The sequence below is a fragment of the Myxine glutinosa genome, chromosome 8 (genome assembly GCF_964187855.1).
Source record: "Myxine glutinosa chromosome 8, kmMyxGlut1.1, whole genome shotgun sequence".
Taxonomy (NCBI): domain Eukaryota; kingdom Metazoa; phylum Chordata; class Myxini; order Myxiniformes; family Myxinidae; genus Myxine; species Myxine glutinosa.
The window spans coordinates 106,801,464-107,089,821 of NC_136268.1; the positions used below are offsets into that span (position 1 = coordinate 106,801,464).

A 288,358-nucleotide genomic window follows, 5' to 3' on the forward strand; every position below is an offset into this window, starting at 1 on the left:
TGGTCGTTCAGGGGAATGTTTGAAGACTTTGAGAATCCTCCACTTCTCCAGTTCTTCCTCACTCATCTCCTATTTGGCCGTCATGTTCTCAAAGTTTCTGAAATGCACAATGCACAAGTGGACAAAACTGTTGATGTTGCTTGCCAGTTTCTCGTCCAGAATACTCGAACCGATCGCCAGGTAAAGCATCAGCCAAAATAAAACGAAATCTTTCAGCAAACTGCCCAGACGCCCCTCTCAATAGGCTTGCCGCTCACCATTCATTCCAGAGTTCGTGACAAAAACCTCGTCAATAACCTATCAGAAGTTTACATTGGGAGCGACTACCAGAGGCTCCTTGATCTCGAAAAGCGCATAGAGCAAGGCGTTCTTCAGCGAATGAAGGAGGCTGGTGGATTTTGTCTGCCTGATTTCATCAAGAAGGGATTGAACATCTGGTTCGCTGTTGATAACATCGACCTCTTAGAAGACACACCGACTGGACAGAACACATTCCATGGCACAGTGATCGTGATCAACCAGCGAGCAGAAGATGGCGAGCCCATCAACCAACCACTTGTCATCCCAGAGAAACTTCTCGCACCGGCACCACTCGCGTTCGAAGTCAAGTACCTGCAAGAGCCAATCATTAAACCTAAACCAATTCGATTTGAGGTCTACCATTTAGAAAAGCGGTGGAGTAAGATTTCCAAAGACTTCACTCACACCTGGGCGCTTGCCAACTACTACGGTACTGATGACAGAGGTGGTGAAAAGCTAAATGACCAACGTGTGGAGAATATAGAGCAGCAAGAGACTGAAGAACTGCAAGGACAGACCGCAGGTCAAAACCCCAGATATTCCGACGATCCTATTCTTTCAGTGACAAAACGAATCCTTAAAGGTAAGGAGTTAGCAAAGGAAGAAGTTATGCCAACATGGGGTGCTACTAAATCTCTTCTGTTATCACACTCCTGTCAGAGTCTGAGCCCGACTAACACAGAAGTGATCGCTCCGCTATTCAAGACTTCTCCAACGGATTACTCGACCCTCTATACTGTTCTGATGTTGACTCAGGGCATATCTGCTTTTGTGGTTGGTCCTGAGAGAAGAACCCTCATAACGCTCGATCTTGATCTTTACAGCCGCGCCCTCAAGATTCAGCAGTCAGTGAATAACACCAACTGGATTCTCCGAGCGGGCGTTCTGCATATTGCGTTTGCTGCCCTGCACGCTCTTGGCAAAACAATCGACGGAAGTGGCATTGACACGTGTGCGATTGAAAGCGGCACATACACTTCTGCAGGTCTTCGTGGGGTCTATGGTGGCAAGGCATACAAGCGAGGAGTTGAGTACCACATCACGACTAGCCTGGCGATCATGATGATGAAGTTTGACGCCATTTTCTCTGATCATCCACCTGAACCACTTCGTGACCAATGCGTTACTCTCAAGAAAGCTCTCCACGACCGTAGCCAAGACATGGTTGATATCTACAATGACATCCGGTCCTCGTACTCAGAAAATCCCCATGAGAAAGAAGATGACAACATCGGCGAGCTCGCTCAATTTCTCAACCAGTACCTCGAGCAAGTGGAAAGTCTTTTGCATCTCATAGGTGCCTGCCGTTCAGCTGACTGGGAAGGTTACTTGGCTGCCTTAGAGAACCTCATCAAGTATTTCTTCACGCGCGATCTCCTGAATTATGCTCGCCTAATGCCAGTCCATCTTGCACAAATGAATGCTCTGGAAGAGGATGATACAGTTACGTGGGAGGCCCTGAAATCAGGAGACTTCGTTGTGGCAAAATCAGAAGTTCCCTTCACTCATCTTTTCACCGACCAGGCCCTGGAGCAAGAGATCAAAGGGTTGAAGCGTCACGGCGGGATGGTTGGATTGAGCCAAGATGAAGCTGCCCTAGACCGACTTCTTACTACCACACCTCACCTCGCTCGTATAGTGAAGCAGTATCTCAACAGTTTCCCTCAAGCCTCTAAATCTACTGAGCGAAGTGAACATTACCAGCTTTCGGGACAAGTTGCAGCGAGATCGAGAGAAAATGCTCTGAAGATCCGTCACTCCATCGAGTTGCATTGCGCGGGCAATCCGTTTACAGTAAAGCCTGCTTTGAAGAGCCTGGTGTCTTCAGCCCTTGTTCCAGAAGATGCGAAAGACGATATCTTGCGATTTGCAGGGAAGGGACAGAAATGTTTTAACGATTTCGTTCAAGACAGATTACTGCCCACATCAACACTTTCGGTTTGGGACCCAATGAAGAAACAAGCTAAAAACCTTTTCGAACTTGATGGAGAAAACTAAAGTTCGCGTTGGTGATGAGGTCATCAAGTTGCGTGAAAATTGTGAACTGCTCGGCAGATTTCTTATCATCCAAAGAAGCCGGCCTCAGCTGATGCCAAAACTAGGAGACAATCGGAGAGTATGAGATGTCAGTGCTACCCCGCTCCCTTTGCGCTGTTGATGGGTCTCTGTACATTCCGACGGACAAGGCCAGTCTGATGCATGCCGTTGAAGGGGCGAAGGGGCAACCACTTCAATCGCCTCCTCTTCTCGATATATCTCCGGCGGATGGTCCATCATGAGTTCTTGTCATTGACGCCATGGCTGTGGTTCAGAGTATGAAGAAAACAACGATAATGCGAAAGCTATCGGACCTCCAAGACGCATTTATCAAGCGGATTGAGTACATGATGACAGGCTACAATGAGGCTCGAGTGGTATTTGATCGTTATCTGGGTCAAACTCTGAAGAACAAGACGCGCCAGAAGAGAAGTAAGACCTCCACAGAATATGCCATCCACCCAGATATGAAGCTCACAATGTCTCTAAAGGAGATTCTGTCTGCATCAAGTTCTAAGAGTAAACTGACTTCTATGTTCGCTCAGGGTTTGTTGGAACACTTCTCCGGTAACAATACCTTCAAACTAGTCGTCGTGTACAACACCAAGATCAAGGGTCACAATTGTGAAGAAGATCATTCACACGAAGAAGCTGATACACTGATACCTCATCAAGTCTTGGCTTCTATCGCTGAAAGTGCTGAGAGATACATATGTGTTTAGTCACCCGACACAGACGTCCTCACGCTTCTCCTGGACCTGGTCTCTTGTGGTCGTCTTGGAGCTCAAGCTCGTCTGAAGTTTTTAACTGGTAAGGGAACGAAGTACCGCGAAATTGATGTGGTGGACCGAGTTGGAGTAATAGGTCTTCGGAAATGTCAAGGACTGATTGGACTCCACAATTTCTCTGGCGCTGACTGGGGTGGGAAATTCATGGGAATCACCAAGAAGACCTGGGTTGGTGCCTACATGAAGCTTGATGAAGATGATCCTGCCATCAGCTGCTTCTGGGAGCTTGGTGAGGGTCCTATCCCGACCACGCTGACAAATGGTGAACTGCCCTCTCAGGTCAAGGATTTGGAGAAGTTTGTCTGTCGCGTATACTGCTCGACCGGTCCTACAACCCTACCGGCGCTTAGATGGGAACTATTTCGGTCAAAAAACTTAGAGGGAGAGATGTTACCTCCTACTCGCGCTGCGTTATTGCCCCACATCCATCGCGCAAATTACATCGCCATGCGGGATAAATCATATACTACAAACTGCCCGACTCTGCCTTCTATTGAACAAAATGGATGGACTGTAAAGAAAGGTCTATATGTTCTGGTGGGATGTCTCAACCTCCCTGCCCCAAAAGCTGTGATTGAGCTTACGAAATGTAAATGTAAATCAAGCTGCAAAGGCAGATGCAGTTGTTGGAAGAACGGTCTTCCATGCACTCCTCTATGTAAATGTTATGTCGATAACTGTGTAAATTTGGTCAGAAATGATATACATAGCGAAGACGTTGACGAATAATCCGTCCAGTAGTTTAGTTTGCATGATTCTCGGATGTGTTATCTTGAGAATTTAGAGGAATTGTGTTACATTTCTTAACTACTTGTGTCGATAATTGTGTACATTTGGTAAGAAATGATATAGTTAGCGAAGATTTTGACGAATAATCCGTCCAGTAATTTTAGTTTAAAAGCTATTTAATTATCAAAATTATCTTGCATGATTCTCGGATGTGTTATCTTGAGAATTTAGAGGAATTGTGTTACATTATTACATACTTGTGTAAACAAAAACATTTTGTGACATTAAACAAGCTAAACACACATAGTTCTGTATTTATATAATTTGTAAGACTTTTGCTATTTCGGTAAATATTTTCTAAATTTGACTAAGAATGGCTTTAAAACGTAGATTTATTTGTGACTGGCCAGTCTGATCGCAAAAATAACTGCTTCAGCCGTCTTCTCGTGCATGAAAACCCTCAGAGAGTGGTACTATATGACCAGGTTTTATCGCTACCTTCGAAATGACCTTGACCTTGGCATGGAACCTAACCGGAAGTCGGGGATCGCCACTTCCGGTCGCTTCGAAAGTATCATAAATGGATTTAGCGTCATCGAAAACCTCTCTAACGACCCCAAGATCGATAAAATCTCAGTTGTTAGGGGAGAAAGTCGCATGGTCAGTCCCGGGGGTCACTGGACACAAAACACCCCTTAAAAGGGGGTCCAGGGGTCGGAAAATTTGAACCCCATTATTTTCGAATAAATTGACCTAAAATCAATCCAACAAAGCAAAAAAATCAATTTTAGCATGCAAGTCGCACGGGAGCTGTTTTTCATGACACCTCATACCACACTAATAGTTTTATGGGGTTTATGGCAGTGTAAGCTCACCGAGGGAGGGTTTGGATAATGTATAGGGACCTAGAAATTGACCATAGGTAACTGAAGATTTAAGTAGCTACATTGGACAGGTAGTGGGGACATAGAAAGGGTAGTTGGATTGTAATGACGAGGGATGTGCTTAGTTTAAAGGGGCGACTGGGTAGCATGAGTTTTAGCAGGGCACCAGGTAGTTCAGATGATGCCGTGTGTGTGAGAGTATTGATATCGAGCAAATGAGGAATTGCGGGGCAATGCTTGGGAGGTGATTGTGAGTTGTATTGAGCGTGGAAGTGTATGGACAGCGTATGAGGAACAATTGTGATTGTGCGTTGTATGGAATGATTGAAGGAGCCTGGGAGGAAGGAGGGTGCAGGTGGCACCAGGTGAGATTGCACAGGTGTGCAAGTGAACAGGTGTATGGAGCAGTGTATGACTGAGTAGTGGTGATTGTGTGTTGTGTTGACCAAATGGTCCAGGGAGGAAGGAGGGTGCAGGAAGCACCAGGTGTAGGAGTGATTGCACAGGTGTGCAAATACAGGTGTATGGAGAATGGTTGTGTGGAATACATGGAGTATGGAATGGATGGTGTGGAGTGGGTATGGTGGAAAATGTGGAGTGGAGTGGATGGTGCGAAGGGAGTGGATGGGGAGGATGGACCCCATCACGAATACCCGGGGAGGGTAGTTTAAGAGTTAGGTAGAGGGAGTAGGTAAATTGTGGTTGGATATGGGCATCTGTGGTGCGTGTGGAAGAATGGTGTTTGGATGGGTGCATTAGTGACGTGGAAATGGCTGGGCGTGTGGCCTGTTAGTGTGTGTAGTTGAATGGGTACTCCACCACTGTTAGGATGTCGGTCAGGTGAGGCCGCAGGTGGGCTCTGGGAGCCGGTATAGTTGTGGATGGGGCCCGAGGATCCAGAGGACGGACCCGGGTAGCCCAGTGCCAGAGAGGGCACCGAGTGGGGAGAGCGCCAGAGGGCCTTCCCCAGTGAGATAGGTTAGGTAAGGAGCAGGTAAGCTCGGAGGCAACTACAGTGGTGGAGGTGTGCAGGTGGGTAGACCTGCTGGGAGAGCCACACGACCCAGTCCTGAAATTGTGCAAAGGCACAGGGAGTTGAATCGGGGGAGTGAGACCCCAAATTGATGAAGCACCACAGTTTGTTCAATGGGAATTTGGTTCTTAAAACCACATAGAGTGTAAGATTGCCAATGGATTGGCAGGGAAAGACCCCGGGTAGTGTAAAGTGTATTAAAGTCATTTAGAGGATAGTTAGGATTGAAATCTCCTTCCACCATCTACATCCACTCACCTGAGGTAACGATGGTGCTCCCCACCATGCCATGGTTTGTTGGTTTTATTATTTTTGTGCAAATGTTTGGATTGTGAGACGCATCATGACGTGGGTGTGACATTGTGCTGATGTTCCATCTCTCCCTCCTTATGAGGATTGATGATGAATTTGGATGATGGCAAATTTTGAATTAGAGGGATTGTGGTGACGAATTTGGTATAGGGGAAATATGGGGAAGACGAGACATTAGTGACGAATTTGTAATGTGTAGATTTTAGTAAATATGGGGTAAGGGCAAGGGTAGAGTAGGTAACAGGGGGGGTGACGGACGGTAGGGACGAGCTTTTCTCCGCTCAGTCTCCAGACGCACCTCATCTTGCATTGCCTTTATTGATGTGTACCCTTTTGACCTTACCCCTCGCTAACCTGCCCTCTGTCTTCCTTCCCCGACCCATGGATCGTGCTCTCTGGGCACCGAGGGGAGCGGGCGGGAGTCCGCCATTGTGTGCCAGAACCCCCGCAAACAGCTGTCTGCATCGATGCACCACTCATGGACCACATGTCTGTGGCTGAGCACCACTTATGGACCCCACGGGTTGGGGCATGGCCCCTCTGCTGGAACCGGCCATGATGGCCCGAGATCTTGCTGGCAGACCTCGGTAACGTGGCATACAGGTGAACCACCCCTAGTCGGCCCCTGTGGGCCCTAAATAAAAAAACACAATGGACACGTTCTGTGCTTGTTATTATTATGTCCAAATAGGCCGCCAGCAAGAAGAACATGAAGAAAGACAACATCTGGAAGAACATTGGCCAGCAGAGGGAGCCGAAGAGCAAGACCACCAGCAGGGTTTGTTTATTTTTATTATGAACAGGTGACTGTGCACTGACTGGTGTGTTTATGGTGCTGTATGGTGCTCTTTGTTGGTGCTGGTGCGTCGATGCAGCGCGGGCTGTTTCCCCCCCCCCCCCCAAAAGAACAATCACAGGTCCTGGGTTAGTTTTGTAAATACCAGCGTCAATTGTAAATAATGCTCCCCACCGTACATGTATAGTTTGAAAACCATTCTGCAATTCGGTTAGCTGTGGGCGTAAATCTGTTAGGCAGGGTGCAATGCAGCAGGGGGACATACTTATTTGTGTTTTAAAACTGTCACACTCAGGGTCAGGTTAATTGTAGAGGGAACTACACCTACGTGTCACACTAAAGTTAAAGTTTTATAGGCCCGAGTACGTGCCTAGAGGATGAGGGTGCAGTGTTGCGGATTTGAGAATCCTGTGTTTTTTTTTTATTGTTGTAAGTGTCATGAATCTTGTTGTAAATATCACCCTCCGTAGTGTAAAGGACAAAGGTCGTCCTCCTAGTTAATCCATATACATGCACGTAGCAAATCATATATCCTTCTAAATAGTTATCTCCTTATTCTATGTAGTTTAAGGCTCTGTTCCCACTAGTTGACACTGCATTGCATCAGATGACATGAGATAGTTCCCTTCCATATCCCAAAGCCTCCATTGCCAACTGCATTGGGCAGGTTTCTGCAAAGCCTCCATTGCCAACTGCATTGGGCAGTTTTCTGCATTTGCCGCCATTGCCATGTGCTGTACCTCGGAGAAGAAATGCGTGTCTCCACCTCGTCATCAGAGGGTGGAGCCAGGAGAGCCCTTGCCGACCAACCAAGCACGAGGGGTTTGGCTTGAGAGGGCGGAGAGCGAACGATCGGGGAGGTTCGCGAAGGTTCGAGGGTGTGGCCTATATAACCCGCGGCGGGACGCCCCCATGAGAGACGAGTCCTTGCAGAGCACGCGACGCACCTGAGACGAGTTGAGGAAGGAGATGAGTCCTTGGAGAGCACGCGACGCACCCCACCTGAGGAGAGACGAGTGGAGGAAGGAGAAGCACGCATGAGCTTGAACCACCGCAGCTTGAACCACCGCAGCTTTAATCGCCGCAGCTTTGGGCTTTGACGGCAGTTCGACCGTGGCCGCGAAGGAACGCCGCGGGCGAAACCGATCGAGAAGGGGCGGCGGCTGCTCACTCCCGGCCCGACCGTGCTCCGGTTCCAGTTGAACCTTCCTCTCCTTCCAGCCATTCGTTCCTGCCTTCATCCCCCCGTGTAAGTCTGCTCGTCGTCCGTCTTTTATGTTGTCCTGGGGTGTAAGTAAGTTTGTATAGGTAAGCTAATATTTGCACTGTGTCTCCTTACTCCTTTCTGTCTTTATTTTCGTATTTTTCCTCCTTCCTTGGTTTCTTTTGACTTGCAAATAGTAGTAATAAATTATATTTGCATTTCCTACCTTTGTTCTTCTTCTTCATGCTCGTCCGGTCGTCTTTGTGATTTCCCCATTGAAAACCTGTGGCGCGATTTTGGCCAACGTTCAGGATCGGGTTAGTCTCTGCTAATGGTTCGTGCCGCGGTTGCTAAACCGCTCGGCAAATAACATCTGTCCGCGGTCGCGAACGAGGTTGCGCACCTGCCTCTCCGGAGGGAGCTTGTGCAACTTCAGGACTCATGTCAGGTCAGTCACAGACGAGGGGATTAATCCCCCCTCGATAAGGGGAAAAGAGGCCGACGGAGAGATCCGCAACAATATATATAAACACACACACACACACACACACACACACATATATATATATACACACACACACACACACACACACACACACACACACACACATACACACACACATACACGTACACACACACATGTACACACATGTATAAACACATACTCACACACACACACATATATATATATACACACACACACACGTATACACACACATGTACACCGACACACATGCATACATGTACACAAACACACACACACACACATATATATGCACACACACACACACACACGCGCGCACACGTACACCTACACATGTCCCACGGCACATGTATATATCCCACATCCCACATGTATATACATGTTTAAAGTGCACGTGCCCTTCCCTCCTCCCTCCCCCGCCCGGTGTCGCCGGGTACTTCTGCTCGTAACTAATAAAATAAAAACGAAGAAATATCTCTCAGCAATTTCCCGTCTGTTAATTTATATATTTTACAAATGTGAATTACACGTCCATGCACACGTGAAATGGAGTTTATTTTTTCACATGTGAAATGAACACGTGAACCTTTACTTCCGGATAATAATGTTGAATGAAATAAGAACGAAGAAATATATGTCGGCATCATTCTTGACGTTTTTGTGACGACTGTCATCAAACGGAAAAGTAATATATCTTAACGGAAAAGAAAAAGCGAATTTTTAATATATGTCGACATTTTCCCCGACTGTTATTTTCGGCGGTGTATTTTCGTGTCTCATCATGGCGCGATTTTTATAAATATATCTCTGCATTTTCACGTGTGTACGTGAATGTTCTCAATTATTTCTGACACCGAGTCTAAAACCATCGATAAAAATTATATCAGATGGTGAATTCGATATTAAATCGTGAGGGTGACTCAATGAATGGGCTTTATTTTACGGGCCTTTGAGAATTCATTTCGTTCCATAAACGGAAACTTTCATCGGATTATCTTCCCGTTTTTTTTCAACTGAGTCTAAAACTATGTTAGCGACTGTTAAAAATGAAATGATATATCGAATTTGAGTTGAAATAAACCTGTGTGAGAGAGAAAGACAGCATGGGCCTAACTAAACAGGCCTCAAAGCTATTCGAGTAAATAAAATGGTGGATATATGTTTACATGAAGCCTCTCCAAGAATGGGTGGAGCTACTCTGCAAACGGACTAAGCCACACCCACAGACAGACAGACAGAGAGACAGACAGACAGGCAGACAGACAGAATCACCTTCGCCTATTATAATATAGACTAGTGGGGTCACCCGTGGGAATCCCACGGGCATGGCCGTGTGTGACATTTGGACATCTTGATTTAGATGCTGCACATTAAATTTTACAAAATGGTTATGGCAATTCATCAGATCCAGAAATGGTGTAATGAACACAATTTATTTATTTCACATAATATGTGGATCCTCACTCCTCTCCGCCTGACACTCTCCTCTCTCTACCCTCATGCCTCTCCAATCCCACTCCTCCTCAAACTGCCCTCCAATACCTCCTCACACTCCTCTCCAATCCCTCACACTCCTCTCCAATCCCTCACACTCCTCTCCAATCCCTCACACTCCCTCCAATCCCTCACACTCCCCACCAATCCCTCACACTATCCTCCAATCCCTCACACTCCTCTCCAATCCCTCACACTCCTCTCTAATCCCTCATACTCCCCTTCAATCGTGCCTCACTCGCCTCTGCAATCGCTCCTCACTCGCCTCTCCAATCGCTCCTCACTCTCCTCTCCAATTGGCCCTCACTCTCCATCCCCTCGCTCCTCTCCAATCCCTAGCCCCTCCACAAACCCCTCGCTCCTCTCCAACCCCTCATGCTCCTCTCCAACCCCTCACGCTCCTCTCCAACCCCTCACATTCCTCTCCAATACCTCCACACACTCCTCTCCAATACCTCCTCACACTCCTCTCCAATACCTCCTCACACTCCCCTCCAATCATGCCTCACACTCCTCGCCAATACCACCTCACACTCCTCTCCAATACCTCCTCACACTCCTCTCCAATCACTCCTCATTCGCCTCTCCAATCGCTCCTCACTCGCCTCTCCAATCGCTCCTCACTCTCCAATCCCTTGCTCCTCGAAAACCCCTCGCTCCTCACTCTCGAACTCCTCGCTCCTTTCCAACCCCCCGCTCCTCTCCAACCCCTCGCTCCTCTCCAATCCCTCGCTCCTCTCCAACCCCTCTCTCCTCTCCAACCCCTCTCTCCTCTCCAACCCCTTGCTCCTCACTCTCCAACCCCCCGCTCCTCTCCAACCCCTCTCTCCTCTCCAACTCCTCGCTCCTCTCCAACCTCCCGCTCCTCTCCAACCTCCCGCTCCTCTCCAACCCCTCGCTCCTCTCCAATCCCTCACACTCCTCTCCAATCCTTCAAACTCCTCTCCAATCCCTCACACTCCTCTCCAATCCCTCACACTCCTCTCCAATCCCTCACACTCCTCTCCAATCCCTCACACTCCTCTCCAATCCCTCACACTCCTCTCCAATCCCTCACACTCTTCTCCAATCCCTCACACCCCCCTCCAATCCTTCGCACTACCCTCCAATCCCTTACACTCCTCTCCAATACTTCCTCACACTCCTCTACAATCCCTCACACTCCTCTCCAATCCATCACACTCCTCTCCAATACCTCCTCACACTCCTCTCCAATACCTCCTCACACTCCTCTCCAATACCTCCTCACACTCCTCTCCAATACCTCCTCACACTCCTCTCCAATACCTCCTCACACTCCTCTCCAATACCTCCTCACACTCCTCTCCAATACCTCCTCACACGCCTCTCCAATACCTCCTCACTCGCCTCTCCAATCGCTCCTCACTCGCCTCTCCAATCGCTCCTCACTCTCCTCTCCAATCGGCTTTTTCCCATCTCGTTTCTCTCGTTTTTCTCCCGTCTCGTTCTTTTTCTTGCTGCATCATGTTCAAGTTTGCATTGACGTTTGTCGACTTTTTGAGGCCAGTCCGTGGCCTGCCTTTTTTTTAATAAAAAAGGTAAAAAAAATCAAACATTTAAACAGCCTTGGACGTGCACCCTGACCCCACGGCCAAGGCACACCGTCTATCAAGACTGTCCCATTAACATTACAATTGCACTTCAACCCTAAGGCTGAAGCACATGGTCATTCAAAACACATGCATCCTGACCCCGAAGGGCCACAATGCATGGTCAGTACAATACCACCGTAGGTTTTAACACGAGTATCTCGATGGACTCGTTCGCCCGTCTCATTCGTTTTCTTGCTGCATCCTGTTCAAGTCTGCGTTCTTCATCGATTGTCTCATTCATTTTGTAAATGGAAGTTTCCACGCAACGCATGAACCATGAATTGTCACGATCCTCAAGAGGAAGTGTCTCGTAAGTCGTAATCATCAAATGACAAATGGCAAGTAAATTACATTGTGAAAATTAAAGATTTCAAATAAACCTACTTAAAGTGTATGCGCACATAACTAATAAAGAAAAACGAAGAAATATCTCTCAGTAATTTCCTGAAACATATTTTACTTCCGGATAATAATGTTGAATGAAATAAGAACGAAGAAATATATGTCGTTTTGTGACGACTGTCATCAAAAGTAATATATTTTAACGGAAATGAAAAAGCGAATTTTTAATATATGTCGGCATTTTCCCCGACTGTTATTTCAGGCGGTGTATTTTCGTGTATCATCGAAGCGCGATTTTAAAAAATAGATCTCGGCAATTTCCCGTGTGCGTGAATGTTCTCAATTATTTCTGACACCGAATTTAAAACCTTCGATAAAAATTCAATCAGATGGTGAATTCGAGATAAAATCGTGAGGGTGACTCAATGAATGGGCTTTATGTTACAGGCCTTTGAGAAATCATTTCGTTCTATAAACGGAAACTTTCATGGGATTCTCTTCCCGTTTTTTTTCAAACGAGTCTAAAACTATGTTAGCGACTACAACAACAACAACATGCATTTTAAAGGCCATTTTCCCTACTAGAGCGGGGGTTAGCCTTGCGGTCCCCATGACAATCTTCTCCATTTAGCCCTATTTTCTGCATCTCTCCTTGTTAACCCCCTTGCCCGCATTTCTTCTTCCACCATCTTTAGCCAAGTCTTTCTTGGTCTTCCCCGTCCTCTACTTCCTTCTACATTCATTTCCATCACTCTTCTCAACCAGTCACTTTCATCCTTCCTCAACACATGACCAAACCATCTCAACCTGTTCCTCTTCACAGCATCAATCACAGGCTCTATTCCCATCATCTTTCACAATTCATCATTTGTCTTCCTCTCTCTCAACGATACTCCGCACATCCGTCGAACCATTCGCATTTCCACCCTTTCCAACCTTCGTTGCTGCTCTATGTTCATTACCCATGTCTCGCTCCCATAAATCGTAACACTTCTCACACGTGCAGCATACACCTTTCCCTTCAGCTTCAAGACACTCCCCTCATCATCAGCACGCGACTCAGTTCCCGAAACTTCTTCCATGCACATCCCACTCTAGCAACCGTTGCCGAGTCTGATCCACCTTCTCTATTCAGCATGTCTCCGAGGTAGCAAAACGTTTTCACACCTTCCAGCTTCACACCGTCTCCAAGATCCAACTCAACATTTCTTCCATCTGCAGCTCCCTCTGTGCACACCTTACATTTGAATGTAGCTGCCACACTGGTTAATGACCGTCTCAGACCACTACATTTTTGATGAACCCACTCAGCGCACATTGTACATTGAATGGTGTTCACTCCGACACCCTTCCTACACACAGCACAGGGCCACTTCCCAGTTCTTTCCACCTCACCACATGCTTTACCACTTGCCATCACCTTCGTCTTTCTGATATTCACCTTCAGACCTTTTGTCTCCATACATTCCTTCCACTTGTTCATCTTTTCCTTCAGTCCATCCATACTTTCCGCAATCAACACCAGATCATCTGCATACAACAACTCCCACGGTAAACCCTCCTTTACGTTCTGAGCCAGCACTTCCATCACAGCTACAAATAGTAGTGGACTTAGTACCGACCCCTGATGCACTCCCACCTTCACCTCAAACTCACCACTGTTCCCGTCCTTCGTCCTTACAGCTGTGCGCACTCTTTTCTACATTGCCATCACTACTCTGATCAACCATTCCTCCACTCCTAACTTCCTCAATGCCCATTTCAATACTTTGCGTGGAACCCTATCGAATGCTTTCTCCAGATCAACAAACCCAAGAAAAAACTTCTTCCTCTTCTCCATGTACTTCTCCTGCAACTGCCTCACAATGAAAAGCATGTCTGTCGTTCCTCTTCCTGGCATAAATCCAAACTGCATTTCGTCGATCTTCACTTTCTTCCTTATCCTCCTCTCCAACACCCTTTCCAATACCTTCATTCCATGCTCCAATAACTTTATCGCTCGGTACGAGCCACACTCCAGATGGTCACCTTTCCCCTTGTATAGAGGGACGAGGGTACTCAGTTCCCAATCCACTGGAATGCGGCCTTCTTTCACCACCAGATTACAGATCTCTGTCATTCTCTTCACACCCCAACTTCCTGCTGCCTTCAACATATCTCCCACAACTCCCGTCGGCCCTCCCGCTTTTCTACCCTTCATTGCTTTTATCGCTTCCTCAACTTCATTTTCAATTATCTTCTCTGCCGGTCCTAAAACTGGGTTACTCTCTATGTTGCCATCCCATTCATTCTCTGTATTCAACAGCATTTCCATATATCTTTTCCATCTTCCTTTAATTACATCTGGGTCGACAACGATTTGTCCCACTTCATCCTTCAAGCAACTCACCCTCATCACATCACACCTCTCTTTCGCTATCTGCTTTGCAATCCTGAATACTGCTTTCTGACCCTCTTCCAAATCCAAGCGTTCTCCGAACATTTTCCTACATGCCTCCTGTGCCTTTGCTACCTCTTTCTTTGCAGCCTTCCTGGCTGCCTTATAACTTTCATGCTCTGCTGTTTCTGCTCCCGTACCCTTCGCCTTCTGCCACTCCTTGAACCTCTTCCTCTTCTCGTCAATCCTCTTTCCAACTTCATCATCCCACCACCATGTTTCCGAGTGCCTCGGTGGTCCTTTTGTCCATCCACATACCTCACCAACGGCTCCCAACAGACTAGCTTTCATTGACATCCAACCACTTTCAAGCTCAACCACATCATCCTCGACCCTACTCAGCCTCTCTTTTAATGCCTTCCTTACTGTCACCTCTTTCAACCTCCACACCTTCATTCTCGGTTGGTACTTCACCCGCCGAGTTCTCCTCGCACCTTTCACCCTTATGTCGCAGACAACCAAGTGGTGCTGTGAAACAGCCTCCTCCCCCGGGATCTCCTTTGTGTCCCGGAGGTGCCCCCTATCTCGCCTACGCACCATCAGGTAGTCAACGGTTGTCGTCGACCCACCTGACGTGTATGTAACAAGCTTATTATCCTCTTTCTGGAACTGAGTGTTACAAATCAACAAATCAGCTCCATCAGCAAACTCCAAAATCCTTTCACCTTCTCCATTTCTCACACCATATCCGTAACCCCCATGAACTCCGTCAAAACCATCCATACTCCTTCCCACATGTCCATTTAGGTCTTCTCCTACCACAACAACTTCCTCATCTTTCACGTTTTCCATCAGCTTCTCTATCGCACACCAGAACTTGTCCTTCTCTTCATCGCTTCGACCAACCTGCGGAGCATATCCCGAGATGATGTTCACCAAGAGCTTTCCAATCATCATTTTCACCATCATCAACCTATGACTCACTCTAGTCACACTCACCACACTGTCTACAAACTCCTCAGAAAACAGGACACCAACACCATTCACACCCTCCAGGCACCCTTGCCACATAAACTTGTATTTCTGTCCCTGCCTACCCTTCACCATTCTCACACCACTTCCCTTCCATCTCATCTCTTGCACACAACATATGTCAACTCTTCTTCTGACCAATACTTCCACCACTTCTCCTGATCTCCCTGTCATTGTCCCTACATTCCATGTTCCAAACCTCAGAAACCGATCTCCACTTTGGGCTGTACCCTGCCCATATGTAGTGGTAATTGTCATGGTTCTCTTTTTGAGGCAATTTTTTATGGCCGGATGCCCTTCCTGACGCCAACCCTCTTAGTTGTCTCTTACGACACGCAGGGATATGGTGTACCTATTCTAATCCAGGGTACACACTGGGAAACGTTTAAAACATCGAAATTCTGGGGGGGGGGGGGGGGGGAGGGGGGGAGGGCGGCGTTAGCATCACGGCTGCGGTTTAAACATATTTAAATAATATTTAAACAAAACCATGAAAAACAATCTGGGAAAAGTCTCTAAGTGAGAACGTGGATTTGAGAAAGCAGGAGCAGAGGTGGAAGAAAAACGAGATATAGGGGGCGGGGCACAAGTCGAGACGAGGAGGAGAGCGAACAAGCACGTGTCCAGGAGGAGAGAAAGAATTAATATAGAATTTTTTTTGTTTGTTTATTTGTTTGTTCTGTTTTCAAAACGCTGGACAAAGGGTAAGATGTTCGTGAGAGGTAGGGGGGAGAAAAGAAAATCAAAGAAACAAGCAAATACTATGAAGGAAAGAACCCATATTCATAAAACACTGACGGGGGCGGGGGGGCGGGAGGGAGCCCGGAGAGACCAGGTCGCGCACGAGGCGCGAACAAAAATACGACTAATTACACACAAATTTGCAACAACTACAAAACCAAAACCAAATAGAAACACACAATAACACATACACAACAAAATACCCAGTGGAAATTTGACAAAGACACGAACGGGAAAACACAAACTTTGATGCCATGGAGAGATCGAAGCAAGCCTCTCTAGCGACTGTTAAAAATTAAATGATATATCGAATTAGAGTTGAAATAAACCTGTGTGAGAGAGAAAGACAGCACGGGCCTAACTAAACAGGCCTCAAAGCTATTCGAGCTAATAAAATGGTGGATATTTGTTCACATGAAGCCTCTCCAAGAATGGGTGGAGCTACTCTGCAAACAGAGTAAGCCACACCCCCGGACAGACAGACAGACAGACAGACAGACAGAATCACCGTAGCCTATTATAATATAGATAAAGGTGATATAATATAACAAATATCATGAAACATTTACATTTTGTGGTCCATTGTATAATTTAAATAAACATAAATGCAAATTTCACATGTGAAAAAAGTTAGTACACCCCATTAAATGTTTTTTTAAATCTTTTTAACATATGTGGACATATCAATATTAGATCTTCATTTAAACAGTATCTATGGATAAAGGTGATCTAATTGAACAAAAAACAATGAAAATTGACTTTGCAATAATTTATTCAACAAAAAATTAACAGAGATGCCATTTCCTTCTGTGGAAAAAGTAAGTACACTCTTGGCTCGAATAGGTGGTATTGCTCCCTTTGGCAGAAACAACCTCAAGTAGGCGTTTCTTATAACTGTCGGCCAGTCTTTGACATCGACTGGGAGAAATTTTTGCCCACTCCTCCATGCAGAATTCTTTCAGCTGTGCGATGTTTGAGGCGCTTCTTGCATGCACAGCTCGTTTCAAATCCCCCCACAACATCTCGATGGGATTTAGATCCGGGCTTTGACTTGGCCATTCCAGAACCCTCCATTTCTTTCTTTTAGCCATTCCTTGGTGGATTACTGGTATGTTTAGGTTCATTGTCATGTTGCAAGGTCCACCTTCGGTTGAGCTTCAACTTTCCGACAGATGGCCTCACATTATCCTCAAGCACCCTCTGGTACAATTAAGAATTCATAATGGATTCTATGATGGTGAGCTGCCCAGGCCCTGATGCAGCAAAGCTGCCCCAAACCATAATATTTCCACCACCATGCTTTACAGTTGGTATCAGGTTCTTGTGGTCAAATGCTGTCTTTGGTTTTCGCCAAACATGTCTTCTGGTACTGTGGCCAAATAGCTCTACCTTTGACTCATCTGTCCACATTGTTCCAGAAGTGCTGGTCTTTGCCTAGGTGTTCATTGGCAAACTTTAGTCTTGCCCTGATGTTCTTTCTGGACAGCAAAGGTTTCCTCCTGGCACACCTCCCATGTAGATCAAATTTGTGCCGCCTCTTTCTAATGGTAGACTCGTGCACTTTGACATCAACAGTGGCAAGAGCTACCTGTAGGTCCCGTGATGACATTCTGGGGTTCTTAGAGACTTCTTTCAGCATCTTGCGGTCTGGTCTCAGGCTGAACTTGCTGGGGCGGCCTGGCCTGAACAAGTTGGCAGTTGTTTGGAATCTTCTCCACTTGTAGATGATCTTCCAGACAGTTGAATGATTGATTTCAAATTGTTGGGAGATCTTTTTAAATCCCTTCCCAGACTCGTAGGCATCTATAACCTTCTTTCTGAAGGCCTCAGAGAGCTCTTTTGATCGAGGCATGGTGACACCACACACTTCAACAACAAAGAGCAAACCCAACTAAATGTCTGAGGTTTAAATAAGACTGGTTCCTCGAAGATCCTCTTACGACGTTCTAATCATTTGCACCTGAGCTGGTGCACCTGATTCCAATTTTAGGTATTTGAAGTAGTGATAAATGTAGGGGTGTACTTACTTTTTCCACATGCGAAATTAGCATTTATGTTTATTTAAATTATACAATGGACTACAAAATGTAAATGTTTCATGATATTTGTTATATTATATCACCTTTATCTATCAATATTGCTGAAATGAAGATCAAATAGCTGCATGTTGAAATATGTTGAAAAAGTCAAAACTTTACATGGGGTGTACTTACTTTTTCACGTGACTGTATACCCAGTGAGGATTCTTATGTCTTCTCCTTACAGATAAACCACAGAAACCGACAGTGACAACAAAGGGTTCTTTTGCACTCGGACAATCACTCACGATGTTGTGTGAAACGGAGAGCAACCCTCCCTCCACAATCTCATTGTCGAAGGACAATAAATGGAGGCGAATTGAAAATTGTCCGAAAGAGAGAAATACTTGCTCTCATGAACTGAACCCCCTGCAGTGGGAACACGCCGGAGATTATAACTGCAGAGCAACGTACAACTTTGGGTACCGTGACAGTCCGACGTTCACACTTACCTGTAAGTATGACGTTATAATCACAGAATGGATCACACAGTAAGCAACATTCACTCTTTTCATCAAACCTTCTCCGACATAAGTCTGTCCTCGGGTAACACTGATTAAACAAGCCGACAAGACGTGTACATCGGGTTATTCCACATTGTCCGATATAATTGTCCAAAATCCCCACGTCGGCTCGGTCTGTTCACCTGCGGCCGATGTTGGTCCCACAATCCAGTGTCTCCTTTACCTCTGATTTACCTGTGATTGTTGTAGTAATTATACAAATCACAATATAGTTGATAGTACAATGTGTTGTATTATTTATTAACATACACAGTCCAAACCACAGAACATCTTGTGCTCGGTCTGGCACAGAATCCATGTTTTTGATCCAAAGGAATTTTCACTTCACAATAATTAACGTTTTTATTTCTCTGTTTCAGTTTCAAATTTCAATGGATTTGTTAAACAATTTCTGCAACATCATTCATTCTGATGAGAAAGAATAAATATGTCTCACATTATAGAGCGTGGAGTGAAAATCAGTGTTAAATGTTATGGTTTTACCATGCCTGGCATCGTTTAAATATATTCAATAAATACCTGGTATTACCTGTACCTGGTATTAACCCTTTTTTCTCCCTGTACCATGTTCTCTCTCCACAGTGTATGACGTCACATATGGGGTGAAGGTTTACGGATTTACTGGAGGAACAGTCGTGTTACCATGTACACTCCGGTACGAACCAAAACAGGTCGGATCAGTGTTCCCAACTGGAGAGTGGTTCATCAAAAGTACATCATATTATACACAGGATGTTTATATTGACTCTCTGAGTTCAACAAATCGTTTCACATTTAAAAGACCCAGAATGCATAACAATTGTTCTTTAACAATCACAAACCTGATCAAATCCGACACTGGAACTTATTACTTCAAGCTAAAGGAACCGAGAGAGCAATCGTGGGAATCTGGAATTCGAGTGGAAGTTTATGGTGAGTACAAGGATAAGACTAAGAGTAGAGGGAATATAACAGCCTGTTAAAATGATCTATTTTATCATGAAAAGTGTGGTGTCTACCATGCGTTTGTACGTTTGTCTTCCATGCGTTTGTACGTTTGTCTGTCTCCAGTTTCCGGCGTCCCCTTTCCGCGCTGCTTTTGAATAGCTCCGCATGCAGGCAAAGCTCAATATTCAATATTCTACCATAAGAACAGCTTTGTACCAAACGAGATACGTTTTAACGGAATACATACAGCATGGAACCGCAGTTTGTGTATTAACAGTGCGTTAAGATACAAACTGGGCTGACAGGATGGCCTCAAAGTGTGCACACTCGCCTCCAAGCTGTCTAGCCTGGGTTTGAATCCCGACCGAGCTATAAACTATCATCCCGTTGTTTCACAGAGTGGAGGAATTAATCAATGTGTGTGTCTTCCATCCGATTGATGTGAAACTGAGCGTCCCGTACATCTGCTGACATTAGTTGGTGGACGATAAAGATCCCACAGACCACAGTGTCCTCCAGAAAGAGTCGGCGTGCTATCGCTGGCAACATGAACAGATTACAAATTCCCGCTCGAACTACTGCTGGGAAGGCAATGGCAAACCACCCAGTGTAACCATTGCTCAGGAAGCTGCTCCTGCGGACCCGACGCGCTCTGACAGATTATGAGGATCATCACAAAGTTGAACAAACCATGTCGGTGTTGTTAATAACAGTAGCCCACACTGAAAATCTTTTGACAAACGTTCCAGTACAAGATGGTTATTTAAAATATAAACCTATATTTAGCAATGGTGACCTAAAAATAACGTTTCATAATAAACCTCAAAGAGGTCAAAATAAGCTTAAACTTAATTATTGATGGAATTGACCGAATTTGTTAGGAGTTGAGGAGTTTGGCATTTCCAACCCGGCCTGTTGATGAGTTACATGAGACTCTCTTCAACACTCAATCTCTTCGATCTCGTTCTTCCCTCTGGATCTTCAAGACAACTGCTCACCCTCATCCAGTCATCATACCCTATCCAAAGCCATGATATTTTCTACACCCGTTGAACCACTCTTATCCCTCCTAAAAATTTACCTGTGTATGCACCTTGTCCACACCTTGCGTTCTCCCCTCACCATCATCGTTATCAACATCCCTTGTTTGTCCGTTTCTGTCTTCTTTCTCCCTCCGCCCTGATGTTGGCATTTCCAATTTCTCCTGCTGTTCCCTCTGCCATGTTGTCCCAGGTCTTCCACGAGCCAAGGCCTTCTATTTAAAAAAGTATTGTCGTGTTCACCGGGATTAACACCCCTGGATGACGGATGGCCAACCGAGTTTTAACTCCGACGCGTACACTCAACTATGGCGGTAGTGACACACGGGGTGGGGGGTGTGGGTATTGGAGGGCAGCGAGAGCTTACCTGTACGGCCAGATGCGACGCCGGTTTTACGAACCACAAACAAATGGACAAGACAAGGGATTTAAAATGTAACAAATAATGATTTAATGAAAGTTATGCCAGGATAACAAAGAACCACTCTTATCCCCTCTTTCTCGGTTCTCGGTAACTTATGGTTAAACTGCCAAAGTCTAGGCTCTCTGCTCACCTTCACTCTTTCATTCCCCTTTTCTCCCGCCTCTGGAACAAACTCCCCCACTCCCTTCAATCGCACTCCTCCCTCCAGGTCTTTAAAACAGCTGTTCACCACCATCTCTTATCTTCCCCCATCGAAAACCTTGATCCTTTCTACCCCCGGTAATTCACCCCAGAGTCCTTGCAGTGTTCATATGTTTTATTCCTCTCCCACCTCCCCCCAAGTCCTCCCGATGTCCCTGCTCTCAAATGTTGTGTTTGTGTCCTTCCCCCTCTCTCCCCATCTTGTCTGCCGCTCCCCTTGTTTTTTTGTGTTTTGTGTGTCGGTTTATCTTTTTGTGTGATTAATGTTAGCTCTTTCACGAGCCTCGATCTTGATATACAAAAAAAAAAAAAAAAAAAAAAATGTTTTGTAAAACTAAAATTCCTATATTGAGGATCCTCCAGTCAGACACAATTATACACAAGGGGATGAATAAATATCGAAAGTAAAAATGTGTGTAATGTTAGCTGGGACTCAGTTCTGGTCTCTTTGACCGTCCAGGGTCTTCAAAGGTCCCGCACCCCTGCACGAGAAAACACGCATTGGGGTGAAGTTGCGTTCACCGCCAGTCACCGACGTGAAGCGAACAGGCCCGAGCTCCTCCCACGTTCTTCTTGCTCGGGTGCACCGAGCTCCAACCGTCCCGGACTTCCCAGGTGCACACGGCACCAAACGCAGCCATCATGATTCAACACCAAGGAGAGGAAATAGAAGGATGCGTCCGCTCGCAATGAAGGCCAGGACAGACGAGAGTAAATGTTCAACAACAACATGCATTTTAAGGCCATTTTCCCTGCGAGAGCAGGGGTTAGCCTTGCGGTCCCCATGACAATCTTCTCCATTTTGCCCTATTTTCTGCATCTCCCCTTGTTAACCCCCTTGCCCGCATTTCTTCTTCCACCATCTTTAGCCAAGTCTTTCTCAGTCTTCCCCGTCCTCTACTTCCTTCAACATTCATTTCCATCACTCTTCTCAACCAGTCACTTTCATCCTTCCTCAACACATGACCAAACCATCTCAACCTGTTCCTCTTCACAGCATCAATCACAGTACTATTCCCATCATCTTTCGCAATTCATCATTTGTCTTCCTCTCTCTCAACGATACTCCACACATCCACCGAACCATTCGAATTTCCACCCTTTCCAGCCTTCGTTGCTACTCTACGTTCATTACCCATGTCTCGCTCCCATAAATCATAACACTTCTCACACATGCAGCATACACCTTTCCCTTCAGCTTCAACGACACTCCCCTCCTCGTCAGCATGCCACTCAGTTCCCGAAACTTCTTCCATGCACATCTCACTCCAGCAACCGTTGCCGAGTCTGATCCACCTTCTCCATTCAGCATGTCTCCTAGGTAACAAAATGTTTTCACACCTTCCAGCTTCACGCCGTCTCCAAGATACAACTCAACATTTCCTCCATCTGCAGCTCCCTCTGTGCACACCTTACATTTGAATGTAGCTGCCACACTGGTTAATGACCCTCTCAGACCACTACATTTTTGATGAACCCACTCAGCGCACATTGCCCATTGAATGGAGTTCACTCCGACACCCTTCCTACACACAGCACAGGGCCACTTCCCAGTTCTTTCCACCTCACCACATGCTTTACCACTTGCCATCACCTTCGTCTTTCCGATATTCACCTTCAGACCTTTTGTCTCCATACATTCCTTCCACTTGTTCATCTTTTCCTTCAGTCCATCCATACTTTCCGCAATCAACACCAGATCATCTGCATACAACAACTCCCACGGTAAACCCTCCTTTTCGTTCTGAGCCAGCACCTCCATCACAGCTACAAATAGTAGTGGACTTAGTACCGACCCCTGATGCACTCCCACCTTCACCTCAAACTCACCACTGTTCCCGTCCTTCGTCCTTTACGAGAGTAAATGTTCGTCCGCCCGTAATCAAACCCAGCGCAAGAGAGCAAATGCGACTGCTCGTTATGAAACCCCGAACCAATAGAGGGAAAATGGCGGTGCTCTGCCTTTTTGTTCCTTGGCGCTCGAATATTCTCTCTGATGTCACGCGCGCTCCAACCACACCGAGCGCCATCCACTCACCCCATCGTTTCTTAACCAATCGTCCTTTGGGACATGGCCTCACGGCCCTCATCGCGCCCATCGAGATGATTCGCATTATTAATTTCGTCCTGGGGATATTTGACGGACCGACTCAACTCATCGCCCAAACTCTTGGACCCGAGCAAGCTCCTCCTTGACGATATTGTCCAAGGTGCTCGGCCGCTCCTGTACAAAATCATTCATACTTTCCCCTGTCAATTGTGGCCATAACAGGTCTTTATCTACCACCACCCGCTCTGGTTCCTCCAATATTTCCACCACGTCTTGCTCCAAACCACCGCCCTGGTGATGCAAGCATCCCAATTAGTCCATGAGCCAATCATAAAATTTTTGAAGTTGAGTATCAATTGGGGGAGTAATTCTCACTATTATTTTCAGTTAGACCAATGTTTGTAGTATTTGAAAAAATGTGATGGACGTGTCACAGGTATAGCTTTGTGCCATTTTGGACGCCATCTTTAAAGATGGCCGCCACGTTTGAGACTGGCGGTAGTAGCACACTGTTTCATAAATATCTCATAAATCGTTTAGTGCACATTGCTCAAACTTTGCAATATTATAGACATAATATGGGCATCATGTTGAAAAATATCATTGAATTTTATCAAGGTGAAGGTCACTCAAATTGACCTTGAGTTGCAGATATTCGCAAAAAAATCAGACTTAACCCAGTTCAGAAATATTTTTAACATACAAAATATTAAAGAAATTGCATTTTTTGTAAATATTTGGTTTCCATGGTTTATTACCCAAAAATACATATATATATATATATGTGTGCAGCGTCTGTCCTGTGTTGTCCTGTGTTGTGTTGTCCTGTGTTGTCCTGTGTTGTGTTGTCTTGTCACTGAACTACTTTCTCAAACTTTTGTGAAATCGTACCAAACTTCTGGTATGCACATATCTCTCTCGTCGGTATATCCTAATGGTATTGTTTTTGAAAAAATTTCCAATTGTTTTTTGGGTTTTTTTGGAATTTTTTGGGGAATTTTTTTTTTTCAACTTCAATTGTTTATAAAATGTGATATCACGTATATTACAAATACATTTGTGCAAAATAATTGTTTGAATTATGATTGGTTTAAACCATGACAAAACGGCAACTCCGGTGCAGTCATTTATCTATACTAGGACGTGCCCGTACGTGGGTGCCCGTACGTGCGTGCAAAAAAACATGCGTGCAAACAACAACAACAAAAAAAAACTTTGAAACCACGTGGCAGTAACGACCACAGAACCCCCCCCTCTATTTACATGAAATGGTTTGGTCCATTCGCAACGACCACAGAACCCCCCCCCCCCCCCTCTATTTACATGAAATGGTTTGGTCCATTCGCAAAGCCAAAGCGAACGGCGAACGGCTAAATCGCCATAGCTCGGTAACTACTTGTCCGATTAAAATGAAACCTTGAAAAGGCACATCCTCGGGTCCCCAGCAATATACCTGGCAAGTTTCAAGTATATCGGACCCGTGGTTGTCGAGAAACAGCGGTCACAGACACACAGACACACATACACACAGAGATTACTGGAATTATAGATAGATATCTACACATCTGGGCAGTGTCTGTGTTGTCACTTTACGACTCCCTCAACCTTTTGTTTCCGTGGTTGTGAAGTGTTTTTAATAACGTTGTTTTGGTTTTGAATCACGTGGTGGTGAGGTATTTTGAATTATGTGGTGGTGAGGTGTTTTTAAATGATGTGGTGGTGAGGTGTTTTTAAATGATGTGGTGGTGAGGTGTTTTTAAATGATGTGGTGGTGAGGTGTTTTTAAATGATGTGGTGGTGAGGTGTTTTTAAATGATGTGGTGGTGAGGTGTTTTTAAATGATGTGGTGGTGAGGTGTTTTTAAATGATGTGGTGGTGAGGTGTTTTTAAATGATGTGGTGGTGAGGTGTTTTAAAATCACATGGTGGTGAGGTGTTTTTAAATCACATGGTGGTGAGGTGTTTTTAAATCACATGGTGGTGAGGTGTTTTGAATTACGTGCTGGTGAGGTATTTATAATTACGTGGTGGTGGTGACGTGTTTTTAATTAGGTGGTGGTAAGGTGTTTTGAATTAGTTGGTGATAAGGTGTTTTGAATTACGTGGTGGTGAGGTGTTTTTAATTACTTGGTGGTGAGGTGTTTTGAATTACTTGGTGGTGAGGTGTTTTTATTGACTGTTTTATGGCTGTGAGGCGTTTTTATAACGTGTTTTATGGCTGTGAGGTTTTTTTTTTCGTGTTTTATGGCTGTGAGGTGTTTTCAATTTCGTGGTGGTGAGGTGTTTTTAATTTCGTGGTGGTGAGGTGTTTTATCACGTATTTTATGGCTGTGAGGTGTTTTCAATTTCGTGGTGGTGAGGTGTTTTTAATTTCGTGGTGGTGAGGTGTTTTATTACGTGTTTTATGGCTGTGAGGTGTTTTAAATTACTTGGTCGTGAGGTGTTTTGAATTACTTGGTGGTGAGGTGTTTTGAATTACTTGGTGGTGAGGTGTTTTAAATTACTTGGTGGTGAGGTGTTTTGAATTACTTGGTGGTGAGGTGTTTTGAATTACTTGGTGGTGAGGTGTTTTGAATTACGTGGTGGTGAAGTGTTTTAAATTACTTGGTGGTGAGGTGTTTTGAATTACGTGGTGGTGAAGTGTTTTGAATTACTTGGTGGTGAGGTGTTTTGAATTACGTGGTGGTGAAGTGTTTTAAATTACTTGGTGGTGAGGTGTTTTGAATTACGTGGTGGTGAAGTGTTTTAAATTACTTGGTGGTGAGGTGTTTTGAATTACGTGGTGGTGAGGTGTTTTGAATTACTTGGTGGTGAGGTGTTTTGAATTACATGGTGGTGAAGTGTTTTAAATTACTTGGTGGTGAGGTGTTTTGAATTACGTGGTGGTGAAGTGTTTTAAATTACTTGGTGGTGAGGTGTTTTGAATTACGTGGTGGTGAGGTGTTTTGAATAACTTGATGGTGAGGTGTTTTAAATTACTTGGTGGTGAGGTGTTTTGAATTACTTGGTGGTGAGGTGTTTTGAATTACTTGGTGGTGAGGTGTTTTGAATTACGTGGTGGTGAGGTGTTTTGAATTACTTGGTGGTGAGGTGTTTTGAATTACGTGGTGGTGAGGTGTTTTGAATTACGTGGTGGTGAAGTGTTTTGAATTACTTGGTGGTGAGGTGTTTTGAATTACGTGGTGGTGAAGTGTTTTAAATTACTTGGTGGTGAGGTGTTTTGAATTACGTGGTGGTGAGGTGTTTTGAATTACTTGATGGTGAGGTGTTTTAAATTACTTGGTGGTGAGGTGTTTTGAATTACTTGGTGGTGAGGTGTTTTGAATTACTTGGTGGTGAGGTGTTTTGAATTACGTGGTGGTGAAGTGTTTTAAATTACTTGGTGGTGAGGTGTTTTGAATTACGTGGTGGTGAAGTGTTTTGAATTACTTGGTGGTGAGGTGTTTTGAATTACGTGGTGGTGAAGTGTTTTAAATTACTTGGTGGTGAGGTGTTTTGAATTACGTGGTGGTGAAGTGTTTTAAATTACTTGGTGGTGAGGTGTTTTGAATTACGTGGTGGTGAGGTGTTTTGAATTACTTGGTGGTGAGGTGTTTTGAATTACGTGGTGGTGAAGTGTTTTAAATTACTTGGTGGTGAGGTGTTTTGAATTACGTGGTGGTGAAGTGTTTTAAATTACTTGGTGGTGAGGTGTTTTGAATTACGTGGTGGTGAGGTGTTTTGAATAACTTGATGGTGAGGTGTTTTAAATTACTTGGTGGTGAGGTGTTTTGAATTACTTGGTGGTGAGGTGTTTTGAATTACTTGGTGGTGAGGTGTTTTAAATTACTTGGTGGTGAGGTGTTTTGAATTACTTGGTGGTGAGGTGTTTTGAATTACGTGGTGGTGAGGTGTTTTGAATTACGTGGTGGTGAGGTGTTTTGAATTACTTGGTGGTGAGGTGTTTTGAATTACGTGGTGGTGAAGTGTTTTAAATTACTTGGTGGTGAGGTGTTTTGAATTACGTGGTGGTGAGGTGTTTTGAATTACTTAATGGTGAGGTGTTTTAAATTACTTGGTGGTGAGGTGTTTTGAATTACTTGGTGGTGAGGTGTTTTGAATTACTTGGTGGTGAGGTGTTTTTAATTACTTGGTGGTGAGGTGTTTTGAATTATGTGGTGGTGAGGTGTAATCGTCCCAAATTTCCAGTCTGCACCCACCTATGTATGTGCTGAGGGGTTCTTTCTTGGAAAAAAAAACATTCACCCTAAATCTTCAACCTGAATTGCCTATAAAAATGTAATATCACAAACACGACAAATATATTTGTGCAAAATAATTGTTTGTATTATGATTGGTGTAAATCATGACAACACAGCAACTCAGGTACAGTCATTATCCTCAGCTAAAATAAGCCCGTTTCTCAGCAACGACGCTTGGTGAGGCGAGCGCAGCGAGCCGAGCCAAGCTAGTGTGTGTATATATATATATATATATATATATATATATATATATACATATATATATATATATATATATATATATATATATATATATATACACACATACAGACTTGGCATTTAATATGGAATGTTTTTTTTTTTCTTGACTTGGGTTTACTTTCTTAACTCAGCATATCAATCTGGTGAGTTTCTTTTACACTTTGGTGATTTATTTGTTAAAAGAACCATGTCACTGATTGTCTGTCGCAGCAAGAAGTCAACAACAGGATTATATCACAGGTGGCGTGGCAAAATGTACGGACAGGTGCATTTGATGATTGGCTTTACAGTGGGGTATACAAGGGTTGTTGCGTTCTGTATTAGTGGAAAACAACTGCTACATGTCTCCAAAAGTTATTGCCGCTTCCTCTGGAGATGGTTCGTCAACTCGACAATGCTGTTTGTCATGGAGTGTGGCTTTACGAAATTACAGCATGACACGGCGTGCTATTGCTCGGCAGTATGGCATCACTCAAGGTCAGGTGTCAAAGATCCTGAAACGAAATTCTCAGAGGGGTGTCCCTACTCCAATACCGAGGCCAGGACGTCCCCGCAGAACCACAAGGAGGGATGATCGCCAGCTGCACCGGTTAGTCCGCAATGGCCGTACCAAGTCAACTAATCGCCTTAGGGCTGAGTGGCAGCAACTGACAAATGTGCCTGTATCCAGAAGGCTAGTCAACCAACGACTGGTTCAAGCAGGCTATCGTGCCAGGCGTCCCCTGAGAAAGCCACGCCTGACCAGACAACACCGCCAGCGCCGATTTCAATGGGCCAGAGAGCACCGTCAATGGCAGCCAGGACACTGGAATCACGTGATCTTCAGTGACGAGTCTAGATTTCTGGTCTATCGTCAAGATGGTCGTGTCCGAGTGCGCAGACAAGTGCATGAAGCCCACAACAAAGATTGTATAGTGCCAAGAGTCCAAGCTGGAGGTGGCGGGGTGACCGTTTGGGCTGCTTTTCATGCAGGGGGCAAAACTGACCTGGTTGTTCTGAATGGAAACCTGAACCAGTTCAAGTACAGGGCCATTCTGGAAGAAACATTGCTTCCATTTGCTCGTGCAGCCTTTCGAGGAAACTTTGTCTTCCAAGATGACAATGCACGTCCTCATCGTGCTCGCATGATCCAACACTTTCTTGCTGCCCGTGGTGGACAGCTTATGGAGTGGCCTGCCATGTCCCCGGATATGAATCCGATAGAGAACTTGTGGGCAGAATTAACGCGTCAAATCGACCACTTGGACCAGCAGCCGACCTCTGTGCGTGAATTGCAGCAGGCTATTGTCACTGCATGGCAAGCGATTCCTGTCCAAACCTTGGCAAATCTCATGAACAGCATGCCTCAACATGTACGTGCTCTCCTGAATGCTCGTGGGGGTTACACTAAGTACTGAACTGTAATTTTACTGTCCGTAACCCAGTCGTAATTTAACTTTTGTTTTTGTTAAAAAAAAAATTGGCTAATGTGCAAAATAAAGAGATACTTCTGGAAAAGGTACAGAAGTTTAACACTGTACTGTCCATGAATTGAGTTTGATATCAGTTTACATCACTTTCAAGGATCAATTTAATTGTTTCGAAATGTCAAATGTGGTTTTTGTTTCTTTTAAAGGTCACATTAACAAAATCTAGAATAATTTCAACATAATTCCAATGAACTTTTGGTTTTAAGACATCTTGAAAAGTAAGTTCACCCCCACAAAAAAAATATTCCATATTAAATGCCAAGTCTGTATATATATATATATATACGAGTATATATGTATATATATATATATATATATATATATATATATATATATATATATATATATATATATATATATATATATATATATATATATATTGTTGCGGATATGAGAACTGTATATTTTTTTGGATTGTGTGAATTATTATTATTGTTTATTCTGCGCCCCCTGCCTCCGGAGCTGTGTAAAGGTGAAAGGGCATCCCATAATTAGTCCACAAGCATACACGTCAGCCAAATAATAGAATACCCCTGTTTGATAGTTATCTCTTATTCTGTGTTTTAGGGTAAGGCTGTGTCTCCCATTAATTGAAGTACTCCATTGCACCAGTGAAAGAGAATAGATCCCCTTTCATTCCCATCCCCAAAATCTCCATTTCCAATTACATCCCCTCTCGTGATTGCCAACCCTCGATTGCCAATTACCTCCCCTCCAATAACTGCCATTGACCACGAGGCAGGGTCGGAGAAGAAAGGCGTGTCTCCACCTCGTCATAGAGGGGAAGAGGGGCGTGCCCGCCTGTCGTCATCAAGGGCGGAGCGAGGGGGTCGCGTGACCAACCAGGGCCGAGGTGAGCACACCGATGGGCGTGTCCTGAAGGCCGGCGGCTTGATCGCTGGAGGCGCTATAAAAGGCGCGCACGCAAGAAGCAAGCGAGTGAGTCGTCAGAGTCAGTCAGTGGAGTCGGTGGTCAGTTGGTTGCGTTGGTTGCGGTGAGGAGTCGGTGGTGGTGGTCAGTGGTTGCGTTGGTTGTGGTGAGGAGTCGGTGGTAAAGAGTGAGTGGACCAAGAAAGAGTTGAGGGTTGGACCAGACGAGTCGGACAAGGCCTGGCAAAGCACGCGACGTCCACAGCAGCCACAACAGCAGCTTGGGGGCCTGAACGGCGGTTTGGAGCAGGGCCGTGAAGGAACGGCGGCTGCTAAACGCGCCGATTGTGCTGCAGGACCCCCTTGGACCTTCCTCTCCCTCCAGCCATCCACCTCCTGCCTTTCCACCCTTCTTGTGTACGTGAGTTTGTTTTGTTTGTTCTGTCCCTGGGTTAATTAAGTCTGTATAAGCTAGTATTTGCACTGTGTCACCTGCGTCTTATGTGTTGTAAATAAACTTGATTGCTCCTTTTTGCTTGTTTGTGTAAATAATAAATCCCATTACTCTTCTGTACGTCTTCTCGTTTTATTCCTTTTCCTCTTTGCATTGCATCGTTTTAGTCTTTTCCCAGATTGGACAGCTGCAGTGCGATACGGCCAAGGTTCTGGGTGAATCGGGTGAGTCGGGGATCCTGTAACGGTCGCGGTTGGACCATCCGCTCGGCCCATCATAACATCTAAACCGCGATCAGTAACAATATATATATATATATATATATATATATATATATATATATATATATATATATATATGTATGTATATACACACACATATTGTTACGGATCTCTGAGACAGCACTCCCCTTAGCAAGGGGGGGTTAATCCCCTTGGCCTGTTAAGCTGGCCGTCTCTCGTCCTGGTACTTGTAACGTTCTTTTGCGGGGTGGGATTGATCAGGGTTATTGGTCCTGGTGTTCTCCCGAATACCTTTACAAATCCCTCCGCAGAACAGGGAGACAAGTACCGCTCGAACCACGGACAAGATGGTATTTGCCGAGCGGTTTAGCAATCCGTGGTTCGAGCCGTTATCAAGAGACTAAACCCGATTCCGAGCGTTGGCCGAATCGTGCCACAGGTACTCAATCGAAAGAAATCACGAAAGCGATCGGACGATAAAGAAGAAACCAAAGGTAGGAAATAACAGACATTTATTAATTATGTACAACAAACCAAAGGAAGAGCAACTAAAGTAATACACAGGACGAAGAAGAAGAAGATACACAGGGCAAACCTTAAAACAGTCTTACTTATCAACGCCCAGACAAAACAAACAGACTCACACGAAAGGGGAATAGCAGGCAGGAATCACTGGAAGAAGAAGGTCCGTGCATGTGAGAGGGTAGGCCAGTCCGGGACGTTGCGCAGCGTCGAAGGTGGCTCCAGTCCACGCTACGGGCTCGAGGCGAATAGCCAGCCGCCGCTCCACGTATTCGTTTTCACACGCACTGCCAGGCCAATGTCAGTTGATGATTGTATTGTGGTCGCCGTCACGGACCCACTCGCCAGATCACCTCTCTCTCTCTTGTGCCTTCTCACCAACTCGTACCTTTTCCGTCCAACTCCTTCGGAACCCTCTCACTCAACTCCAACCTTTTCTTTTTCGTCCCACTCACTCAACTCGCCAAGCAGTCCCTTGCAGCCCTTTTTATTGCTGTGTTGGAAATCAAGCCGCGGGCTCCGAAGGCACGCCTACCGGTTGGCTCACCGCGGTGCTGGTTGGCCGGTAAGGGCTTGCTGACTCTGCTTCGGTGGTGCGTCGGCGTGCCACGCCCTTTCTGGTGGCTCCTCCCCCTTCTTCTCCGAGATGGAGCACATGGGCAATGGCGTCTTGTGGGGATAGCAAACCACTCGCACTATTTTGGAGGGAATTTTGGGCCTACTCTTATTTGATGAATGCAACGCAGATTCAACTATTGGGAACAGGTCCTTAACTGAAACACATAATAATGAGATAACTACGAAGAGGTCCTATGGTTCGCTATGTGTTGTTCATGGACGAACTAGGGTGCGATCTTTAACAAGCCAATTGATGGGAATATTTACAGGGGGATATTTATAAGGGATACATTTACTAAAATTTACTAGTGAAGGTTCTAAAAACCGTAACAATATATACAGATTTGGCATTTAATATGGAATATTTTTTTTGTGGGGGTGAACTTACTTTTCAAGATGACTTAGAACCAAAAGTTCATTGGAATTATGTTGAAATTATTCTAGATTTTGTTCATGTGACCTTTAAAAGAAACAAAAACCACATTTGACATTTAGAAGCAAATAAATTGATCCTTGAAAGTGATGTAAACTGATATCGAACTCAATTCACGGACAGTACTGTGTTAAACTTCTGTACGTTTTCCAGAAGTATCTCTTGATTTTACACATGAGCCAAAAAAAATTTCAACAAAAGCAAAAGTTAAATCAGGACTGGGATTACGGACAGTAAAATTACAGTTCAGTACTTCGTGTAACCCCCACGAGCATTCAGGAGAGCACGTACACGTTGAAGCATGCGGTTCACGAGACTTGCCAAGGTTTGGACAGGAATCACTTGCCATCCAGTGACAATAGCCTGCTGCAATTCACGCACAGAGGTCGGCTGCTGGTCCAAGTGGTCGATTTGACGCGTTAATTCTGCGTACAAGTTCTCTATCGGATTCATATCCGGGGACATGGCAGGCCACTCCATATGCTCTACACCACGGTCAGCAAGAAAATGTTGGATCATGTGAGCACGATTAGGCCGTGCATTGTCATCTTGGAAGACAAAGTTTCCTCGAAAGGCTGCACGAGCAAATGGAAGCAATGTTTCTTCCAGAATGGCCCTGTACTTGAACTGGTTCAGGTTTCCATTCAGAACAACCAGGTCAGTTTTGCCCCCTGCATGAAAAGCAGCCCAAACGGTCACCCCCACCACCTCCAGCTTGGACTCTCGGCACTATACAATCTTTGTTGTAGGCTTCATGCACTTGTCTGCGCACTCGGACGTGGCCATCTTGACAATAGACCAGAAATCTAGACACGTCACTGAAGATCACGTGATTCCAGTGTCCTGGCTGCCATTGACGGTGCTCTCTGGCCCACTGCAATCGGCGCTGGCGGTGTTGTCTCATCAGGTGTGGCTTTCTCAGGAGACGCCTGGCACGATAGCCTGCTTGAACCAATCGTTGGTTGACTAGCCTTCTGGATACAGGCACATTTGTCAGTTGCTGCCACTCAGCCCTAAGCCGATTTGCTGACTTGGTATGGCCATTGCAGACTAACCGGTGCAGCTGGCGATCATCCCTCCTTGTGGTTCTGCGGGGACGTCCTGGCCTCGGTATTGGAGTAGGGACACCCCTCTGAGCATTTCGTTTCAGGATCTTTGACACCTGACCTTGAGTGATGCCATACTGCCGAGCAATAGCACGCTGTTTCATGCCATAATTTCGTAAAGCCACCACTCCATGACAAACAGCATTGTCGAGTTGACGGACCATCTCCAGAGGAAGCGGCAATAACTTTTGGAGACGTGCAGCAGTTGTTTTCCACTAATACAGAACGCAACAACCCTTGTATACCCGACTGTGAAGCCAATGATCAAATGCACCTGTCCGTACATTTTGCCACGCCACCTGTGATATAATCCTGTTGTTGACTTCTTGCTGCGACAGACAATCAGTGACATGGTTCTTTGAACAAATAAATCACCAAAGTGTGAAAGAAACTCACTAGATTGATATACTGAGTTAAGAAAGTAAACCCAAGTCAAGAATAAAAAAAATATTCCATATTAAATACCAAGTCTGTATGTATATATATATATATATATATATATATATATATATATATATATATATATATATATATATATATATATATATATATATATATATATATATATATATATATACATATATATATATATATATATATATATATATATGTATATATATGTATATATATATATATATATATATATATATATATATATATATATATATATATATATATATATATACATATATATATATATATATATATATATATATATATATGTATATATATGTATATATATATATATATATATATATATATATACATATATATATATATATATATATGTATGTATATATATATATATATATATATATATATATATATATATATATATTGTTACGGACCGCGGACAAGATGTTGTTTGGCCGAGCGGATGGCACCGCGGCCCTAACAGTTACCCCGACTAACCCGATTCCTGAACGTTGGCCGAATCGCACCACAGATATTCAATGGGGAAAAGACTAAAGCGAAGGATGTGAAGAAGAAGAAAGACAAAGGGTAAGGAATACAAATATAATTTATTACTATGTACAGGATTGAAAGAAACCAAGGAAGAAGGAAAGATAAGAAAATAATTTACGGACAGGTGCATTTGATCTCCGGTCCTAACCGCTCCGGACTTTCAGGCTTTCAGGCTTTCAGGCTATTACTATGTACAGGATTGAAAGAAACCAAGGAAGAAGGAAAGATAAGAAAATAATTTACGGACAGGTGCATTTGATCTCCGGTCCTAACCGCTCCGGACTTTCAGGCACCTTTCAAGTTGGCCGTAGATGCAAGCGATGTGGGGGCTGGAGCAGTCTTGTTACAGGAAGATGAGGATGGGGTGGACCACCCCGTGTGCTACTACTCCAAAAAGTTCAATAAACATCAGGCAAATTATGCCACCGTGGAGAAAGAGACCCTGGCTCTCCTGCTAGGGCTTCAACATTATGAGGTGTATTTAGGAATCACGTCCTTTCCCATAAAGGTCTTTACGGATCACAACCCCTTAACCTTCATTCAAAGAATGAAAAATAAAAATCAGAGGTTGATGAGATGGAGTTTGGCTTTGCAGGGGTTCAACTTGGAAATTGAACATGTACGGGGCCGGGACAATGTCGTGGCGGACGCTTTGTCCAGATTGAGTTAATCTGGGGGGGGGGGGGGGGGGTTGAGTGATCTGGTTTGTTTCTCCAAATTGGCCGGCAAAGAAAGTTTTCGCTGGGTTCAAACTTTCTTTCTTGAAGGGGGGGAGTGTTACATATTTATATGAATGTATGTGAATTACCATTCAGGTCTTTGCTTATCCGTGTGTAGTATATTAAGTTGTTGTGTAGTTGTTGTGGTTGGGGGGTCAGGAGCCCTTCTGAGGGAGTGGCCGGAAACGGAAGTGACCAGAAACGGAAGAAGAAAAGACACGAGGGAAAAAGGACGATTATTATTCTTCCTCGCCCCGCTCTGACAAAAGGTGGGATCGACCTTGCGCTGCGTGAAACAGCGGCGTTCCGAAGCCTGTCTGGCGAGAGGAATTACCGGAACGTGTACCGGCCCGGTGGAGACGTCAAGTTGACGTGGGGCCGTGCATCGAACCCGCGTCTGGCCTCGTTCGCGGCACCGTCCAAACAGACGCGTGCGGGTCGCACGTTGGGGCCTAACGCGCCTTGCAAGCGGCGTGGGGTTTGGCTTGCTCTACCGTATCCGCTTCGCGTGGCCACGAGGGGCTGCAGCCTCGGTGCCTGGTACGATACCTGCCCGGTGGAAAAACGTCCACCCGGGGTTCGTTCTACCGCCCGAGTGCGGTGACGGCGACCATCATCTTGGTCAGGAGGGGCCCAGAGACATTGTGCGGGACCGAGACCAAAAGGGTGTCGTGAGTACTCACCGGGACACACGTATATAAGATGGCCATCTTACTCCTAGGAAAGTGCTTGTGAATTGGGAATTGTTGATGGTTGTATATGGTTGATTGCTCGGGGAAAATCTCCGTGGTTGTGTCATTGCAATTGTATGGTCGTTCCCATTGAAATATATCCTTGAACGTCAGTTGTCTCCTGGGGTGAAATTCATATGGATTGCGTGGCGAAAGCGCATATTTAATACAGCTTTCTGGCGAAGTTCCTCTCACGGTCCGGGGGTCACCGAGACCAGGTATTCACCGAGGGGACCACGTAACAATACAAAGCATTTACTTCAGAAATTTGGAACATATTACCTCAACATACAAAGCATTTACTTCTGAAATTTGGAACATATTACCTCAACATACAAAGCATTTACTTCAGAAATTTGGAACATATCACCTCAACATACAAAGCATTTACTTCAGAAATTTGGAACATATTACCTCAACATACAAAGCATTTAATTCTGAAATTGGGAACATATTACCTCAACATACAAAGCATTTACTTCTGAAATTTGGAATATATTACCTCGACATACAAAGCATTTACTTCAGAAATTTGGAACATATTACCTCGACATACAAAGCATTTACTTCAGAAATTTGGAACATATTACCTCAACACACAAAGCATTTACTTCTGAAATTTGGAACATATTACCTCGACAAACAAAGCATTTACTTCTGAAATTTGGAACATATTACCTCAACATACAAAGCATTGACTTCAGAAATTTGGAACATATTACCTCAACACACAAAGCATTTACTTCTGAAATTTGGAACATATTACCTCGACAAACAAAGCATTTACTTCTGAAATTTGGAGCATATTACCTCAACATACAAAGCATTTACTTCAGAAATTTGGAACATATTACCTCAACATACAAAGCATTTACTTCAGAAATTTGGAACATATTACCTCGACAAACAAAGCATTTACTTCTGAAATTTGGAACATATTACCTCAACATACAAAGCATTTACTTCAGAAATTTGGAACATATCACCTCAACATACAAAGCATTTACTTCAGAAATTTGGAACATATTACCTCAACATACAAAGCATTTACTTCTGAAATTTGGAATATATTACCTCGACATACAAAGCATTTACTTCAGAAATTTGGAACATATTACCTCGACATACAAAGCATTTACTTCAGAAATTTGGAACATATTACCTCAACACACAAAGCATTTACTTCTGAAATTTGGAACATATTACCTCGACAAACAAAGCATTTACTTCTGAAATTTGGAACATATTACCTCGACAAACAAAGCATTTACTTCAGAAATTTGGAACATATTACCTCAACACACAAAGCATTTACTTCTGAAATTTGGAACATATTACCTCGACAAACAAAGCATTTACTTCAGAAATTTGGAACATATTACCTCAACACACAAAGCATTTACTTCTGAAATTTGGAACATATTACCTCAACACACAAAGCATTTACTTCTGAAATTTGGAACATATTACCTCGACAAACAAAGCATTTACTTCAGAAATTTGGAACATATTACCTCAACATACAAAGCATTGACTTCAGAAATTTGGAACATATTACCTCAACACACAAAGCATTTACTTCTGAAATTTGGAACATATTACCTCGACATACAAAGCATTTACTTCAGAAATTTGGAACATATTACCTCAACACACAAAGCATTTACTTCTGAAATTTGGAACATATTACCTCGACAAACAAAGCATTTACTTCAGAAATTTGGAACATATTACCTCAACATACAAAGCATTGACTTCAGAAATTTGGAACATATTACCTCAACACACAAAGCATTTACTTCTGAAATTTGGAACATATTACCTCGACAAACAAAGCATTTACTTCTGAAATTTGGAGCATATTACCTCGACAAACAAAGCATTTACTTCTGAAATTTGGAACATATTACCTCAACCTACAAAACATTAACTTCTGAAATTTGGAACATATTACCTCAACCTACAAAACATTTACTTCTGAAATTTGGAACATATTACCTCAACACACAAAGCATTTACTTCTGAAATTTGGAGCATTTTACCTCAACCTACAAAACATTTACTTCTGAAATTTGGAACATATTACCTCAACCTACAAAACATTTACTTCTGAAATTTGGAACATATTACCTCAACACACAAAGCATTTACTTCTGAAATTTGGAACATATTACCTCGACAAACAAAGCATTTACATTTGAAATTTGGAGCATTTTACCTCGACAAACAAAGCATTTACTTCAGAAATTTGGAACATATTACCTCAACGTACAAAGTATTTACTTCTGAAATTTGGAACATATTACCTTGACATACAAAGCATTTACTTCTGAAATTTGGAACATATTACCTCAACACACAAAGCATTTACTTCTGAAATTTGGAACATATTACCTCAACATACAAAGCATTTACTTCTGAAATTTGGAACATATTACCTCAACACACAAAGCATTTACTTCTGAAATTTGGCACATATTACCTCGACATACAAAGCATTTACTTCTGAAATTTGGAGCATATTACCTCAACATACAAAGCATTTACTTCTGAAATTTGGAGCATATTACCTCGACAAACAAAGCATTTACTTCTGAAATTTGGAGCATATTACCTCAACATACAAAGCATTTACTTCTGAAATTTGGAACATATTACCTCAACACACAAAGCATTTACTTCTGAAATTTGGAACATATTACCTCGACGTACAAAGCATTTCCTTCTGAAATTTTGAACATATTACCTCAACACACAAAGCATTTACTTCTGAAATTTGGAGCATATTACCTCAACATACAAAGCATTTACTTCTGAAATTTGGAGCATATTACCTCGACAAACAAAGCATTAAATTCTGAAATTTGGAACATATTACCTCAACATACAAAGCATTTACTTCTGAAATTGGGAACATTTTACCTCAACATACAAAGTATTTACTTCTGAAATTTGGAACATTTTACATCAACGTCCAAAGCATTTACTTCTGAAATTTGGAACATATTACCTCGACATACAAAGCATTACTTCTGAAATTTGGAAAATATTACCTCAACATACAAAGCATTAAATTCTGAAATTTGGAACATATTACCTCGACATACAAAGCATTTACTTCAGAAATTTGGAACATATTACCTCGACATACAAAGCATTGACTTCAGAAATTTGGAACATATTACCTCGACATACAAAGCATTTACTTCAGAAATTTGGAACATATTACCTCGACAAACAAAGCATTTACTTCTGAAATTGGGAACATTTTACCTCAACATACAAAGTATTTACTTCTGAAATTTGGAACATTTTACATCAACGTCCAAAGCATTTACTTCTGAAATTTGGAACATATTACCTCGACATACAAAGCATTACTTCTGAAATTTGGAAAATATTACCTCAACATACAAAGCATTAAATTCTGAAATTTGGAACATATTACCTCGACATACAAAGCATTTACTTCAGAAATTTGGAGCATATTACCTCAACAAACAAAGCATTTACTTCTGAAATTTGGAACATATTACCTCGACAAACAAAGCATTTACTTCAGAAATTTGGAACATATTACCTCGACAAAGAAAGCATTTACTTCAGAAATTTGGAACATATTACCTCAACATACAAAGCATTTAATTCCGAAATTTGGAACATATTACCTCAACATACAAAGCATTTACTTCAGAAATTTGGAACATATCACCTCAACATACAAAGCATTTACTTCAGAAATTTGGAACATATTACCTCAACATTCAAAGCATTTACTTCAGAAATTTGGAACATATTACCTCGACAAACAAAACATTTACTTCAGAAATTTGGAACATATTACCTCAACACACAAAGCATTTACTTCTGAAATTTGGAGCATATTACCTCGACAAACAAAGCATTTACTTCTGAAATTTGGAGCATATTACCTCGACAAACAAAGCATTTACTTCAAAATTTGGAACATATTACCGCAACATACAAAGCATTTACTTCTGAAATTTGGAACATATTACCTCGACAAACAAAGCATTTACTTCAGAAATTTGGAGCATATTACCTCGACAAATAAAGCATTTACTTCAGAAATTTGGAACATATTACCGCAACATACAAAGCATTTACTTCTGAAATTTGGAACATATCACCTCAACATACAAAGCATTTAATTCTGAAATTTGGAACATATTACCTCGACATACAAAGCATTTACTTCTGAAATTTGGAACATATTACCTCAACACACAAAGCATTTACTTCTGAAATTTGGAACATATTACCTCGACGTACAAAGCATTTCCTTCTGAAATTTTGAACATATTACCTCAACACACAAAGCATTTACTTCTGAAATTTGGAACATATTACCTCGACAAACAAAGCATTTACTTCTGAAATTTGGAACATATTACCTCGACAAGCAAAGCATTTACTTCTGAAATTTGGAGCATATTACCTCGACAAACAAAGCATTTACTTCTGAAATTTGGAGCATATTAACTCGACGTACAAAGCATTTAATTCTGAAATTTGGAGCATATTACCTCGACGTACAAAGCATTTACTTCTGAAATTTGGAACATATTACCTCGACAAGCAAAGCATTTACTTCTGAAATTTGGAACATATTACCTCGACAAACAAAGCATTTACTTCAGAAATTTGGAACATATTACCTCGACAAAGAAAGCATTTACTTCAGAAATTTGGAACATATTACCTCAACATACAAAGCATTTAATTCCGAAATTTGGAACATATTACCTCAACATACAAAGCATTTACTTCAGAAATTTGGAACATATCACCTCAACATACAAAGCATTTACTTCAGAAATTTGGAACATATTACCTCAACATTCAAAGCATTTACTTCAGAAATTTGGAACATATTACCTCGACAAACAAAGCATTTACTTCAGAAATTTGGAACATATTACCTCAACACACAAAGCATTTACTTCTGAAATTTGGAGCATATTACCTCGACAAACAAAGCATTTACTTCTGAAATTTGGAGCATATTACCTCGACAAACAAAGCATTTACTTCAAAATTTGGAACATATTACCGCAACATACAAAGCATTTACTTCTGAAATTTGGAACATATTACCTCGACAAACAAAGCATTTACTTCAGAAATTTGGAGCATATTACCTCGACAAATAAAGCATTTACTTCAGAAATTTGGAACATATTACCGCAACATACAAAGCATTTACTTCTGAAATTTGGAACATATCACCTCAACATACAAAGCATTTAATTCTGAAATTTGGAACATATTACCTCGACATACAAAGCATTTACTTCTGAAATTTGGAACATATTACCTCAACACACAAAGCATTTACTTCTGAAATTTGGAACATATTACCTCGACGTACAAAGCATTTCCTTCTGAAATTTGGAACATATTACCTCAACACACAAAGCATTTACTTCTGAAATTTGGAACATATTACCTCGACAAACAAAGCATTTACTTCTGAAATTTGGAACATATTACCTCGACAAGCAAAGCATTTACTTCTGAAATTTGGAGCATATTACCTCGACAAACAAAGCATTTACTTCTGAAATTTGGAGCATATTACCTCGACGTACAAAGCATTTACTTCTGAAATTTGGAACATATTACCTCGACAAGCAAAGCATTTACTTCTGAAATTTGGAACATATTACTTCACCACACAAAGCATTTACTTCTGAAATTTGGAGCATATTACCTCGACGTACAAAGCATTTACTTCTGAAATTTGGAACATATTACCTCGACAAGCAAAGCATTTACTTCTGAAATTTGGAGCATATTACCTCGACAAACAAAGCATTTACTTCTGAAATTTGGAACATATTACCTCGACAAGCAAAGCATTTACTTCTGAAATTTGGAGCATATTACCTCGACATACAAAGCATTTACTTCTGAAATTTGGAACATATTACCTCGACGTACAAAGCATTTACTTCTGAAATTTGGAACATTTTACCTCGACATACAAAGCATTTACTTCTAAAATTTGGAACATATTACCTCGACATACAAAGCATTTATTTCTGAAATTTGGAACATATTACCTCGACAAACAAAGCATTTACTTCTGAAATTTGGAACATATTACCTCGACATACAAAGCATTTACTTCTGAAATTTGGAACATATTACCTCGACAAACAAAGCATTTACTTCTGAAATTTGGAACATATTACCTCGACATACAAAGCATTTACTTCAGAAATTTGGAACATATTACCTCGACAAACAAAGCATTTACTTCTGAAATTGGGAACATTTTACCTCAACATACAAAGTATTTACTTCTGAAATTTGGAACATTTTACATCAACGTCCAAAGCATTTACTTCTGAAATTTGGAACATATTACCTCGACATACAAAGCATTACTTCTGAAATTTGGAAAATATTACCTCAACATACAAAGCATTAAATTCTGAAATTTGGAACATATTACCTCGACATACAAAGCATTTACTTCAGAAATTTGGAGCATATTACCTCGACAAACAAAGCATTTACTTCTGAAATTTGGAACATATTACCTCGACAAAGAAAGCATTTACTTCAGAAATTTGGAACATATTACCTCAACATACAAAGCATTTAATTCCGAAATTTGGAACATATTACCTCAACATACAAAGCATTTACTTCAGAAATTTGGAACATATCACCTCAACATACAAAGCATTTACTTCAGAAATTTGGAACATATTACCTCAACATTCAAAGCATTTACTTCAGAAATTTGGAACATATTACCTCGACAAACAAAACATTTACTTCAGAAATTTGGAACATATTACCTCAACACACAAAGCATTTACTTCTGAAATTTGGAGCATAATACCTCGACAAACAAAGCATTTACTTCTGAAATTTGGAGCATATTACCTCGACAAACAAAGCATTTACTTCAAAATTTGGAACATATTACCGCAACATACAAAGCATTTACTTCTGAAATTTGGAACATATTACCTCGACAAACAAAGCATTTACTTCAGAAATTTGGAGCATATTACCTCGACAAATAAAGCATTTACTTCAGAAATTTGGAACATATTACCGCAACATACAAAGCATTTACTTCTGAAATTTGGAACATATCACCTCAACATACAAAGCATTTAATTCTGAAATTTGGAACATATTACCTCGACATACAAAGCATTTACTTCTGAAATTTGGAACATATTACCTCAACACACAAAGCATTTACTTCTGAAATTTGGAACATATTACCTCGACGTACAAAGCATTTCCTTCTGAAATTTTGAACATATTACCTCAACACACAAAGCATTTACTTCTGAAATTTGGAACATATTACCTCGACAAACAAAGCATTTACTTCTGAAATTTGGAACATATTACCTCGACAAGCAAAGCATTTACTTCTGAAATTTGGAGCATATTACCTCGACAAACAAAGCATTTACTTCTGAAATTTGGAGCATATTAACTCGACGTACAAAGCATTTAATTCTGAAATTTGGAGCATATTACCTCGACGTACAAAGCATTTACTTCTGAAATTTGGAACATATTACCTCGACAAGCAAAGCATTTACTTCTGAAATTTGGAACATATTACCTCGACAAACAAAGCATTTACTTCAGAAATTTGGAACATATTACCTCGACAAAGAAAGCATTTACTTCAGAAATTTGGAACATATTACCTCAACATACAAAGCATTTAATTCCGAAATTTGGAACATATTACCTCAACATACAAAGCATTTACTTCAGAAATTTGGAACATATCACCTCAACATACAAAGCATTTACTTCAGAAATTTGGAACATATTACCTCAACATTCAAAGCATTTACTTCAGAAATTTGGAACATATTACCTCGACAAACAAAGCATTTACTTCAGAAATTTGGAACATATTACCTCAACACACAAAGCATTTACTTCTGAAATTTGGAGCATATTACCTCGACAAACAAAGCATTTACTTCTGAAATTTGGAGCATATTACCTCGACAAACAAAGCATTTACTTCAAAATTTGGAACATATTACCGCAACATACAAAGCATTTACTTCTGAAATTTGGAACATATTACCTCGACAAACAAAGCATTTACTTCAGAAATTTGGAGCATATTACCTCGACAAATAAAGCATTTACTTCAGAAATTTGGAACATATTACCGCAACATACAAAGCATTTACTTCTGAAATTTGGAACATATCACCTCAACATACAAAGCATTTAATTCTGAAATTTGGAACATATTACCTCGACATACAAAGCATTTACTTCTGAAATTTGGAACATATTACCTCAACACACAAAGCATTTACTTCTGAAATTTGGAACATATTACCTCGACGTACAAAGCATTTCCTTCTGAAATTTGGAACATATTACCTCAACACACAAAGCATTTACTTCTGAAATTTGGAACATATTACCTCGACAAACAAAGCATTTACTTCTGAAATTTGGAACATATTACCTCGACAAGCAAAGCATTTACTTCTGAAATTTGGAGCATATTACCTCGACAAACAAAGCATTTACTTCTGAAATTTGGAGCATATTACCTCGACGTACAAAGCATTTACTTCTGAAATTTGGAACATATTACCTCGACAAGCAAAGCATTTACTTCTGAAATTTGGAACATATTACCTCGACAAACAAAGCATTTACTTCTGAAATTTGGAACATATTACCTCGACAAGCAAAGCATTTACTTCTGAAATTTGGAGCATATTACCTCGACATACAAAGCATTTACTTCTGAAATTTGGAACATATTACCTCGACGTACAAAGCATTTACTTCTGAAATTTGGAACATTTTACCTCGACATACAAAGCATTTACTTCTAAAATTTGGAACATATTACCTCGACATACAAAGCATTGACTTCTAAAATTTGGAACATATTACCTCGACATACAAAGCATTTACTTCTGAAATTTGGAACATATTACCTCAACGTACAAAGCATTCACTTCTGAAATTTAGGAACATATTACCTCGACATACAAAGCATTTACTTCTGAAATTTGGAACATATTACCTCGACATACAAAGCATTTACTTCTGAAATTTAGGAACATATTACCTCGACATACAAAGCATTTACTTCTGAAATTTGGAACATATTACCTCAACGTACAAAGCATTTACTTCTGAAATTTGGAACATATTACCTCGACAAACAAAGCATTTACTTCTGAAATTTGGAACATATTACCTCGACATACAAAGCATTTACTTCTGAAATTTGGAACATATTACATCGACGTACAAAGCATTCACTTCTGAAATTTAGGAACATATTACCTCGACATACAAAGCATTTACTTCTGAAATTTGGAACATATTACCTCAACGTACAAAGCATTCACTTCTGAAATTTAGGAACATATTACCTCGACATACAAAGCATTTACTTCTGAAATTTGGAACATATTACCTCAACGTACAAAGCATTTACTTCTGAAATTTGGAACATATTACCTCGACATACAAAGCATTTACTTCTGAAATTTGGAACATATTACATCGACGTACAAAGCATTTACTTCTGAAATTTGGAACATATTTCCTCGACAAACAAAGCATTTACTTCTGAAATTTGGAACATATTACCTCGACAAACAAAGCATTTACTTCTGAAATTTGGAAATATTACCTCAACGTACAAAGCATTTACTTCTGAAATTTGGAACATATTTCCTCAACATACAAAGCATTTACTTCTGAAATTTGGAACATTTTACCTGAACATACAAAGTATTTACTTCTGAAATTTGGAACATTTTACCTCAACGTACAAAGTATTTACTTCTGAAATTTGGAACATATTACCTCGACATACAAAGCATTACTTCTGAAATTTGGAAAATATTACCTCAACATACAAAGCATTAAATTCTGAAATTTGGAACATTTTACATCAACGTCCAAAGCATTTACTTCTGAAATTTGGAACATATTACCTCGACATACAAAGCATTACTTCTGAAATTTGGAAAATATTACCTCAACATACAAAGCATTAAATTTTGAAATTTGGAACATATTACCTCGACATACAAAGCATTTACTTCAGAAATTTGGAGCATATTACCTCGACAAACAAAGCATTTACTTCAGAAATTTGGAACATATTACCTCAACATACAAAGCATTTAATTCCGAAATTTGGAACATATTACCTCAACATACAAAGCATTTACTTCAGAAATTTGGAACATATCACCTCAACATACAAAGCATTTACTTCAGAAATTTGGAACATATTACCTCAACATACAAAGCATTTACTTCTGAAATTTGGAACATATTACCTCGACAAGCAAAGCATTTACTTCTGAAATTTGGAACATATTACCTCGACAAACAAAGCATTTACTTCAGAAATTTGGAACATATTACCTCGACAAAGAAAGCATTTACTTCAGAAATTTGGAACATATTACCTCAACATACAAAGCATTTAATTCCGAAATTTGGAACATATTACCTCAACATACAAAGCATTTACTTCAGAAATTTGGAACATATCACCTCAACATACAAAGCATTTACTTCAGAAATTTGGAACATATTACCTCAACATTCAAAGCATTTATTTCAGAAATTTGGAACATATTACCTCGACAAACAAAGCATTTACTTCAGAAATTTGGAACATATTACCTCAACACACAAAGCATTTACTTCTGAAATTTGGAGCATATTACCTCGACAAACAAAGCATTTACTTCTGAAATTTGGAGCATATTACCTCGACAAACAAAGCATTTACTTCAAAATTTGGAACATATTACCGCAACATACAAAGCATTTACTTCTGAAATTTGGAACATATTACCTCGACAAACAAAGCATTTACTTCAGAAATTTGGAGCATATTACCTCGACAAATAAAGCATTTACTTCAGAAATTTGGAACATATTACCGCAACATACAAAGCATTTACTTCTGAAATTTGGAACATATCACCTCAACATACAAAGCATTTAATTCTGAAATTTGGAACATATTACCTCGACATACAAAGCATTTACTTCTGAAATTTGGAACATATTACCTCAACACACAAAGCATTTACTTCTGAAATTTGGAACATATTACCTCGACGTACAAAGCATTTCCTTCTGAAATTTGGAACATATTACCTCAACACACAAAGCATTTACTTCTGAAATTTGGAACATATTACCTCGACAAACAAAGCATTTACTTCTGAAATTTGGAACATATTACCTCGACAAGCAAAGCATTTACTTCTGAAATTTGGAGCATATTACCTCGACAAACAAAGCATTTACTTCTGAAATTTGGAGCATATTACCTCGACGTACAAAGCATTTACTTCTGAAATTTGGAACATATTACCTCGACAAGCAAAGCATTTACTTCTGAAATTTGGAACATATTACCTCGACAAACAAAGCATTTACTTCTGAAATTTGGAACATATTACCTCGACAAGCAAAGCATTTACTTCTGAAATTTGGAGCATATTACCTCGACATACAAAGCATTTACTTCTGAAATTTGGAACATATTACCTCGACGTACAAAGCATTTACTTCTGAAATTTGGAACATTTTACCTCGACATACAAAGCATTTACTTCTAAAATTTGGAACATATTACCTCGACATACAAAGCATTGACTTCTAAAATTTGGAACATATTACCTCGACATACAAAGCATTTACTTCTGAAATTTGGAACATATTACCTCAACGTACAAAGCATTCACTTCTGAAATTTAGGAACATATTACCTCGACATACAAAGCATTTACTTCTGAAATTTGGAACATATTACCTCGACATACAAAGCATTTACTTCTGAAATTTAGGAACATATTACCTCGACATACAAAGCATTTACTTCTGAAATTTGGAACATATTACCTCAACGTACAAAGCATTTACTTCTGAAATTTGGAACATATTACCTCGACAAACAAAGCATTTACTTCTGAAATTTGGAACATATTACCTCGACATACAAAGCATTTACTTCTGAAATTTGGAACATATTACATCGACGTACAAAGCATTCACTTCTGAAATTTAGGAACATATTACCTCGACATACAAAGCATTTACTTCTGAAATTTGGAACATATTACCTCAACGTACAAAGCATTCACTTCTGAAATTTAGGAACATATTACCTCGACATACAAAGCATTTACTTCTGAAATTTGGAACATATTACCTCAACGTACAAAGCATTTACTTCTGAAATTTGGAACATATTACCTCGACATACAAAGCATTTACTTCTGAAATTTGGAACATATTACATCGACGTACAAAGCATTTACTTCTGAAATTTGGAACATATTTCCTCGACAAACAAAGCATTTACTTCTGAAATTTGGAACATATTACCTCGACAAACAAAGCATTTACTTCTGAAATTTGGAGCATATTACCTCGACAAACAAAGCATTTACCTCTGAAATTTGGAAATATTACCTCAACGTACAAAGCATTTACTTCTGAAATTTGGAACATATTTCCTCAACATACAAAGCATTTACTTCTGAAATTTGGAACATTTTACCTGAACATACAAAGTATTTACTTCTGAAATTTGGAACATTTTACCTCAACGTACAAAGTATTTACTTCTGAAATTTGGAACATATTACCTCGACATACAAAGCATTACTTCTGAAATTTGGAAAATATTACCTCAACATACAAAGCATTAAATTCTGAAATTTGGAACATTTTACATCAACGTCCAAAGCATTTACTTCTGAAATTTGGAACATATTACCTCGACATACAAAGCATTACTTCTGAAATTTGGAAAATATTACCTCAACATACAAAGCATTAAATTTTGAAATTTGGAACATATTACCTCGACATACAAAGCATTTACTTCAGAAATTTGGAGCATATTACCTCGACAAACAAAGCATTTACTTCAGAAATTTGGAACATATTACCTCAACATACAAAGCATTTAATTCCGAAATTTGGAACATATTACCTCAACATACAAAGCATTTACTTCAGAAATTTGGAACATATCACCTCAACATACAAAGCATTTACTTCAGAAATTTGGAACATATTACCTCAACATACAAACATTTACTTCAGAAATTTGGAACATATTACCTCAACATACAAAGCATTTACTTCAGAAATTTGGAACATATTACCTCAACATACAAAGCATTTACTTCAGAAATTTGGAACATATTACCTCGACAAACAAAGTATTTACTTCTGAAATTTGGAACATATTACCTCGACATTCAAAGCATTTACTTCAGAAATTTGGAACATATTACCTCGACATTCAAAGCATTTACTTCAGAAATTTGGAACATATTACCTCAACATACAAAGCATTTAATTCCGAAATTTGGAACATATTACCTCAACATACAAAGCATTTACTTCAGAAATAGGGAACATATTACCTCAACATACAAAGCATTTACTTCAGAAATTTGGAACATATTACCTCAACATACAAAGCATTTACTTTAGAAATTTGGAACATATTACCTCAACATACAAAGCATTTACTTCAGAAATTTGGAACATATTACCTCGACATACAAAGCATTTACTTCAGAAATTTGGAACATATTACCGCAACATACAAAGCATTTACTTCTGAAATTTGGAACATATTACCTCAACAGACAAAGCATTTAATTCTGAAATTTGGAACATATTACCTCGACATACAAAGCATTTACTTCTGAATATTGGAACATATTACCTCGACAAACAAAGCATTTACTTCTGAAATTTGGAGAATATTACCTCGACATACAAAGCATTTACTTCTGAAATTTGGAACATATTACCTCAACATACAAAGCATTTAATTCTGAAATTTGGAACATATTACCTCAACACATAAAGCATTTACTTCTGAAATTTGGAACATATTACCTCGACAAACAAAGCATTTACTTCTGAAATTTGGAACATATTACCTCGACAAACAAAGCATTTACTTCTGAAATTTGGAGAATATTACCTCGACATACAAAGCATTTACTTCTGAAATTTGGAACATATTACCTCGACATACAAAGCATTTACTTCTGAAATTTGGAACATATTACCTCGACATACAAAGCATTTACTTCTGAAATTTGGAACATATTACCTCAACATACAAAGCATTTAATTCAGAAATTTGGAACATATTACCTCCACATACAAAGCATTTACTTCTGAAATTTGGAGCATATTACCTCGACAAACAAAGCATTTACTTCAGAAATTTGGAACATATTACTGCAACATACAAAGCATTTACTTCTGAAATTTGGAACATATTACCTCAACATACAAAGCATTTAATTCTGAAATTTGGAACATATTACCTCGACATACAAAGCATTTACTTCTGAAATTTGGAACATATTACCTCAACACACAAAGCATTTACTTCTGAAATTTGGAGCATATTACCTCGACAAACAAAGCATTTACTTCTGAAATTTGGAGCATATTACCTCGACAAACAAAGCATTTACTTCAAAATTTGGAACATATTACCGCAACATACAAAGCATTTACTTCTGAAATTTGGAACATATTACCTCGACAAACAAAGCATTTACTTCAGAAATTTGGAACATATTACCGCAACATACAAAGCATTTACTTCTGAAATTTGGAACATATTACCTCAACATACAAAGCATTTAATTCTGAAATTTGGAACATATTACCTCGACACATAAAGCATTTACTTCTGAAATTTGGAGCATATTACCTCGACAAACAAAGCATTTACTTCAGAAATTTGGAACATATTACCGCAACATACAAAGCATTTACTTCTGAAATTTGGAACATATTACCTCAACATACAAAGCATTTAATTCTGAAATTTGGAACATATTACCTCGACATACAAAGCATTTACTTCTGAAATTTGGAACATATTACCTCAACACACAAAGCATTTACTTCTGAAATTTGGAACATATTACCTCGACGTACAAAGCATTTCCTTCTGAAATTTGGAACATATTACCTCAACATACAAAGCATTTAATTCTGAAATTTGGAACATATTACCTCGACAAACAAAGCATTTACTTCTGAAATTTGGAGCATATTACCTCGACAAACAAAGCATTTACTTCAGAAATTTGGAACATATTACCGCAACATACAAAGCATTTACTTCTGAAATTTGGAACATATTACCTCAACATACAAAGCATTTAATTCTGAAATTTGGAACATATTACCTCGACATACAAAGCATTTACTTCTGAAATTTGGAACATATTACCTCAACACACAAAGCATTTACTTCTGAAATTTGGAACATATTACCTCGACGTACAAAGCATTTCCTTCTGAAATTTGGAACATATTACCTCAACACACAAAGCATTTACTTCTGAAATTTGGAACATATTACCTCGACATACAAAGCATTTCCTTCTGAAATTTGGAACATATTACCTCGACAAACAAAGCATTTACTTCTGAAATTTGGAACATATTACCTCGACAAACAAAGCATTTACTTCTGAAATTTGGAGCATATTACCTCGACAAACAAAGCATTTACTTCTGAAATTTGGAGCATATTACCTCGACAAACAAAGCATTTACTTCTGAAATTTGGAACATATTACCTCAACACACAAAGCATTTACTTCTGAAATTTGGAACATATTACCTCGACGTACAAAGCATTTCCTTCTGAAATTTGGAACATATTACCTCGACATACAAAGCATTTACTTCAGAAATTTGGAACATACTACCTCAACATACAAAGCATTTACTTCAGAAATTTGGAGCATATTACCTCGACGTACAAAGCATTTACTTCTGAAATTTGGAACATATTACCTCGACAAGCAAAGCATTTACTTCTGAAATTTGGAACATATTACCTCGACAAACAAAGCATTTACTTCTGAAATTTGGAACATATTACCTCGACAAGCAAAGCATTTACTTCTGAAATTTGGAGCATATTACCTCGACATACAAAGCATTTACTTCTGAAATTTGGAACATATTACCTCGACGTACAAAGCATTTACTTCTGAAATTTGGAACATTTTACCTCGACATACAAAGCATTTACTTCTAAAATTTGGAACATATTACCTCGACATACAAAGCATTGACTTCTAAAATTTGGAACATATTACCTCGACATACAAAGCATTTACTTCTGAAATTTGGAACATATTACCTCAACGTACAAAGCATTCACTTCTGAAATTTAGGAACATATTACCTCGACATACAAAGCATTTACTTCTGAAATTTGGAACATATTACCTCGACATACAAAGCATTTACTTCTGAAATTTAGGAACATATTACCTCGACATACAAAGCATTTACTTCTGAAATTTGGAACATATTACCTCAACGTACAAAGCATTTACTTCTGAAATTTGGAACATATTACCTCGACAAACAAAGCATTTACTTCTGAAATTTGGAACATATTACCTCGACATACAAAGCATTTACTTCTGAAATTTGGAACATATTACATCGACGTACAAAGCATTCACTTCTGAAATTTAGGAACATATTACCTCGACATACAAAGCATTTACTTCTGAAATTTGGAACATATTACCTCAACGTACAAAGCATTCACTTCTGAAATTTAGGAACATATTACCTCGACATACAAAGCATTTACTTCTGAAATTTGGAACATATTACCTCAACGTACAAAGCATTTACTTCTGAAATTTGGAACATATTACCTCGACATACAAAGCATTTACTTCTGAAATTTGGAACATATTACATCGACGTACAAAGCATTTACTTCTGAAATTTGGAACATATTTCCTCGACAAACAAAGCATTTACTTCTGAAATTTGGAACATATTACCTCGACAAACAAAGCATTTACTTCTGAAATTTGGAGCATATTACCTCGACAAACAAAGCATTTACCTCTGAAATTTGGAAATATTACCTCAACGTACAAAGCATTTACTTCTGAAATTTGGAACATATTTCCTCAACATACAAAGCATTTACTTCTGAAATTTGGAACATTTTACCTGAACATACAAAGTATTTACTTCTGAAATTTGGAACATTTTACCTCAACGTACAAAGTATTTACTTCTGAAATTTGGAACATATTACCTCGACATACAAAGCATTACTTCTGAAATTTGGAAAATATTACCTCAACATACAAAGCATTAAATTCTGAAATTTGGAACATTTTACATCAACGTCCAAAGCATTTACTTCTGAAATTTGGAACATATTACCTCGACATACAAAGCATTACTTCTGAAATTTGGAAAATATTACCTCAACATACAAAGCATTAAATTTTGAAATTTGGAACATATTACCTCGACATACAAAGCATTTACTTCAGAAATTTGGAGCATATTACCTCGACAAACAAAGCATTTACTTCAGAAATTTGGAACATATTACCTCAACATACAAAGCATTTAATTCCGAAATTTGGAACATATTACCTCAACATACAAAGCATTTACTTCAGAAATTTGGAACATATCACCTCAACATACAAAGCATTTACTTCAGAAATTTGGAACATATTACCTCAACATACAAACATTTACTTCAGAAATTTGGAACATATTACCTCAACATACAAAGCATTTACTTCAGAAATTTGGAACATATTACCTCGACAAACAAAGTATTTACTTCTGAAATTTGGAACATATTACCTCGACATTCAAAGCATTTACTTCAGAAATTTGGAACATATTACCTCGACATTCAAAGCATTTACTTCAGAAATTTGGAACATATTACCTCAACATACAAAGCATTTAATTCCGAAATTTGGAACATATTACCTCAACATACAAAGCATTTACTTCAGAAATAGGGAACATATTACCTCAACATACAAAGCATTTACTTCAGAAATTTGGAACATATTACCTCAACATACAAAGCATTTACTTTAGAAATTTGGAACATATTACCTCAACATACAAAGCATTTACTTCAGAAATTTGGAACATATTACCTCGACATACAAAGCATTTACTTCAGAAATTTGGAACATATTACCGCAACATACAAAGCATTTACTTCTGAAATTTGGAACATATTACCTCAACAGACAAAGCATTTAATTCTGAAATTTGGAACATATTACCTCGACATACAAAGCATTTACTTCTGAATATTGGAACATATTACCTCGACAAACAAAGCATTTACTTCTGAAATTTGGAGAATATTACCTCGACATACAAAGCATTTACTTCTGAAATTTGGAACATATTACCTCAACATACAAAGCATTTAATTCTGAAATTTGGAACATATTACCTCAACACATAAAGCATTTACTTCTGAAATTTGGAACATATTACCTCGACAAACACAGCATTTACTTCTGAAATTTGGAACATATTACCTCGACAAACAAAGCATTTACTTCTGAAATTTGGAGAATATTACCTCGACATACAAAGCATTTACTTCTGAAATTTGGAACATATTACCTCGACATACAAAGCATTTACTTCTGAAATTTGGAACATATTACCTCGACATACAAAGCATTTACTTCTGAAATTTGGAACATATTACCTCAACATACAAAGCATTTAATTCAGAAATTTGGAACATATTACCTCCACATACAAAGCATTTACTTCTGAAATTTGGAGCATATTACCTCGACAAACAAAGCATTTACTTCAGAAATTTGGAACATATTACTGCAACATACAAAGCATTTACTTCTGAAATTTGGAACATATTACCTCAACATACAAAGCATTTAATTCTGAAATTTGGAACATATTACCTCGACATACAAAGCATTTACTTCTGAAATTTGGAACATATTACCTCAACACACAAAGCATTTACTTCTGAAATTTGGAGCATATTACCTCGACAAACAAAGCATTTACTTCTGAAATTTGGAGCATATTACCTCGACAAACAAAGCATTTACTTCAAAATTTGGAACATATTACCGCAACATACAAAGCATTTACTTCTGAAATTTGGAACATATTACCTCGACAAACAAAGCATTTACTTCAGAAATTTGGAACATATTACCGCAACATACAAAGCATTTACTTCTGAAATTTGGAACATATTACCTCAACATACAAAGCATTTAATTCTGAAATTTGGAACATATTACCTCGACACATAAAGCATTTACTTCTGAAATTTGGAGCATATTACCTCGACAAACAAAGCATTTACTTCAGAAATTTGGAACATATTACCGCAACATACAAAGCATTTACTTCTGAAATTTGGAACATATTACCTCAACATACAAAGCATTTAATTCTGAAATTTGGAACATATTACCTCGACATACAAAGCATTTACTTCTGAAATTTGGAACATATTACCTCAACACACAAAGCATTTACTTCTGAAATTTGGAACATATTACCTCGACGTACAAAGCATTTCCTTCTGAAATTTGGAACATATTACCTCAACATACAAAGCATTTAATTCTGAAATTTGGAACATATTACCTCGACAAACAAAGCATTTACTTCTGAAATTTGGAGCATATTACCTCGACAAACAAAGCATTTACTTCAGAAATTTGGAACATATTACCGCAACATACAAAGCATTTACTTCTGAAATTTGGAACATATTACCTCAACATACAAAGCATTTAATTCTGAAATTTGGAACATATTACCTCGACATACAAAGCATTTACTTCTGAAATTTGGAACATATTACCTCAACACACAAAGCATTTACTTCTGAAATTTGGAACATATTACCTCGACGTACAAAGCATTTCCTTCTGAAATTTGGAACATATTACCTCAACACACAAAGCATTTACTTCTGAAATTTGGAACATATTACCTCGACATACAAAGCATTTCCTTCTGAAATTTGGAACATATTACCTCGACAAACAAAGCATTTACTTCTGAAATTTGGAACATATTACCTCGACAAACAAAGCATTTACTTCTGAAATTTGGAGCATATTACCTCGACAAACAAAGCATTTACTTCTGAAATTTGGAGCATATTACCTCGACAAACAAAGCATTTACTTCTGAAATTTGGAACATATTACCTCAACACACAAAGCATTTACTTCTGAAATTTGGAACATATTACCTCGACAAACTAAGCATTTACTTCTGAAATTTGGAACATATTACCTCAACACACAAAGCATTTACTTCTGAAATTTGGAACATATTACCTCAACATACAAAGCATTTAATTCTGAAATTTGGAACATATTACCTCGACAAACAAAGCATTTACTTCTGAAATTTGGAGCATATTACCTCGACAAACAAAGCATTTACTTCAGAAATTTGGAACATATTACCGCAACATACAAAGCATTTACTTCTGAAATTTGGAACATATTACCTCAACATACAAAGCATTTAATTCTGAAATTTGGAACATATTACCTCGACATACAAAGCATTGACTTCTGTAATTTGGAACATATTACCTCAACGTACAAAGCATTTACTTCTGAAATTTGGAACATATTACCTCAACGTACAAAGTATTTACTTCTGAAATTTGGAACATATTACATTGACATACAAAGCATTTACTTCTGAAATTTGGAACATATTACCTCAACACACAAAGCATTTACTTCTGAAATTTGGAACATATTACCTCGACAAACAAAGCATTTACTTCTGAAATTTGGAGCATATTACCTCGACAAACAAAGCATTTACTTCTGAAATTTGGAACATATTACCTCAACAAACAAAGCATTTACTTCTGAAATTTGTAACATATTACCTCAACACACAAAGCATTTACTTCTGAAATTTGGAACATATTACCTCGACAAACAAAGCATTTACTTCTGAAATTTGGAACATATTACCTCAACACACAAAGCATTTACTTCTGAAATTTGGAACATATTACCTCAACATACAAAGCATTTAATTCTGAAATTTGGAACATATTACCTCAACAAACAAAGCATTTACTTCTGAAATTTGGAACATATTACCTCGACAAACAAAGCATTTACTTCTGAAATTTGGAGCATATTACCTCGACAAACAAAGCATTTACTTCAGAAATTTGGAACATATTACCTCAACATACAAAGCATTTAATTCCGAAATTTGGAACATATTACCTCAACATACAAAGCATTTACTTCAGAAATAGGGAACATATTACCTCAACATACAAAGCATTTACTTCAGAAATTTGGAACATATGACCTCAACATACAAAGCATTTACTTCAGAAATTTGGAACATATTACCTCAACATACAAAGCATTTACTTCAGAAATTTGGAACATATTACCTCGACATACAAAGCATTTACTTCAGAAATTTGGAACATATTACCGCAACATACAAAGCATTTACTTCTGAAATTTGGAACATATTACCTCAACAGACAAAGCATTTAATTCTGAAATTTGGAACATATTACCTCGACATACAAAGCATTTACTTCTGAATATTGGAACATATTACCTCGACAAACAAAGCATTTACTTCTGAAATTTGGAGAATATTACCTCGACATACAAAGCATTTACTTCTGAAATTTGGAACATATTACCTCAACATACAAAGCATTTAATTCTGAAATTTGGAACATATTACCTCAACACATAAAGCATTTACTTCTGAAATTTGGAACATATTACCTCGACAAACAAAGCATTTACTTCTGAAATTTGGAGAATATTACCTCGACATACAAAGCATTTACTTCTGAAATTTGGAACATATTACCTCGACATACAAAGCATTTACTTCTGAAATTTGGAACATATTACCTCGACATACAAAGCATTTACTTCTGAAATTTGGAACATATTACCTCAACATACAAAGCATTTAATTCAGAAATTTGGAACATATTACCTCCACATACAAAGCATTTACTTCTGAAATTTGGAGCATATTACCTCGACAAACAAAGCATTTACTTCAGAAATTTGGAACATATTACCGCAACATACAAAGCATTTACTTCTGAAATTTGGAACATATTACCTCAACATACAAAGCATTTAATTCTGAAATTTGGAACATATTACCTCGACATACAAAGCATTTACTTCTGAAATTTGGAACATATTACCTCAATACACAAAGCATTTACTTCTGAAATTTGGAGCATATTACCTCGACAAACAAAGCATTTACTTCTGAAATTTGGAGCATATTACCTCGACAAACAAAGCATTTACTTCAAAATTTGGAACATATTACCGCAACATACAAAGCATTTACTTCTGAAATTTGGAACATATTACCTCGACAAACAAAGCATTTACTTCAGAAATTTGGAACATATTACCGCAACATACAAAGCATTTACTTCTGAAATTTGGAACATATTACCTCAACATACAAAGCATTTAATTCTGAAATTTGGAACATATTACCTCGACACATAAAGCATTTACTTCTGAAATTTGGAGCATATTACCTCGACAAACAAAGCATTTACTTCAGAAATTTGGAACATATTACCGCAACATACAAAGCATTTACTTCTGAAATTTGGAACATATTACCTCGACATACAAAGCATTTACTTCTGAAATTTGGAACATATTACCTCAACACACAAAGCATTTACTTCTGAAATTTGGAACATATTACCTCGACGTACAAAGCATTTCCTTCTGAAATTTGGAACATATTACCTCAACATACAAAGCATTTAATTCTGAAATTTGGAACATATTACCTCGACAAACAAAGCATTTACTTCTGAAATTTGGAGCATATTACCTCGACAAACAAAGCATTTACTTCAGAAATTTGGAACATATTACCGCAACATACAAAGCATTTACTTCTGAAATTTGGAACATATTACCTCAACATACAAAGCATTTAATTCTGAAATTTGGAACATATTACCTCGACATACAAAGCATTTACTTCTGAAATTTGGAACATATTACCTCAACACACAAAGCATTTACTTCTGAAATTTGGAACATATTACCTCAACACACAAAGCATTTACTTCTGAAATTTGGAACATATTACCTCAACACACAAAGCATTTACTTCTGAAATTTGGAACATATTACCTCAACACACAAAGCATTTACTTCTGAAATTTGGAACATATTACCTCAACACACAAAGCATTTACTTCTGAAATTTGGAACATATTACCTCAACACACAAAGCATTTACTTCTGAAATTTGGAACATATTACCTCGACAAACAAAGCATTTACTTCTGAAATTTGGAACATATTACCTCGACAAACAAAGCATTTACTTCTGAAATTTGGAGCATATTACCTCGACAAACAAAGCATTTACTTCTGAAATTTGGAGCATATTACCTCGACAAACAAAGCATTTACTTCTGAAATTTGGAGCATATTACCTCGACAAACAAAGCATTTACTTCTGAAATTTGGAACATATTACCTCAACACACAAAGCATTTACTTCTGAAATTTGGAACATATTACCTCGACAAACAAAGCATTTACTTCTGAAATTTGGAACATATTACCTCAACATACAAAGCATTTAATTCTGAAATTTGGAACATATTACCTCGACAAACAAAGCATTTACTTCTGAAATTTGGAGCATATTACCTCGACAAACAAAGCATTTACTTCAGAAATTTGGAACATATTACCGCAACATACAAAGCATTTACTTCTGAAATTTGGAACATATTACCGCAACATACAAAGCATTTACTTCTGAAATTTGGAACATATTACCTCAACATACAAAGCATTTAATTCTGAAATTTGGAACATATTACCTCGACACATAAAGCATTTACTTCTGAAATTTGGAGCATATTACCTCGACAAACAAAGCATTTACTTCAGAAATTTGGAACATATTACCGCAACATACAAAGCATTTAATTCTGAAATTTGGAACATATTACCTCGACATACAAAGCATTTACTTCTGAAATTTGGAACATATTACCTCAACACACAAAGCATTTACTTCTGAAATTTGGAACATATTACCTCGACGTACAAAGCATTTCCTTCTGAAATTTGGAACATATTACCTCAACATACAAAGCATTTAATTCTGAAATTTGGAACATATTACCTCGACAAACAAAGCATTTACTTCAGAAATTTGGAACATATTACCGCAATATACAAAGCATTTACTTCTGAAATTTGGAACATATTACCTCAACATACAAAGCATTTACTTCAGAAATTTGGAACATATTACCTCGACAAACAAAGTATTTACTTCTGAAATTTGGAACATATTACCTCGACATTCAAAGCATTTACTTCAGAAATTTGGAACATATTACCTCGACATTCAAAGCATTTACTTCAGAAATTTGGAACATATTACCTCAACATACAAAGCATTTAATTCCGAAATTTGGAACATATTACCTCAACATACAAAGCATTTACTTCAGAAATAGGGAACATATTACCTCAACATACAAAGCATTTACTTCAGAAATTTGGAACATATTACCTCAACATACAAAGCATTTACTTTAGAAATTTGGAACATATTACCTCAACATACAAAGCATTTACTTCAGAAATTTGGAACATATTACCTCGACATACAAAGCATTTACTTCAGAAATTTGGAACATATTACCGCAACATACAAAGCATTTACTTCTGAAATTTGGAACATATTACCTCAACAGACAAAGCATTTAATTCTGAAATTTGGAACATATTACCTCGACATACAAAGCATTTACTTCTGAATATTGGAACATATTACCTCGACAAACAAAGCATTTACTTCTGAAATTTGGAGAATATTACCTCGACATACAAAGCATTTACTTCTGAAATTTGGAACATATTACCTCAACATACAAAGCATTTAATTCTGAAATTTGGAACATATTACCTCAACACATAAAGCATTTACTTCTGAAATTTGGAACATATTACCTCGACAAACAAAGCATTTACTTCTGAAATTTGGAACATATTACCTCGACAAACAAAGCATTTACTTCTGAAATTTGGAGAATATTACCTCGACATACAAAGCATTTACTTCTGAAATTTGGAACATATTACCTCGACATACAAAGCATTTACTTCTGAAATTTGGAACATATTACCTCGACATACAAAGCATTTACTTCTGAAATTTGGAACATATTACCTCAACATACAAAGCATTTAATTCAGAAATTTGGAACATATTACCTCCACATACAAAGCATTTACTTCTGAAATTTGGAGCATATTACCTCGACAAACAAAGCATTTACTTCAGAAATTTGGAACATATTACCGCAACATACAAAGCATTTACTTCTGAAATTTGGAACATATTACCTCAACATACAAAGCATTTAATTCTGAAATTTGGAACATATTACCTCGACATACAAAGCATTTACTTCTGAAATTTGGAACATATTACCTCAACACACAAAGCATTTACTTCTGAAATTTGGAGCATATTACCTCGACAAACAAAGCATTTACTTCTGAAATTTGGAGCATATTACCTCGACAAACAAAGCATTTACTTCAAAATTTGGAACATATTACCGCAACATACAAAGCATTTACTTCTGAAATTTGGAACATATTACCTCGACAAACAAAGCATTTACTTCAGAAATTTGGAACATATTACCGCAACATACAAAGCATTTACTTCTGAAATTTGGAACATATTACCTCAACATACAAAGCATTTAATTCTGAAATTTGGAACATATTACCTCGACACATAAAGCATTTACTTCTGAAATTTGGAGCATATTACCTCGACAAACAAAGCATTTACTTCAGAAATTTGGAACATATTACCGCAACATACAAAGCATTTACTTCTGAAATTTGGAACATATTACCTCAACATACAAAGCATTTAATTCTGAAATTTGGAACATATTACCTCGACATACAAAGCATTTACTTCTGAAATTTGGAACATATTACCTCAACACACAAAGCATTTACTTCTGAAATTTGGAACATATTACCTCGACGTACAAAGCATTTCCTTCTGAAATTTGGAACATATTACCTCAACATACAAAGCATTTAATTCTGAAATTTGGAACATATTACCTCGACAAACAAAGCATTTACTTCTGAAATTTGGAGCATATTACCTCGACAAACAAAGCATTTACTTCAGAAATTTGGAACATATTACCGCAACATACAAAGCATTTACTTCTGAAATTTGGAACATATTACCTCAACATACAAAGCATTTAATTCTGAAATTTGGAACATATTACCTCGACATACAAAGCATTTACTTCTGAAATTTGGAACATATTACCTCAACACACAAAGCATTTACTTCTGAAATTTGGAACATATTACCTCGACGTACAAAGCATTTCCTTCTGAAATTTGGAACATATTACCTCAACACACAAAGCATTTACTTCTGAAATTTGGAACATATTACCTCGACATACAAAGCATTTCCTTCTGAAATTTGGAACATATTACCTCGACAAACAAAGCATTTACTTCTGAAATTTGGAACATATTACCTCGACAAACAAAGCATTTACTTCTGAAATTTGGAGCATATTACCTCGACAAACAAAGCATTTACTTCTGAAATTTGGAGCATATTACCTCGACAAACAAAGCATTTACTTCTGAAATTTGGAACATATTACCTCAACACACAAAGCATTTACTTCTGAAATTTGGAACATATTACCTCGACAAACTAAGCATTTACTTCTGAAATTTGGAACATATTACCTCAACACACAAAGCATTTACTTCTGAAATTTGGAACATATTACCTCAACATACAAAGCATTTAATTCTGAAATTTGGAACATATTACCTCGACAAACAAAGCATTTACTTCTGAAATTTGGAGCATATTACCTCGACAAACAAAGCATTTACTTCAAAATTTGGAACATATTACCGCAACATACAAAGCATTTACTTCTGAAATTTGGAACATATTACCTCGACAAACAAAGCATTTACTTCAGAAATTTGGAACATATTACCGCAACATACAAAGCATTTACTTCTGAAATTTGGAACATATTACCTCAACATACAAAGCATTTAATTCTGAAATTTGGAACATATTACCTCGACACATAAAGCATTTACTTCTGAAATTTGGAGCATATTACCTCGACAAACAAAGCATTTACTTCAGAAATTTGGAACATATTACCGCAACATACAAAGCATTTACTTCTGAAATTTGGAACATATTACCTCGACATACAAAGCATTTACTTCTGAAATTTGGAACATATTACCTCAACACACAAAGCATTTACTTCTGAAATTTGGAACATATTACCTCGACGTACAAAGCATTTCCTTCTGAAATTTGGAACATATTACCTCAACATACAAAGCATTTAATTCTGAAATTTGGAACATATTACCTCGACAAACAAAGCATTTACTTCTGAAATTTGGAGCATATTACCTCGACAAACAAAGCATTTACTTCAGAAATTTGGAACATATTACCGCAACATACAAAGCATTTACTTCTGAAATTTGGAACATATTACCTCAACATACAAAGCATTTAATTCTGAAATTTGGAACATATTACCTCGACATACAAAGCATTTACTTCTGAAATTTGGAACATATTACCTCAACACACAAAGCATTTACTTCTGAAATTTGGAACATATTACCTCAACACACAAAGCATTTACTTCTGAAATTTGGAACATATTACCTCAACACACAAAGCATTTACTTCTGAAATTTGGAACATATTACCTCAACACACAAAGCATTTACTTCTGAAATTTGGAACATATTACCTCAACACACAAAGCATTTACTTCTGAAATTTGGAACATATTACCTCAACACACAAAGCATTTACTTCTGAAATTTGGAACATATTACCTCGACAAACAAAGCATTTACTTCTGAAATTTGGAACATATTACCTCGACAAACAAAGCATTTACTTCTGAAATTTGGAGCATATTACCTCGACAAACAAAGCATTTACTTCTGAAATTTGGAGCATATTACCTCGACAAACAAAGCATTTACTTCTGAAATTTGGAGCATATTACCTCGACAAACAAAGCATTTACTTCTGAAATTTGGAACATATTACCTCAACACACAAAGCATTTACTTCTGAAATTTGGAACATATTACCTCGACAAACAAAGCATTTACTTCTGAAATTTGGAACATATTACCTCAACATACAAAGCATTTAATTCTGAAATTTGGAACATATTACCTCGACAAACAAAGCATTTACTTCTGAAATTTGGAGCATATTACCTCGACAAACAAAGCATTTACTTCAGAAATTTGGAACATATTACCGCAACATACAAAGCATTTACTTCTGAAATTTGGAACATATTACCGCAACATACAAAGCATTTACTTCTGAAATTTGGAACATATTACCTCAACATACAAAGCATTTAATTCTGAAATTTGGAACATATTACCTCGACACATAAAGCATTTACTTCTGAAATTTGGAGCATATTACCTCGACAAACAAAGCATTTACTTCAGAAATTTGGAACATATTACCGCAACATACAAAGCATTTAATTCTGAAATTTGGAACATATTACCTCGACATACAAAGCATTTACTTCTGAAATTTGGAACATATTACCTCAACACACAAAGCATTTACTTCTGAAATTTGGAACATATTACCTCGACGTACAAAGCATTTCCTTCTGAAATTTGGAACATATTACCTCAACATACAAAGCATTTAATTCTGAAATTTGGAACATATTACCTCGACAAACAAAGCATTTACTTCAGAAATTTGGAACATATTACCGCAACATACAAAGCATTTACTTCTGAAATTTGGAACATATTACCTCAACATACAAAGCATTTACTTCAGAAATTTGGAACATATTACCTCGACAAACAAAGTATTTACTTCTGAAATTTGGAACATATTACCTCGACATTCAAAGCATTTACTTCAGAAATTTGGAACATATTACCTCGACATTCAAAGCATTTACTTCAGAAATTTGGAACATATTACCTCAACATACAAAGCATTTAATTCCGAAATTTGGAACATATTACCTCAACATACAAAGCATTTACTTCAGAAATAGGGAACATATTACCTCAACATACAAAGCATTTACTTCAGAAATTTGGAACATATTACCTCAACATACAAAGCATTTACTTTAGAAATTTGGAACATATTACCTCAACATACAAAGCATTTACTTCAGAAATTTGGAACATATTACCTCGACATACAAAGCATTTACTTCAGAAATTTGGAACATATTACCGCAACATACAAAGCATTTACTTCTGAAATTTGGAACATATTACCTCAACAGACAAAGCATTTAATTCTGAAATTTGGAACATATTACCTCGACATACAAAGCATTTACTTCTGAATATTGGAACATATTACCTCGACAAACAAAGCATTTACTTCTGAAATTTGGAGAATATTACCTCGACATACAAAGCATTTACTTCTGAAATTTGGAACATATTACCTCAACATACAAAGCATTTAATTCTGAAATTTGGAACATATTACCTCAACACATAAAGCATTTACTTCTGAAATTTGGAACATATTACCTCGACAAACAAAGCATTTACTTCTGAAATTTGGAACATATTACCTCGACAAACAAAGCATTTACTTCTGAAATTTGGAGAATATTACCTCGACATACAAAGCATTTACTTCTGAAATTTGGAACATATTACCTCGACATACAAAGCATTTACTTCTGAAATTTGGAACATATTACCTCGACATACAAAGCATTTACTTCTGAAATTTGGAACATATTACCTCAACATACAAAGCATTTAATTCAGAAATTTGGAACATATTACCTCCACATACAAAGCATTTACTTCTGAAATTTGGAGCATATTACCTCGACAAACAAAGCATTTACTTCAGAAATTTGGAACATATTACCGCAACATACAAAGCATTTACTTCTGAAATTTGGAACATATTACCTCAACATACAAAGCATTTAATTCTGAAATTTGGAACATATTACCTCGACATACAAAGCATTTACTTCTGAAATTTGGAACATATTACCTCAACACACAAAGCATTTACTTCTGAAATTTGGAGCATATTACCTCGACAAACAAAGCATTTACTTCTGAAATTTGGAGCATATTACCTCGACAAACAAAGCATTTACTTCAAAATTTGGAACATATTACCGCAACATACAAAGCATTTACTTCTGAAATTTGGAACATATTACCTCGACAAACAAAGCATTTACTTCAGAAATTTGGAACATATTACCGCAACATACAAAGCATTTACTTCTGAAATTTGGAACATATTACCTCAACATACAAAGCATTTAATTCTGAAATTTGGAACATATTACCTCGACACATAAAGCATTTACTTCTGAAATTTGGAGCATATTACCTCGACAAACAAAGCATTTACTTCAGAAATTTGGAACATATTACCGCAACATACAAAGCATTTACTTCTGAAATTTGGAACATATTACCTCAACATACAAAGCATTTAATTCTGAAATTTGGAACATATTACCTCGACATACAAAGCATTTACTTCTGAAATTTGGAACATATTACCTCAACACACAAAGCATTTACTTCTGAAATTTGGAACATATTACCTCGACGTACAAAGCATTTCCTTCTGAAATTTGGAACATATTACCTCAACATACAAAGCATTTAATTCTGAAATTTGGAACATATTACCTCGACAAACAAAGCATTTACTTCTGAAATTTGGAGCATATTACCTCGACAAACAAAGCATTTACTTCAGAAATTTGGAACATATTACCGCAACATACAAAGCATTTACTTCTGAAATTTGGAACATATTACCTCAACATACAAAGCATTTAATTCTGAAATTTGGAACATATTACCTCGACATACAAAGCATTTACTTCTGAAATTTGGAACATATTACCTCAACACACAAAGCATTTACTTCTGAAATTTGGAACATATTACCTCGACGTACAAAGCATTTCCTTCTGAAATTTGGAACATATTACCTCAACACACAAAGCATTTACTTCTGAAATTTGGAACATATTACCTCGACATACAAAGCATTTCCTTCTGAAATTTGGAACATATTACCTCGACAAACAAAGCATTTACTTCTGAAATTTGGAACATATTACCTCGACAAACAAAGCATTTACTTCTGAAATTTGGAGCATATTACCTCGACAAACAAAGCATTTACTTCTGAAATTTGGAGCATATTACCTCGACAAACAAAGCATTTACTTCTGAAATTTGGAACATATTACCTCAACACACAAAGCATTTACTTCTGAAATTTGGAACATATTACCTCGACAAACTAAGCATTTACTTCTGAAATTTGGAACATATTACCTCAACACACAAAGCATTTACTTCTGAAATTTGGAACATATTACCTCAACATACAAAGCATTTAATTCTGAAATTTGGAACATATTACCTCGACAAACAAAGCATTTACTTCTGAAATTTGGAGCATATTACCTCGACAAACAAAGCATTTACTTCAGAAATTTGGAACATATTACCGCAACATACAAAGCATTTACTTCTGAAATTTGGAACATATTACCTCAACATACAAAGCATTTAATTCTGAAATTTGGAACATATTACCTCGACATACAAAGCATTGACTTCTGTAATTTGGAACATATTACCTCAACGTACAAAGCATTTACTTCTGAAATTTGGAACATATTACCTCAACGTACAAAGTATTTACTTCTGAAATTTGGAACATATTACATTGACATACAAAGCATTTACTTCTGAAATTTGGAACATATTACCTCAACACACAAAGCATTTACTTCTGAAATTTGGAACATATTACCTCGACAAACAAAGCATTTACTTCTGAAATTTGGAGCATATTACCTCGACAAACAAAGCATTTACTTCTGAAATTTGGAACATATTACCTCGACACACAAAGCATTTACTTCTGAAATTTGGAGCATATTACCTCGACAAACAAAGCATTTACTTCTGAAATTTGGAACATATTACCTCGACAAACAAAGCATTTACTTCTGAAATTTGTAACATATTACCTCAACACACAAAGCATTTACTTCTGAAATTTGGAACATATTACCTCGACAAACAAAGCATTTACTTCTGAAATTTGGAACATATTACCTCAACACACAAAGCATTTACTTCTGAAATTTGGAACATATTACCTCAACATACAAAGCATTTAATTCTGAAATTTGGAACATATTACCTCAACAAACAAAGCATTTACTTCTGAAATTTGGAACATATTACCTCGACAAACAAAGCATTTACTTCTGAAATTTGGAGCATATTACCTCGACAAACAAAGCATTTACTTCAGAAATTTGGAACATATTACCTCAACATACAAAGCATTTAATTCCGAAATTTGGAACATATTACCTCAACATACAAAGCATTTACTTCAGAAATAGGGAACATATTACCTCAACATACAAAGCATTTACTTCAGAAATTTGGAACATATGACCTCAACATACAAAGCATTTACTTCAGAAATTTGGAACATATTACCTCAACATACAAAGCATTTACTTCAGAAATTTGGAACATATTACCTCGACATACAAAGCATTTACTTCAGAAATTTGGAACATATTACCGCAACATACAAAGCATTTACTTCTGAAATTTGGAACATATTACCTCAACAGACAAAGCATTTAATTCTGAAATTTGGAACATATTACCTCGACATACAAAGCATTTACTTCTGAATATTGGAACATATTACCTCGACAAACAAAGCATTTACTTCTGAAATTTGGAGAATATTACCTCGACATACAAAGCATTTACTTCTGAAATTTGGAACATATTACCTCAACATACAAAGCATTTAATTCTGAAATTTGGAACATATTACCTCAACACATAAAGCATTTAATTCTGAAATTTGGAACATATTACCTCGACAAACAAAGCATTTACTTCTGAAATTTGGAGAATATTACCTCGACATACAAAGCATTTACTTCTGAAATTTGGAACATATTACCTCGACATACAAAGCATTTACTTCTGAAATTTGGAACATATTACCTCGACATACAAAGCATTTACTTCTGAAATTTGGAACATATTACCTCAACATACAAAGCATTTAATTCAGAAATTTGGAACATATTACCTCCACATACAAAGCATTTACTTCTGAAATTTGGAGCATATTACCTCGACAAACAAAGCATTTACTTCAGAAATTTGGAACATATTACCGCAACATACAAAGCATTTACTTCTGAAATTTGGAACATATTACCTCAACATACAAAGCATTTAATTCTGAAATTTGGAACATATTACCTCGACATACAAAGCATTTACTTCTGAAATTTGGAACATATTACCTCAATACACAAAGCATTTACTTCTGAAATTTGGAGCATATTACCTCGACAAACAAAGCATTTACTTCTGAAATTTGGAGCATATTACCTCGACAAACAAAGCATTTACTTCAAAATTTGGAACATATTACCGCAACATACAAAGCATTTACTTCTGAAATTTGGAACATATTACCTCGACAAACAAAGCATTTACTTCAGAAATTTGGAACATATTACCGCAACATACAAAGCATTTACTTCTGAAATTTGGAACATATTACCTCAACATACAAAGCATTTAATTCTGAAATTTGGAACATATTACCTCGACACATAAAGCATTTACTTCTGAAATTTGGAGCATATTACCTCGACAAACAAAGCATTTACTTCAGAAATTTGGAACATATTACCGCAACATACAAAGCATTTACTTCTGAAATTTGGAACATATTACCTCGACATACAAAGCATTTACTTCTGAAATTTGGAACATATTACCTCAACACACAAAGCATTTACTTCTGAAATTTGGAACATATTACCTCGACGTACAAAGCATTTCCTTCTGAAATTTGGAACATATTACCTCAACATACAAAGCATTTAATTCTGAAATTTGGAACATATTACCTCGACAAACAAAGCATTTACTTCTGAAATTTGGAGCATATTACCTCGACAAACAAAGCATTTACTTCAGAAATTTGGAACATATTACCGCAACATACAAAGCATTTACTTCTGAAATTTGGAACATATTACCTCAACATACAAAGCATTTAATTCTGAAATTTGGAACATATTACCTCGACATACAAAGCATTTACTTCTGAAATTTGGAACATATTACCTCAACACACAAAGCATTTACTTCTGAAATTTGGAACATATTACCTCAACACACAAAGCATTTACTTCTGAAATTTGGAACATATTACCTCAACACACAAAGCATTTACTTCTGAAATTTGGAACATATTACCTCAACACACAAAGCATTTACTTCTGAAATTTGGAACATATTACCTCAACACACAAAGCATTTACTTCTGAAATTTGGAACATATTACCTCAACACACAAAGCATTTACTTCTGAAATTTGGAACATATTACCTCGACAAACAAAGCATTTACTTCTGAAATTTGGAACATATTACCTCGACAAACAAAGCATTTACTTCTGAAATTTGGAGCATATTACCTCGACAAACAAAGCATTTACTTCTGAAATTTGGAGCATATTACCTCGACAAACAAAGCATTTACTTCTGAAAATTGGAGCATATTACCTCGACAAACAAAGCATTTACTTCTGAAATTTGGAACATATTACCTCAACACACAAAGCATTTACTTCTGAAATTTGGAACATATTACCTCGACAAACAAAGCATTTACTTCTGAAATTTGGAACATATTACCTCAACATACAAAGCATTTAATTCTGAAATTTGGAACATATTACCTCGACAAACAAAGCATTTACTTCTGAAATTTGGAGCATATTACCTCGACAAACAAAGCATTTACTTCAGAAATTTGGAACATATTACCGCAACATACAAAGCATTTACTTCTGAAATTTGGAACATATTACCGCAACATACAAAGCATTTACTTCTGAAATTTGGAACATATTACCTCAACATACAAAGCATTTAATTCTGAAATTTGGAACATATTACCTCGACACATAAAGCATTTACTTCTGAAATTTGGAGCATATTACCTCGACAAACAAAGCATTTACTTCAGAAATTTGGAACATATTACCGCAACATACAAAGCATTTAATTCTGAAATTTGGAACATATTACCTCGACATACAAAGCATTTACTTCTGAAATTTGGAACATATTACCTCAACACACAAAGCATTTACTTCTGAAATTTGGAACATATTACCTCGACGTACAAAGCATTTCCTTCTGAAATTTGGAACATATTACCTCAACATACAAAGCATTTAATTCTGAAATTTGGAACATATTACCTCGACAAACAAAACATTTACTTCTGAAATTTGGAGCATATTACCTCGACAAACAAAGCATTTACTTCAGAAATTTGGAACATATTACCGCAACATACAAAGCATTTACTTCTGAAATTTGGAACATATTACCTCAACATACAAAGCATTTAATTCTGAAATTTGGAACATATTACCTCGACATACAAAGCATTTACTTCTGAAATTTGGAACATATTACCTCAACACACAAAGCATTTACTTCTGAAATTTGGAACATATTACCTCAACACACAAAGCATTTACTTCTGAAATTTGGAACATATTACCTCAACACACAAAGCATTTACTTCTGAAATTTGGAACATATTACCTCAACACACAAAGCATTTACTTCTGAAATTTGGAACATATTACCTCAACACACAAAGCATTTACTTCTGAAATTTGGAACATATTACCTCAACACACAAAGCATTTACTTCTGAAATTTGGAACATATTACCTCGACAAACAAAGCATTTACTTCTGAAATTTGGAACATATTACCTCGACAAACAAAGCATTTACTTCTGAAATTTGGAGCATATTACCTCGACAAACAAAGCATTTACTTCTGAAATTTGGAGCATATTACCTCGACAAACAAAGCATTTACTTCTGAAATTTGGAGCATATTACCTCGACAAACAAAGCATTTACTTCTGAAATTTGGAACATATTACCTCAACACACAAAGCATTTACTTCTGAAATTTGGAACATATTACCTCGACAAACAAAGCATTTACTTCTGAAATTTGGAACATATTACCTCAACATACAAAGCATTTAATTCTGAAATTTGGACCATATTACCTCGACAAACAAAGCATTTACTTCTGAAATTTGGAGCATATTACCTCGACAAACAAAGCATTTACTTCAGAAATTTGGAACATATTACCGCAACATACAAAGCATTTACTTCTGAAATTTGGAACATATTACCTCAACATACAAAGCATTTAATTCTGAAATTTGGAACATATTACCTCGACATACAAAGCATTGACTTCTGTAATTTGGAACATATTACCTCAACGTACAAAGCATTTACTTCTGAAATTTGGAACATATTACCTCAACGTACAAAGTATTTACTTCTGAAATTTGGAACATATTACATTGACATACAAAGCATTTACTTCTGAAATTTGGAACATATTACCTCAACACACCAAGCATTTACTTCTGAAATTTGGAACATATTACCTCGACAAACAAAGCATTTACTTCTGAAATTTGGAGCATATTACCTCGACAAACAAAGCATTTACTTCTGAAATTTGGAACATATTACCTCAACACACAAAGCATTTACTTCTGAAATTTGGAACATATTACCTCGACATACAAAGCATTTCCTTCTGAAATTTGGAACATATTACCTCGACAAACAAAGCATTTACTTCTGAAATTTGGAACATATTACCTCGACAAACAAAGCATTTACTTCTGAAATTTGGAACATATTACCTCGACAAACAAAGCATTTACTTCAGAAATTTGGAACATATTACCTCAACACACAAAGCATTTACTTCTGAAATTTGGACCATATTACCTCAACATACAAAGCATTTAATTCTGAAATTTGGAACATATTACCTCGACAAACAAAGCATTTACTTCTGAAATTTGGAACATATTACCTCGACAAACAAAGCGTTTACTTCTGAAATTTGGAGCATATTACCTCGACAAACAAAGCATTTACTTCAGAAATTTGGAACATATTACCGCAACATACAAAGCATTTACTTCTGAAATTTGGAACATATTACCTCAACACACAAAGCATTTACTTCTGAAATTTGGAACATATTACCTCGACAAACAAAGCATTTACTTCTGAAATTTGGAGCATTTTACCTCGACAAACAAAGCATTTACTTTTGAAATTTGGAACATATTACCTCAACACACAAAGCATTTACTTCTGAAATTTGGAACATATTACCGCAACATACAAAGCATTTACTTCTGAAATTTGGAACATATTACCTCAACATACAAAGCATTTAATTCTGAAATTTGGAACATATTACCTCGACACATAAAGCATTTACTTCTGAAATTTGGAGCATATTACCTCGACAAACAAAGCATTTACTTCAGAAATTTGGAACATATTACCGCAACATACAAAGCATTTACTTCTGAAATTTGGAACATATTACCTCGACATACAAAGCATTTAATTCTGAAATTTGGAACATATTACCTCGACATACAAAGCATTTACTTCTGAAATTTGGAACATATTACCTCAACACACAAAGCATTTACTTCTGAAATTTGGAACATATTACCTCGACGTACAAAGCATTTCCTTCTGAAATTTGGAACATATTACCTCAACATACAAAGCATTTAATTCTGAAATTTGGAACATATTACCTCGACAAACAAAGCATTTACTTCTGAAATTTGGAGCATATTACCTCGACAAACAAAGCATTTACTTCAGAAATTTGGAACATATTACCGCAACATACAAAGCATTTACTTCTGAAATTTGGAACATATTACCTCAACATACAAAGCATTTAATTCTGAAATTTGGAACATATTACCTCGACATACAAAGCATTTACTTCTGAAATTTGGAACATATTACCTCAACACACAAAGCATTTACTTCTGAAATTTGGAACATATTACCTCAACACACAAAGCATTTACTTCTGAAATTTGGAACATATTACCTCAACACACAAAGCATTTACTTCTGAAATTTGGAACATATTACCTCAACACACAAAGCATTTACTTCTGAAATTTGGAACATATTACCTCAACACACAAAGCATTTACTTCTGAAATTTGGAACATATTACCTCAACACACAAAGCATTTACTTCTGAAATTTGGAACATATTACCTCGACAAACAAAGCATTTACTTCTGAAATTTGGAACATATTACCTCGACAAACAAAGCATTTACTTCTGAAATTTGGAGCATATTACCTCGACAAACAAAGCATTTACTTCTGAAATTTGGAGCATATTACCTCGACAAACAAAGCATTTACTTCTGAAATTTGGAGCATATTACCTCGACAAACAAAGCATTTACTTCTGAAATTTGGAACATATTACCTCAACACACAAAGCATTTACTTCTGAAATTTGGAACATATTACCTCGACAAACAAAGCATTTACTTCTGAAATTTGGAACATATTACCTCAACATACAAAGCATTTAATTCTGAAATTTGGAACATATTACCTCGACAAACAAAGCATTTACTTCTGAAATTTGGAGCATATTACCTCGACAAACAAAGCATTTACTTCAGAAATTTGGAACATATTACCGCAACATACAAAGCATTTACTTCTGAAATTTGGAACATATTACCTCAACATACAAAGCATTTAATTCTGAAATTTGGAACATATTACCTCGACATACAAAGCATTGACTTCTGTAATTTGGAACATATTACCTCAACGTACAAAGCATTTACTTCTGAAATTTGGAACATATTACCTCAACGTACAAAGTATTTACTTCTGAAATTTGGAACATATTACATTGACATACAAAGCATTTACTTCTGAAATTTGGAACATATTACCTCAACACACAAAGCATTTACTTCTGAAATTTGGAACATATTACCTCGACAAACAAAGCATTTACTTCTGAAATTTGGAGCATATTACCTCGACAAACAAAGCATTTACTTCTGAAATTTGGAACATATTACCTCAACACACAAAGCATTTACTTCTGAAATTTGGAACATATTACCTCGACATACAAAGCATTTCCTTCTGAAATTTGGAACATATTACCTCGACAAACAAAGCATTTACTTCTGAAATTTGGAACATATTACCTCGACAAACAAAGCATTTACTTCTGAAATTTGGAGCATATTACCTCGACAAACAAAGCATTTACTTCTGAAATTTGGAGCATATTACCTCGACACACAAAGCATTTACTTCTGAAATTTGGAGCATATTACCTCGACAAACAAAGCATTTACTTCTGAAATTTGGAACATATTACCTCAACACACAAAGCATTTACTTCTGAAATTTGGAACATATTACCTCAACACACAAAGCATTTACTTCTGAAATTTGGAACATATTACCTCGACATACAAAGCATTTACTTCTGAAATTTGGAACATATTACCTCAACACACAAAGCATTTACTTCTGAAATTTGGAACATATTACCTCAACACACAAAGCATTTACTTCTGAAATTTGGAACATATTACCTCAACACACAAAGCATTTACTTCTGAAATTTGGAACATATTACCTCAACACACAAAGCATTTACTTCTGAAATTTGGAACATATTACCTCAACACACAAAGCATTTACTTCTGAAATTTGGAACATATTACCTCAACACACAAAGCATTTACTTCTGAAATTTGGAACATATTACCTCGACAAACAAAGCATTTACTTCTGAAATTTGGAACATATTACCTCGACAAACAAAGCATTTACTTCTGAAATTTGGAGCATATTACCTCGACAAACAAAGCATTTACTTCTGAAATTTGGAGCATATTACCTCGACAAACAAAGCATTTACTTCTGAAATTTGGAGCATATTACCTCGACAAACAAAGCATTTACTTCTGAAATTTGGAACATATTACCTCAACACACAAAGCATTTACTTCTGAAATTTGGAACATATTACCTCGACAAACAAAGCATTTACTTCTGAAATTTGGAACATATTACCTCAACATACAAAGCATTTAATTCTGAAATTTGGAACATATTACCTCGACAAACAAAGCATTTACTTCTGAAATTTGGAGCATATTACCTCGACAAACAAAGCATTTACTTCAGAAATTTGGAACATATTACCGCAACATACAAAGCATTTACTTCTGAAACTTGGAACATATTACCTCAACATACAAAGCATTTAATTCTGAAATTTGGAACATATTACCTCGACATACAAAGCATTGACTTCTGTAATTTGGAACATATTACCTCAACGTACAAAGCATTTACTTCTGAAATTTGGAACATATTACCTCAACGTACAAAGTATTTACTTCTGAAATTTGGAACATATTACATTGACATACAAAGCATTTACTTCTGAAATTTGGAACATATTACCTCAACACACAAAGCATTTACTTCTGAAATTTGGAACATATTACCTCGACAAACAAAGCATTTACTTCTGAAATTTGGAGCATATTACCTCGACAAACAAAGCATTTACTTCTGAAATTTGGAACATATTACCTCAACACACAAAGCATTTACTTCTGAAATTTGGAACATATTACCTCGACATACAAAGCATTTCCTTCTGAAATTTGGAACATATTACCTCGACAAACAAAGCATTTACTTCTGAAATTTGGAACATATTACCTCGACAAACAAAGCATTTACTTCTGAAATTTGGAGCATATTACCTCGACAAACAAAGCATTTACTTCTGAAATTTGGAGCATATTACCTCGACACACAAAGCATTTACTTCTGAAATTTGGAGCATATTACCTCGACAAACAAAGCATTTACTTCTGAAATTTGGAACATATTACCTCAACACACAAAGCATTTACTTCTGAAATTTGGAACATATTACCTCAACACACAAAGCATTTACTTCTGAAATTTGGAACATATTACCTCGACATACAAAGCATTTACTTCTGAAATTTGGAACATATTACCTCAACACACAAAGCATTTACTTCTGAAATTTGGAACATATTACCTCAACACACAAAGCATTTACTTCTGAAATTTGGAACATATTACCTCAACACACAAAGCATTTACTTCTGAAATTTGGAACATATTACCTCAACACACAAAGCATTTACTTCTGAAATTTGGAACATATTACCTCAACACACAAAGCATTTACTTCTGAAATTTGGAACATATTACCTCAACACACAAAGCATTTACTTCTGAAATTTGGAACATATTACCTCGACAAACAAAGCATTTACTTCTGAAATTTGGAACATATTACCTCGACAAACAAAGCATTTACTTCTGAAATTTGGAGCATATTACCTCGACAAACAAAGCATTTACTTCTGAAATTTGGAGCATATTACCTCGACAAACAAAGCATTTACTTCTGAAATTTGGAGCATATTACCTCGACAAACAAAGCATTTACTTCTGAAATTTGGAACATATTACCTCAACACACAAAGCATTTACTTCTGAAATTTGGAACATATTACCTCGACAAACAAAGCATTTACTTCTGAAATTTGGAACATATTACCTCAACATACAAAGCATTTAATTCTGAAATTTGGAACATATTACCTCGACAAACAAAGCATTTACTTCTGAAATTTGGAGCATATTACCTCGACAAACAAAGCATTTACTTCAGAAATTTGGAACATATTACCGCAACATACAAAGCATTTACTTCTGAAATTTGGAACATATTACCTCAACATACAAAGCATTTAATTCTGAAATTTGGAACATATTACCTCGACATACAAAGCATTGACTTCTGTAATTTGGAACATATTACCTCAAAGTACAAAGCATTTACTTCTGAAATTTGGAACATATTACCTCAACGTACAAAGTATTTACTTCTGAAATTTGGAACATATTACATTGACATACAAAGCATTTACTTCTGAAATTTGGAACATATTACCTCAACACACAAAGCATTTACTTCTGAAATTTGGAACATATTACCTCGACAAACAAAGCATTTACTTCTGAAATTTGGAGCATATTACCTCAACACACAAAGCATTTACTTCTGAAATTTGGAACATATTACCTCAACACACAAAGCATTTACTTCTGAAATTTGGAACATATTACCTCGACAAACAAAGCATTTACTTCTGAAATTTGGAACATATTACCTCAACACACAAAGCATTTACTTCTGAAATTTGGAACATATTACCTCGACATACAAAGCATTTCCTTCTGAAATTTGGAACATATTACCTCGACAAACAAAGCATTTACTTCTGAAATTTGGAACATATTACCTCGACAAACAAAGCATTTACTTCTGAAATTTGGAGCATATTACCTCGACAAACAAAGCATTTACTTCTGAAATTTGGAGCATATTACCTCGACACACAAAGCATTTACTTCTGAAATTTGGAGCATATTACCTCGACAAACAAAGCATTTACTTCTGAAATTTGGAGCATATTACCTCGACAAACAAAGCATTTACTTCTGAAATTTGGAACATATTACCTCAACACACAAAGCATTTACTTCTGAAATTTGGAACATATTACCTCGACAAACAAAGCATTTACTTCAGAAATTTGGAACATATTACCTCAACACACAAAGCATTTACTTCTGAAATTTGGACCATATTACCTCAACATACAAAGCATTTAATTCTGAAATTTGGAACATATTACCTCGACAAACAAAGCATTTACTTCTGAAATTTGGAACATATTACCTCGACAAACAAAGCGTTTACTTCTGAAATTTGGAGCATATTACCTCGACAAACAAAGCATTTACTTCAGAAATTTGGAACATATTACCGCAACATACAAAGCATTTACTTCTGAAATTTGGAACATATTACCTCAACACACAAAGCATTTACTTCTGAAATTTGGAACATATTACCTCGACAAACAAAGCATTTACTTCTGAAATTTGGAGCATATTACCTCGACAAACAAAGCATTTACTTCTGAAATTTGGAACATATTACCTCAACACACAAAGCATTTACTTTTGAAATTTGGAACATTTTACCTCAACCTACAAAGCATTTACTTCTGAAATTTGGAACAATTTACCTGAACATACAAAGTAATTACTTCTGAAATTTGGAACATTTTACCTCAACATACAAAGTATTTACTTCTGAAATTTGGAACATTTTACATCAACGTACAAAGCATTTACTTCTGAAATTTGGAGAATATTACCTCAACATACTGTTACATATTTATATGAATGTATGTGAATTACCATTCAGGTCTTTGCTTATCCGTGTGTAGTATATTAAGTTGTTGTGTAGTTGTTGTGGTTGGAGGGTCAGGAGCCCTTCTGAGGGAGTGGCCGGAAACGGAAGTGACCGGAAACGGAAGAAGAAAAGACACGAGGGAAAAAGGACGATTATTATTCTTCCTCGCCCCGCTCCGACAAAAGGTGGGATCGACCTTGCGCTGCGCGAAACAGCGGCGTTCCGAAGCCTGTCTGGCGAGAGGAATTACCGGAACGTGTACCGGCCCGGTGGAGACGTCAAGTTGACGTGGGGCCGTGCATCGAACCCGCGTCTGGCCTCGTTCGCGGCACCGTCCAAACAGACGCGTGCGGGTCGCACGTTGGGGCCTAACGCGCCTTGCAAGCGGCGTGGGGTTTGGCTTGCTCTACCGTATCCGCTTTGCGTGGCCACGAGGGGCTGCAGCCTCGGTGCCTGGTACGATACCTGCCCGGTGGAAAAACGTCCACCCGGGGTTCGTTCTACCGCCCGAGTGCGGTGACGGCGACCATCATCTTGGTCAGGAGGGGCCCAGAGACATTGTGCGGGACCGAGACCAAAAGGGTGTCGTGAGTACTCACCGGGACACACGTATATAAGATGGCCACCTTACTCCTAGGAAAGTGCTTGTGAATTGGGAATTGTTGATGGTTGTATATGGTTGATTGCTCGGGGAAAATCTCCGTGGTTGTGTCATTGCAATTGTATGGTCGTTCCCATTGAAATATATCCTTGAACGTCAGTTGTCTCCTGGGGTGAAATTCATATGGATTGCGTGGCGAAAGCGCATATTTAATACAGCTTTCTGGCGAAGTTCCTCTCACGGTCCGGGGGTCACCGAGACCAGGTATTCACCGAGGGGACCACGTAACAGAATTGGGGGCTCGTCCAAATTACGATTTGCGGTTTCGCAATTGGGTCTACGTCCGGGATGTAAAATTGTATAAAATAATAAAATAATAATTTTTTATTAATTAAAATTTATTAATTAATTATTAATTGGTAATTTTTTGTTTGAGAAATTGGGGTAAAGTCTTGGGTGAAGGTTAACAGGTGTTAACGATAGGCACCATGGCGTTTGTGGCACAGAACTTTGGGGTAACCCCGAGTGAGGCACAGTTCCGAGCGTTGCTAAAGTCGGACCTCTTGAAATTGGCCAAACATTTTAACTTGGAGGTCCGAACTAATTTGAGGAAGGCAGAGTTGCAGGCCACGGTGATACAATCTATGGTGGGATTAGGAACATGGGACGAGTTAGCCTGGGAGTGGCTACCCGAAGAACCAGAAGACGTTGAGCTCCGGAAACTGGAGTTGCAGTTACGGAGCCAGGAACGGATTAAAGAAGAAGAAAGGAAAGCAGAAAAGGAAAGAGCAGAAGAAGAAAGGAAAGCAGAAAAGGAAAGAGCAGAAGAAGAAAGGAAAGCAGAAAAGGAAAGAGCAGAAGAAGAAAGGAAAGCAGAAGAGAGGAGGGAAGAGAAACAAGCGGAGGAAAGGAGAGTGGAACGAGAACTCCAGGAAAGGTTAAAAGAAGAAGAAAGGAAAGCAGAAGCAGGGGAAAGGAGAGTGGAACGAGAACTCCAGGAAAGGTTAAAAGAAGAAGAAAGGAAAGCAGAAGCGAGGAGAGAAGAGAAACAAGCAGAGGAAAGGAGAGTGGAAAGAGAACTCCAGGAAAGAAGAGAAAAGGAACAAGCAGAGGAAAGGAGAGCTGCAAGGGACCTCGAAGCAGAGGAGAGAAAAGCGGAAAGGGAATTAAAGGAACGTGACATGGAGCTTCAGCAAGAAATCAAATTCAAGGAGCTGGAGTTAATGAGAGAACGGGGAGAGGCACCACCCTTGCTGACGGGGTCGACACCTAACCAGAAAACCTGGGATGTGGGCAGACATGTGAGGCTGGTTCCACCGTTCAGTGAAAAAGAAGTCGCGAAATTTTTTCCACACTTTGAGAAAGTGGCTCGACAATTAAACTGGCCGGAGGAGGCATGGACCATACTCGTGCAAAGTGTGCTGGTGGGGAAAGCTCAGGAAATTTATTCGGCGCTACCAATGGACCAATGTGCAGATTATGAGGTACTGAAGAAGCACATCCTCAAAGCCTATGAGTTGGTTCCGGAAGCTTACAGGCAAAAATTCAGGAATGCCACGAAGAGGGAGAGTGAGACCCATGTGGAGTTTGCCAGAGTGAAAGAAAACATGTTTGATCGGTGGTGTGAGTCAAAAGGAGTCGGGAAAGACTTCGAAACATTGCGGGACTTGATCCTGGTGGAGGAATTCCAGCAGTGTGTCCACGAGGACATCAAAGTGTACCTGCAGGAAAAGAAAGTACCGAAGTTGTGGGACGCAGCCACCATGGCAGATGATTATGCCTTAACCCACCGAATAGGGGTCCACAAACCTAACTCCTCGCCTAGACTTCAGCAGGGGAGTTATGGAACACCCGGTGCGGAGAACGACCTTACATGGCGGCGGCCTCGAGATGATTATGGGGACAACTATGATACCCCAACGGTTAGAAATCCGAGGGCTACGGGCCCAAGACAAACTTATTTTTCGGGGGGCTCAAGGCCGACCCCGAGGTTCTCCCCCGGGCCTACTTGTGCTTTTTGCCATAAAACTGGACACTTGATGTCCCAATGTTACCTCCGAAAAAGGGAGAACCCGGAACGGAATCAGTCTAGTGCGACTCCGAATGCACTGGCAAGTGTGAGAAATCATTCTTGGAGAGCAGAGCTGGGGGAAGATTCCCCTGTCAAAGGTACGGCGTCCCGGGAGAACCTTGTTCAGGAGGGCTACAAACATTTCATTTCAGAGGGGTTCGTGTCGCTGGATGGCGACCCGAGTAACCAGAAGCCAGTTAGGGTATTGAGGGACACAGGAGCACACCAATCGTTGATGCTGGAGGGCATTTTGCCATTGTCGGAGAAGACGGCAACTGGGGTTAGTGTGCTTTTACAGGGGGTCGGGGGCTATGTTAAAGCTCCGCTTCATGTCATCCAGTTGAGTTCTGAGTTGGTATCCGGGCCGGTCACCGTAGGCTTACAAGCCACCCTTCCTGTGGAGGGAATCTCTTTTATTATCGGGAATGATTTGGCCGGGGGGCGAGTTTTGGGTAATCCAATAATGGTGGACAAGCCCAGTAAGGAAAATAACACCACTCGGTTAGAGATGGAGATGCCGGGTATCTTTCCATCCTGTGCAGTGACTCGGGCTATGGGTAGAAAGCACGCGGAAGAGAAGGAGGAAGAAAGAGAGGGGGAGTTGGAACCCTTAGAGGTACGGGAAGACAACTCGAAAAAGGGAAATAACCAGGGGAGGGATTCCCAGGAATTTCGAGAAAGGGTAGCGTCTGGAACGCAAGGGGACGTGGAGTGTCCGTCGGAGACCGCGGAGAACGAAGTGGAGCAAACCGCGCTGGTCCGAAGGAGACTAGTGGAAGAACAACACGAAGACTCGGAGATCCAGAGGTTAATTGAGAAAGCCGTTACGGAAGAAGAGGCTACGAAGATACCTGTGGGGTATTTCATGAAGGGGGAAACCCTAATGAGGAAATGGAGGCCCCCGGAGGTACCCGCAGACGATGAGTGGAAAGTTCACTATCAGATTGTGGTGCCACCGCTGTACCGGAAGGAGATCTTGAGTTTGGCACATGAGACCCCTTGGGCCGGGCACCTGGGAGTGAACAAGACCTGTGACAGGATATTGGTACATTTTTTCTGGCCGGGACTGCGACGAGATGTGGCGGAGTTCTGCAAGTCCTGCCATTCTTGTCAGCTGGTGGGAAAGCCGAATCAAAAAATCCCCCCCGCCCCGTTAAAGCCAATTCCAGCTTTTGAAGAGCCATTCAGCCGAGTCATTGTGGACTGTGTGGGCCCTTTACCCAAAACCAAAGCTGGACATCAATACTTACTGACCATCATGTGTGCGTCCACCAGGTTCCCCGAGGCAGTGCCTCTGAGGAAAATAACGGCGGCAGTTATTGCAAAGGCCTTGATTAAATTTTTCACTTGGGTTGGCCTACCTAGGATCATTCAATCGGATCAGGGGACCAATTTCATGTCCACACTGTTCCAGCAAGTGGTACACCTGTTGGGGGTGGAACAAGTAAGATCCAGCGCCTACCATCCCGAGAGCCAAGGGGCCCTGGAAAGGTTTCACCAGACTTTAAAGAATATGATCCGAACGTATTGTTTTGAATGTGCCAAGGATTGGGATGAAGGGATACCCCTATTGTTGTTTGCGGCGAGGGAGTCCATGCAGGATTCCTTGGGATTCAGCCCGTTTGAACTGGTGTTTGGACACGCAGTGCGGGGACCGTTGAAATTGGTGAAAGAACAGTGGTTACTACAGGAGTCCCGGACACCGATGAGGGAGTATGTGGCCACAGTAAAAAACCGATTGGCAAAGGCGTGTGAGGTGGCACGACGGAACTTGAGAAGGGCCCAGGGGAAAATGAAGGAGAGACATGACAAGACCTCGCAGATAAGGAATTTCAGTCCTCAGGACCGGGTGTTAGTATTGCTGCCCGTTCCAGGTCAGCCCCTCCAGGCTAGATATTTCGGTCCTTATGCAGTGGAGGAGAGGGTGAATGAGACAGACTACGTGGTGACCACTCCCGACCGACGAAAAAAGTGACAGTTGTGTCATGTCAACCGACTGAAGAAATATCATGAGAGGGAACCGGTGGAAGACGTAGTTCCTGTCTCACCGGTCGTACCGGTGACAATGGACGGAAACGCCGGTGTGAAGTTTGATAACTTGGATGACCAGGCCTGCCCCAAATTGACGAACACCGAAGTGTTGAATCATTTGGATGAGAAGTTAGGTCATTTAACAAGGGAACAGCAAGGACAACTGTCCAGCCTAATGTTCGAATTTAAACATTTGTTCACAGATGTACCTGGTCGTACGGACTTAGTATATCATGATATCGAGGTGGGGGAGGCCACTCCAGTGAAACAACACCCCTATCGGATGAACCCGGTGAAGATGGAGTACCTTCGGAAGGAGATGCAATATATGTTGGACAATGACATCATCGAACCAAGCAACAGTGAATGGAGCTCCCCATGTGTGTTGGTTCCGAAACCCGATGGCAGCTTCCGGTGTTGTACGGATTTAAAACGGGTGAATGCAGTGACCAAGACCGACTCCTATCCGCTCCCGAGGATTGACGACTGTATTGATCGAATAGGCCCAGCTAAATTTGTTACCAAATTTGACTTGCTGAAAGGGTATTGGCAGATCCCTCTTACCGATAGAGCCAAAGAAATCTCAGCTTTGGTCACTCCGAATGGGTTATATCAGTACAAGGTCCTCCCTTTTGGGTTGAAGAACGGGCCGGCGACATTTCAACGACTGATTAATAGGCTCATTGCAGACCTGGAGGGGGTGGAGGCATATCTGGATGATGTAATCATCCACACCATGACCATGGAAGACCATATTAAGCAAATCCATGCATTTTTTCAGACGATGTCCGAGGCAGGTCTGACCATCAACTTAGCCAAGAGTGAATTTGTAAGAGCACAGGTAGTGTTCCTCGGCCATGTAGTAGGGCAGGGTCAAGTACAACCAGTGACCGCCAAGGTAGAAGCTATCGATCGCTTCCAAGTCCCAAAGGGGAAGAAAGAGCGGATGAGATTCTTAGGTATGGCGGGGTGGTACCGGCGGTTCTGTAAGAATTTTTCGGATGTGGTAGCCCGTTTAACGAGTTTGTTGAGAAAGGAGACCCCATTCGTTTGGGATGGCAAATGTCAGGCGGCCTTTGCCCATGTCAAAGCGATACTAATGAGCTCTCCGGTCCTAACCGCTCCGGACTTTCAGGCACCTTTCAAGTTGGCCGTAGATGCAAGCGATGTGGGGGCTGGAGCGGTCTTGTTACAGGAAGATGAGGATGGGGTGGACCACCCCGTGTGCTACTACTCCAAAAAGTTCAATAAACATCAGGCAAATTATGCCACCGTGGAGAAAGAGACCCTGGCTCTCCTGCTAGGGCTTCAACATTATGAGGTGTATTTAGGAATCACGTCCTTTCCCATAAAGGTCTTTACGGATCACAACCCCTTAACCTTCATTCAAAGAATGAAAAATAAAAATCAGAGGTTGATGAGATGGAGTTTGGCTTTGCAGGGGTTCAACTTGGAAATTGAACATGTACGGGGCCGGGACAATGTCGTGGCGGACGCTTTGTCCAGATTGAGTTAATCTGGGGGGGGGGGGGGGGGGGTTGAGTGATCTGGTTTGTTTCTCCAAATTGGCCGGCAAAGAAAGTTTTCGCTGGGTTCAAACTTTCTTTCTTGAAGGGGGGGAGTGTTACATATTTATATGAATGTATGTGAATTACCATTCAGGTCTTTGCTTATCCGTGTGTAGTATATTAAGTTGTTGTGTAGTTGTTGTGGTTGGAGGGTCAGGAGCCCTTCTGAGGGAGTGGCCGGAAACGGAAGTGACCGGAAACGGAAGAAGAAAAGACACGAGGGAAAAAGGACGATTATTATTCTTCCTCGCCCCGCTCCGACAAAAGGTGGGATCGACCTTGCGCTGCGTGAAACAGCGGCGTTCCGAAGCCTGTCTGGCGAGAGGAATTACCGGAACGTGTACCGGCCCGGTGGAGACGTCAAGTTGACGTGGGGCCGTGCATCGAACCCGCGTCTGGCCTCGTTTGCGGCACCGTCCAAACAGACGCGTGCGGGTCGCACGTTGGGGCCTAACGCGCCTTGCAAGCGGCGTGGGGTTTGGCTTGCTCTACCGTATCCGCTTCGCGTGGCCACGAGGGGCTGCAGCCTCGGTGCCTGGTACGATACCTGCCCGGTGGAAAAACGTCCACCCGGGGTTCGTTCTACCGCCCGAGTGCGGTGACGGCGACCATCATCTTGGTCAGGAGGGGCCCAGAGACATTGTGCGGGACCGAGACCAAAAGGGTGTTGTGAGTACTCACCGGGACACACGTATATAAGATGGCCATCTTACTCCTAGGAAAGTGCTTGTGAATTGGGAATTGTTGATGGTTGTATATGGTTGATTGCTCGGGGAAAATCTCCGTGGTTGTGTCATTGCAATTGTATGGTCGTTCCCATTGAAATATATCCTTGAACGTCAGTTGTCTCCTGGGGTGAAATTCATATGGATTGCGTGGCGAAAGCGCATATTTAATACAGCTTTCTGGCGAAGTTCCTCTCACGGTCCGGGGGTCACCGAGACCAGGTATTCACCGAGGGGACCACATAACAATACAAAGCATTTACTTCAGAAATTTGGAACATATTACCTCAACATACAAAGCATTTACTTCTGAAATTTGGAACATATTACCTCAACATACAAAGCATTTACTTCAGAAATTTGGAACATATCACCTCAACATACAAAGCATTTACTTCAGAAATTTGGAACATATTACCTCAACATACAAAGCATTTAATTCTGAAATTGGGAACATATTACCTCAACATACAAAGCATTTACTTCTGAAATTTGGAATATATTACCTCGACATACAAAGCATTTACTTCAGAAATTTGGAACATATTACCTCGACATACAAAGCATTTACTTCAGAAATTTGGAACATATTACCTCAACACACAAAGCATTTACTTCTGAAATTTGGAACATATTACCTCGACAAACAAAGCATTTACTTCTGAAATTTGGAGCATATTACCTCGACAAACAAAGCATTTACTTCTGAAATTTGGAACATATTACCTCAACATACAAAGCATTGACTTCAGAAATTTGGAACATATTACCTCAACACACAAAGCATTTACTTCTGAAATTTGGAACATATTACCTCGACAACAAAGCATTTACTTCTGAAATTTGGAGCATATTACCTCAACATACAAAGCATTTACTTCAGAAATTTGGAACATATTACCTCAACATACAAAGCATTTACTTCAGAAATTTGGAACATATTACCTCGACAAACAAAGCATTTACTTCTGAAATTTGGAACATATTACCTCAACATACAAAGCATTTACTTCAGAAATTTGGAACATATCACCTCAACATACAAAGCATTTACTTCAGAAATTTGGAACATATTACCTCAACATACAAAGCATTTACTTCTCAAATTTGGAATATATTACCTCGACATACAAAGCATTTACTTCAGAAATTTGGAACATATTACCTCGACATACAAAGCATTTACTTCAGAAATTTGGAACATATTACCTCAACACACAAAGCATTTACTTCTGAAATTTGGAACATATTACCTCGACAAACAAAGCATTTACTTCTGAAATTTGGAACATATTACCTCAACATACAAAGCATTTACTTCAGAAATTTGGAACATATCACCTCAACATACAAAGCATTTACTTCAGAAATTTGGAACATATTACCTCAACATACAAAGCATTTACTTCTGAAATTTGGAATATATTACCTCGACATACAAAGCATTTACTTCAGAAATTTGGAACATATTACCTCGACATACAAAGCATTTACTTCAGAAATTTGGAACATATTACCTCAACACACAAAGCATTTACTTCTGAAATTTGGAGCATATTACCTCGACAAACAAAGCATTTACTTCAGAAATTTGGAACATATTACCTCAACATACAAAGCATTGACTTCAGAAATTTGGAACATATTACCTCAACACACAAAGCATTTACTTCTGAAATTTGGAACATATTACCTCGACAAACAAAGCATTTACTTCTGAAATTTGGAGCATATTACCTCGACAAACAAAGCATTTACTTCTGAAATTTGGAACATATTACCTCGACAAACAAAGCATTTACTTCTGAAATTTGGAGCATATTACCTCGACAAACAAAGCATTTATTTCTGAAATTTGGAACATATTACCTCAACCTACAAAACATTTACTTCTGAAATTTGGAACATATTACCTCAACCTACAAAACATTTACTTCTGAAATTTGGAACATATTACCTCAACACACAAAGCATTTACTTCTGAAATTTGGAACATATTACCTCAACACACAAAACATTTACTTCTGAAATTTGGAACATATTACCTCAACCTACAAAACATTTACTTCTGAAATTTGGAACATATCACCTCAACATACAAAGCATTTACTTCAGAAATTTGGAACATATTACCTCGACATACAAAGCATTTATTTCAGAAATTTGGAACATATTACCTCGACATACAAAGCATTTACTTCAGAAATTTGGAACATATTACCTCGACACACAAAGCATTTACTTCTGAAATTTGGAACATATTACCTCGACAAACAAAGCATTTACTTCTGAAATTTGGAGCATATTACCTCGACAAACAAAGCATTTACATCTGAAATTTGGAGCATTTTACCTCAACACACAAAGCATTTACTTCTGAAATTTGGAACATATTACCTCGACAAACAAAGCATTTACATCTGAAATTTGGAGCATATTACCTCGACAAACAAAGCATTTACTTCTGAAATTTGGAGAATATTACCTCGACAAACAAAGCATTTACATCTGAAATTTGGAGCATTTTACCTCAACACACAAAGCATTTACTTCTGAAATTTGGAACATATTACCTCGACATACAAAGCATTTACTTCTGAAATTTGGAATATATTACCTCGACATACAAAGCATTTACTTCAGAAATTTGGAACATATTACCGCAACATACAAAGCATTTACTTCTGAAATTTGGAGCATATTACCTCGACATACAAAGCATTTACTTCAGAAATTTGGAACATATTACCTCGACAAACAAAGCATTTACATCTGAAATTTGGAGCATTTTACCTCGACAAACAAAGCATTTACTTCAGAAATTTGGAGCATATTACCTCGACAAACAAAGCATTTACTTCTGAAATTTGGAGCATATTACCTCGACAAACAAAGCATTTACTTCTGAAATTTGGAACATATTACCTCAACACATAAAGCATTTACTTCTGAAATTTGGAACATATTACCTCGACAAACAAAGCATTTACTTCTGAAATTTGGAACATATTACCTCAACACACAAAGCATTTACTTCTGAAATTTGGAACATATTACCTCAACATACAAAGCATTTAATTCTGAAATTTGGAACATATTACCTCGACAAACAAAGCATTTACTTCTGAAATTTGGAGCATATTACCTCGACAAACAAAGCATTTACTTCAGAAATTTGGAACATATTACCGCAACATACAAAGCATTTACTTCTGAAATTTGGAACATATTACCTCAACATACAAAGCATTTAATTCTGAAATTTGGAACATATTACCTCGACATACAAAGCATTGACTTCTGTAATTTGGAACATATTACCTCAACGTACAAAGCATTTACTTCTGAAATTTGGAACATATTACCTCAACGTACAAAGTATTTACTTCTGAAATTTGGAACATATTACATTGACATACAAAGCATTTACTTCTGAAATTTGGAACATATTACCTCAACACACAAAGCATTTACTTCTGAAATTTGGAACATATTACCTCGACAAACAAAGCATTTACTTCTGAAATTTGGAGCATATTACCTCGACAAACAAAGCATTTACTTCTGAAATTTGGAGCATATTACCTCGACAAACAACGCATTTACTTCTGAAATTTGGAGCATATTACCTCGACAAACAAAGCATTTACTTCTGAAATTTGGAACATATTACCTCAACATACAAAGCATTTAATTCTGAAATTTGGAGCATATTACCTCGACAAACAAAGCATTTACTTCAGAAATTTGGAACATATTACCGCAACATACAAAGCATTTACTTCTGAAATTTGGAACATATTACCTCAACATACAAAGCATTTAATTCTGAAAATTGGAACATATTACCTCGACATACAAAGCATTTACTTCTGAAATTTGGAACATATTACCGCAACATACAAAGCATTTACTTCTGTAATTTGGAACATATTACCTCGACATACAAAGCATTTAATTCTGAAAATTGGAACATATTACCTCGACATACAAAGCATTTACTTCTGAAATTTGGAACATATTACCGCAACATACAAAGCATTTACTTCTGAAATTTGGAACATATTACCTCAACATACAAAGCATTTAATTCTGAAATTTGGAACATATTACCTCAACATACAAAGCATTTAATTCTGAAAATTGGAACATATTACCTCGACATACAAAGCATTTACTTCTGAAATTTGGAACATATTACCTCAACACACAAAGCATTTACTTCTGAAATTTGGAACATATTACCGCAACATACAAAGCATTTACTTCTGAAATTTGGAACATATTACCTCAACATACAAAGCATTTACTTCTGAAAATTGGAACATATTACCTCGACATACAAAGCATTTACTTCTGAAATTTGGAACATATTACCTCAACAAACAAAGCATTTACTTCTGAAATTTGGAGCATATTACCTCGACAAACAAAGCATTTACTTCAGAAATTTGGAACATATTACCGCAACATACAAAGCATTTACTTCTGAAATTTGGAACATATTACCTCAACATACAAAGCATTTAATTCTGAAAATTGGAACATATTACCTCGACATACAAAGCATTTACTTCTGTAATTTGGAACATATTACCTCAACGTACAAAGCATTTACTTCTGAAATTTGGAACATATTACCTCAACGTACAAAGTATTTACTTCTGAAATTTGGAACATATTACCTTGACATACAAAGCATTTACTTCTGAAATTTGGAACATATTACCTCAACACACAAAGCATTTACTTCTGAAATTTGGAACATATTACCTCGACAAACAAAGCATTTACTTCTGAAATTTGGAGCATATTACCTCGACAAACAAAGCATTTACTTCTGAAATTTGGAACATATTACCTCAACACACAAAGCATTTACTTTTGAAATTTGGAACATTTTACCTCAACCTACAAAGCATTTACTTCTGAAATTTGGAACATTTTACCTGAACATACAAAGTATTTACTTCTGAAATTTGGAACATTTTACCTCAACATACAAAGTATTTACTTCTGAAATTTGGAACATTTTACATCAACGTACAAAGCATTTACTTCTGAAATTTGGAGAATATTACCTCAACATACAAAGCATTTACTTCAGAAATTTGGAACATATTACCTCAACATACAAAGCATTTACTTCTGAAATTTGGAACATATTACCTCAACATACAAAGCATTTACTTCAGAAATTTGGAACATATTACCTCAACATACAAAGCATTTAATTCTGAAATTGGGAACATATTACCTCGACATACAAAGCATTTACTTCTGAAATTTGGAATATATTACCTCGACATACAAAGCATTTACTTCAGAAATTTGGAACATATTACCTCGACATACAAAGCATTTACTTCAGAAATTTGGAACATATTACCTCAACACACAAAGCATTTACTTCTGAAATTTGGAACATATTACCTCGACAAACAAAGCATTTACTTCTGAAATTTGGAGCATATTACCTCGACAAACAAAGCATTTACTTCTGAAATTTGGAACATATTACCTCGACAAACAAAGCATTTACTTCTGAAATTTGGAGCATATTACCTCGACAAACAAAGCATTTACTTCTGAAATTTGGAGCATATTACCTCAACATACAAAGCATTTACTTCAGAAATTTGGAACATATTACCTCAACATACAAAGCATTTACTTCAGAAATTTGGAACATATTACCTCGACAAACAAAGCATTTACTTCTGAAATTTGGAACATATTACCTAAACATACAAAGCATTTACTTCAGAAATTTGGAACATATCACCTCAACATACAAAGCATTTACTTCAGAAATTTGGAACATATTACCTCAACATACAAAGCATTTAATTCTGAAATTGGGAACATATTACCTCGACATACAAAGCATTTACTTCTGAAATTTGGAATATATTACCTCGACATACAAAGCATTTACTTCAGAAATTTGGAACATATTACCTCGACATACAAAGCATTTACTTCAGAAATTTGGAACATATTACCTCAACACACAAAGCATTTACTTCTGAAATTTGGAACATATTACCTCGACAAACAAAGCATTTACTTCTGAAATTTGGAGCATATTACCTCGACAAACAAAGCATTTACTTCAGAAATTTGGAACATATTACCTCAACATACAAAGCATTGACTTCAGAAATTTCGAACATATTACCTCAACACACAAAGCATTTACTTCTGAAATTTGGAACATATTACCTCAACACACAAAGCATTTACTTCAGAAATTTGGAACATATTACCTCAACATACAAAGCATTGACTTCAGAAATTTGGAACATATTACCTCGACATACAAAGCATTTACTTCAGAAATTTGGAACATATTACCTCAACATACAAAGCATTTACTTCTGAAATTTGGAACATATTACCTCGACAAACAAAGCATTTACTTCTGAAATTTGGAGCATATTACCTCAACACACAAAGCATTTACTTCTGAAATTTGGAACATATTACCTCGACAAACAAAGCATTTACTTCTGAAATTTGGAACATATTACCTCAACGTACAAAGCATTTACTCCTGAAATTTGGAGCATATTACCTCAACCTACAAAACATTTACTTCTGAAATTTGGAACATATTACCTCAACCTACAAAACATTTACTTCTGAAATTTGGAACATATTACCTCAACCTACAAAACATTTACTTCTGAAATTTGGAACATATTACCTCAACACACAAAGCATTTACTTCTGAAATTTGGAACATATTACCTCAACACACAAAGCATTTACTTCTGAAATTTGGAACATATTACCTCAACAAACAAAGCATTTACTTCTGAAATTTGGAACATATTACCTCAACAAACAAAACATTTACTTCTGAAATTTGGAACATATTACCTCAACACACAAAGCATTTACTTCTGAAATTTGGAACATATTACCTCAACACACAAAGCATTTACTTCTGAAATTTGGAACATATTACCTCAACACACAAAGCATTTACTTCTGAAATTTGGAACATATTACCTCAACACACAAAGCATTTACTTCTGAAATTTGGAACATATTACCTCAACAAACAAAGCATTTACTTCTGAAATTTGGAACATATTACCTCAACAAACAAAGCATTTACTTCTGAAATTTGGAACATATTACCTCAACAAACAAAGCATTTACTTCAGAAATTTGGAACATATTACCTCAACACACAAAGCATTTACTTCTGAAATTTGGAACATATTACCTCAACACACAAAGCATTTACTTCTGAAATTTGGAACATATTACCTCAACAAACAAAGCATTTACTTCTGAAATTTGGAACATATTACCTCAACACACAAAGCATTTACTTCTGAAATTTGGAACATATTACCTCAACACACAAAGCATTTACTTCTGAAATTTGGAACATATTACCTCAACACACAAAGCATTTACTTCTGAAATTTGGAACATATTACCTCAACAAACAAAGCATTTACTTCTGAAATTTGGAACATATTACCTCAACAAACAAAGCATTTACTTCTGAAATTTGGAGCATATTACCTCGACAAACAAAGCATTTACATCTGAAATTTGGAGCATTTTACCTCGACAAACAAAGCATTTACTTCAGAAATTTGGAACATATTACCTCAACACACAAAGCATTTACTTCTGAAATTTGGAACATATTACCTCAACACACAAAGCATTTACTTCTGAAATTTGGAACATATTACCTCGACATACAAAGCATTTACTTCTGAAATTTGGAGCATATTACCTCGACAAACAAAGCATTTACATCTGAAATTTGGAGCATTTTACCTCGACAAACAAAGCATTTACTTCTGAAATTTGGAACATATTACCTTTACATACAAAGCATTTACTTCTGAAATTTGGAACATATTACCTCAACACACAAAGCATTTACTTCTGAAATTTGGAACATATTACCTCGACAAACAAAGCATTTACTTCTGAAATTTGGAGCATATTACCTCGACAAACAAAGCATTTACTTCTGAAATTTGGAACATATTACCTCAACACACAAAGCATTTACTTCTGAAATTTGGAACATATTACCTCGACAAACAAAGCATTTACTTCTGAAATTTGGAACATTTTACATGAACATACAAAGTATTTACTTCTGAAATTTGGAACATTTTACCTGAACATACAAAGTATTTAATTCTGAAATTTGGAACATTTTACATCAATGTACAAAGCATTTACTTATGAAATTTGGAACATATTACCTCAACATACAAAGCATTTACTTCTGAAATTGGGAACATATTACCTCAACATACAAAGCATTTACTTCTGAAATTTGGAACATATTACCTCAACATACAAAGCATTTACTTCAGAAATTTGGAACATATTACCTCAACACACAAAGCATTTACTTCTGAAATTTGGAACATATTACCTCAACACACAAAGCATTTACTTCTGAAATTTGGAGCATATTACCTCAACACACAAAGCATTTACTTCTGAAATTTGGAACATATTACCTCAACACACAAAGCATTTACTTCTGAAATTTGGAACGTATTACCTCGACAAACAAAGCATTTACTTCTGAAATTTGGAGCATATTACCTCGACAAACAAAGCATTTACTTCTGAAATTTGGAGCATATTACCTCAACATACAAAGCATTTACTTCAGAAATTTGGAAAATATCACCTCAACATACAAAGCATTTACTTCAGAAATTTGGAACATATAACCTCAACATACAACGCATTTACTTCTGAAATTTGGAACATATTACCTCAACGTACAAAGCATTTACTTCTGAAATTTGGAACATATTACCTCAACATACAAAGCATTTACTTCAGAAATTTGGAAAATATCACCTCAACATACAAAGCATTTATTTCAGAAATTTGGAACATATTACCTCAACGTACAAAGCATTTACTTCTGAAATTTGGAACATATTACCTCAACATACAACGCATTTACTTCTGAAATTTGGAACATATTACCTCAACGTACAACGCATTTACTTCTGAAATTTGGAACATATTACCTCAACGTACAAAGCATTTACTTCTGAAATTTGGAACATATTACCTCAACATACAACGCATTTACTTCTGAAATTTGGAACATATTACCTCAACGTACAACGCATTTACTTCTGAAATTTGGAACATATTACCTCAACATACAACGCATTTACTTCTGAAATTTGGAACATATTACCTCAACGTACAACGCATTTACTTCTGAAATTTGGAACATATTACCTCAACGTACAAAGCATTTACTTCTGAAATTTGGAACATATTACCTCAACGTACAAAGCATTTACTTCTGAAATTTGGAACATATTACCTCGACGTACAAAGCATTTACTTCTGAAATTTGGAGCATATTACCTCGACAAACAAAGTATTTACTTCTGACATTTGGAACATATGACCTCGACAAACAAAGCATTTACTTCTGAAATTTGTAACATATTACCTCAACATACAAAGCATTTACTTCTGAAATTTGGAACATATAACCTCGACATACAAAGCATTTACTTCTGAAATTTGGAACATATCACCTCGACATACAAAGCATTTACTTCTGAAATTTGGAACATATTACCTCGACATACAAAGCATTTACTTCTGAAATTTGGAACATATTACCTCGACATACAAAGCATTTACTTCTGAAATTTGGAGCATATTACCTCAACACACAAAGCATTTACTTCTGAAATTTGGAACATATTACCTCAACAAACAAAGCATTTACTTCTGAAATTTGGAACATATTACCTCGACAAACAAAGCATTTACTTCTGAAATTTGGAGCATATTACCTCGACAAACAAAGCATTTACTTCTGTAATTTGGAACATTTTACCTCAACCTACAAAGGATTTACTTCTGAAATTTGGAACATTTTACCTGAACATACTAAGTATTTACTTCTGAAATTTGGAACATTTTACCTCAACATACAAAGTATTTACTTCTGAAATTTGGAACATTTTACCTCGACATACAAAGCATTTACTTCTGAAATTTGGAACATTTTACATCAACATACAAAGCATTTACTTCTGAAATTTGGAACATTTTACCTCAACCTACGAAGGATTTACTTCTGAAATTTGGAACATTTTACCTGAACATACAAAGCATTTACTTCAGAAATTTGGAACATATTACCTCAACATACAAAGCATTTACTTCTGAAATTTGGAACATATCACCTCAACATACAAAGCATTTACTTCTGAAATTGGGAACATATTACCTCAACATACAAAGCATTTCCTTCAGAAATTTGGAAAATATTATCTCAACATACAAAGCATTTACTTCTGAAATTTGGAACATATTACCTCAACACACAAAGCATTTACTTCTGAAATTTGGAGCATATTACCTCAACAAACAAAGCATTTACTTCTGAAATTTGGAGCATATTACCTCAACAAACAAAGCATTTACTTCTGAAATTTGGAACATATGACCTTGACAAACAAAGCATTTACTTCTGACATTTGGAGCATATTACCTCAACAAACAAAGCATTTACTTCTGAAATTTGGAACATATGACCTTGACAAACAAAGCATTTACTTCTGAAATTTGGAACATATCACCTCAACATACAAAGCATTTACTTCAGAAATTTGGAACATATTACCTCGACATACAAAGCATTTAATTCTGAAATTTGGAACATATTACCTCGACATACAAAGCATTTAATTCTGAAATTTGGAACATATTACCTCGACATACAGAGCATTTACTTCTGAAATTTGGAACATATTACCTCAACACACAAAGCATTTACTTCTGAAATTTGGAACATATTACCTCGACAAACAAAGCATTTACTTCTGAAATTTGGAACATATTACCTCAACACACAAAGCATTTACTTCTGAAATTTGGAACATATTACCTCGACAAACAAAGCATTTACTTCTGAAATTTGGAACATATTACCTCAACACACAAAGCATTTACTTCTGAAATTTGGAAAATATCACCTCAACATACAAAGCATTTACTTCAGAAATTTGGAGCATATTACCTCGACAAACAAAGCATTTACTTCTGAAATTTGGAGCATATTACCTCAACACACAAAGCATTTACTTCTGAAATTTGGAACATTTATCATGAACATACAAAGTATTTACTTCTGAAATTTGGAACATTTTACCTCAACATACAAAGTATTTACTTCTGAAATTTGGAACATTTTACCTCAACATACAAAGCATTTACTTCTGAAATTTGGAACATTTTACCTCAACATACAAAGTATTTACTTCTGAAATTTGGAACATTTTACCTCAACATACAAAGCATTTACTTCAGAAATTTGGAACATATTACCTCAACATACAAAGCATTTACTTCTGAAATTTGGAACATATTACCTCGACATACAAAGCATTTACTTCTGAAATTTGGAACATATTACCTCAACACACAAAGCATTTACTTCTGAAATTTGGAACATATTACCTCGACATACAAAGCATTTACTTCTGAAATTTGGAGCATATTACCTCGACAAACAAAGCATTTACTTCTGAAATTTGGAACATATTACCTCGACAAACAAAGCATTTACTTCTGAAATTTGGAACATATTACCTCGACAAACAAAGCATTTACTTCTGAAATTTGGAACATATTACCTCGACAAACAAAGCATTTACTTCTAAAATTTGGAGCATATTACCTCGACAAACAAAGCATTTACTTCTGAAATTTGGAGCATATTACCTCGACAAACAAAGCATTTACTTCTGAAATTTGGAACATATTACCTCAACACACAAAGCATTTACTTCTGAAATTTGGAACATATTACCTCAACACACAAAGCATTTACTTCTGAAATTTGGAACATATTACCTCAACATACAAAGCATTTACTTCTGAAATTTGGAACATATTAACTCGACACACAAAGCATTTACTTCTGAAATTTGGAACATATTACCTCAACACACAAAGCATTTACTTCTGAAATTTGGAACATATTACCTCAACATACAAAGCATTTACTTCTGAAATTTGGAACATATTACCTCAACACACAAAGCATTTACTTCTGAAATTTGGAACATATTACCTCAACACACAAAGCATTTACTTCTGAAATTTGGAACATATTACCTCAACATACAAAGCATTTCCTTCTGAAATTTGGAACATATTAACTCGACAAACAAAGCATTTACTTCTGAAATTTGGAACATATTACCTCAACATACAAAGCATTTACTTCTGAAATTTGGAACATATTACCTCAACATACAAAGCATTTTCTTCTGAAATTTGGAACATATTACCTCAACATACAAAGCATTTACTTCAGAAATTTGGAAAATATCACCTCAACATACAAAGCATTTACTTCAAAAATTTGGAACATATTACCTCAACATACAAAGCATTTACGGCTGAAATTTGGAACATATTACCTCAACGTACAAAGCATTTACTTCTGAAATTTGGAACATATTACCTCAACATACAAAGCATTTACTTCAGAAATTTGGAACATATTACCTCAACATACAAAGCATTTACTTCAGAAATTTGGAACATATTACCTCAACATACAAAGCATTTACTTCTGAAATTTGGAACATATTACCTCGACATACAAAGCATTTACTTCTGAAATTTGGAACATATTACCTCAACATACAAAGCATTTACTTCTGAAATTTGGAACATATTACCTCAACATACAAAGCATTTACTTCAGAAATTTGGAACATATTACCTCAACACACAAAGCATTTACTTCTGAAATTTGGAACATATTACCTCGACAAACAAAGCATTTAATTCTGAAATTTGGAACATAATACCTCAACACACAAAGCATTTACTTCTGAAATTTGGAACATATTACCTCAACACACAAAGCATTTACTTCTGAAATTTGGAACATATTACCTCGACAAACAAAGCATTTACTTCTGAAATTTGGAACATATTACCTCGACAAACAAAGCATTTACTTCTGAAATTTGGAGCATATTACCTAGACAAACAAAGCATTTACTTCTGAAATTTGGAGCATATTTCCTCGACAAACAAAGCATTTACTTCTGAAATTTGGAGCATATTACCTCGACAAACACAGCATTTACTTTTGAAATTTGGAACATATTACCTCAACACACAAAGCATTTACTTCTGAAATTTGGAACATATTACCTCGACAAACAAAGCATTTACTTCTGAAATTTGGAACATATTACCTCAACACACAAAGCATTTACTTCTGAAATTTGGAACATATTACCTCGACAAACAAAGCATTTACTTCTGAAATTTGGAACATATTACCTCAACACACAAAGCATTTACTTCTGAAATTTGGAACATATTACCTCAACAAACAAAGCATTTACTTCTGAAATTTGGAACATATTACCTCAACAAACAAAGCATTTACTTCTGAAATTTGGAGCATATTACCTCGACAAACAAAGCATTTACTTCTGAAATTTGGAACATATTACCTCAACAAACAAAGCATTTACTTCTGAAATTTGGAACATATTACCTCGACATACAAAGCATTTACTTCAGAAATTTGGAACATATTACCTCGACAAACAAAGCATTTACTTCAGAAATTTGGAACATATTACCGCAACATACAAAGCATTTACTTCTGAAATTTGGAACATATTACCTCAACAAACAAAGCATTTACTTCTGAAATTTGGAACATATTACCTCGACATACAAAGCATTTACTTCAGAAATTCGGAACATATTACCGCAACATACAAAGCATTTACTTCTGAAATTTGGAACATTTTACCTCAACATACAAAGCATTTAATTCTGAAATTTGGAACATATTACCTCGACATACAAAGCATTTACTTCTGAAATTTGGAACATATTACCTCAACACACAAAGCATTTACTTCTGAAATTTGGAGCATATTACCTCGACAAACAAAGCATTTACTTCTGAAATTTGGAGCATATTACCTCGACAAACAAAGCATTTACTTCAGAAATTTGGAACATATTACCTCAACACACAAAGCATTTACTTCTGAAATTTGGAACATATTACCTCGACAAACAAAGCATTTACTTCTGAAATTTGGAACATATTACCTCGACAAACAAAGCATTTACTTCTGAAATTTGGAGCATATTACCTAGACAAACAAAGCATTTACTTCTGAAATTTGGAGCATATTTCCTCGACAAACAAAGCATTTACTTCTGAAATTTGGAGCATATTACCTCGACAAACACAGCATTTACTTTTGAAATTTGGAACATATTACCTCAACACACAAAGCATTTACTTCTGAAATTTGGAACATATTACCTCGACAAACAAAGCATTTACTTCTGAAATTTGGAACATATTACCTCAACACACAAAGCATTTACTTCTGAAATTTGGAACATATTACCTCGACAAACAAAGCATTTACTTCTGAAATTTGGAACATATTACCTCAACACACAAAGCATTTACTTCTGAAATTTGGAACATATTACCTCAACAAACAAAGCATTTACTTCTGAAATTTGGAACATATTACCTCAACAAACAAAGCATTTACTTCTGAAATTTGGAGCATATTACCTCGACAAACAAAGCATTTACTTCTGAAATTTGGAACATATTACCTCAACAAACAAAGCATTTACTTCTGAAATTTGGAACATATTACCTCGACATACAAAGCATTTACTTCAGAAATTTGGAACATATTACCTCGACAAACAAAGCATTTACTTCAGAAATTTGGAACATATTACCGCAACATACAAAGCATTTACTTCTGAAATTTGGAACATATTACCTCAACAAACAAAGCATTTACTTCTGAAATTTGGAACATATTACCTCGACATACAAAGCATTTACTTCAGAAATTCGGAACATATTACCGCAACATACAAAGCATTTACTTCTGAAATTTGGAACATTTTACCTCAACATACAAAGCATTTAATTCTGAAATTTGGAACATATTACCTCGACATACAAAGCATTTACTTCTGAAATTTGGAACATATTACCTCAACACACAAAGCATTTACTTCTGAAATTTGGAGCATATTACCTCGACAAACAAAGCATTTACTTCTGAAATTTGGAGCATATTACCTCGACAAACAAAGCATTTACTTCAGAAATTTGGAACATATTACCGCAACATACAAAGCATTTACTTCTGAAATTTGTAACATATTACCTCAACATACAAAGCATTTAATTCTGAAATTTGGAACATATTACCTCGACAAACAAAGCATTTACTTCTGAAATTTGAAGCATATTACCTCGACAAACAAAGCATTTACTTCAGAAATTTGGAACATATTACCGCAACATACAAAGCATTTACTTCTGAAATTTGGAACATATTACCTCAACATACAAAGCATTTAATTCTGAAATTTGGAACATATTACCGCAACATACAAAGCATTTACTTCTGAAATTTGGAACATATTACCTCGACATACAAAGCATTTCCTTCTGAAATTTGGAACATATTACCTCAACACACAAAGCATTTACTTCTGAAATTTGGAACATATTACCTCGACAAACAAAGCATTTACTTCTGAAATTTGGAACATATTACCTCGACAAACAAAGCATTTACTTCTGAAATTTGGAGCATATTACCTCGACAAACAAAGCATTTACTTGTGTAATTTGGAGCATATTACCTCGACAAACAAAGCATTTACTTCTGAAATTTGGAACATATTACCTCAACACACAAAGCATTTACTTCTGAAATTTGGAACATATTACCTCGACATACAAAGCATTTCCTTCTGAAATTTGGAACATATTACCTCGACAAACAAAGCATTTACTTCTGAAATTTGGAACATATTACCTCGACAAACAAAGCATTTACTTCTGAAATTTGGAACATATTACCTCGACAAACAAAGCATTTACTTCTGAAATTTGGAACATATTACCTCGACATACAAAGCATTTCCTTCTGAAATTTGGAGCATATTACCTCGACAAACAAAGCATTTACTTCTGAAATTTGGAACATATTACCTCAACACACAAAGCATTTACTTCTGAAATTTGGAACATATTACCTCGACAAACAAAGCATTTACTTCTGAAATTTGGAACATATTACCTCAACACACAAAGCATTTACTTCTGAAATTTGGAACATATTACCTCGACAAACAAAGCATTTACTTCTGAAATTTGGAACATATTACCTCGACAAACAAAGCATTTACTTCTGAAATTTGGAACATATTACCTCGACAAACAAAGCATTTACTTCTGAAATTTGGAACATATTACCTCGACATACAAAGCATTTCCTTCTGAAATTTGGAACATATTACCTCGACAAACAAAGCATTTACTTCTGAAATTTGGAGCATATTACCTCAACATACAAAGCATTTACTTCTGAAATTTGGAGCATATTACCTCGACAAACAAAGCATTTACTTCTGAAATTTGGAGCATATTACCTCGACAAACAAAGCATTTACTTCTGAAATTTGGAGCATATAACCTCGACAAACAAAGCATTTACTTCTGAAATTTGGAACATATTACCTCAACGTACAAAGCATTTAATTCTGAAATTTGGAACATATTACCGCAACATACAAAGCATTTACTTCTGAAATTTGGAGCATATTACCTCGACAAACAAAGCATTTACTTCTGAAATTTGGAGCATATAACCTCGACAAACAAAGCATTTACTTCTGAAATTTGGAACATATTACCTCAACGTACAAAGCATTTAATTCTGAAATTTGGAACATATTACCGCAACATACAAAGCATTTACTTCTGAAATTTGGAACATATTACCTCAACATACAAAGCATTTAATTCTGAAATTTGGAACATATTACCGCAACATACAAAGCATTTACTTCTGAAATTTGGAACATATTACCTCGACATACAAAGCATTTCCTTCTGAAATTTGGAACATATTACCTCAACACACAAAGCATTTACTTCTGAAATTTGGAACATATTACCTCGACAAACAAAGCATTTACTTCTGAAATTTGGAACATATTACCTCGACAAACAAAGCATTTACTTCTGAAATTTGGAGCATATTACCTCGACAAACAAAGCATTTACTTGTGTAATTTGGAGCATATTACCTCGACAAACAAAGCATTTACTTCTGAAATTTGGAGCATATTACCTCGACAAACAAAGCATTTACTTCTGAAATTTGGAACATATTACCTCGACAAACAAAGCATTTACTTCTGAAATTTGGAACATATTACCTCAACACACAAAGCATTTACTTCTGAAATTTGGAACATATTACCTCGACATACAAAGCATTTCCTTCTGAAATTTGGAACATATTACCTCGACAAACAAAGCATTTACTTCTGAAATTTGGAACATATTACCTCGACAAACAAAGCATTTACTTCTGAAATTTGGAGCATATTACCTTAACAAACAAAGCATTTACTTCTGAAATTTGGAGCATATTACCTCAACAAACAAAGCATTTACTTCTGAAATTTGGAACATATTACCTCGACAAACAAAGCATTTACTTCTGAAATTTGGAACATATTACCTCAACACACAAAGCATTTACTTTTGAAATTTGGAACATTTTACCTCAACCTACAAAGCATTTACTTCTGAAATTTGGAACATTTTACCTGAACTTACAAAGTATTTACTTCTGAAATTTGGAACATTTTACCTCAACATACAAAGTATTTACTTCTGAAATTTGGAACATTTTACATCACCGTACAAAGCATTTACTTCTGAAATTTGGAGAATATTACCTCAACATACAAAGCATTTACTTCAGAAATTTGGAACATATTATCTCAACATACAAAGCATTTACTTCTGAAATTTGGAACATATTACCTCAACATACAAAGCATTTATTTCAGAAATTTGGAACATATCACCTCAACATACAAAGCATTTACTTCAGAAATTTGGAACATATTACCTCAACATACAAAGCATTTAATTCTGAAATTGGGAACATATTACCTCGACAAACAAAGCATTTACTTCTGAAATTTGGAGCATATTACCTTAACAAACAAAGCATTTACTTCTGAAATTTGGAGCATATTACCTCGACATACAAAGCATTTACTTCTGAAATTTGGAATATATTACCTCGACATACAAAGCATTTACTTCAGAAATTTGGAACATATTACCTCGACATACAAAGCATTTACTTCAGAAATTTGGAACATATTACCTCAACATACAAAGCATTTACTTCAGAAATTTGGAACATATTACCTCAACACACAAAGCATTTACTTCTGAAATTTGGAACATATTACCTCGACAAACAAAGCATTTACTTTTGAAATTTGGAGCATATTACCTCGACAAACAAAGCATTTACTTCTGAAATTTGGAACATATTACCTCAACGTACAAAGCATTTACTCCTGAAATTTGGAACACTAGGGCATGCCCGTACTATATCTATATCTAAAATTATATCCCCCCCCTCTATTTACATGAAATGGTTTGGTCCAAAGCGAACGGCTTGCGAGTGGTGACAATCCCCCCCCTCTATTTACATGCAATGGTTTGGTCCAAAGCGAACGGCTTCCGGAGTTTGGTAAAGAAATCGCCATCGCGTGCACAAACGCGCAGGAAAGCGAATGAATCGCAAATTCGGTTTTATTAGTTGTAAAACATAGTTTAACGCCAACATAGTTTGCAAACGTGAAATAAATGAATACGCTCTCAAATGTGCCATCCGAGGCAGAGTGTGCCCGCCACGTTCGGCACACGCGATCGTTCGCTGCTCTCTGATTGGTTGAATCGTTTTTTGGACATAGCTCGGTAAGTAATTGTCCGATTAATATGAAACCTTGAAAAGGCACATCCTCGGGTCCCCAGCAATATACCTGGCAAGTTAAAAGTATATCGGACCCGTGGTTGTCGAGAAACAGCGGTCACAGACAGACAAACGTACAAACGTACAAACGTACAGACAGAGATTACTGGAATTATAGATAGATATTACCTCGACAAACAAAGCATTTACTTCTGAAATTTGGAGCATATTGCCTCGACAAACAAAGCATTTACTTCTGAAATTTGGAACATATTACCTCAACGTACAAAGCATTTACTCCTGAAATTTGGAACATATTACCTCGACATACAAAGCATTTACTTCTGAAATTTGGAGCATATTACCTCGACAAACAAAGCATTTACTTCTGAAATTTGGAACATATTACCTCAACACACAAAGCATTTACTTCTGAAATTTGGAACATTTATCTCAACCTACAAAGCATTTACTTCTGAAATTTGGAACATTTTACATGAACATACAAAGTATTTACCTCTGAAATTTGGAACATTTTACCTCAACATACAAAGTATTTACTTCTGAAATTTGGAACATTTTACATCAAAGTACAAAGCATTTACTTCAGAAATTTGGAACATATTACCTCGACATACAAAGCATTTACTTCTGAAATTTGGAACATTTTACCTCAACATACAAAGTATTTACTTCTGAAATTTGGAACATATTACCTCAACGTACAAAGCATTTACTCCTGAAATTTGGAACATATTACCTCGACATACAAAGCATTTACTTCTGAAATTTGGAGCATATTACCTCGACAAACAAAGCATTTACTTATGAAATTTGGAACATATTACCTCAACATACAAAGCATTTACTTCTGAAATTTGGAACATATTACCTCAACATACAAAGCATTTACTTCTGAAATTTGGAACATATTACCTCAACATACAAAGCATTTACTTCAGAAATTTGAAACATATTACCTCAACACACAAAGCATTTACTTTTGAAATTTGGAACATATTACCTCGACAAACAAAGCATTTACTTCTGAAATTTGGAACATAATACCTCAACACACAAAGCATTTACTTCCGAAATTTGGAACATATTACCTCGACATACAAAGCATTTCCTTCTGAAATTTGGAACATATTACCTCAACACACAAAGCATTTACTTCTGAAATTTGGAACATATTACCTCGACAAACAAAGCATTTACTTCTGAAATTTGGAACATATTACCTCGACAAACAAAGCATTTACTTCTGAAATTTGGAGCATATTACCTCGACAAACAAAGCATTTACTTCTGAAATTTGTAACATATTACCTCGACAAAAAAAGCATTTACTTCTGAAATTTGGAGCATATTACCTCGACAAACAAAGCATTTACTTCTGAAATTTGGAACATATTACCTCGACAAACAAAGCATTTACTTCTGAAATTTGGAACATATTACCTCAACACACAAAGCATTTACTTCTGAAATTTGGAAGATATTACCTCGACAAACAAAGCATTTACTTCTGAAATTTGGAACATATTACCTCAACACACAAAGCATTTACTTCTGAAATTTGGAACATATTACCTCAACAAACAAAGCATTTACTTCTGAAATTTGGAGCATATTACCTCGACAAACAAAGCATTTACTTCAGAAATTTGGAACATATTACCGCAACATACAAAGCATTTAATTCTGAAATTTGGAACATATTACCTCAACATACAAAGCATTTAATTCTGAAATTTGGAGCATATTACCTCGACAAACAAAGCATTTACTTCAGAAATTTGGAACATATTACCGCAACATACAAAGCATTTACTTCTGAAATTTGGAACATATTACCTCAACATACAAAGCATTTAATTCTGAAATTTGGAACATATTACCTCGACATACAAAGCATTTACTTCTGAAATTTGGAACATATTACCTCAACACACAAAGCATTTACTTCTGAAATTTGGAGCATACTACCTCGACAAACAAAGCATTTACTTCTGAAATTTGGAGCATATTACCTCGACAAACAAAGCATTTACTTCTGAAATTTGGAACATATTACCTCAACAAACAAAGCATTTACTTCTGAAATTTGAAGCATATTACCTCGACAAACAAAGCATTTACTTCAGAAATTTGGAACATATTACCGCAACATACAAAGCATTTACTTCTGAAATTTGGAACATATAACCTCAACATACAAAGCATTTAATTCTGAAATTTGGAACATATTACCGCAACATACAAAGCATTTACTTCTGAAATTTGGAACATATTACCTCGACATACAAAGCATTTCCTTCTGAAATTTGGAACATATTACCTCAACACACAAAGCATTTACTTCTGAAATTTGGAACATATTACCTCGACAAACAAAGCATTTACTTCTGAAATTTGGAACATATTACCTCGACAAACAAAGCATTTACTTCTGAAATTTGGAGCATATTACCTCGACAAACAAAGCATTTACTTGTGTAATTTGGAGCATATTACCTCGACAAACAAAGCATTTACTTCTGAAATTTGGAGCATATTACCTCGACAAACAAAGCATTTACTTCTGAAATTTGGAACATATTACCTCAACACACAAAGCATTTACTTCTGAAATTTGGAACATATTACCTCGACAAACAAAGCATTTACTTCTGAAATTTGGAACATATTACCTCAACACACAAAGCATTTACTTCTGAAATTTGGAACATATTACCTCGACAAACAAAGCATTTACTTCTGAAATTTGGAACATATTACCTCGACAAACAAAGCATTTACTTCTGAAATTTGGAGCATATTACCTTAACAAACAAAGCATTTACTTCTGAAATTTGGAGCATATTACCTCAACAAACAAAGCATTTACTTCTGAAATTTGGAACATATTACCTCGACAAACAAAGCATTTACTTCTGAAATTTGGAACATATTACCTCGACATACAAAGCATTTCCTTCTGAAATTTGGAACATATTACCTCAACACACAAAGCATTTACTTCTGAAATTTGGAACATATTACCTCGACAAACAAAGCATTTACTTCTGAAATTTGGAGCATATTACCTCGACAAACAAAGCATTTACTTCTGAAATTTGGAGCATATAACCTCGACAAACAAAGCATTTACTTCTGAAATTTGGAACATATTACCTCAACGTACAAAGCATTTAATTCTGAAATTTGGAACATATTACCGCAACATACAAAGCATTTCCTTCTGAAATTTGGAACATATTACCTCAACACACAAAGCATTTACTTCTGAAATTTGGAACATATTACCTCGACAAACAAAGCATTTACTTCTGAAATTTGGAACATATTACCTCGACAAACAAAGCATTTACTTCTGAAATTTGGAGCATATTACCTCGACAAACAAAGCATTTACTTCTGAAATTTGGAGCATATTACCTCGACAAACAAAGCATTTACTTCTGAAATTTGGAACATATTACCTCAACATACAAAGCATTTAATTCTGAAATTTGGAACATATTACCTCGACAAACAAAGCATTTACTTCAGAAATTTGGAGCATATTACCTCAACATACAAAGCATTTAATTCTGAAATTTGGAACATATTACCTCAACAAACAAAGCATTTACTTCTGAAATTTGGAGCATATTACCTCGACAAACAAAGCATTTACTTCAGAAATTTGGAACATATTACCGCAACATACAAAGCATTTACTTCTGAAATTTGGAACATATTACCTCAACATACAAAGCATTTAATTCTGAAATTTGGAACATATTACCTCGACAAACAAAGCATTTACTTCTGAAATTTGGAACATATTACCTCGACAAACAAAGCATTTACTTCTGAAATTTGGAACATATTACCTCGACATACAAAGCATTTCCTTCTGAAATTTGGAACATATTACCTCAACACACAAAGCATTTACTTCTGAAATTTGGAACATATTACCTCGACAAACAAAGCATTTACTTCTGAAATTTGGAGCATATTACCTCGACAAACAAAGCATTTACTTCTGAAATTTGGAGCATATAACCTCGACAAACAAAGCATTTACATCTGAAATTTGGAACATATTACCTCAACGTACAAAGCATTTAATTCTGAAATTTGGAACATATTACTGCAACATACAAAGCATTTACTTCTGAAATTTGGAACATATTACCTCGACATACAAAGCATTTCCTTCTGAAATTTGGAACATATTACCTCAACACACAAAGCATTTACTTCTGAAATTTGGAACATATTACCTCGACAAACAAAGCATTTACTTCTGAAATTTGGAACATATTACCTCGACAAACAAAGCATTTACTTCTGAAATTTGGAGCATATTACCTCGACAAACAAAGCATTTACTTGTGTAATTTGGAGCATATTACCTCGACAAACAAAGCATTTACTTCTGAAAATTGGAGCATATTACCTCGACAAACAAAGCATTTACTTCTGAAATTTGGAACATATTACCTCAACACACAAAGCATTTACTTCTGAAATTTGGAACATATTACCTCGACAAACAAAGCATTTACTTCTGAAATTTGGAACACTAGGGCATGCCCGTACTATATATAAGATAGGACGTGCCCGTACGTGGGTGCCCGTTCCTTGCAAAAAAAAAAAAACTGCAAAAAAAAAAAAACTGCAAAAAAAAAACAATGGTTTGGTCCATTCGCAACGACCACAGAACCCCCCCCCCCTCTATTTACATGAATGGTTTGGTCCATTCGCAAAGCCAAAGCGAACGACCACAGAACCCCCCCCCCCCTCTATTTACATGAATGGTTTGGTCCATTCGCAAAGCCAAAGCGAACGACCACAGAACCCCCCCCCCCCTCTATTTACATGAATGGTTTGGTCCATTCGCAACGGCAAAGCGAACGGCGAACGGCTAAATCGCCATAGCTCGGTAAGTACTTGTCCGATTAATTTCAAACCTTGAAAAGGCATATCCTCGGGTCCCCAGCAATATACCTGGCAAGTTTCAAGTATATCGGACCGGTAGTTGTCGAGAAACAGCGGTCACAGACAAACGTACAGACGTACAGACGTACAAACGTACAGAGATTACTGGAATTATAGATAGATATTACCTCAACACACAAAGCATTTACTTCTGAAATTTGGAACATATTACCTCGACATACAAAGCATTTCCTTCTGAAATTTGGAACATATTACCTCGACAAACAAAGCATTTACTTCTGAAATTTGGAACATATTACCTCGACAAACAAAGCATTTACTTCTGAAATTTGGAGCATATTACCTTAACAAACAAAGCATTTACTTCTGAAATTTGGAGCATATTACCTCAACAAACAAAGCATTTACTTCTGAAATTTGGAACATATTACCTCGACAAACAAAACATTTACTTCTGAAATTTGGAACATATTACCTCGACATACAAAGCATTTCCTTCTGAAATTTGGAACATATTACCTCAACACACAAAGCATTTACTTCTGAAATTTGGAGCATATTACCTCGACAAACAAAGCATTTACTTCTGAAATTTGGAGCATATAACCTCGACAAACAAAGCATTTACTTCTGAAATTTGGAACATATTACCTCAACACACAAAGCATTTACTTCTGAAATTTGGAGCATATTACCTCGACAAACAAAGCATTTACTTCTGAAATTTGGAGCATATAACCTCGACAAACAAAGCATTTCCTTCTGAAATTTGGACCATATTACCTCAACACACAAAGCATTTACTTCTGAAATTTGGAGCATATTACCTCGACAAAAAAAGCATTTACTTCTGAAATTTGGAGCATATAACCTCGACAAACAAAGCATTTACTTCTGAAATTTGGAACATATTACCTCAACGTACAAAGCATTTACTTCTGAAATTTGGAACATATTACCTCGACATACAAAGCATTTACTTCTGAAATTTGGAGCATATTACCTCGACAAACAAAGCATTTACTTCTGAAATTTGGAACATATTACCTCAACACACAAAGCATTTACTTCTGAAATTTGGAACATATTACCTCAACCTACAAAACATTTACTTCTGAAATTTGGAACATATTACCTCAACACACAAAGCATTTACTTCTGAAATTTGGAACATATTACCTCGACAAACAAAGCATTTACTTCTGAAATTTGGAGCATTTTACCTCGACAAACAAAGCATTTACTTCTGAAATTTGGAGCAAAATACCTCGACAAACAAAGCATTTACTTCTGAAATTTGGAGCATATTACCTCGACAAACAAAGCATTTACTTCTGAAATTTGGAACATATTACCTCAACACACAAAGCATTTACTTCTGAAATTTGGAACATATTTCCTCGACAAACAAAGCATTTACTTCTGAAATTTGGAACATTTATCTCAACCTTCAAAGCATTTACTTCTGAAATTTGGAACATTTTACATGAACATACAAAGTATTTCCTTCTGAAATTTGGAACATTTTACCTGAACATACAAAGTATTTACTTCTGAAATTTGGCACATTTTACATCAATGTACAAAGCATTTACTTCTGAAATTTGGAACATATTACCTCGACATACAAAGCATTTACTTCTGAAATTTGGAGCATATTACCTCGACAAACAAAGCATTTACCTCTGAAATTTGGAACATATTACCTCAACACACAAAGCATTTACTTCTGAAATTTGGAACATATTACCTCGACAAACAAAGCATTTACTTCTGAAATTTGGAACATATTACCTCAACACACAAAGCATTTACTTCTGAAATTTGGAACATATTACCTCGACATACAAAGCATTTCCTTCTGAAATTTGGAACATATTACCTCGACAAACAAAGCATTTACTTCTGAAATTTGGAACATATTACCTCGACAAACAAAGCATTTACTTCTGAAATTTGGAGCATATTACCTCGACAAACAAAGCATTTACTTCTGAAACTTGGAGCATATTACCTCAACACACAAAGCATTTACTTCTGAAATTTGGAGCATATTACCTCGACAAACAAAGCATCTACTTCTGAAATTTGGAGCATATTACCTCGACAAACAAAGCATTTACTTCAGAAATTTGGAACATATTACCGCAACATACAAAGCATTTACTTCTGAAATTTGGAACATATTACCTCAACATACAAAGCATTTAATTCTAAAATTTGGAACATATTACCTCGACAAACAAAGCATTTACTTCTGAAATTTGGAGCATATTACCTCGACAAACAAAGCATTTACCTCAGAAATTTGGAACATATTACCGCAACATACAAAGCATTTACTTCTGAAATTTGGAACATATTACCTCAACATACAAAGCATTTAATTCTGAAATTTGGAACATATTACCGCAACATACAAAGCATTTACTTCTGAAATTTGGAACATATTACCTCGACATACAAAGCATTTCCTTCTGAAATTTGGAACATATTACCTCAACACACAAAGCATTTACTTCTGAAATTTGGAACATATTACCTCGACAAACAAAGCATTTACTTCTGAAATTTGGAACATATTACCTCGACAAACAAAGCATTTACTTCTGAAATTTGGAGCATATTACCTCGACAAACAAAGCATTTACTTGTGTAATTTGGAGCATATTACCTCGACAAACAAAGCATTTACTTCTGAAATTTGGAGCATATTACCTCGACAAACAAAGCATTTACTTCTGAAATTTGGAACATATTACCTCAACACACAAAGCATTTACTTCTGAAATTTGGAACATATTACCTCGACAAACAAAGCATTTACTTCTGAAATTTGGAACATATTACCTCAACACACAAAGCATTTACTTCTGAAATTTGGAACATATTACCTCGACATACAAAGCATTTCCTTCTGAAATTTGGAACATATTACCTCGACAAACAAAGCATTTACTTCTGAAATTTGGAACATATTACCTCGACAAACAAAGCATTTACTTCTGAAATTTGGAGCATATTACCTCAACAAACAAAGCATTTACTTCTGAAATTTGGAACATATTACCTCGACAAACAAAGCATTTACTTCTGAAATTTGGAAAATATTACCTCGACATACAAAGCATTTCCTTCTGAAATTTGGAACATATTACCTCAACACACAAAGCATTTACTTCTGAAATTTGGAACATATTACCTCGACAAACAAAGCATTTACTTCTGAAATTTGGAGCATATTACCTCGACAAACAAAGCATTTACTTCTGAAATTTGGAGCATATAACCTCGACAAACAAAGCATTTACTTCTGAAATTTGGAACATATTACCTCAACGTACAAAGCATTTACTTCTGAAATTTGGAACATATTACCTCGACATACAAAGCATTTACTTCTGAAATTTGGAGCATATTACCTCGACAAACAAAGCATTTACTTCTGAAATTTGGAACATATTACCTCAACACACAAAGCATTTACTTCTGAAATTTGGAACATATTACCTCAACCTACAAAACATTTACTTCTGAAATTTGGAACATATTACCTCAACACACAAAGCATTTACTTCTGAAATTTGGAACATATTACCTCAACAAACAAAGCATTTACTTCTGAAATTTGGAGCATTTTACCTCGACAAACAAAGCATTTACTTCTGAAATTTGGAGCATATTACCTGAACATACAAAGTATTTACTTCTGAAATTTGGCACATTTTACCTGAACATACAAAGTATTTACTTCTGAAATTTGGCACATTTTACATCAATGTACAAAGCATTTACTTCTGAAATTTGGAACATATTACCTCGACATACAAAGCATTTACTTCTGAAATTTGGAGCATATTACCTCGACAAACAAAGCATTTACTTCTGAAATTTGGAACATATTACCTCAACACACAAAGCATTTACTTCTGAAATTTGGAACATATTACCTCAACATACAAAGCATTTACTTCTGAAATTTGGAACATATTACCTCAACATACAAAGCATTTACTTCAGAAATTTGGAACATATCACCTCAACATACAAAGCATTTACTTCTGAAATTTGGAGCATATTACCTCGACAAACAAAGCATTTACTTCTGAAATTTTGGAACATATTACCTCGACATACAAAGCATTTACTTCTGAAATTTGGAGCATACTACCTCGACAAACAAAGCATTTACTTCTGAAATTTGGAACATATTACCTCAACATACACAAGCATTTACTTCTGAAATTTGGAACATATTACCTCAACATACAAAGCATTTACTTCAGAAATTTGGAACATATCACCTCAACATACAAAGCATTTACTTCAGAAATTTGGAACATATTACCTCAACATACAAAGCATTTAATTCTGAAATTGGGAACATATTACCTCGACATACAAAGCATTTACTTCTGAAATTTGGAATATATTACCTCGACATACAAAGCATTTACTTCAGAAATTTGGAACATATTACCTCGACATACAAAGCATTTACTTCAGAAATTTGGAACATATTACCTCAACATACAAAGCATTTACTTCAGAAATTTGGAACATATTACCTCAACACACAAAGCATTTACTTCTGAAATTTGGAACATATTACCTCGATAAACAAAGCATTTACTTCTGAAATTTGGAGCATATTACCTCAACGTACAAAGCATTTACTCCTGAAATTTGTAACATATTACCTCGACATACAAAGCATTTACTTCTGAAATTTGGAGCATATTACCTCGACAAACAAAGCATTTACTTCTGAAATTTGGAACATATTACCTCAAGACACAAAGCATTTACTTCTGAAATTTGGAACATATTACCTCAACCTACAAAACATTTACTTCTGAAATTTGGAACATATTACCTCAACACACAAAGCATTTACTTCTGAAATTTGGAACATATTACCTCGACAAACAAAGCATTTACTTCTGAAATTTGGAGCATTTTACCTCGACAAACAAAGCATTTACTTCTGAAATTTGGAGCATATTACCTCGACAAACAAAGCATTTACTTCTGAAATTTGGAGCATATTACCTCGACAAACAAAGCATTTACTTCTGAAATTTGGAACATATTACCTCGACAAACAAAGCATTTACTTCTGAAATTTGGAACATTTATCTCAACCTACTGTTACGTGGTCCCCTTGGTGAATACCTGGTCTCGGTGACCCCCGGACCGTGAGAGGAACTCCGCCAGCAAGCTGTATTATATATGCGCTTTCGCCACGCAATCCATATGAATTTCACCCCAGAGACAACTGATGTTCAAGGATATATTTCAATGGTAATGATACCATACAATTTCAATGACACAACCACGGAGATTTTCCCCGAGCAATCAACAATACACAACCATCAACAATTCTCAATCCACAATCAATTCCCTATGATTAAGATGGCCATCTTATATATGTGTGTCCCGGTGAGTACTCACGACCCCTTTTTGGTCTCGGTCCCGCACAATGTCTCTGGGCCCCTCCTGACCAAGATGATGGTCGGCGTCGCCGCACTCGGGCGGTTGAACGAACCCCGGGTGGACGTGTTTCCACCGGGCAGGTATCGTACTGCTACCAGGCACCCCGGCTGCAGCCCCTCGTGGCCACGCGAAGCGGGTACGGGAAAGCAAGCCAAAAGCCCCACGCCGCTTGCAAGGCGTGTTAGGCCCCAACGGGCGACCCGTACGCGTCTTTTAGACGGTGTCGCGAACGGCGCCAAACGCTGGGTCGGTGCACGGCCACACGACAGTTTGACGTCCACCGGGCAGGTATCCGTCCCGGTAACTCCTCTCGCCAGACAGGCTCGGGAACGCCGCTTTTCCACACGGCTCAATCAAACCCCCCTTTCGTCGGAGCAGGGCGAGGAAGAAGAAGAATCCCCGTCCTTTTTCCTCGTGTCTTTTTCTCTTCCGTTTCCGGTCACTTCCGTTTCCGGCCACTTTTTCAGAAGGGCTCCTGACCCTCCAACCACAACAACTACACAACAACTTAATATACTACACACGGATAAGCAAAGACCTGAATGGTAATTCACATACATTCACATAAATATGTAACACTCCCCCCCTTCAAGAAAGAAAGTTTGAACCCAGCGAAAACTTTCTTTGCCGGCCAATTTGGAACAACAAACCAGATAACTCAACCCCCCCCCCCCCCCCCCACATTATCAGTTAAAAATAAAGCAACCAAAATTTCCCCACAACCCCTCCAGATTACTCCCTCTGGACTAAGCACCAGCAACGACATTGTCCCTGCCAAATCAAACTCCATCTCATGACCCTCTGACTTTGACCGTCAGTTTCTTGTGAATGAAGGTTAAGGGGTTGATCAAAGATCCAAAGTTAAGCAACTCAATAGCACTTTTTCCGGGAGGCCAAGCCGAGTATTCACTACATGGATGCCTTTAGGAACGTGGAGTTCACGGTTAGTCCGTGCAGGAAAGTTCTCTACAGGGGCGCCTTGAGGAACGTGGAGTTCACGGTTAGTCCGTGCATGAAAGTTCACTACATGGACGCCTTTAGGAACGGCGTTCATGGTTAATCCGTGTAGGAATCTTGGCTCGGCGGCTCCGCCGCATTCAGTGCTTCAACTTCTCAGAACTTCCCTAATAATTACGGTGGGACCGCTTGTCCCGGTAGTCCCATGAATAGCGGTCTCCTTCTCGGCCACTACTTTGACAATCCTTCCTTCGGGAGCTGCCGTAACTCAGGGAGCCTCCATAATAATATTGATTGCGGCCACCACCAAAACTACCGCCCAGTTGTCCTCTCCTGTAGACCTCTCGACGCCTACGAAATGCCTTCCCTACTGTTATCGTCCGACCCTCCAAATCCTTGCCATTCCAATTCTTCTCTGCCTCTCTGGCGTCTTTTGTGCTGGCAAACGTGACAAAGCCGAACCCTCTTGACTGTTGCGTTTCCCAGTCTCTTACCAACCGCACTTCCACCAGCGGCCCATATCTGTTGAAGACAGAGGTCAGAACTTCTTCCTCTGTTTTGAAGTTCAGTCCCCCTACAAATAACTTGGCACTTTTGTCGCCATCCCGAGCTGGTGTGGTGTTATTTTCCCTGCTGGGCTCTTTACCAACCCTCAGGTTACCATAAACTTGACCCCCGGCCAAATCATTCCCGATAACCACAGATACACCCTCTACAGGAAGCGTGGCTTGTAACCCGACGGTGACCGGTCCTGACACCAAATCGGACTCCAAATGGATGACATGAAGGGGGGCACTAACACCGCCCCCGATCCCCTGCAAACGAACACTATCCCCCGTTGCCGTCTCCTCGGACCATGGCAAAATGCCTTCAAGCATTAAAGATTGATGTGCCCCTGTGTCCCTCAATATCCTAACCGGTCTCCGGTTAGTCGAGGCTCCATCCAGGCATACCAACCCCTCTGAAATAAATGGTTGGTAACCCTTTTGATGGCGATTTCTTACGCTAGCCATCGCATTCGGAGTTGTAATAGTCGGACTCCGCTCTGGGTTGTCCCTTTTCATGAGGTAACAACTGGACATCAAGTGTCCAGGTTTCTTGCAAAACGCGCAAGTAGGCCCGGAGGAAAAACTCGTGGTCTGCCTCGGGCCCCCTGAAAAATAAGTTTGTCTTGGGCCCGCAGCCCTCTGACTTCGAACAGGTGGGGTATCCGCGTTGTCCCCATAATCCTCTCGAGGCCGCCGCCATTCATTGTCGTTCTCCGCACCTGCTGTTCCCCACTTCCCCTGCGGAGATCTAGGCGAGGAGTTAGGTTCGTGGACCCCTATTCGGTGGGTTAAGGCATAATCATCTGCCATGGTGGCTGCGTCCCACAACTTTGGTACCTTCTTTTCCTGCAGGTACACTTTGATGTCCTCGTGGACACACTGCTGGAATTCCTCCACCAGGATCAAGTCCCGCAATGTTTCGAAGTCTTTCCCAACTCCTTTTGACTCACACCACCGATCAAACATGTTTTCTTTCACTCTGGCAAACTCCACATGGGTCTCACTCTCCCTCTTCCTGGCATTCCTGAATTTTTGCCTGTAAGCTTCCGGAACCAACTCATACGCTTTGAGGATGTGCGTCTTCAGTACCTCATAATCTGCACATTGGTCCATTGGTAGCGCCGAATAAATTTCCTGAGCTTTCCCCACCAGCACACTTTGCACGAGTATGGTCCAGGCCTCCTCCGGCCAGTTTAATTGTCGAGCCACTTTCTCAAAGTGTGGAAAAAATTTCGCGACTTCTTTTTCACTGAACGGTGGAACCAGCCTCACATGTCTGCCCACATCCCAGGTTTTCTGGTTAGGTGTCGACCCCGTCAGCAAGGGTGGTGCCTCTCCCCGTTCTCTCATTAACTCCAGCTCCTTGAATTTGATTTCTTGCTGAAGCTCCATGTCACGTTCCTTTAATTCCCTTTCCGCTTTTCTCTCCTCTGCTTCGAGGTCCCTTGCAGCTCTCCTCTCCTCTGCTTTTCTCCCTTCTAACCTTTCCTGGAGTTCTCGTTCCACTCTCCTTTCCTCTGCTTCTGCTTTCCTTTCTTCTGCTTTTAACCTTTCCTGGAGTTCTCGTTCCACTCTCCTTTCCTCTGCTTGTTTCTCTTCTCTCCTCGCTTCTGCTTTCCTTTCTTCTTCTTTTAACCTTTCCTGGAGTTCTCGTTCCACTCTCCTTTCCTCTGCTTGCTTCTCTTCTCTCCTCTCTTCTGCTTTCCTTTCTTCTTCTGCTCTTTCCTTTTCTGCTTTCCTTTCTTCTTCTTTAATCCGTTCCTGGCTCCGTAATTGCAACTCCAGTTTCCGGAGCTCAACATCTTCTGGTTCTTCGGGTAGCCACTCCCAGGCTAACTCGTCCCATGTTCCTAATCCCACCATAGATTGTATCACCGTGGCCTGCAACTCTGCCTTCCTCAAATTAGTTCGGACCTCCAAGTTAAAATGTTTGGCCAATTTCAAGAGGTCCGACTTTAGCAACGCTCGGAACTGTGCCTCACTCGGGGTTACCCCAAAGTTCTGTGCCACAAACGCCATGGTGTCTATCGTTAACACCTGTTAACCTTCACCCAAGACTTTACCCCAATTTCTCAAAAAAAAATTACCAATTAATAATTAATTAATTAATTTTAATTAATAAAATATTATTATTTTATTATGTTACACAATTTTAGATCCCGGACGAGCCCCCAATTCTGTTACGTGGTCCCCTCGGTGAATACCTGGTCTCGGTGACCCCCGGACCGTGAGAGGAACTTCGCCAGAAAGCTGTATTATATATGCGCTTTCGCCACGCAATCCATATGAATTTCACCCCAGAGACAACTGATGTTCAAGGATATATTTCAATGGTAATGATACCATACAATTTCAATGACACAACCACGGAGATTTTCCCCGAGCAATCAACAATACACAACCATCAACAATTCTCAATCCACAATCAATTCCCTATGATTAAGATGGCCATCTTATATATGTGTGTCCCGGTGAGTACTCACGACCCCTTTTTGGTCTCGGTCCTGCACAATGTCTCTGGGCCCCTCCTGACCAAGATGATGGTCGGCGTCGCCGCACTCGGGCGGTTGAACGAACCCCGGGTGGACGTGTTTCCACCGGGCAGGTATCGTACCGCTACCAGGCACCCCGGCTGCAGCCCCTCGTGGCCACGCGAAGCGGGTACGGGAAAGCAAGCCAAAAGCCCCACGCCGCTTGCAAGGCGTGTTAGGCCCCAACGGGCGACCCGTACGCGTCTTTTAGACGGTGTCGCGAACGGCGCAAAACGCTGGGTCGGTGCACGGCCACACGACAGTTTGACGTCCACCGGGCAGGTATCCGTCCCGGTAACTCCTCTCGCCAGACAGGCTCGGGAACGCCGCTTTTCCACACGGCTCAATCAAACCCCCCTTTCGTCGGAGCGGGGCGAGGAAGAAGAAGAATCCCCGTCCTTTTTCCTCGTGTCTTTTTCTCTTCCGTTTCCGGTCACTTCCGTTTCCGGCCACTTTTTCAGAAGGGCTCCTGACCCTCCAACCACAACAACTACACAACAACTTAATATACTACACACGGATAAGCAAAGACCTGAATGGTAATTCACATACATTCACATAAATATGTAACACTACAAAGCATTTACTTCTGAAATTTGGAACATTTTACATGAACATACAAAGTATTTACTTCTGAAATTTGGAACATTTTACTTCAACATACAAAGTATTTACTTCTGAAATTTGGAACATTTTACATCAATGTACAAAGCATTTACTTCTGAAATTTGGAACATTTTACTTCAACATACAAAGTATTTACTTCTGAAATTTGGAACATTTTACATCAACATACAAAGCATTTACTTCTGAAATTTGGAACATATTACCTCAACATACAAAGCATTTACTTCTGAAATTTGGAACATATTACCTCGACAAACAAAGCATTTACTTCTGAAATTTGGAGCATATTACCTAGACAAACAAAGCATTTACTTCTGAAATTTGGAGCATATTACCTCGACAAACAAAGCATTTACTTCTGAAATTTGGAGCATATTACCTCGACAAACAAAGCATTTACTTCTGAAATTTGGAACATATTACCTCAACACACAAAGCATTTACTTCTGAAATTTGGAACATATTACCTCGACAAACAAAGCATTTACTTCTGAAATTTGGAACATATTACCTCAACACACAAAGCATTTACTTCTGAAATTTGGAACATATTACCTCAACATACAAAGCATTTACTTCAGAAATTTGGAACATATCACCTCAACATACAAAGCATTTACTTCAGAAATTTGGAACATATTACCTCAACATTCAAAGCATTTACTTCAGAAATTTGGAACATATTACCTCGACAAACAAAGCATTTACTTCAGAAATTTGGAACATATTACCTCAACACACAAAGCATTTACTTCTGAAATTTGGAGCATATTACCTCGACAAACAATGCATTTACTTCTGAAATTTGGAGCATATTACCTCGACAAACAAAGCATTTACTTCAAAATTTGGAACATATTACCGCAACATACAAAGCATTTACTTCTGAAATTTGGAACATATTACCTCGACAAACAAAGCATTTACTTCAGAAATTTGGAGCATATTACCTCGACAAATAAAGCATTTACTTCAGAAATTTGGAACATATTACCGCAACATACAAAGCATTTACTTCTGAAATTTGGAACATATCACCTCAACATACAAAGCATTTAATTCTGAAATTTGGAACATATTACCTCGACATACAAAGCATTTACTTCTGAAATTTGGAACATATTACCTCAACACACAAAGCATTTACTTCTGAAATTTGGAACATATTACCTCGACATACAAAGCATTTCCTTCTGAAATTTGGAACATATTACCTCAACACACAAAGCATTTACTTCTGAAATTTGGAACATATTACCTCGACAAACAAAGCATTTACTTCTGAAATTTGGAACATATTACCTCGACAAGCAAAGCATTTACTTCTGAAATATGGAGCATATTACCTCGACGTACAAAGCATTTACTTCTGAAATTTGGAGCATATTACCTCGACGTACAAAGCATTTACTTCTGAAATTTGGAACATATTACCTCGACAAACAAAGCATTTACTTCTGAAATTTGGAACATATTACCGCAACATACAAAGCATTTACTTCTGAAATTTGGAACATATTACCTCAACATACAAAGCATTTAATTCTGAAATTTGGAACATATTACCTCGACATACAAAGCATTTACTTCTGAAATTTGGAACATATTACCTCAACACACAAAGCATTTACTTCTGAAATTTGGAACATATTACCTCGACATACAAAGCATTTCCTTCTGAAATTTGGAACATATTACCTCAACCTACAAAACATTTACTTCAGAAATTTGGAACATATCACCTCAACATACAAAGCATTTACTTCAGAAATTTGGAACATATTACCTCAACAGACAAAGCATTTAATTCTGAAATTGGGAACATATTACCTCGACATACAAAGCATTTACTTCTGAAATTTGGAATATATTACCTCGACATACAAAGCATTTCCTTTCGAAATTTGGAACATATTACCTCGACATACAAAGCATTTACTTCAGAAATTTGGAACATACTACCTCAACATACAAAGCATTTACTTCAGAAATTTGGAACATATTACCTCAACACACAAAGCATTTACTTCTGAAATTTGGAACATATTACCTCGACAAACAAAGCATTTACTTCTGAAATTTGGAGCATATTACCTCAACACACAAAGCATTTACTTCTGAAATTTGGAACATATTACCTCGACAAACAAAGCATTTACTTCTGAAATTTGGAGCATATTACCTCGACAAACAAAGCATTTACTTCTGAAATTTGGAGCATATTACCTCAACACACAAAGCATTTACTTCTGAAATTTGGAACATATTACCTCGACAAACAAAGCATTTACTTCTGAAATTTGGAATACTAGGGCATGCCCGTACTATATATATATCTAAAAGTATATCCCCCCCCCCCCCCTCTATTTACATGCAATGGTTTGGTCCAAAGCGAACGGATTGCGAGTACGGTGACAATCCCCCCCCTCTATTTACATGAAATGGTTTGGTCCAAAGCGAACGGCTTGCGAGTACGGTGACAATCCCCCCCCTCTATTTACATGAAATGGTTTGGTCCAAAGCTAACGGCTTGCGGAGTTTGGTAAAGAAATCGCCATATCGTGCACAAATGCGCAGGAAAGCGAAAGAATCGCAAATTAGTTTTAATTAGTTTTAAAACATGGTTTAACGCCCGAGCGAGTTTAACGCAATCGCAAATCGCATCGCAAAGCGAAAGAATAGCAAATTAGTTTTAATTAGTTTTAAAACATAGTTTAACGCCAACATAGCGCCAACATAGTTTGACGACGGGAAATAAATGAATACGCTCTCAAATGTGCCGTCCGAGGCAGAGTCTGTTCGCCACGTTCGGCACACGTGATAGCTCGCTGCTCTCTGATTGGTTGAATCGTTTTTTGGACATAGCTCGGTAACTACTTGTCCGATTAATTTCAAACCTTGAAAAGGCACATCCTCGGGTCCCCAGCAATATACCTGGCAAGTTTCAAGTATATCGGACCGGTAGTTGTCGAGAAACAGCGGTCGCATACAGACACACACACACACACACAGAGATTGCTGGAATTATAGATAGATATTACCTCGACATACAAAGCATTTACTTTAGAAATTTGGAATATATTACCTCGACATACAAAGCATTTACTTCTGAAATTTGGAATATATTACCTCGACAAACAAAGCATTTACTTCTGAAATTTGCAACATATTACCTCGACATACAAAGCATTTACTTCTGAAATTTGGAATATATTACCTCGACAAACAAAGCATTTACTTCTGAAATTTGGAATATATTACCTCGACAAACAAAGCATTTACTTCTGAAATTTGGAATATATTACCTCAACATACAAAGCATTTACTTCTGAAATTTGGAATATATTACCTCGACATACAAAGCATTTACTTTAGAAATTTGGAACATATTACCTCAACACATAAAGCATTTACTTCTGAAATTTGGAAAATATTACCTCAACATACAAAGCATTAAATTCTGAAATTTGGAACATATTACCTCGACATACAAAGCATTACTTCTGAAATTTGGAAAATATTACCTCAACATACAAAGCATTAAATTCTGAAATTTGGAACATATTACCTCGACATACAAAGCATTTACTTCTGAAATTTGGAACATATTACCTCGACATACAAAGCATTTAATTCAGAAATTTGGAACATACCACCTCAACATACAAAGCATTTACTTCAGAAATTTGGAACATATTACCTCAACACACAAAGCATTTACTTCTGAAATTTGGAACATATTACCTCGACAAACAAAGCATTTACTTCTGAAATTTGGAGCATATTACCTCAACACACAAAGCATTTACTTCTGAAATTTGGAACATATTACCTCGACAAACAAAGCATTTACTTCTGAAATTTGGAGCATATTACCTCGACAAACAAAGCATTTAATTCTGAAATTTGGAACATATTACCTCAACGTACAAAGCATTTACTTCTGAAATTTGGAACATATTACCTCGACAAACAAAGCATTTACTTCTGAAATTTGGAACATATTACTTCAACACACAAAGCATTTACTTCTGAAATTTGGAACATATTACCTCAACCTTCAAAACATTTACTTCTGAAATTTGGAACATATTACCTCAACAAACAAAGCATTTACTTCTGAAATTTGGAACATATTACCTCAACATACAAAGCATTTACTTCTGAAATTTGGAACATATTACCTCAACATACAAAGCATTTACTTCTGAAATTTGGAGCATATTACCTCGACAAACAAAGCATTTACTTCTGAAATTTGGAACATATTACTTCAACACACAAAGCATTTACTTCTGAAATTTGGAACATATTACCTCAACCTTCAAAACATTTACTTCTGAAATTTGGAACATATTACCTCAACAGACAAAGCATTTACTTCTGAAATTTGGAACATATTACCTCAACATACAAAGCATTTACTTCAGAAATTTGGAACATATTACCTCGACAAACAAAGCATTTACTTCTGAAATTTGGAACATATTACCTCAACACACAAAGCATTTACTTCTGAAATTTGGAACATATTACCTCGACATACAAAGCATTTCCTTCTGAAATTTGGAACATATTACCTCAACACACAAAGCATTTACTTCTGAAATTTGGAACATATTACCTCGACAAACAAAGCATTTACTTCTGAAATTTGGAACATATTACCTCGACAAACAAAGCATTTACTTCTGAAGTTTGGAGCATATTACCTCGACAAACAAAGCATTTACTTCTGAAATTTGGAGCATATTACCTCGACAAACAAAGCATTTACTTCTGAAACTTGGAGCATATTACCTCAACACACAAAGCATTTACTTCTGAAATTTGGAGCATATTACCTCGACAAACAAAGCATTTACTTCTGAAATTTGGAGCATATTACCTCGACAAACAAAGCATTTACTTCAGAAATTTGGAACATATTACCGCAACATACAAAGCATTTACTTCTGAAATTTGGAACATATTACCTCAACATACAAAGCATTTAATTCTGAAATTTGGAACATATTACCTCGACAAACAAAGCATTTACTTCTGAAATTTGGAGCATATTACCTCGACAAACAAAGCATTTACTTCAGAAATTTGGAACATATTACCGCAACATACAAAGCATTTACTTCTGAAATTTGGAACATATTACCTCAACATACAAAGCATTTAATTCTGAAATTTGGAACATATTACCGCAACATACAAAGCATTTACTTCTGAAATATGGAACATATTACCTCGACATACAAAGCATTTCCTTCTGAAATTTGGAACATACTAGGGCATGCCCGTACGTGGGTGCCCGTTCCTTGCCAAAAAAAAAAAAAACGCTACCCGTACGCTCTACCCCGCCCGTACGCCCGTACGCCCGTAAACAAAAAAAACAACGCTCTTCGCTTCCGCCCTTCGCTCTGACTGAATTGGGAGAAATAATGCGCATAAGAAATCGAGAAATTATTATTTTCTCCGGAAGAAATCGAATTACGAACCGTAATGGCGCACGCGCTCGGCTCGGCTCGCTCTCACATCGGCCACGCCTACGCAACAACGCGTTCTGTGATTGGCTGCCGGAAGTGCAGTCTTCACTGTCCGGAAGGTCGCATATCGCAGTTACGATGAATCGCAAATTAGTTTTAATTACTTTTAAAACATAGTTGAACGCCAACATAGTTTGCCAACGTGAAATAAATGAATACGCTCTCAAATGTGCCGTCCGAGGCAGAGTCTGTTCGCCACGTTCGGCACACGTGATAGCTCGCTGCTCTCTGATTGGTTGAATCGTTTTTTGGACATAGCTCGGTAACTACTTCTCCAATTAATATGAAGCCTTGAAAAGGCACATCCTCGGGTCCCCAGCAATATACCTGGCAAGTTTCAAGTATATCGGACCGGTAGTTGTCGAGAAACAGCGGTCACAGACAAACATACATACATACATACATACAAACATACACACAGAGATTACTGGAATTATAGATAGATTACCTCAACACACAAAGCATTTACTTCTGAAATTTGGAACATATTACCTCGACAAACAAAGCATTTACTTCTGAAATTTGGAATATATTACCTCGACAAACAAAGCATTTACTTCTGAAATTTGGAGCATATTACCTCGACAAACAAAGCATTTACTTGTGTAATTTGGAGCATATTACCTCGACAAACAAAGCATTTACTTCTGAAATTTGGAGCATATTACCTCGACATACAAAGCATTTCCTTCTGAAATTTGGAACATATTACCTCAACCTACAAAACATTTACTTCAGAAATTTGGAACATATCACCTCAACATACAAAGCATTTACTTCAGAAATTTGGAACATATTACCTCAACATACAAAGCATTTACTTCTGAAATTTGGAACATATTACCTCGACAAACAAAGCATTTACTTCTGAAATTTGGAACATATTACCTCGACAAACAAAACATTTACTTCTGAAATTTGGAGCATATTACCTCGACAAACAAAGCATTTACTTGTGTAATTTGGAGCATATTACCTCAACACACAAAGCATTTACTTCTGAAATTTGGAACATATTACCTCGACATACAAAGCATTTCCTTCTGAAATTTGGAACATATTACCTCAACCTACAAAACATTTACTTCAGAAATTTGGAACATATTACCTCAACATACAAAGCATTTAATTCTGAAATTGGGAACATATTACCTCGACATACAAAGCATTTACTTCTGAAATTTGGAATATATTACCTCGACATACAAAGCATTTACTTTAGAAATTTGGAACATATTACCTCGACATACAAAGCATTTACTTCAGAAATTTGGAACATACTACCTCAACATACAAAGCATTTACTTCAGAAATTTGGAACATATTACCTCAACACACAAAGCATTTACTTCTGAAATTTGGAACATATTACCTCGACAAACAAAGCATTTACTTCTGAAATTTGGAGCATATTACCTCAACACACAAAGCATTTACTTCTGAAATTTGGAACATATTACCTCGACAAACAAAGCATTTACTTCTGAAATTTGGAGCATATTACCTCGACAAACAAAGCATTTACTTCTGAAATTTGGAGCATATTACCTCAACACACAAAGCATTTACTTCTGAAATTTGGAACATATTACCTCGACAAACAAAGCATTTACTTCTGAAATTTGGAATACTAGGGCATGCCCGTACTATATATATATCTAAAAGTATATCCCCCCCCCTCTATTTACATGCAATGGTTTGGTCCAAAGCGAACAGCTTGCGAGTACGGTGACAATCCCCCCCCCCCCTCTATTTACATGAAATGGTTTGGTCCAAAGCGAACGGCTTGCGAGTACGGTGACAATCCCCCCCCTATATTTACATGAAATGGTTTGGTCCAAAGCGAACGGCTTGCGAGTACAGTGACAATCCCCCCCCCCCCCTCTATTTACATGAAATGGTTTGGTCCAAAGCTAACGGCTTGCGGAGTTTGGTAAAGAAATCGCCATATCGTGCACAAACGCGCAGGAAAGCGAAAGAATCGCAAATTAGTTTTAATTAGTTTTAAAACATAGTTTAACGCCCGAGCGAGTTTAACGCAATCGCAAATCGCATCGCAAAGCGAAAGAATCGCAAATTAGTTTTAATTTGTTTTAAAACATAGTTTAACGCCAACATAGCGCCAACATAGTTTGCCGACGGGAAATAAATGAATACGCTCTCAAATGTGCCGTCCGAGGCAGAGTCTGTTCGCCACGTTCGGCACACGTGATAGCTCGCTGCTCTCTGATTGGTTGAATCGTTTTTTGGACATAGCTCGGTAACTACTTGTCCGATTAATTTCAAACCTTGAAAAGGCACATCCTCGGGTCCCCAGCAATATACCTGGCAAGTTTCAAGTATATCGGACCGGTAGTTGTCGAGAAACAGCGGTCGCATACAGACACACACACACACACACACAGATTGCTGGAATTATAGATAGATATTACCTCGACATACAAAGCATTTACTTTAGAAATTTGGAATATATTACCTCGACATACAAAGCATTTACTTCTGAAATTTGGAATATATTACCTCGACAAACAAAGCATTTACTTCTGAAATTTGGAACATATTACCTCGACATACAAAGCATTTACTTCTGAAATTTGGAATATATTACCTCAACATACAAAGCATTTACTTCTGAAATTTGGAATATATTACCTCGACATACAAAGCATTTACTTTAGAAATTTGGAACATATTACCTCAACACATAAAGCATTTACTTCTGAAATTTGGAAAATATTACCTCAACATACAAAGCATTAAATTCTGAAATTTGGAACATATTACCTCGACATACAAAGCATTACTTCTGAAATTTGGAAAATATTACCTCAACATACAAAGCATTAAATTCTGAAATTTGGAACATATTACCTCGACAAACAAAGCATTTACTTCTGAAATTTGGAACATATTACCTCGACATACAAAGCATTTAATTCAGAAATTTGGAACATACTACCTCAACATACAAAGCATTTACTTCAGAAATTTGGAACATATTACCTCAACACACAAAGCATTTACTTCTGAAATTTGGAACATATTACCTCGACAAAGAAAGCATTTACTTCTGAAATTTGGAGCATATTACCTCAACACACAAAGCATTTACTTCTGAAATTTGGAACATATTACCTCGACAAACAAAGCATTTACTTCTGAAATTTGGAGCATATTACCTCGACAAACAAAGCATTTAATTCTGAAATATGGAACATATTACCTCAACGTACAAAGCATTTACTTCTGAAATTTGGAACATATTACCTCGACAAACAAAGCATTTACTTCTGAAATTTGGAACATATTACTTCAACACACAAAGCATTTACTTCTGAAATTTGGAACATATTACCTCAACCTTCAAAACATTTACTTCTGAAATTTGGAACATATTACCTCAACAAACAAAGCATTTACTTCTGAAATTTGGAACATATTACCTCAACATACAAAGCATTTACTTCTGAAATTTGGAACATATTACCTCAACATACAAAGCATTTACTTCTGAAATTTGGAGCATATTACCTCGACAAACAAAGCATTTACTTCTGAAATTTGGAACATATTGCTTCAACACACAAAGCATTTACTTCTGAAATTTGGAACATATTACCTCAACCTTCAAAACATTTACTTCTGAAATTTGGAACATATTACCTCAACAGACAAAGCATTTACTTCTGAAATTTGGAACATATTACCTCAACATACAAAGCATTTACTTCAGAAATTTGGAACATATTACCTCAACACACAAAGCATTTACTTCTGAAATTTGGAACATATTACCTCGACAAACAAAGCATTTACTTCTGAAATTTGGAACATATTACCTCAACACACAAAGCATTTACTTCTGAAATTTGGAACATATTACCTCGACATACAAAGCATTTCCTTCTGAAATTTGGAACATATTACCTCAACACACAAAGCATTTACTTCTGAAATTTGGAACATATTACCTCGACAAACAAAGCATTTACTTCTGAAATTTGGAACATATTACCTCGACAAACAAAGCATTTACTTCTGAAGTTTGGAGCATATTACCTCGACAAACAAAGCATTTACTTCTGAAATTTGGAGCATATTACCTCGACAAACAAAGCATTTACTTCTGAAACTTGGAGCATATTACCTCAACACACAAAGCATTTACTTCTGAAATTTGGAGCATATTACCTCGACAAACAAAGCATTTACTTCTGAAATTTGGAGCATATTACCTCGACAAACAAAGCATTTACTTCAGAAATTTGGAACATATTACCGCAACATACAAAGCATTTACTTCTGAAATTTGGAACATATTACCTCAACCTACAAAACATTTACTTCTGAAATTTGGAACATATTACCTCAACACACAAAGCATTTACTTCTGAAATTTGGAATATATTACCTCGACATACAAAGCATTTACTTCTGAAATTTGGAATATATTACCTCGACAAACAAAGCATTTACTTCTGAAATTTGGAACATATTACCTCGACATACAAAGCATTTACTTCTGAAATTTGGAATATATTACCTCAACATACAAAGCATTTACTTCTGAAATTTGGAATATATTACCTCGACATACAAAGCATTTACTTTAGAAATTTGGAACATATTACCTCAACACATAAAGCATTTACTTCTGAAATTTGGAAAATATTACCTCAACATACAAAGCATTAAATTCTGAAATTTGGAACATATTACCTCGACATACAAAGCATTACTTCTGAAATTTGGAAAATATTACCTCAACATACAAAGCATTAAATTCTGAAATTTGGAACATATTACCTCGACAAACAAAGCATTTACTTCTGAAATTTGGAACATATTACCTCGACATACAAAGCATTTAATTCAGAAATTTGGAACATACTACCTCAACATACAAAGCATTTACTTCAGAAATTTGGAACATATTACCTCAACACACAAAGCATTTACTTCTGAAATTTGGAACATATTACCTCGACAAACAAAGCATTTACTTCTGAAATTTGGAGCATATTACCTCAACACACAAAGCATTTACTTCTGAAATTTGGAACATATTACCTCGACATACAAAGCATTTACTTTAGAAATTTGGAACATATTACCTCGACAAACAAAGCATTTACTTCTGAAATTTGGAACATATTACCTCGACAAACAAAGCATTTACTTCTGAAGTTTGGAGCATATTACCTCGACAAACAAAGCATTTACTTCTGAAATTTGGAGCATATTACCTCGACAAACAAAGCATTTACTTCTGAAACTTGGAGCATATTACCTCAACACACAAAGCATTTACTTCTGAAATTTGGAGCATATTACCTCGACAAACAAAGCATTTACTTCTGAAATTTGGAGCATATTACCTCGACAAACAAAGCATTTACTTCAGAAATTTGGAACATATTACCGCAACATACAAAGCATTTACTTCTGAAATTTGGAACATATTACCTCAACATACAAAGCATTTAATTCTGAAATTTGGAACATATTACCTCGACAAACAAAGCATTTACTTCTGAAATTTGGAGCATATTACCTCGACAAACAAAGCATTTACTTCAGAAATTTGGAACATATTACCGCAACATACAAAGCATTTACTTCTGAAATTTGGAACATATTACCTCAACATACAAAGCATTTAATTCTGAAATTTGGAACATATTACCGCAACATACAAAGCATTTACTTCTGAAATATGGAACATATTACCTCGACATACAAAGCATTTCCTTCTGAAATTTGGAACATACTAGGGCATGCCCGTACGTGGGTGCCCGTTCCTTGCCAAAAAAAAAAAAAACGCTACCCGTACGCTCTACCCCGCCCGTACGCCCGTACGCCCGTAAACAAAAAAAACAACGCTCTTCGCTTCCGCCCTTCGCTCTGACTGAATTGGGAGAAATAATGCGCATAAGAAATCGAGAAATTATTATTTTCTCCGGAAGAAATCGAATTACGAACCGTAATGGCGCACGCGCTCGGCTCGGCTCGCTCTCACATCGGCCACGCCTACGCAACAACGCGTTCTGTGATTGGCTGCCGGAAGTGCAGTCTTCACTGTCCGGAAGGTCGCATATCGCAGTTACGATGAATCGCAAATTAGTTTTAATTACTTTTAAAACATAGTTGAACGCCAACATAGTTTGCCAACGTGAAATAAATGAATACGCTCTCAAATGTGCCGTCCGAGGCAGAGTCTGTTCGCCACGTTCGGCACACGTGATAGCTCGCTGCTCTCTGATTGGTTGAATCGTTTTTTGGACATAGCTCGGTAACTACTTCTCCAATTAATATGAAGCCTTGAAAAGGCACATCCTCGGGTCCCCAGCAATATACCTGGCAAGTTTCAAGTATATCGGACCGGTAGTTGTCGAGAAACAGCGGTCACAGACAAACATACATACATACATACATACAAACATACACACAGAGATTACTGGAATTATAGATAGATTACCTCAACACACAAAGCATTTACTTCTGAAATTTGGAACATATTACCTCGACAAACAAAGCATTTACTTCTGAAATTTGGAATATATTACCTCGACAAACAAAGCATTTACTTCTGAAATTTGGAGCATATTACCTCGACAAACAAAGCATTTACTTGTGTAATTTGGAGCATATTACCTCGACAAACAAAGCATTTACTTCTGAAATTTGGAGCATATTACCTCGACATACAAAGCATTTCCTTCTGAAATTTGGAACATATTACCTCAACCTACAAAACATTTACTTCAGAAATTTGGAACATATCACCTCAACATACAAAGCATTTACTTCAGAAATTTGGAACATATTACCTCAACATACAAAGCATTTACTTCTGAAATTTGGAACATATTACCTCGACAAACAAAGCATTTACTTCTGAAATTTGGAACATATTACCTCGACAAACAAAACATTTACTTCTGAAATTTGGAGCATATTACCTCGACAAACAAAGCATTTACTTGTGTAATTTGGAGCATATTACCTCAACACACAAAGCATTTACTTCTGAAATTTGGAACATATTACCTCGACATACAAAGCATTTCCTTCTGAAATTTGGAACATATTACCTCAACCTACAAAACATTTACTTCAGAAATTTGGAACATATCACCTCAACATACAAAGCATTTACTTCAGAAATTTGGAACATATTACCTCAACATACAAAGCATTTAATTCTGAAATTGGGAACATATTACCTCGACATACAAAGCATTTACTTCTGAAATTTGGAATATATTACCTCGACATACAAAGCATTTACTTTAGAAATTTGGAACATATTACCTCGACATACAAAGCATTTACTTCAGAAATTTGGAACATACTACCTCAACATACAAAGCATTTACTTCAGAAATTTGGAACATATTACCTCAACACACAAAGCATTTACTTCTGAAATTTGGAACATATTACCTCGACAAACAAAGCATTTACTTCTGAAATTTGGAGCATATTACCTCAACACACAAAGCATTTACTTCTGAAATTTGGAACATATTACCTCGACAAACAAAGCATTTACTTCTGAAATTTGGAGCATATTACCTCGACAAACAAAGCATTTACTTCTGAAATTTGGAGCATATTACCTCAACACACAAAGCATTTACTTCTGAAATTTGGAACATATTACCTCGACAAACAAAGCATTTACTTCTGAAATTTGGAATACTAGGGCATGCCCGTACTATATATATATCTAAAAGTATATCCCCCCCCTCTATTTACATGCAATGGTTTGGTCCAAAGCGAACAGCTTGCGAGTACGGTGACAATCCCCCCCCCTCTATTTACATGAAATGGTTTGGTCCAAAGCGAACGGCTTGCGAGTACGGTGACAATCCCCCCCCTCTATTTACATGAAATGGTTTGGTCCAAAGCGAACGGCTTGCGAGTACAGTGACAATCCCCCCCCCCCCCCCTCTATTTACATGAAATGGTTTGGTCCAAAGCTAACGGCTTGCGGAGTTTGGTAAAGAAATCGCCATATCGTGCACAAACGCGCAGGAAAGCGAAAGAATCGCAAATTAGTTTTAATTAGTTTTAAAACATAGTTTAACGCCCGAGCGAGTTTAACGCAATCGCAAATCGCATCGCAAAGCGAAAGAATCGCAAATTAGTTTTAATTTGTTTTAAAACATAGTTTAACGCCAACATAGCGCCAACATAGTTTGCCGACGGGAAATAAATGAATACGCTCTCAAATGTGCCGTCCGAGGCAGAGTCTGTTCGCCACGTTCGGCACACGTGATAGCTCGCTGCTCTCTGATTGGTTGAATCGTTTTTTGGACATAGCTCGGTAACTACTTGTCCGATTAATTTCAAACCTTGAAAAGGCACATCCTCGGGTCCCCAGCAATATACCTGGCAAGTTTCAAGTATATCGGACCGGTAGTTGTCGAGAAACAGCGGTCGCATACAGACACACACACACACACACACACAGATTGCTGGAATTATAGATAGATATTACCTCGACATACAAAGCATTTACTTTAGAAATTTGGAATATATTACCTCGACATACAAAGCATTTACTTCTGAAATTTGGAATATATTACCTCGACAAACAAAGCATTTACTTCTGAAATTTGGAACATATTACCTCGACATACAAAGCATTTACTTCTGAAATTTGGAATATATTACCTCAACATACAAAGCATTTACTTCTGAAATTTGGAATATATTACCTCGACATACAAAGCATTTACTTTAGAAATTTGGAACATATTACCTCAACACATAAAGCATTTACTTCTGAAATTTGGAAAATATTACCTCAACATACAAAGCATTAAATTCTGAAATTTGGAACATATTACCTCGACATACAAAGCATTACTTCTGAAATTTGGAAAATATTACCTCAACATACAAAGCATTAAATTCTGAAATTTGGAACATATTACCTCGACAAACAAAGCATTTACTTCTGAAATTTGGAACATATTACCTCGACATACAAAGCATTTAATTCAGAAATTTGGAACATACTACCTCAACATACAAAGCATTTACTTCAGAAATTTGGAACATATTACCTCAACACACAAAGCATTTACTTCTGAAATTTGGAACATATTACCTCGACAAACAAAGCATTTACTTCTGAAATTTGGAGCATATTACCTCAACACACAAAGCATTTACTTCTGAAATTTGGAACATATTACCTCGACAAACAAAGCATTTACTTCTGAAATTTGGAGCATATTACCTCGACAAACAAAGCATTTAATTCTGAAATATGGAACATATTACCTCAACGTACAAAGCATTTACTTCTGAAATTTGGAACATATTACCTCGACAAACAAAGCATTTACTTCTGAAATTTGGAACATATTACTTCAACACACAAAGCATTTACTTCTGAAATTTGGAACATATTACCTCAACCTTCAAAACATTTACTTCTGAAATTTGGAACATATTACCTCAACAAACAAAGCATTTACTTCTGAAATTTGGAACATATTACCTCAACATACAAAGCATTTACTTCTGAAATTTGGAACATATTACCTCAACATACAAAGCATTTACTTCTGAAATTTGGAGCATATTACCTCGACAAACAAAGCATTTACTTCTGAAATTTGGAACATATTGCTTCAACACACAAAGCATTTACTTCTGAAATTTGGAACATATTACCTCAACCTTCAAAACATTTACTTCTGAAATTTGGAACATATTACCTCAACAGACAAAGCATTTACTTCTGAAATTTGGAACATATTACCTCAACATACAAAGCATTTACTTCAGAAATTTGGAACATATTACCTCAACACACAAAGCATTTACTTCTGAAATTTGGAACATATTACCTCGACAAACAAAGCATTTACTTCTGAAATTTGGAACATATTACCTCAACACACAAAGCATTTACTTCTGAAATTTGGAACATATTACCTCGACATACAAAGCATTTCCTTCTGAAATTTGGAACATATTACCTCAACACACAAAGCATTTACTTCTGAAATTTGGAACATATTACCTCGACAAACAAAGCATTTACTTCTGAAATTTGGAACATATTACCTCGACAAACAAAGCATTTACTTCTGAAGTTTGGAGCATATTACCTCGACAAACAAAGCATTTACTTCTGAAATTTGGAGCATATTACCTCGACAAACAAAGCATTTACTTCTGAAACTAGGAGCATATTACCTCAACACACAAAGCATTTACTTCTGAAATTTGGAGCATATTACCTCGACAAACAAAGCATTTACTTCTGAAATTTGGAGCATATTACCTCGACAAACAAAGCATTTACTTCAGAAATTTGGAACATATTACCGCAACATACAAAGCATTTACTTCTGAAATTTGGAACATATTACCTCAACCTACAAAACATTTACTTCGGAAATTTGGAACATATTACCTCAACACACAAAGCATTTACTTCTGAAATTTGGAATATATTACCTCGACATACAAAGCATTTACTTCTGAAATTTGGAATATATTACCTCGACAAACAAAGCATTTACTTCTGAAATTTGGAACATATTACCTCGACATACAAAGCATTTACTTCTGAAATTTGGAATATATTACCTCAACATACAAAGCATTTACTTCTGAAATTTGGAATATATTACCTCGACATACAAAGCATTTACTTTAGAAATTTGGAACATATTACCTCAACACATAAAGCATTTACTTCTGAAATATGGAAAATATTACCTCAACATACAAAGCATTAAATTCTGAAATTTGGAACATATTACCTCGACATACAAAGCATTACTTCTGAAATTTGGAAAATATTACCTCAACATACAAAGCATTAAATTCTGAAATTTGGAACATATTACCTCGACAAACAAAGCATTTACTTCTGAAATTTGGAACATATTACCTCGACATACAAAGCATTTAATTCAGAAATTTGGAACATACTACCTCAACATACAAAGCATTTACTTCAGAAATTTGGAACATATTACCTCAACACACAAAGCATTTACTTCTGAAATTTGGAACATATTACCTCGACAAACAAAGCATTTACTTCTGAAATTTGGAGCATATTACCTCAACACACAAAGCATTTACTTCTGAAATTTGGAACATATTACCTCGACAAACAAAGCATTTACTTCTGAAATTTGGAGCATATTACCTCGACAAACAAAGCATTTAATTCTGAAATATGGAACATATTACCTCAACGTACAAAGCATTTACTTCTGAAATTTGGAACATATTACCTCGACAAACAAAGCATTTACTTCTGAAATTTGGAACATATTACTTCAACACACAAAGCATTTACTTCTGAAATTTGGAACATATTACCTCAACCTTCAAAACATTTACTTCTGAAATTTGGAACATATTACCTCAACAAACAAAGCATTTACTTCTGAAATTTGGAACATATTACCTCAACATACAAAGCATTTACTTCTGAAATTTGGAACATATTACCTCAACATACAAAGCATTTACTTCTGAAATTTGGAGCATATTACCTCGACAAACAAAGCATTTACTTCTGAAATTTGGAACATATTGCTTCAACACACAAAGCATTTACTTCTGAAATTTGGAACATATTACCTCAACCTTCAAAACATTTACTTCTGAAATTTGGAACATATTACCTCAACAGACAAAGCATTTACTTCTGAAATTTGGAACATATTACCTCAACATACAAAGCATTTACTTCAGAAATTTGGAACATATTACCTCAACACACAAAGCATTTACTTCTGAAATTTGGAACATATTACCTCGACAAACAAAGCATTTACTTCTGAAATTTGGAACATATTACCTCAACACACAAAGCATTTACTTCTGAAATTTGGAACATATTACCTCGACATACAAAGCATTTCCTTCTGAAATTTGGAACATATTACCTCAACACACAAAGCATTTACTTCTGAAATTTGGAACATATTACCTCGACAAACAAAGCATTTACTTCTGAAATTTGGAACATATTACCTCGACAAACAAAGCATTTACTTCTGAAGTTTGGAGCATATTACCTCGACAAACAAAGCATTTACTTCTGAAATTTGGAGCATATTACCTCGACAAACAAAGCATTTACTTCTGAAACTTGGAGCATATTACCTCAACACACAAAGCATTTACTTCTGAAATTTGGAGCATATTACCTCGACAAACAAAGCATTTACTTCTGAAATTTGGAGCATATTACCTCGACAAACAAAGCATTTACTTCAGAAATTTGGAACATATTACCGCAACATACAAAGCATTTACTTCTGAAATTTGGAACATATTACCTCGACAAACAAAGCATTTACTTCTGAAATTTGGAACATATTACCTCGACAAACAAAACATTTACTTCTGAAATTTGGAGCATATTACCTCGACAAACAAAGCATTTACTTGTGTAATTTGGAGCATATTACCTCAACACACAAAGCATTTACTTCTGAAATTTGGAACATATTACCTCGACATACAAAGCATTTCCTTCTGAAATTTGGAACATATTACCTCAACCTACAAAACATTTACTTCAGAAATTTGGAACATATCACCTCAACATACAAAGCATTTACTTCAGAAATTTGGAACATATTACCTCAACATACAAAGCATTTAATTCTGAAATTGGGAACATATTACCTCGACATACAAAGCATTTACTTCTGAAATTTGGAATATATTACCTCGACATACAAAGCATTTACTTTAGAAATTTGGAACATATTACCTCGACATACAAAGCATTTACTTCAGAAATTTGGAACATACTACCTCAACATACAAAGCATTTACTTCAGAAATTTGGAACATATTACCTCAACACACAAAGCATTTACTTCTGAAATTTGGAACATATTACCTCGACAAACAAAGCATTTACTTCTGAAATTTGGAGCATATTACCTCAACACACAAAGCATTTACTTCTGAAATTTGGAACATATTACCTCGACAAACAAAGCATTTACTTCTGAAATTTGGAGCATATTACCTCGACAAACAAAGCATTTACTTCTGAAATTTGGAGCATATTACCTCAACACACAAAGCATTTACTTCTGAAATTTGGAACATATTACCTCGACAAACAAAGCATTTACTTCTGAAATTTGGAATACTAGGGCATGCCCGTACTATATATATATCTAAAAGTATATCCCCCCCCTCTATTTACATGCAATGGTTTGGTCCAAAGCGAACAGCTTGCGAGTACGGTGACAATCCCCCCCCCCCTCTATTTACATGAAATGGTTTGGTCCAAAGCGAACGGCTTGCGAGTACGGTGACAATCCCCCCCCTCTATTTACATGAAATGGTTTGGTCCAAAGCGAACGGCTTGCGAGTACAGTGACAATCCCCCCCCCCCCCCTCTATTTACATGAAATGGTTTGGTCCAAAGCTAACGGCTTGCGGAGTTTGGTAAAGAAATCGCCATATCGTGCACAAACGCGCAGGAAAGCGAAAGAATCGCAAATTAGTTTTAATTAGTTTTAAAACATAGTTTAACGCCCGAGCGAGTTTAACGCAATCGCAAATCGCATCGCAAAGCGAAAGAATCGCAAATTAGTTTTAATTTGTTTTAAAACATAGTTTAACGCCAACATAGCGCCAACATAGTTTGCCGACGGGAAATAAATGAATACGCTCTCAAATGTGCCGTCCGAGGCAGAGTCTGTTCGCCACGTTCGGCACACGTGATAGCTCGCTGCTCTCTGATTGGTTGAATCGTTTTTTGGACATAGCTCGGTAACTACTTGTCCGATTAATTTCAAACCTTGAAAAGGCACATCCTCGGGTCCCCAGCAATATACCTGGCAAGTTTCAAGTATATCGGACCGGTAGTTGTCGAGAAACAGCGGTCGCATACAGACACACACACACACACACACAGATTGCTGGAATTATAGATAGATATTACCTCGACATACAAAGCATTTACTTTAGAAATTTGGAATATATTACCTCGACATACAAAGCATTTACTTCTGAAATTTGGAATATATTACCTCGACAAACAAAGCATTTACTTCTGAAATTTGGAACATATTACCTCGACATACAAAGCATTTACTTCTGAAATTTGGAATATATTACCTCAACATACAAAGCATTTACTTCTGAAATTTGGAATATATTACCTCGACATACAAAGCATTTACTTTAGAAATTTGGAACATATTACCTCAACACATAAAGCATTTACTTCTGAAATTTGGAAAATATTACCTCAACATACAAAGCATTAAATTCTGAAATTTGGAACATATTACCTCGACATACAAAGCATTACTTCTGAAATTTGGAAAATATTACCTCAACATACAAAGCATTAAATTCTGAAATTTGGAACATATTACCTCGACAAACAAAGCATTTACTTCTGAAATTTGGAACATATTACCTCGACATACAAAGCATTTAATTCAGAAATTTGGAACATACTACCTCAACATACAAAGCATTTACTTCAGAAATTTGGAACATATTACCTCAACACACAAAGCATTTACTTCTGAAATTTGGAACATATTACCTCGACAAACAAAGCATTTACTTCTGAAATTTGGAGCATATTACCTCAACACACAAAGCATTTACTTCTGAAATTTGGAACATATTACCTCGACAAACAAAGCATTTACTTCTGAAATTTGGAGCATATTACCTCGACAAACAAAGCATTTAATTCTGAAATATGGAACATATTACCTCAACGTACAAAGCATTTACTTCTGAAATTTGGAACATATTACCTCGACAAACAAAGCATTTACTTCTGAAATTTGGAACATATTACTTCAACACACAAAGCATTTACTTCTGAAATTTGGAACATATTACCTCAACCTTCAAAACATTTACTTCTGAAATTTGGAACATATTACCTCAACAAACAAAGCATTTACTTCTGAAATTTGGAACATATTACCTCAACATACAAAGCATTTACTTCTGAAATTTGGAACATATTACCTCAACATACAAAGCATTTACTTCTGAAATTTGGAGCATATTACCTCGACAAACAAAGCATTTACTTCTGAAATTTGGAACATATTGCTTCAACACACAAAGCATTTACTTCTGAAATTTGGAACATATTACCTCAACCTTCAAAACATTTACTTCTGAAATTTGGAACATATTACCTCAACAGACAAAGCATTTACTTCTGAAATTTGGAACATATTACCTCAACATACAAAGCATTTACTTCAGAAATTTGGAACATATTACCTCAACACACAAAGCATTTACTTCTGAAATTTGGAACATATTACCTCGACAAACAAAGCATTTACTTCTGAAATTTGGAACATATTACCTCAACACACAAAGCATTTACTTCTGAAATTTGGAACATATTACCTCGACATACAAAGCATTTCCTTCTGAAATTTGGAACATATTACCTCAACACACAAAGCATTTACTTCTGAAATTTGGAACATATTACCTCGACAAACAAAGCATTTACTTCTGAAATTTGGAACATATTACCTCGACAAACAAAGCATTTACTTCTGAAGTTTGGAGCATATTACCTCGACAAACAAAGCATTTACTTCTGAAATTTGGAGCATATTACCTCGACAAACAAAGCATTTACTTCTGAAACTTGGAGCATATTACCTCAACACACAAAGCATTTACTTCTGAAATTTGGAGCATATTACCTCGACAAACAAAGCATTTACTTCTGAAATTTGGAGCATATTACCTCGACAAACAAAGCATTTACTTCAGAAATTTGGAACATATTACCGCAACATACAAAGCATTTACTTCTGAAATTTGGAACATATTACCTCAACCTACAAAACATTTACTTCTGAAATTTGGAACATATTACCTCAACACACAAAGCATTTACTTCTGAAATTTGGAATATATTACCTCGACATACAAAGCATTTACTTCTGAAATTTGGAATATATTACCTCGACAAACAAAGCATTTACTTCTGAAATTTGGAACATATTACCTCGACATACAAAGCATTTACTTCTGAAATTTGGAATATATTACCTCAACATACAAAGCATTTACTTCTGAAATTTGGAATATATTACCTCGACATACAAAGCATTTACTTTAGAAATTTGGAACATATTACCTCAACACATAAAGCATTTACTTCTGAAATTTGGAAAATATTACCTCAACATACAAAGCATTAAATTCTGAAATTTGGAACATATTACCTCGACATACAAAGCATTACTTCTGAAATTTGGAAAATATTACCTCAACATACAAAGCATTAAATTCTGAAATTTGGAACATATTACCTCGACAAACAAAGCATTTACTTCTGAAATTTGGAACATATTACCTCGACATACAAAGCATTTAATTCAGAAATTTGGAACATACTACCTCAACATACAAAGCATTTACTTCAGAAATTTGGAACATATTACCTCAACACACAAAGCATTTACTTCTGAAATTTGGAACATATTACCTCGACAAACAAAGCATTTACTTCTGAAATTTGGAGCATATTACCTCAACACACAAAGCATTTACTTCTGAAATTTGGAACATATTACCTCGACAAACAAAGCATTTACTTCTGAAATTTGGAGCATATTACCTCGACAAACAAAGCATTTAATTCTGAAATATGGAACATATTACCTCAACGTACAAAGCATTTACTTCTGAAATTTGGAACATATTACCTCGACAAACAAAGCATTTACTTCTGAAATTTGGAACATATTACTTCAACACACAAAGCATTTACTTCTGAAATTTGGAACATATTACCTCAACCTTCAAAACATTTACTTCTGAAATTTGGAACATATTACCTCAACAAACAAAGCATTTACTTCTGAAATTTGGAACATATTACCTCAACATACAAAGCATTTACTTCTGAAATTTGGAACATATTACCTCAACATACAAAGCATTTACTTCTGAAATTTGGAGCATATTACCTCGACAAACAAAGCATTTACTTCTGAAATTTGGAACATATTGCTTCAACACACAAAGCATTTACTTCTGAAATTTGGAACATATTACCTCAACCTTCAAAACATTTACTTCTGAAATTTGGAACATATTACCTCAACAGACAAAGCATTTACTTCTGAAATTTGGAACATATTACCTCAACATACAAAGCATTTACTTCAGAAATTTGGAACATATTACCTCAACACACAAAGCATTTACTTCTGAAATTTGGAACATATTACCTCGACAAACAAAGCATTTACTTCTGAAATTTGGAACATATTACCTCAACACACAAAGCATTTACTTCTGAAATTTGGAACATATTACCTCGACATACAAAGCATTTCCTTCTGAAATTTGGAACATATTACCTCAACACACAAAGCATTTACTTCTGAAATTTGGAACATATTACCTCGACAAACAAAGCATTTACTTCTGAAATTTGGAACATATTACCTCGACAAACAAAGCATTTACTTCTGAAGTTTGGAGCATATTACCTCGACAAACAAAGCATTTACTTCTGAAATTTGGAGCATATTACCTCGACAAACAAAGCATTTACTTCTGAAACTTGGAGCATATTACCTCAACACACAAAGCATTTACTTCTGAAATTTGGAGCATATTACCTCGACAAACAAAGCATTTACTTCTGAAATTTGGAGCATATTACCTCGACAAACAAAGCATTTACTTCAGAAATTTGGAACATATTACCGCAACATACAAAGCATTTACTTCTGAAATTTGGAACATATTACCTCAACATACAAAGCATTTAATTCTAAAATTTGGAACATATTACCTCGACAAACAAAGCATTTACTTCTGAAATTTGGAGCATATTACCTCGACAAACAAAGCATTTACTTCAGAAATTTGGAACATATTACCGCAACATACAAAGCATTTACTTCTGAAATTTGGAACATATTACCTCAACATACAAAGCATTTAATTCTGAAATTTGGAACATATTACCGCAACATACAAAGCATTTACTTCTGAAATATGGAACATATTACCTCGACATACAAAGCATTTCCTTCTGAAATTTGGAACATACTAGGGCATGCCCGTACGTGGGTGCCCGTTCCTTGCCAAAAAAAAAAAAAAAACGCTACCCGTACGCTCTACCCCGCCCGTACGCCCGTACGCCCGTAAACAAAAAAAACAATGCTCTTCGCTTCCGCCCTTCGCTCTGACTGAATTGGGAGAAATAATGCGCATAAGAAATCGAGAAATTATTATTTTCTCCGGAAGAAATCGAATTACGAACCGTAATGGCGCACGCGCTCGGCTCGGCTCGCTCTCACATCGGCCACGCCTACGCAACAACGCGTTCTGTGATTGGCTGCCGGAAGTGCAGTCTTCACTGTCCGGAAGGTCGCATATCGCAGTTACGATGAATCGCAAATTAGTTTTAATTAGTTTTAAAACATAGTTGAACGCCAACATAGTTTGCCAACGTGAAATAAATGAATACGCTCTCAAATGTGCCGTCCGAGGCAGAGTCTGTTCGCCACGTTCGGCACACGTGATAGCTCGCTGCTCTCTGATTGGTTGAATCGTTTTTTGGACATAGCTCGGTAACTACTTCTCCAATTAATATGAAACCTTGAAAAGGCACATCCTCGGGTCCCCAGCAATATACCTGGCAAGTTTCAAGTATATCGGACCGGTAGTTGTCGAGAAACAGCGGTCACAGACAAACATACATACATACATACATACAAACATACACACAGAGCTTACTGGAATTATAGATAGATTACCTCAACACACAAAGCATTTACTTCTGAAATTTGGAACATATTACCTCGACAAACAAAGCATTTACTTCTGAAATTTGGAACATATTACCTCGACAAACAAAGCATTTACTTCTGAAATTTGGAGCATATTACCTCGACAAACAAAGCATTTACTTGTGTAATTTGGAGCATATTACCTCGACAAACAAAGCATTTACTTCTGAAATTTGGAGCATATTACCTCGACAAACAAAGCATTTACTTCTGAAATTTGGAACATATTACCTCAACACACAAAGCATTTACTTCTGAAATTTGGAACATATTACCTCGACAAACAAAGCATTTACTTCTGAAATTTGGAACATATTACCTCAACACACAAAGCATTTACTTCTGAAATTTGGAACATATTACCTCGACATACAAAGCATTTCCTTCTGAAATTTGGAACATATTACCTCGACAAATAAAGCATTTACTTCTGAAATTTGGAACATATTACCTCGACAAACAAAGCATTTACTTCTGAAATTTGGAGCATATTACCTTAACAAACAAAGCATTTACTTCTGAAATTTGGAGCATATTACCTCAACAAACAAAGCATTTACTTCTGAAATTTGGAACATATTACCTCGACAAACAAAGCATTTACTTCTGAAATTTGGAACATATTACCTCGACATACAAAGCATTTCCTTCTGAAATTTGGAACATATTACCTCAACACACAAAGCATTTACTTCTGAAATTTGGAACATATTACCTCGACAAACAAAGCATTTACTTCTGAAATTTGGAGCATATTACCTCGACAAACAAAGCATTTACTTCTGAAATTTGGAGCATATAACCTCGACAAACAAAGCATTTACTTCTGAAATTTGGAACATATTACCTCAACACACAAAGCATTTACTTCTGAAATTTGGAACATATTACCTCAACCTACAAAACATTTACTTCTGAAATTTGGAACATATTAGCTCAACACACAAAGCATTTACTTCTGAAATTTGGAACATATTACCTCGACAAACAAAGCATTTACTTCTGAAATTTGGAGCATTTTACCTCGACAAACAAAGCATTTACTTCTGAAATTTGGAGCATATTACCTCGACAAACAAAGCATTTACTTCTGAAATTTGGAGCATATTACCTCGACAAACAAAGCATTTACTTCTGAAATTTGGAACATATTACCTCAACACACAAAGCATTTACTTCTGAAATTTGGAACATATTTCCTCGACAAACAAAGCATTTACTTCTGAAATTTGGAACATTTATCTCAACCTACAAAGCATTTACTTCTGAAATTTGGAACATTTTACATGAACATACAAAGTATTTCCTTCTGAAATTTGGAACATTTTACCTGAACATACAAAGTATTTACTTCTGAAATTTGGCACATTTTACATCAATGTACAAAGCATTTACTTCTGAAATTTGGAACATATTACCTCGACATACAAAGCATTTACTTCTGAAATTTGGAGCATATTACCTCGACAAACAAAGCATTTACTTCTGAAATTTGGAACATATTACCTCAACACACAAAGCATTTACTTCTGAAATTTGGAACATATTACCTCGACAAACAAAGCATTTACTTCTGAAATTTGGAACATATTACCTCAATACACAAAGCATTTACTTCAGAAATTTGGAACATATTACCTCAACACACAAAGCATTTACTTCTGAAATTTGGAACATATTACCTCGACAAACAAAGCATTTACTTCTGAAATTTTGAGCATATTAACCTCAACACACAAAGCATTTACTTCTGAAATTTGGAACATATTATCTCGACAAACAAAGCATTTACTTCTGAAATTTGGAGCATATTACCTCGACAAACAAAGCATTTACTTCTGAAATTTGGAGCATATTACCTCAACACACAAAGCATTTACTTCTGAAATTTGGAACATATTACCTCGACAAACAAAGCATTTACTTCTGAAATTTGGAATATATTACCTCGACATACAAAGCATTTACTTTAGAAATTTGGAATATATTACCTCGACATACAAAGCATTTACTTCTGAAATTTGGAATATATTACCTCGACAAACAAAGCATTTACTTCTGAAATTTGGAACATATTACCTCAACATACAAAGCATTTACTTCTGAAATTTGGAATATATTACCTCGACAAACAAAGCATTTACTTCTGAAATTTGGAATATATTACCTCGACAAACAAAGCATTTACTTCTGAAATTTGGAATATATTACCTCGACAAACAAAGCATTTACTTCTGAAATTTGGAATATATTACCTCGACATACAAAGCATTTACTTTAGAAATTTGGAACATATTACCTCGACATACAAAGCATTTACTTCTGAAATTTGGAACATATTACCTCGACAAACAAAGCATTTACTTCTGAAATTTGGAACATATTACCTCGACATACAAAGCATTTCCTTCTGAAATTTGGAATATATTACCTCGACAAACAAAGCATTTACTTCTGAAATTTGGAATATATTACCTCGACAAACAAAGCATTTACTTCTGAAATTTGGAATATATTACCTCGACATACAAAGCATTTACTTTAGAAATTTGGAACATATTACCTCGACATACAAAGCATTTACTTCTGAAATTTGGAACATATTACCTCAACACACAAAGCATTTACTTCTGAAATTTGGAACATATTACCTCGACATACAAAGCATTTCCTTCTGAAATTTGGAACATATTACCTCGACAAACAAAGCATTTACTTCTGAAATTTGGAACATATTACCTCGACAAACAAAGCATTTACTTCTGAAATTTGGAGCATATTACCTTAACAAACAAAGCATTTACTTCTGAAATTTGGAGCATATTACCTCAACAAACAAAGCATTTACTTCTGAAATTTGGAACATATTACCTCGACAAACAAAGCATTTACTTCTGAAATTTGGAACATATTACCTCGACATACAAATCATTTCCTTCTGAAATTTGGAACATATTACCTCAACACACAAAGCATTTACTTATGAAATTTGGAACATATTACCTCGACAAACAAAGCATTTACTTCTGAAATTTGGAGCATATTACCTCTGTTACGTGGTCCCCTCGGTGAATACCTGGTCTCGGTGACCCCCGGACCGTGAGAGGAACTCCGCCAGCAAGCTGTATTATATATGCGCTTTCGCCACGCAATCCATATGAATTTCACCCAGGAGACAACTGATGTTCAAGGATATATTTCCAATGGTAATGATACCATACAATTTCAATGACACAACCACGGAGATTTTCCCCGAGCAATCAACAATACACAATCATCACGAATTCCCAATTCACAATCAATTCCCCATGATTAAGATGGCCATCTTATACATGTGTGTCCCGGTGAGTACTCACGACACCCTTTTGGTCTCGGTCCCGCACAATGTCTCTGGGCCCCTCCTGACCAAGATGATGGTCGCCGTCGCCGCACTCGGGCGGTTGAACGAACCCCGGGTGGACGTGTTTCCACCGGGCAGGTATCGTACCAGGCACCGTGGCTGCAGCCCCTCGTGGCCACGCGAAGCGGATACGGTAGAGCAAGCCAAACCCCACGCCGCTTGCAAGACGCGTTAGGCCCCAACGTGCGACCCGCACGCGTCTGTTTGGACGGTGCCGCGAACGATGCCAGACGCGGGGTCGATGCACGGCCCCACGTCAACTTGACGTCTCCACCGGGCAGGTACACGTCCCGGTAATTCCTCTCGCCAGACAGGCTTCGGAAGCCGCTTTTCCACGCAGCGCAAGGTCGATCCCACCTTTTGTCGGAGCGGGGCGAGGAAGAATAATACCCGTCCTTTTTCCTCGTGTCTTTTCCTCTTCCGTTTCCGGTCACTTCCGTTTCCGGCCACTTGTTCAGAAGGGCTCCTGACCCTCCAATCACAACAACCCTTAATATACTACACACGGATAAGCAAAGACCTGAATGGTAATCCACATACATTCACATAAATATGTAACACTCCCCCCCTTCAAGAAAGAAAGTTTGAACCCAGCGAAAACTTTCTTTGCCGGCCAATTTGGAGAAACAAACCAGTAACTCAACCCCCCCACATTATCAGTTGCCCCCGGGCACCGTTATCACTTAAAAATAAAGCAACCAAAATTTCACCACAACCCCTCCAGATTACTCACTCTGGACTAAGCACCAGCAACGACATTGTCCCTGCCAAATCAAACTCCATCTCATGACCCTCTGACTTTGACCGCCAGTTTCTTGTGAATGAAGGTTAAGGGGTTGATCAAAGATCCAAAGTTAAGCCACTCGATAGCACTTTTTCTGGGAGGCCAAGCCGAGTATTCACTACATGGATGCCTTTAGGAACGTGGAGTTCACGGTTAGTCCATGCAGGAAAGTTCTCTACATGGGCGCCTTGAGGAACGTGGAGTTCACGGTTAGTCCGTGCATGAAAGTTCACTACATGGACGCCTTTAGGAACGGCGTTCACGGTTAATCCGTGTAGGAATCTTGGCTCGGCGGCTCCGCCGCATTCAGTGCTTCAACTTCTCAGAACTTCCCTAATAATTAGGGTGGGACCACTTGTCCCTGTAGTCCCATGAATAGCGGTCTCCTTCTCGGCCACTACTTTGCCAATCCTTCCTTCGGGAGCGGCCGTAACTCAGGGAGCCTCCATAATAATATTGATTGCGGCCACCACCAAAACTACCGCCCAGTTGTTCTCTCCTGTAGACCTCTCGACGCCTACGAAATGCCTTCCCTACTGTTATGGTCCGACCCTCCAAATCCTTGCCATTCCAATTCTTCTCTGCCTCTCTGGCGTCTTTTGTGCTGGCAAACGTGACAAAGCCGAACCCTCTTGACTGTTGCGTTTCCCAGTCTCTTACCAACCGCACTTCCACCAGCGGCCCATATCTGTTGAAGACAGAGGTCAGAACTTCTTCCTCTGTTTTGAAGTTCAGTCCCCCTACAAATAACTTGGCACTTTTGTCGCCATCCCGAGCTGGTGTGGCGTTATTTTCCCTGCTGGGCTCTTTACCAACCCTCAGGTTACCATAAACTTGACCCCCGGCCAAATCATTCCCGATAACCACAGATACACCCTCTACAGGAAGCGTGGCTTGTAAACCGACGGTGACCGGTCCTGACACCAAATCGGACTCCAAATGGATGACATGAAGGGGAGCACTAACACCGCCCCCGATCCCCTGAAAACGAACACTATCCCCCGTTGCCGTCTCCTCGGACCATGGCAAAATGCCTTCAAGCATTAAAGATTGATGTGCCCCTGTGTCCCTCAATATCCTAACCGGTTTCCGGTTAGTCGAGGCTCCATCCCGTGACACAAACCCCTCTGAAATAAATGGTTGGTAACCCTTTTGATGGCGATTTCTCACAATGGCCATTGCGTTTGGAGTCGTAGTAGTCGGACTCCGCTCTGGGTCTTCGCTTTTCATGCGGTAACAACTGGACATCAAGTGTCCAGGTTTCTTGCAAAAAGCGCAAGTAGGCCCGGAGGAAAAACTCGTGGTCTGCCTCGGGCCCCCCGAACTATAAGTTTGTCTTGGGCCCGCATCCCTCTGATTTCGAACAGGTGGGGTATCATAGTTGTCCCCATAATCATCTCGAGGCCGCCGCCATGTATGGTCGTTCTCCGCACCTGCTGTTCCCCACCTCCCCTGCGGAGATCTAGGCGAGGAGTTAGGTTCGTGGACCCCTATTCGGTGGGTTAAGGCATAATCATCTGCCATGGTGGCTGCGTCCCACAACTTTGGTACTTTCTTTTCCTGCAGGTACACTTTGATGTCCTCGTGGACACACTGCTGGAATTCCTCCACCAGGATCAAGTCCCGCAATGTCTCGAAGTCTTTCCCGACTCCTTTTGACTCACACCACCGATCAAACATATTTTCTTTCACTCTGGCAAACTCCACATGGGTCTCACCCTCCCTCTTCCTGGCATTCCTGAATTTTTGCCTGTAAGCTTCCGGAACCAACTCATACGCTTTGAGGATGTGCGTCTTCAGTACCTCATAATCTGCACATTGGTCCATTGGTAGCGCCGAATAAATTTCCTGAGCTTTCCCCACCAGCACACTTTGCACGAGTATGGTCCAGGCCTCCTCCGGCCAGTTTAATTGTCGAGCCACTTTCTCAAAGTGTGGAAAAAATTTCGCGACTTCCTTTTCACTGAACGGTGGAACCAGCCTCACATGTCTGCCCACATCCCAGGTTTTCTGGCTAGGTGTCGACCCCGTCAGCAAGGGTGGTGCCTCTCCCCGTTCTCTCATTAACTCCAGCTCCTTGAATTTAATTTCTTGCTGAAGCTCCATGTCACGTTCCTTTAATTCCCTTTCCGCTTTTCTCTCCTCTGCTTCGAGGACCCTTGCAGCTCTCCTCTCCTCTGCTTTTCTCCCTTCTAACCTTTCCTGGAGTTCTCGTTCCACTCTCCTTTCCTCTGCTTGCTTCTCTTCTCTCCTCGCTTCTGCTTTCCTTTCTTCTTCTTTTAACCTTTCCTGGAGTTCTCGTTCCACTCTCCTTTCCTCTGCTTGTTTCTCTTCTCTCCTCTCTTCTGCTTTCCTTTCCTCTTCTGATCTTTCCTTTTCTGCTTTCCTTTCTTCTTCTGCTCTTTCCTTTTCTGCTTTCCTTTCTTCTTCTGCTCTTTCCTTTTCTGCTTTCCTTTCTTCTTCTGCTCTTTCCTTTTCTGCTATCCTTTCTTCTTCTGCTCTTTCCTTTTCTGCTTTCCTTTCTTCTTCTTTAATCCGTTCCTGGCTCCGTAATTGCAACTCCAGTTTCCGGAGCTCAACATCTTCTGGTTCTTCGGGTAGCCACTCCCAGGCTAACTCGTCCCATGTTCCTAATCCCACCATAGATTGTATCACCGTGGCCTGCAACTCTGCCTTCCTCAAATTAGTTCGGACCTCCAAGTTAAAATGTTTGGCCAATTTCAAGAGGTCCGACTTTAGTAACGCTCGGAACTGTGCCTCACTCGGTGTTACCGCAAAGTTCTGTGCCACAAACGCCATGGTGACTATCGTTAACACCTGTTAACCTTCACCCAAGACTTTACCCCAATTTCCCCAAAAATTTTCCAATTAATATTTAATTTATAAATTTTAATTAATAAAAATATTATTTTATTATTTTATACAATTTTAGATCCCGGACGTAGACCCAATTGCGAAACTGCAAATCGTAATTTGGACGAGCCCCCAATTCTGTTACGTGGTCCCCTCGGTGAATACCTGGTCTCGGTGACCCCCGGACCGTGAGAGGAACTCCGCCAGCAAGCTGTATTATATATGCGCTTTCGCCACGCAATCCATATGAATTTCACCCAGGAGACAACTGATGTTCAAGGATATATTTCCAATGGTAATGATACCATACAATTTCAATGACACAACCACGGAGATTTTCCCCGAGCAATCAACAATACACAATCATCACCAATTCCCAATTCACAATCAATTCCCCATGATTAAGATGGCCATCTTATACATGTGTGTCCCGGTGAGTACTCACGACACCCTTTTGGTCTTGGTCCCGCACAATGTCTCTGGGCCCCTCCTGACCAAGATGATGGTCGCCGTCGCCGCACTCGGGCGGTTGAACGAACCCCGGGTGGACGTGTTTCCACCGGGCAGGTATCGTACCAGGCACCGTGGCTGCAGCCCCTCGTGGCCATGCGAAGCGGATACGGTAGAGCAAGCCAAGCCCCATGCCGCTTGCAAGACGCGTTAGGCCCCAACGTGCGACCCGCACGCGTCTGTTTGGACGGTGCCGCGAACGATGCCAGACGCGGGGTCGATGCACGGCCCCACGTCAACTTGACGTCTCCACCGGGCAGGTATACGTCCCGGTAATTCCTCTCGCCAGACAGGCTTCGGAAGCCGCTTTTCCACGCAGCGCAAGGTCGATCCCACCTTTTGTCGGAGCGGGGCGAGGAAGAATAATACCCGTCCTTTTTCCTCGTGTCTTTTCCTCTTCCATTTCCGGTCACTTCCGTTTCCGGCCACTTGTTCAGAAGGGCTCCTGACCCTCCAATCACAACAACCCTTAATATACTACACACGGATAAGCAAAGACCTGAATGGTAATCCACATACATTCACATAAATATGTAACACCTCGACAAACAAAGCATTTACTTCTGAAATTTGGAACATATTACCTCGACAAACAAAGCATTTACTTCTGAAATTTGGAGCATTTTACCTCGACAAACAAAGCATTTACTTCTGAAATTTGGAACATATTACCTCGACATACAAAGCATTTACTTCTGAAATTTGGAGCATATTACCTCGACAAACAAAGCATTTACTTCTGAAATTTGGAACATATTACCTCGACATACAAAGCATTTACTTCTGAAATTTGGAGCATATTACCTCGACAAACAAAGCATTTACTTCTGAAATTTGGAACATATTACCTCGACATACAAAGCATTTACTTCTGAAATTTGGAACATATTACCTCGACAAACAAAGCATTTACTTCTGAAATTTGGAACATATTACCTCAACACACAAAGCATTTACTTCTGAAATTTGGAACATATTACCTCAACCTACAAAACATTTACTTCTGAAATTTGGAACATATTACCTCGACAAACAAAGCATTTCTTCTGAAATTTGGAGCATATTACCTCGACAAACAAAGCATTTACTTCTGAAATTTGGAGCATATTACCTCGACAAATAAAGCATTTACTTCTGAAACTTGGAGCATATTACCTCGACAAACAAAGCATTTACTTCTGAAATTTGGAACATATTACCTCAACACACAAAGCATTTACTTCTGAAATTTGGAACATATTACCTCGACAAACAAAGCATTTACTTCTGAAATTTGGAACATATTACTTCAACACACAAAGCATTTACTTCTGAAATTTGGAACATATTACCTCAATATACAAAGCATTTAATTCTGAAATTTGGAACATATTACCTCGACAAACAAAGCATTTACTTCTGAAATTTGGAGCATATTACCTCGACAAACAAAGCATTTACTTCAGAAATTTGGAACATATTACCGCAACATACAAAGCATTTACTTCTGAAATTTGGAACATATTACCTCAACATACAAAGCATTTAATTCTGAAATTTGGAACATATTACCTCGACATACAAAGCATTTACTTCTGTAATTTGGAACATATTACCTCAACGTACAAAGCATTTACTTCTGAAATTTGGAACATATTACCTCAACGTACAAAGTATTTACTTCTGAAATTTGGAACATATTACCTTGACATACAAAGCATTTACTTCTGAAATTTGGAACATATTACCTCAACACACAAAGCATTTACTTCTGAAATTTGGAACATATTACCTCGACAAACAAAGCATTTACTTCTGAAATTTGGAGCATATTACCTCGACAAACAAAGCATTTACTTCTGAAATTTGGAACATATTACCTCAACACACAAAGCATTTACTTTTGAAATTTGGAACATTTTACCTCAACCTACAAAGCATTTACTTCTGAAATTTGGAACATTTTACCTGAACATACAAAGTATTTACTTCTGAAATTTGGAACATTGTATCTCAACATACAAAGTATTTACTTCTGAAATTTGGAACATTTTATATCAACGTACAAAGCATTTACTTCTGAAATTTGGAGAATATTACCTCAACATACAAAGCATTTACTTCAGAAATTTGGAACCTATTACCTCAACATACAAAGCATTTACTTCTGAAATTTGGAACATATTACCTCAACATACAAAGCATTTACTTCAGAAATTTGGAACATATCACCTCAACATACAAAGCATTTACTTCAGAAATTTGGAACATATTACCTCAACATACAAAGCATTTAATTCTGAAATTGGGAACATATTACCTCGACATACAAAGCATTTACTTCTGAAATTTGGAATATATTACCTCGACATACAAAGCATTTACTTCAGAAATTTGGAACATATTACCTCAACATACAAAGCATTTACTTCAGAAATTTGGAACATATTACCTCAACACACAAAGCATTTACTTCTGAAATTTGGAACATATTACCTCGACAAACAAAGCATTTACTTCTGAAATTTGGAGCATATTACCTCAACGTACAAAGCATTTACTCCTGAAATTTGGAACATATTACCTCGACATACAAAGCATTTACTTCTGAAATTTGGAGCATATTACCTCGACAAACAAAGCATTTACTTCTGAAATTTGGAACATATTACCTCAACACACAAAGCATTTACTTCTGAAATTTGGAACATATTACCTCAACCTACAAAACATTTACTTCTGAAATTTGGAACATATTACCTCAACACACAAAGCATTTACTTCTGAAATTTGGAACATATTACCTCGACAAACAAAGCATTTACTTCTGAAATTTGGAGCATTTTACCTCGACAAACAAAGCATTTACTTCTGAAATTTGGAGCATATTACCTCGACAAACAAAGCATTTACTTCTGAAATTTGGAGCATATTACCTCGACAAACAAAGCATTTACTTCTGAAATTTGGAACATATTACCTCGACAAACAAAGCATTTACTTCTGAAATTTGGAACATTTATCTCAACCTACAAAGCATTTACTTCTGAAATTTGGAACATTTTACATGAACATACAAAGTATTTACTTCTGAAATTTGGAACATTTTACTTCAACATACAAAGTATTTACTTCTGAAATTTGGAACATTTTACATCAATGTACAAAGCATTTACTTCTGAAATTTGGAACATTTTACTTCAACATACAAAGTATTTACTTCTGAAATTTGGAACATTTTACATCAACATACAAAGCATTTACTTCTGAAATTTGGAACATATTACCTCAACCTACAAAGCATTTACTTCTGAAATTTGGAACATATTACCTCAACATACAAAGCATTTACTTCTGAAATTTGGAACATATTACCTCGACAAACAAAGCATTTACTTCTGAAATTTGGAGCATATTACCTAGACAAACAAAGCATTTACTTCTGAAATTTGGAGCATATTACCTCGACAAACAAAGCATTTACTTCTGAAATTTGGAACATATTACCTCAACACACAAAGCATTTACTTCTGAAATTTGGAACATATTACCTCGACAAACAAAGCATTTACTTCTGAAATTTGGAACATATTACCTCAACACATAAAGCATTTACTTCTGAAATTTGGAACATATTACCTCGACAAACAAAGCATTTACTTCTGAAATTTGGAACATATTACCTCAACACACAAAGCATTTACTTCTGAAATTTGGAACATATTACCTCAACATACAAAGCATTTAATTCTGAAATTTGGAACATATTACCTCGACAAACAAAGCATTTACTTCTGAAATTTGGAGCATATTACCTCGACAAACAAAGCATTTACTTCAGAAATTTGGAACATATTACCGCAACATACAAAGCATATACTTCTGAAATTTGGAACATATTACCTCAACATACAAAGCATTTAATTCTGAAATTTGGAACATATTACCTCAACACACAAAGCATTTACTTCTGAAATTTGGAACATATTACCTCGACAAACAAAGCATTTACTTCTGAAATTTGGAGCATATTACCTCGACAAACAAAGCATTTACTTCTGAAATTTGGAACATATTACCTCAACACACAAAGCATTTACTTCTGAAATTTGGAACATTTTACCTCAACCTACAAAGCATTTACTTCTGAAATTTGGAACATTTTACCTGAACATACAAAGTATTTACTTCTGAAATTTGGAACATTTAACCTCAACATACAAAGTATTTACTTCTGAAATTTGGAACATTTTACATCAACGTACAAAGCATTTACTTCTGAAATTTGGAGAATATTACCTCAACATACAAAGCATTTACTTCAGAAATTTGGAACATTTTACCTCAACATACAAAGCATTTACTTCTGAAATTTGGAACATATTACCTCAACATACAAAGCATTTACTTCAGAAATTTGGAACATATCACCTCAACATACAAAGCATTTACTTCAGAAATTTGGAACATATTACCTCAACATACAAAGCATTTAATTCTGAAATTGGGAACATATTACCTCGACATACAAAGCATTTACTTCTGAAATTTGGAATATATTACCTCGACATACAAAGCATTTACTTTAGAAATTTGGAACATATTACCTCGACATACAAAGCATTTAGTTCTGAAATTTGGAGCATATTACCTCGACATACAAAGCATTTACTTCTGAAATTTGGAGCATATTACCTCGACAAACAAAGCATTTACTTCTGAAATTTGGAACATATTACCTCGACAAACAAAGCATTTACTTCTGAAATTTGGAGCATATGACCTCAACACACAAAGCATTTACTTCTGAAATTTGGAACATATTACCTCGACAAACAAAGCATTTACTTCTGAAATTTGGAATATATTACCTCGACATACAAAGCATTTACTTTAGAAATTTGGAATATATTACCTCGACAAACAAAGCATTTACTTCTGGAATTTGGAGCATATTACCTCAACACACAAAGCATTTACTTCTGAAATTTGGAACATATTACCTCGACAAACAAAGCATTTACTTCTGAAATTTGGAATATATTACCTTGACATACAAAGCATTTACTTTAGAAATTTGGAATATATTACCTCGACATACAAAGCATTTACTTCTGAAATTTGGAATATATTACCTCGACAAACAAAGCATTTACTTCTGAAATTTGGAACATATTACCTCGACATACAAAGCATTTACTTCTGAAATTTGGAATATATTACCTCGACAAACAAAGCATTTACTACTGAAATTTGGAATACTAGGGCATGCCCGTACAAAATTATATCCCCCCCCCCCCCTCTATTTACATGAAATGGTTTGGTCCATTCGCAAAGCCAAAGCGGACGCCTTGCGAGTACGGTGACAATCCCCCCCCCCCCCTCTATTTACATGAAATGGTTTGGTCCAAAGCGAACGGCTTGCGAGTACGGTGACAATCCCCCCCCCCCTCTATTTACATGAAATGGTTTGGTCCAAAGCGAACGGCTTGCGAGTACGGTGACAATCCCCCCCCCCTCTATTTACATGCAATGGTTTGGTCCAAAGCGAACGGCTTGCGGAGTTTGGTAAAGAAATCGCCATAGCTCGGTAACTACTTGTCCGATTAATTTAAAACCTTGAAAAGGCACATCCTCGGGTCCCCAGCAATATACCTGGCAAGTTTCAAGTATATCGGACCGGTAGTTGTCGAGAAACAGCGGTCGCATACACACACACAGACACACACACACACAGAGATTACTGGAATTATAGATAGATATTACCTCGACAAACAAAGCATTTACTTCTGAAATTTGGAATATATTACCTCGACAAACAAAGCATTTACTTCTGAAATTTGGAGCATATTACCTCGACAAACAAAGCATTTACTTCTGAAATTTGGAACATATTACCTCAACACACAAAGCATTTACTTCTGAAATTTGGAACATATTACCTCGACAAACAAAGCATTTACTTCTGAAATTTGGAACATATTACCTCAACACATAAAGCATTTACTTCTGAAATTTGGAACATATTACCTCGACAAACAAAGCATTTACTTCTGAAATTTGGAACATATTACCTCAACACACAAAGCATTTACTTCTGAATTTGGAACATATTACCTCAACATACAAAGCATTTAATTCTGAAATTTGGAACATATTACCTCGACAAACAAAGCATTTACTTCTGAAATTTGGAGCATATTACCTCGACAAACAAAGCATTTACTTCAGAAATTTGGAACATATTACCGCAACATACAAAGCATTTACTTCTGAAATTTGGAACATATTACCTCAACATACAAAGCATTTAATTCTGAAATTTGGAACATATTACCTCAACACACAAAGCATTTACTTCTGAAATTTGGAACATATTACCTCGACAAACAAAGCATTTACTTCTGAAATTTGGAGCATATTACCTCGACAAACAAAGCATTTACTTCTGAAATTTGGAACATATTACCTCGACAAACAAAGCATTTACTTCTGAAATTTGGAGCATATTACCTCAACACACAAAGCATTTACTTCTGAAATTTGGAACATATTACCTCGACAAACAAAGCATTTACTTCTGAAATTTGGAATATATTACCTCGACATACAAAGCATTTACTTTAGAAATTTGGAAAATATTACCTCGACATACAAAGCATTTACTTCTGAAATTTGGAATATATTACCTCGACAAACAAAGCATTTACTTCTGAAATTTGGAACATATTACCTCGACATACAAAGCATTTACTTCTGAAATTTGGAATATATTACCTCGACAAACAAAGCATTTACTTCTGAAATTTGGAATACTAGGGCATGCCCGTACAAAATTATATCCCCCCCCCCCCCTCTATTTACATGAAATGGTTTGGTCCATTCGCAAAGCCAAAGCGGACGCCTTGCGAGTACGGTGACAATCCCCCCCCCCTCTATTTACATGAAATGGTTTGGTCCAAAGCGAACGGCTTGCGAGTACGGTGACAATCCCCCCCCCCCCTCTATTTACATGAAATGGTTTGGTCCAAAGCGAACGGCTTGCGAGTACGGTGACAATCCCCCCCCCCCCCCCCCCTCTATTTACATGCAATGGTTTGGTCCAAAGTGTACGGCTTGCGGAGTTTGGTAAAGAAATCGCCATAGCTCGGTAACTACTTGTCCGATTAATTTAAAACCTTGAAAAGGCACATCCTCGGGTCCCCAGCAATATACCTGGCAAGTTTCAAGTATATCCGACCGGTAGTTGTCGAGAAACAGCGGTCGCATACACACACACAGACACACACACACACACAGAGATTACTGGAATTATAGATAGATATTACCTCGACAAACAAAGCATTTACTTCTGAAATTTGGAATATATTACCTCGACATACAAAGCATTTACTTTAGAAATTTGGAACATATTACCTCGACATACAAAGCATTTACTTCAGAAATTTGGAACATACTACCTCAACATACAAAGCATTTACTTCAGAAATTTGGAACATATTACCTCAACACACAAAGCATTTACTTCTGAAATTTGGAACATATTACCTCAACGTACAAAGCATTTACTTCTGAAATTTGGAACATATTACCTCGACAAACAAAGCATTTACTTCTGAAATTTGGAATATATTACCTCGACAAACAAAGCATTTACTTCTGAAATTTGGAATATATTACCTCGACATACAAAGCATTTACTTTAGAAATTTGGAACATATTACCTCGACAAACAAAGCATTTACTTCTGAAATTTGGAGCATATTACCTCAACACACAAAGCATTTACTTCTGAAATTTGGAACATATTACCTCGACAAACAAAGCATTTACTTCTGAAATTTGGAGCATATTACCTCAACACACAAAGCATTTACTTCTGAAATTTGGAACATATTACCTCGACAAACAAAGCATTTACTTCTGAAATTTGGAGCATATTACCTCGACAAACAATGCATTTACTTCTGAAATTTGGAACATATTACCTCAACGTACAAAGCATTTACTTCTGAAATTTGGAACATATTACCTCGACAAACAATGCATTTACTTCTGAAATTTGGAACATATTACCTCAACGTACAAAGCATTTACTTCTGAAATTTGGAACATATTACCTCGACATACAAAGCATTTACTTCAGAAATTTGGAACATATTACCTCAACACACAAAGCATTTACTTCTGAAATTTGGAACATATTACCTCGACAAACAAAGCATTTACTTCTGAAATTTGGAGCATATTACCTCAACACACAAAGCATTTACTTCTGAAATTTGGAACATATTACCTCGACAAACAAAGCATTTACTTCTGAAATTTGGAACATATTACTTCACCACACAAAGCATTTACTTCTGAAATTTGGAACATATTACCTCAACCTTCAAAACATTTACTTCTGAAATTTGGAACATATTACCTCAACCTTCAAAACATTTACTTCTGAAATTTGGAACATATTACCTCAACCTTCAAAACATTTACTTCTGAAATTTGGAACATATTACCTCAACACACAAAGCATTTACTTCTGAAATTTGGAACATATTACCTCTTAATTTTACAATTTACAATTTGGAACAAAGCATTTACTTCTGAAATTTGGAACATATTACCTCAACATACAAAGCATTTACTTCTGAAATTTGGAACATATTACCTCAACATACAAAGCATTTACTTCTGAAATTTGGAACATATTACCTCGACAAACAAAGCATTTACTTCTGAAATTTGGAACATATTACCTCGACAAACAAAGCATTTACTTCTGAAATTTGGAACATATTACCTCAACACACAAAGCATTTATTTCTGAAATTTGGAACATATTACCTCGACATACAAAGCATTTACTTCTGAAATTTGGAACATATTACCTCAACACACAAAGCATTTACTTCTGAAATTTGGAACATATTACCTCGACAAACAAAGCATTTACTTCTGAAATTTGGAACATATTACCTCAACACACAAAGCATTTACTTCTGAAATTTGGAACATTTTACCTGAACATACAAAGTATTTACTTCTGAAATTTGGAACATTTTACCTCAACATACAAAGTATTTACTTCTGAAATTTGGAACATTTTACATCAACATACAAAGCATTTACTTCTGAAATTTGGAGAATATTACCTCAACATACAAAGCATTTACTTCAGGAATTTGGAACATATTACCTCAACATACAAAGCATTTACTTCTGAAATTTGGAACATATTACTTCACCACACAAAGCATTTACTTCTGAAATTTGGAACATATTACCTCAACCTTCAAAACATTTACTTCTGAAATTTGGAACATATTACCTCAACCTTCAAAACATTTACTTCTGAAATTTGGAACATATTACCTCAACCTTCAAAACATTTACTTCTGAAATTTGGAACATATTACCTCAACACACAAAGCATTTACTTCTGAAATTTGGAACATATTACCTCTTAATTTTACAATTTACAATTTGGAACAAAGCATTTACTTCTGAAATTTGGAACATATTACCTCAACATACAAAGCATTTACTTCTGAAATTTGGAACATATTACCTCAACATACAAAGCATTTACTTCTGAAATTTGGAACATATTACCTCAACACACAAAGCATTTACTTCTGAAATTTGGAACATATTACCTCGACAAACAAAGCATTTACTTCTGAAATTTGGAACATATTACCTCAACACACAAAGCATTTACTTCTGAAATTTGGAACATATTACCTCAACACACAAAGCATTTACTTCTGAAATTTGGAACATATTACCTCGACAAACAAAGCATTTACTTCTGAAATTTGGAACATATTACCTCAACACACAAAGCATTTACTTTTGAAATTTGGAACATTTTACCTCAACCTACAAAGCATTTACTTCTGAAATTTGGAACATTTTACCTGAACATACAAAGTATTTACTTCTGAAATTTGGAACATTTTACCTCAACATACAAAGTATTTACTTCTGAAATTTGGAACATTTTACATCAACATACAAAGCATTTACTTCTGAAATTTGGAGAATATTACCTCAACATACAAAGCATTTACTTCAGGAATTTGGAACATATTACCTCAACATACAAAGCATTTACTTCTGAAATTTGCAACATATTACCTCAACATACAAAGCATTTACTTCAGAAATTTGGAACATATCACCTCAACATACAAAGCATTTACTTCAGAAATTTGGAACATATTACCTCGACAAACAAAGCATTTACTTCTGAAATTTGGAACATATTACCTCAACACACAAAGCATTTACTTCTGAAATTTGGAACATATTACCTCAACACACAAAGCATTTACTTCTGAAATTTGGAACATATTACCTCGACAAACAAAGCATTTACTTCTGAAATTTGGAACATATTACCTCAACACACAAAGCATTTACTTCTGAAATTTGGAACATATCACCTCAACACACAAAGCATTTACTTCTGAAATTTGGAACATATTACCTCAACACACAAAGCATTTACTTCTGAAATTTGGAACATATCACCTCAACACACAAAGCATTTACTTCTGAAATTTGGAACATATCACCTCAACACACAAAGCATTTACTTCTGAAATTTGGAACATATTACCTCGACAAACAAAGCATTTACTTCTGAAATTTGGAACATATTACCTCAACACACAAAGCATTTACTTCTGAAATTTGGAACATATTACCTCAACACACAAAGCATTTACTTCTGAAATTTGGAACATATTACCTCGACAAACAAAGCATTTACTTCTGAAATTTGGAACATATTACCTCAACACACAAAGCATTTACTTTTGAAATTTGGAACATTTTACCTCAACCTACAAAGCATTTACTTCTGAAATTTGGAACATTTTACCTGAACATACAAAGTATTTACTTCTGAAATTTGGAACATTTTACCTCAACATACAAAGTATTTACTTCTGAAATTTGGAACATTTTACATCAACATACAAAGCATTTACTTCCGAAATTTGGAGAATATTACCTCAACATACAAAGCATTTACTTCAGGAATTTGGAACATATTACCTCAACATACAAAGCATTTACTTCTGAAATTTGGAACATATTACTTCACCACACAAAGCATTTACTTCTGAAATTTGGAACATATTACCTCAACCTTCAAAACATTTACTTCTGAAATTTGGAACATATTACCTCAACCTTCAAAACATTTACTTCTGAAATTTGGAACATATTACCTCAACCTTCAAAACATTTACTTCTGAAATTTGGAACATATTACCTCAACACACAAAGCATTTACTTCTGAAATTTGGAACATATTACCTCTTAATTTTACAATTTACAATTTGGAACAAAGCATTTACTTCTGAAATTTGGAACATATTACCTCAACATACAAAGCATTTACTTCTGAAATTTGGAACATATTACCTCAACATACAAAGCATTTACTTCTGAAATTTGGAACATATTACCTCAACACACAAAGCATTTACTTCTGAAATTTGGAACATATTACCTCGACAAACAAAGCATTTACTTCTGAAATTTGGAACATATTACCTCAACACACAAAGCATTTACTTCTGAAATTTGGAACATATTACCTCAACACACAAAGCATTTACTTCTGAAATTTGGAACATATTACCTCGACAAACAAAGCATTTACTTCTGAAATTTGGAACATATTACCTCAACACACAAAGCATTTACTTTTGAAATTTGGAACATTTTACCTCAACCTACAAAGCATTTACTTCTGAAATTTGGAACATTTTACCTGAACATACAAAGTATTTACTTCTGAAATTTGGAACATTTTACCTCAACATACAAAGTATTTACTTCTGAAATTTGGAACATTTTACATCAACATACAAAGCATTTACTTCTGAAATTTGGAGAATATTACCTCAACATACAAAGCATTTACTTCAGGAATTTGGAACATATTACCTCAACATACAAAGCATTTACTTCTGAAATTTGCAACATATTACCTCAACATACAAAGCATTTACTTCAGAAATTTGGAACATATCACCTCAACATACAAAGCATTTACTTCAGAAATTTGGAACATATTACCTCAACATACAAAGCATTTAATTCAGAAATTTGGAACATATTACCTCGACATACAAAGCATTTACTTCAGAAATTTGGAACATATTACCTCAACATACAAAGCATTTAATTCTGAAATTGGGAACATATTACCTCGACATACAAAGCATTTACTTCTGAAATTTGGAATACTAGGGCATGCCCGTACAAAATTATATCCCCCCCCCTCTATTTACATGAAATGGTTTGGTCCATTCGCAAAGCCAAAGCGGACGGCTTGCGAGTACGGTGACAATCCCCCCCCCCCCCCTCTATTTACATGAAATGGTTTGGTCCAAAGCGAACGGCTTGCGAGTACGGTGACAATCCCCCCCCCCCCCTCTATTTACATGAAATGGTTTGGTCCAAAGCGAACGGCTTGCGAGTACGGTGACAATCCCCCCCCCCCCCCCTCTATTTACATGCAATGGTTTGGTCCAAAGCGAACGGCTTGCGGAGTTTGGTAAAGAAATCGCCATAGCTCGGTAACTACTTGTCCGATTAATATAAAACCTTGAAAAGGCACATCCTCGGGTCCCCAGCAATATACCTGGCAAGTTTCAAGTATATCGGACCGGTAGTTGTCGAGAAACAGCGGTCACATACACACACACAGACACACACACACACAGAGATTACTGGAATTATAGATAGATATTACCTCGACATACAAAGCATTTACTTCAGAAATTTGGAACATATTACCTCGACATACAAAGCATTTACTTCAGAAATTTGGAACATATTACCTCAACATACAAAGCATTTACTTCAGAAATTTGGAACATATTACCTCGACAAACAAAGCATTTACTTCTGAAATTTGGAGCATATTACCTCGACATAAAAAGCATTTACTTCTGAAATTTGGAACATATTACCTCGACAAACAATGCATTTACTTCTGAAATTTGGAACATATTACCTCAACGTACAAAGCATTTACTTCTGAAATTTGGAACATATTACCTCGACATACAAAGCATTTACTTCAGAAATTTGGAACATATTACCTCAACACACAAAGCATTTACTTCTGAAATTTGGAACATATTACCTCGACAAACAAAGCATTTACTTCTGAAATTTGGAGCATATTACCTCAACACACAAAGCATTTACTTCTGAAATTTGGAACATATTACCTCGACAAACAAAGCATTTACTTCTGAAATTTGGAACATATTACCTCAACCTTCAAAACATTTACTTCTGAAATTTGGAACATATTACCTCAACCTTCAAAACATTTACTTCTGAAATTTGGAACATATTACCTCAACACACAAAGCATTTACTTCTGAAATTTGGAACATATTACCTCAACATACAAAGCATTTACTTCTGAAATTTGGAACATATTACCTCGACAAACAAAGCATTTACTTCTGAAATTTGGAACATATTACCTCAACACACAAAGCATTTACTTCTGAAATTTGGAACATATTACCTCGACATACAAAACATTTACTTCTGAAATTTGGAACATATTACCTCAACACACAAAGCATTTACTTCTGAAATTTGGAACATATTACCTCGACAAACAAAGCATTTACTTCTGAAATTTGGAACATATTACCTCGACAAACAAAGCATTTACTTCTGAAATTTGGAACATATTACCTCAACGTACAAAGTATTTACTTCTGAAATTTGGAACATATTACCTTGACATACAAAGCATTTACTTCTGAAATTTGGAACATATTACCTCAACACACAAAGCATTTACTTCTGAAATTTGGAACATATTACCTCAACACACAAAGCATTTACTTCTGAAATTTGGAACATATTACCTCAACACACAAAGCATTTACTTCTGAAATTTGGAACATATTACCTCGACAAACAAAGCATTTACTTCTGAAATTTGGAACATATTACCTCAACACACAAAGCATTTACTTTTGAAATTTGGAACATTTTACCTCAACCTACAAAGCATTTACTTCTGAAATTTGGAACATTTTACCTGAACATACAAAGTATTTACTTCTGAAATTTGGAACATTTTACCTCAACATACAAAGTATTTACTTCTGAAATTTGGAACATTTTACATCAACATACAAAGCATTTACTTCTGAAATTTGGAGAATATTACCTCAACATACAAAGCATTTACTTCAGGAATTTGGAACATATTACCTCAACATACAAAGCATTTACTTCTGAAATTTGCAACATATTACCTCAACATACAAAGCATTTACTTCAGAAATTTGGAACATATCACCTCAACATACAAAGCATTTACTTCAGAAATTTGGAACATATTACCTCAACATACAAAGCATTTAATTCAGAAATTTGGAACATATTACCTCAACATACAAAGCATTTAATTCTGAAATTGGGAACATATTACCTCGACATACAAAGCATTTACTTCTGAAATTTGGAATACTAGGGCATGCCCGTACAAAATTATATCCCCCCCCTCTATTTACATGAAATGGTTTGGTCCATTCGCAAAGCCAAAGCGGACGGCTTGCGAGTACGGTGACAATCCCCCCCCCCCCCCTCTATTTACATGAAATGGTTTGGTCCAAAGCGAACGGCTTGCGAGTACGGTGACAATCCCCCCCCCCCCTCTATTTACATGAAATGGTTTGGTCCAAAGCGAACGGCTTGCGAGTACGGTGACAATCCCCCCCCCCCCCCCCCTCTATTTACATGCAATGGTTTGGTCCAAAGCGAACGGCTTGCGGAGTTTGGTAAAGAAATCGCCATAGCTCGGTAACTACTTGTCCGATTAATATAAAACCTTGAAAAGGCACATCCTCGGGTCCCCAGCAATATACCTGGCAAGTTTCAAGTATATCGGACCGGTAGTTGTCGAGAAACAGCGGTCACATACACACACACAGACACACACACACACAGAGATTACTGGAATTATAGATAGATATTACCTCGACATACAAAGCATTTACTTCAGAAATTTGGAACATATTACCTCGACATACAAAGCATTTACTTCAGAAATTTGGAACATATTACCTCAACATACAAAGCATTTACTTCAGAAATTTGGAACATATTACCTCGACAAACAAAGCATTTACTTCTGAAATTTGGAGCATATTACCTCGACATAAAAAGCATTTACTTCTGAAATTTGGAACATATTACCTCGACAAACAATGCATTTACTTCTGAAATTTGGAACATATTACCTCAACGTACAAAGCATTTACTTCTGAAATTTGGAACATATTACCTCGACATACAAAGCATTTACTTCAGAAATTTGGAACATATTACCTCAACACACAAAGCATTTACTTCTGAAATTTGGAACATATTACCTCGACAAACAAAGCATTTACTTCTGAAATTTGGAGCATATTACCTCAACACACAAAGCATTTACTTCTGAAATTTGGAACATATTACCTCGACAAACAAAGCATTTACTTCTGAAATTTGGAACATATTACCTCAACCTTCAAAACATTTACTTCTGAAATTTGGAACATATTACCTCAACCTTCAAAACATTTACTTCTGAAATTTGGAACATATTACCTCAACACACAAAGCATTTACTTCTGAAATTTGGAACATATTACCTCTTAATTTTACAATTTACAATTTGGAACAAAGCATTTACTTCTGAAATTTGGAACATATTACCTCAACATACAAAGCATTTACTTCTGAAATTTGGAACATATTACCTCAACATACAAAGCATTTACTTCTGAAATTTGGAACATATTACCTCGACAAACAAAGCATTTACTTCTGAAATTTGGAACATATTACCTCGACAAACAAAGCATTTACTTCTGAAATTTGGAACATATTACCTCAACGTACAAAGTATTTACTTCTGAAATTTGGAACATATTACCTTGACATACAAAGCATTTACTTCTGAAATTTGGAACATATTACCTCAACACACAAAGCATTTACTTCTGAAATTTGGAACATATTACCTCAACACACAAAGCATTTACTTCTGAAATTTGGAACATATTACCTCAACACACAAAGCATTTACTTCTGAAATTTGGAACATATTACCTCGACAAACAAAGCATTTACTTCTGAAATTTGGAACATATTACCTCAACACACAAAGCATTTACTTTTGAAATTTGGAACATTTTACCTCAACCTACAAAGCATTTACTTCTGAAATTTGGAACATTTTACCTGAACATACAAAGTATTTACTTCTGAAATTTGGAACATTTTACCTCAACATACAAAGTATTTACTTCTGAAATTTGGAACATTTTACATCAACATACAAAGCATTTACTTCTGAAATTTGGAGAATATTACCTCAACATACAAAGCATTTACTTCAGGAATTTGGAACATATTACCTCAACATACAAAGCATTTACTTCTGAAATTTGCAACATATTACCTCAACATACAAAGCATTTACTTCAGAAATTTGGAACATATCACCTCAACATACAAAGCATTTACTTCAGAAATTTGGAACATATTACCTCAACATACAAAGCATTTAATTCAGAAATTTGGAACATATTACCTCAACATACAAAGCATTTAATTCTGAAATTGGGAACATATTACCTCGACATACAAAGCATTTACTTCTGAAATTTGGAATACTAGGGCATGCCCGTACAAAATTATATCCCCCCCCTCTATTTACATGAAATGGTTTGGTCCATTCGCAAAGCCAAAGCGGACGGCTTGCGAGTACGGTGACAATCCCCCCCCCCCCCTCTATTTACATGAAATGGTTTGGTCCAAAGCGAACGGCTTGCGAGTACGGTGACAATCCCCCCCCCCCTCTATTTACATGAAATGGTTTGGTCCAAAGCGAACGGCTTGCGAGTACGGTGACAATCCCCCCCCCCCCCCCCCCTCTATTTACATGCAATGGTTTGGTCCAAAGCGAACGGCTTGCGGAGTTTGGTAAAGAAATCGCCATAGCTCGGTAACTACTTGTCCGATTAATATAAAACCTTGAAAAGGCACATCCTCGGGTCCCCAGCAATATACCTGGCAAGTTTCAAGTATATCGGACCGGTAGTTGTCGAGAAACAGCGGTCACATACACACACACAGACACACACACACACAGAGATTACTGGAATTATAGATAGATATTACCTCGACATACAAAGCATTTACTTCAGAAATTTGGAACATATTACCTCGACATACAAAGCATTTACTTCAGAAATTTGGAACATATTACCTCAACATACAAAGCATTTACTTCAGAAATTTGGAACATATTACCTCGACAAACAAAGCATTTACTTCTGGAATTTGGAGCATATTACCTCGACATAAAAAGCATTTAATTCTGAAATTGGGAACATATTACCTCGACATAAAAAGCATTTACTTCTGAAATTTGGAACATATTACCTCGACATACAAAGCATTTACTTCTGAAATTTGGAACATATTACCTCGACATACAAAGCATTTACTTCAGAAATTTGGAACATATTACCTCAACATACAAAGCATTTACTTCAGAAATTTGGAACATATTACCTCAACACACAAAGCATTTACTTCTGAAATTTGGAACATATTACCTCGACAAACAAAGCATTTACTTCTGAAATTTGGAAAATATTACCTCAACACACAAAGCATTTACTTCTGAAATTTGGAACATATTACCTCGACATACAAAGCATTTCCTTCTGAAATTTGGAACATATTACCTCGACAAACAAAGCATTTACTTCTGAAATTTGGAGCATATTACCTCGACAAACAAAGCATTTACTTCTGAAATTTGGAGCATATTACCTCGACAAACAAAGCATTTACTTCTGAAACTTGGAGCATATTACCTCGACAAACAAAGCATTTCCTTCTGAAATTTGGAACATATTACCTCGACAAACAAAGCATTTACTTCTGAAATTTGGAGCATATTACCTCGACAAACAAAGCATTTACTTCTGAAATTTGGAGCATATTACCTCGACAAACAAAGCATTTACTTCTGAAACTTGGAGCATATTACCTCGACAAACAAAGCATTTACTTCTGAAATTTGGAACATATTACCTCGACATACAAAGCATTTACTTCTGAAATTTGGAGCATATTACCTCGACAAACAAAGCATTTACTTCTGAAATTTGGAGCATATTACCTCGACAAACAAAGCATTTACTTCTGAAACTTGGAGCATATTACCTCAACACACAAAGCATTTACTTCTGAAATTTGGAGCATATTACCTCGACAAACAAAGCATTTACTTCTGAAATTTGGAGCATATTACCTCGACAAACAAAGCATTTACTTCAGAAATTTGGAACATATTACCGCAACATACAAAGCATTTACTTCTGAAATTTGGAACATATTACCTCAACATACAAAGCATTTAATTCTGAAATTTGGAACATATTACCGCAACATACAAAGCATTTACTTCTGAAATTTGGAACATATTACCTCGACATACAAAGCATTTCCTTCTTAAATTTGGAACATATTACCTCAACACACAAAGCATTTACTTCTGAAATTTGGAACATATTACCTCGACAAACAAAGCATTTACTTCTGAAATTTGGAACATATTACCTCGACAAACAAAGCATTTACTTCTGAAATTTGGAGCATATTACCTCGACAAACAAAGCATTTACTTGTGTAATTTGGAGCATATTACCTCGACAAACAAAGCATTTACTTCTGAAATTTGGAGCATATTACCTCGACAAACAAAGCATTTACTTCTGAAATTTGGTACATATTACCTCAACACACAAAGCATTTACTTCTGAAATTTGGAACATATTACCTCGACAAACAAAGCATTTACTTCTGAAATTTGGAACATATTACCTCAACACACAAAGCATTTACTTCTGAAATTTGGAACATATTACCTCGACATACAAAGCATTTCCTTCTGAAATTTGGAACATATTACCTCGACAAACAAAGCATTTGCTTCTGAAATTTGGAACATATTACCTCGACAAACAAAGCATTTACTTCTGAAATTTGGAGCATATTACCTTAACAAACAAAGCATTTACTTCTGAAATTTGGAGCATATTACCTCAACAAACAAAGCATTTACTTCTGAAATTTGGAACATATTACCTCGACAAACAAAGCATTTACTTCTGAAATTTGGAACATATTACCTCGACATACAAATCATTTCCTTCTGAAATTTGGAACATATTACCTCAACACACAAAGCATTTACTTCTGAAATTTGGAACATATTACCTCGACAAACAAAGCATTTACTTCTGAAATTTGGAGCATATTACCTCTGTTACGTGGTCCCCTCGGTGAATACCTGGTCTCGGTGACCCCCGGACCATGAGAGGAACTCCGCCAGCAAGCTGTATTATATATGCGCTTTCGCCACGCAATCCATATGAATTTCACCCAGGAGACAACTGATGTTCAAGGATATATTTCCAATGGTAATGATACCATACAATTTCAATGACACAACCACGGAGATTTTCCCCGAGCAATCAACAATACACAATCATCACCAATTCCCAATTCACAATCAATTCCCCATGATTAAGATGGCCATCTTATACATGTGTGTCCCGGTGAGTACTCACGACACCCTTTTGGTCTCGGTCCCGCACAATGTCTCTGGGCCCCTCCTGACCAAGATGATGGTCGCCGTCGCCGCACTCGGGCGGTTGAACGAACCCCGGGTGGACGCGTTTCCACCGGGCAGGTATCGTACCAGGCACCGTGGCTGCAGCCCCTCGTGGCCACGCGAAGCGGATACGGTAGAGCAAGCCAAACCCCACGCCGCTTGCAAGACGCGTTAGGCCCCAACGTGCGACCCGCACGCGTCTGTTTGGACGGTGCCGCGAACGATGCCAGACGCGGGGTCGATGCACGGCCCCACGTCAACTTGACGTCTCCACCGGGCAGGTACACGTCCCGGTAATTCCTCTCGCCAGACAGGCTTCGGAAGCCGCTTTTCCACGCAGCGCAAGGTCGATCCCACCTTTTGTCGGAGCGGGGCGAGGAAGAATAATACCCGTCCTTTTTCCTCGTGTCTTTTCCTCTTCCGTTTCCGGTCACTTCCGTTTCCGGCCACTTGTTCAGAAGGGCTCCTGACCCTCCAATCACAACAATAATAATAATAATAATTCATTTATTTTGTATAGCGCTTTTCCAGAAGCCCAAAGGCGCTTTGACAGAGTGGAAAACATAATGCATAACAATACATGAAAACAACAATTGCAAAAAGACAAGAATCAAGAAAACAAACAGCAGCGATATACGGCATATATATAAGACAAGAATCAAAAAGACAAGACAAGAATCAATAGGGAAATATTTAAAGCAAAAGGAGGGAGAAGGAGAAGAGATAGTCAGGGGTTAAATGCTGTGGGTTGAATGTTGAATGCAGCGTTGAACAGGTGGGTCTTTAGTGGTGTTTTGAATGTGGTGAGTGAGGAGGAGTCTCTGATGGTGTGAGGTAGTGAGTTCCAGAGGGTGGGAGCAGCGATGGAGAAGGCCCTGTCCCCCCAGGATCTGAATTTGGTCCGGATGGAGGGGGTCAGGAGGTTGGTACCAGCAGAGCGGAGGTTGCGGGTGGGAGTGTGTCTGGAGAGGAGGTCAGCCAGGTAGGATGGGGCCAGGTTATGGAGGGCTTTGTATGTCAAGAGGAGGATTTTGTACTGGATTCTCTGGGGGATGGGGAGCCAGTGAAGCTTGTAAAGGACGGGGGTGATGTGGTCACGGGTCCGGGAATGAGTGAGTAGACGGGCAGCGGAGTTCTGAATGTATTGGAGTTTATTGGTGATTTTTGAGGGTGAACCATAGAGGAGGCTATTGCAGTAGTCCAGACGGGAGGTGATGAAGGCGTGGATGAGGGTTTCTGCAGCCGTGGAGGAGAGGGATGAGCGGAGACGGGCAATGTTTTTCAGGTGAAAGAAGGCTGACTTTGTGATCTGTTTAGTGTATTTGTCGAAGGAAAGGGTTTGGTCAAAGATGACGCCAAGATTCCGGATGTGAGGGGAGGTGGATACTGGGATACCGTCGATGTTGAGGGCAAAGTTATGGGTGGATTTTGTGAGCGTTTTTGGGCCAATGATGATTATTTCAGATTTATCACAGTTAAGCTTGAGGAAGTTGATTTGAAGCCAGGATTTTATTTCAGTGATGCAGTTTGTCAGGATAGAGTGGGTGTCGGTGGAGACGGACTTGGTGGAGATGAAAAGCTGGATGTCATCGGCGAAGCAGTGGAATTGGAGACCATGACGGCGGATTAAGTGACCGAGCGGGGACAGGTAAAGGATGAAGAGGAGGGGGCCAAGAACTGAACCTTGGGGGACACCTTGGGGGAGGGGAGCAGTGGGGGATTTGCAGTTATTGATGGAGATGAACTGGCATCTGTCAGAGAGGTATGATTTAATCCAAGAGAGGGCAGTGCCGGTGACGTTAAAGGTGGATTCAAGTCGGGTGAGGAGGATAGTGTGATCGATGGTGTCAAAGGCAGCGCTGAGGTCGAGGAGGACGAGAATGTTGAGGTTGCCAGCGTCAGAGGAGAGGAGAAGGTCGTTGGTGATTTTGAGGAGAGCAGTTTCAGTACTGTGGTTGGAGCGGAATCCGGATTGGAATGTTTCATACAAGTTATTGGCAGAGAGATGATGTTTGAGTTGAGTGGCTACAGCGCGTTCCAAAACTTTTGACAGAAAGGGTAGGTTGGAGATGGGTCTGAAGTTGTTTAGGGTGTCAGGGTTTAGACCAGGTTTTTTTAGAATGGGGGTAACAGCAGCAATTTTGAGGGAAGGTGGGACGATGCCTGTAGACAGGGAGGAGTTTATTGTTGCAATGATAAGTGGAGAGAGAGCAGGGAGGGAGGCCTTGACAAAGCTGGAGGGGATGGGGTCAAGAGTGCAGGTGGCAGTTTTCATTCCTATGAGGAGTTCAGAGAGGTCAGTAGGAGAGATTGGGGAGAACCGAGACAGGGGATGGCAGGACAAGGGGGGGCAGGTGGTTGGAGGGGGAGCGGGTGCGGCGGTGGTCAAGCTGTTGTAGATGTTGTCAATTTTGCGTTGGAAGAAAGAGAGGAAGGAGATGCAGTTGTCTACTGTGAATGACTGGGTGGTGGTGTTCAGGGGGCGGAGGAGTTTGTTTATTGTCGAGAAGAGTGCTTTTGGGTTTCCGGAGCCAGAGTGGATAATTTGAGAGTAGTAGGCAGAGCGGGCGCGGGAGAGGGCATCTTTGTAGTGTTGTATGTGGTCCTTGTAGGCTTGGGAGTGAACTGTGAGACCCGTTTTATTGCGGAGTCTTTCAAGTTGGCGAGCACGAGTTTTCATCAGGTGGAGTTCAGGGGTAAACCAGGGAGCAGAATGGGTGAAAGAAACTGTTTTGGTTTTTACAGGCGCAAGCTGGTCAAGGCAGGAGGAGAGAGTGTGGTTGTAGTAGTCAGTGAGGTCGGAAGGGGTGTGGAGGTCAATGAAGGGAGAAGTGGACATTTTTTCAGAGAGGGTGGATGAGAATGAGGTAGGTGAAAGAGCGTTTAGCTTACGGAAGTTGATTGTGCGATAATGCCTTGGAGTTGGGGCGGGGATGTTGATGGTCAGAGTGATGGCTAAGTGGTCAGAGAGGGTGAGGTCGGAGCCATAGAGATGGTGCAAATTTAATCCAGTGGAGCAGACAAGGTCCAAAATGTGACCACGGATATGGGTAGGAAAGTCGACATGTTGAGTGAGGTTAAAGCAGGTGAGTAAATCAGTGAAGTCAGTGGTTATTGTGGAGTCAGTGGAGTCCATGTGGATATTGAAATCACCAAGGAGGAGGATTGAGGGGGAGAGGGAACATAGCTGGGTCAGAAAGTAGGAGAAGTCAGACAGGAATGATGGGTGTGGTTTGGGAGGGCGGTAGACGACAGCCATGACTGACTGCGTGTGACCAGAGAGTTTTAAAGCCAGGTGTTCAAATGATGGAGCAGATGAGATGGAGATGAGGTTGGTCTTGATGTCTTGACGGTGGATAACGGCAATTCCACCACCTCGGCCCTCCGAGCGTGGTTTATTGACGTAGGAATATCCACTGGGTGTGGTGAGGTTGAGTGTGTAGTAGTCCAGAGGTTGTTGCCAGGTTTCGGTGAGACAGAGAAAGTCCAGTTTGTTGTCCAGGATGTATTCGTTCAGGATGAGGCATTTATTGTTGAGGGACCGGGTGTTGAACAGGGTGAGCTTGATGTTGTTTTGAACAGCAGGGATGAATTCAGGTGATTTAGCCAGGGTTCGTAGGCAAGAGGTGCGATCGTGTGGGTTGCTGTGACCAGGTGCGCTGGGACGAAGAGTGAGAGTGCGCTGAGCCGACCAGAGGACGGGGATGGAGTGACCTGATTGCAAATAAACAAACTTGCGACCGGAGCCACGGTGAATGTACCTGGGTCGTCGGAGGAGTCCATTTGATTTGATGGCAGAGATGCATGATGGGGTGGAGCGGGTATTGAGCAGAAGAAGCCTTGCGGCGGAGTACTTCAGAGCCATGCCAGGCAGGAGCGAAGGGACGAGTACGAGGCCAAGGTCGAGGAGGCAAAGCGGCAAACGCAGCGGCAAACGCAGCGGCAAACGACTGCAGCCGCTAATCAAGACCACAGCGGCAAACAAGGCCACAAGGCCACCGGCAAACAAGGCCACGGCCACAAACAACGGGAGCGGGCCTTTCGAATTCCGTATTCCGTACCATCAAAAGCAGATTCCGTTATCCAGCCGGAGAACACGCGGCACGTGCGGGTGTGAAAAGGCAGGACCGATGTGAGATGTCAGGTCAGAAAGGTAGAAGCAGGCCCTGTACATCCATCCAGTCGGAGAAGCGGCGAATATGCAACGCCAGCGTCCTCTCGCAACCCTTAATATACTACACACGGATAAGCAAAGACCTGAATGGTAATCCACATACATTCACATAAATATGTAACACTCCCCCCCTTCAAGAAAGAAAGTTTGAACCCAGCGAAAACTTTCTTTGCCAGCCAATTTGGAGAAACAAACCAGATAACTCAACCCCCCCACATTATCAGTTGCCCCCGGGCACCGTTATCACTTAAAAATAAAGCAACCAAAATTTCACCACAACCCCTCCAGATTACTCACTCTGGACTAAGCACCAGCAACGACATTGTCCCTGCCAAATCAAACTCCATCTCATGACCCTCTGACTTTGACCGCCAGTTTCTTGTGAATGAAGGTTAAGGGGTTGATCAAAGATCCAAAGTTAAGCCACTCGATAGCACTTTTTCTGGGAGGCCAAGCCGAGTATTCACTACATGGATGCCTTTAGGAACGTGGAGTTCACGGTTAGTCCGTGCAGGAAAGTTCTCTACATGGGCGCCTTGAGGAACGTGGAGTTCACGGTTAGTCCGTGCATGAAAGTTCACTACATGGACGCCTTTAGGAACGGCGTTCACGGTTAATCCGTGTAGGAATCTTGGCTCGGCGGCTCCGCCGCATTCAGTGCTTCAAATTCTCAGAACTTCCCTAATAATTAGGGTGGGACCACTTGTCCCTGTAGTCCCATGAATAGCGGTCTCCTTCTCGGCCACTACTTTGCCAATCCTTCCTTCGGGAGCGGCCGTAACTCCGGGAGCCTACATAATAATATTGATTGCGGCCACCACCAAAACTACCGCCCAGTTGTTCTCTCCTGTAGACCTCTCGACGCCTACGAAATGCCTTCCCTACTGTTATGGTCCGACCCTCCAAATCCTTGCCATTCCAATTCTTCTCTGCCTCTCTGGCGTCTTTTGTGCTGGCAAACGTGACAAAGCCGAACCCTCTTGACTGTTGCGTTTCCCAGTCTCTTACCAACCGCACTTCCACCAGCGGCCCATATCTGTTGAAGACAGAGGTCAGAACTTCTTCCTCTGTTTTGAAGTTCAGTCCCCCTACAAATAACTTGGCACTTTTGTCGCCATCCCGAGCTGGTGTGGCGTTATTTTCCCTGCTGGGCTCTTTACCAACCCTCAGGTTACCATAAACTTGACCCCCGGCCAAATCATTCCCGATAACCACAGATACACCCTCTACAGGAAGCGTGGCTTGTAAACCGACGGTGACCGGTCCTGACACCAAATCGGACTCCAAATGGATGACATGAAGGGGAGCACTAACACCGCCCCCGATCCCCTGTAAACGAACACTATCCCCCGTTGCCGTCTCCTCGGACCATGGCAAAATGCCTTCAAGCATTAAAGATTGATGTGCCCCCGTGTCCCTCAATATCCTAACCGGTTTCCGGTTAGTCGAGGCTCCATCCCGTGACACAAACCCCTCTGAAATAAATGGTTGGTAACCCTTTTGATGGCGATTTCTCACAATGGCCATTGCGTTTGGAGTCGTAGTAGTCGGACTCCGCTCTGGGTCTTCGCTTTTCATGCGGTAACAACTGGACATCAAGTGTCCAGGTTTCTTGCAAAAAGCGCAAGTAGGCCCGGAGGAAAAACTCGTGGTCTGCCTCGGGCCCCCCGAACTATAAGTTTGTCTTGGGCCCGCATCCCTCTGATTTCGAACAGGTGGGGTATCATAGTTGTCCCCATAATCATCTCGAGGCCGCCGCCATGTATGGTCGTTCTCCGCACCTGCTGTTCCCCTCCTCCCCTGCGGAGATCTAGGCGAGGAGTTAGGTTCGTGGACCCCTATTCGGTGGGTTAAGGCATAATCATCTGCCATGGTGGCTGCGTCCCACAACTTTGGTACTTTCTTTTCCTGCAGGTACACTTTGATGTCCTCGTGGACACACTGCTGGAATTCCTCCACCAGGATCAAGTCCCGCAATGTCTCGAAGTCTTTCCCGACTCCTTTTGACTCACACCACCGATCAAACATATTTTCTTTCACTCTGGCAAACTCCACATGGGTCTCACTCTCCCTCTTCCTGGCATTCCTGAATTTTTGCCTGTAAGCTTCCGGAACCAACTCATACGCTTTGAGGATGTGCGTCTTCAGTACCTCATAATCTGCACATTGGTCCATTGGTAGCGCCAAATAAATTTCCTGAGCTTTCCCCACCAGCACACTTTGCACGAGTATGGTCCAGGCCTCCTCCGGCCAGTTTAATTGTCGAGCCACTTTCTCAAAGTGTGGAAAAAATTTCGCGACTTCCTTTTCACTGAACGGTGGAACCAGCCTCACATGTCTGCCCACATCCCAGGTTTTCTGGCTAGGTGTCGACCCCGTCAGCAAGGGTGGTGCCTCTCCCCGTTCTCTCATTAACTCCAGCTCCTTGAATTTAATTTCTTGCTGAAGCTCCATGTCACGTTCCTTTAATTCCCTTTCCGCTTTTCTCTCCTCTGCTTCGAGGACCCTTGCAGCTCTCCTCTCCTCTGCTTTTCTCCCTTCTAACCTTTCCTGGAGTTCTCGTTCCACTCTCCTTTCCTCTGCTTGCTTCTCTTCTCTCCTCGCTTCTGCTTTCCTTTCTTCTTCTTTTAACCTTTCCTGGAGTTCTCGTTCCACTCTCCTTTCCTCTGCTTGTTTCTCTTCTCTCCTCTCTTCTGCTTTCCTTTCCTCTTCTGATCTTTCCTTTTCTGCTTTCCTTTCTTCTTCTGCTCTTTCCTTTTCTGCTTTCCTTTCTTCTTCTGCTCTTTCCTTTTCTGCTTTCCTTTCTTCTTCTGCTCTTTCCTTTTCTGCTTTCCTTTCTTCTTCTGCTCTTTCCTTTTCTGCTTTCCTTTCTTCTTCTTTAATCCGTTCCTGGCTCCGTAATTGCAACTCCAGTTTCCAGAGCTCAACATCTTCTGGTTCTTCGGGTAGCCACTCCCAGGCTAACTCGTCCCATGTTCCTAATCCCACCATAGATTGTATCACCGTGGCCTGCAACTCTGCCTTCCTCAAATTAGTTCGGACCTCCAAGTTAAAATGTTTGGCCAATTTCAAGAGGTCCGACTTTAGTAACGCTCGGAACTGTGCCTCACTCGGTGTTACCGCAAAGTTCTGTGCCACAAACGCCATGGTGACTATCGTTAACACCTGTTAACCTTCACCCAAGACTTTACCCCAATTTCCCCAAAAATTTTCCAATTAATATTTAATTAATAAATTTTAATTAATAAAAATATTATTTTATTATTTTATACAATTTTAGATCCCGGACGTAGACCCAATTGCGAAACCGCAAATCGTAATTTGGACGAGCCCCCAATTCTGTTACGTGGTCCCCTCGGTGAATACCTGGTCTCGGTGACCCCCGGACCGTGAGAGGAACTCCGCCAGCAAGCTGTATTATATATGCGCTTTCGCCACGCAATCCATATGAATTTCACCCAGGAGACAACTGATGTTCAAGGATATATTTCCAATGGTAATGATACCATACAATTTCAATGACACAACCACGGAGATTTTCCCCGAGCAATCAACAATACACAATCATCACCAATTCCCAATTCACAATCAATTCCCCATGATTAAGATGGCCATCTTATACATGTGTGTCCCGGTGAGTACTCACGACACCCTTTTGGTCTCGGTCCCGCACAATGTCTCTGGGCCCCTCCTGACCAAGATGATGGTCGCCGTCGCCGCACTCGGGCGGTTGAACGAACCCCGGGTGGACGTGTTTCCACCGGGCAGGTATCGTACCAGGCACCGTGGCTGCAGCCCCTCGTGGCCACGCGAAGCGGATACGGTAGAGCAAGCCAAACCCCACGCCGCTTGCAAGACGCGTTAGGCCCCAACGTGCGACCCGCATGCGTCTGTTTGGACGGTGCCGCGAACGATGCCAGACGCGGGGTCGATGCACGGCCCCACGTCAACTTGACGTCTCCACCGGGCAGGTACACGTCCCGGTAATTCCTCTCGCCAGACAGGCTTCGGAAGCCGCTTTTCCACGCAGCGCAAGGTCGATCCCACCTTTTGTCGGAGCGGGGCGAGGAAGAATAATACCCGTCCTTTTTCCTCGTGTCTTTTCCTCTTCCGTTTCCGGTCACTTCCGTTTCCGGCCACTTGTTCAGAAGGGCTCCTGACCCTCCAATCACAACAACCCTTAATATACTACACACGGATAAGCAAAGACCTGAATGGTAATCCACATACATTCACATAAATATGTAACACCTCGACAAACAAAGCATTTACTTCTGAAATTTGGAGCATATAACCTCGACAAACAAAGCATTTACTTCTGAAATTTGGAACATATTACCTCAACGTACAAAGCATTTACTTCTGAAATTTGGAACATATTACCTCGACATACAAAGCATTTACTTCTGAAATTTGGAGCATATTACCTCGACAAACAAAGCATTTACTTCTGAAATTTGGAACATATTACCTCGACATACAAAGCATTTACTTCTGAAATTTGGAGCATATTACCTCGACAAACAAAGCATTTACTTCTGAAATTTGGAACATATTACCTCGACATACAAAGCATTTACTTCTGAAACTTGGAACATATTACCTCGACAAACAAAGCATTTACTTCTGAAATTTGGAACATATTACCCCAACACACAAAGCATTTACTTCTGAAATTTGGAACATATTACCTCAACCTACAAAACATTTACTTCTGAAATTTGGAACACTAGGGCATGCCCGTACTATATATATATGTAAAATTATATCCCCCCCCCCTCTATTTACATGAAATGGTTTGGTCCATTCGCAAAGGCAAAGCGAACGGCTTGCGAGTACGGTGACAATCCCCCCCTCTATTTACATGAAATGGTTTGGTCCAAAGCGAACAGCTTGCGAGTACGGTGACAATCCCCCCCCTCTATTTACATGAAATGGTTTGGTCCAAAGCGAACGGCTTGCGAGTACGGTGACAATCCCCCCCCCCCCCTTTATTTACATGAAATGGTTTGGTCCAAAGCGAACGGCTTGCGGAGTTTGGTAAAGAAATCGCCATCGCGTGCACAAACGCGCAGGAAAGCGAATGAATCGCAAATTAGTTTTAATTAGTTTTAAAACATAGTTTAACGGCAACATAGTTTTCCAACGTGAAATAAATGAATACGCTCTCAAATGTGCCGTCCGAGGCAGAGTCTGTTCGCCACGTTCGGCACACGTGATAGCTCGCTGCTCTCTGATTGGTTGAATCGTTTTTTGGACATAGCTCGGTAACTACTTCTCCGATTAATATGAAACCTTGAAAAGGCACATCCTCGGGTCCCCAGCAATATACCTGGCAAGTTTAAAGTATATCGGACCCGTGGTTGTCGAGAAACAGCGGTCACAGACATACAAACATACAAACATACAAACATACAAACATACAAACATACACACAGAGATTACTGGAATTATAGATAGATATTACCTCAACACACAAAGCATTTACTTCTGAAATTTGGAACATATTACCTCGACAAACAAAGCATTTACTTCTGAAATTTGGAGCATTGTACCTCGACAATCAAAGCATTTACTTCTGAAATTTGGAGCATATTACCTCGACAACCAAAGCATTTACTTCTGAAATTTGGAGCATATTACCTCGACAAACAAAGCATTTACATCTGAAATTTGGAACATATTACCTCAACACACAAAGCATTTACTTCTGAAATTTGGAACATATTTCCTCGACAAACAAAGCATTTACTTCTGAAATTTGGAACATTTATCTCAACCTACAAAGCATTTACTTCTGAAATTTGGAACATTTTACATGAACATACAAAGTATTTCCTTCTGAAATTTGGAACATTTTACCTGAACATACAAAGCATTTCCTTCTGAAATTTGGAACATATTACCTCGACAAACAAAGCATTTACTTCTGAAATTTGGAACATATTACCTCGACAAACAAAGCATTTCTTCTGAAATTTGGAGCATATTACCTCGACAAACAAAGCATTTACTTCTGAAATTTGGAGCATATTACCTCGACAAACAAAGCATTTACTTCTGAAACTTGGAGCATATTACCTCGACAAACAAAGCATTTACTTCTGAAATTTGGAACATATTACCTCAACACACAAAGCATTTACTTCTGAAATTTGGAACATATTACCTCGACAAACAAAGCATTTACTTCTGAAATTTGGAACATATTACCTCAACACACAAAGCATTTACTTCTGAAATTTGGAACATATTACCTCAATATACAAAGCATTTAATTCTGAAATTTGGAACATATTACCTCGACAAACAAAGCATTTACTTCTGAAATTTGGAGCATATTACCTCGACAAACAAAGCATTTACTTCAGAAATTTGGAACAGATTACCGCAACATACAAAGCATTTACTTCTGAAATTTGGAACATATTACCTCAACATACAAAGCATTTAATTCTGAAATTTGGAACATTTTACATCAATGTACAAAGCATTTACTTCTGAAATTTGGAACATTTTACTTCAACATACAAAGTATTTACTTCTGAAATTTGGAACATTTTACATCAACATACAAAGCATTTACTTCTGAAATTTGGAACATATTACATCAATGTACAAAGCATTTACTTCTGAAATTTGGAACATTTTACTTCAACATACAAAGTATTTACTTCTGAAATTTGGATCATTTTACATCAACATACAAAGCATTTACTTCTGAAATTTGGAACATATTACCTCAACATACAAAGCATTTACTTCTGAAATTTGGAACATATTACCTCAACATACAAAGCATTTACTTCTGAAATTTGGAACATATTACCTCGACAAACAAAGCATTTACTTCTGAAATTTGGAGCATATTACCTCGACAAACAAAGCATTTACTTCTGAAATTTGGAGCATATTACCTCGACAAACAAAGCATTTACTTCTGAAATTTGGAGCATATTACCTCGACAAACAAAGCATTTACTTCTGAAATTTGGAGCATATTACCTAGACAAACAAAGCATTTGCTTCTGAAATTTGGAGCATATTACCTAGACAAACAAAGCATTTACTTCTGAAATTTGGAGCATATTACCTCGACAAACAAAGCATTTACTTCTGAAATTTGGAGCATATTACCTCGACAAACAAAGCATTTACTTCTGAAATTTGGAGCATATTACCTCGACAAACAAAGCATTTACTTCTGAAATTTGGAACATATTACCTCAACACACAAAGCATTTACTTCTGAAATTTGGAACATATTACCTCGACAAACAAAGCATTTACTTCTGAAATTTGGAACATATTACCTCAACACATAAAGCATTTACTTCTGAAATTTGGAACATATTACCTCGACAAACAAAGCATTTACTTCTGAAATTTGGAACATATTACCTCAACACACAAAGCATTTACTTCTGAAATTTGGAACATATTACCTCAACATACAAAGCATTTAATTCTGAAATTTGGAACATATTACCTCGACAAACAAAGCATTTACTTCTGAAATTTGGAGCATATTACCTCGACAAACAAAGCATTTACTTCAGAAATTTGGAACATATTACCGCAACATACAAAGCATTTACTTCTGAAATTTGGAACATATTACCTCAACATACAAAGCATTTAATTCTGAAATTTGGAACATATTACCTCAACACACAAAGCATTTACTTCTGAAATTTGGAACATATTACCTCGACAAACAAAGCATTTACTTCTGAAATTTGGAGCATATTACCTCGACAAACAAAGCATTTACTTCTGAAATTTGGAACATATTACCTCAACACACAAAGCATTTACTTCTGAAATTTGGAACATTTTACCTCAACCTACAAAGCATTTACTTCTGAAATTTGGAACATTTTACCTGAACATACAAAGTATTTACTTCTGAAATTTGGAACATTTAACCTCAACATACAAAGTATTTACTTCTGAAATTTGGAACATTTTACATCAACTTACAAAGCATTTACTTCTGAAATTTGGAGAATATTACCTCAACATACAAAGCATTTACTTCAGAAATTTGGAACGTATTACCTCAACATACAAAGCATTTACTTCTGAAATTTGGAACATATTACCTCAACATACAAAGCATTTACTTCAGAAATTTGGAACATATCACCTCAACATACAAAGCATTTACTTCAGAAATTTGGAACATATTACCTCAACATACAAAGCATTTAATTCTGAAATTGGGAACATATTACCTCGACATACAAAGCATTTACTTCTGAAATTTTGAATATATTACCTCGACATAGAAAGCATTTACTTTAGAAATTTGGAACATATTACCTCGACATACAAAGCATTTACTTCTGAAATTTGGAGCATATTACCTCGACATACAAAGCATTTACTTCTGAAATTTGGAGCATATTACCTCGACAAACAAAGCATTTACTTCTGAAATTTGGAGCATATTACCTCGACATACAAAGCATTTACTTTAGAAATTTGGAACATATTACCTCGACATACAAAGCATTTACTTCTGAAATTTGGAGCATATTACCTCGACATACAAAGCATTTACTTCTGAAATTTGGAGCATATTACCTCAACACACAAAGCATTTACTTCTGAAATTTGGAACATATTACCTCGACAAACAAAGCATTTACTTCTGAAATTTGGAACATATTACCTCGACAAACAAAGCATTTACTTCTGAAATTTGGAGCATATTACCTCAACACACAAAGCATTTACTTCTGAAATTTGGAGCATATTACCTCAACACACAAAGCATTTACTTCTGAAATTTGGAGCATATTACCTCAACACACAAAGCATTTACTTCTGAAATTTGGAACATATTACCTCGACAAACAAAGCATTTACTTCTGAAATTTGGAACATATTACCTCGACAAACAAAGCATTTACTTCTGAAATTTGGAACATATTACCTCGACAAACAAAGCATTTACTTCTGGAATTTGGAGCATATTACCTCGACAAACAAAGCATTTACTTCAGAAATTTGGAGCATATTACCTCGACAAACAAAGCATTTACTTCAGAAATTTGGAACATATTACCTCGACAAACAAAGCATTTACTTCTGAAATTTGGAGCATATTACCTCGACAAACAAAGCATTTACTTCAGAAATTTGGAACATATTACCGCAACATACAAAGCATTTACTTCTGAAATTTGGAACATATTACCTCAACATACAAAGCATTTAATTCTGAAATTTGGAACATATTACCTCAACACACAAAGCATTTACTTCTGAAATTTGGAACATATTACCTCGACAAACAAAGCATTTACTTCTGAAATTTGGAGCATATTACCTCGACAAACAAAGCATTTACTTCTGAAATTTGGAACATATTACCTCAACACACAAAGCATTTACTTCTGAAATTTGGAACATTTTACCTCAACCTACAAAGCATTTACTTCTGAAATTTGGAACATTTTACCTGAACATACAAAGTATTTACTTCTGAAATTTGGGACATTTAACCTCAACATACAAAGTATTTACTTCTGAAATTTGGAACATTTTACATCAACTTACAAAGCATTTACTTCTGAAATTTGGAGAATATTACCTCAACATACAAAGCATTTACTTCAGAAATTTGGAACATATTACCTCAACATACAAAGCATTTACTTCTGAAATTTGGAACATATTACCTCAACATACAAAGCATTTACTTCAGAAATTTGGAACATATCACCTCAACATACAAAGCATTTACTTCAGAAATTTGGAACATATTACCTCAACATACAAAGCATTTAATTCTGAAATTGGGAACATATTACCTCGACATACAAAGCATTTACTTCTGAAATTTTGAATATATTACCTCGACATAGAAAGCATTTACTTTAGAAATTTGGAACATATTACCTCGACATACAAAGCATTTACTTCTGAAATTTGGAGCATATTACCTCGACATACAAAGCATTTACTTCTGAAATTTGGAGCATATTACCTCGACAAACAAAGCATTTACTTCTGAAATTTGGAGCATATTACCTCGACATACAAAGCATTTACTTTAGAAATTTGGAACATATTACCTCGACATACAAAGCATTTACTTCTGAAATTTGGAGCATATTACCTCGACATACAAAGCATTTACTTCTGAAATTTGGAGCATATTACCTCGACAAACAAAGCATTTACTTCTGAAATTTGGAACATATTACCTCGACAAACAAAGCATTTACTTCTGGAATTTGGAGCATATTACCTCAACACACAAAGCATTTACTTCTGAAATTTGGAACATATTACCTCGACAAACAAAGCATTTACTTCTGAAATTTGGAATATATTACCTCGACATACAAAGCATTTACTTTAGAAATTTGGAATATATTACCTCGACATACAAAGCATTTACTTCTGAAATTTGGAATATATTACCTCGACAAACAAAGCATTTACTTCTGAAATTTGGAACATATTACCTCGACATACAAAGCATTTACTTCTGAAATTTGGAATATATTACCTCGACAAACAAAGCATTTACTTCTGAAATTTGGAATACTAGGGCATGCCCGTACAAAATTATATCCCCCCCCCCCCTCTATTTACATGAAATGGTTTGGTCCATTCGCAAAGCCAAAGCGGACGGCTTGCGAGTACGGTGACAATCCCCCCCCCCCCCTCTATTTACATGAAATGGTTTGGTCCAAAGCGAACGGCTTGCGAGTACGGTGACAATCCCCCCCCCCCCCCTCTATTTACAAGAAATGGTTTGGTCCAAAGCGAACGGCTTGCGAGTACGGTGACAATCCCCCCCCTCTATTTACATGCAATGGTTTGGTCCAAAGCGAACGGCTTGCGGAGTTTGGTAAAGAAATCGCCATAGCTCGGTAACTACTTGTCCGATTAATTTAAAACCTTGAAAAGGCACATCCTCGGGTCCCCAGCAATATACCTGGCAAGTTTCAAGTATATCGGACTGGTAGTTGTCGAGAAACAGCGGTCGCATACACACACACAGACACACACACACACAGAGATTACTGGAATTATAGATAGATATTACCTCGACAAACAAAGCATTTACTTCTGAAATTTGGAATATAATACCTCGACAAACAAAGCATTTACTTCTGAAATTTGGAATATATTACCTCGACATACAAAGCATTTACTTTAGAAATTTGGAACATATTACCTCGACATACAAAGCATTCACTTCAGAAATTTGGAACATACTACCTCAACATACAAAGCATTTACTTCAGAAATTTGGAACATATTACCTCAACACACAAAGCATTTACTTCTGAAATTTGGAACATATTACCTCAACGTACAAAGCATTTACTTCTGAAATTTGGAACATATTACCTCGACAAACAAAGCATTTACTTCTGAAATTTGGAATATATTACCTCGACAAACAAAGCATTTACTTCTGAAATTTGGAATATATTACCTCGACATACAAAGCATTTACTTTAGAAATTTGGAACATATTACCTCGACAAACAAAGCATTTACTTCTGAAATTTGGAGCATATTACCTCGACAAACAATGCATTTACTTCTGAAATTTGGAACATATTACCTCAACGTACAAAGCATTTACTTCTGAAATTTGGAACATATTACCTCGACATACAAAGCATTTACTTCAGAAATTTGGAACATATTACCTCAACACACAAAGCATTTACTTCTGAAATTTGGAACATATTACCTCGACAAACAAAGCATTTACTTCTGAAATTTGGAGCATATTACCTCAACACACAAAGCATTTACTTCTGAAATTTGGAACATATTACCTCGACAAACAAAGCATTTACTTCTGAAATTTGGAACATATTACTTCACCACACAAAGCATTTACTTCTGAAATTTGGAACATATTACCTCAACCTTCAAAACATTTACTTCTGAAATTTGGAACATATTACCTCAACCTTCAAAACATTTACTTCTGAAATTTGGAACATATTACCTCAACCTTCAAAACATTTACTTCTGAAATTTGGAACATATTACCTCAACACACAAAGCATTTACTTCTGAAATTTGGAACATATTACCTCAACATACAAAGCATTTACTTCTGAAATTTGGAACATATTACCTCAACATACAAAGCATTTACTTCAGAAATTTGGAAAATATTACCTCAACACACAAAGCATTTACTTCTGAAATTTGGAACATATTACCTCGACAAACAAAGCATTTACTTCTGAAATTTGGAACATATTACCTCAACACACAAAGCATTTACTTCTGAAATTTGGAACATATTACCTCGACATACAAAGCATTTCCTTCTGAAATTTGGAACATATTACCTCAACACACAAAGCATTTACTTCTGAAATTTGGAACATATTACCTCGACAAACAAAGCATTTACTTCTGAAATTTGGAACATATTACCTCAACGTACAAAGCATTTACTTCTGAAATTTGGAACATATTACCTCAACATACAAAGCATTTACTTCAGAAATTTGGAACATATTACCTCAACACACAAAGCATTTACTTCTGAAATTTGGAACATATTACCTCGACAAACAAAGCATTTACTTCTGAAATTTGGAACATATTACCTCAACACACAAAGCATTTACTTCTGAAATTTGGAACATATTACCTCGACATACAAAGCATTTACTTCTGAAATTTGGAACATATTACCTCAACACACAAAGCATTTACTTCTGAAATTTGGAACATATTACCTCAACGTACAAAGCATTTACCTCTGAAATTTGGAACATATTACCTCAACGTACAAAGTATTTACTTCTGAAATTTGGAACATATTACCTTGACATACAAAGCATTTACTTCTGAAATTTGGAACATATTACCTCAACACACAAAGCATTTACTTCTGAAATTTGGAACATATTACCTCGACAAACAAAGCATTTACTTCTGAAATTTGGAACATATTACCTCAACACACAAAGCATTTACTTCTGAAATTTGGAACATATTACCTCAACACACAAAGCATTTACTTCTGAAATTTGGAACATATTACCTCAACACACAAAGCATTTACTTCTGAAATTTGGAACATATTACCTCAACACACAAAGCATTTACTTCTGAAATTTGGAACATATTACCTCGACAAACAAAGCATTTACTTCTGAAATTTGGAACATATTACCTCAACACACAAAGCATTTACTTTTGAAATTTGGAACATTTTACCTCAACCTACAAAGCATTTACTTCTGAAATTTGGAACATTTTACCTGAACATACAAAGTATTTACTTCTGAAATTTGGAACATTTTACCTCAACATACAAAGTATTTACTTCTGAAATTTGGAACATTTTACATCAACGTACAAAGCATTTACTTCTGAAATTTGGAGAATATTACCTCAACATACAAAGCATTTACTTCAGGAATTTGGAACATATTACCTCAACATACAAAGCATTTACTTCTGAAATTTGGAACATATTACCTCAACATACAAAGCATTTACTTCAGAAATTTGGAACATATCACCTCAACATACAAAGCATTTACTTCAGAAATTTGGAACATATTACCTCAACACACAAAGCATTTACTTCTGAAATTTGGAACATATTACCTCGACATACAAAGCATTTCCTTCTGAAATTTGGAACATATTACCTCAACACACAAAGCATTTACTTCTGAAATTTGGAACATATTACCTCGACAAACAAAGCATTTACTTCTGAAATTTGGAACATATTACCTCAACGTACAAAGCATTTACTTCTGAAATTTGGAACATATTACCTCAACATACAAAGCATTTACTTCAGAAATTTGGAACATATTACCTCAACACACAAAGCATTTACTTCTGAAATTTGGAACATATTACCTCGACAAACAAAGCATTTACTTCTGAAATTTGGAACATATTACCTCAACACACAAAGCATTTACTTCTGAAATTTGGAACATATTACCTCGACATACAAAGCATTTACTTCTGAAATTTGGAACATATTACCTCAACACACAAAGCATTTACTTCTGAAATTTGGAACATATTACCTCAACGTACAAAGCATTTACTTCTGAAATTTGGAACATATTACCTCAACGTACAAAGTATTTACTTCTGAAATTTGGAACATATTACCTTGACATACAAAGCATTTACTTCTGAAATTTGGAACATATTACCTCAACACACAAAGCATTTACTTCTGAAATTTGGAACATATTACCTCAACACACAAAGCATTTACTTCTGAAATTTGGAACATATTACCTCAACACACAAAGCATTTACTTCTGAAATTTGGAACATATTACCTCGACAAACAAAGCATTTACTTCTGAAATTTGGAACATATTACCTCAACACACAAAGCATTTACTTTTGAAATTTGGAACATTTTACCTCAACCTACAAAGCATTTACTTCTGAAATTTGGAACATTTTACCTGAACATACAAAGTATTTACTTCTGAAATTTGGAACATTTTACCTCAACATACAAAGTATTTACTTCTGAAATTTGGAACATTTTACATCAACGTACAAAGCATTTACTTCTGAAATTTGGAGAATATTACCTCAACATACAAAGCATTTACTTCAGGAATTTGGAACATATTACCTCAACATACAAAGCATTTACTTCTGAAATTTGGAACATATTACCTCAACATACAAAGCATTTACTTCAGAAATTTGGAACATATCACCTCAACATACAAAGCATTTACTTCAGAAATTTGGAACATATTACCTCAACATACAAAGCATTTAATTCTGAAATTGGGAACATATTACCTCGACATACAAAGCATTTACTTCTGAAATTTGGAATACTAGGGCATGCCCGTACAAAATTATATCCCCCCCCCTCTATTTACATGAAATGGTTTGGTCCATTCACAAAGCCAAAGCGGACGGCTTGCGAGTACGGTGACAATCCACCCCCCCCCCCTCTATTTACATGAAATGGTTTGGTCCAAAGCGAACGGCTTGCGAGTACGGTGACAATCCCCCCCCCCCCCCTCTATTTACATGAAATGGTTTGGTCCAAAGCGAACGGCTTGCGAGTACGGTGACAATCCCCCCCCCCCCCCCCTCTATTTACATGCAATGGTTTGGTCCAAAGCGAATGGCTTGTGGAGTTTGGTAAAGAAATCGCCATAGCTCGGTAACTACTTGTCCGATTAATTTAAAACCTTGAAAAGGCACATCCTCGGGTCCTCAGCAATATACCTGGCAAGTTTCAAGTATATCGGACTGGTAGTTGTCGAGAAACAGCGGTCGCATACACACACACAGACACACACACACACAGAGATTACTGGAATTATAGATAGATATTACCTCGACATACAAAGCATTTACTTCAGAAATTTGGAACATATTACCTCGACATACAAAGCATTTACTTCAGAAATTTGGAACATATTACCTCAACATACAAAGCATTTACTTCAGAAATTTGGAACATATTACCTCGACAAACAAAGCATTTACTTCTGAAATTTGGAGCATATTACCTCGACATAAAAAGCATTTAATTCTGAAATTGGGAACATATTACCTCGACATACAAAGCATTTACTTCTGAAATTTGGAATATATTACCTCGACATAGAAAGCATTTACTTCAGAAATTTGGAACATATTACCTCGACATACAAAGCATTTACTTCAGAAATTTGGAACATATTACCTCAACATACAAAGCATTTACTTCAGAAATTTGGAACATATTACCTCAACACACAAAGCATTTACTTCTGAAATTTGGAACATATTACCTCAACACACAAAGCATTTACTTCTGAAATTTGGAACATATTACCTCGACATACAAAGCATTTCCTTCTGAAATTTGGAACATATTACCTCAACACACAAAGCATTTACTTCTGAAATTTGGAACATATTACCTCGACAAACAAAGCATTTACTTCTGAAATTTGGAACATATTACCTCAACGTACAAAGCATTTACTTCTGAAATTTGGAACATATTACCTCAACATACAAAGCATTTACTTCAGAAATTTGGAACATATTACCTCAACACACAAAGCATTTACTTCTGAAATTTGGAACATATTACCTCGACAAACAAAGCATTTACTTCTGAAATTTGGAACATATTACCTCAACACACAAAGCATTTACTTCTGAAATTTGGAACATATTACCTCGACATACAAAGCATTTACTTCTGAAATTTGGAACATATTACCTCAACACACAAAGCATTTACTTCTGAAATTTGGAACATATTACCTCAACGTACAAAGCATTTACCTCTGAAATTTGGAACATATTACCTCAACGTACAAAGTATTTACTTCTGAAATTTGGAACATATTACCTTGACATACAAAGCATTTACTTCTGAAATTTGGAACATATTACCTCAACACACAAAGCATTTACTTCTGAAATTTGGAACATATTACCTCAACACACAAAGCATTTACTTCTGAAATTTGGAACATATTACCTCAACACACAAAGCATTTACTTCTGAAATTTGGAACATATTACCTCGACAAACAAAGCATTTACTTCTGAAATTTGGAACATATTACCTCAACACACAAAGCATTTACTTTTGAAATTTGGAACATTTTACCTCAACCTACAAAGCATTTACTTCTGAAATTTGGAACATTTTACCTGAACATACAAAGTATTTACTTCTGAAATTTGGAACATTTTACCTCAACATACAAAGTATTTACTTCTGAAATTTGGAACATTTTACATCAACGTACAAAGCATTTACTTCTGAAATTTGGAGAATATTACCTCAACATACAAAGCATTTATTTCAGGAATTTGGAACATATTACCTCAACATACAAAGCATTTACTTCTGAAATTTGGAACATATTACCTCAACATACAAAGCATTTACTTCAGAAATTTGGAACATATCACCTCAACATACAAAGCATTTACTTCAGAAATTTGGAACATATTACCTCAACACACAAAGCATTTACTTCTGAAATTTGGAACATATTACCTCGACAAACAAAGCATTTACTTCTGAAATTTGGAACATATAACCTCAACGTACAAAGCATTTACTTCTGAAATTTGGAACATATTACCTCAACATACAAAGCATTTACTTCAGAAATTTGGAACATATTACCTCAACACACAAAGCATTTACTTCTGAAATTTGGAACATATTACCTCGACAAACAAAGCATTTACTTCTGAAATTTGGAACATATTACCTCAACACACAAAGCATTTACTTCTGAAATTTGGAACATATTACCTCGACATACAAAGCATTTACTTCTGAAATTTGGAACATATTACCTCAACACACAAAGCATTTACTTCTGAAATTTGGAACATATTACCTCAACGTACAAAGCATTTACTTCTGAAATTTGGAACATATTACCTCAACGTACAAAGTATTTACTTCTGAAATTTGGAACATATTACCTTGACATACAAAGCATTTACTTCTGAAATTTGGAACATATTACCTCAACACACAAAGCATTTACTTCTGAAATTTGGAACATATTACCTCAACACACAAAGCATTTACTTCTGAAATTTGGAACATATTACCTCGACAAACAAAGCATTTACTTCTGAAATTTGGAACATATTACCTCAACACACAAAGCATTTACTTTTGAAATTTGGAACATTTTACCTCAACCTACAAAGCATTTACTTCTGAAATTTGGAACATTTTACCTGAACATACAAAGTATTTACTTCTGAAATTTGGAACATTTTACCTCAACATACAAAGTATTTACTTCTGAAATTTGGAACATTTTACATCAACGTACAAAGCATTTACTTCTGAAATTTGGAGAATATTACCTCAACATACAAAGCATTTACTTCAGGAATTTGGAACATATTACCTCAACATACAAAGCATTTACTTCTGAAATTTGGAACATATTACCTCAACATACAAAGCATTTACTTCAGAAATTTGGAATATATCACCTCAACATACAAAGCATTTACTTCAGAAATTTGGAACATATTACCTCAACATACAAAGCATTTAATTCTGAAATTGGGAACATATTACCTCGACATACAAAGCATTTACTTCTGAAATTTGGAATACTAGGGCATGCCCGTACAAAATTATATCCCCCCCCCTCTATTTACATGAAATGGTTTGGTCCATTCACAAAGCCAAAGCGGACGGCTTGCGAGTACGGTGACAATCCACCCCCCCCCCCCTCTATTTACATGAAATGGTTTGGTCCAAAGCGAACGGCTTGCGAGTACGGTGACAATCCCCCCCCCCCCTCTATTTACATGAAATGGTTTGGTCCAAAGCGAACGGCTTGCGAGTACGGTGACAATCCCCCCCCCCCCCCCCTCTATTTACATGCAATGGTTTGGTCCAAAGCGAACGGCTTGTGGAGTTTGGTAAAGAAATCGCCATAGCTCGGTAACTACTTGTCCGATTAATTTAAAACCTTGAAAAGGCACATCCTCGGGTCCTCAGCAATATACCTGGCAAGTTTCAAGTATATCGGACCGGTAGTTGTCGAGAAACAGCGGTCGCATACACACACACAGACACACACACACACAGAGATTACTGGAATTATAGATAGATATTACCTCGACATACAAAGCATTTACTTCAGAAATTTGGAACATATTACCTCGACATACAAAGCATTTACTTCAGAAATTTGGAACATATTACCTCAACATACAAAGCATTTACTTCAGAAATTTGGAACATATTACCTCGACAAACAAAGCATTTACTTCTGAAATTTGGAGCATATTACCTCGACATAAAAAGCATTTAATTCTGAAATTGGGAACATATTACCTCGACATACAAAGCATTTACTTCTGAAATTTGGAATATATTACCTCGACATAGAAAGCATTTACTTCAGAAATTTGGAACATATTACCTCGACATACAAAGCATTTACTTCAGAAATTTGGAACATATTACCTCAACATACAAAGCATTTACTTCAGAAATTTGGAACATATTACCTCAACACACAAAGCATTTACTTCTGAAATTTGGAACATATTACCTCAACACACAAAGCATTTACTTCTGAAATTTGGAACACTAGGGCATGCCCGTACGTGGGTGCCCGTTCCTTGCCAAAAAAAAAAAAAAACGCTACCCGTACACTCTACCCCGCCCGTACGCCCGTAAACAAAAAAAACAACGCTCTTCGCTTCCGCCCTTTGCTCTGACTGAATTGGGAGAAATAATGCGCATAAGAAATCGAGAAATTATTATTTTCTCCGGAAGAAATCGAATTACGAACCGTAATGGCGCACGCGCTCGGCTCGGCTCGCTCTCACATCGGCCACGCCTACGCAACAACGCGTTCTGTGATTGGCTGCCGGAAGTGAAGTCTTCACTGTCCGGAAGGTCGCAAATCGCAGTTACGATGAATCGCAAATTAGTTTTAATTAGTTTTAAAACATAGTTTAACGCCAACATAGTTTGCCAACGTGAAATAAATGAATACGCTCTCAAATGTGCCGTCCGAGGCAGAGTCTGTTCGCCACGTTCGGCACACGTGATAGCTCGCTGCTCTCTGATTGGTTGAATCGTTTTTTGGACATAGCTCGGTAACTACTTCTCCGATTAATATGAAACCTTGAAAAGGCACATCCTCGGGTCCCCAGCAATATACCTGGCAAGTTTAAAGTATATCGGACCCGTGGTTGTCGAGAAACAGCGGTCACAGACATACAGACATACAAACATACAAACATACAAACATACATACATACATACATACATACATACACAAAGAGATTACTGGAATTATAGATAGATATTACCTCAACACACAAAGCATTTACTTCTGAAATTTGGAACATATTACCTCGACAAACAAAGCATTTACTTCTGAAATTTGGAACATATTACCTCAACGTACAAAGCATTTACTCCTGAAATTTGGAACATATTACCTCGACATACAAAGCATTTACTTCTGAAATTTGGAGCATATTACCTCAACACACAAAGCATTTACTTCTGAAATTTGGAACATATTACCTCAACCTACAAAACATTTACTTCTGAAATTTGGAACATATTACCTCGACAAACAAAGCATTTACTTCTGAAATTTGGAACATATTACCTCGACAAACAAAGCATTTACTTCTGAAATTTGGAACATATTACCTCAACACACAAAGCATTTACTTCTGAAATTTGGAACATATTACCTCAACCTACAAAACATTTACTTCTGAAATTTGGAACATATTACCTCGACAAACAAAGCATTTACTTCTGAAATTTGGAGCATATTACCTCGACAAACAAAGCATTTACTTCAGAAATTTGGAACATATTACCGCAATATACAAAGCATTTACTTCTGAAATTTGGAACATATTACCTCAACATACAAAGCATTTAATTCTGAAATTTGGAACATATTACCTCGACATACAAAGCATTTACTTCTGTAATTTGGAACATATTACCTCAACGTACAAAGCATTTACTTCTGAAATTTGGAACATATTACCTCAACGTACAAAGTATTTACTTCTGAAATTTGGAACATATTACCTTGACATACAAAGCATTTACTTCTGAAATTTGGAACATATTACCTCAACACACAAAGCATTTACTTCTGAAATTTGGAACATATTACCTCAACACACAAAGCATTTACTTCTGAAATTTGGAACATATTACCTCGACAAACAAAGCATTTACTTCTGAAATTTGGAACATATTACCTCAACACACAAAGCATTTACTTTTGAAATTTGGAACATTTTACCTCAACCTACAAAGCATTTACTTCTGAAATTTGGAACATTTTACCTGAACATACAAAGTATTTACTTCTGAAATTTGGAACATTTTACCTCAACATACAAAGTATTTACTTCTGAAATTTGGAACATTTTACATCAACGTACAAAGCATTTACTTCTGAAATTTGGAGAATATTACCTCAACATACAAAGCATTTACTTCAGAAATTTGGAACATATTACCTCAACATACAAAGCATTTACTTCTGAAATTTGGAACATATTACCTCAACATACAAAGCATTTACTTCAGAAATTTGGAACATATCACCTCAACATACAAATCATTTACTTCAGAAATTTGGAACATATTACCTCAACATACAAAGCATTTAATTCTGAAATTGGGAACATATTACCTCGACATACAAAGCATTTACTTCTGAAATTTGGAATATATTACCTCGACATACAAAGCATTTACTTCAGAAATTTGGAACATATTACCTCGACATACAAAGCATTTACTTCAGAAATTTGGAACATATTACCTCGACATACAAAGCATTTACTTCAGAAATTTGGAACATATTACCTCAACACACAAAGCATTTACTTCTGAAATTTGGAACATATTACCTCGACAAACAAAGCATTTACTTCTGAAATTTGGAGCATATTACCTCGACAAACAAAGCATTTACTTCTGAAATTTGGAACATATTACCTCAACGTACAAAGCATTTACTCCTGAAATTTGGAACATAATACCTCGACATACAAAGCATTTACTTCTGAAATTTGGAGCATATTACCTCGACAAACAAAGCATTTACTTCTGAAATTTGGAACATATTACCTCAACACACAAAGCATTTACTTCTGAAATTTGGAACATATTACCTCGACAAACAAAGCATTTACTTCTGAAATTTGGAGCATTTTACCTCAACCTACAAAACATTTACTTCTGAAATTTGGAACATATTACCTCAACCTACAAAACATTTACTTCTGAAATTTGGAACATATTACCTCGACAAACAAAGCAGTTACTTCTGAAATTTGGAGCATATTACCTCGACAAACAAAGCATTTACTTCTGAAATTTGGAACATATTACCTCAACACACAAAGCATTTACTTCTGAAATTTGGAACATATTACCTCAACACACAAAGCATTTACTTCTGAAATTTGGAACATATTACCTCAACCTACAAAACATTTACTTCTGAAATTTGGAACATATTACCTCGACAAACAAAGCATTTACTTCTGAAATTTGGAGCATTTTACCTCGACGAACAAAGCATTTACTTCTGAAATTTGGAGCATATTACCTCGACAAACAAAGCATTTACTTCTGAAATTTGGAGCATATTACCTCGACAAACAAAGCATTTACTTCTGAAATTTGGAACATATTACCTCGACAAACAAAGCATTTACTTCTGAAATTTGGAACATTTATCTCAACCTACAAAGCATTTACTTCTGAAATTTGGAACATTTTACATCAATGTACAAAGCATTTACTTATGAAATTTGGAACATATTACCTCAACATACAAAGCATTTACTTCTGAAATTTGGAACATTTTACATCAATGTACAAAGCATTTACTTATGAAATTTGGAACATATTACCTCAACATACAAAGCATTTACTTCTGAAATTTGGAACATATTACCTCAACATACAAAGCATTTACTTCTGAAATTTGGAACATATTACCTCGACAAACAAAGCATTTACTTCTGAAATTTGGAACATATTACCTCGACAAACAAAGCATTTACTTCTGAAATTTGGAACATTTTACATGAACATACAAAGTATTTACTTCTGAAATTTGGAACATTTTACATCAATGTACAAAGCATTTACTTATGAAATTTGGAACATATTACCTCAACATACAAAGCATTTACTTCTGAAATTTGGAACATATTACCTCGACAAACAAAGCATTTACTTCTGAAATTTGGAGCATATTACCTAGACAAACAAAGCATTTACTTCTGAAATTTGGAGCATATTACCTCGACAAACAAAGCATTTACTTCTGAAATTTGGAGCATATTACCTCGACAAACAAAGCATTTACTTCTGAAATTTGGAACATATTACCTCAACACACAAAGCATTTACTTCTGAAATTTGGAACATATTACCTCGACAAACAAAGCATTTACTTCTGAAATTTGGAACATATTACCTCAACACACAAAGCATTTACTTCTGAAATTTGGAACATATTACCTCGACAAACAAAGCATTTACTTCTGAAATTTGGAACATATTACCTCAACACACAAAGCATTTACTTCTGAAATTTGGAACATATTACCTCGACAAACAAAGCATTTACTTCAGAAATTTGGAACATATTACCGCAACATACAAAGCATTTACTTCTGAAATTTGGAACATATTACCTCAACATACAAAGCATTTAATTCTGAAATTTGGAACATATTACCTCAACACACAAAGCATTTACTTCTGAAATTTGGAACATATTACCTCGACAAACAAAGCATTTACTTCTGAAATTTGGAACATATTAACTCAACACACAAAGCATTTACTTCTGAAATTTGGAACATTTTACCTCAACATACAAAGTATTTACTTCTGAAATTTGGAACATTTAACCTCAACATACAAAGTATTTACTTCTGAAATTTGGAACATTTTACATCAACGTACAAAGCATTTACTTCTGAAATTTGGAGAATATTACCTCGACAAACAAAGCATTTTCTTCTGAAATTTGGAGCATATTACCTCGACAAACAAAGCATTTACTTCTGAAATTTGGAACATATTACCTCAACACACAAAGCATTTACTTCTGAAATTTGGAACATATTACCTCGACAAACAAAGCATTTACTTCTGAAATTTGGAACATATTACCTCAACACACAAAGCATTTACTTCTGAAATTTGGAACATATTACCTCGACAAACAAAGCATTTACTTCAGAAATTTGGAACATATTACCGCAACATACAAAGCATTTACTTCTGAAATTTGGAACATATTACCTCAACATACAAAGCATTTAATTCTGAAATTTGGAACATATTACCTCAACACACAAAGCATTTACTTCTGAAATTTGGAACATATTACCTCGACAAACAAAGCATTTACTTCTGAAATTTGGAACATATTAACTCAACACACAAAGCATTTACTTCTGAAATTTGGAACATTTTACCTCAACATACAAAGTATTTACTTCTGAAATTTGGAACATTTAACCTCAACATACAAAGTATTTACTTCTGAAATTTGGAACATTTTACATCAACGTACAAAGCATTTACTTCTGAAATTTGGAGAATATTACCTCAACATACAAAGCATTTACTTCAGAAATTTGGAACATATTACCTCAACATACAAAGCATTTACTTCTGAAATTTGGAACATATTACCTCAACATACAAAGCATTTACTTCAGAAATTTGGAACATATCACCTCAACATACAAAGCATTTACTTCAGAAATTTGGAACATATTACCTCAACATACAAAGCATTTAATTCTGAAATTGGGAACATATTACCTCGACATACAAAGCATTTACTTCTGAAATTTGGAATATATTACCTCGACATACAAAGCATTTACTTCAGAAATTTGGAACATATTACCTCGACATACAAAGCATTTACTTCAGAAATTTGGAACATATTACCTCGACATACAAAGCATTTACTTCAGAAATTTGGAACATATTACCTCAACACACAAAGCATTTACTTCTGAAATTTGGAACATATTACCTCGACAAACAAAGCATTTACTTCTGAAATTTGGAGCATATTACCTCAACGTACAAAGCATTTACTCCTGAAATTTGGAACATATTACCTCGACATACAAAGCATTTACTTCTGAAATTTGGAGCATATTACCTCGACAAACAAAGCATTTACTTCTGAAATTTGGAACATATTACCTCGACACACAAAGCATTTACTTCTGAAATTTGGAACATATTACCTCAACCTACAAAACATTTACTTCTGAAATTTGGAACATATTACCTCAACACACAAAGCATTTACTTCTGAAATTTGGAACATATTACCTCGACAAACAAAGCATTTACTTCTGAAATTTGGAGCATTTTACCTCGACAAACAAAGCATTTACTTCTGAAATTTGGAACATATTACCTCAACACACAAAGCATTTACTTCTGAAATTTGGAACATATTACCTCAACACACAAAGCATTTACTTCTGAAATTTGGAGCATATTACCTCAACACACAAAGCATTTACTTCTGAAATTTGGAACATATTACCTCAACACACAAAGCATTTACTTCTGAAATTTGGAGCATATTACCTCGACAAACAAAGCATTTACTTCTGAAATTTGGAGCATATTACCTCAACATACAAAGCATTTACTTCAGAAATTTGGAACATATTACCTCGACAAACAAAGCATTTACTTCTGAAATTTGGAGCATATTACCTCGACATAAAAAGCATTTAATTCTGAAATTGGGAACATATTACCTCGACATACAAAGCATTTACTTCTGAAATTTGGAATATATTACCTCGACATAGAAAGCATTTACTTCAGAAATTTGGAACATATTACCTCGACATACAAAGCATTTACTTCAGAAATTTGGAACATATTACCTCAACATACAAAGCATTTACTTCAGAAATTTGGAACATATTACCTCAACACACAAAGCATTTACTTCTGAAATTTGGAACATATTACCTCAACACACAAAGCATTTACTTCTGAAATTTGGAACATATTACCTCGACATACAAAGCATTTCCTTCTGAAATTTGGAACATATTACCTCAACACACAAAGCATTTACTTCTGAAATTTGGAACATATTACCTCGACAAACAAAGCATTTACTTCTGAAATTTGGAACATATTACCTCAACGTACAAAGCATTTACTTCTGAAATTTGGAACATATTACCTCAACATACAAAGCATTTACTTCAGAAATTTGGAACATATTACCTCAACACACAAAGCATTTACTTCTGAAATTTGGAACATATTACCTCGACAAACAAAGCATTTACTTCTGAAATTTGGAACATATTACCTCAACACACAAAGCATTTACTTCTGAAATTTGGAACATATTACCTCGACATACAAAGCATTTACTTCTGAAATTTGGAACATATTACCTCAACACACAAAGCATTTACTTCTGAAATTTGGAACATATTACCTCAACGTACAAAGCATTTACCTCTGAAATTTGGAACATATTACCTCAACGTACAAAGTATTTACTTCTGAAATTTGGAACATATTACCTTGACATACAAAGCATTTACTTCTGAAATTTGGAACATATTACCTCAACACACAAAGCATTTACTTCTGAAATTTGGAACATATTACCTCAACACACAAAGCATTTACTTCTGAAATTTGGAACATATTACCTCAACACACAAAGCATTTACTTCTGAAATTTGGAACATATTACCTCGACAAACAAAGCATTTACTTCTGAAATTTGGAACATATTACCTCAACACACAAAGCATTTACTTTTGAAATTTGGAACATTTTACCTCAACCTACAAAGCATTTACTTCTGAAATTTGGAACATTTTACCTGAACATACAAAGTATTTACTTCTGAAATTTGGAACATTTTACCTCAACATACAAAGTATTTACTTCTGAAATTTGGAACATTTTACATCAACGTACAAAGCATTTACTTCTGAAATTTGGAGAATATTACCTCAACATACAAAGCATTTACTTCAGGAATTTGGAACATATTACCTCAACATACAAAGCATTTACTTCTGAAATTTGGAACATATTACCTCAACATACAAAGCATTTACTTCAGAAATTTGGAACATATCACCTCAACATACAAAGCATTTACTTCAGAAATTTGGAACATATTACCTCAACACACAAAGCATTTACTTCTGAAATTTGGAACATATTACCTCGACATACAAAGCATTTCCTTCTGAAATTTGGAACATATTACCTCAACACACAAAGCATTTACTTCTGAAATTTGGAACATATTACCTCGACAAACAAAGCATTTACTTCTGAAATTTGGAACATATAACCTCAACGTACAAAGCATTTACTTCTGAAATTTGGAACATATTACCTCAACATACAAAGCATTTACTTCAGAAATTTGGAACATATTACCTCAACACACAAAGCATTTACTTCTGAAATTTGGAACATATTACCTCGACAAACAAAGCATTTACTTCTGAAATTTGGAACATATTACCTCAACACACAAAGCATTTACTTCTGAAATTTGGAACATATTACCTCGACATACAAAGCATTTACTTCTGAAATTTGGAACATATTACCTCAACACACAAAGCATTTACTTCTGAAATTTGGAACATATTACCTCAACGTACAAAGCATTTACTTCTGAAATTTGGAACATATTACCTCAACGTACAAAGTATTTACTTCTGAAATTTGGAACATATTACCTTGACATACAAAGCATTTACTTCTGAAATTTGGAACATATTACCTCAACACACAAAGCATTTACTTCTGAAATTTGGAACATATTACCTCAACACACAAAGCATTTACTTCTGAAATTTGGAACATATTACCTCAACACACAAAGCATTTACTTCTGAAATTTGGAACATATTACCTCGACAAACAAAGCATTTACTTCTGAAATTTGGAACATATTACCTCAACACACAAAGCATTTACTTTTGAAATTTGGAACATTTTACCTCAACCTACAAAGCATTTACTTCTGAAATTTGGAACATTTTACCTGAACATACAAAGTATTTACTTCTGAAATTTGGAACATTTTACCTCAACATACAAAGTATTTACTTCTGAAATTTGGAACATTTTACATCAACGTACAAAGCATTTACTTCTGAAATTTGGAGAATATTACCTCAACATACAAAGCATTTACTTCAGGAATTTGGAACATATTACCTCAACATACAAAGCATTTACTTCTGAAATTTGGAACATATTACCTCAACATACAAAGCATTTACTTCAGAAATTTGGAACATATCACCTCAACATACAAAGCATTTACTTCAGAAATTTGGAACATATTACCTCAACATACAAAGCATTTAATTCTGAAATTGGGAACATATTACCTCGACATACAAAGCATTTACTTCTGAAATTTGGAATACTAGGGCATGCCCGTACAAAATTATATCCCCCCCCCCTCTATTTACATGAAATGGTTTGGTCCATTCACAAAGCCAAAGCGGACGGCTTGCGAGTACGGTGACAATCCACCCCCCCCCCCCCCCCCTCTATTTACATGAAATGGTTTGGTCCAAAGCGAACGGCTTGCGAGTACGGTGACAATCCCCCCCCCCCCCTCTATTTACATGAAATGGTTTGGTCCAAAGCGAACGGCTTGCGAGTACGGTGACAATCCCCCCCCCCCCCCTCTATTTACATGCAATGGTTTGGTCCAAAGCGAACGGCTTGTGGAGTTTGGTAAAGAAATCGCCATAGCTCGGTAACTACTTGTCCGATTAATTTAAAACCTTGAAAAGGCACATCCTCGGGTCCTCAGCAATATACCTGGCAAGTTTCAAGTATATCGGACCGGTAGTTGTCGAGAAACAGCGGTCGCATACACACACACAGACACACACACACACAGAGATTACTGGAATTATAGATAGATATTACCTCGACATACAAAGCATTTACTTCAGAAATTTGGAACATATTACCTCGACATACAAAGCATTTACTTCAGAAATTTGGAACATATTACCTCAACATACAAAGCATTTACTTCAGAAATTTGGAACATATTACCTCGACAAACAAAGCATTTACTTCTGAAATTTGGAGCATATTACCTCGACATAAAAAGCATTTAATTCTGAAATTGGGAACATATTACCTCGACATACAAAGCATTTACTTCTGAAATTTGGAATATATTACCTCGACATAGAAAGCATTTACTTCAGAAATTTGGAACATATTACCTCGACATACAAAGCATTTACTTCAGAAATTTGGAACATATTACCTCAACATACAAAGCATTTACTTCAGAAATTTGGAACATATTACCTCAACACACAAAGCATTTACTTCTGAAATTTGGAACATATTACCTCAACACACAAAGCATTTACTTCTGAAATTTGGAACACTAGGGCATGCCCGTACGTGGGTGCCCGTTCCTTGCCAAAAAAAAAAAAAAAACGCTACCCGTACACTCTACCCCGCCCGTACGCCCGTAAACAAAAAAAACAACGCTCTTCGCTTCCGCCCTTTGCTCTGACTGAATTGGGAGAAATAATGCGCATAAGAAATCGAGAAATTATTATTTTCTCCGGAAGAAATCGAATTACGAACCGTAATGGCGCACGCGCTCGGCTCGGCTCGCTCTCACATCGGCCACGCCTACGCAACAACGCGTTCTGTGATTGGCTGCCGGAAGTGAAGTCTTCACTGTCCGGAAGGTCGCAAATCGCAGTTACGATGAATCGCAAATTAGTTTTAATTAGTTTTAAAACATAGTTTAACGCCAACATAGTTTGCCAACGTGAAATAAATGAATACGCTCTCAAATGTGCCGTCCGAGGCAGAGTCTGTTCGCCACGTTCGGCACACGTGATAGCTCGCTGCTCTCTGATTGGTTGAATCGTTTTTTGGACATAGCTCGGTAACTACTTCTCCGATTAATATGAAACCTTGAAAAGGCACATCCTCGGGTCCCCAGCAATATACCTGGCAAGTTTAAAGTATATCGGACCCGTGGTTGTCGAGAAACAGCGGTCACAGACATACAGACATACAAACATACAAACATACAAACATACATACATACATACATACATACATACACAAAGAGATTACTGGAATTATAGATAGATATTACCTCAACACACAAAGCATTTACTTCTGAAATTTGGAACATATTACCTCGACAAACAAAGCATTTACTTCTGAAATTTGGAGCATATTACCTCGACAAACAAAGCATTTACTTCTGAAATTTGGAACATATTACCTCAACGTACAAAGCATTTACTCCTGAAATTTGGAACATATTACCTCGACATACAAAGCATTTACTTCTGAAATTTGGAGCATATTACCTCAACACACAAAGCATTTACTTCTGAAATTTGGAACATATTACCTCAACCTACAAAACATTTACTTCTGAAATTTGGAACATATTACCTCGACAAACAAAGCATTTACTTCTGAAATTTGGAACATATTACCTCGACAAACAAAGCATTTACTTCTGAAATTTGGAACATATTACCTCAACACACAAAGCATTTACTTCTGAAATTTGGAACATATTACCTCAACCTACAAAACATTTACTTCTGAAATTTGGAACATATTACCTCGACAAACAAAGCATTTACTTCTGAAATTTGGAGCATATTACCTCGACAAACAAAGCATTTACTTCAGAAATTTGGAACATATTACCGCAATATACAAAGCATTTACTTCTGAAATTTGGAACATATTACCTCAACATACAAAGCATTTAATTCTGAAATTTGGAACATATTACCTCGACATACAAAGCATTTACTTCTGTAATTTGGAACATATTACCTCAACGTACAAAGCATTTACTTCTGAAATTTGGAACATATTACCTCAACGTACAAAGTATTTACTTCTGAAATTTGGAACATATTACCTTGACATACAAAGCATTTACTTCTGAAATTTGGAACATATTACCTCAACACACAAAGCATTTACTTCTGAAATTTGGAACATATTACCTCAACACACAAAGCATTTACTTCTGAAATTTGGAACATATTACCTCGACAAACAAAGCATTTACTTCTGAAATTTGGAACATATTACCTCAACACACAAAGCATTTACTTTTGAAATTTGGAACATTTTACCTCAACCTACAAAGCATTTACTTCTGAAATTTGGAACATTTTACCTGAACATACAAAGTATTTACTTCTGAAATTTGGAACATTTTACCTCAACATACAAAGTATTTACTTCTGAAATTTGGAACATTTTACATCAACGTACAAAGCATTTACTTCTGAAATTTGGAGAATATTACCTCAACATACAAAGCATTTACTTCAGAAATTTGGAACATATTACCTCAACATACAAAGCATTTACTTCTGAAATTTGGAACATATTACCTCAACATACAAAGCATTTACTTCAGAAATTTGGAACATATCACCTCAACATACAAATCATTTACTTCAGAAATTTGGAACATATTACCTCAACATACAAAGCATTTAATTCTGAAATTGGGAACATATTACCTCGACATACAAAGCATTTACTTCTGAAATTTGGAATATATTACCTCGACATACAAAGCATTTACTTCAGAAATTTGGAACATATTACCTCGACATACAAAGCATTTACTTCAGAAATTTGGAACATATTACCTCGACATACAAAGCATTTACTTCAGAAATTTGGAACATATTACCTCAACACACAAAGCATTTACTTCTGAAATTTGGAACATATTACCTCGACAAACAAAGCATTTACTTCTGAAATTTGGAGCATATTACCTCGACAAACAAAGCATTTACTTCTGAAATTTGGAACATATTACCTCAACGTACAAAGCATTTACTCCTGAAATTTGGAACATATTACCTCGACATACAAAGCATTTACTTCTGAAATTTGGAGCATATTACCTCGACAAACAAAGCATTTACTTCTGAAATTTGGAACATATTACCTCAACACACAAAGCATTTACTTCTGAAATTTGGAACATATTACCTCGACAAACAAAGCATTTACTTCTGAAATTTGGAGCATTTTACCTCAACCTACAAAACATTTACTTCTGAAATTTGGAACATATTACCTCAACCTACAAAACATTTACTTCTGAAATTTGGAACATATTACCTCGACAAACAAAGCAGTTACTTCTGAAATTTGGAGCATATTACCTCGACAAACAAAGCATTTACTTCTGAAATTTGGAACATATTACCTCAACACACAAAGCATTTACTTCTGAAATTTGGAACATATTACCTCAACACACAAAGCATTTACTTCTGAAATTTGGAACATATTACCTCAACCTACAAAACATTTACTTCTGAAATTTGGAACATATTACCTCGACAAACAAAGCATTTACTTCTGAAATTTGGAGCATTTTACCTCGACGAACAAAGCATTTACTTCTGAAATTTGGAGCATATTACCTCGACAAACAAAGCATTTACTTCTGAAATTTGGAGCATATTACCTCGACAAACAAAGCATTTACTTCTGAAATTTGGAACATATTACCTCGACAAACAAAGCATTTACTTCTGAAATTTGGAACATTTATCTCAACCTACAAAGCATTTACTTCTGAAATTTGGAACATTTTACATGAACATACAAAGTATTTACTTCTGAAATTTGGAACATTTTACATCAATGTACAAAGCATTTACTTATGAAATTTGGAACATATTACCTCAACATACAAAGCATTTACTTCTGAAATTTGGAACATATTACCTCAACATACAAAGCATTTACTTCTGAAATTTGGAACATATTACCTCGACAAACAAAGCATTTACTTCTGAAATTTGGAACATATTACCTCGACAAACAAAGCATTTACTTCTGAAATTTGGAACATTTTACATGAACATACAAAGTATTTACTTCTGAAATTTGGAACATTTTACATCAATGTACAAAGCATTTACTTATGAAATTTGGAACATATTACCTCAACATACAAAGCATTTACTTCTGAAATTTGGAACATATTACCTCGACAAACAAAGCATTTACTTCTGAAATTTGGAGCATATTACCTAGACAAACAAAGCATTTACTTCTGAAATTTGGAGCATATTACCTCGACAAACAAAGCATTTACTTCTGAAATTTGGAGCATATTACCTCGACAAACAAAGCATTTACTTCTGAAATTTGGAACATATTACCTCAACACACAAAGCATTTACTTCTGAAATTTGGAACATATTACCTCGACAAACAAAGCATTTACTTCTGAAATTTGGAACATATTACCTCAACACACAAAGCATTTACTTCTGAAATTTGGAACATATTACCTCGACAAACAAAGCATTTACTTCTGAAATTTGGAACATATTACCTCAACACACAAAGCATTTACTTCTGAAATTTGGAACATATTACCTCGACAAACAAAGCATTTACTTCAGAAATTTGGAACATATTACCGCAACATACAAAGCATTTACTTCTGAAATTTGGAACATATTACCTCAACATACAAAGCATTTAATTCTGAAATTTGGAACATATTACCTCAACACACAAAGCATTTACTTCTGAAATTTGGAACATATTACCTCGACAAACAAAGCATTTACTTCTGAAATTTGGAACATATTAACTCAACACACAAAGCATTTACTTCTGAAATTTGGAACATTTTACCTCAACATACAAAGTATTTACTTCTGAAATTTGGAACATTTAACCTCAACATACAAAGTATTTACTTCTGAAATTTGGAACATTTTACATCAACGTACAAAGCATTTACTTCTGAAATTTGGAGAATATTACCTCGACAAACAAAGCATTTTCTTCTGAAATTTGGAGCATATTACCTCGACAAACAAAGCATTTACTTCTGAAATTTGGAACATATTACCTCAACACACAAAGCATTTACTTCTGAAATTTGGAACATATTACCTCGACAAACAAAGCATTTACTTCTGAAATTTGGAACATATTACCTCAACACACAAAGCATTTACTTCTGAAATTTGGAACATATTACCTCGACAAACAAAGCATTTACTTCAGAAATTTGGAACATATTACCGCAACATACAAAGCATTTACTTCTGAAATTTGGAACATATTACCTCAACATACAAAGCATTTAATTCTGAAATTTGGAACATATTACCTCAACACACAAAGCATTTACTTCTGAAATTTGGAACATATTACCTCGACAAACAAAGCATTTACTTCTGAAATTTGGAACATATTAACTCAACACACAAAGCATTTACTTCTGAAATTTGGAACATTTTACCTCAACATACAAAGTATTTACTTCTGAAATTTGGAACATTTAACCTCAACATACAAAGTATTTACTTCTGAAATTTGGAACATTTTACATCAACGTACAAAGCATTTACTTCTGAAATTTGGAGAATATTACCTCAACATACAAAGCATTTACTTCAGAAATTTGGAACATATTACCTCAACATACAAAGCATTTACTTCTGAAATTTGGAACATATTACCTCAACATACAAAGCATTTACTTCAGAAATTTGGAACATATCACCTCAACATACAAAGCATTTACTTCAGAAATTTGGAACATATTACCTCAACATACAAAGCATTTAATTCTGAAATTGGGAACATATTACCTCGACATACAAAGCATTTACTTCTGAAATTTGGAATATATTACCTCGACATACAAAGCATTTACTTCAGAAATTTGGAACATATTACCTCGACATACAAAGCATTTACTTCAGAAATTTGGAACATATTACCTCGACATACAAAGCATTTACTTCAGAAATTTGGAACATATTACCTCAACACACAAAGCATTTACTTCTGAAATTTGGAACATATTACCTCGACAAGCAAAGCATTTACTTCTGAAATTTGGAGCATATTACCTCAACGTACAAAGCATTTACTCCTGAAATTTGGAACATATTACCTCGACATACAAAGCATTTACTTCTGAAATTTGGAGCATATTACCTCGACAAACAAAGCATTTACTTCTGAAATTTGGAACATATTACCTCGACACACAAAGCATTTACTTCTGAAATTTGGAACATATTACCTCAACCTACAAAACATTTACTTCTGAAATTTGGAACATATTACCTCAACACACAAAGCATTTACTTCTGAAATTTGGAACATATTACCTCGACAAACAAAGCATTTACTTCTGAAATTTGGAGCATTTTACCTCGACAAACAAAGCATTTACTTCTGAAATTTGGAACATATTACCTCAACACACAAAGCATTTACTTCTGAAATTTGGAACATATTACCTCAACACACAAAGCATTTACTTCTGAAATTTGGAGCATATTACCTCAACACACAAAGCATTTACTTCTGAAATTTGGAACATATTACCTCAACACACAAAGCATTTACTTCTGAAATTTGGAGCATATTACCTCGACAAACAAAGCATTTACTTCTGAAATTTGGAGCATATTACCTCGACAAACAAAGCATTTACTTCTGAAATTTGGAGCATATTACCTCGACAAACAAAGCATTTACTTCTGAAATTTGGAGCATTTTACCTCGACAAACAAAGCATTTACTTCTGAAATTTGGAACATATTACCTCAACACACAAAGCATTTACTTCTGAAATTTGGAACATATTACCTCAACACACAAAGCATTTACTTCTGAAATTTGGAGCATATTACCTCAACACACAAAGCATTTACTTCTGAAATTTGGAACATATTACCTCAACACACAAAGCATTTACTTCTGAAATTTGGAGCATATTACCTCGACAAACAAAGCATTTACTTCTGAAATTTGGAGCATATTACCTCGACAAACAAAGCATTTACTTCTGAAATTTGGAGCATATTACCTCGACAAACAAAGCATTTACTTCTGAAATTTGGAGCATATTACCTCAACACACAAAGCATTTACTTCTGAAATTTGGAGCATATTACCTCGACAAACAAAGCATTTACTTCTGAAATTTGGAACATATTACCTCGACAAACAAAGCATTTACTTCTGAAATTTGGAACATTTTACATGAACATACAAAGTATTTACTTCTGAAATTTGGAACATTTTACTTCAACATACAAAGTATTTACTTCTGAAATTTGGAACATTTTACATCAATGTACAAAGCATTTACTTCTGAAATTTGGAACATTTTACTTCAACATACAAAGTATTTACTTCTGAAATTTGGAACATTTTACATCAACATACAAAGCATTTACTTCTGAAATTTGGAACATATTACCTCAACATACAAAGCATTTACTTCTGAAATTTGGAACATATTACCTCAACATACAAAGCATTTACTTCTGAAATTTGGAACATATTACCTCGACAAACAAAGCATTTACTTCTGAAATTTGGAGCATATTACCTAGACAAACAAAGCATTTACTTCTGAAATTTGGAGCATATTACCTCGACAAACAAAGCATTTACTTCTGAAATTTGGAGCATATTACCTCGACAAACAAAGCATTTACTTCTGAAATTTGGAACATATTACCTCAACACACAAAGCATTTACTTCTGAAATTTGGAACATATTACCTCGACAAACAAAGCATTTACTTCTGAAATTTGGAACATATCACCTCAACACATAAAGCATTTACTTCTGAAATTTGGAACATATTACCTCGACAAACAAAGCATTTACTTCTGAAATTTGGAACATATTACCTCAACACACAAAGCATTTACTTCTGAAATTTGGAACATATTACCTCAACATACAAAGCATTTAATTCTGAAATTTGGAACATATTGTTACATATTTATGTGAATGTATGTGAATTACCATTCAGGTCTTTGCTTATCCGTGTGGAGTATATTAAGTTGTTGTGTAGTTGTTGTGGTTGGAGGGTCAGGAGCCCTTCTGAAGGAGTGGCCGGAAACGGAAGTGACCGGAAACGGAAGAGAAAAGACACGAGGAAAAAAGGACGAGTATTATTCTTCCTCGCCCCGCTCCGACGAAAGGTGGGATCGACCTTGCGCTGCGTGAAACAGCGGCGTTCCGAAGCCTGTCTGGCGAGAGGAATCACCGGGACGTGTACCTGCCCGGTGGAGACGTCAAGTGACGTGGGGCCGTGCATCGACCCCGCGTCTGGTATCGTCGCGGCACCATCTAAACAGACGCGTGCGGGTCGCACGTTGGGGCCTAACGCGCCTTGCAAGCGGCGTGGGGTTTGGCTTGCTCTACCGTACCCGCTCCGCGTGGCCACGAGGGGCTGCAGCCACGGGGCCTGGTACGATACCTGCCCGGTGGAGAAACGTCCACCCGGGGTTCGTTCAACCGCCCGAGTGCGGAGACGCCGACCCGTATCTTGGTCAGGAGGGGCCCAGAGACATTGTGAGGAGCAGAGACCGAAAGGGGGTGTGAGTACTCACCGGGACACACATATAAGATGGCCATCTTACTCATAGGGAATTGATTGTGGCTGGGAAATATTGTTGATGGTTGTGTATTGTTGATTGCTCGGGGAAAATCTCCGTGGTTGTGTCATTGGAATTGTATGGTATCATTACCATTGGAAATATATCCTTGAACATCAGTTGTCTCCTGGGTGAAATTCATATGGGTTGCGTGGCGAAAGCGCATATATAGGACAGCTTGCTGGCGGAGTTCCTCTCACGGTCCGGGGGTCACCGAGACCAGGTATTCACCGAGGGGACCACGTAACAGAATTGGGGGCTCGTCCAAATTACGATTTGCGGTTTCGCAATTGGGTCTACGTCCGGGATTTAAAATTGTATAAAATAATAAAATAATAATATTTTTTATTAATTAAAATTTATTAATTAATTATTAATTGGTAAATTTTTTTTTGAGAAATTGGGGTAAAGTCTTGGGTGAAGGTTAACAGGTGTTAACGATAGGCACCATGGCGTTTGTGGCACAGAACTTTGGGGTAACCCCGAGTGAGGCACAGTTCCGAGCGTTGCTAAAGTCGGACCTCTTGAAATTGGCCAAACATTTTAACTTGGAGGTCCGAACTAATTTGAGGAAGGCAGAATTGCAGGCCACGGTGATACAATCTATGGTGGGATTAGGAACATGGGACGAGTTAGCCTGGGAGTGGCTACCCGAAGAACCAGAAGACGTTGAGCTCCGGAAACTGGAGTTGCAATTACGGAGCCAGGAACGGATTAAAGAAGAAGAAAGGAAAGCAGAAAAGGAAAGAGCAGAAGAAGAAAGGAAAGCAGAAAAGGAAAGAGCAGAAGAAGAAAGGAAAGCAGAAAAGGAAAGAGCAGAAGAAGAAAGGAAAGCAGAAAAGGAAAGAGCAGAAGAAGAAAGGAAAGCAGAAGAGAGGAGAGAAGAGAAGCAAGCAGAGGAAAGGAGAGTGGAACGAGAACTCCAGGAAAGGTTAAAAGAAGAAGAAAGGAAAGCAGAAAAGGAAAGAGCAGAAGAAGAAAGGAAAGCAGAAGCGAGGAGAGAAGAGAAACAAGCAGAGGAAAGGAGAGTGGAACGAGAACTCCAGGAAAGGTTAGCAGAAGAAGAAAGGAAAGCAGAAGCGAGGAGAGAAGAGAAACAAGCAGAGGAAAGGAGAGTGGAACGAGAACTCCAGGAAAGGTTAGAAGGGAGAAAAGCAGAGGAGAGGAGAGCTGTAAGGGACCTCGAAGCAGAGGAGAGAAAAGCGGAAAGGGAATTAAAGGAACGTGACATGGAGCTTCAGCAAGAAATCAAATTCAAGGAGCTGGAGTTAATGAGAGAACGGGGAGAGGCACCACCCTTGCTGACGGGGTCGACACCTAACCAGAAAACCTGGGATGTGGGCAGACATGTGAGGCTGGTTCCACCGTTCAGTGAAAAAGAAGTCGCGAAATTTTTTCCACACTTTGAGAAAGTGGCTCGACAATTAAACTGGCCGGAGGAGGCCTGGACCATACTCGTGCAAAGTGTGCTGGTGGGGAAAGCTCAGGAAATTTATTCGGCGCTACCAATGGACCAATGTGCAGATTATGCGGTACTGAAGAAGCACATCCTCAAGGCCTATGAGTTGGTGCCGGAAGCTTACAGGCAAAAATTCAGGAATGCCAGGAAGAGGGAGAGTGAGACCCATGTGGAGTTTGCCAGAGTGAAAGAAAACATGTTTGATCGGTGGTGTGAGTCAAAAGGAGTCGGGAAAGACTTCGAGACATTGCGGGACTTGATCCTGGTGGAGGAATTCCAGCAGTGTGTCCACGAGGACATCAAAGTGTACCTGCAGGAAAAGAAGGTACCAAAGTTGTGGGACGCAGCCACCATGGCAGATGATTATGCCTTAACCCACCGAATAGGGGTCCACGAACCTAACTCCTCGCCTAGATCTCCGCAGGGGAGGTGGGGAACAGCAGGTGCGGAGAACGACCATACATGGCGGCGGCCTCGAGATGATTATGGGGACAACTATGATACCCCACCGGTTCGAAATCAGAGGGATGCGGGCCCAAGACAAACTTATAGTTCGGGGGGCCCGAGGCAGACCCCGAGTTTTTCCTCCGGGCCTACTTGCGCGTTTTGCAAGAAACCTGGACACTTGATGTCCAGTTGTTACCTCATGAAAAGGGACAACCCAGAGCGGAGTCCGACTATTACAACTCCGAATGCGATGGCTAGCGTAAGAAATCGCCATCAAAAGGGTTACCAACCATTTATTTCAGAGGGGTTTGTGTCACTGGATGGAGCCTCGACTAACCGGAGACCGGTTAGGATATTGAGGGATACAGGGGCCCATCAATCTTTAATGCTTGAAGGCATTTTGCCATGGTCCGAGGAGACGGCAACGGGGGATAGTGTTCGTTTACAGGGGATCGGGGGCGGTGTTAGTGCTCCCCTTCAGGTCATCCAGTTGGAGTCCGATTTGGTGTCAGGACCGGTCACCGTCGGTTTACAAGCCACGCTTCCTGTAGAGGGTGTATCTGTGGTTATCGGGAATGATTTGGCCGGGGGTCAAGTTTATGGTAACCTGAGGGTTGGTAAAGAGCCCAGCAGGGAAAATAACACCACACCACCTCGGGATGGCGACAAAAGTGCCAAGTTATTTGTAGGGGGACTGAACTTCAAAACAGAGGAAGAAGTTCTGACCTCTGTCTTCAACAGATATGGGCCGCTGGTGGAAGTGCGGTTGGTAAGAGACTGGGAAACGCAACAGTCAAGAGGGTTCGGCTTTGTCACGTTTGCCAGCACAAAAGACGCCAGAGAGGCAGAGAAGAATTGGAATGGCAAGGATTTGGAGGGTCGGACCATAACAGTAGGGAAGGCATTTCGTAGGCGTCGAGAGGTCTACAGGAGAGGACAACTGGGCGGTAGTTTTGGTGGTGGCCGCAATCAATATTATTATGGAGGCTCCCTGAGTTACGGCCGCTCCCGAAGGAAGGATTGGCAAAGTAGTGGCCGAGAAGGAGACCGCTATTCATGGGACTACAGGGACCAGTGGTCCCACCCTAATTATTAGGGAAGTTCTGAGAAGTTGAAGCACTGAAGGTGGCGGAGCCGCCGAGCCAAGATTCCTACACGAATTAACCGTGAACGCCGTTCCTAAAGGCGTCCCTGTAGTGAACTTTCCTGCACGGACTAACCGTGAACTCCGCGTTCCTAAAGGCATCCATGTAGGGAATACTCGGCTTGGCCTCCCGGGAAAAGTGCTATCGAGTTGCTTAACTTTGGATCTTTGATCAACCCCTTAACCTTCATTCCCAAGAAACTGACGGTCAAAGTCAGAGGGTCATGAGATGGAGTTTGATTTGGCAGGGACAATGTCGTTGTTGGTACTTAGTCCAGAGGGAGTAATCTGGAGGGGTTGTGGTGAAATTTTGGTTGCTTTATTTTTAAGTGATAACTGTGCCCGGGGGGAACGGATAATGTGGGGGGGGGGGGGGGGTTGAGTTATCTGGTTTGTTTCTCCAAATTGGCCGGCAAAGAAAGTTTTCGCTGGGTTCAAACTTTCTTTCTTGAAGGGGGGGAGTGTTACATATTTATGTGAATGTATGTGAATTACCATTCAGGTCTTTGCTTATCCGTGTGGAGTATATTAAGTTGTTGTGTAGTTGTTGTGGTTGGAGGGTCAGGAGCCCTTCTGAGGGAGTGGCCGGAAACGGAAGTGACCGGAAACGGAAGAGAAAAGACACGAGGAAAAAAGGACGAGTATTATTCTTCCTCGCCCCGCTCCGACGAAAGGTGGGATCGACCTTGCGCTGCGTGAAACAGCGGCGTTCCGAAGCCTGTCTGGCGAGAGGAATCACCGGGACGTGTACCTGCCCGGTGGAGACGTCAAGTGACGTGGGGCCGTGCATCGACCCCGCGTCTGGTATCGTCGCGGCACCGTCTAAACAGACGCGTGCGGGTCGCACGTTGGGGCCTAACGCGCCTTGCAAGCGGCGTGGGGTTTGGCTTGCTCTACCGTACCCGCTCCGCGTGGCCACGAGGGGCTGCAGCCACGGGGCCTGGTACGATACCTGCCCGGTGGAGAAACGTCCACCCGGGGTTCGTTCAACCGCCCGAGTGCGGAGACGCCGACCCGTATCTTGGTCAGGAGGGGCCCAGAGACATTGTGAGGAGCAGAGACCGAAAGGGGGTGTGAGTACTCACCGGGACACACATATAAGATGGCCATCTTACTCATAGGGAATTGATTGTGGCTGGGAAATATTGTTGATGGTTGTGTATTGTTGATTGCTCGGGGAAAATCTCCGTGGTTGTGTCATTGGAATTGTATGGTATCATTACCATTGGAAATATATCCTTGAACATCAGTTGTCTCCTGGGTGAAATTCATATGGGTTGCGTGGCGAAAGCGCATATATAGGACAGCTTGCTGGCGGAGTTCCTCTCACGGTCCGGGGGTCACCGAGACCAGGTATTCACCGAGGGGACCACGTAACAGAATTGGGGGCTCGTCCAAATTACGATTTGCGGTTTCGCAATTGGGTCTACGTCCGGGATTTAAAATTGTATAAAATAATAAAATAATAATATTTTTTATTAATTAAAATTTATTAATTAATTATTAATTGGTAAAAAAAAATTTGAGAAATTGGGGTAAAGTCTTGGGTGAAGGTTAACAGGTGTTAACGATAGGCACCATGGCGTTTGTGGCACAGAACTTTGGGGTAACCCCGAGTGAGGCACAGTTCCGAGCGTTGCTAAAGTCGGACCTCTTGAAATTGGCCAAACATTTTAACTTGGAGGTCCGAACTAATTTGAGGAAGGCAGAGTTGCAGGCCACGGTGATACAATCTATGGTGGGATTAGGAACATGGGACGAGTTAGCCTGGGAGTGGCTACCCGAAGAACCAGAAGACGTTGAGCTCCGGAAACTGGAGTTGCAATTACGGAGCCAGGAACGGATTAAAGAAGAAGAAAGGAAAGCAGAAAAGGAAAGAGCAGAAGAAGAAAGGAAAGCAGAAAAGGAAAGAGCAGAAGAAGAAAGGAAAGCAGAAAAGGAAAGAGCAGAAGAAGAAAGGAAAGCAGAAAAGGAAAGAGCAGAAGAAGAAAGGAAAGCAGAAGAGAGGAGAGAAGAGAAGCAAGCAGAGGAAAGGAGAGTGGAACGAGAACTCCAGGAAAGGTTAAAAGAAGAAGAAAGGAAAGCAGAAAAGGAAAGAGCAGAAGAAGAAAGGAAAGCAGAAGCGAGGAGAGAAGAGAAACAAGCAGAGGAAAGGAGAGTGGAACGAGAACTCCAGGAAAGGTTAGCAGAAGAAGAAAGGAAAGCAGAAGCGAGGAGAGAAGAGAAACAAGCAGAGGAAAGGAGAGTGGAAAGAGAACTCCAGGAAAGGTTAGAAGGGAGAAAAGCAGAGGAGAGGAGAGCTGCAAGGGACCTCGAAGCAGAGGAGAGAAAAGCGGAAAGGGAATTAAAGGAACGTGACATGGAGGTTCAGCAAGAAATCAAATTCAAGGAGCTGGAGTTAATGAGAGAACGGGGAGAGGCACCACCCTTGCTGATAGGCTCCGGGCCAGGTATGGTCCATCTGCACCCCCCCCCCCCCCCCCCCACAACTCTCCGACCCTGGGTTTTTCTGAACCATTGGGGTGTCCTGGGGTGGAAATCAACTGGTAACAGTAAATAAACTTGGACTCACTACCCATTTGGTACCTATATTGGATGGTACCCTCAAAACAGCATATTTTTAAATCCGCGTTGCGCCATATTCGACACACGTGTTCTTTTGGTATTTGTGCCTGCTAATATTAACTCAGAATAAAAAGTTATATACCAAAAGAAAGCTGTTCATCTACTGATCATCATAGAATATTGACACATTACTTATAATGGTACCTTAATGGTCATAACTAGTGCTGAATAGCAGTACCCCACTTTAACGTAACATAATTCGGTATCGACCGTACTATTTCATCTTACACACATAATATGAACACATTACACCTGATATGCTTACATATATATTTTATTGGCTTTCTCCTGTATATCAGCTTTAATTTGATACCAGATACATCCCCATAGCTTCAATTCTCTTTTTTATACAGCGTGTCAAAGATACTACCTGTTTCGCGGGAACCATGAATCATATAATCTCGGTAACAGTCTTTGTCTATATTCAAAAGAACTGCCTATTACACTTATAAATGTCATTCATAATCGAATATCATAATCATACTGCCATCTTATTAACATATTAAACAAGAAAAACTTGTTTATTAATCACAGTAGTTTTTAATATCATCATATTAATATTCATACACTGGGTCAAACACCTTCCACAGAACAGTAACAATGCAATGCTCGAATATTTACTGTAAAAGTAAAAATATTTCTTATTTGAAACTAAATTTTAACATCCCATTGAAAAAAATTTTAGTATCGAATATTTTGATGATAAACCAAACATTATTGCTCAACAACAGATATCATAATAATATTAACAGTCAGTTTTATCCCTACAATTACATATGTATGTCGTACACTCAGTTAACCACATTATATCATATAATACAAGTATCCACTCTCAAAAGAACACAAACAAACAATTGCATTTTGTTAATTATCAACAAAAGTCAAACACTGCATGAGTGCAGTCAAGTTGGCTTGCTTGCACGAATGGCATATGTCCATCATGATCAGTCATCGTCACTGTCACTTTCATCGGTATCACTGTACAAAACACGATCCATATCATCAGGTGTTTCATCACCTGATTCATCATCACTCTCATCGTCGTCTGACATGACCTGAGCTATATCAGCCAGCTCACGCGGAAGCATGTCTCCATCATACCAGAGAGGATCCAGGCAGCCTTTCTCCTCTTCCCAGCCATGGCCTGGACTTGCTTTGGGAATCCTTGGTCGAGGAACGTGAGCTCTCTTCCAAATTCCCACTTGGTGGTTGACCCTTCTGATGTGCTGTGTGAGGCTCCTCATACATGGTGGAATATTGGCCATGTCTACATTGCCTGAGGGTAGGTGACGATTCTCCTTGGCACATAGCTCATTTATTCTCAGGAGTCGCAGATCATCAACGTGTGATACCTTTCCTCTTCCATACATGGCACATGTGAAGCTGTCTAGTTGATTGTTCAGCTCTTCTGGCACATCCCACGTATCTCCAAGCTTGTTGAGAATAGGGATGTATTGCGGCAGACGAAGCAGCGTTTTAACAGGTTTGATTTTTCCAATCCCTCGGAAAGCGCTAGTGCTGTCACAACCGCTGTAGGCGTGAAGTGCCATAAGAGCAGTACTCTTCTCTTGGCCGAAGTCTGCTGCGAGTTTACTGACGTTTATTAGCCTCTGCTTGTTTCCTGTGCCTGTGTCAAACAGTATCTTTATGTCGTTTATCGATGCGGCGTAGTGCAGTAAGATGAAGAATACATCCGAGTCTGGGCTCTTCACTCGAACAAACTCATGTTTCTGGCTCCTGGCGTAGTTTACGTATAATATCACGCGCGAGTCTGTTTCTTCTTGAGACGATTCCAGCTGAGGCAACTCTTTGGCATTTGTTGTCTGACCATCTGTGGATGTGAGTTGGTATGCCTTCCCTTCACATATCAAGATCACTTTTCGACCATGGCACCGAGAAGCATACTGGTCACTGTTCCAGAGCCTGAGTAGCAGTCGGATGAACTGGATTTTATTCTCGTCGTTCGAGAGAAACATTTTCCAATCTTGCGGTTTCTTTGTAGCTTCTCCTTTTAGAATCAACTTTTCTCCACAGCCGCGACGTCGCCTCTCCATCGACTTCACTGATCCAGGTAGGTATTGATCTGTGCTGAACACCACATCTCCTGTCTTACTGATGATGTCAAAGACCTTGGAACAGATCTGGCTTCGTTGTGACCTTGCTGATGTTGTTCCAGTTATGATGTAGCATAGCAGCTTCTTGAGTGAATCTGGTATAACATCGTCCATTTGTTGGAGATCAGAAGGACTTGGTGGCCATTTCAGTTCTGGGGCATTCGAGAAATCATCCAGAATTGACAGTCGTAAATGGCTACCTGCACTCTCAATCATATCTCTTGATCCCAATTTGAAGGCTTGTTTCACTGCTGTCTGGACGTCAATTGCAGTGCTGAATATTATGTAGGACTTTCCCAGATCACAGAATGATAGTCTCTCCCTGAAAGGCTCGTGGTTTTCAAGCTTCAGTTTTAGTTTGCTGGCTCGGTAGTCAGGATTCGCATATTTGCTGGTTTGCAGGTTAATGACATACATTTGCCTCAGGTCGGATAGTTTCATTATCTTCTTGGCCATTAACACATCCCTTTCAATGGCATCACATACCACATCGAATGCCTGTCTGTGGGCTTCTTCTAATTCTCCTTGATGGTGCTGTGCCTCTTCGTCAGTACTGCGCCATTTCTCTGGCTTTTGCATATATTTCATACGGCAAGTTTTGTGGAACTTTGCCTCAGAGGCAAAAAGATCATGGCCTCGGATCCTCATTAAGAGCGTTTCATCTTGCTTCATTTCAGCCATCTCCAGTACCGGCTTCCAGCCTTCATACTCGAACTGGCTCATCCCCTGGGTAGTCCAACTGCCATGCACTTTCACTTTTTTACGACTTTCCGAAGAACAGAAGATACAGTCTGGCTTAAATATGATCTTGTCACCAGAACTAGTACGGGCCATCCGCTGAGTTGTGGCACCAGTTGTTTCAGATGTACCTGCAGTAGGAGGGTTCAGTCTGTCTAAGTTCATCGTGAAACGCTTGTAACACTCCCAGTGGAAACCATGGTGTTCGGCCAGAGATTCAGGGACCAAATCACATGTGTCCTTCATCATATGCGGAGACTGTGGGGGTTGTGCAAGGCGTCTTTCTTTGACCTCCTGCAGCTTGGCCAATTTCTTCTCAGAATATTTGAGTCCAGATAACAAGTGCAACTCTCCATAGCTCAGTCCCTTTACATGAGTTATGCACACAATGGGTGGTTGTTCACTCTCACGTGTACGTTTCGCTCGCGCCGGATGTTCCATATTAGCGTTGTTACTTCACCTGCAAAACACATCAAAATATTGGTAAGTACCAAGCTGAATAATTATTATAAATTGCATCTTAATTATAAAAAATATCTTATATTGCATACTTAACTATGTAAAAAAAGGTGTTTAACTTAACTAATTGACTCGTTCTGTCGCTGTAAGAGACACTTAAATAACATAATTGTACAATCTGATGATCTCAATTTACGCAGGATACAAACATGGAAGGATCTGCATGCCATTTTCGTCAAAATTCCTGCAATAAACTACAGTGATACATCAATACAACAATATATTAAGTAACACATATTAACAATACATAGATTTTGTCATGTGTCCAACATATATGTACATGATATACGTGGCAGCATTTGTAAATTGACAAATGCAGCATCGCCTACAATATCACCCCATACCGGTAGTATCTTTGACACGCTGTATAAAAAAGAGAATTGAAGCTATGGGGATGTATCTGGTATCAAATTAAAGCTGATATACAGGAGAAAGCCAATAAAATATATATGTAAGCATATCAGGTGTAATGTGTTCATATTATGTGTGTAAGATGAAATAGTACGGTCGATACCGAATTATGTTACGTTAAAGTGGGGTACTGCTATTCAGCACTAGTTATGACCATTAAGGTACCATTATAAGTACACATCGGATTTTTATGTGAAAAAATAAAAAATATTTTTTCACATAAAACGGCTTTTTTTGCGCGCAAAAACATTATTTTGCTATTTTCGGAGAAAAAAAAAATTTCGCCCTTTTTCGGGAAAAATAAAATAAAATGCCCTTTTTGGTCGAAAATGTCTGGCAACGCTAAAAAAAATTAGGGAATTTTTCGAAATTTTAAACTGCGATCGAAATTTTTAACTGCGGGCAAAATTTTTAACTGCGATCGATCTGAAAAACAAAACGTTGCGTCCACTTGCGTGCGTTGCGTCCCCAGCGTGTACAGCAGTGAGGCGGTGTACTACAGTGAGAGAGTGTACACAAAGTGAGAACAAGTCTCCTATCAAGATGAGTGCTGCTCTTCGTGACAAGTGGCTGAAGGAATTCAACGCTGGCGGCGATGGGGCCACCTTCAAGTACGTGTCGAGTGACACGGCTTTCTGTCGAGCTTGTGAAAAGACTTTCCGGGCGAAGCAGAAGTCTGAGCTGGCCCAACATGTCCGAGGACACCGCCACAAGAGCAACTTGGCCTTGAAGAAGAAGAGGACGGTCACGCAGGCCACCATGGAGGACTTTGGTGGCGGAAAGAAGCACAAGTGCGACGTCGTGGCTCAGGAGCTGTGCCAGGCCATGCTGGCCGCTGGCATCCCATGGTCGAAATTGGAAAACCCTGCCCTCCGGTCGTTCCTGGAGAAGCACATCACTCTCCAGATCCCCGATGAAAGCTGGATTCGAAAGCACTACCTCGACAAGTGCTATGACGAGGCCTTGGCGGGGATCCGTGCCGACCTCGGACAGCAGCCCATCTGGCTGTCCGTCGACGAGACGACCGATTCGGCAGGTCGATATGTGGCCAACATCATCGCGGGACGCTTGTCCAAGGAGGGGTACTTTCGTCCCCACCTCGTCCAGTGCATGTTTCTGGAGAAGACCAACTCCGGGGAGATCGTGCGCGCAGTCAATGACACGCTGCGCTATCTTTGGCCTGATTTCAAGCCGGAGTGCCTCAAGGTCCTCGTCAGCGACGCCGCGGCCTATATGATCAAGGCCGGCCATGCCCTGAAGGAACTCTTCCCGGACTTGCTGCATGTGACTTGCGTTGCCCACGTGCTCCACCGTGTCTGCGAGACAGTCCGAGAAATGTTCAAGGACGTCAACGACCTGATTGCCACGATGAAGAAGGTGTTCGTCAAAGCCCCGTCGCGTGTTGTCCTTTGGAAGGAGCAGCAGCCCAATCTTTCTCTCCCCCCGGAGCCCATTCTGACTCGGTGGGGGACGTGGATCGACGCCGCGGTGTTTTACGCCGAGCACTTCGAGGCCGTCAAGGACATTGTGGACCAGCTGAACGATGACGATGCGATGGCAATCCGGAGTGCCAAGGACCTGTTCGGAAAGGCGGATATCAAGCTCAGTTTGGTCTTCTTAAATGCCCATGTGTCGTTCATCCCGAAGATCCTTAAGCAGCTGGAGGAGGCCGGCATGGAGCTGGCCAAGGCCTTCCAGCTCCTTGATCAGGCCAAGGAGGAACTCGAAAAGATCCGAGGCTGCCGTAAGGAGATCCTGCTCACCAAGTTCAAGGCGGTGCTGCAGCTCAATCCCGACATTGGTGTGCTGAGGACAGTGGCTTTGATCCTGGATGGAGATCAGCAGGGATCTGAGGTTGGTGTGCTGGCTGGAGTCAAGCTTGCCGACATCCCCCTCTTGAGGTACTGCCCCATCGTCAGCGTCGACGTGGAAAGGTCCTTCTCTGTCTACAGAAACGTCCTCACCGACCACCGACACCGCCTCACCAAGGAGAACATTACCAAGATAATGATTTCAAACACCTACTTTAACCGTTCCTAAAAGGGTCTTGTCAATTTCTTCTAGTCCTCTAATTATCAAACAATGCGGTTGCAATAAAGGTACCTGAACGTCATTTTTTACCTGTTTACTAGCCCAGAGTGCTTAATGTTGTGCAGGAAAAAGCTTACCATTTTTTGTTCTTTTTGTTACTGATTTCTGAAAAACTTGGTAATAATAAAAAATGAATAAAACGGGGGAAAAAAATATTTCGGGATTTTTTCACATAAAAAAAAAAAATTTCCGCTTTTCAAAACATAAAAGGCCTATTTTCTTAACATAAAAATCCATAGTCTACTGATCACATATGGTCTGCTGATTTAATCGAACTAAATAATGATAAGGGATACAGGTATGCTTTAACCGTTATTGATTTGAGGAGTAGATTTGCTTGGGTTGTTCCCTTAAAAAATAAAAAGGGTGATACTTTAATGTTAGCCTTCCAACAAATATTTAATAAAGGTCATAGAAAACCAAAGAAGTTATGGACTGATGAGGGAACAGAGTTCTATAACAAAATATTTATGAAATTTCTAAAGGGGGAGGGTATTAAATTATACAGCACCTTTAATGAAGGAAAAGCAGTTGTTATTGAGCGTTTTAATCACACTTTAAAAGAGAAATTATATAAAAAATTCACACAGCTCAGTTCTCAACAATGGGTGTATTTAATCCAGAATATTGTCGATAATTACAATAATACAGTTCATTCATCAACAAAATCAAAACCATCAGAAACATTTATAAAATTAGAATATGAAAAGCAGATTAATTTGAGAAAGCCCAAGTTCAAAGTTGGTGATATTGTAAGAATATACAAATGGAAAAGCCATTTTGAAAAAGGTTATACACAAAAATGGACTCGTGAATTATTTAAAATCATTGATGTAATGGATACAGTCCCTTGGACCTACAAATTATATGATTTAAATGGAGAAGAAATCTTGGGTTCATTTTACTCGCAAGAATTACAAAAAACACAAGTAAGCAGCTAATACCCTTGAAAATAATAAATAAATAAATAAAATGTAATGGGGATACGTTTTTAAATCTGTGAACCCCAAACACAGAATCCCACAACTTTTCAGTTGGGGATTAACTTTTGTGTGTGTATAATGGGGATACGTTTTTAAATCTGTGAACCCCAAACACAGAATCCCTCAACTTTCCAGTTGGGGCTTAACTTTTGTGTGTGTGTGTATGTGTGAGTGAGTCATAATAATATACAAACCCTAACCCAACCCCATCCCTAACCCAACCCCATCCCTAACCCAAACCCATCCCTAACCCAACCCCATCCCTAACCCAAACCCATCCCTAACCCAACCCCATCCCTAACCCAACCCATCCCTAACCTAACCCCATCCCTAACCCAACCCCATCCCTAACCCAACCCCATCCCTAACCCAACCCCAACCCAACCCCACCCCCATCCCTAACCCAACCCATCCCTAACCCTCACATTCAAAATCCCAACCCTAACCCAACCCCATCCCTAACCCAACCCCATCCCTAACCCTCACATTCAAAATCCCACCCAAACCCTTACATAATCTTTTTTTTCTTCTTTTTTTTAAATACGTATTTCTTCTTTTTTTTTCCTCTTCTGCCAATTCTGTCTTTCAAGGCTTTCAAGTTTGAAGAAGTAGAAATGGGAAGAAAGAATTTTCCAGCATTTTCTTCCTCGAACTTTCTTGATATTGCTTAAATCAAGCGTCATTAAACAAAGAACATTGTTCATTGCTTTAGAATCCAAAGAGTCTCCAAGATGGACCCCACAGGTAGAGTCTCCAAAATATAACCAACTTTCCAAGTTCCCAAGGTATAACCACATTCCTGTTGAGCCTCCAAGATAGGTATCACATTCCGAGTCATCAAAATAAAACCCCCATTCCGAGTCTCCAAAAATATAACCATCTTTCCAAGTCTCCAAGGTAGAACCACAATTTTCAGAAATATTGGGGGTTTCCGTGATAAGTCTCACATAGTATAACTGCGGACCATCAGGGAAAACTTCCCTTTCCCAATTTTTTAGGGTTTCTATGATGTGTCTCACATAGTATAACTGCGGACCATCAGGGAGAACTCTCCTTGCCCAATTTTTTAGGGTTTCTATGATGTGTCTCACATAGTATAACTGCGGACCATCAGGGAGAATTCCCGTTTCCCAATTTTTTAGGGTTTCTATGATGTGTCTCACATAGTATAACTGCGGACCATCAGGGAGAACTCTCCTTGTCCAATTTTTTAGGGTTTCTATGATGTGTCTCACATAGTATAACTGCGGACCATCAGGGAGAATTCCCGTTTCACAATTTTTTAGGGTTTCTATGATGTGTCTCACATAGTATAAGTGCGGACCATCAGGGAGAACTCCCCTTTCCCAATTTTCAGAAATTTGTGGGTCTCCAATGTATGACTTGTATTCTGGCTCATCAAGGTAGAACTTGTTCAGTGGGTTTTGTTTTGATAACTCACAACAAGTATCATCATGGTAAAACTCTTTTTCAGGATTTTGTGGATCTCCAAGGTATAACTCTTTGGCTGGGTCATCAAGGTAGAACTCGTTCTGGGGGTCTTGGTTTTTAAAAATGTCTTCAAACCAAAAAATAACTTCATCCCAAGTTGTGTTAAAAGCAGAATTTTCATTTCGTATCTCAGATACAATTTCCTGTGAAAGAAAATAACAATGTATTAATTTAACACAATATTTTTATTTGTATAAATCAAGCTCTATGAATATTAAAATAAACTTTGTTAACTCTTACACGAGTCTCATCTAAAAAAAAAATTAAAAAAAAAATTAAATAAATAAATAAACAAACTTACCTCCATTGATAAGAGGTTCGAGTCCAGTTCATCAATCTGAAGGTTGAGTTCTACACAGGTAGTAGGACTCCAAGGAATAGCAAAGTTATCCCATTCCATTTCGGCATAGTAGTCCATTCTCAAGTGAAGCAGAAAGCGTGTTTGAAAAAGCCTGTGTGGTCGGTGCCTTTTATAAGAAGGGCTGGGTGTGTCATTTCCTGTGGAAATCCCTGGGCAGGTCTTAACTGGAAATGATGTGATGGAAATTCCCTGGGCAGGTCTTAACTGGAAATGATGTGATGGAAATTCCCTGAAAATGATGTAATGTCACAACTGAAAATGATACAGTGGCAGAGTTTATAAAGTGGGTGGGGTTAACAAAAAGTGGGCGGGGCTTAGCAAAAAATGGGCGGAGCTTAGTAAAAGGGGGCGGAGCTTACCAAAAAGTGGGCGGCACTGGAGGCGCTCAGACAATAACATTGAGGGAGGTTTATCATTTTATCTCAGCTCAGTTAAAATATCTTGAAAAAGAACCAAACTCAAACCTCTTCTTTAATAATATATTAGATGGTGAAGGGAGTGGCAAGAGAATTAAATTATTTCCCACACATAAACAAATATTTGTAGAATCGATGTTTGAGTGGTCTACTCGGGATCATTGATAGTAAGAGTACCATAAGACCAAGGGGGAATCATTGTTTGAGTGTCAAAAGGCTAAAAGGTTCGTAAAGAGGTGAGAAGAAAATTAACATGGAAGTGAATGGGTCAATGTTTGAGTGGGTCAAAGATAATCTGCCAGATGATATGTAGAAGAAGGATTATAGGTCTATAAGGGAAAACAAATATTTGTAATGTTTGAGTGGTCTAATAAACAACATTAAGGATAGGTACTATAGACAAAAGGTTCATAAAGATTAGGGTGGGAGAAATAGAGGTGTTAATGGGCAATGAGGTTAAGAGGAAAATTAACATGTAAGTCATTGGGAAAATGAGAGTGTCCCAGAAGCAACATATATACACTACTCATGTCACTCACCTGCAACATTTGGACAGGTCCCGTGGAAATTTAGGGGGTGCATTGGGGATGGCCCTGCAGGTAAGGTTGTCTTGTGTCATCCACCGGGGGACGCGGTTTGTAGACCGGGGTATGTACAAAGGTTAGAGTTTTGAGTTTTTGTAAGATGGTTAAGTTCGGTGGTTAAGTTAGAGTTGCGTGTTGTTTCGTTCCTCTCTCCGCAGGAGCAAAGAAGAAATTGTAAATACATGATTGCATGATTGTTAAGGGGTTTAGCATGTTAAGGAAGTGTAGGTAGGTAGTCCGACTCACTTCCCACAGCCCTTCCTAATTTATTTCATAGGTTAATGAAGTGTGTGACAGTAAGTGTTAAGGCTGGAATGGTAGCGACTGCAGTGAAACTTGCAGGAGCTACGGTTCCGGGGGGGGGGGGGGGCTGTGTTATGTCTGGGGGTAGAGCAAAATCTAGAGCGAGGTAGATCTGTATAGGTAGGTATTCGACTGTCGCGATAGGGAATCTACATGTAATAAGTTCTTCATGTTTAGGCGTTTGTCGGGGTAAGATGTATAATTGTGGATCTACCAGGAGATTCGTGTGATGGTAAAAAAAAAAAACACCTTTAGAGGCCATTTTTCCCCACAAAGCGGGGGTTGGCCTATTTCGGGAACCGTGGTTGTTGTTGTTTTTTGGTCCCCTTTTTGAAGCAATGTTTTACGGCCGGATGCCCTTCCTGACGCCAACCCTTTTTGCCGCCTTTAACGACAAACAGGGAATTACCAGTGAACTGGTACTCAAACCAGTGACCACGGTTCCAAGTGACAAGAATTACCAGTGAACTGGTACTCAATTCGTGTGATGGTTAGATAGGGATTAAAAGATAACGCCCCTGTGAGTCTCACCTGGTCATCAAACCCTTGTCCAATTAGGGCACTGCAAACCACATAAACACTTAGTTAGGTCCCTAGCGCAACATTAAATAATTCCTCCCCTTTGACATGACTTTGGAAGAGAATAGACGGGAAATCTGGCTGGAACACCACCACAATTGGCCACCACCATTTACACCTCCGCAAGGCCTACCAATCTCGGATAGCACGTGCTATGAAGAAGAGGCAGGAGTAGAGAGAGCAGCAGTGATGCAGTGGGCGTGCCCCTGGGCGAGCCGGGGGAGGCTCTGATAGGCTGAAGGGTGCGCCAATGTGACGTCATCGGCCAGAGATATTATAGAGGGCAGGACGCCATTTTCGGCAGTTGGCTGCCAAGCAATCCCGGTGTGAGTTGAGAGGAGAGCAGAGCCCTGACTTGAGTCAAGAGTTCGAGTGCAGTTCGTATGAGCAGTTGACGAGTGCCATAATCAAGTTCAGGCAGTTCAGATTGGTGATCATGAAGACGAGTTCAGGGCATGAGGGGAGCTTGCTGTCCTGCTTTTGGGGCCTCGTGTGCGAACGGAGTGGGCGTTGGCTCGGGCCTTTGCATTGCTGTGGTGCTCGGAGGCGGGTCGGAGAAGGCCTGGTGGCGGCCGAGCGGGGCCGTGTTACAAGAAGACGACAGACAGATAAGCCCGAGCTCCGCATACACTGTACACGACGTGAGGTGTTTCTTTTGTAATTCATCATCCCCCGTTTTGTATTTGAGGTCTGCAGTGCGGGATCCAGATTTAGAATAGCTTATTACCGGCGCGTATTTTCCTGTCTTGCTTTTATATAATAAACCCTTGTATTATTTTTGTATATATCTGAACGCTGTTTTCCTGGGTGTTTGATTTTAATAGGTAAGGCTGCAGAGCTTTCGCTGTGTCCCGCCATTAAACGTTTAAGCGCTTTGATTTGGAATCCGCTATTGAGGTTTCGCCTCGGGAGTTTAAAGCCTCGTAATCGGCCTCCGCAACTTTGATGTTAATCGCAGTTGCGCGACAATATACACCTTTTTGGGGGGGGGGAGGGGCTTTGACAGGCTCCTCCGTTTTGGGGAGGGTGGAAGGGAAGGAGGAAGAATTTACCTGTGCAAAGAGTGCTTTAACCTCAGTGTTGCCCAGGTAAAAAAGGAAATTGTAATACCCTCTGCCACCATCACCAGGTGGCGCTCTACACGGTACACATTTACATAGAGAATTTACGCTCCTCTACCGGTCCCCCACACCCCCGAATGAAGCCCTGGCCATATAGCCTATGTTACCACACAGCCTATGCCAAAGTTGTATTTGAATTTGTACCCGGAGTAAAGTACAAAAGTGTTTATAGCTGGAGTACCTGGCATTGCTCAAGCGAAAACGAAACATTAACAATTTGAAATGAAGGCTAATATAATGGAAAAGCAATTACATCCAAATCAGAATCCATCACAAATGTCAAATCATCATTTTACCTTTTCGTTGAATATCTGCTGGTGAATGTGCAGTTCCTCACGTTTCTGAGTATAGTTTGATGACGTTCAGGAAGAAGAAGAAGCATTACTACCAACTCCGTACATTCCGGAATTGTTTGATTTATTTGTGTTCAAATGTTTGTGAATTGTTTTGTATATATATATATATATATATATATATATATATATATATATATATATATATATATATATATATATATATATATGTAGGGAGCTGTAATGCCCCTCCCCCTTTGTATATCCTTGCTGCTTTACCAATTACCAAGTATAACCAATTATATGTTTTGTTTTGACTTGCTACTGTACTCTTTCATGATACTGAGTTCTTTCTTGTGCATTAAGGATGTGTAATATCCTAATAAGGAGTTCTCTGCCTGTGAGCTCTGGCCTGCGTGGGCACAATCTCTAGTTCCCCTTCCCAGGCCTTGGAAGCAACCGTTATCTCTCTTTGCCTTTCTCCTGACTTTGCCATTATCTTGCAAGTTGACAGTTTTATGAGTGTCCACTCCCTTTTGTACTTTCCCAAGCCAGCTGCTATACAGAAAGTTGTAAACATGTTGCCACATAATGCTGACCATCTCCTTATCAGAGCTAACCCATGACTGGCCTTGGATGAACTTCCTTTAATTAACTGAACAACAGGATGGGACTATGGTGGGGGAACCAATGAGCCCATTTTTGTCTCTGTGTCTTGTGAGCTAACTCCACCCCTGATTCTCCTTATATAAAGCAATGTTAATTGAATTATTTCAGAGCATCTTGTTGTACTGTTGGTCATTCCTTGTGAGTTTCAATACAACTTTGCTGTCCTCAAGCTTGTGTACTCGAGTTCCAATAAATATATCCGTTGCTCCTTTCTTCTGAGTCTTCTGAGTCCCAAGTCCTAAGTCCCAATCCGACAACTGGTGGCAGCGGTGGGATCAGTCTGGGCAGTCCGGGACGCGGTCCCAGGCAAGGGAGTGGTGAGAGACCAGCTGGCAATTGATCCGGGTCAGGTGAGCTGTGGTTTTCTTTTGTTTTTTCCTTTTTAGCCCGGGGGTCAGTCCAAATTGTAAACCACTCTCTTGCTCGGTTGCCGTTTGTTCCGTCCCCTGCTCATACCTGTTCCACGAACCTAAATTTAATTACGGACCGCTTGGGTCCTGGAGCAACTGATTGTTTATGGACTCGTTAGGGTAACGTTACGTAAGGAGAAGTGCCCCACGTTGGGCGCCTGAGGTTAAGGGGTAATAGATCTCTGAGTTGTGAGGGTAAGGATAAGGGCGGCGTCCCGATCCGAGGCCTACCCAGGAGACGTCGGAATTTTAAGTAAGATCAGAACTATTACACGGGCGTAGGACGCCAGGAAAGTGCAGTAAGGGTAGGATAGACGGCTGTGTAGGCGGACGAGCCTCTCAGGAGAGTAGGTAGCGCGGCCGTACCACGCGAGGCGGGCGAACCTCACGGGTACAAGGCTGCGAGCCTCTCAGAGTTAGGTAGTGTAGCTGTGCCGCGAGGCGGGAGATCCTCACGAGTACAAGGCTACGTCAGTAAACTAAGGTTTCTTAGGATGGGTAACAGTATAGGTAATAAGACAGTAAAGGCAGGTGAACCGCTTAGACATACCCCAGCATATTTTATGTTTAAGAGGTATGGCTATGCTGCTGTGAGACCAGGGAAGTCATGGGTTGCATTGACGAAGGATTTAGGAGAACCGTGGCCCGAAGGAGGGTCTTTTGCGCTGGAAAAATTGGACGTGTTGTATGAGACATTAGAAAAGTTCGAACAGGCCACGAAACACTTTCCGCCTGACTATTGGAAAGTCTTTGGCTGGTGGAAGGAAGAAGCGATGAAGCGACACGCAAAGTCGAAACAGGCCAGCTTGGCTGGCGAGGTAACAAAACTCAAGGGTCTGAGGAAACAGGCGAATAAAGAGCAGGATGAAGCGCTTAAGGAAATAGAAAAGCAGGCCAACGCGCGACTGATGCCGCTCGTTGAAAACCCAGACCCCGCGAGAGGGGAGGTAGCGACCAATCTACCCTCCCCAGCCCCAGACCTAAACCCTGTCCCGGGGTTTCAGGCACCACCTATCCTTTCTGCGTCCCTGCTACCACCTCCCTATAACCCCGCTACCATCGCGCCCCAGATACCCCAGAACCACCCGAGCCAGGAAAGACTGTTTGCACAACTCAGGGCTAACGGAATAGATGACGGGACCGACATCGCAGGGTTCCCGCCACCGATAGGACCGGATGGGTTATACCCCTCACTGGTAGGTTGTAATGAGAAAGGGACCTCACAAACTACCCCATTGGAATGTCAGGAAATAGAGGGAAGGAAAACATTGTGCCCCGTACAAGTTATCGGAGTTGACGCCCAAGGACAGGGGGTTCGAGAAAGGGTACCATGGAAAGAATCCTCTTTAACTGTAATGCGGGAAAGGATTCAACATTTGCTTATTGAGGATCCGCGGCAGATAGTGCCGACCATGTCGAATTGGTTTATAGCTGGCGAGTGCGACTATCGAGACATAACTCATATGGGAGTATCCGTGCTCCCACCCAAAGTATGGGAAAGGGCTAGACAAAGAGCACACTGGCCGCACGACGACCCAAGGGCGGTGGGTGCAATCCCCCGGATAACACTAGTGCAATGGGATGCACTGAAGGTCCGGCTGCTGGGTGCCATCGAACATGCGCTGTTGCCAGCAGGGGGTCCGGATTGGGGAAAAATCGGGGCCATAAAACAAAAGGCAGGAGAACCAATTGGAGAGTACCGAGAAAGGTTAGAAAAGGCCATTGCGCGCTGGGGAGGACTGGGTCCGATGCAGCTGGGAGGGCTACCCCAACCATTGGTAAATCAATATCTAATCGAGGGGCTTCGGCCGGTGTTAAAGAAACAGGTACAGACCGTCCTCTTCGGCTGGAAGGGAATGACAACCAACGAATTATGCGACAAACTGGAACAATGCCCGGGCTCCTCCTTAGAGGAGAAGAAGGATATTAAGGAGGAAATATTGCAAATGTTTGTCCAGGAGAAACGGGCTCAATTTAATCAAGGTAAAAGGGGGGATCAGAGTCAGGACTACATACGCGAACAGTGCCAGAAGTGGGGACCTGTTCGAGGTTATGAGGACCTTGGAAGGAGCGGTTTGCCTTTCTATAAGGGCCAATTCCCTAACGGAGAGTGGATCAACCGCGAAGGTAACCTCTGTGAAGGTTGTACTGCTGAGGACTTAGGACTAATTAATATGGACGAAATAAAACAACAATGGACAATACCACCCCCTCTTCCCCCTCCTCCTCAAAACCCTCAAACTTGGACTGTGCAAGGGCCCCCTCCCCAAAATTGGTATCCACCAAGACCCCTTCTCCAAAACCCCGGACCACCCCCCAATAGTGGGATGCAGAACGGACCAAGGGGGAACTGGGCCCCGCCTCGGGGTCCGCCGCAGTGGCAACCAGTGAACCAGTCACTTTGGGGGCCGCCAGAACGCAGGCAGGGCGGAAGGGGAGCTGTAGAGGGACGACCTATGCCCTCCGCACCACCGGTTCCGCAGGAACCGTGCCATTATTGCAAGCAGATGGGACACTGGATACGTGATTGCCCAAAGGCTCGTAAGGGGTTTCAGCCCCAATACAATAGAGGGGCCTATTGACGGGACGCTGGCGAGTCGCCCAAGGAGTGTCCTCTCTTGACCATGACACCGGCAGAGGAACCAACCATGATGTTGGACGTGGAGGGAAGACAATTAGAATTTCTCGTAGATACGGGTGCGACTCGCAGCACAATTAACAAGGGGCAATTGCCCTCTTTGCGCCCTACGGCCAGGAACGTTCAAATACTGGGTGTTTCGGGTTTACCCCAAGCGCTTCCTATTTCGGAGGAAGTGCGAGTAACATGCGGCCCGCTGGAGGCTAAACATGCTTTCTTGATGACCACTACCGCCCCGACGAATTTGCTGGGACGGGATTTATTGTGCCGTTTGGGCTGTCAAATCTCATGTACCGAGGAGGGAGTTTTCGTAGACGTCGCGGAGTCTAAACGCGACTTGTTGATGACGGCACTGGCTCGTCCCGGCCCCACCGCGTATTGGTGGCGCTTGGATCCAGGGGCTTTGTCTGCTTGGACATATATCATAGATAATGTGTGTTTGGACAGTTCAGTGCTGCGAGATTGGATGCAACTGCACCAAATTTCGATAAAGGACTTAAAGGATAATCCACCCCATTGCACTGCGTACTATGATGCAACGGGTGAGGACGAGAACTACCGGGAAAGGGTTAAGGAAAAGCTGGGCAAATGGATGCCTCTACACTTGTCACGGGTATGGATCGGGCGTGAGGGAATAGGAATTGAGGTAGTCCTAACCCCGAGTCAGCATGCGCTGACCCAATACCCCGAAGGAGCGGTCGCCCATGTTACCCTCACTACTGCCAAAGGGTAGCCGCCGGAAAGTGTAGGTTGGATGGTAGGGCGGTTACGAGAAGTTCCCTTACATGGTTATCGGTGTAAGAGGGGCCGCTGGACTTTGAAACGGCTCGAAAACGGTGAAGGGTTCTCAATTGACATTAAGGCAGAACGGAGGGACGGAAAGTTCGAAGAGGCAGAGTTGCCCCCCAAAGGCACCTATGCCATGAGGGCAGTGCTGACGGACCCGGGTGAGTCGGATTACCTCCTAGCGGAGGTGCCGGACAATTTATGGCCCAAAAGCGACGGTGAGGTTGGACGGATGCGAGACGCCAAACCTCTAGTGATAGCAGTGCAGCCGGGGATGCGCTTGCCAAACGTAAAACAGTATAAGCTACGACCTGAGGCCGACGTAGGCATAGCACCAGTGATTCAATCCCTAGTGGAACAGAAGATTATCGTAGAAACTAACAGCCCATGTAATACACCAATTTTGCCAGTTAAAAAGCCGTCAAAGGACAAATGGAGATTTGTACAGGATTTAAGGGAGGTGAACAAGGTGATACAGGGCATACACCCACTAGTTCCAAACGGAGAAACCCTCATGATGTCAATTCCGCCGGACGCAACATACTTCACGGTCATCGACCTTTGTTCTGCGTTTTTCTCTGTGCCCATCGCGCCTGAGTCACAATACTTGTTCGCTTTCACCCATAGGGGGCGCCAGTATACTTGGACAGTACTACCTCAGGGGTTTTCAGATAGCCCCACTCTGTTTTCTCGGGCGCTGCACCGCGACCTGGCGGATGTGGAATTGAAGGGAGGGTCAGTGTTGCTGCAATACGTTGACGATTTGTTGATTTGCTCCCCTTCAAAGGAGGCGTGCGAAATGGATTCCTTGGCCCTATTAAAGGCCTTGGCGGCCAAAGGCCACAAAGTAGGCAGACCAAAACTTCAGTTTGTGCGGCAGGTTGTAACTTACTTGGGACACGCCATTTCGCACGGAAAACGAGAATTGGATGCTGGACGGGTGACCGCTATCATGGAGCTGCCTCGCCCTCGCTGGCAACGACAAATGCTGCGCTTCCTAGGTATGACGGGATACTGCCGCACTTGGATACTTGATTTTGCGCTGCTGGCTAAACCACTGTACGAGGCGACCAAATCAAATGCCCCGGACCTATTGATATGGACGGATGAATTGAGGCGATGTTTTGACGGGCTGAAACAGGCGCTGGTTACGGCACCGTCATTAGGACTCCCGGATTATGCGAAACCATTTACCCTTTACACTCACGCCGTGGGAGGTTTCGCCCAGTCAGTTTTGACACAGACCCATGGGGATAAGGAGCGGCCGGTGGCCTACTTTAGTAAAAAGTTAGACCCGGTCGAACAAGGGTTTCCGGTGTGCTTGCAAGCCGTGGCAGCGGCCAGGTACGCAGTAGAAAGAACAGCGGACATTGTTATGGGACACCCAGTAACGCTACGGGTACCACATTGCGTCACTTCGCTGTTGTTACAGCGAAGCACACAGCATTTGTCTAACACTAGATTAATGCAATACGAATCCGCACTGATCACTGCAGCCAACATCACGATCGAACGTTGCACGACGCTCAACCCAGCCTCACTGATGCCCACTCCTGAGGAGGGCGAACCTCATGTGTGCACCGACGTTGTGCAGCTAGTTTCCACGGTGCGATCGGATTTAAAGGACAATCCCTTAGAATACCCCGACTGCATATATTATGTCGATGGATCAGCTAGGCGCGCATGGGACGGGTCCCTGTTGTCCGGGTACGCCGTGTGCTCGGATAGCGAAACGGTAGAGAGCGGGCGTCTTCCACCTACATTTTCCGCACAGCAGGCGGAGCTGTGCGCCTTGACTAGAGCGTGCAGCTTGGCGGAAGGCCTTGCCGTCAACATTTACACAGATTCGGCCTACGCTCACGGCGTAGTCCACGATAAAGGAGCCATCTGGAAGATGAGAGGGTTTCTCACATCTGCCGGTTCAGTGATAAAGAACGGCGCGCTGGTAGAAGGGCTCCTCCGAAGCATTTTACTTCCCCGCGCTATCGCGGTAATTAAGTGTCGTGGCCACCAAAGGGCGGACACTGACGTTGCCCGGGGCAACGCAAGGGCGGACGAGGCGGCAGGAAAGGCCGCCAACCAACAGATAGAACGCAACATGCCGATGGTGACACGAGCACAGAAGACAGCCGCACAGATTGCTGACATACCGACTGCGGGACCACCCGCCACACCAACTAAGGACGATATCATAAATTTGCAAAATGCTGCACCGACGGCCGAACACGAGGTCTGGCTCAAACGAGGAGCGATACGCCCTGGGCCAGGGGAAATGTGGACCCTTGATGAAAAACCTATAGCACCCCAGACTTTACTGCCTTGGCTGGCACGCATGGCTCATCAGAATGGTCATGTGTGCCAGAGGGGGGTGATGGGACAGATAGACTACACTTGGGCAGCACCAGGACTGTCACAGATTGTATCCGAAGTGTGCCGATCGTGTGTGGTCTGCCAGCAACACAATAGAGGGGCGCCACCGAGACATGCACATGATGGGGGACGACCCCCGCCTAGTGGGCCGTTCGCAACTATCGAGTTCGATTTTACAGAATTGGAACCAAGCATGTCGTTTCGCTATGTGTTGGTAATCGTAGATACGTTCACCAAATGGGTCGAAGCATACCCATGCGTCAAATCCGATGCTCCGACAGTAGTGAAGCGCCTTGTGCGGGATTTTATGTGCAGATTTGGCATTCCCCAGATAATTTCGTCAGATCAAGGAGGCCATTTCACGGCGCAGGTGGTTAAGGGCATCCTGAAGGCGTTGGGCGTTAAACAATCCTTCCATTGCGTCTACCACCCACAGTCCTCAGGACTTGTGGAACGAACGAACAAGACTTTAAAGAATAAACTAGCGAAACTTTGCGCAGACACAGGCTTGAGGTGGCCAGAGGCTCTTCCGCTTGCATTGATGAGCATTCGTTCCACCCCGGGTCGCACTACGGGCCTTTCCCCCCACGAAATATTAATGGGACGACCTATGAGCTTGCCCGTTTCAGCACCAACAGACATGTCCACCCTTGCTTTGCCAGTAATGGATGACATGCTTTTGAGATTTTGCATAGGCTTGTCGAATGTGGCACGCAGCATCCATGCTCGAGTACGAGAGGCGCTGCCTGAACCAATAGGCCACGCCATCCACAACTTTCAGGCCGGCGACTGGGTGCTCGTGAAACACTTCACCCGCAAGGCTGCTTTGGAGCCACGGTGGAAGGGACCATTCCAGGTGCTACTGGTCACACCGACGGCAGTCTTCTGCGAGGGTAAACCTTCGTGGATCCACGCCACCCATTGTAAGTTGTCCATCCCCGCACCACAAGCCACACAAGACACCGCACCTCACATTGCTGCAGACACCACACCTCACACCGCTGAAGACAATGCACCGTCTAGGGCACCACAGTCTCCTAAGGGCGGCGATGACGGTCATGATGATGGGAATTCTGGGCAGCTGCCTAACAAACCCCGCCAAGGATAGGCTTCTGCAGTTTAACCCACTGAGAGAGGATCTCCCCAAATACCCAGGACACGACAACTACACGTTATTTAAACTTTACTCCGTCAAATACATAACGGCTCCCCGGGGACAGGGGATAGTAGTACATTGCTGTGAGTTGGAGACACATTTCAAGTGGTTATCTGTAAGATGGATGGAAGCCATGGTGGTACACAATGGGACACCACAGGCACGCATGACAACCCCACGCATAGTCTTAACTAAGGTTAGAAAGGTGAAAAATGGAAGGTTTACTGGGACCGTGAATAGTCACGCCGCCGCAGGATATCAATGGGGCACGGGCATCGACAATACTACTCTCCTACTGTCGCATGCCCTCGTCGGCCCACACACCACGATAATACTTGAATGTGGAATATGGCCCCCGCGCACGCTGATTAGAAGGAACAAAAAGAGGGGAGAGACCCAACACCAATTCCGGCCTAGTTGTGCCGCCTACGTTATTAAACCCCCTCCTGCCCAGGAAGTAAGAAGGAAGCCAGAGGAGAACACATACTGGAAGGTCGCACGGCATATGGCCACAGTACAGAATAGGACACAGTGTTGGATGTGTATGCACCTTCCCCGCACCAGCACAGCAGGCATACCAATGGTAGTGTTACCCCTATCACTCAATGATTTGTGCTCGAAGCCACTAGATACCAAATGCATTAGTACAACTCTGACAAGCCAAGGTTCTGATGAAACCGCGTGTAAACGAGTTTTCCAGTACTCCCCTCCCATCCTGTCCCGACACTTTGAGGAACGTCCGGCGCCGGTTTGGGTCAAGCCGGCATGGGGGGCCCTCTGCTTAGAAGGAAAGGGCCAAGTAATGGTAGGCAAATCCGTGTGTAGAGATACCCTTCCCGCGGACCCGAGAAAAGGGAAACACACGCTGCTAGTGAACGTTACAAGCTCGCCCTTGCATAACCTCACACACCTCCAGTTGGCATGGAAAGGGGAAAACGGGACAAACACTATCCCAGGCCTTCTCACTTGCATGACCACCCATTTAGTGGCTCCGCACGGGACCATGTTTGTATGCGGGAATAAAGCTTACCCGTATTTACCTGATAATTGGGGAGGAATTTGCTATTTAGGATCAGTTTTCCCAGAGATGGAAATGCGACAGCACTTGCATAATACCACCGCACTCATAAGGACACAACGAAGCACCTATTGGCACGACGACGACACCACTACTTTACACGGCGCTGATTGGGAGAAAGCCGTTAGCTTCTTCTTCCCATGGGCTGGGACGGTCATGAACAGTTACCGCATTGACAAAATTGCGTTAATCTTAGAAAGGGTGGCCAACGACACCGCTACAGCACACGACGAAATGTTGGACACGGTTGTCCACCTGCGTACAATGGTTATGCAAAATAGGGTTGCGTTAGATATGCTACTGGCAGAACGAGGAGGGGTATGTGGGATAATTAAGGGTAAATGTTGTACTTTTATTCCTGACCCTTCACAAGGGGTCAGTGCTGCTATTATAAGGTTAAGAGAAAGTGCTCACATATTGACAAGGGATCGCATGGATCGGGAAGCCTCCCACCAGTGGCTTACCGACTGGTTTAAAGGATGGACAGGGACGATAGTAAAGTGGATATTGACCGCCTTGGCAATAGTCCTTGGACTAGTGGTTTGTTGTGTACTAATCAAGGCTTTAGTCCTTGCGTGTGCGAGAAAGTTTACCACAGGATGGACACTGAAGACGACACCGGAAAAGGCCATGGTGATGATCGACCAGCGGATCGCGGGTCCGGATGACACACCAGCTGTCAACTCAACTGCCAATCGCGGATCCTGGAACGACGACCTGAACGAGTCCCTGGGCCGCGACAATGAGATCTCCGCTTCCGAAGATTGTTCTTCCATTGTTGATATTACCGATAATGATGTCGAGTACACTTATGCGGACCTCGAAGCATTTCAGGCTACCAGAAGGCCGTTTAAACTGGGCCCCGACACGTCGGAAGAAGAAATCGACGATTTCCTGAAGGATTCCTCTCGTTTCTTCACGATATGCCATGCCGTGGCTATGACTATGGGCCGTCCACGCCGCAGGCCTACGCCACCTGAGAATAATGTTACTGATGATGTTACCAATGATGATGTGGGCCACTTGCGAGGGTCCCCGGCTGATGTTTATATTTCAATGCAGGCTCTGCCTCTCCATGTTTCACGAGCTCACCTTTATGTCTCACAAGCCCACAGTGAGTCAAACGCCACTGACCCAGTTCGGGATTTGGACCCAGCTGTGAACCCAAGCCCGGATGGAGAGGAACTCGATCGTGAAAATACTCTGAGTTCCGAGTCTGATTGTTTTGGAGATTCGCCCGTGAATAACAGCGAAGCAAGCAGCATCGCCTCGGACGATCTCGACTTTGACCCAAAGGAAGTTTCTCTCCCACCTTTGGATCGTTATGCTTTATTTCATGGCCATAGGTTTGAGCCAGCTGATACTGACGATGTTGTGTCTTCCCCAGATCACCAGCACGTAAGAGACCTCATGAACATGAATATCGATTGAGCGCTGAAGATCTACAAGGATTTCACTTGGGGAAGCCTGGGCGAGCTCCAGTTGGGGAGGAGTCCGGCTGCACCTCTGTGGACCAAGGGTGGGTCGGAGATCTTCCTGGGTGTGGACCCCGGTGGAACCAGAGGTCTTCGTTGTGGATTTGGCGCGCTATTCGATCTTCATGTCTCTACGGTCTCACCTCATACACCCATCTACACCCGACTTACATCATACATCCACTTACACCCACTTGCACCCACACACCCGCGGATCAGCCTGCTGGGTTCGTTGTGCGGTACTGGGTACGGGACATGCTCACTGGGCTGCATTCGTGTGGTACGTTACGTTTAGTTACACTCTCTCTCTCTCCCACCTCTTTTGGTGGATTTTGTGTGCCATTTGATCACTCTGCTTTTACGGCCTTACATTGCATACTCACATACAGACGCGAATCATCCTACTGAGTTTGTGTGGTGCTTTGGTACGGGACATTCTTACGGGGCTGCCTTCGCGTGATATGTTGAATGATTTTTCTGTTTTTGTTTGAAATAAAGGCCTTTGATTGGCTCGTAGATAACTTTGTATCTTAGATCCAAAAGGGCGGTATGTAGGGAGCTGTAATGCCCCTCCCCCTTTGTATATCCTTGCTGCTTTACCAATTACCAAGTATAACCAATTATATGTTTTGTTTTGACTTGCTACTGTACTCTTTCATGATACTGAGTTCTTTCTTGTGCATTAAGGATGTGTAATATCCTAATAAGGAGTTCTCTGCCTGTGAGCTCTGGCCTGCGTGGGCACAATCTCTAGTTCCCCTTCCCAGGCCTTGGAAGCAACCGTTATCTCTCTTTGCCTTTCTCCTGACTTTGCCATTATCTTGCAAGTTGACAGTTTTATGAGTGTCCACTCCCTTTTGTACTTTCCCAAGCCAGCTGTTATACAGAAAGTTGTAAACATGTTGCCACATAATGCTGACCATCTCCTTATCAGAGCTAACCCATGACTGGCCTTGGATGAACTTCCTTTAATTAACTGAACAACAGGATGGGACTATGGTGGGGGAACCAATGAGCCCATTTTTGTCTCTGTGTCTTGTGAGCTAACTCCACCCCTGATTCTCCTTATATAAAGCAATGTTAATTGAATTATTTCAGAGCATCTTGTTGTACTGTTGGTCATTCCTTGTGAGTTTCAATACAACTTTGCTGTCCTCAAGCTTGTGTACTCGAGTTCCAATAAATATATCCGTTGCTCCTTTCTTCTGAGTCTTCTGAGTCCCAAGTCCTAAGTCCCAATCCGACATATATATATATATATTGTTGCGGTTTTGAGTTTGTACAGTGAGTTTAATAAAGGTTAAAATTTCCCCCTCATAGTTAGTCACACAAGCAACATGTAGCCTCGCGATAGTATAGTTATATCTTAGTATTTGTGACCTTAGTTCCTTTCCATTGTTAGTTCTGCGTTGAAGTAGAGTCAGGAGAATAGGCCCTACTGCCACCGACTATCCAGCGTCCGTAGCCTCATGCCCTTTTGTGCTAACGTTGGTTCATTTTGGGCGAGTTAACGCGAGGCAGGCTAGGAGGACCGGGGCAGAGCCGAGGGTGGAGCGGCAGAAGCGCTGACGGTAAGCACAAGCCGCCAATCAGGGCTCAGAGGTGGTGACGGCGGCGTTGCGTCACAGGGCGTGGTAAGAAGGTTCGAGAGGATGCCAGAAGGTTCAGAGGGCATAGCTATAAAACCCGCTGCACAAAGCCCTCGGGAGGACTGAAGCGGAGGACTCGTGTTGAACAGGACTTGCACGAGAAGGACTCGCGCGGAAAGGACTCGATGCAAAATGACTCACGTTGAACGGGACTCGCGTTGAACAGGACCTGCAGCAAGAGGACTCACAGATGAACGAAGAACCCGATAGGACTTGCAGCGAAAGACTTGGTGAGCAAAGGACTCGCGCGCACTGACCAACCAGCTTGGAGGGATCGAGGAAGAGGAATTGTGAGTGTCCGAGAACTGTACCAGATACGCGGGCGAAGCCCGATGCGCATGAACCGAAAGACACGCTTTTATGAGTGACGCTCGGGTGAGTTTTAGGCCGATCGCTATACAGTGCATTTAAGACGCGCGAGTGAGGAAAACGGCTGTGTAATCGCCAGCCGCGCTGAGAGTCCCGCCTTTTGCCGTTCCACCTCATGATCTGCTTTGTTCGGGAGACACGCTACGAGGTTCCTGGAATCGCCTGCTACCATCTTCGCGGGACGTGCTGGGACTGTGGAGAGCCGGACGGGGGCCGTCTCTGGACGACCACGTCAACGCATTGGCTGAACATCTACCCATCTGCAATTCGCTGTGTGAGTGTGATGGGCCCGTTGTCTGGGAAATAAGCTAAGACTGATTAAGGCTGCTCTGTGTCTCTGCGTCCCCGATCATTGTACATACGTGTGGGAATAATTAAACCTGTGTTCTTCCTTTCTTCCATTCGATCGTTCCTGTGGTTTCTTCATTGGCTAAGCGTGGTACGAATAGAACCTGCGTTGAATAGAATAGAATAGAATAGAATAGAATAGAACGTGGCTCATGCGAGGCTTGCTTCCTCGCTTCCGTGGCGGTGCAGGTATTTAGGTACGTGCAAGACTTGGTCCCGAAACCCTACCTTGCGTTTGTCCGGAAGGGACGCAAGCCTCGGTTCTGCCAAGTCCAGCAAGAACAAGGGGATTAATTCCCCTTTGGTAAGGGGAAGAAGGGCGGCATAGAACCGCAACAATATATATATATATATATATATATATATATTATATACAGACTTGTCATTTAATATGGAATTATTTTTTTTCTTGACTTTGGTTTACTTTCTGAACTCGGTATATAAATCTGGTGAGTTTCTTTTACGCTTCGGTGATTTCTTTGTTAAAAGAACCATGTCACTGATTGTCTGTCACAGCAAGAAGTCAATAAAAGGATTATATCACAGGTGGCGTGACAAAATCAAAAAACGTGACAAACAGGTACATTTGACGATTGGCTTCACAATCGGGTATATTACTGTGTTCAAAAAGTATCCGACCTTTATTTTTCGTGCGTAAAAAAAAAGAAGCTAGGGAGGCGTTGATTGGTGCACGTATGTAGGCGATCCTAATGCGCACGCGTGAATTTTTTCCCACCTGCAGAAGCTGTCATTCGACGGCAGACCACCGATGAGTGAGGACATGTAAGCGAGCGCTGTCGGATTTTCGTTTTTGACAAAATGACGGAAAAACTTGAACAACGCTACTGCATCAAATTTTGTGTAAAGCTTGGCGATTCCCAAGTGGAAACGATCCGCAAGATTCAACACCGTTCATTCCATTATGAAGGAGGATTTGGGCTTCAGGAGAATCTCAGCGAAGTTCGTACCAAAGCTGCTAACGATTGAGCAGAAGCAACTCTGTTTGGAGATCGCACATGACATGCTGGAGACTGTGAACAGCGATCCCAGCTTCCTCAACACAGTGATCACTGGCGATGAGTCCTGGGTTTATGGGTACGACCCAGAAACCAAGTTGCAGTCATCACAATGGAAGCATCCAACATCCCCGAGGCCAAAAAACACAAAATTTGATGCAGTAGCGTTGTTCAAGTTTTTCCGTCATTTTGTCAAAAACGAAAATCCGACGGCGCTCGCTTTCATGTCCTCACTCATCGGCAGTCTGCCGTCGAATGACAGCTTCTGCAGGTGGGAAAAAATTCACGCGTGCGCATTAGGATCGCCTACATACGTGCACCAATCAACGCCTCCCTTGCTTCTTTTTTTTTATGCACGAAAAATAAAGGTCGGATACTTTTTGAACACACTACGTATAAGGGTTGTTGCGTTCTGTATTAGTGGAAAACAACTGCTGCACATCTACAAAAGTTATTGCCGCTTCCCCTGGAGATGGTCGGTCAACTCGACAATGCTGTTTGTCATTTAGTGGTGGCTTTACGAAATTCCGGCATGAAACAGCGTGCTATTGCTTGGCAGTATGGCATCACTCAAGGTCAGGTGTCAAATATCCTGAAACGAAATGCTCAGAGGGGTGTCCCTACTCCAATACAGAGGCCAGGACGTCCCCGCAGAACCACAAGGAGGGATGATCGCCAGCTGCACCGGTTAGTCCGCAATGGCCGTACCAAGTCAGCTAATCAGCTTAGGGCTGAGTGGCAGCAACTGACAAATGTGCCTGTATCCAGAAGGCTAGTCAACCAACGACTGGTTCAAGCAGGCTATCATGCCAGGCGTTCCCTGAGAAAGCCACGTCTGACCAGACAACACCACCAGCGCCGATTGCAGTGGGCCAGAGAGCACCGTCAATGGCAGCCAGGACACTGGAATCACGTGATCTTCAGTGACGAGTCTAGATTTCTGGTCTATCGTCAAGATGGCCGCGTCCGAGTGCGCAGGCAAGTGCATGAAGCCTACAACGAAGATTGTATAGTGCCAAGAGTCCAAGCTGGAGGTGGTGGGGTGACCGTTTGGTCTGCTTTTCATGCAGGGGGCAAAACTGACTGACCAAAACTGACCTGGAATGGAAACCTGAACCAGTTCAAGCACAGGGCCATTCTGGAAGAAACATTGCTTCCATTTGCTCGTGCAGCCTTTCGAGGAAACTTTGTCTTCCAAGATGACAATGCATGGCCTCATCGTGCTTGCATGATCCAACACTTTCTTGCTGACCGTGGTGTAGAGCACATGGAGTGGCCTGCCATGTCCCTGGATATGAATCCGATAGAGAACTTGTGGGAAGAATTAACGCGTCAAATCGACCACTTGGACCAGCAGCCGACCTCTGTGCGTGAATTGCAGCAGGCTATTGTCACTGCATGGCAAGCGATTCCTGTCCAAACCTTGGCAAATCTCGTGAACAGCATGCCTCAACGTATACGTGCTCTCCTGAATGCTCGTGGGGGTTACACGAAGTACTGAACTGTAATTTTACTGTCCGTAATCCCAGTCTGAATTTAACTTTTGTTTTTGTTAAAAAAAATTTTGGCTAATGTGCAAAATAAAGACATACTTCTGGAAAACGTACAGAAGTTTAACACAGTACTGTCCATGAATTGAGTTCGATATCAGTTTACATCACTTTCAAGGATCAATTTATTTGTTTCGAAATGTCAAATGTGTTTTCTGTTTCTTTTAAAGGTCACATTAACAAAATCTAGAATTATTTCAACATAATTCCAATGAACTTTTGGTTCTAAGACATCTTGAAAAGTAAGTTCACCTCCACAAAAAAATATTCCATATTAAATGCCAAGTCTGTATGTATGTATATATATATATATATATATATATATATATATATATATATATATATATACCGTATAGATAGATAGATAGATAGATATATATATATATATATATATATATATATATATATATATATATACACAGTATATATATATATATATATATATATATATATATATATATATATATATATATATATATATATATATATATATATATATATATATATATATATATATATATATATATATATATATATACATAGTATATATATATATATATATATATATATATATATATATATATATATATATACATAGTATATATATATATGCGGATATGTTGCGGATATGCGGATCCGGTATGCGGATGCATATGTTGCGGATATGGGATTTACATCCATCCATATCCGCTTGTAAATATTCCCCTATTTCCCCAATACTTCCCAACTATCCCCAATCCCCCATTCCCTCGTCCCATTTTCTGTAAACAACACTCTGTAGCCCCGACCTTCCCCTATTTCCCCCATTAAATGTCGCATCCAGGTCCACCGCATCTCACGTAGACAACTATAGGACATCTTGCTAGTTATTCTTAGTCTATGTCAGTTAAGGACTCGTTTCCATTAATTCTGACTCTTCGTTGCACCAGAATGTGATTGTATGGCACCGTTAGAAAGTTTAGGACCTCCCAATACCTCCCCGCAGCTCTTCCTCATGGTACAACAACAACAACAACAACAGCGGCGGCGGCGCGGGGAGTGTGCGTCCTCACTCCGGCTTGGTTAGCCGCCATTGAACATGTGCTCCGACGGGGTTACCACGCAGGGGCTCGCTGTCAGCTCCTCGTCAAGGGCGGAGCCCGGTAACCCCCCGCACCCAATAGAAGCGGTGGACCGATTCCATCTGGGGCGGAGACAACGAGCCGAGGGCGTGGCACTCCCCGCTGAGCATGCGCAGGAAGAGGGATGTGACGTCAGATGCGCCTCAGCTTGGAGAGAGAAGGACGCCACCTCCGAGCGCTACAATACCTCCCCGCATCCCTGGACCGGACCGTGTTGATTCTGCCCCTGAGCCAAGGTGCACCTTGTGCTATCGACTGCCTGTCCTTCCTTGCCATCAATCCCTGTGTAAGTCAGTCTTGTCCCGTTTGTCTGTGGTCTGTCGGGGATAGATAAGACTGTGTTTAAGTGCCCATCTTTTCTGTGCTTTACCTCTTACCGTGTAATCTACCCCTTTTCTGCATCACCAATTATATCCTCCTCCGGAGGTCTTGAGAACTGTACCCCTTGTGTCGTGTCATTTAACCCAGCCGTTGTGTCCTTTCCATCATTGATTTAGCGTAGCGCGATTCGGCCAACGTTCGAGTGGAATCGGGCGGGATAGGGTTCTAATCGGGGAGTAACTGTTCGGACGCGGTAATACCAAACCGCTCGGTAAACTAACATCTAAAACCGCGTCTGTAACAATATATATATATATATATATATATATATATATATATATATATATATATATATATATATATATATATATATATATATATTGTTGCGGAGATGAGGACTGTATATTTTTTTGATTGTGTGCTGTACTATTATTATTATTGGTTATTCTGCGCCCCCCTACCTCCGGAGCTGTGTAAAGGTGAAAGGGCATCCCATAATTAGTCCACGAGCATACACATCAGCCAAGTAATAGAATACCCCTGTTGGTAGTTATCTCTTATTCTGTGTTTTAGGGTAAGGCTGTGTCTCCCATTAATTGAAGTACTCCATTGCACCAGTGAAAGAGAATAGATCCCCTTTCCTTCCCATCCCCAAAATCTCCCTTTCCTTCCCATCCCCAAAACCTCCATTTCCATATTACATCCCCTCTCGTCATTGCTGAGCCCTCGATTCCCAATCACCTCCCCTCCAATAACCGCCATTGACCATGTGCTTGAGTCGGAGAAGAAAGGCGTGTCTCCACCTCGTCAGAGGGGAGGAGGGGCGTGCCCGCCCATTGTCATCCAGGGCGGAGCCCGAGGGTCGCGCGACCAACCAGGGCCGAGGTGAGCACCCCGATGGGCGTGTCCAAAAACGCCGGCGGCGTAATCGCTGGAGGCGCTATAAAAGGCGCAAACGGAGATGGACTTTGAGTTGGTCTGAGTCGGTTGCCAGAGGAGTTGGTCGTCAGAGGAGGGTCAGTGGTTGCGTTGGTTGCGGTGGTAAGAAGTCGGTGGTGAGAAGTGGTGGCGTCGAGTGGTCAGTGGTTGCGTTGAGTTGTCAATGGTGAGGAGACACCAGGGCCAAGAGAGAGAAGGTGCCAAGGGCCATTACCAGCAGTTGCGCCAGAGACGGCAGACGTGCCCTGAGCTGAGCCAGACAAGCAGCGTTGACTCCACCAAGCAGCTTCAACCCATTACCCCGCGGGGACCAGATAGCGGTGGCATCGGTGGCCGTCGAGGTCCAGCCGACGTCCCGTGCGGGATCACGCCCGAACCATCTGCCCCAGCTGAACCTTCCCATTCCTCCTTCCAACATTCATTCCATTCCATCCTTCTTGTATACGTGAGTTTGTTCTGTTTGTTCTGTCCTGGGTTAATTAAGCTGTATAAGTTAATAATTGCACTGTGTCTCTAATCCTTCTGTATATTATTTTATTATCTTTCCTTCTCTTTGGTTACTTTGAGCATGTAAATAGTAGGAATAAATTTAGTGGTATTTCCAACCTTTTTGTCTTCTGCTTCTTCTTCTTCACATCCGTGTCGCCTTTGTCTTTTCCCTATTGACTAGTTGTGGTGCGATCCGGCCAAAGTTCTGGGTGAATCGGGTGAGTCAGGGATCCTGTAACGGTCGCGGCAATACCACCGCTCGGTAAATAACATCTTAATCCGCGATCTGTAACAATTGGTGTCTGGGAGTGGGATTCGAGGCCCAAACCAAATTTTTTTTAAACGTCTAGAAAAAAATTTGGTCAAAATTTGGAGCGGCCGAAATTTGTTTTGTTTTACAAAACCCGAATTTTGAAATCGCGCCATGGATGGTCGAAGCGCGTGTGCGAGGGAGCACAGGGAAGCGCGGTGTGGTGAGTGTTACGGAGGAAGTAACGAAAAAGTGTGCGCAAGAGGATGCGCGAGAAAGGTGTGTAACGGACGGGTGCATGGGGAAAGCGCATGCTGTCAAGAGTAAGGGAGAATGCATGCCTGTGGTGAGTGTTACAGAGGGTGTAACGGGACAATGTGCGGAAGAGTGTGCGCGAGAAAGGTGTGTAACGGACGGGTGCATGAGGAAAGAGTGTGCTGTCGAGAGTAAGGGTGAGTGCGGGTCCGAGAGTGGAGGTGAGAGTAGTGAGAGTGAAACGGAGCGTGAGTTGGTTATGACAGGTGAGCGAGGATGTACACCTGGAATGGAAGGATGCACACCTGGAATGGTAGAGCGTGTGTGGGAAGGCACATTTGAGTTGGTCGTGAGGCACGTGGTTGGGTGTGTGAGTAAGAGCACACCTGTGATGGTCACAGAGGAGGTGACCGAGGAGGGGGCGCGAAGAGGTGTGTTGGTGAGGTGTGCGAGCGACGAATGTGTGCCAAGGTGTTCGGTGGTCAGGTGTGTGACCAAGTCGGTGAGCGGGATGAGTGTACCTGGGTGTGTAAGGAAAGGTACGAGGAGCATGGAAACGGCTGCATGTATGAGCAAGAAAGGGGTAGCGTATGCATGTAAGCGTCCAGGTGAAGCATCGACGGTAACCGGTTTAGCGGTTAGAGCGACTTATAGCCGAATCGGGCCCTCGGTGCGTGCCGGGCTTCGCGTGCCGCGAGAACCAGCGGGGATCCGAGCCACGGCGGGTTCGAAAGGACCGCCGTGCGCGATCCACGCTGGGCCTCGCGTGGAACGGCCGCGTCCGGGCTCCACTAGGCGGAGCGGGCAGCCCGATAGGAAGGGTCGTCATGGCGACCACTTTCTATTGAGACGTGCCGGCAGGTCGAGATCGGGACATTGGATGGCTCCACGCCGAGGTGGTGCGTGGGATCTCGGCCCGGGTAAGCCCCCGTCCCTGCCCTGAATGCGGGACGTATCCAGCCGCTGGCACAAAAGAACCCGCGTTCATTGCTCGGCTGTACGAAGCCGGGATGTAGATGTGAATTGGCGCACCGAGAGGATGTAATAAGTAGACGGGTGATGGTGATAGTGATAGTGATTTAATACGAAATTTAGAAAAGTGAGTAGAATTGGCAGTAAATGGAAAATTTTTGAATTGGTTGGAATCTGGACGAACAAAATTGATAGTGAGAGACCCCCGATGTGGTGGGATGGCAAATCCACCATCCCTCACAGTGGGGCAAATGCGCAATAGATTATGGGGTGTATGGCAGTGGAAACTAGCCCGGGTGGGTTAGGTTATATTGTTAGGGATCTAGCGAAGATGACATTAGGTGACGTTAAGGTTAGTTAGTGACTGATACCTGCAGTGGGGACGCAGGTAGTTTAGTGTGGATGATAATGACGTGGGAGCGCAATAGTTTAAAGGGACGACTGGGAAGCGCAAGTTTCAGAAGGGAGTAGTTAGCTGAGATGATGCCGTGTGTGTGAAGATTGAACAGGTGAGAATTGAACAGGTGTGATTGCACAGGTGTGCAACTGAACAGGTGTGTGGAGCAGTGTATGAGGGAGTAGTGGTGATGTGTGTTGTGTTGACCAACTGGTCCAGGAAGAGGAGGAGGGTGCAGGTGGCACCAGGTGTGATTGCACAGGTGTGCAACAACAGGTGAATGGAGAATGGTTGTGTGAAATAAATGGTTGTATGGAATAAATGGTATGGAGTATTGGAATGGATGGTCGTGGAGTGGGTATGGTGGAAATTGTGGAGTGGAGTGGATGGTGCGAAGGTGTGAATGGGGGAAGAGTGGACCCCCATCACGGATACCCGGGGCGGGTAGTGTAAGTGTTAGGTAGAGGGTACAGGTAAATTGTGGTTGGATATTGGCATATGTGGTGCGAGGTGAAAGAATGGTATTTGGATGGGTGCATTAGTGTTGTGGAAATGGCTGGGCGTGTAGCCTGTTAGTGTGTGTAGTTGGTTTGGGCACTCCACCACTGTGAGGATTTTCGGCCAGGTGAGGCCGCAGGTGGGCTCTGGGAGCCGGTAGTTGTGGATGGGGCCCGAGGATCCGGAGGACGGACCCGGGTAGCCCAGTGCCAGAGGGCACCAGGGGGTGACAGAGCCAGGAGAGGGCCTGCCCCAGTTAGTTAGGTTAGGGTGAGGAGCTAGGTAAGCTCAGGTGGCAACTGCAGTGGTGGAGGTGTGCAGGTGGGTAGACCTGCTGGGAGAGCTACACGTCGCAGCCCAGAAATTGTGCGAGGCACCGGGAGATGAATCGGGGGAGTGAGACCCCAAATTGAGAAGCACCACAGTTTGGTCAATGGGAATTGGTTTTTAGAACCCATAGTGTAAGTTGGCCAATGGATTGGCAGGGAGAGACCCCGGGTAGTGTAAAGTGTGTTAAAATCATTTTGAGGATAGTTAGGATGAAGGATCTCCTCGCACCATCTGCATCCACTCACCTGAGGTGACAGGTACTCCACACCATGCCATGTTTTGATTATTTTTTATGATGCAAATGTTTGGATTGTGAGACGCATCATGACGTGGGTGTGACATTGTGCTTTGATGTTCCATCTCTGCCTCCTTATGAGGATTGATGATGAATTTGGTGATGGCAAATTTTGAAGTAGAGGGATTGTGGAGACGAATTTGGTATAGGGGAAATATGGGGAAGATGTGACAGTAGTGACGAATTTGTAACTGTGTAGATTTTTGTACATATGGGGTAAGGGCAAGGGTAGGGTAGGTGACAGGGGGGTGACGTACGGTAGGGACGAGCTTTCTCACTTCGCCCTCCGTACGCATTTCGCCTTGCATTGCCTTATTGATGTGTACCCTTGTGACCTTACCCCTCGCTCAATTGTCTTTCCCCTTTTGTCTCCCACATGACCTGTGCGCCATTGGGTGCCGAGGGGAGCGTGCGTGGGTCGGCCATTGTGCGCCCGAAATTCCCAGAACCAGCTGTCTGCATCGATGCACCACATTATGGACCACATGCCTGTGGCCGAGCACCACTTATGGACCCCATGGGTTGGGGCATGGCCCCTCTGCTGGAACCGGCCATGAGGGCCCGAAATGTTGCTGGCGGACCTTGGCCACAGGGCACCGATGCCCCACAGGTGAACCACACTAGTCGGCCCTGTGGGCCATAAATAAAATAAATAAAAAGGACACATTGGGTGCAAGTTTTAATACAAATAGGCCGCCAGTAAGCAAAGCAAAATGAAAATGACAACATCTGGAAGACAAATAATAATCACCAGCAGAGGGAGCCGAAGAGCAAGAGATCACCTGCAGGGTTAGGGGTTGTTGATTTTATTTTTATGGAACACTGATGAACTATGGTGACTGCACCGATTGGTGCTTGGGTGTGTATTGGTGCGTTTTTGGGTGCTTTAATGGTGCGTCGATGCAGAGCAGACTGTCTCCCCCCCCAGAAAGAACAATTACAGGTCCTGGGTTAGTTTTGTAAATAAAAATAGCGTCATTGTAAATAATGCTTCCCACCGTCAGTGTATAGTTTGAAGACCATTCCGCAATTCGGTTAACTGTGGGCGTAAGTCTGTTAGGCAGGGTGCAATGGAGCAGCGGGACACATTTATTTATGTTTTAAAACTGTCGCACTCAGGGTCAGGTTAAAAGTAGAGGGAACTACACCTACGTGTCACACTAAAAGTAAAAGTTGTAGGCCCGGGACGTGCCTAAGAGGAGGAGGGTGCAGTGTTGCGGAGATGAGGACTGTATATTTTTTTGATTGTGTGCTGTACTATTATTATTATTGGTTATTCTGCGCCCCCCTACCTCCGGAGCTGTGTAAAGGTGAAAGGGCATCCCATAATTAGTCCACGAGCATACACATCAGCCAAGTAATAGAATACCCCTGTTGGTAGTTATCTCTTATTCTGTGTTTTAGGGTAAGGCTGTGTCTCCCATTAATTGAAGTACTCCATTGCACCAGTGAAAGAGAATAGATCCCCTTTCCTTCCCATCCCCAAAATCTCCCTTTCCTTCCCATCCCCAAAACCTCCATTTCCATATTACATCCCCTCTCGTCATTGCTGAGCCCTCGATTCCCAATCACCTCCCCTCCAATAACCGCCATTGACCATGTGCTTGAGTCGGAGAAGAAAGGCGTGTCTCCACCTCGTCAGAGGGGAGGAGGGGCGTGCCCGCCCGTCGTCATCCAGGGCGGAGCCCGAGGGTCGCGCGACCAACCAGGGCCGAGGTGAGCACCCCGATTGGCGTGTCCAAAAACGCCGGCGGCGTAATCGCTGGAGGCGCTATAAAAGGCGCAAACGGAGATGGACTTTGAGTTGGTCTGAGTCGGTTGACAGAGGAGTTGGTCGTCAGAGGATGGTCAGTGGTTGCGTTGGTTGCGGTGGTAAGAAGTCGGTGGTGAGAAGTGGTGGCGTCGAGTGGTCAGTGGTTGCGTTGAGTTGTCAATGGTGAGGAGACACCAGGGCCAAGAGAGAGAAGGTGCCAAGGGCCATTACCAGCAGTTGCGCCAGAGACGGCAGACGTGCCCTGAGCTGAGCCAGACAAGCAGCGTTGACTCCACCAAGCAGCTTCAACCCATTACCCCGCGGGGACCAGATAGCGGTGGCATCGGTGGCCGTCGAGGTCCAGCCGACGTCCCGTGCGGGATCACGCCCGAACCATCTGCCCCAGCTGAACCTTCCCATTCCTCCTTCCAACATTCATTCCATTCCATCCTTCTTGTATACGTGAGTTTGTTCTGTTTGTTCTGTCCTGGGTTAATTAAGCTGTATAAGTTAATAATTGCACTGTGTCTCTAATCCTTCTGTATATTATTTTATTATCTTTCCTTCTCCTTGGTTACTTTGAGCATGTAAATAGTAGGAATAAATTTAGTGGTATTTCCAACCTTTTTGTCTTCTGCTTCTTCTTCTTCACATCCGTGTCGCCTTTGTCTTTTCCCTATTGACTAGTTGTGGTGCGATCCGGCCAAAGTTCTGGGTGAATCGGGTGAGTCAAGGATCCTGTAACGGTCGCGGCAATACCACCGCTCGGTAAATAACATCTTAATCCGCGATCTGTAACAATATATATATACACAGTATATATATATATATATATATATATATATATATATATATACAGTATATATATATTGCCCAAAACACTCCCAGGCACTCACTGATGAACTTCTGAAAGTTTGACGAAGATCTCTTCAGCCATCTCTGAGAAAAATGGCGACACACAGACAGACAGACCAATAGCTCTCTTATATAGTAGGTAAGATGGTCATGTGAAATACATTTTGAAAAGTCAAACGAAAACCGAAAGTGTTTTTATTTATTGATTAAAAAACCACTATTTTCTTTCCTCTGAATAATGAGAACGTACTGTACCTTCTTTGGGCGGTGTATAATAACAACAGCCGCGAACAAAACATGCATTACCTTGTTTCCTCTGCATGAGATGCAATGAACTGTTTTCGCAAAACGGTACCTTTATTTGAGGATAGAAGACACATTGTTCAGTCTTCAAATGTGCACCAGAGGCCTATGGGCTATGAAGCCAAAGAGCTATTTGGAGAGAAAAAATGGCGACAATTTCTGGCCTACTGGCGTCTCCTGGATCAGGGCTTCTCAACCATCTTGCCTCCGTGGTCCCCCTGTGTCCAATAAAATATTCCAGGGACCCCCAGTGCTAGGCCTGGAGAAGATACCCCTCCCCTTCTTGCTACAATGATAACAAAAGCACTTCCTTTAAAAAAAACAAAAACACAATGCACCACAAGGGTTAATACAGTCCGATCTAATCGTTCATTCGTCTATACACACCACATAATATACACCACTCAATTCGTCTATATACACCACAAGGGTAAATAACACGACCCTTCCTGCCAGTAACGTGACATTTTCATGGCATTTTTCCAAGGCCGCTTCTTATAACAAAAGTAATAACAACATTATTGATAACAGCATAATATTAATATTATTACTAAACAATATCCCCCCTCCCCAAAGATATTTTGCGGTGTGTGATATTGCCACCCCTCCCAAACATGACCGCCCCTGCCGCTCGCATAGTAAGTGGGTGTACGAGTACTAAAAATTAACTAAAGGAAGCTCTAATATTCCCCTGCCATCTTGAGGACCCCATGGCGGCACTCCGCAGACCCCTAGGGGTCCTTTGATGTCCGGTTGAGAAACCCAGTCCTGGATAATGGGCGGCTGGTCGCCTGGCTAATAATGGGCGGTGCTTGTGACGCAGGGGAAGGAGGGGGGAGGGTGAGGCCTGAAAAATGGGCAGTGCTTAACTCAGCTTCTTGTATATAAAGCAAGTTACAAGTTTACAAGTTATTATGAACATGTACAGCCACGTGAAAAAGTCAGTACACCCCATGTAAAGTTTTGACTTTTTCAACATATTTCAACATACAGCTATTTGATCTTCATTTCAACAATATTGATAGATAAAGGTGATATAATATAACAAATATCATGAAACATTTACATTTTGTCGTCCATTGTATAATTTAAATACACATAAAAGCAAATTTCGCCTGTGGAAAAAGTAAGTACACCCTTGGCTCTAATAGGTGGTATTGCCCCCTTTGGCAGAAACAACCTCAAGTAGGCATTTCTTATAACTGTCTACCAGTCTCTGTCATCGACTGGGAGAAATTTTTGCCCACAACTCCATGCTGAATTCTTTCAGCTGTGCGATGTTTGAGGGGTTTCTTGCATGCACAGCTCATTTCAAATCCCCCCACAACATCTCGATGGGATTTAGATCTGGGCTTTGACTTGGCCATTCCAGAACCCTCCATTTCTTTCTTTTCAGCCATTCTTTGGTGGATTTACTTGTATGTTTAGGGTCATTGTCATGTTGCAAGGTCCACCTTCGGTTGAGCTTCAACATTCCGACAGATGGCCTCACATTATCCTCAAGCACCCTCTGGTACAATGAAGAATTCATAGTGGATTATATGATGGTGAGCTGCCCAGGCCCTGATGCAGCAAAGCTGCCCCAAACCATAATATTTCCACCACCATGCTTTGCAGTTGGTATCAGGTTCTTGTGGTCAAATGCTGTCCTTGGTTTTCGCCAAACATGTCTTCTGGTACTGTGGCCAAATGGCTCTACCTTTGACTCGTCTGTCTCGAGCACATTGTTCCAGTGCTGGTCTTTGCCTAGGTGTTCATTGGCAAACTTTAGTCTTGCCCTGATGTTCTTTCTGGACAGCAAAGGTTTCCTCCGAGCACGCCTCGCATGTAGATCAAATTTTTGCAGCCTCTTTCTAATGGTAGACTCGTGCACTTTGACATCAACAGTGGCAAGAGCTACCTGTAGGTCCCGTGATGACATTATGGGGTTCTTAGCGACTTCTTTCAGCATCTTGCGGTCTGCTCTCGGGCTGAGCTTGCTGGGGCGGCCTGGCCTGAACAAGTTGGCAGTTGTTTGGAATCTTCTCCACTTGTAGATGATCTTCCGGACAGTCAAATGATTGATTTCAAATTGTTTGGAGATCTTTTAAAATCCCTTCCCAGACTCGTAGGCATCTATAACCTTCTTTCTGAAGGCCTTATAGAGCTCTTTTGATCTAGGCATGGTGACGCCGCACACTTCAACAACAAAGAGCAAACCCAACTAAATGTCTGAGGTTTAAATAAGACAGGTTCCTCCAAGATCCTCTCTGACGATGTTCTAATCATTTGCACCTGAGCTGGTGCACCTGATTCTAATTTTAGGTATTTGAAGTGGTGATAAATGTCAGGGTGTACTTACTTTTTCAACATGCGAAATTTGCATTTATGTTTATTTAAATTATACAATGGGCTACAAAATGTAAATGTTTCATGATATTTGTTATATTATATCACCGTTATCTATCAATATTGTTGAAATGAAGATCAAATAGCTGCATGTTGAAATAGACTTGGCATTTAATATGGAATTTTTTTTTTTTCTTGACTTGGGTTTACTTTCTTAACTCAGTTTATCAATCTGGTGAGTTTATTTTACACTTTGGTGATTTATTTGTTAAAAGAACCATGTCACTGATTGTCTGTCGCAGCAAGAAGTCAACAACAGGATTATATCACAGGTGGCGTGGCAAAATGTACGGACAGGTGCATTTGATGATTGGCTTCACAGTCGGGTATACAAGGGTTGTTGCGTTCTGTATTAATGGAAAACAACTATTCCTCGGGCTCGTGACCCCCCTGACCTTTGACCCCCAACCGCTAACAACAACAAAACAACAACTCTTCGGCTCCCTCCCTCTGATTTATTAATGGAAAGTCCGGAAACGACTGCAAGTCTCCAAAAGTTATTGCCGCTTCCTCTGGAGATGGTCCGTCAACTCGACAATGCTGTTTGTCATGGAGTGGTGGCTTTACGAAATTATGGCATGAAACAGCGTGCTATTGCTAGGCAGTATGGCATCACTCAAGGTCAGGTGTCAAAGATCCTGAAACGAAATGCTAAGAGGGGTGTCCCTACTCCAATACCGAGGCCAGGACGTCCCCGCAGAACCACAAGGAGGGATGATCGCCAGCTGCACCGGTTAGTCTGCAATGGCCGAACCAAGTCAGCTAATCGGCTTAGGGCTGAGTGGCAGCAACTGACAAATGTGCCTGTATCCAGAAGGCTAGTCAACCAACGACTGGTTCAAGCAGGCTATCGTGCCAGGCGTCCCCTGAGAAAGCCACGCCTGACCAGACAACACCGCCAGCGCCGATTGCAGTGGGCCAGAGAGCACCGTCAATGGCAGCCAGGACACTGGAATCACGTGATCTTCAGTGACGAGTCTAGATTTCTGGTCTATCGTCAAGATGGCCGCGTCCGAGTGCGGGGAGACAAGTGCATGAAGCCTACAACAAAGATTGTATAGTGCCAAGAGTCTAAGCTGGAGGTGGTGGGGTGACCGTTTAGGCTGCTTTTCATGCAGGGGGCAAAACTGACCTGGTTGTTCTGAATGGAAACCTGAACCAGTTCAAGTACAGGGCCATTCTGGAAGAAACATTGCTTCCATTTGCTCGTGCAGCCTTTCAAGGAAACTTTGTCTTCCAAGATGACAATGCACGGCCTCATCATGTTCGCATGATCCAACACTTTCTTGCTGACCATGGTGTAGAGCATATGGAGTGGCCTGCCATGTCCCCAGATATGAATCCGATAGAGAACTTGTGGGCAGAATTAACGCGTCAAATCGACCACTTGGACCAGCAGCCGACCTCTGTGCGTGAATTGCAGCAGGCTATTGTCACTGCATGGCAAGCGATTCCTGTCCAAACCTTGGCAAATCTCGTGAACAGCATGCCTCAACATGTACGTGCTCTCCTGAATGCTCGTCGGGGTTACACGAAGTACTGAACTGTAATTTTACTGTCCGTAATCCCAGTCGTAATTTAACTATTGTTAAAAAAAAATTTGACTAATGTGCAAAATAACCAGATACTTCTGGAAAACGTACAGAAGTTTAACAAAGTACTGTCCATGAATTGAGTTCGATATCAGTTTACATCACTTTCAAGGATCAATTTATTTGTTTCGAAATGTCAAATGTGGTTTTTCTTTCTTTTAAAGGTCACATTAACAAAATCTAGAATAATTTCAACATAATTCCAATTAACTTTAGGTTCTAAGACATCTTGAAAAGTAAGTTCACCTCCACAAAAAAAATATTCCATATTAAATGCCAAGTCTGTATGTTGAAAAAGTCAAAACTTTACATGGGGTGTACTTACTTTTTCACGTGACTGTATATGTTGAAATTCAAATTACTCGGGGTTCTTCACTGGAATAATTTTGCTGTCTAGTCGCAAAATTTAGTTTTTTGGAATTTTAATTCACACTTCACAAAACAAAGTCAACGTCACACTGTGGTAAGTTTACAAAACAAAATAGTTGAAAAATAACAGGAATAGTAAAAGACAAAAGTCAAAAGTGGCAAAGACAAAAAATGGCGAATGGCCTGAAACAAAGTAAAATAAACAATTCCCTCGTCAGAACCATTCTCCCGGCCCACACATTAAATTCTCCCGGCCCGGAGATCTCCCGGCCCATTAAATTCTCCCGGCCCATTAAATTCTCCCAGCCCCGGCCCACATTCTCCCGGCCGGGACATAATTTGTCACAGGAGGATAAAACTCCAGATTTACCCATAAAAAAACCCGTGCTGTCTCTTGTCACAACCAGCGCTAATCTCGTCCAAGAATATCCCCCTGGAACATCATACATGTGCTCAGCCACCAGATCCGAAACCATCCGGCCATTATGTGCAACATTCCGTCAATCAAACACCACACAGTGCTACTTTGTACTCCATCATGTCTTTCAATGAAAAATGCAAGTCTATTTACCACTGGAATGGCACCATATGATCCTCACATGCAAGGCCCTCACATAATAATAACTAGAACGGGCACTCGGTAGAGCGCATACCTTCGCCGCAGCTACTGTTCTGTACTTGGCATGGGAGTGTAGGGAACAGAACAGTGAACAGTTTGGTGCTGATTTCATGCAAATCGGATAAGAATTGACCGAGTTATGACAAAAAACGCACATTTTGCAAGGTCGTGACCCCCCTGACCTTTGACCCCCAACCGCTAACAAGGGTAATGTCTTCACTGGGTCATGTCGTATATCACAAGATCGGGCATTGAATTCTGAACATTTTGGCATTAGTTGCATGCCAATTGGATAAAAATTGACCGCGCTATGGTAAAAATACGATTTTGACCTTTTCGTGACCTTGACCTTGACCTTTGACCCGATTGCTCCCAAAATCTAATCAAATGTGTCCCGTATAATAACCAATCATCCCACCAAATTTCATGCAATTCGGTTGAATACTTTTTGAGTTATGCGAATAACATACACACACACACACACACAGACATACAAATAAATACACAGCGATCAAAACATAACCTTCCGCTTTTGCGAAGGTAATAATAATAATAATACATTTATTTTATATAGCGCTTTTCAAGAAGCCCAAAGGCGCTTTGACAGAGTACAAAAAACAAGTGCAAAAAGACAAAAATCAATAGGTAAATAATCAAAGCAAAAGGAAGGAGATGGAGAGAATGACCAACATGACCATGGCCGACCGTCTTCTCGGGTCTCAAACGTCACCCACAATCCCACGTGGCTTACACAACTTCTGCTCCAAATCCCGTGGCACACCAATTCTCTTGGGATTAACGGAATATTCCAGTGTGGAATTATCGGTGCTTTAACTGAGGATAATGACCTCACAACCTGAGTTGCTGTGTTCTCATGATTTACACCAAACATAACACATTTTTATGGCATAGCCGATGGGGCTACACCATCTAGAACAGTGTTTGTCCATCCGTATGTCCCCTCAAATGTATACCAATCAGAGCTGAGGATCTGGTCACATGACAGGGTGCTGTGATTACGTCTGATGCCATTATGGCAGTACGGCGGCTGACTCTCCACACGCCGGAATTTTGATTCCAATTTTGTTCAGGCCGAACAGATCGTCGAACCTGTCATATGTCACAATCGCCATGCTCTACTTTTACGTTTTCATTCTGTGTGAAGCACAAACAAACCGATTGTTAAAATGATCATCAAATATTCCAAAGCGTCGGTGTTACGGCTCTTACAACAAAACAGTACATATAGGCCTTATGTTTCATGCCTCATCTCCGGGCCGCTCTAGACAAATTAAGCCCGGGTTATTAAATACAGTAGTGTATCGTTTCAGTAGTATCGCTTTCGTAATAGTAATAATAATATTATCGTAAATATGACCATAACACTTTAATCCCAATGTCGTGAATACAACGGCATGGCTTGAAGCGGTGTATGGTTCATGAATCAATGATAAGCGATGTACGGTATCAACAACCACAGAAGTGAGGAATTTGCCTTGGTTTTTTTATAGCATGTTATTTACCCAACAATTGTGGGGTATATAGATTACAGTAGATCTTCCCTCAATTTTGTAAGTAAAACTTACCTCACGGATGTCCGGATTCCTCCAAAAGTTTTTGTTTAATGTTATAAACAGCAATAATGACTGTTTGAAAAGCTCATCATACGTGTTTGTGGTTTATAATATTTTACAAACCCGCCTACTGAGGATCTGGATAAAGATTAAGCGTTAGACTTTAGGACTACTGTTTGAAGCGTTAGACTTTCGGTCTTGTTTTGTACAAATTTATTTGTAACATTGGTGATATTTACCTACGCCACTGTAGAAGTATAGCTTCTACTTAATTAATCAAATTGAGACAATCCTTATGGATGATTTTTCCTGTAGTTAATCACAATTCTGTTTGTACTTTCTTCTTTGCAGGAAAATCACAGAGATATGAGTGTTGTTGTGTAAAATACTCTGAACAACTCTGAATAGGTGCATTTGGAAAATGTATTCTTGTGTCAGTAAGTGGAAAGGGATGGTGGTGAAAATGAGTAATGCTTTACTCTCTGTGGAGCTGGAAACTATTCAACTCAGCAATTCTTTCTATGCATGCATCTTCCCTCTGCAAGTAAAATAGACTGTGGGGCAAGCCCATTTAAGATGTTGTTTCGTAGTCCCCTCATTGGCAGAGGCAAAAAACCTCTGTCAAATGTATGAAAAAATATAATAATCGCAAAATCGTTTTGTTCTCTCAATAAACATCCCATCTCTTCTTGAAAATCAATAAAATAAAAGCTTTATTTGGTTTCGGAATATCTGTTAAAATCGGCTGTAAATAACCCTGCATCGACGAAATGAACCAATCACAAAGCAGTTATAGCATCCTCGTTCGCGACTGAAGAATACTTGACAACAACATGGCGGACGACGCCACTTCCGCGAAAGCCGTGGTAGCTGATAAAAAGAGATGTTTCATTCACTTTTCTTCAGTAAATGAAGCCGTTCTGAAACCATTTACCAATACAACTTGGTCCAGAGCATTGGAATGTGCTCAGGTTTGGAAGAGTTCTGACGGAGAAAAGGCCAAAATCGCCACCGATTTCATAAGTTCCATCGGCGGTAGCTCGGACGGTGTGCAAGTAGATCTACCCAGTACCAGTACGACAGCTACGACTACGAGTACGAGTGATCCGAAGCCTCATAATGCTCGATTCCATCGGCGATGCTATCAGAAATTCACCGATAAATCTAAGATAGAACAAGCCCAAAGAAAGAGTAGAAAGCCTACAAATGACTGTCCTACAGAACTAATCAAAGGTGAGCTTCGTGGGTATTATATTTACTAATTTAGATGTGATCTAGTGATGATGAAAGCCTAGAAAATTTGGCTTAGAAAGGCGACATTGACAACTTCGATCACAGATTTTGAAGTGAAAAAGTGACATTTTACATTTTCCATTTATTTGCCATGGGTGCGGTCAGCTCTGTTTACCAATGTAAATTATTTTTCCCGAACAAAGAGTGATGATCTAACATTTCGTAACGAGCATGACGGAGGCAGTCGCTGCAGTAGACCACTCCACCACCATTTGTCATATTAAAGCGAACCATGTTTTTATGAAATATAATCAATATTCATAGAAACGTATTTAAAAGGATATCAAAAGATTCAAAATCCACCGTGTGGCATAAATTACCATCATATTGATATGGATCCAGCTTCGTCTCTGTGCGAGCGCACGGGGACGACTTTGTGTTTATAGAAGTAAGCTAAGCGTTCAATTGTGCATGTTCTGTCCGAGAATGAATTATAACAACAATACTTTTTTATACTTACTCGGTAGGCTTACTCAGTATGCATTTTCATGGCAGCATCCTTGCAACAACACACCTTGCAACATCCTTGTATGCAACAAGCATCAGCTGGTGAAATTCCTTGTGACAGAATGGAAGAGATGTAAGGCAGACCAGCTCAAAGGAATTCACTTGGTTGTAGCCCATGAAGACAAATGTCATTCAATTTGTACAGACACAGACGGAACTGTCAAGTTTGAAGCAATAGAAGAATTATCCTGTGATCACGAGGAAGCAGATACTCGCATGCTATTACACGCCAAGTACATAGCTGCTACAAGTAACAGCCCACCAGTTATCATCAGGAGCCCAGATACAGATGTATTTGTGATCACCTTGGGACTTACTAATCAAATCAGTTCACCGCTGTACTTTTATACTGGTAGAGAGGACAAAGTGTGCACAATTGATGTCGGTGCTGTTCAGCAGGAGTTGGAAGATGACCTGACGGAAGCTCTCATAGGATTCCACTGTTTCACCGGTTGTGATTCGGTCAGTTCCTTTTATGGAAAGGGGAAACAAAGAGCCTTTAAACTACTGCAGAAGAATCCCACCCTTATAGAGTCATTCAAGGAACTTGGTACATCTTATGACATATCTGAAGAGATGGTCAGTCGTCTGGAAGAGTTTGTATGCCTACTGTATGGGCAGAAGGAAATTACTTCAGTAAATGAAGTGAGATATCTCATGTTGAAGACAGCAACCAGAACTGAAAGTGTCATGCCCCCAAACCAGGACTCCCTCAAAAAGCACATCCAGAGAGCTAACTATCAAGCCAGCATCTACAAGAAAAGCCTGGTGCAACACCAGGATCTGCCTTCTCCTGCAGGCAATGGTTGGAAGATGGATGGCACTGAGCTCACAATTGACTGGATGGACCTAGCTCCAGCTCCTGAAAGTGTTCGAGAACTTGCATTCTGCAGATGTAGGGGATCAAAGTGTAAACCTCCAAATGCTGATGAGTCATGCTGTATCTCTCTTGGACTGAGATGTACAGATCTGTGCCAGTGCAAGAAATGTGAGTACATTCAGCTCCCAACAGACATTGAAGAGACAGAAGACCCCGACAATGGTGAAGGTGATGATGAGGAATATGGATAGGACCTGGAAGTTCGCAAGTATGGTGCTCAAGTATAAAAGAATATAATACAAACATAAAGTGTATGCTACTCTATATATGACAAGGCAATTTCACCTAGTATATTTTACTAAATAAATTGGTAATAACATGATCAGACAAGTTATGTCGCTTTTTTGTGCAGTTTTTTGATGGGTTTAATGATCTGAATGCGTTTTCATGAACTGTCCATTACAAAATTATAATAATCTTTGGTTAGGTTAACCCATCTAGGACGAACCCCACGTATTAGTGGTTTGGTGAAATAACTGTTACAGTCATAAACATCATACATACATTAGCAGAAAGAGCAAAAAAAAAATACAAACTTTGAGCCCATTTTTGTCGCAGTGCGAGATATAGTTCATTCACAGCTATATTTCTTGATGTGAATAGCACTAAATCATCAAATTGGCAACAATGGAACATTCAAAATCACTATTTTTCTATTCAAATTGGCAATTTTATGCTTTATAATTAAATTTATGTTTATATTTTCATTTCTAATAAACTACATCCCTTTGTTAATACTTTAATAGTGCAAGAAAAAAAAAAATTGCCAATTTGACTAATTAATAGATTATATAATTAATGTGCACTAAAAAAAATAGGGAACAATGCATTTTTTTCCCTTGGTAACTATTGACAATTCAATTTATAACGTTTCTTTCCAATGCCAATGAGGAGACTACGAAAATATTTATCCAAGACATTAATAAGCCATCGCCCCACTGTCTAAAATCAGATGTACATTCCTCTAATTTGACTCTCATACTCACTGGGACATTGCAGTAAAGTGATTGCCAGATGATTCCAGAGGAACACTTTTGTCAAGGGATTACTCCAAGCGGTAACTTTTCTTAAACACATCTTTCAGTTTGACATCTAAAAGCATACCTACTGGTTCTCATGGCTTGTATAATAGCAGAGCAGTTAAGAGGAAGCATCGTTCATTTTTTCAGGAAAGCACCAAATGTGGCACAGATGTAGTATGGACCTATACAATTGTTTTCCTGAGGGGCGCCCAAAAATTCAGAACCCCTGGTGGCCGCCATATTAAATTTCAACATGACCGCCCTCTGTGACCTATTTCACTCAATAACTTCTATACTATGAGTGGTCTTGGTCTTGTATTGTGGTCTTGGCAATAGCACACTACTTTACCTACCAGTCACATGGTGTGGAGGAACTCTGGATTGCCATTGGCACTGGAAAAAGCTACCGCTACCTTGCCATCCATAAAATTGCCACCGGCCTTGGCCGCAGGAAGTCCGAGTCTTTGTCATTATTTTTAGTCTTTGTCCGAGTCTTTGTCACGTAATAGCGTCCACGATTGCCATTATTTCATGCCTTCACTGGCTGCGACACTGTGTCAATTTTTGCCCAAATTGGGAAAAAGACAGCCTGGAAGGCTAGGGAGGCATACCCCAGCATCACGCAGACCTTTCATGCTCTCGCTTATAGGCCATCTGTGGACGCTATTACTATGGAACTACAGAGCATAGAAAGATATGTTGCCATCCTCTATGACCGGACTACCGAGATAAAGACAGTGAATACATGCGCCGACACTTGTTCACGAAGAAGGCAAGAACAATTGATCACATTCCCCCAACAGCAGACGCCTTCGAACAACACCTAAAACGTGCATGTTTTCAGGCTGGACACGTATGGAGTCAGGCACTTGTGCCCTACCCAGAACTTCCATCACCAGTTGATTGGGGCTGGATGAAAACAGGGACTTCTTGGACACCAATTTGGACCACAATACCACTGATACAGGAGGCATGTTCAGAGCTTACAAGCTGCCATTGTAAGTCGGCCTGTAAAGGCAACTGTAAATGCTCCAGGGCAAATCTGCCCTGCACATCACTGTGTGACTGCGATGGACAGTGCTTGTAGTACTACGCGTCTGTGCGAGAGCCTCCACCTTTCAAGTGCCCACAATATTTTAAGTTAAAACTGCAACTGTGTGTAACTTTGATTAATTAATACCATTCCATTGTTATCAGAGACCAATAAAACAATGTGTATCACTTGGAATTGAAATTTTACCTAAAATACTATGAGAGATTCAAGGAAAATGGAAACACCATGGCGGCCATCTTGAAATTAAAGATGATGGATCCCAATCTTTATGCAATTGATCCCATTGGATTCAGAGACCATGAAAACATGGGGTAAGACACTGGAACTGTGGTGTTATCGCTCATAGTATAGAAGTTATTGAGGGAAATAGGTCACAGAGGAGGGTCATGTTGAAATTCAATATGGCGGCCACCAGGGGTTCTGAATTTTTGGGCGCCCCTCAGGAAAACAATTGTATAGGTCCATACTACATCTGTGCCAAATTTGGTGCTTTCCTGAAAAAATGAACGATATGCCCTATTTTTCGGTCTTAACTGCCTAAGTATAATGAGAGTCAGATGTTGTGGGCCCAGAATGTCCCATTCCTAGTGAAACCCTCCATGCCCTTAGGCCCCTCCCGGGGAACTTCAAAGGACTTCGCTCTTATAAAAGAGAGAACTCTGGGAGAGAATTTCAGAAGACTTACCTGATTTGCTGTGTTATATTGTGTACACTGTGCTGTAGCTTTTTACAATCAAGTGAGCTTTTCCATGGAACTCTGCTCAACTCTTATATGCTTATGTATTACGTGAGGTAAGTCAGTGCTTTATCAAGCAAAGTTTCTTCTCCAATAAGTAATAAATCTCTCCAACCTAAAGGAAGGTGTCTGTGGACATTGCTTAGACAAGCACACCTCGTCTCATCTTCAACACCACCAAAGGTGGATGGAGGTTATGTTTTCACCCCTGTCTGTCTCTTTGTCCATTTGTCTGTCCGTTTGTGAACAAAATATCTCAAAAAGTTGTGGAAAGATTTGAACAAAACTTGGTGGACCGGTTGCGTGTCTGACAATGACGATTCGATTCGATTTTGGTGAAGATCCGGATCCAGCGAGTATAATTTTAAAAATGATTCTTCACCATCGAGTGATATGGCCAACCAGGCGGAGGTATGGTCTCTACTGAGTGCCGTTCTAGTTTTTATTTGTTATCTAAAAAGGTTGAAGTGGCCTAAACCTATAAATAGTCAAGGGTCCAAGCTGGTCTAATGGGTCTAAAGCATCTTATGGTTCTCTTTGGGTCTTCGGGGTATTTTGGGTCATCATTTTTTTGTTGTTCTTGTTGTATACAAGATCGAGGTTCGTGTAAGAGCTAACGTTGATCACAAAAGACAAACTGATACATAAAACATATGATAAAGGGAGTGGAAGACAAGATGGGGAGAGAGAGGGAGGCACACAACATTTGAGAGCAGGGACATCGGGAGGGAGAGGGCTTGGGGGGAGGAGGCATGGGAAAGGGGGGGGGGGGTTGGGTGGAAGAGGTATAAAACACATGGACACTGCTAGGACTTCCAGGAAAGAAGTCGCTATTTCAAAAAAGTGGATCTGGGGTGAATTAACGGGGGAAGAAAATATCAAGGTTTTGGATGGGGGGAAGATAAGAGATGGTGGTGAACAGCTGTTTTAAAGACCTGGAGGAAGAAGTGGGATTGAAGAGAGTGAGGTAGTTTGTTCCAGAGGCGGGAAAAAAGAGGAATGAAAGAGTGAAGGTGAATAGAGAGTCGAGATTTTGGCAGTTTAACCATAAGAGAGTTGCAGCGAGATCTTGTGCGACCTGCAGGAATATTTGGGGGACGGAGCACAGACAGAGCTGGGGGAGCAAGGCTGGGGAGGAGTCGGTAGAAGACAGAAAGACCACCAAGCTGCCTGCGGTAGGTGAGTGAAAGGCCCTCGGAGTTAGCTTCATCATGGGAGATTCCAATGCTTCTGAAAGCTTTGGTTACAACAGTGCGAAGCCGAGCTAGGTGTGAGGCAGGAGCACCGACCCAGAGGGGAGAGCAGTATTCCATTGAGCTGCGGATGAAAACCTTGTTTATGGTGAGGAGCGCAGGTGTGTCAAGGAAGGACTTTGCACGACGGAGGATGCCCAGTCGGCGACTGCCTTTGGAGGCCAACTTGGAATTGTGGTTTAACCAGGAAAGATCATGGCAGATATTGAGACCCAAAAGCTTGAGTGATAGAACTTCTTCGAGAGGATTGTTGAGAAAGTAGATGGGGTTGTCCAGTCGGTCTTTTCGGAGAGACATATTAAGAGTGTGAAATTTGTCAGGATTGAAAGACATGTTCCACTTGTTTGACCAGTCTGTGATTGAAAGACCAGTCTACGATTTTTTCCAGGTCTGCAGAGAGTGAGGAGGCTGCAGACTGCCGATTTGAGGGATGAGGTATGGAGCGGCAGAGAGTGGTGTCATCAGCAAAGAGTGGAGTGGAGTCATCAGCATCAGTATTCGGGATATTTAAGTGTTTGGGTTATTTGGGAACTTTACGGATCTTGAGGAACTTTATGCATCTTTGGGATATTTAAGTATCTTCGGGGTCTTTTAGGGTATTTGGGGTCTTTTGGGTGTTTAAATGGTTAAAAGGTATATTCCAACAGTACATAATTAATACAACAACACAACAACAACATGCATTTTAAGGCCATTTTCCCTGCTAGAGCAGGGGTTAGCCTTGCTGTCCCCATGACAATCTTCTCCATTTTGCCCTATTTTCTGCATCTCTCCTTGTTAACCCCCTTGCCCACATTTCTTCTTCCACCATCTTTAGCCAAGTCTTTCTCGGTCTTCCCCGTCCTCTACTTCCTTCTACATTAATTTCCATCACTCTTCTCAACCAGTCACTTTCATCCTTCCTCAACACATGACCAAACCATCTCAACCTGTTCCTCTTCACAGCATCAATCACAGGCAATATTCCCATCATGTTTCGCAATTCATCATTTGTCTTCCTCTCTCTCAACGATACTCCGCACATCCGTTGAACCATTCGCATTTCCACCCTTTCCAACCTTCGTTGCTGCTCTACATTCATTACCCATGTCTTGCTCCCATAAATCATAACACTTCTCACACATGCAGCATACACCTTTCCCTTCAGCTTCAACGACACTCCCCTCATCATCAACATGCCACTCAGTTCCCGAAACTTCTTCCATGCACATCTCACTCCAGCAACCGTTGCCGAGTCTGATCCACCTTCTCCATTCAGCATGTCTCCGAGGTAGCAAAATGTTTTCACACCTTCCAGCTTCACGCCATCTCCAAGATCCAACTCAACATTTCCTCCATCTGCAGCTCCCTCGGTGCACACCTTACATTTGAATGTAGCTGCCACACTGGTAAATGACCCTCTCAGACCACTACATTTTTGATGAACCCACTCAGCGCACATTGTACATTGAATGGAGTTCACTCCGACACCCTTCCTGCACACAGCACACGGCCACTTCCCAGTTCTTTCCACCACACCACATGCTTTACCACTTGCCATCACCTTCGTCTTTCCAATATTCACCTTCAGACCTTTTGTCTCCATACATTCCTTCCACTTGTTCACCTTTTCCTTCAGTCCATCCATACTTTCCGCAATCAACACCAGATCATCTGCATACAACAACTCCCACGGTAAACCCTCCTTTACGTTCTGAGCCAGCACCTCCATCACAACTACAAATAGTAGTGGACTTAGTACCGACCCCTGATGCACTCCCACCTTCACCTCAAATTCACCACTGTTCCCGTCCTTCGTCCTTACAGCTGTGCGCGCTCTTTTGTACATTGCCATCACTACTCTGATCAACCATTCCTCCACTCCTAACTTCCTCAATGCCCATGTCAATAATTTGCGTGGAACCCTATCGAATGCTTTCTCCAGATCAACAAACCCAAGAAACAACTTCTTCCTCTTCTCCATGTACTTCTCCTGCAACTGCCTCACAATGAAAAGCGCGTCTGTCGTTCCTCTTCCTGGCATAAATCCAAACTGCATTTCGTCGATCTTCACTTTCTTCCTTATCCTCCTCTCCAACACCCTTTCCAATACCTTCATTCCATGTTCCAATAACTTTATCGCTCAGTATGAGCCACACTCCAGAGGGTCACCTTTCCCCTTGTATAGAGGGACGAAGGTACTCAGTTCCCAATCCACTGGAACGCGGCCTTCTTTCACCACCAGTTTACAGATCTCTGTCATTCTCTTCTCACCCCAACTTCCTGCTGCCTTCAACATATCTCCCACAACTCCCGTCGGCCCTCCCGCTTTTCCACTCTTCATTGCTTTTATTGCTTCCTCAACTTCCTTCTCAATTATCTTCTCTGCCGGTCCTAAAACTGGGTTACTCTCTATGTTGCCATCCCATTCATTCTCTGTATTCAACAGCATTTCCATATACCTTTTCCATCTTCCTTTAATTTCATCTGGGTCAACAACGATTTGTCCCACTTCATCCTTCAAGCAACTCACCCCCATCACATCACACCTCTCTTTCGCTATCTGCTTTGCAATCCTGAATACTGCTTTCTGACCCTCTTCCGAATCCAAGCGTTCTCCAAACATTTTCCTACATGCCTCCTGCGCCTTTGCTACCTCTTTCTTTGCAGCCTTCCTGGCTGCCTTATAACTTTCATGCTCTGCTGTTTCTGCTCCCGTACCCTTCGCCTTCTGCCACTCCTTGAACTTCTTCCTCTTCTCGTCAATCCTCTTTCCAACTTCATCATCCCACCACCATGTTTCCGAGTGCCTCGGTGGTCCTTTTGTCCATCCACATACCTCACCAACGGCTCCCAACAAACTAGCTTTCATTGACATCCAACCACTTTCAAGCTCAAACACATCATCCTCTACCCGACTCAGCCTCTCTTTTAATGCCTCCCTTACTGTCACCTCTTTCAACCTCCACACCTTCATTCTCGGTTGGTACTTCACCCGTCAAGCTCTCCTCGCACCTTTCACCCTTATGTCGCAGACAACCAAGTGGTGCTGTGAAACAGCCTCCTCCCCCGGGATCACCTTTGTGTCCCGGAGGTGCCCCCTATCTCGCCCACGCACCATCAGGTAGTCAACGGTTGACGTCGACCCACCTGACGTGTATGTAACAAGCTTATTATCCTCTTTCTGGAACTGAGTATTACAAATCAACAAATCAGCTCCATCAGCAAACTCCAAAATCCTTTCACCTTCTCCATTTCTCACACCATATCCGTAACCCCCATGAACTCCCTCAAAACCATCCATACTCCTTCCCACATGTCCATTCAGGTCTCCTCCCACCACAACAACTTCCTCATCTTTCACGTTTTCCATCAGCTTCTCTATCGCAGTCCATCCACTCCTTGGCCTGGGCACGAACGATTACACCCGGAGGAAATTTATCCTTTGGTAGCGTCTTCCTCTTGAAGATGATATACGGCGGCAGCTTTCCCCCATCAGCGGTGCACGCTAGCATCAACAGTACATAATTAATAGACATACATAATTATTATACAGGATGGAAATGAAATTCAAACGTTAAGTAATTTATAGATATATAGTTGCACGGCTTCTCCGCCTCACCGCTTCACAGACAGCTTCACGGACAGTGTTTTTCGGTTTTATATATATTTGAAGAAGAAGACGTTTTGGTCACATAATTATTAGACAGGATGGAAATGAAATTCAAACATTAAGTAATTTATAGATATATAGTTGCACGGTTTCACCGCTTCACAGACAGCTTCACGGACTGTTTTTTCGGTTTTATATATATTTGAAGAAGAAGACGTTTTGGTCACAATTACACACACATACTGTACATACTGTTGTGCCCGTAGCTAGTTAACACCAGCATTGGATGGACGAGCCTAACAAGCTTTAACTCCCGAGGCGACATCCCAATTATGATGGTTGTTGCACGCACAGGATGGAAGAGATGAGGAGCGTTTGACCACACAAAAACATGGGTTTAATCCGAAACCCAACCAGATACACGACAACGAAAATGTAACGATAATTATTTACAAGCAAGTAAAGCGTAGAATGAGAACATAAGAAAATAAAGCTGAGGTAACTAAATTCTACTTCGAGAATCCTCTCACACCGACACAACTACACACATGGGTAAAAGTAAGAAAATAATAGTTCACTGTCCAGCACTTAGCTGGCCCATAAGGGATCCTGTTGGTGAGGTCGGCAGTTGTCGAAGCTTATAGCCACCCATGCGGGAAGCTCGGCAAAATGGCTGTAACATCGAATGCCGCTTCCCAAAAGCGCTGGCTATCGAGCTGGTGGCGAGCACGTAGATGGCCCGCTTTCTTTTCTCCTGGTGTATGGGGAAAGACAGCGCGGCCTCCAGCTCCTCGAAACGTAACAATACATACATACATACATACATACATACATACATACATACATACATACATACATACATAGACATATATGTTTGCTCCATTATAATAAGAGATATATTAATGAGGCACAATGGACATGTTATCCTTCCTTCTGTATCCATCTTGTCCACCCCACCCATCCTCCCTTGCCCCCCATTTCTCCCCACATCCATTGTTTCCCCATCTACTTCTGCCGTGGGTGTCCCCCCTCCCCCCCCCCCCCCCACCACCTCTCTGCTGTTCCCTTTGTCCTCTTGCCTCCTGATCCATTCAGTGTACGAGTTTGAGCTCTTCCACGAGCCTCGACTTTGCGTATAAAAATAAATAAATGGACAATCCAACATGGTATCTGGAATTTTAACCTGCGTGATCCCAACATCTTGTGGTAAATGCAAAGAAGGGAACAACAAAGAGGTGAAACCCAATAATTATCCCTCATGTAAAGAGAAGGTGTGAGTACATAATTCAGGCTTTTGAAATATCCTTGTGACTTTAAAACATAAAAAGAGAAACAACGTCCCCTAAACTGTGTATCAGTGTCAGTGTGAGTATGAGTAAGAGACGAAGAAGAAGAAGAAGAAGAGGAAGAGGAGGAAGAAGAAGAAAAGGAAGAAGAAGAAGGAGAAGAGGAGAAAGAAGAAAGAGTAGTTGTGAAGTGCCCAGTTTTTCTTTTTGTTCAAAATTATTTTAGTTTTGTATTTGTTCAAACTGTTGTCAAGCTTTAATTGTTTATTAAACAAATGTCATCACACCGACGATATAATGTTTAACTGAATTATAGTTATGATTTTGTTACCTGCAGACACCTGAGATTTAAAATGTGAAAAGTTCATCATCAAGTTTTCGCAATTACAAAGATGAGATCAAATTCACAGGAATGGATTCAAACTTGTACAAAATGAGACGTGATCATTGATTCCCCTCCTTATCTAAAGCACGAAAACTGTAAAATCGTTTTTGGTTTGAAAACCCATCGTCACGTGACCAGTCTCGGTGGTGGAATGGTTGGAGTGTTTGCTCTGAGTCTGGGGGTCGGAGGTTTGAACCCCGGCCGAGTGTGCTGCTTACTTGCTTGATGATCAGAATTTACAAAGGCTAGCCGGCACCGACAAAGAACCATAGGTTGGGTAATAATAGCGCAGCCTTTGATGGATCCAATGGTCTCCTCGTGTGTTGAAGATCCCTCGAAGGTAACTCGTATTTCTATCATTAACTTTAACGTTTCCCTGAACAACTTTTCTCAACTTCAAATAGAGGAAGGAAAAGAGTAACATGATGTGTCAGAAAACCGAGTGGAAATAAATCCGCCATACTTCCCTCACCTCGAACCACAAACACTCCCCAAATTCTGGTTTTAACAAATCTTTCTCACCCCAAAAACAGAACACACCGTGAAGGGTCCACCAAGGTCGCCCGGACAACACACCGGGAAGGGTCCACCAAGGTCGCCGGGACAACACACCGTGAAGGGTCCACCAAGGTCGCCCGGACACAAGGAGACCCCATCGATCTGCGACTACCTCCGGTGAGACTTTGGATCTGCGATCAGAATATAAACAAATTGTCATGAAATTATTTGTGGGGAAAATACAATCTATTATGAATTAAATATAACAAGCATTCTGAGTATTGCGCTGCAATACATGTCCCCTACCAAAGTTCAAAGTGCCATAACTTTGTCAAAAATGATCGAATATGCAAATTTATGCACGGTTGATGCTGGTTTTCAAACTTGATCTGAGGTATGCTGAGACACATCTGTGTCACGCCTCGCCTCATTGATAAGCCCGCAAGGTCGCTCCGTGGAGCAGCCTGCACATATTGCAATGTGTGAATTATATAAATTATTACCAACTCACGGTCTGAGGTACTAGCGATTCAAGAGATATCAATTTTAAAAAATATTTTCGTTTAATTAACGATATCTGCCAAACCACGTGTCCTATCGCAAATTCCAAAAGGACATTTTAGTGCTGAACAGATCTGTGAAGTTTCCCCTCGATTGGATCAAAAATGAGGGAGGAGCTCGGTTTTAAAGGTTCATGCTTACAAACGTCATAACTCTGAAACCATGTGACGCATGACGTCATGCTCGCTGACTTTTTTGTTCGTCATGGGTATGCGATTATGCCTGCAAAGTTTGGTCTCGATCTGTTCAGCCGTTGCAGAGAAAAAGGGGTTTTCGTGTTTTCACGAAAAACAATATGGCGGCCGAACCACGTGACGTGTGACGTCATAATTACCATTAAAATATTCTACAGACCGAGTCCATCATATGGTGAAAATTTTATCTGAATCGGCCCTATTATTGCAGAGAAATTGGTTTTTAAAGGAAATTAAAACTTAAAATGGCACTGAGTTAAGGATCATAAGAATTATCAGAATTACCAAAGTTCAAAGTGCCATAACTTTGTCAAAAATGATCGAAACGTCGTGAAGTTCGAACTCGATCTGTAACTTATCATGAGGAACCCATGTGCCAAGTTTGAAATCATTAGCATTAAGAGTTTAGAAAAAAAGTTCGGAAAACTGTTCTTTGCGTGACGGACCGACGGACTGACGGACGGCGTGCAAACCTATGTTCCCCTACGGTGTACACCGGTAGGGGACGAATAACAAGTGACCATTGATTTCAAACTTGTGATTGTACGTTTATCTTAATTTCACATCATATAAAATTATTACTCGCTTACCTGCACAAGGTACAGTGATCACCTTTTTCGAGGTACGATGTTAGCTTTGTGTACCCTCCTGTCTGTTCGTGAAGGTTATTGTTCTTTTTGAAGACCTTCTGTTAGGACTGAAGTGGATTCAGGGGTGGGAAGAATGTCTGTGGCTGCGAACGTGAACCTGGATAGATCTCACCGGGTCTTCATCACGGTTTTCTGCCTTTCCACACTTGTACATGCAGGTGATTAAACTTGTTTATTCCAGATCGGTGTAACTCATCATCCCAAAACGACAAATCACAATATTCTCTGGGCGACAGTGGGGCGATGGCTTATTAATGTCTTGGATAAATATTTTTGTAGTCTCCTCATTGGCATTGGAAATAAACTTTATAAATTGAATTGTCAATAGTTACCAAGGAAGAAAATGCATCCCTATTCCCTATTTTTGTTCCCTATGTTCCCTATTTTTTTTAGTGCACATTAATTATATAATCTATTAATTAGTCAAATTGGCAATTTTTTTTTCTTGCACTATTAAAGTATTTACAAAGGGATGTAGTTTATTAGAAATGAAAATATAAACATAAATTTAATTATAAAGCATAAAATTGCCAATTTGAATGGAAAAATAGTGATTTTGAATGTTCCATTGTTGCCAATTTGATGATTTAGTGCTATTCACATCAAGAAATATAGCTGTGAATGAACTATATCTCGCACTGTGACAAAAATGGGCTCAAAGTTTGTATTTTTTTTTGCTCTTTCTGCTAATATATGTATGATGTTTATGACTGTAACAGTTATTTCACCAAACCACTAATACGTGGGGTTCGTCCTGGATGGGTTAACCTAATCAAAGATTATTATAATTTTGTAATGGACAGTTCACGAAAACGCATTCAGATCATTTAAACCCAATCAAAAATCTGCACAAAAAAGCGACATAACTTGTCTGATCATGTTATTACCAATTTATTTAGTAAAATATACTAGGTGAAATTGCCTTGTCATATATAGAGTAGCATACACTTTATGTTTGTATTATATTCTTTTATACTTGAGCACCTTACTTGCGAACTTCCAGGTCCTATCCATATTCCTCATCATCACCTTCACCATTGTCGGGGTCTTCTGTCTCTTCAATGTCTGTGGGAGCTGAATGTTCTCACATTTCTTGCACTGGCACAGATCTGTACATCTCAGTCCAAGAGAGATACAGCATGACTCATCAGCATTTGGAGGTTTACACTTTGATCCCCTACATCTGCAGAATGCAAGTTCTAGAAAACTTTCAGGATCTGGAGCTAGGTCCATCCAGTCAATTGTGAGATTATTGCCATCCATCTTCCAACCATTGCCTGCAGGAGATGGCAGATCCTGGTGGTGCACCAGGCTTTTCTTGTAGATGCTGGCTTGATAGTTAGCTCTCTGGATGTGCTTTTTGAGGGAGTCCTGGTTTGGGGGCATGACACTTTCAGTTCTGGTTGCTGTCTTCAACATGAGATATCTCACTTCATTTACTGAAGTAATTTCCTTCTGTCCATACAGTAGGCATACAAACTCTTCCAGACGACTGACCATCTCTTCAGATATGTCATAAGATGTACCAAGTTCCTTGAATGACTCTATAAGGGTGGGATTCTTCTGCAGTAGTTTAAAGGCTCTTTGTTTCCCCCTTCCATAAAAGGAACTGACCGAATCACAACCGGTGAAACAGTGGAATCCTATGAGAGCTTCCGTCAGTTCATCTCCCAACTCCTGCTGAACAGCACCGACATCAATTGTGCGCACTTTGTCCTCTCTACCAGTATAAAAGTAAAGCGGTGAACTGATTTGATTAGTAAGTCCCAAGGTGATCACAAATACATCTGTATCTGGGCTCCTGATGATAACTGGTGGGCTGTTACTTGTAGCAGCTATGGACTTGGCGTGTAATAGCATGCGAGTATCTGCTTCCTCGTGATTACAGGATAATTCTTCTATTGCTTCAAACTTGACAGTTCCGTCTGTGTCTGTACAAATTGAATGAGATTTGTCTTCATGGGCTACAACCAAGTGAATTCCTTTGAGCTGGTCTGCCTTGCATCTCTTCCATTCTGCCACAAGGAATTTCACCAGCTGATGCTTGTTGCATACAAGGATGTTGCAAGGTGTGTTGTTGCAAGGATGCTGCCATGAAAATGCATACTGAGTAAGCCTACCGAGTAAGTATAAAAAAGTATTGTTATAATTCATTCTCGGACAGAACATGCACAATTGAATGCTTAGCTTACTTCTATAAACACAAAGTCCTCCCCGAGCGCTCGCACAGAGACGAAGCTGGATCCATATCAATATGATGGTAATTTATGCCACACGGTGGATTTTGAATCTTTTGATATCCTTTTAAATACGTTTCTATGAATATCGATTATATTTCATAAAAACATGGTTCGCTTTAATATGACAAATGGTGGTGGAGTGGTCTACTGCAGCGACTGCCTCCGTCATGCTCGTTACGAAATGTTAGATCATCACTCTTTGTTCGGGAAAAATAATTTACATTGGTAAACAGAGCTGACCGCACCCATGGCAAATAAATGGAAAATGTAAAATGTCACTTTTTCACTTCAAAATCTGTGATCGAAGTTGTCAATGTCGCCTTTCTAAGCCAAATTTTCTAGGCTTTCATCATCACTAGATCACATCTAAATTAGTAAATATAATACCCACGGAGCTCACCTTTGATTAGTTCTGTAGGACAGTCATTTGTAGGCTTTCTACTCTTTCTTTGGGCTTGTTCTATCTTAGATGTATCGGTGAATTTCTGATAGCATCGCCGATGGAATCGAGCATTATGAGGCTTCGGATCACTCGTACTCGTAGCTGTCGTACTGGTACTGCGTAGATCTAATTGCACACAGTCCGAGCTACCGCCGATGGAACTTATGAAATCGGTGGCGATTTTGGCCTTTTCTCCGTCAGAACTCTTCCAAACCTGAGCACATTCCAATGCTCTGGACCAAGTTGTATCGGTAAATGGTTTCAGAACGGCTTCATTTACTGAAGAAAAGTGAATGAAACATCTCTTTTTATCAGCTACCACGGCTTTCGCGGAAGTGGCGTCGTCCGCCATGTTGTTGTCAAGTATTCTTCAGTCGCGAACGAGGATGCTCTAACTGCTTTGTGATTGGTTCATTTCGTCAATGCAGGGTTATTTATAGCCGATTTTAACAGATATTCCGAGACCAAATAAAGCTTTTATTTTATTGATTTTCAAGAAGAGATGGGATGTTTATTGAGAGAACAAAACGATTTTGCGATTATTATATTTTTTCATACATTTGACAGAGGTTTTTTGCCTCTGCCAATGAGGGGACTACGAAACAACATTTAAATGGGCTTGCCCCACAGTCTATGGAGGATAGGCATGTTTCAGGCATGTTTTGAGCGAGGAAGCTGATATTTGGACACGACACTGACCAAGCGATTTGGTTATAAATGTCGTTTTAATTATCGTTTTTTGAAAATCAATTAATCGATTTCTTTTTCATTTTTCGATTGTTTAATCGATTAATTAATTTTCAAGAAATGACAGATTCGGATGAAACGGTGTTGGTTTCGGTACGTTATTAGCCAATTGATTAACAAAATAATTTTACGGATTTTTATTTATTTATTTTAATTACACAACTAATCAATCAATTATTGTACACCACTCCCTCCCAATTCCGTCTCCATGTGCTGCATGGCGGCATCGCCAGGCACAAAAGGCTCTCTGGTGATGTTCCGTGCTGGAGGATATGTTATTTATTTGTTTGGCATGGGGCAGTGTCCTTTGAATGTAGCTCTACTTTTTTCATTAATTACCTTTGCCACCAAAGATGGATGGAGGTTATGTTTTCACCCCTGTCTCTTTGTTTGTTACTTGCCGGAAAAAATTCCGGCAAGGATGTTGGTTGGTTGGTTTGTCTGTCTGTTTTTCTGTCTGTTACTTGCCGGAAAAGATTCCTGCAAGTATGTTGGTTGGTTGATTTGTCTGTCTGTTTGTCTGTCTGCCTGACTGTTTGTGCGCAGCACTACGTCCACACCGTTGCACATAGAATCGCCATACTTTACACACATATTTGTCTTGCCCTGGAATAGACTGTGCCCAATTTTTAACTCTCTGGGCCCAAGGCCTCCATTATGACGTCATAATTTGATAAGTACAAAACTTCATCCAATCAAGATGCAATTTCTTGAGTGCCATGTCGGCATAAACTGGTGAAGAAAAAAAATATAATGATGACGTCATCCGTCACGTGATTCGGCCGCCATCTTGGAAAACCAAAAAGATTTGCACCTCTATATCTCCGAAAGTGCTGAATAGAAAAAATTGAGACATGGCTCATTGTAAAGTAAAGAACTCTCCATAGGGGAATAAAATATGTTAATGATGATGTCATAGGTGCCCTCCATTATGATGTCATAATTCGACAAGTACAAAACTTCATCCGATGAAGATGAAATTTCTTGAGCATAATCGAGGAATAAATTAGTTTAGAAAACAAATAATGATGTCATCGGTCACATGGTTCGGCCGCCATATTTGTCCAAAATGGCCGATAAAAAAGTACATTCCGGCATGTCCTCGGTCTCTGACCGATGTTTCATTTGTTTGTCTGTCTGTGAACAAAATATGTCAAAAAGTTGTGGACGGATTCAAACGAAATTTTGCAGAGAGGTAATGTATGTGACACGGACAAAATGATTAGATGTTGGTGAAGATCCGGATCCGGATCCAGCTCGTAGAATTTTTGAAGTCATTCTTCACCATTGGTAGATTGGGCCAAAAACGATACATGGCAGGATATCTCAAAGAGTTGTTGACGGATTTGGACAAAACTTGGTGGAAAGGTTGGGAGTCTGACAAGGACGATTCGATTCGATTTTGGTGAAGATCTGAATATGTATTTCGATACGATAATAATTTAATTATTTTGTGATTCTTTACGATTGAGTGATTGGGTAAAAAGCAATAAATAACATGATATTTAAAAAAAGTTGGCGACGAGTTATGACTAAACTTGGTGGATGAGTTGGTTAGGTAAGAAGAACAAGCCGATTCGATTTTGGTTCAGGTTTAATCTACAGACTTGGCATTTAATATGGAATATTTTTTTTGTGGGGGTGAACTTACTTTTCAAGATGACTTAGAACCAAAAGTTCATTGGAATTATGTTGAAATTATTCTAGATTTTGTTAATGTGACCTTTAAAAGAAACAAAAACCACATTTGACATTTCGAAGCAAATAAATTGATCCTTGAAAGTGATGTAAACTGATATCGAACTCAATTCACGGACAGTACTGTGTTAAACTTCTGTACGTTTTCCAGAAGTATCTCTTTATTTTTCACATTAGCCAAAAAATATTTCAACAAAAACAAAAGCTAAATTATGACTGAGATTACGGACAGTAAAATTACAGTTCAGTACTTCGTGTAACCCCCACGAGCATTCACGAGAGCACGTACACGTCGAGGCATGCTGTTCACGAGATTTGGCAAGGTTTGGACAGGAATCGCTTGCCATGCAGTGACAATAGCCTGCTGCAATTCACGCACAGAGGTCGGCTGCTGGTCCAAGTGGTCGATTTGACGCGTTAATTCTGCCCACAAGTTCTCTATCGGATTCATATCCGGGGACATGGCAGGCCACTCCATATGCTCTACACCACGGTCAGCAAGAAAGTGTTGGATCATGCGAGCATGAAGAGGCCGTGCATTGTCATCTTGGAAGACAAAGTTTCCTCGAAAGGCTGCACGAGCAAATGGAAGCAATGTTTCTTCCAGAATGACCCTGTACTTGAACTGGTTTAGGTTTCCATTCAGAACAATCAGGTCAGTTTTGCCCCCTGCATGAAAAGCAGCCCAAACGGTCACCCCACCCACCTCCAGGTTGGACACTTGGCACTATACAATCTTCGTTGTGGGCTTCATGCACTTGTCTGCGCACTCGAATGCGGCCATCTTGACGATAGACCAGAAATATAGACTCGTCACTGAAGGTCACGTGATTCCAGTGTCCTGGCTGCCATTGTCGGTGCTCTCTGGCCCACTGCAATCGGCGCTGGCTGTGTTGTCTGGTCAGGCGTGGCTTTCTCAGGGGACGCCTGGCACAATAGCCTGCTTGAACCAGTCGTTGGTTGACTAGCCTTCTGGATACAGGCACATTTGTCAGTTGCTGCCACACAGCCCTAAGCCGATTAGCTGACTTGGTACGGCCATTGCAGACTAACCGGTGCAGCTGGCGATCATCTCTCCTTGTGGTTCTGCGTGGACATCCTGGCCTCGGTATTGGAGTAGGGACACCCCTCTGAGCCTTTCGTTTCAGGATCTTTGACACCTGACCTTGAGTGATGCCATACTGCCGAGCAATAGCACGCTGTTTCATGCCAGAATTTCATAAAGCCACCACTCCATGACAAACAGCATTATTAAGTTGACGGACCATCTCCAGAGGAAGCCGCAATAACCTTTGTAGACGTGCAGCAGTTGTTTTCCACTAATACAGAACGCAACAACCCTTATATACCCGATTGTGAAGCCAATTGTCAAATGTACCTGTCCTTCCATTTTGTCACGCCACCTGTGATATAATCCTGTTATTGACTTCTTGCTGCGAAAGACAATCAGTGACATGGTTCTTTCAACAAATACATCACCGAAAGGTAAAAGAAACTCACCAGATTGATATACTGAGTTCAGAAAGTAAACCCAAGTCAAGAAAAAAAAAAATTCCATATTAAATGCCAAGTGTGTAGTTTATTATTCATTTGTAGTGAAAATGACACCTTATTTAAAATAGGTTCTCAGAGCGCTGCCACCCACCATCCATATCTATCTCTCTTTATATATATCTATCTATATATCTATCTATATATCTATCTATATATCTATCTATCTATCTATATATCTATCTATCTATATATCTATCTATCTATATATCTATATATCTATCTATCTATATATCTATCTATCTATATATCTATATATCTATCTATCTATATATCTATCTATCTATATATCTATCTATCTATATATCTATCTATCTATATATCTATCTATATATCTATCTATCTATATATCTATCTATCTATATATCTATCTATCTATATATCTATCTATCTATATATCTATCTATCTATCTATATATCTATCTATCTATATATCTATCTATCTATATATCTATCTATCTATATATCTATCTATCTATATATCTATATATCTATCTATCTATATATCTATCTATCTATATATCTATCTATCTATATATCTATCTATCTATATATCTATCTATATATCTATCTCTATCTCTATCTCTATCTCTATCTCTATCTCTATCTTTATCTCTATCTCTATCTCTATCTCTATCTCTATCTCTATCTCTATCTATATCTCTATCTCTATCTCTATCTCTATCTCTATCTCTATCTCTATCTCTATCTCTATCTCTATCTCTATCTATATCTCTATCTCTATCTCTATCTCTATCTCTATCTCTATCTCTATCTCTATCTCTATCTCTCTCTCTCTATCTCTATCTATATCTCTATCTCTATCTCTATCTCTATCTATATCTATATCTATATCTATATATCTCTCTCTCTCTCTCTCTCTCTCTCTCTCTATCTATATCTCTATCTCTATCTCTATCTCTATCTCTCTCTCTATCTCTATCTATATCTCTATCTCTATCTCTATCTCTATCTCTATCTCTATCTATATCTCTATCTCTATCTCTATCTCTATCTCTATCTCTATCTCTATCTCTATCTCTATCTCTCTCTCTATCTCTATCTATATCTATATCTATATCTATATCTCTCTCTCTCTCTCTCTCTCTCTCTCTCTCTCTCTCTCTCTCTCTCTCTCTCTCTCTATCTATATCTCTATCTCTATCTCTATCTATATCTCTATCTCTATCTCTCTCTCTATCTCTATCTATATCTCTATCTATATCTCTATCTCTATCTCTATCTCTATCTATATCTATATCTATATCTCTCTCTCTATCTCTATCTATATCTCTATCTCTATATCTATCTATATCTATCTCTCTCTCTCTCTCTCTCTCTCTCTCTCTCTCTCTCTCTCTCTCTCTCTATCTCTATCTCTATCTCTATCTATATCTCTATCTCTCTCTCTATCTCTATCTCTATCTCTCTCTCTATCTCTATCTCTATCTATATCTCTATCTATATCTCTATCTCTATCTCTATCTATATCTATATCTATATCTATATATATATCTCTCTCTCTCTCTCTCTCTCTCTCTCTCTCTCTCTCTCTCTCTCTCTCTCTCTCTCTCTCTCTCTCTCACATAGATTCATCCCATATCATCTTCAATTATCCTTCGCCTAATTATCCTACGCTTCTTCCTGCCCATGGTACACTAAATCCTGTGGTGAGGCAGTTGCTCTGAACAACTTGCTTTCTCTTACTGGAAGGCCAATCCATCCTAAGGCAACCTCAGTACATTCAAAAAAGTCCAAAACAAGTGTGCGTCCACTCTCAGGAGGGTCAGAAATCAATACCTGTCCAACCTCAAGGAAGAAGAGTCGAACTTTGCTCCCTCTAAAACCATAACTGCAACTAACAGCTGTGATGTGGTCAGGGTCAGCAAGAAGACTGTCTGTTGAAATGGCAATGCAGGATGGTTTGATTGAATGAACACTTTTGAGTGTTTTGTTTTAGTCCAGCCTCGAGATGCAAGCGGTGCATGACCTCACCGATGTTTCTTTCATGATCCACTTTGAAACCGCCATAAAATAATGTCGTCCAGGTAGTTTTATACACCTAGTAATCCCTGAAGGATTGTCGGCATTAGCTTTTGAAATACAGCAGGGGTTGATGCAAAGGTGTGTGGAAGTGTAATTCAGTGTAACTTATTGATTGGCACTGGTAACTTATTGATTAAGACTGGTAACGAAGCAGATACATTTTACCTGCAACCTCTGTGAAAGCCGAGTTCGTAAATGAGTGTCAGGAATGTGCCCGAACATGGTAATCTCTTGTCCACCTGGTCACAGCCCCAGGCTGGAGCACCCTCCTACTGTGTAAATGGAAATCACAGCAGGAGGGGAGCGAGTTGATGCCAGGGCTTGGTGCAATACATGACCTCGGGGCATCAGCGGAAGAAGGATTAACGTTTCAGCGGACAGAGGATTAAGTCCAGTTCGTCCATATAAACTAGAGCAAACGTGGAGTCGACAGGACTTGCTACGTGAAGCGCTGACCGAACGGGAGTGTCGGATGAACGAGAAGGACCAGCGAAAAGTGTTAACCTGATCCATTATATTATGCGGTATCATTTTGGTAATTGGAAATGAAATAAATACAGTTAATAAACCAGACATTTTGTAAACCTGTGTGCGGTCATTGGAGTCCTGTGAGTCCCCCACTACAAATTCCCTGACAATCTTGGAGGCACCGCTGACATCAACTGGACACAAACAAGTCTTTAAAAGGTGAGTGTGTCTTGTTTGGTCCAATATGATTTACGAACTTGGAAGTTATGGGTACATACATGGGGGAGCAGGTGGTCTGGGGCTTCTTTGCGCACCGATGCCGCGATATAGGTGGCGTGAGCCATCACGAATGGGATTTCGATAAACGACTGTAGCAATTTATTCGTTTTTTTTTCTAAATGATTTCTGTAAATACGTATTTTTGCGCTGGTTATTAAAGGGCCTTACTGTGACCTGGAAGCAAACGGAGCAAGTGTGCACCTTGCGACCGCTTGCTTCCAGGACGTGTAAGGCCGGTACACTCGTTTACCCACCCGCACACGTATAAAGTACTACTTTTTTTTGCACTTGTTCGAAGCACTTGACTTGCTCGGCGCTCGGCGAGCGACAGGGAACCGGGAAACGGAATTATATTTATATATATATATATTTCCAATATGGTACACCGGCCACAACGATTTTAGCGATTATCCGAGTTTTTTTTTTTTTTTTTAACGATTTCTGTAAATACGTATTTTTCCTGCGCTGTGTAATTCTTCTGACACGCGCCACGAAGAAACGCACCACTGATGTGCATGAAGCGACTTGTTTGCCGGTTCGGTAAGGTCCGTCCGTACACGTGTACAATCGTGTACACCCGTTTTAAATAAATAATTTTTTTTCAGTTTTCCCGCCATGCCTATAAATTCATGACAGACAACCCCCCCTCATGCCGGTCCAGAATTATGATGAAAGATGGCGATGGAGAAAAAAAAAATTTGCATAAAATATAAAAAATTGATCTGCTTGATGTTAGTTTAAGGGCTGTTCCAAATTTATCCTGATTATGAGAGATAATTACAGGAAATGTGTACTGTTCTTGTTTGGAGATTATAAGACAAAAACAGCAGAGTGGGAATCGGCAGACAATGGAACAGCTAGCGACGAGTGTTTTGTGAGTAGCAACCACTCTCTGGTCGAGGCTCATAGAAAAAAAAAAAAAAAATTGATACTTATTGATTTGGCACGCTTACAATAGATATTAATGGCGAGGGTTCTGTGGTCGTTCGCTTTGGCTCTGCGGATGGACCGAACCATTGCATGTAAATAGAAGGGGGGTTCTGTGGTCGTTCGCTTTGGCTTTGCAAATGGACCAAACCATTGCATGTAAATAGAAGGGGGGGTTCTGTGGTCGTTACTGCCACGTGGTTTCAAAGTTTTGTTGTTGTTGTTTGCACGCATGTTTTTTGCAAGCACGTACGGGCGAGCACGTACGTGCGGGCACGCGCTAGTATATATAAATTGAGGTAATATTAAGTTATGGAATTAATTGCTTTCAACAATGCAAAGGGTGACAAAATATGGGATTTTAATGGGATTTTTTTAATGGGATATTGGTTTAGGAATGTTTAGAGGTCATTGCAATGTGATAATGACTTGTGACAACTTGCTGTTGGAACTTGTTGTTGGAACTTGTTGGAACTTGTTGTTGGAACTTGCTGTTGGAACTTGCTGTTGGAACTTGTTGGAACTTGTTGTTGGAACTTGTTGTTGGAACTTGTTGTTGGAACTTGCTGTTGGAACTTGCTGTTGGAACTTGTTGGAACTTGTTGTTGGAACTTGCTGTTGGAACTTGTTGTTGGAACTTGCTGTTGGAACTTGCTGTTGGAACTTGTTGTTGGAACTTGTTGTTGGAACTTGTTGTTGGAACTTGTTGTTGGAACTTGTTGTTGGAACTTGCTGTTGGAACTTGTTGTTGGAACTTGTTGTTGGAATGTTTTGGGAACATTCAAATGTTGGGTTTTGCTAACGTTTCCACAACGTCGCCACAACGTTTCACTTTCGTTGTTGCAACGTTTTGCTCCAACGTTTTGGGAACATTCAAATGTTGGGTTTTGCTAACGTTTCCACAACGTCGCCACAACGTTTCACTTTCGTTGTTGCAACGTTTTGCTCCAACGTTTTGGGAACATTCAAATGTTGGGTTTTGCTAACGTTTCCACAACGTCGCTACAACGTTTCACTTTCGTTGTTGCAACGTTTTGCTCCAACGTTTTGGGGACATTCGAATGTCAAGTGAATCGAATGAGAATTCAGGAATTATTTCATTATTAACGATTAATGAAGTACTTATTTAATTAATTACATTTCTTATTACATTACAGTAATTACATTACAGTAATTACCTGAGGTAATTACAGTAATTACAGTTCCGGTAATTACAGTAATTACAGTAATCATTACAGTAATTGCAGTAATCTTATTACAGTAATTACATTACATTAACTCAGGCACCTTTTGAGTAAGGAAGCTGATATTTGGACATGACACTGACCAAGTGATGTGGCTGTCAAGGAAAATATTGATTTATTGATTAATCATTTAATAAATTAACTCGTTGATTTATAAATGACTTATTTAATTAAAATTCCTGAGAGATACATCTTCGGATGAAATACTTGCAGATTGGTTATGCTATGAGCCAATTGATTAAGGAAAATATTTTGTGATGGCCATATTGGCAATTTCGTGGCCATATTCGTGGCAACTCAGTTAGTGCCACTGCACCTTTAAAATGCATCCCTGCGTTCATTTTTCGATCGATTGAGTTGAAATTTTGAACAATCGGATCTGGACTGTCGTTGTTAACGACTCTAGCATGCACTCGTCCAATCAGGATGGAGCGGTATGGTCCCCGGATCATCACTGCCCGCAGTTTTAATTAATTTTACTTTTTCTCTTGGGCATATAATTTTGAAGACATGCATGTCATGATAGAGGAAATGTTTGTTCTGTTAAACGGAATAAATGTTGTTTATTTGTGTGGGAGTGTATTTTTGTGTATTTCTTGTGTATTTTGGATATATTTTCACGACTAATTCCAGTTAACATCCTGCAAAATTTGCTCGTTTGCTGGCCGAGTCGAAATTGCGTTGAGTTTCTATGGCATGCGCCATTAAAAGCGCTGTGTAATGGTTGAGCTCCTTTTATTTCGGTTTGGTCATGCGGATGAGCAAACAAAGTGACAAATGCTGCGGCTGGAGCAGTAGAAGCGATGTTTTTTTAATGGAAACGATGTAATGAGTAATTAAAAGTGGGAGGGGGCAACACCACGCATACCTCTTTTAAGGTGTGTATAAACCCTGGAATATTTCAGCAATCAATACAATGCTGAAACTATGTAAGTTAAGTT

At 39.1% G+C, this 288,358-nt stretch overlaps 1 protein-coding gene across 1 annotated transcript; it reads left to right on the top strand.

Annotated features, from left to right (window-relative positions):
- The first annotated feature begins 23,883 nt into the window (after positions 1-23,883).
- Positions 23,884-219,970, top strand: LOC144893393 (uncharacterized). The gene is made up of 6 exons (XM_078783984.1): positions 23,884-24,028; positions 30,851-30,898; positions 31,633-31,917; positions 80,744-80,984; positions 81,051-81,642; positions 219,929-219,970. Exons 1-6 carry the CDS (start codon positions 23,884-23,886, stop codon positions 219,968-219,970), a joined length of 1,353 nt encoding a protein of 450 aa, XP_078640110.1.
- Positions 219,971-288,358: the final 68,388 nt, after the last annotated feature.

What these genes read in the sequence shown, in the direction of transcription:
- LOC144893393 (XM_078783984.1), top strand. Translation starts at nt 23,884, where the DNA reads ATGGCCGCCACGTTTGAGACTGGCGGTAGTAGCACACTGTTTCATAAA. An exon ending in CGATACGGCCAAGGTTCTGG is followed by an intron (nt 30,899 to 31,632) that starts GTGAATCGGGTG and finishes GTGAGAGGGTAG; the next exon opens with GCCAGTCCGGGACGTTGCGC. An exon ending in CCCATGTGGAGTTTGCCAGA is followed by an intron (nt 81,643 to 219,928) that starts GTGAAAGAAAAC and finishes GCATGAGTGCAG; the next exon opens with TCAAGTTGGCTTGCTTGCAC.